Source organism: Battus philenor, unplaced genomic scaffold (assembly GCF_028537555.1).
Source record: "Battus philenor isolate CCGP_79_NKW_IND1 unplaced genomic scaffold, ilBatPhil1.0.hap1 SCAF_27, whole genome shotgun sequence".
Lineage (NCBI taxonomy): Eukaryota > Metazoa > Arthropoda > Insecta > Lepidoptera > Papilionidae > Battus > Battus philenor.
Window position 1 is genome coordinate 6,101,600 of NW_027181690.1, and position 239,045 is coordinate 6,340,644.

General features: G+C 32.3%; 5 protein-coding genes across 5 annotated transcripts; 2 read left to right on the top strand and 3 right to left on the bottom strand.

The window, feature by feature from the left end:
• Positions 1-9,040: 9,040 nt before the first annotated feature.
• LOC137925688 (uncharacterized) lies at positions 9,041-9,865 on the bottom strand. Its single transcript, XM_068769160.1, has one exon. The coding sequence runs from the start codon at positions 9,863-9,865 to the stop codon at positions 9,041-9,043; it is 825 nt and encodes a 274-aa protein (XP_068625261.1).
• A 26,165-nt stretch (positions 9,866-36,030) lies between these two features.
• Positions 36,031-202,676, top strand: sona (sol narae). The gene is made up of 17 exons (XM_068768851.1): positions 36,031-36,234; positions 109,266-109,362; positions 147,858-148,409; positions 168,086-168,181; positions 171,672-171,807; positions 172,307-172,414; positions 186,649-186,784; positions 187,249-187,378; positions 191,939-192,081; positions 193,736-193,791; positions 195,107-195,233; positions 196,008-196,172; positions 197,415-197,531; positions 198,606-198,720; positions 199,237-199,352; positions 199,795-200,433; positions 201,639-202,676. Exons 2-16 carry the CDS (start codon positions 109,273-109,275, stop codon positions 200,408-200,410), a joined length of 2,703 nt encoding a protein of 900 aa, XP_068624952.1. The 5' UTR covers positions 36,031-36,234; positions 109,266-109,272; the 3' UTR covers positions 200,411-200,433; positions 201,639-202,676.
• On the bottom strand, positions 188,792-191,184 carry LOC137925642 (homologous-pairing protein 2 homolog). Its single transcript, XM_068769116.1, has 3 exons — positions 190,962-191,184; positions 190,243-190,501; positions 188,792-188,921 (listed from the first exon to the last, which is right to left on the bottom strand). Exons 1-3 carry the CDS (start codon positions 191,182-191,184, stop codon positions 188,792-188,794), a joined length of 612 nt encoding a protein of 203 aa, XP_068625217.1.
• Positions 202,677-202,679: 3 nt separating the features above from the next.
• Positions 202,680-206,536, bottom strand: LOC137925415 (transmembrane protein 14C). Its single transcript, XM_068768850.1, has 4 exons — positions 206,323-206,536; positions 204,300-204,347; positions 203,448-203,538; positions 202,680-203,096 (listed from the first exon to the last, which is right to left on the bottom strand). Exons 1-4 carry the CDS (start codon positions 206,396-206,398, stop codon positions 202,973-202,975), a joined length of 339 nt encoding a protein of 112 aa, XP_068624951.1. The 5' UTR covers positions 206,399-206,536; the 3' UTR covers positions 202,680-202,972.
• A 430-nt stretch (positions 206,537-206,966) lies between these two features.
• On the top strand, positions 206,967-221,494 carry Gclm (Glutamate-cysteine ligase modifier subunit). The gene is made up of 6 exons (XM_068768927.1): positions 206,967-207,432; positions 208,476-208,764; positions 214,592-214,738; positions 216,768-216,884; positions 219,784-219,969; positions 221,186-221,494. The coding sequence occupies exons 1-6, from the start codon at positions 207,337-207,339 to the stop codon at positions 221,350-221,352; spliced, it is 1,002 nt and encodes a 333-aa protein (XP_068625028.1). The 5' UTR covers positions 206,967-207,336; the 3' UTR covers positions 221,353-221,494.
• The last annotated feature ends 17,551 nt before the right edge of the window (positions 221,495-239,045 follow it).

Consider the following 239,045-nt stretch of genomic DNA (forward strand, 5'->3'; position numbering starts at 1 on the left):
CCTATTTTTAACTCGTTTATTTTTAAAACTTAATTTTACAGAGAAATAATGGATTGTTAAGCAAAACTAATTTAGACTATTAAAAATCTATTTTAAGCACAGAATAATTCATTGAACGGTTTTTATTAAGAGTATAATGAATTTGTTTGAGATTAAATAATGTACGAAAAATACAATTAAAGTACAGCGGTAAGTGAGACGAATTCGGGAACGCAACTGAACCTTGAATACAGCCTAAAAAAACATCGTAAACTTTCATAAACTTATTGCTCTTTATGACATTTGATCTTATTATGTCAACGAACATTTACATTTGATATTAAACCGTATCAAGAACGTATTAAGGTTGCATATTGAGTATATTTTCATAATAGGTTAACAAAGGGGAGTCGTAGTGATTTTTTGTGTTGACCTTTCAGTACTGATTTCACTTGAAAGTTTGGTAATAGTCATTGTTATTTTAGCAGAAATAGTAAAACTATATATTTTAATAATGCTCATCTGTCCGAACTTAACCGTCACAATCGGTAGAAGAATAGACGAAGAAAATGTTGCCACGCTCATGTGCGACGAGAAATGTCGCCGTGTCTTTTTAGAGTTCTGTAGAAATGTGGCACAGTACATGATAAATAAAAAGACTTAGGGATAAAACAAAAGGGTCGGATAAGACCCACGGTAAGTTATGCCTGCAAGTAAAATCAGATAGACAGATAAGGTTAATAAGATTAGATATAAATGACTTTTACTGGAAAGAAAATCATAATTAAAAATTAAAATAAAATGTCAATAAAATTTGCGTACGAGTCAAATAAACTATAATCCTGTAATAATCTGTGATTTAGGAATGAGAACGAGGAAAGAAGGCGATGTGCGAAACAAGATATCAAAGAGAAGGGAAGAAAGAGATAGTGAAGTTTAGAAGTAAAATTAAATATGAAGGATTAGAATTATGAATAAAATTAAAATACTAAAAAAAATATTTAAGTCTCTTACCCCGAGCACGGTAGAGGAAACACAATAAAAAATTATGTACGCTCTCGAGCTTAGCTACTTTAAAAGAGGAATTAAGCTAGGCGTCCTCGGCGCCTTGCTAACTTAAACCTGCGTAATCTGCAAAAGCCTTTTGTGCAGCAGTTACAGTCCGATTCTAAAAAAAAATCAAAACTTACTTAGAACTCAAACTTAGATATTATTTTGTAATAACATCAATTGTCATGTGCATATTTGTGTCATGTTAATAAGTAATTTGAGATGACAAATAAATTATCACCTGTGGAAATATATCCCACAAAGAAGACGGGTCGTGAACAGTCAACTTTACCTTGTTTGTCTGACAGGAAACAAACAAGTCACACAATACATCAACAAAATGAAACATAAATAAAAGATAATATCTCAAATCGCATTATAAACAACATCACATCACACAAGTCCATTCAATTTATTATGTTATGGATATATTCAATCTTTCATTTCGAAATGTGGAAAATATCTGTTTACGATATTTTTGAAAAAAAAAAGACTAGATAAAAGTGTCATCCAAAGCCTATATATTACCTACAATTTAAATTACAGTTCTTGTAAAAAAATTCATGTAAAAAAAAAAAAAAAATTTCAAATAGCCTATGGTTAGTTCTATGAATTTTGTAGTGCTATTTTTCTTAATTTTTTAATAAATAATACATTTTATTTTTCGGCTGATTTACGGAGGGATTTTGTTTTATACCCATTTTTCTTTTTTCTTTTGTTTCGTGTTCTTTTTGAAGGAAGCGGCGGCCGTCCTGCGTCTATCGTCAATCTTGACAAAGTTATCTTATATAACAATCTATATAACAAGAACTTTAAGACTCTAGCAGTCATTCGTTCAGCGCGCTATAGGGTCCCTGCCACTTCGATTAGCTATTCCGCTAGGCTATATATATATGCTTTCATTCGTCAACCCATATCCGCATATCTGATTCGAGTTCATAGAGAAATCCCGTGCATAGAAATTAATTATAAATATCGTTACTTTCAGTGAAAAACTGAAAAAAAGGTGTATATTTTCGTAAATATTATAAAATTCCTTCCTATTTTCACTCATCTTCATCTTTGTTGATTATTTCTTATGCTTCCTGATGCTCACTACTGATTAGTGATTGTCTCTTACTCATGTCTTCAACTTTTTTCCGGTGTAGACAAAAGTCGTGTCCGCCATGCCATTGTGTCCATTGCCCGCTCCAATTCTTCCACTTTCATTTTTTTTTTGCGCGACATCCATTATTATAGAATTGAGAACGAGGTTATGCAATGCTTTGCCTTTGAAGCTTTGATATAATTTTTGCTGCATTGTATGTTTGCCAAGATAAATTTTCAGTTAAATAATTCATTTCGTTTTTTGTCGTGAACTTTATTGTAATGTAGCAGTGATATGTTTAAAGTCACGAATGTCTATTGTATCTGTAAGCTGATGTTTGTTGGATTTGATCGTGACTTAGACGCCGGTGGCTCTTACACAAGTCAATTTACAATTATCTAAGTTGAAAGTAAGTAATTATAGAGTCCGCTAGCTCTATATATTTATTTTGCATTCACGTGTGTATGATTGTATCGCTTAATGTGCTAAAATAACCAAAAAACCAAAACTATAGTTACTTTACAAGCCTTACAGTAGTCGTATATCTGTAATGACTATCATTTTAATTTATTATATAATTTAAATAATAAATACGCTGTCAATTCATTCGTATGATTGTAAATCATATGATTTGTAGAATATATTTTAAGCCTCAAAATATATGTAATTCTATTATACAGCACGCCTGCACGTACAAATTTAATTAGTGTTAATTACGTTGTATTAAATTAGACGTATTAGAATTTGAATCCTAAAAAAATAATCGGGCATTATTTATTAACGAATAATTATAACTTTAATGAAATAACTATTAAATTACATAAGGAGTTATCGATTATTTTAATCAGAAATTCTTGTTAGTATAGTTTACACATATAAATACAATCTCAGATTTTATACTCAACACTGTAAAACTGTAGATGCATAGCTGGTGCGTTTTCCTTCTCTATTTTCTTTCAATGTTTTCTTACGAAATATAATGTAATAAATACAATAATGATTGAACTAATTCTTATAAATGCATTGTATTTCTTTATTAAATTGAATACAGCGGTAAAAAGAACGTTCACTTTTAAGTTTATGTTGTATTGGTATAAATAACTTACGCTTTATTTCAGATATTTGTATTACTTATTTCATACATTCGTTATCTTTTTAAATCTATATTTTGGCAAACCTTATATATACTTCTTTTACAAACTAAAAATATATTTAGTTACTGTATCGTCTATTGTTATTTATATTCCTTTGACAATATATCGTTATAGACCTTTTTTACTTTCCTTTTAAGATTTACAAATAATTAATAGCAATCTATTTTAATGATTTTTTTTTAATGATACATGTTAAACAAGTAAAAATATGTGATATTACGTTTCTTTTAAATTAGTTAATAGAAATATTAAACACAGCGATATCTTTAATATGCTTTTCCTATCAGGTATATAGGTATATAGGTTACTTAGATAAACTATACAACGAATCTTTTTTTATACTATCTATCCGTACCAACACAATTATTAATTGTCCTACAGCAAGAACGTGCAGACCTCAACAGTAAAGTTACGCTGCATCTTGTTGAACGATTTAGTTTTTATTTATTTAGTCAAGAGCGAACTTCAGCTCACTTTTGGACCGAGTTTCCGAAGTAGCATTATTAGGAACATGGATACAGGAAGTGTGGTCCGTGGAGATGAACTCCAATGCATTGCAAGGCGGCCTCGTTAAATTTTTCATTCCTTGCACTGTACTCGACTCGTTTCTCTACAACGTGATAGACTTCCGCACGGTGAATGAGTGAGGTACTGAGCTTAAGTGAGCGTTATCGTCCGTGTCTCACAGAGCTTAAGAAGGAAGAGTAACGAAGGCGCCCAGCATGAACCTCTTTAGAGTAAATTAGCTCGAGAGCTTTCTTGGAAAGTCAGGAAGTAACATTTTTTTTTTGTTTCCGCTATTGAAGACCTCTCGTACAACCCCTGTCTTGGGTTCACAGCGACAATTTTCATTTATTATCAATAGTTTTTTTATTATCTTACTCTTTTGATATCCTTCTTCTCACACATTCTTCCTAATCCGTCACAATATCTTCCATTCTTATCCATTCCTTGCTTATCCTGCACTATTCTTCCTGGATCGCTATTTTACAATTTTCAATTTGTGTATTTATTTAATGATTTGGTGTTTTGTAAGATTCTAATTTCAATTTTTTTTCTAACTTACGTCTGTGTCACAGTATTATCCTTCATTTTCTTTATTACATTTTGTTTTTCAATTTTTACTGCGTTATATTGCCTTTAATAGCTCTACTTATTACCTTCTGGCAGTAAATCAACATCAACATCATTACAGTTCTAGGAGATACACGGTTCCCCAATGGATTTTCAAAAAGAACGAATGGAGGCAGCCTGCATTTAACCTTTTTCGATAGCTTTAACAATGTCATTTGTTCGCCTTATAGATGGATGCCCTCCACTGCTCTTGTCTACTCGCGGTCTCTACTTCAGAAACTTAAGACATCGCATTCTGCGTTATGTGACCTGTCTACTGCCATTTTAACTTACTAAACCATAATTTATGTAATGTATTGTTTCTTTAAGAGTAGGCGAAGTTAGTGTCTTTTTTCATATAATAATTTTTAATATTTATCGTTAGTAATCAGTGTTTATTTGAAAACTGGAATAACCATAACAAAACTAAACATAATAAAAGTTCGCTAAGCTATATTCCCTGCTCCACTTCTAGCACGTATTTTGACTGTAAAATTTCTTCATTAATGATTTGATTTCCTAGAGATATCTTGAGTAAATCTTCGTGGCTAGTTGAGAGTTCAACATTACCGTTGTTAGTTACAAATTGATCTTGCTGAACCGTATGCGTATTTATCCTTGTTTACGCTTCTTGCGGCGATATGTTTAAATTGCCCTTAAGTGTAAATTATACGTTGCTGTAATTATTTGCAGTTGATGCTTTGAAGTAAATTTATTCGCGTGGAAATACAAGTTTGCGTATCTCGTGCGGATAAATTACATCACTGACCGCAAAACAAATCGCCTTGTGTACCGCCTTTATTTTACTAACTGTCTTTTATCATAGATTAAAAATATTTTCCCGAAAAATAAAGGAGTATTGTCTTTGTTTTTATATGTAATAAGATGTTAATTACCTAAATATGACAGTTTTTTTATGTTATTACGTTTTTAAATTTGTGACATATACCTAAGTAAAGCTGAAAAGTAATTGAAACATATTAGATAATATATAGAAAACTAACCTATTAACAATTTAAACTGTAATAGTTAATATCTGCTATCATTAGTTATTAAAAACTTGTTTTCATACTTCCTATATTAGCGTAATAAAAGAAAATAATATACTGTTAATGAAAGGATTTATGAACTTTAGTGCTGCGTGATACCCTCAAAATAGAAGAACTGTAGGAGTGGTCGTAATACGGTAGCTTCTTGTTCTTCGGTAGCTTCTTGTGCTTCGGTAGTTCGTCGGTTGTATCTTGTTCGTCGATCGCTTCTTGTTCGTCGGTTGCTTCTTGATCTTCAGTTGCTTCTTCCTGCGTTGACCGCACCTCCGCTAGCCCTTATAATGAGCGCGGAGACTCTCAACAGCGCGATGCAGATTTTCGTTGCGTCTACTGTGGCGCCATCTGTCACGTATCTGTTTCACTGCCGCCGCCGCCATGCGATTGACGGTCACGTGGGTAAGAGCTTGGCGTTTGAGTGGCGCGCGATATGCACGCCACATCACTCCCCCGCCCAGACCGTAACTATGGTCGATAACAATTTGGTAACCTTACTCTTCTGCCGCTCCGGGTCCTCTTGTCTCCGTCTGAGGTAGTAGCAGTTGAAGTGGTTGAAGTGGCTGTAGCGGTTGAAGTATTGGTAGTGGTTAAATTAGTCGACTTGGGGATTAGAGGGATGACCTGATTAGGGACTTGATCTTCCCTAGTCAGATAGGCAGGTTTCAGTCTGTCGACTGAGACAGTAGAGGGCTTGCCCCGTAATTCTATTGTAAAGAATTTTGGGTGTCTTTCTAAGACCTTGAAACGACCGGCATATGGGGGTTCGAGAGCACCACGTACATGATCTTGACGGAGAAAGACGTGAGAAGTTGTATTAAGATCACGTGGTATGTAAAATGGCACTTTGGTGTGCCAAGACGAGGGTTTCGGGGACAAGTTCGCCATGTGTGCTCGAAGTCTTGTTGCGTACTGGGTAACGTCAGCTGTAGTGTAGTCGTCCACCGGAGCGAGGAACTGGCCAGGCAGTTGAAGTGGCTCGCCGTAGACGAGCTCTGCTGGGCTGGCTTGCAGATCTTCTTTCCAGGAACTCCGGATCCCCATGAGTACGAGTGGAAGTGATTCAGTCCAACTCGATGTGTCGTGGCACATTATGGCTGCCTTCAGCTTGCGGTGCAGGCGCTCCACCATGCCGTTAGCAGCTGGGTGATAAGCAGTGGTGTGAAGATGTCGGGCGCCAATCATGGTAGTAAGAGCCTTGAAGAGGTGGCCCTCAAATTGGCGACCACGGTCGGTAGTCACTCGCGCGGGACACCCAAATCGGGCTATCCATCCGGACACGAGTGCAGCTGCGCAGGTTTCTGCAGTGATGTCTTGTAGTGGAATTGCTTCAGGCCATCTTGTAAATCTGTCAATGACAGTGAGGCAATATCTGTAAGATGAAGATAGCGGTAAGGGTCCTACGAGGTCGATGTGGATGTGGGAGAACCTCGCAGATGGGGTAAGGAAGGAGGAGAGCGGAGCACGGGTGTGACGGGTAACTTTACTTGTTTGGCATTTCATGCATTGCCGAGACCACTCTCTACAGTCTTTGCGTATCCCTGGCCACACAAATTTTTGTGCGACCAGCCGTGCTGTAGCTGAAATTCCAGGATGATTCCAGTTGTGGACTATGTCGAAGGCTTGGCGTCTGAAGTTTGGCGTGATGTATGGTCGCGGTGGATGGACGGAAGTATCGCAGAAGATAGGTAAGTTGCTGTGTACTGTAGACCTTTTTTCGAGTTGCAAGGCCGAGCCACGCAGAAGCAGATTTTGCAGTTCTGGATCATCGTCCTGAGATATTGCAAGTTTGTCGTAGTCAAGTGCCACCGCGAGTTCCTCCACACGTGAAAGAGCGTCCGCTACTACGTTGTCTGGTCCTGGTATGTACTTAATGTCTGTCGTGAATTGGGATATAAAATCTAAGTATCGAAACTGTCTTGGCGAACAATGCTGTTTGCTGGTAGTAAAGGCAAAAGTTAGCGGTTTATGATCCGTATAGATGGTGAATGACGCGGTTTCCACCATGTGTCTGAAGTATTTTATGGCCTCGTAGACCGCTAGAAGTTCTCTGTCGTAAGGGCTGTACTTTTTCTGCGTAGGCGATAGTTTACGGGAGAAGAACGCTAGAGGCTGCCAGATGCTGTTCTTTCGCTGTTGTAACACTGCTCCAATAGCCGTGTCTGAAGCGTCAGTGACAATTGCTAACTCTGCTAAGTAATCTGGGTGAGCAAGAAGTGTAGCGTTAGAAAGCGAAGTCTTGCAGTCTTCAAAAGCTTTTAGAAGCTCCGGTGTCATGTCTACTGGATGAGAGCCTTTAATTTTAGGTCCCTGTAGTACCGAATTGAGAGGCGCTTGGTGTTGGGCAGCCTTAGGGATAAATCTGCGGTAGAAATTTAGCATCCCTAGAAAACGACGCAGCTCTTTTACAGTTTGGGGAACGGGGAACTCTCTTATGGCTTGTATTTTCTCATCCAAAGGTTTACTTCCAGCACCAGATACCTCATAACCCAAAAATTTGACGACCTCCTGTCCAAATACGCATTTTGACGTGTTGATGAGTACGCCATATTGTTTAAGTCGCTCGAAGAGCTGGCGTAGGTGCTGTTTGTGTGTTTCTCTGTCAGGAGAGAACAGGATAATGTCATCAACATATCCGTAGCAGAAATCCAGGCCTGATAGTACTTCGTCGATGAAGCGTTGGAATGTTTGAGCCGCGTTTCGAAGTCCGAAAGTCATGAACGGGAACTCAAACATTCCGAATGGCGTCGTGATCGCCGTTTTTGGAATATCCTCGGGATTTACAGCGATCTGATTGTACGCTTTCACGAGATCAACCGTAGAGAAGATGGAGCATCCTGACAGCTGGTGGGCAAAATCTTGAATATGTCGGATAGGGTATCGATCAGGTATAGTCCTGGCGTTAAGTGCTCTGTAGTCACCGCAAGGTCTCCAGCTGTCATCTTTCTTTTTTACCAGGTGAAGAGCAGAAGACCATGGACTCTCTGAGCGTCGAGCTGTACCAGCTGCCAACATTTCCTTGAACTCCTTCTTGGCTGCCTGAGAACGAGCTGGATCTAGACGTCGTGGCTTACAAGAAACCGGCTGACCTGGAGTGGTTCTAATGTAGTGCATCGTGGAATGTTTCGAGGCACCACGCATGCCTGCAGGCCTCGTAATTTCGGGGAACTCGCGTAGAATCTCGTGGAACTCTGTATCTCCGCTAAAGGCTTTGACGGAAGAGATGTCGTCGATAGTTTCTGCGTTTTCTGAAATTGCGGCTACATGTAGAGTAGTGATACCATCAACCAGACGCTGGTTTCTGCAGTCGACTAGCAAGTTGTAGTAGCTAAGGAGATCTACGCCAATGATGGGCTTAGACACATCAGCTACCGTAAAACTCCATGAAAAATCGCGACGAAGACCGAGGTTGAGATGCAGGTGAATAGGGCCGTAAGTGTGAATAATACTGCCATTGGCTGCGATGAGATCGTATTTGGATTGAGTGCAGGGCGTCTTGACGGCTGAACGTGGAAAAACGCACAAGTCTGAGCCAGTGTCTACCAGGAACTGCATTTTTGACACACGATCGGTAATGAAAAGGCGGCCTGCGGTTGGCGGGCAGTCGTTGGCCGCTACTTCCGACTGCCCTGTTCGTTTCCCGCCTGGAATGTGCAGGGTTGTCTGCATTTAATCGCTTTGGAGCCATAAGTGTAGTGGTAAAAACAGTATGGGTGGTCTGGCGGTGGTTGTCGTGGCGTCGAACGACTTCGGAAGCGGTTCCTCTCGTATTTAGATTCTGAGCGAGCACCATTTCTGCCGTTTCGAGATGTAAGGGCGGCTACTTGTCTAGTTAGCTCACTGACTTGTCTGGTAAGCTCCTCCAGCGTTGAAGACGAAGCGCTGCCAGAAGAAGTAGTCGCTATGGAGATCTGCGGTGTGGTAGGGGCGATTTCGTACACTTTGTCCGCCAGCTCCCCCAGCTTTTCTAAAGAAAGGTCTATCTGTGAAGCAATCACTGTTTGTATGTTTTGAGGTAGACCGTTAGACCATATTGATTTTACTATATGCGAAGGTACTGATGGGCCTGCTAAATCCTCCAAGTAGCGTAGGAATCGTGAGGGTTTCCTATCTCCGAGCTCTTCGAACATTAGTAATTGCTTCACGCGTTTCTCTTGTGAAGCTGACAGGCGTCGTATAAGTTCCGTTTTTAGTTTTTCATATTTTTCTCTGTCTGGAGGACGAATAATTACGTCTTTCACTTCGACGGCGACTTGGTGGTCCAGTTGTGCTACCAAGTAATTAAATTTGGTTTCGTCGGCACTGATGCCAGACAGGCTGAATTGGCACTCCAGCTGTGAAAACCATAGAGCCGGCTCTTCAGGCCAAAATGGGGGCACTCTTACGCCAACGCGTAACACTTCGGCGATTTTGCGGTCGTCGTTACTAGGCTGACTCATATTGTGGTTTATCTGCGCGTCTTCCGAGTGTGGTATCAGCTGGGTCCGGAAGGTGCTTCTCGTTGTCCTTACTCGGGGTCACCAGTGTAGGAGTGGTCGTAATACGGTAGCTTCTTGTTCTTCGGTAGCTTCTTGTGCTTCGGTAGTTCGTCGGTTGTATCTTGTTCGTCGATCGCTTCTTGTTCGTCGGTTGCTTCTTGATCTTTAGTTGCTTCTTCCTGCGTTGACCGCACCTCCGCTAGCCCTTATAATGAGCGCGGAGACTCTCAACAGCGCGATGCAGATTTTCGTTGCGTCTACTGTGGCGCCATCTGTCATGTATCTGTTTCACTGCCGCCGCCGCCATGCGATTGACGGTCACGTGGGTAAGAGCTTGGCGTTTGAGTGGCGCGCGATATGCACGCCACAGAACGTTACTAATGCCCTTGTGTCGTACCGTTCACGGGAATTCGTTAAAAATTTAGTCAATAACTTCAGTATTTCTACTGCGACATTAAAAATGTTTGTTACTTCATATACTGTTGGTTATTTTATTATCAAAATTAGTACACATTTTGTTTTACAACAAAGTAGTAGAAAGAAGAACCAAGGTCACTGACAAGATCGAAAAATTGCTTGTCTGAACTGGCAGGGGGCGGAGTATATCGCTCTTGCAACCAATGGCCGGGCAGTGTAAGACCGATCATGGTGGCGCTCGTTGGGAGGCCTATGCCTTATTGTGGATGTCTATGTGCTGAAAAGAAAAAGAAGAATACATAAGAAGTAGACAGGTATTAATTTACTTTTATCGATAGTGATTTCAAATCGATTAGATCGCCGACTTTGTTTACTTAAGCTGGTGCTCTGTCTAGTTTTACAACCCTTAATAAAAACAAAAAAACTTCCATTGTTTTTTTTTAAATATTAGAATTAAATTATTAACTATGTAGTAACACAGATTCATAAAGTTCGTCACGTTAGTCGGATTCACAGTCTAACCAACCGTTAAAAATGTGCTGCAACGCAATTAAAAACACGAAAACCATTCCAGTGGTTAGTTAATTGGAGCGCGATGGTACTCGCTACTCGAGGATCAAGTAGACTGCGGTTTTTAGGCAACGAATTTATATGCATTCGGACTGTTCCATACAGCAAGCGATGTACCGGTGAGATTTAAAAAGTATCATATATTTAAAAATATACTATATTATATAACGCTGTAATAGCTTTTTAAATCATTATTTTTTTAATACTTTTTTATAGCATTTTTGCAGTTAGTAAACAGTTACGACTTTGCTTCGTGTTTTTTTTGTCATAAAGTGGTAACAAAATCAATCTCTTCATCATTAGCTGGTCATATTAATATTTCGACTAGGTATAAGGGTGACAAAGAACAGTTACATGAATTGCATTGACCAACCAACCTTAGACAAAAAATAGAACACTTTTGCTTGATAAGCTGACGAAAACATAACAAAAGTTGGGTTTTGATATACATTACTTAAGGTCTAATATTATTATTTAAGGTGTATTTTTAAAGGTCTGTGATCAGTGTGTGTTGCCGGTGATTAGAGACTTTAGGATTTGCTAAGTGGTCGCTTACTGTGGGCTTTATAGGAAGAGATATGGTCACCCAGAGAGCAAAGGAGAGAACTGTGCTTGGAGTTTCGATAAGTGATGGAATCAAACGAGAAGATTTGCAAAAAAAACAAGGTTACGAACGTAGGCTTAAGAATTGGTGTTCTAAAGTAGCAGTGGATGGCACAACCCTTGTGCTATGGCTTTTGGGGTTGAAATATTCTATAATTGAGACCATGAGCCGACAGAAGCGGCGTAGGTAGGCTCCCACTAGGTGGATCCATAACATAGTTAAGGTCCCAGGAAATCGCTCGCATCGCAGTCCTCTGTCACTGATCTGAGCGATATTAAGGTACGCAGTGAACGTTGCTGCCCTTCTTTTGGAAACTTGTTTGTGAGCTGAGTAAATCCCTTATAATGATTGCACAAAGTATGAATAATACAAAGATTGCATACCTGGGAATCGAATCCGCGATCTATTATCGCAAGCCTCAGTCCTGTACCGCTAGGTCACCACTGCTGTCTACATTTAAAGTTATGTTATTATACCTTTACATATTATTACATTATAGTCAAATATCTTGTTTCGTAAATAATAATATATATCGATGTCAGGATTTTAATTATTTTTCATACTTCCTTTAATACATCTCATCACCGCCTGAATGTTTAATTGTAAGAGGTTGCCTTCGCTTCGGTATTATTTGAAAAATGCTTAGTTCTAAAGTTATTAATGAGATTGTTGACATTAATGGCGGCAAAACTTTACAGCGCCGCCGTCGCACACGCTTTATGTGTCATAAACGAGTTTGAATCTTTTTCTCTTCTTTCTATTAAGAACTATTTTCTAGATCCATGATAATTTTTTCTTCCTATGTTTCTTTATTGCTTCTGAGGCAAATCAGTTGGATGTTTTTATTTATATTATATAATAATAAATAAAAAAATTATAATATGTATTACAGCTTATTAATTACAAGTATATATGTTTTATATCTATGTAGTTTGTAAACGTTATCTACCCATTATTTATACTTTTACCTTTTTCATACTATGGTTGTCTATAAGAGATTACCTTATGTGATATGACCGTTAATTGTACTTTATTGTTTATTATTATGAAACGATTTAAATGTATCCCGGCGTGTACCATAAAGAATATTAAATAAAATAAATTAAATGGTATGCAAGTATCTGGATCTTTATCTTGTAAGGTTTCACGGGCATGTCTGTAGCTTAGCGCAAAAAATAAAGAGCGGCACTTAATCGTTGCCTTGATTAGCTTTTTGATACCATGAACAAGCATACGCGTTTACCGTACCGTTAAGAAATGTGCTTTAAGCAACAGACTCCACAAAACCACGAATAGCATTGAAATAGCATTTAGTGTGTACAAGCCCTGTTTACTAGTTGATAACCGGTGTAATTTCATTACGTCAAGATTATGTGCGCATTTCTCGTTACGATCATGTGAATTGAGAGTATTGGAGCGCGACATCACGATGGTAGGAAATGTTTAATCCGATGTACTCTGAGAACGGAACGCTAATCATATCTAGTCTAGCCATAAGTTCTGTCACAAATAAATATCAGATCATTTCTTAAAAAATAATTTTATTTTAAAGTTTTATATGTCATTATGTAGAGTGAAAAAGATATGTTAACTTACTAAACTAGTTATTTAAAGTGTCCACCCTATAGTTTTAACGCACGCTTTTAAACGGTCGGGTCATTCGTCGATGGATTTACGAACGGTTTTCATTGGAAACTTGGTCACTGCTGCCTCCAAAGATTTCTTAAGCGACTCAATATTTTTGTGACGTTTAGAGTAGGCCATGTCCTCTAGCACAAACTACAATTTATACTCCAAAGGTTTAAGTCCGGATTAGCCGAATGCCAATCATCAGCCTTTATGAAATTTGGGCAGTGAACGCCTTATAACTCGGGGCTGAATCCTATGGAATATCTACACTTCATTTTTGAATAAGGTGTTGTTGAGAAGTAAAACTGCCGATTCGATCACAGTATCATGATACAATTTGGCTAAAGTTTTCACTCCTTTTTCGTAAAAATGGAGTTTTGTAACCCCTTGTACACACCCAACCAAACCATGACTTATGCTGGATTATGGCCTCGCTAAACTTGGTTCACTACTTCAGAAGCTTCTTCAGAGCTGCGTGCACACACTCGATCATTTTGTTTGTTGTAGTGCTCCTCGATCGTTAAATTTTTTTCATTGGTAAAGACCCTTTTTTTTTGTTTTTCATCCGCGTATCGAAGTAACAGCTGTTTTGATTTTTTGACTCTTTTTTTGTTTTAGTGCCTGATTTAGAGTATATCCTGTGTATATTAGGTAAGCCCCCAGACGTTAGTATTGTTTGGTAATCAGAGAAAGTGTCGTCGGTGGGATTCTCATTTCTGAGGAAAAATTTTCTGCTTCCTTATGGGAACGAATTCTGCCCTTGACTGCATTAACGGCCTGGTTTGTTCGAATAGATCGCGTATAGCCGGATCACTCACGGTCATCAACAGACATGGTTTCAGTGTACCTTTAGATGGTGCTATAATTAAACATTCGGCTACTCCTTAGCTTTTTCAATATATCAAAAATGTCGGCTGGTTTCTTACATACTTTGTACAGTGCAATTGCTGCAATCTTATTCTCTTTAGTGCTCCACTTCATTACAAAAAATAAATAATTTCTTTAAAAAAAACATGCAATAATGGCGGGACAGAAGTCTTTTTTTATCGTTGAAGCCAATGTTCGAAATTTAAATTAATGTTTTTTTTAAACATATGTAAACAGCTAGTAACAATTTTATGGCTAGACTAGGTAGTTATCCGATTTTGACAAAATATTGTATGAATTCAATGTTAAAACTTCTTTTAAATTTATATATTTGTCGTTTAATATTAATCGCGAAATAAAACTATAAGTTTATTTTAGTTTACAATTGTTCTAATTTAACTACGGTATTGCTTTATGTAATTACCTATCATTGTAAACTATTACTCACTACTGTTGTTTTTCGTATATGAATGAGATTAATAATTACATCCCTTACAAGGTGGACACACGTCTTTATTAAGATCGTCTAAAGACGCAGGATGAAGGCTGCTTTCAATTGGTCCTATTAGAAAACTACAGAGGAGACCCATGTCTAGCAGTGAACGTCTTACGGCTGAAATGATGCTGATGATATTCCTTTTGTTCAATCATGCTTTAGTTTAAGTTTTGTCCTGTTCATTTTTTAGCTAGTGAATACGTGTTTTACAAATGGTGGATTCTGTAATTACGGATACAATTATTAATATTTTATACTGAGTAGTGATTATTTTTCAATAAATATTTAAGTTATTAATATTTTATAATGGCACAATATAAATTAAATTTATCTTTATGTTAATCAATATGTTTGATATTTGTATTAAACGTAGAAATTTTAATTCATAGAATGATAATGTTTGTAACAAGTACACTTGTATGTATACGTATTAAAAATAAGCTTCTCTATCTTGCGTGATTTTTATAAAAGGTGTTAAGAAAACTTGACATGATATCGGAAAAGCTGCAACTTAGCTACTACATTATTAATGAAAACAATGGTTTTAACATAATAGTCTTCGGTGTCGGTTATATGTGCAATTATTTTTTATTTTCACGAAATATATTGTATTGTCGGATTTATAATAGACAATTAAATCGTCCTCAGTAGATAATAACATGAGAAAAGAAAATGATGAATAAATGAATTTAATTTCATTCGTAACGAGAATAATAAAATAATAAGTAAGATGAGATACATGTATATTGACGTAAACAAGAACGGAAAATTGCTATCTTATACTGCAATCTATTAGAAGGAAGGGTAGAGTGCGTCATCGTAGACGACACTATCTACAGATTCTTGTTTTAAAAAGCACCTCGGCGATATTTTCGCAGAATCCCATTGCAGGAAATAATAAAGATACTCGAAAGCGATTTCCTCGCGATAAATTCTGACAACCTTGCATTAAGTCACGATTACTACTTCCAGTGTAAACAATAGTATGTACAATATGCGAGAGATTTTATTCTTCGCACAAGGAAATATCGCATAACATCACTGAAAGTAATTTATATCCGTAAGCTTTAGTGATTCAAATGATTTACAAGGGACAGTCCTATGCTAGATAAAATAGTTAAATATCAGCATGCCTCCTTTATATCCTTCTGTCATTTCTTTATATGGTAATTGTCTAGTATACCAAACAGATGTCACAACGATTCACCACATATGGATTTAAATAATAATAATAGAAATAAATATCATCTTCATAGATAGGCTTCGTCCATAGACTTCCGATAGGATCAGTTGGAAGTGACCTCAGTTTTCCGACTACATTTATATGGTTGTCTGTTCTCCTTATATGTAAATTCCTACGCTTCGCTTACCGATCCGTGATCTCCATGCCAGAATCTGAAGGCTCCAGCGGACATCTGTTTTGCGCGCTATGTAGACTATTTATCGCTACGTAAACTATCAAATCTATTGGGATATGACAGTTACTTTCATTATTCTATGAAATACTTTATTTCTGATTCGATCTCGTAAGGATATCTCGAGCATAAGAAGTATATGAGTAAAAATGAACTTATTAAAAGTAAAAGCGTAGCAGGCGACATTAAAGGTTAAAAACATCGCGTAAAAATAACAATTTGTGGTTTGTAAAAAAAAAAGTGTAAATTTTTAAAAATTAATTCTGATTGCGGATTTTTATGTGCTAAGGCCAGTAACACAATGGGTAGTTATCCGGCAGTTCATACTTACTGAATGTTAAACGATAGTCGTGTGTGAATGACGCAAGGTCTGTTATAATTGGGTTATATGCTGTCGCTAGACGAGGTGTTTGATGACAGTTTACCGGAACTTAGACAACTTGCGGCATTGTTATGCGCTAAGGATACGCATTTATTTTGCAAGCCATGAGTTTGCAATTATTATACATTAATTTAAGCTATCTTAATTACTATATTTCTTAAGAACTATGGTAGTTTTTAAGTACTTGTAACGATTTTATTACAATAATTAGTATAAGTGTATTTGACAAGGATTATGATACAGCAAGGACCGATAAATAGTGGGTAGTAAAATACATTTTGTCACTTTTCGACTACATCTTTTGTCTTCTAATAATACAGAAAAAAATGTATCAAGGCTTAATAATTATAGGCTTAGCAAATATTTCTTAACTTAAAATAAATGTACATAAGGATGACAAATTCCAAACTGAAATATTATGTAATTTTTTTTAATTGTTACAGTATTTAGGGCCAAAATAAATATGTAATGTACTAAAAAGGATAAATTTATACATACATTTAGTTATATAAACATGTAGAGACATTTATTAACATACATTTATAATAAATGTATATAAACAAATGTAATAAATTAATATGACATATTTATAAGTTTTATATGCATGCATAACAGTACTACTTGTTTCAAAATGTAAATAAATAATAAATTATTTCTTTAGGTTATTTTCCCATGACACTGGCGGTTTTGTTTTAAAGTTACTTTATGACGATAAAGCATAGACAAAATATTTAAAATAAATATGGCATCTCTTTGTGTGAGGTCAGATGCGAATTCCAACCAGTACTATTTTTTTCATAAAAATAATAGTGCGAAAAATGTGACAGTGAAAAGTGACAGACATCTGTAATAAATACATAAAATAAAAATAAACACGTCTCGTCTAAATTTCGTTTTCAATAAGTATTTTACGGGTCTGAGTACACGCATATAAATTCAAGTTCCAGTAGATATCCAGTAGAGGTCTAAAAGACCTTCTTTTTTTAGTTTTAAATCTAAATTTTTTTTTATCATGAGTTGATTGAAATGTTGGCTTTGTTGACTTTTTACATGGATGATATAATAATGAATAACATCAAACATATTCCAATTTCATTTAAAGTTAGCAAGTTAAAGTTTGTTTAGTTTATTGCCGCCTATACTCAGCAGATCAGCTTTCCGAGACGATGTTGCTTACCAGTTATAATGTTAATAATTTACGATACAAAAGATATTTTACATGTGAATTGTTGACCAGTTTCAAATAAAGAACTGTTTAAAAAAATTTGGTAGAGCCGTGTACATATCCCTAGGAGTGGTTTTAATTCTCTTTGCTTTTTACGTAAAGTATATTGCAGTAGTTTGGAGAATTTACATTAAATAGCGTTTGTTTTTTTGTTTGATATCTGTTTAGTTTATATAACTGTAACGTAGGATAAAATCTCTATACTTAAATTATGCAAATGTTAATGATATAAATAATGTATTGAATGTATGAGCATTAATATAACGAGTTGGAAATACATTTGTTTGTTTATATTCACGTTAATAATGTAACTGGCGATATGGCTGTGGCGAGAGGAGTCAAGGTGAAGAAAGAACAGCGCGGAAGTGAATATAATGTATTATTTAATAAAATCTTTTATCTTATATTAATATTATAATATATGTTTAGCATAAACATTCCGGATCCGGGGATCGTGAGTTAAATGAACCTCTGAAAGCCTAAACAGCACATTTAAAAGATCGATTATTATTTTACTAATTACAGTCTTAACATAATCATAACAAGTTATCTGAAGTGACAAAGGAATGGGTGATTACTACCCTAGATGGATAGATAATAACTCAATATAATATAGTGTTAGAGAGCAAACATATTATGCTACGCTATTGCGTGATTGTGAGTGAGTGAGTGGAGTGTTGGAATTAAATAGGAAAAGAAAATAGGTAAATATGATAAGTGTAAGCCCGCGCATACGGTTCGAACTGTGATTATTCGCTACCAGCTGCTTGGAGGTTGGAATTACCTTATTTATGCTTATGCTACGTGTAGGTATAAAACTACTATAAAACATGTTTTTGTTTATATTAGCGTTTATTTTTTTTATTTAATGGAATCAGGCATTACCTTGCGGATGTCCATCCTAAGTAAGAAAAGGACCAATACAAAAACAATGCGAATTACACAACTGCCACCGTCAAATCACTCAACACGAGTTTCACCCCTCCACGGGGCATCTTCAGGAGTTATGTTACACTGATTAGTGCCAAACACAGAGTTTGACACTAATTTAACACACACTAACATTTATCAGCGGGCTGGCAGGCGGTGCACTTTGTTGCACGACTACCACTGCATGTGTGGAAGTGGCTAAATATTGGTTCTTTTCTTACTTCATTTTTTTTGTTAGTTATATCAAGTCTTCTTCTGATGCTGTCGTCAAAACCACAGAAACGCTTTTGAAAACCATCTTAGTTTTAACGGCCTTGGTATTGTGCTTTAATAACTTAGTGTTGGATCCTAGAACTTCAGATGAATTGTCATGTAGGCAGAATTAAGTCACGCGCCACAGCAGAGCCTTGTCATACGTTATGCGGGTCAACCTGAATTCTTTGTCCAGTCTAAAGTCTAAGTTTTTGTGGTAAGGAAGAGGTATAGCGATTTACTCTGAGGTCTCCGGTTAATTTGTCTCGTTGATTGACAAGAGGCTTTGTTAATATACAGGTTGATTGGTTATATGTAAAAGAGGTTAATTTATAGCTCATTTGTCAGCGTAAATATTTAAAGATTTTGTGCCTATAACCAGACAACCTATACAGTACACTGATTTTTATTTTATTAAAATTTAGCTATTTTAACGTACAGGGTAATGTTGCGATGGAAGACGGGAATTATATAATATAGCAACAAACTTCAGTCGGTATAGAAAAACTTTCGGAAGTCGGTATCTTCTAAAACCAGGCAGCTGAAAAAGTATTTAACGTGGAGTCCGCATTGAAGACGAGAATATATCATTTACCAGATATAATATATTGTACTAAAGCTCTACTAGAAATGATGTATCACGGAATATCCATCAGGAATGGAGAGATCCGTAGAGAAACAAAATTAAATGATATAGCCCAGCAGATTTGCAAGTTAAAGTGGCAGTATGCAAGCCACATAATGCACAGCTACAAGGCTGAAAAGACTTGTTGTAGTCTCCGGAAGACTATGGATGTAGGCCACTTCTCATCGATCATGTTGGAAATGTAGTAAGGCCTATGTCCAGTAGAGGATGTCCCATGGCCGAAATGATAATTGTTAGTACAACATTTCTGGTCGAATTATATATAATTCTTTATTAATTTGTAATAAAAACTGTTGATCGAAGCTTCTGGAACTGAAACTGAAACTGCTTTTTGTACTATACACATAGTATTATATTAGCAATAAATTAGTATACTTTTTTTATTAGTTTTGCGTACATAAGTAACAAAGAAGCTATCGTAAATTGACGCAAAAAGCTCATTATTAAACAAACCAATAATAAATTACAAGGATCCTTAGCAGTGATGTCGCTTGATTATTTTAATTTCATTTAGACCATATTTGATAAAGTGTTTATGCATAAATGTGTAATGTTAAACTTTATTAAAAGATTATTGTGGAGTTTCTTCTTGCTTCTTTTCCACAACTATAACACCTTGCGAAGCAGAGTAGAGTAAAAAAAATAAAAAAAATAATAAGTTGACGATCAATAAGAGTTTTGATAAAAGTTCCAATGATGAATAAATTATTTTTATCATATCTTATCAATTCCATAAATTTCAGCTAACTATAAATAAGCTTATTAGCGAGAATTATAAAAAAACAATTGAAAATATAGATTTTATTGTCATTTCCAGGTGGAATTTCCTGATGTTTTTTTTGTTACACGGTATCCAAATTAATTAAATATGAAAATAATTACTGGTAAACATTCAAAGTGGTATTAAACAACGTGTATTAAAACTAAGGAGACAAAGCATACATAAATAATCAGGCATTAACAAAGATTTATAAAATAAAAAAATATTTAAATATAACAATACTTTGAAAGGGAACAAAATTATTCAAAAAAAAACAATTGATTAATAACTATTCTTTAAAATTTACGCTCTGTTATCTTTCATAACGATTTGTTCATTTTTTAATAATGAATTACTGAACATCGTTCTTATGCGAGATAGCTATGTTCATAGAATTCATACGTTTGGTGTTGTGGTTTATTTGATTATATATAATTATATAGTCAAACACTCGAACTCTGCACGCCCCACATAATCTAATACATAAAACTTATCATCGTTATCTAGTTATCTCTGTCGATTTTGAACTGCCACAAATTAAAGGTCTGTTGCATTTGGATTAAATAAAAATAGTTTCACATATTTCAGAGTGATCACTTTATCAGATGATTGGAAGTAGGTGTAAAAGATATTACGCTTTTTGCTGAATGATCTCTACAGTCATATATTTAAAACTTTTAGCCCTATGACCAAACAGGCTGTATACGGTTTAATAGAATCTGAGTAAAACAGTTTTTCTTTACATAGAATTGTCCCTATTTAAATATCTTATTGAGTTTCACATTATTTTTAAATTACATATTCTGCAGTTCTGCGTATTGGCTATAAGCACATAAAAGCTTTATCTTGTTATAAACTTATCAATAGACTACGTTGTTAAATTGTGTATTGAAAAGACAAAAAAATTCCATTTTCAAATAATTTTTGATGACTATTTAGAAACTTAATGGAATCTAAATCAAAAAATCGTGCTGTTTCGATTTAGATAAATTATTTTAAATATATTATAAATGGTCACTTTGAATAAATATAAAAGTGATGTTATGAATAACAATCAATCGAAGAGACAGTCAATATTTAGAATGATTCAACGTAACGGTGCTGTTTCTGTACCTAGACATTGTGAGCGGTGATTAAATAGTTGTTTACCATTATTGATGCGCTAAGATCTGTAGGTACGAATTCTAAATATATAGAAGTCAATAGTGGAAAACTTATAGCTTCGGCGTTTGTGTAAAAAAATAAATAAATAAACAGTAACTAGTAGAGCTCTTTTGCAGTAGTAATCTAGATAGGTGTTTGCAGTGGCTACTTATGTCGCTGAATAGGGACGGTACGATTATTCATTCCTAGTATTAGATAAATTAGAGGCGTGCTTCTTGTATAATATTTGTTTTATTGACCTACCAACCATCATATTCATGATAGACGCCTTATGCAAGACTGAACCTCCCCGGAGATTATTATAATGTCTATCTTGTGCTGCCAGTATTCAGTGACTTCCCACGACTTTGACAATACCATATTAAAATGTAACTACACTATTAATAAGATTTTTTGTTGGAAAAAGCTAATGAAATTAGTATCTCAAGATGGCGCGTCGAGCAATACTAGCCCAGCGGTAGAAGACTGAGACTAGCGATCGCAGGTTGCGAGTTCGATTGCCAGGAGACTGTACCTTATGTATAATTCACACTGTGTATTAATTATGAAGATTTGCTAATGCTCATTAACAAGTTTCTAAAAGATGGGCAGCAGAGTTCTCTGCGATTCATAATACAATAATGCGATCGCTAAACCACCTGCCTAGCTTGGCGACTGTAACCCCCATAGATACCTTTGGAAGAGATCTAGGCTTTGTAGTGCGTCTATAAGCTGAAACGACGATTTATAAGCAAACCTGTCGTGTAATTATTTCTTGCTTTACGTCATCAGCTGTGTTTAAGTTTATGATATAAGTTTTTTTATGACGTAATTAAATGAAAAAACTGTTCTCAGATCAGAATCACAATGAGTTTGGGATCTTCACTAGAAGACATTTGACATTTTGACATTGACAAAGCTGTATTTTAATTTTAGGGTACACCATTATACGAGTTTTGTAGGTGATATTGGGAAACCACTCGTGTACGTAATTATTCTTTATCCACCGTCAAAGGGGATAAAAATCAATTGTGATGAATCTGTTATGTATTACAAAGACTTTACAATGATGATGAAAATGATAGTATCTCTCTGACTATATGACATCTTTTAAATTCAAATAGGCGTTGGATTTTTAATTCGAATGAGTAATTATAAATTATCTTCAAAAAGCTTTGACGACGGTAGTGGCTATTATATCCTCAAAATACAGCTTTTTCTCTCCAATGTATAAAAGGGAGGTCAAATTTGATTTTAATTTAAATCAAATTCGGTTCTTCTGGCATTACTCACAAGACGTACACGAGTGATAACTATGTAACATAGTAGAAAATCAAATCCGAAATGCTATCTATTTGTGGCGTGTGTTGAGCTTATTTAATACTTTTTAAGTCTGATTACATGATAGTATAAAGTAGGATTTAATCTTCTAATGATTCGTATAAGAAATTATAGATAGCAGTATTAAAAAACAGGTTCAAGTCTTGATGCTTTGTACATATGATATGTACATAAAGAAATCTTATGTCATGAGCTTACTCTCTAAAATAACTGTGCATTTTTTAATATATATTCATAATACTGACAATGACGGTTATAGACAGTTATGAAAACTCAAGTTATAACTCACATGAGCCGTCTCAAGCGTGTCTAAAGTTAAATATGAGTACATGCAGTAACAAGCATGAAGTCGTGCGTCAAAATGATTGTTTGCATGTCCTCTTGTAGTGACGTAATGGTTGACCAGACCCCGTTAATAGGCAGTAATGTATTCGTGAGGAATAGAAGATAACCCGTTAGTCATACCAGTGCCTACTAAGTTATTGTTGTGCCGTCTAAGTCATTGACTCTTTTTATATACATAACTAAATAAAAGCATTAGTATACTTTAATCAGCTTATTTTAAATAAATTTATTTAAAATAAATTATTTACAGCTTAAATTAGCAATTTTATTTTTATTGAAATTTTTACCGTTTATAATCAAAAGTAAAAAAGGCATCTTGTTTTCAAGTAAAATATTAAATGTAACATAATTAAATGCGTACTAATATAACGTCATATCACTTAAAACTGTGAATCTAGACCAAAATAAAAAGCCTTGTACTTTGATATGTGCAAAACAACGGCTAATTTTTTCATTTATATTTTTGTTTCCTTACAGAACACAATGGAAATGACTGATTGAAAAAACTCTTTTCCTTCAAAAACATGACGCCAAGTCAAACGCAAACTAAAAAGACGCGTTTTAGAAAATATTTCGCAAAATTATGAACATTAGGTGTAACTTTATGTAAACAAATATTTTATGTTCAGAGAAATTTAACGGAATTTTTTTCAAGCTAATATGTAATGCATTATTAGCTTTAAAAAATTGGGGTATATGGGGACACAGGCCAGGTGAGGCTATGGAGACTATGTGGGACTTTATTCATCACATTAGATAATAACGAATAGGTGGATGTCACATATCTGTCACTTATTTGCCTTTTCGACCATGTATTTAAACTACATAACAAAAAAAAGAAGTGTTCAGAATTGACTTCATGACTTATGATTGGAATTCAGCTCTACCAAGCTACCTCGCTCATCTTGTTTTAATAAGAAGATCTTTCATTCTTACTGATCAAATTTTTACTTAATATTTTATTATTATTTTTTAGATTAAAAACTATCGTACTAAATATAACCAAGAAACAACGATAAAAATGAATTGCGTAAAAAATAGCCAAAATCATTTAATTCGGTACGTTTAAATATTCCAAACTGGGTCATTACTTACGTACCGATTATAGTCACGCCAACACAAACCGTGAACAAGTCGTTAAGCACGTAAAATGTTACGTGCTCAAACACTACCAGTCCGTAGAATTCTGATAATAGGTTCACTCCTGAACAACTAATTTCTCCAAAGATTAAACGAAGAAATGGATCATAAACTGACGAGACTAGAAGCAAACAAAATGTTAATTGAATAAAAGTTGAAGCTTTATAAAAACTACTTATTTTGTAAATTCAAAACGTATTTAAATAAATATGAATTGCCTAATCTGCTGCTAAAAACAAAACTTAAGAGCAGCGTAACGAATTCAATATTTTTTCATAATTTCAGTACCGCCCAAGAAGGTCTTCAAGAAAGGATTAATAAATAAATAGCTAAAAGAATTTTATTTAACGTTAATCGAATTAAAAAAACAAATAGTCTAAAAATGTGACCTTTGTCGTCATTTTATCCCATAGACGCCCATTGCAAAGCATAGGTCTCACCCCAAAGATATCTTTGGGGAGACACACCATAATCGCTAAGCTAGGCAGGTGGATTGGCGATTGCAGTGTGGTATTATGGTACGCAAGGGACGCTGCTGCTCATTCTCTGTAAACTCGTTTGTGATCAGTGTTAATCCTATATAATTAATGCACAAAGGCTGTAGGATCAAATATATATATATATATATATTACTTGAGTGGGCAGTTTTAAGCGTAAATGAAAGAGATATTATTTTAATTAAAAAGTATATACGTTTGCTATGCTCATAACTAATTGCGTATTAACAGCAAGTGCCGTCTATTTTCTCTAAAGTGGGCTACATGCCCGTTATCCTTTATCCCGTTTAAAAAAGATCATCGTATGCACATTCATTTTACGAAATGATTAATCAGTCTCCCACAACGGTAATAAAAAGATCTGCGGGTGGTATCATGATATATTGAGAGCGGAGAAACAATTTCTTCCGCGATTACTTTGGCAATCAATTATGGTTTACTGTTGTCCTTAAGTTTGAACGTTAAACAACTTACATTATTTCTCCTATCTATCTCTATCTCTTCCTCTTTTTTTAACTTAAATAATAGAACTGTAATATTAAGTTGCTGCTTATTAGCGTGTTCTTAGGATTTTTATTTCATTCATTTCTTGTTAAAACCTTTTACGGTATTTTTTTACTTTTCTTGCTAAAATTAATGTAACGATGTTAATAACAGAATTCAGAAGAGTTACGAATTAAATATATTATAATTAAAAATGAGGATATCCTTAGAAGAATTAAGGGCCGACGTGAGTCGACGAATAACTTGTCTGAAATGGCAGTGGGTGGAGTATATCGCTCGTGCAACTGATGGCAGTTGGGGCTGAAAGGTTTTCGAATGGCGAGCCGGCATACGCGGTGTAGATAGGCCCCTCACTAATAACCGGATCGGATCGATGATATAATTAAATAAGAAAGGGACTAATATATAGCTACTTCCGAAGTGCACCACCAGCCAGCCCGCTGATAAATGCTTGCATATTATTGCACGACTACTGCTGCATTAGTAGCTGCGGAAGTTGCTGTATATTAGTCTCTTTCTTACTTAAGATGGTCTTTCGCAAAGTAACGCCTGAATCTATTAGATATAGTTAAAGTTGCGGAAAGTCGCTAGAAGTCAGCGCGCAACAACGATCATCGTGATAATCTTTGGGGGAAGCCTGTTATCTTGCAGTGAGCCTTCGTCGACTGAAAAGAAGTACAAAAAGAAATGCTTTTTTAAACAAATTACTACTTTGTTATTAGATTATACCGAATAATTTATAATAGTATAATACTTATTAGATATTCTTAAGTTTTATTCAACAAAAGTTTAAGACAATTGTATTTCTTTCAGTGTTTAGCGGATTTTTAAAATATGGAACAAGTAAAATAAACAAATTAATTTTTGCAATCTGTTTCACGAGAAATCTTTCTTGCGTCATGTTTTCCTGCTAGCGTTTCCATGTAAAATGGCCCATTGAGAAGCGCCACAAGAGAGTCTATATTTGAATAAACGGTATATTGTATAAGATACCGTCATATTTTCTGGAATTACCTGGAACTTCGAAGGATGATATATATTTATTGTTAGTTTTAGTACAGGTTAAATATAAAAACAGTGTATTAATCCTTTTTTAGCTTGTGGATATTTTTTTTTTGTAAAATGGCATATTTGTTATGTAATAAATAACTGGAATAGATTGCATTCAATGATGAATGAACGGGAAATTTTATTATTATAACTCCATTGAATATATTAATAAAATGGTTTATTTCAAATTTGAACTACTTTGCATTCTCGCCAGCCAATAGAGGCCCGCTACAAATACTACGACATAAAAGATTTTTATAAGAAAATTTGTAAAAGTGATCACAAAAAAGAATTTTGGTGTGGGCCTGTTTCTTATAAGGTGACTATAAAACTTACAAAGCTTAATTATAAGTTGTAGTTCGTGCTTATAGATGAACTCAATTCGATTCTAGGTTTTTTTTTAAATGGGGTTTTTTTATTATTTTCTTTATTGGCATACACGGATAATACAGTTATAGCGCAGCGGTAGAGGACTAAGACTTGCGTTCGTAGGTCGCGGGCTCGATTCCTGGGATACAATGTTATATAAATCACACTTTGCGCATCAATTATATAGAATTGCCACTGCTCACAAACAAATTTTCATAAGATAGGAAGCAGCGTCCTTTACGTACTATACTGCTTTTGCCAACCCGCCTGCCAAGCGTTCCGATTATGGTACATCCTCCCTTTGACATCTTTGGGGTAGGCGTATGCTTTACACTGGGCGTCTATCAGCTGAAACGAATGACGACGAACTTTTCACAAATTGCACTCGTAATTTGGAACGTAACAAATAACAACGTAAATTACCGCTAATTATTAAATGTATCCCAGCACTACGTATTAGGTTTTATTAAATTTAATTAATATCACGAGAGAGAACTTTAAGCACCTAATTAAATTTAGTAAGACTTAAATCATGACGCAGTGATACCTTTTGCTTTACTTTGTAACATTTATTAACAACTTTAAATCGTGAATCCCGCCGCGATTGTTTGCGGGTGTATATTATTTACATCTGGTTACAAGAAAAAACTGCGGTAGGTCGGTAACGTGAACTAATTTCTTATAATTTATACTTTTATTCTCTTTTAACCAAATTTAACACTCTTAGCGTCATACGCCTTAGTAAACGTTTTAAAAAAATACATTTTTTTTTTGTTCGAAATTGTTTAAAACTAATAATAACCATATATTGTTTTTCACCCTTCTTTTTCATCCTTTTTTCGTGGATTTTTATCCAAGAAAATTTAACATCGACTTTGAAATTAATTTCATTTAGATACACGTGACCTGGCTAGGGTTTTTATTTTTGTGTAATAAATTACACATCTTTAAAAAAAAAAGAAACCGTGTTCCTGAAGGATGCATATACTTTTGAATACACTGCGTGACAAAAAGATACCCATGGCGCCTAAGACATTAAAATAATCGGATAAATTTTAGGATATTAAATTATTCTAGTTTAGCAATAATTGTTGAGATGAAGTTAAATGGTTTGACACTGAACACAACAAATTAACTTCAACAATCATAATTTAAAAAAAATGGCTAAGAGCATTTCCTTCGCCTCTAATGTGGGATATTGTGAAGCATTTCTTAATTTTTCGTATTTATGTACTACCTTTCCACAAAAATATTCATAAATGTATATATATATATATATATATTTATTTATACACAAGTTTAAGTGTATATATGTATATGTTTTTTTTTTTTTATAAAGGTTTAAAAATACTTTTACGTATCATAGGGCCTGATGTTGGTGCCCCGTATGTCGGACTCGATCTAGATCAATACCGACTAAAAACAATCCTCTCTCTTCGGTATCCCTGGTCCCCACGGCATGGCCGTTAGGCATTACTTCGCGGGGGGGATTTAGCCGCAGCTTTCTCTGATAAAGTGGCTGTTCAGGCCAACTTCCTCCGCTCATATATATGTATATGTAAGTATTCTTGTATGTATGTATGTATGTTTCTATAGTAAAGTATGTACGTACACCCTAAACTGGCCTCTCCTTTATGTATTTCATCGCCATCCAAAGAATGTTTGGTAGAGATCAACTCGAGCGAAAAGATCGTCTTTTGTACCACATAATTTGTTCTTTTTTGTTTACAAAAAGGTATTAATAAATAAACAAAAAAAAATCGGAAGAGGCTGGACGCAGGCTACTTCTTACCGATCACATTGGAATTCTATAACGGAGGTCTATGTCCAGGGGATGTCTTACAGCTAAAACGGTGATAATGGTGATGACAATAAACTCATATAAAAACCGTAAGAGATGTGTAGCAATTACAATAATGTTTTAGCCGCAGTATTAAAATTCAAGTAAGAGTTCAAAATTCGAATTCTATTAACTATGTACAGTCACGTGACAAGCGAATGCTCATTCAGTTTAAATTAAAATTTAATAAATCTTTATTCAGCTAAGGATGGATTTAATTTATTTTTGGCGTTATGATGGGGTTACCACCTGTTAGAATAAACAATGATACGGGATTATGAAAAATAAGCGAAAGAATATGAACGGAATTATTCTCAGAGAATATGAAATTTTATATTGTTAACGTTGCAATGGCCTGAAGGCGAAAAATCGTTCAAAAGACGTTCTTTGAAGTCATTTACAGTTTAATAACCTTAGCGCGCAATTGTTCTTTGACATTTTTTCTCCTTCATCTTTACAGCCAATGTATGCCCACTGCAAGGTATAAGCTTTCCCTAACGATCGCTACGGTGACCGGCCTTGTGCCGTTGGCATCCAGCGATTTCCCGCGACCTTCACTATGTCGCCGGTCTACCAAGTGGAGGGCCTAGTCAAGCTGCATTGTCGCCACTTGAGAGCTATTCAGCCCCAAGGGCCATCGGTTGCACGCTCGTCTAGTGTCAGTGCCCCCCCCCCCCCAAAGTCAGCAACTCTTTGAGCTCCTTATTTCTTATTCGATCTTTGTCATTTTTTATCTCTAGCAAAAGCTTCCTGAACATTATCTGAGATTCTATTGTAAAACCGTATGCAAAAAACTTTCTCTTACAGAATGTAATATAACCAAGCCGAAACTGCTGACTCTATTTAAAACTTCTAAAGTTTTTTGATAAATGCCTTCAGCGTTTTGTCGTTTAAACTCGTATGAAATTATAACTGTTTTTGAGATAGACAAAAACAGAATATTTACTTGGAGATCTATGTGAACGTGTGATAGTGTATTTTTTAGCCAAGTAATATAGTTTTATTTGTTAATTTCAATATAAAGATAATAATAGTTAAATGACGTTGTACACGCGTGCGTGCGAAAGTGAAAATGAGATACACTAGTGTGCGTATTAACCAGACGAATCACTAATCCGAGCTATTAGCAAGTCTATTGTCTTCGGCGTTTGCCGCTTAGCAGTTACGGTGTCAATTATCACCGCGCCGCGAACACGGATCGCGGATTATCCCATTCATGTAAATTATCTAACGTTTCGTAACAATCCATTGACTTCTTCTTTTGTTAAGACTTTTTTTTGTTACCGCTGCATTAAGTCTACTGTATAGTATAATTGTAATAGAACAACTAATTCTGTTTTGGTTGCAGAGAGAGAGATTTATGATATGGTGAATATTTTTTTGGGCCTCCTAGGCAAACTCACAGCCTCTCTCTCAACCCACGGAGAAGGCTACTTATGATCTTATATTTCTGGGGACGAAGTTTTTTTTCTAATGGAGAATTCCTACATTGAACACCCTTCTTCTACTGGGACATCACAGAGTTTTACCGAACTCTCGCTGGCTCATACCCGCTTTCCTCCTTGGGTTATTGTAATTATTAACTAAGCAAGCGAACTACTAACAGGTTTTTTATACCCGTTTCTCCATTTTTGTGAAGGACAAGGCCCTTTTTTATCTGATTAATTTTTTTTCACTGTCGTTTTCATTTTCGTTCTCTACTATCATTCTTCACATAATCTATCGTTCCATTCTTCACTTCACAATTTATTCTATCTTTCTCTTTCATTCTAATTCTCATTCATACATCGCCTTCTCATTTCTCTATTTTACAATTTTGTTTACATTATTTCACATTTTTAATACAGTTTTTTGCTTACTCTATTACACTGTTTTACTTGTATATTATTGTAACATATTTAACTATTACTTTAGAAAAACTGAGAAACGATTCCCTACTTTTGGTATCTTCTAACATAGAGGCGATGTTTTCCTTCTTTATTTTTACGCCCAACCGGCATTCGTAGTCGACCCGAAGTCCTCCGAATGCGGGACAGTGGGCTATCAGGTGGACCACGGTCTGGTCCAACTAATACTAGGTTAAGGAGCTACTGAGTAGTAAGTTATGTTTGGGATGTCTATACGAGATCAAATTAGGAGATCCTGACATTGACCTGCAGATCGGCAAGTTGAAGTGACAGTGGGCAAGCTACTTAGTGTGCAGAACAGATAGCTGTTGTGATCTTAAGCGGAGACCATATGCCCATGGTGCAGTGATAGAGGACCTCGTTATATCGAGCGATGGAGGTTTGGCTGAGATGTATATTTAGTTTTAAAGTCATTTTCGAAATAAATTTCTTTTTAAAATATTATTAGTGGAAGTGCCTAATTAATCAATCAATTAGTTGTGTAAAACTTTGTATAAATATGTTTAATATCATTAAATTGCTAATTGAAAATTGTATTCAGATTTTGTAAGTAAATGGTTATACATGAAGGGCATTCCATTAGGTTAGTAACACATTCTCATGTAACTCGCACTACAGTGATGGAAAGTGTTTTGTAACACAATATCTTGCGAAAACCATAACGACTGTGTTACCTTGAAATATGAGATAGTAAGCTCGGTATGTTTAATGGTTATGGCGCGTTTAAAGCAGATCATGTATAGGCTCTGCGGAGTTATCTAAATAGACGGTATATCTAAGTAAATAACTATTGATAACTTTATCAATTTATATTTTTATTTGTTTATGTTACTATAGACATTAGAGTTTATTTGCTAAGAATTAACAATCAAATCGTGACCAATAAAAAAAGAGAAGTTAAAAAAATTGTCAGATTTTCAAAAATTTTGAATATATAAAAATATTAAACTTCGTATTCTTAGTTTAAGTTTACTTACTTTATTGATAGAATCTTTTAATTAACGAATTCATTTCTTTTCTAATTGTAACTAGTTCCTAGACTTTCCATAAACATTTAAAAAAAGAATTGTTACTTTAAGCACCTCATTTGTAAAGAGTTTTGTTTAAGAATTCGCGATGCGCGAGGTATTTCTGAGAGAGAGCTTAAACTGGTGAAGAACTAATTTATAGTAAAGCCTACTCCGATGATACTACGCTAGTATGAGAAAGTGATCATGTTGTTTTATTTTATCGTTATTATTTCAGCCGTGGGAAAATCAAAACTAGATAGAAGCTCCCACTTGTTTCCAATTAGACTTAATTAAAGCGGTTTGCACTCAACGTTTTTCAATGACATTAACAATGTCCACCTTGTGGTTGTGGATTTTCTGCATCGCGCTTGCCGGTCTGTGGTCTTAACCCTGGATCCTTAAGGCATCGGCGCGATTCTGTGCGCTATGTAGTCTGCCCATTGCCACTTAAACGCCTATCCGTTGTCGTGCATCGGTTACTTATGATTTTCTTGTGTTTGGATTTTCTTATTCTTTATTCATCCTCTCATAGTAATTCAGAAGAAAAAATTGTCTCCAAGGCTTGGTGTTAGACTGTGAGCTTACTTGCTGTAATTTTACCAAAACGCATTTTTTTCTTAGATAAGCAAAGTAAGAGTAAACGCGGTAGGAATTATTCATGACTAAAAAAAACTTCGCCACTAGAAATGTATAATGTTTTAGGTCCTAGTAGATATAACAGACATGTTGAAGAGTTTCTATGTTCTCAATATAGTGATAATTTCGCCTCGTTCAACGCAAGGTTGCGGGCACAGAGCGCTCGGTTCTTCAGCGTTGCCTTGACACACACAAACGTCGGTTAAACAATTACAATTTCCGTTGAATTGTTCGACGGTGCGTTACTAACATCATTTTAGGTGCATTACGATAATAAATTTGATTAAACATATTATTCTCGATTTAATTAATAAATCTCCTTTAATTTTAATATATTCTTATGAAAAGGCTCAAGCTCACCTTGAGAGCGATGAAGAGGGCTATGCTGGAGTTTCGATAAGAGATCGAATCAAAAATAAGGAGATCCTCAAAAGAACTAAGTTTACGGACTAAGGTCGAAGAATTGCTCGTTGCAGGCGACAGCCGTTGGGGACAAAAGTTTCTCGAGAGGCAATCACGTGACGGTAGAGGCGATGTGGGCAGGTCCTTCACTAGGTGGAACAACGACATAATTAAAATCGCAGGGAGTCGCTGGGTGTACACAGCGCAAAACAGGTCATCATGGCGAAGCCTTGCAGTGGGCGTCTATTGGTGAAATCTATCAGTCATGTAGATATCCCACTTATACAATTATTCTCTAACATGCACAAAATACACTGATACAACTCCCGTAATCTTTATTAGGCTATTTGTACTTTTTCTCGCTAAATATATTTAGTAATTTACATGTTGCGATCTATTATTATTGCTGATAAATAATACTTTGCAGTTCATAACAAAAGCTAGTTCTTACAATGGGCACGGGAGTTTATAATTTATTTTCTATCTACTGTTACGTGATGGTAGTCAGGACAATGTATAAATTAATTTTATTTTATTTTGTAGAAATATATGTATATATATCAAATATATGTATATATGTGAATATATATCAAAAAGGATAATAGATAATAAATAAATATAATATTATGATTCAATAATATTATGATAAATGTAAATTAAAAGTTAATAAACAGAATAATTAAATTAATCTGTAAAGAAGATTGAAACTGAGCTGGAACAGTTGCTTTTATCGGATAAAAAAAAAAAAAAAATATATATATATATATATATAAATACATATATATATATAAATATATATATATATATATATATATAATATATGTATACATATATATGTATATATACATGTTTGTGTATCTTAACTCTCTTTGGTTTATTACGTATACATTATTTTATGTTATTCGGTATAGTTTTGTTATTTTCTACTTTCTACCGTGTCCAGCACAAATGCTTTGCTGTTTAGCCGTCTAGGAAGTGACATGCATCTGGCGTCTTTCAATGTCCGTAACGAAGTAGTCTGTCCTTCGACTTATTACGATGCGCTTGCCGATCGGAGGTTTCTCCTCTCCAACCTAATGACCGTTAGACAGAAAAAATACTTATCATTTATAATCAATAAATTATTATTTAAAATTATATTTAATGATGTAATTTAAAAAAAAAAGGATTAATTTGTTTTCCTTTGTACAACTTTGAGTAACGGATCTCGTTGATGTCTTTTGTACGAACCGTTTTATAGGGACGTAATAAATGATATTTAAAACCGGCTAACATAAAACATAATTGATTAAGTTATCGCTTTGATTATTAATATAATGTATGTTAATATTACATAATCATTGATATATCATCAGGTTGCTACGGACTCATTTTTGTAATATTATTCAAAATATCTGGAAAGATCGACTTTTGTTTTAATTAAAAATAATCAGCTTTATATGTTTCGTACTAATTTATGGCCAATATTATTAAAATATTAAATATATTTCAGGACCAGTACGAACACAGATTATTTTTAAATAAAATACAAATAATTTATATTACATATCTGATCTAATCTAATGAAAATAATTTTTGGCGTTACATATTTTTGAGGTATTTATTAAAGAAATTGAGCCGACAATTGGTAATTTTTTTGAAATAAACCGTGTAACATTGATTTAATAAAATCATCCTAAATGTTCGTTACTAAGAAATTGTCAGAAGCAGCGTCGTATGTAACCATCTCCTCACTCGATTTTTTGTTGTACTTTATCAAATAAATTAATAATGTTTAGTCTAGAATCATATGCCGAAATGGGACCGCTTTATTCTTTTAAATAACTTAAAGCAAGAAAGATAACTAATCTATTGGTGATTTATTTTATAATTCATCAATAAGTGTTGCGATTTTAACATTATCATATTTTTTTTTCATGTTGAAAAAAGTGCATCGAAAATTAAATTAGTCCATGAAATCGGAAATTTTTTAATCTTTACTAGTGTAGATTCATCACTATTTAAATTCGCTGCATGGATAAATATGTTAATTAAATAATATCCTTGTTAAATCCTTTTACTGTTAGCATTATTCTCGTCATATGTCAATTAAAAATATGATTTTAGTGATATCTGTTAGTGACAGTAATTAATATGAAAGTGTTATAATAAATATAGCTCGATGTTTTAGGTATCTTTAGTTAAATCGAATATATATATATGTAGGTATGGAAATGAAAATTCTTTTTTTACCGTAACAGCTAAACGTTATACTTTTAAAGCCTCTAGACTTCTATATCGCTGATTATTTGTTGAATACGATATATAAGTTACATACCTTCGTGCAAAGTTATAATTCTCATTGTTGCCTAAACGGCTGTCACTGATAGATAATATCCGTTTAGCATTCCAACACAAGGACGCCTGAATTATTTGGACTTTGACTTGGTTGATTGTTTTTTTAAGGACGGTGAAGCGTTTGATTTGTACCGGGTTTAATTTTATTATAGGTGGCGCTACATACAATCAGTAAATATGTGTTTTGAGTAGCAGAGTAATGTTCGGTTCATTGCTCGTTATAGGAACTGGATAATTTTTAGTAGTTCTAGGTCGATATGCAGATTTTCATTGCGTACATATCATGACGCGCCCATGACTACGGATTAAACTGTTTTCTATGAATGACGAGTGGTTTACCACGCGCAATAACGCTTGCGTATGTGAGGATGGGTCTGATTACAGCTTTACAGAGCGTCATGACAGCTACATAACGAGTTTAATTCACCCATGGTACTAAATCATCCACGAGTGTGACCAAAACTGACAGATTAAATCCGATTTTCCCTTTCATGAACCATCGTCCTAGGATAGTTTTTTTTTTATGACACCTGCTATTGGGGGTTTCTCGTACCCCTATTTGTTGTGGGATAGGGACTTTTTTAACATTTATTTATTCACATTGTCTTTTATTTTCTCTCTCTTCTTTCGTTCTTCACATTCTCTTTCAGTCTATTATCTCTCTTTCATGCTACAGTTCTTCTATCTTTCTCTTTTGTCCTAGGATAGTGGCTACAGTCTGGGGCGCTTTGTAATGGTGTCAGAAGTGGCGCTAGGAGTGTAAATGGAGGTATGGAGGTCTGCGAATAGGGTGAACTTTACATCCAGGAAACGTGAGTGGTTATTGGTGGAGAGGGTGAATAGCTCCGGTCCGAGGATTTATTTTTTGGGTATGTCCGCTTGTACCGGACGTGGTCAATAGCAGACTCACCCGACGCGATACTGAAGCAATCTATTCGCTTAGAAAGTCTCATATTATACATACGAAACGATCTGCCATACCGGCGTCGTATAACTTGTAACGGACTCCGTTATGCCAGATTTTGCCAAACGCTTTAGCCACATCGAGAAAAATGACTCCCGTGTTGGATATCTTCAGTCGCTTGGCGATATTCTTCTTGAGACGTTTTCCACGGGAGGTTTCTAGAATCCTATGACTTGCACACTTTTCCACTGTTTGGCGAAGAATCCGTTGGTCGTGTTAAACACAAAAAATTGGAACTGGATTATGTCCATAAAGAGGAGAGATATTAGCGTATATACCTAAAAAAATATAAAGTACTAGCTAGCGGTAAGACTCAAAACAATCAAAGCGAATAGATAGATACGGTTTTCGAAAAATCACAAGCGACCGCCCCACTCTTGAAAAGCGAAGGTTTTATTGCGTGGGGGAGAGCGTCGTCAGCTCAGTCGCACGCTCGCCGTCGCAAGCGCAGCCCGTGTCGCGCGGCAACAGTTTTCCATTCACGGAAAAATTGTGTCGCGAGTGCCGCGGGAACCTATTCCAGAGCTTTGAGACTTTGTGCCTTTGTTAACAGCGTGATGGATAAAGTGCATGGCGTTGTATAAGTGCTTGCCCAGTGTATACCTGTACGTCAGTGCTCCCGGCCCACCCTTCCGCCGTTGAACCCCTACACGTAAGTTAGTTGTGTAACCGCCTTATGCAATTTGAGCGCCAAACATTTTGAAACTGAAAGTTGTCTTACGAAAGGACTGCGGTCGAAATCCGCGAGAGGTGATAATGAGGATACCAGTTAGAATATTTCCGATGCAAAAAACGTTGTCGCATATTGAACGTCGATTCGGGCACTCGATAAACCTGAATGACAACCTTTGAACTATAAGGTCGGTTGAAAGGCTGCGATTTTCTTTCGAAGGTTAATCCTGAGCAAATAACGTCGTTTCAATATTTAAGCAAGTCGGCTGTCAAGCGGATTTCGCTTTGTTTGACTTTTTCGTGTCCATACCTAATGAGCTTTGAAATGTTTTATAACCGGTCGCTGAAATAACCATTACAGAGCAATATTTGCTTTAAATAAACAAATTTTTAACATTTTTAATGTTCGAACAGCTTTAAACATATCGCATATAAACTAATTTAAAAAGGTTCTTTCGAACGACATGAAATAGCGTCCAGGGCTTTTCGAGTATTTTTCGTTCAAATAAAATCGACTAAGATATTGTTGTAATAAAAATAAATGTTCAATTTTGTTGTTTCACTTATCAGAGGGCCGTATCGAATTCGCTAAAAAGGAATGTTTTTGGAATTACACTTTCTGTCCCTACATTTTACTCTGTCGTCAATGTCTAATTTTGGGATCGCTGCAATAGTTTAACTAGATGGATTAGAAAAAAAAAGAACTGTAGGAATCGGGAAGAAGTTTCGTTTAAAAATTAGTTCTAAGACCCTTGGGCTATTTTTTAAAATAAAGAACATTATTTATGGAGTCTAGTTTTTGTATCTGAATCCGGTGATATTCCGATTATATATGTAATTTACGTATTTATGTTTATATAAACCGTTAAGGAAAATTGAAATTAGATAATAGTCTTCGCACATAATACTGGATAAATTTAGAACTGTATTTAGTTTTACTTTAGTGACTTAACGTCGTAAGTTATATAAGAAGTGTTACAACCAGTTTCTTGCGAAACTAATTGTATGGAATACTTGTAATTATTCGCAGACAATCTGCATTTGTTAGTTTTTTAAGCTGACATTCTTGTTGTCATCACACAATTTTTAATTCTTAATTGTATACATTTGTATGGGAATTGAAATTGAATAGTAGAAAATGCCATTGTTATGAATATCGAAATGGCATTGTACAATTATCTATTATTAGTTAAAAAATTTCCTCGTGTGGTCGATTGGGATGCAAACGTTTATCGCTAAATCGATGCTAATGAATATCAGATAATAATCTCTCACAGCATAAAATTAAAATATGTTCTTATACAATAATATTACAATATGAAACACTCTATTGTGACAAATAATGACAAATTGATATAATTTTAATAAGTGTTTGCATAATTTTGTTAAGCTACATATTCATAGTTGTTAAATAATGATTACTATTTATACAATTTTTAATTTTAGGGGGACTGGAAAGTAATGTCGTTTCTGTTAACATATTTTACAGAAAAACCTACATGGGCATTAAAAATTTGTATATCAGATGGCAAAAGGTTGTTGATAACGAATGTGAATTTATTGTTGATGAGAGATAAAAACTTGTTAAAAATGTAGTCGTGAGAATTTAACTTAAGAAGGCGACATAACTATCCGGTCCCCCTAACAGTAATTTTTAGTAAAATAATTTTAACCGTAACAAAGTTTAGGTAGAAAAATATAACAGTGAAATAAGGTTAAAATATGTTTTAATCGAAATGTAACCATGTACATGCGATGTAAAGATATTATATTTAAATTCTTAATTGGAACTCAATTACAAGGAATTATTAAAAGTTAATAAAAATTAATGTTTTGTAATAAATGCGACATTGTTCTGAAGGTTTTGTCTTGATAATACAAACACAAGCCCCGAACTGTTTATTTGTGAATTTTGGTTAGTTCTGCAAGAATTTAAAATTTTATACAATCTGAATACATTATCGAAGATGGTAAGGTTTTATAGAAATCCAGAAGTAGAATTTTTTTTAAAATATAGTTTCAGTAAAATCTATCGAAATCTTTGCAGGATTAGCCCTTTTAAAAGTAAGTAAAATCTAATAAAAGCCTTCAATAAGTGAAACACACAATCAAGTGGACACACATAATTTTGCTAATTGCACTTATACGTATCGTTTTTTTAGCCGTAGGAAAAGACATGCATTCAGTTTTCCGACGACCTTAACAAGGTCGGTCGTCTGTCCACGTTGTGGGCGGAAATCTTATGTTCATGTTGCGCATGCTGGACCGTGGTCTTTACTCCAGAGCCTTAAGATGCTAGCAGCCACCAGCTCAGCTCGTTATGTAGCCAATCCGCTGGGATATATCGAGTACCTTCGTTCTTCTATGTATCTCCTCAGGGGAATCCCAAATTGACTCATTACTAATGTTAAGATTTTCTTTTGTCTCAAATTCTGATTCGCTAACAGTTATCGTTTGAACAAAGGTGCGGCACTCTTGGGCAACTTCAAATCGTAATGCTAAACGCGTACTGAGTAACAGCTTAAGTCGAGGTCCTCTCATGAGGGCCCTTGTGCCTAGTCACTTCATGGAGCGTTTGATTAAGCAACTTAATGCCACGGCGACCTCTCAGCAATTTAAATAAAGCATTCGCTCCCCAGGGAGAGTTGTAAAGAGGTTTAGACTAAGCACCTCCGTGCTCAATGACCCGACGAATTAGTAATAGCCTGAAATCAAAGCGACAAACATTCACGGAAAAAAATTGCTTCGAAAATACGACTTCTTAATGACTATGATGACATGTCTCTTTTTGTACTATAAAATGGTGAAACAACAAAGCTGGTTGATGAAAAATTTTGTTGTAACTTCACATTCAGCTATGTAAATGTGGTCATAAAATGAAATAGTTAAGAATTGATGACAAATTTAATGTTGCCATTGGTGTTGTAAGTGAATATTTTAAATGTTGTTTTAAATCCCACTAACGTGTCACAGACTTCTCAAATATATTACGAGTTTTTGGTTTTTGTATGGTGTATTTTACAGAGTGTAAAATAAATAATATTAGTAATACTAAATAACATAAAAATCAATTGCAACTGATTCAATTGATATTTTTTGTGTTTGTGTTTTTACTACAAACAAATTAATAGTTATAGATAAAGTTTTATTAAAGAATTTTTATTGCTTTCCACACTGATTCCATTTTGAACATCTCATCTTAGTGAGAAAATTTTTTATCTATCATGCAGGCTTCATCTAGGTTGTTGGACGTTGTATATTTTAGGGACTATTTAAAATGGATTATGCTAGTTTGCGAGTTAAATCATGTAATGAATTGTTAATTAATCCTACACCACTTGACTAAAATAAAATAGGTAATCTATTTTCTATGTATTTGAATTGATGTAGTGTATGTTAAAAATGTTCTTAATAAAGTAATAAATCAATATATGTTATTATATAATTGTATATAAATTTTAATATTTCATACCAAATCGCACAGTTAGGTGACAAAATGTAATTAAATTATACATTGTAAAAATCATTTTTAATGTCGCAGTAAATAAATAGATGCCCTTATTATGCGACCGTATAACAATAAATCTTAAGTTTATAAAAATGATGAGATAAGTTTGCTTCTATTTCGTAATGTTCCACTTTTCTATTTAATTTTTTTGACCTTACGTACATCATTTGTTAAAGTTTTCTACAACAAACATTAAAAATTAACTATTCCATATTTATCATTACAATATAGAATAAATGCTTAAGCCGCTGTTAGTCGCTTGTTAAATTAAAGCTATTTTTAAAAATATCTACTGATGCAGAGTTAAGTAATGAACTGTATAGAATTAGAATAACATAGATAATTTGATTTGTTTGAATTGTACTTTGGTGGTGAATGTACATAAATTGAATCACGGACTCGCGAAGTTATCAACATAAAAATAACAGATTATAATATTGAAATAATTACTCAGTATTACGTTCAAAAACCACAACTTTCATTTTATTATACGTTTTACGGTGCGAAGTACAGATTATAAATATTTAGTATACAATTATGTTTACTACTTTGTTTCCCAATTTTGTTATTTTCGGTTTCAATCAGCGTTAATTATTGTTGTATGAAGAAAGAGATTCTCTTACAAAATCAATATTAAACTTTATAGTTTGTTGCGCTGTAGATAATTTATGTCAATGTTTTAAATAAAGTTTTATGTGGGTCGTAAATTAATTATGTCTTTTTCATATAACAATATTATCATAAAATTATTATATGTCTGTGCCAAATATAAAATTGAACATAAATTTTGTCTTCGTATAAAATTATTTATAATGCCAGGTATAATTATTCATAAGTATGTAATTACAAAAAATAAAACATACATCTGGCAAGTCATTGATGTCTATTAAAAATTGGTAATGGGTCAATTTATTTATATATTCCTTTCGTTGGTCTCTTCCTGTATTACCAGTTAGCTATGACTCTGGTTTACACTTTCAGGTTTCCCACGTTATTTAATTGATTAAACTATCGAAATTACATTTGTGATAATTACGTATGTTATCTTATTCAGCGTATTAATTATCTGTCGTGAACGATTATCGAGGTCTCGTTTTCGCAAATAAGCACGTACAGATAAAAATAAAGAGTTAATGTTTTTCTCTTTTTTAGATTTATGTAATCTATAAAAGAAATATGACGATGTTCATAAATTGCGATATCAGTTTTGAATACTTCACGACCGCTTTGTTGTCAAACCTTGACGCAACTCGCAACTTTTGCGGTGTGTTGATATGGTGTTGCTAGGTGCGAAAAAAACGGGAAATTTTTTATAACATTTGTTCCAAGTTTCGATTGGATTTGAATGAATTAAAACTGTTTGATTAAAACAAATCTTGTTCTTTATGTGATCAGCTAAATATGGAGACTTTGACACTTAATATTATTATTCAGCAAAACCCGAATAGTGACCACTGATTGGTTACTGTTCGGGTGTTGGTATAAATTATTTTTTCTTATCTCACAACAAATATTTGGTCCTAGATTTAGAGTGATGTAATTTCTCTGATTGTATGGATTTACAGTACGGGTGCCAGATCTATAGAGTTATAGAGAGAAAGGGATCAAGTTAACCGAGTTCTGTGAGCCATGGTTATAAGTTAAAGCGCCTCGAAAATGTGATGTTGGAGAAAATTTTTAAGGTCCGTGGACTCAATTGCAATGCACTGATGTTTCTATTTTCCAGGAGCTCAAGGTGAAACAACTGCTCTCGATAATTACTCCTTAGAAGATTTTAAATTATATTAAATGATTTGCGAAAGAAAGAAAAGGCTATAGAGAAATTTGTAAAACGTGAAGTGAACGGCTAAAGATCGCTTAGATTTCGATAGATGTATTCATCTAACGAAAAGCTAATGGATGGAACCTTCACGGAATCGTCCCTGAATGAAGCGTGTAATGATCCCGAGAAAAAGTGGAAGGTGGTTAGGTTGGTAGACTGCGAGAAGGGTAGTTCATCGTCCGCCCATGATCACCAATGCTCGGTTGAGAGGATTCGACTAAAAAAGAGAAGTTATAACTTATTTAGAGTGTGCACGAGTATGATTTTTTGCGTATTTTATAATTTATCTAATGTATCATTGACTTTGATGTAGATTATATATCCAGCTGAATAACGATACAAGAGCGTCCATGTCAGTGAGGATATGATGCTAAAGTAAGTATACAATGATACATGCACACAGTAAATTAAATCTGACCAGAGTCTCGTCGGTTTGCACGAGCCATACGTGATTATGGTGCGAAGATGATAATTAAAACTAAATATTGGCACTAGAACGGGTTTAGTCGCTGCTTCGCTAGAGACGCCAGTTTGCTAACTATATTCATGTTGTTTGACTTAGTGATACAGTGATGGTCTGAAGGCATGCTCATGAATTTTAAATTATTCACGATTTTATTGAAAGCTATAAATTCTGACGGCTCATATTTCAAATATATTATATATTTTTCATAATAATTGCTCAGAATGGATACATGTGATAATTTAGAAAAGAACATCTTGAATGGAAAATGTATAAAATTAATAATACTATATAATAATACACGAGAAAGTTGTTCCAAGGAAAAGGCAGACCAAATTATCGCAGTTTTAAACAATTATTTTTGAGATGCCTGCAGAAAAACAAAATACATTGAAACAAGCATGTTTTCATGCAGTAATTGAACAGAGTTAATTAAGATCATTGCATCTACAGAATAGACAAAAAATTGGTTGAATATATCTCCTTTTATGGCAGGAGTTTATTAGCTGCATGGTCTTGGTTTTCCATTCAAGGTGATCCGCCGCATGAATTCCCTGGCTTAACCATAAGACGTTGAGGCACTAGGTCTTCATGGAATTGTTCCAGTAATTTTGAAAAAGTTAAAGTAGACCGTGTAGTTTAAGTCCGAATAACTCTATCGTTGCTTTCATAAACGAAGAGATTGCTATGCGGTATATACGAACGAGACAAAAAGTTGTCTATTAGTTATGATAATTGCTTATGATTTGATAGATTTTTTTACTTTAAATTTAAGGCTGATTAACAACAAACAAAAATTTATACAAAAAACATTACAATAATTCTTAAAACTAGGTTATACATTAATGACAGATGCGCACAAGTTTTTATTTACGTTAGGTACAACAAAACTGTTATACTGATTAAATATAGAAGCAAAACACAAAAATAGAATATAAAAACAATAACAAAGACAAACTTGTAATTAATAAACAAAAGGAGCTATGAAATGGCCAAGATTTTTTTTTGTATGACATGGTTCGGTCATGATAAGTGTTCAGGTCAAGCAATCTGTGCCAATTCTTATAGATGAGATAAGGGAGAGTTGTGACATTTGTACGTTAATTAGGCTATTTAAAAATGATTTACATTTCAGTCGCACAGAGCTCAATGAGATACAGAAGTTCATGACATTCTGTGGAGCCGTTGAGTACCTCATGCGAAAATAATAAATAAAACATTCTTTGAGAAATATGATCTGGGTCTAGAATTATAAAATAAATCTCGCTACCATGAATATGTCTATTAAATATTTTTTAATATTTTATTAAATAATTTTGCTAGCTACGCCACATTACTACTTTGCGGTTAAAATATACTCGGCGTTGACACCTAGTCGGCCTCTTACAAAACAGACCAATAACCATTAAAATTTTTGAGGAAAAAATCATATTTACATCTATTTATGTCGCAGCGTTTATATAATATAACGAATAAAAATTTGTTTTTTTAAATCTCTCTAACTAAGCTTAAATTAACTAGATAGGCACAAAAGATATAAATTAGACGGATTAACTTTATGCCCGTGTACAAATAAATGATATAATATACGATATGGTAATAAAATTAAAAAACCGAAGTTATTTAAAATAAATCTTAACATATCTAGTTTGAAATTTTTAGTTTAATAACGAATGGAAAATTTTTGAAATGTATACATGCGTAGTAAGAAACTTTTTAGATAAGGTATAGATTAGAGGAAGTGTGATTTGAAAGAACTTGTTCTGTCTATTTAAAAAGTTAATTAAATAATATTGCGGTCGTTTTATTTACATAATCCGTCGCCGTCGAATCAAGTTCGAGCAGCGAAACCTAATCGACGAATTTTAATTAATATATTTTTATGAATATTATGTAATTGACGTAATAAGTGGTTTTACACTAGTAATCTTTTCAAACAATAATATTTAACTTATGTGATTTCATATTACTTAATTTTATGTTCTTAAGACATGATAAATTTAGGTAATTATGTATAATGTTTTAGATATTATACATCATGTAATTTATTGTTATTATCAAAGATTATATTTTAATAACATTAACGAATGATAGTTAAGTTTTGATTTATCTTCGTTGTGCGTTATTTTTCTGACGAAATAATGAGGTCTATCGCTGAGAGTTTGGGCGCGGTTTCGATCAAAATTGATCAGCAAACGATTTAGAATATTTTATATTAGATATAAGTACCACAGGACTAATAAACGTAACAGTGTTTTAGTTAAAAATGCAGATTTTAAAATTGTAAGAATAATATGTAAAGTTGACAAGAGCAAAAACAATGCTACACAATATTTTGTATTTCAAAAGGCTTATAAAAATTGATTGAAATGAAGTGACTTGTGGCACATATTCAGCTATATAAAGTATGACGTAATCTTTAATGTCGATTATTGCGATATTAAACTGTTAGATATACAAGGAAGTGATGTACAGTGAATGTTAGGTTTTAAACTAGGATTTAATGGACTTTGTGTGGAAATGTGAACGAGACCATTAGAGTATGTTTTAGGTTCATATCAAGATGTGTAAATCATTGTGATATATTCTATAATAAATACTTTTTAATTGCCTTTTCTTTCTCGCAGCGTTTTGTTTTACGAAATACATCCGATTGCTTAATCAATTATATTGATCGAGGGCTCAATGCAAAGCTGAGAAAATGAATGTTGTTATTAATAACAACATTAATAATCGTGATTATATTAACCAATAACCAATTAATGATTGTTTGGTGTTATAGGCTTATTAATAATATTATCAAGAAATATAAAATATATTTATTATTAGGCTTAAAAATAATTTAGAGGTACTTCATGTAAGTTTTAATACTTTATTTTATAATACAATAAGACCATCAATTTGAGGGTCGGTATTTTGAACATATCCGCGAGTTGGAATGCTGAACGGTTTTCGAGCAACCGCTTAAGCCGTAGTCCTCTAACGGGATCTTTAAGTAACTTGGCTTCTAGTACGCTTGTTCAAATAAGTCATAAAATGTTCTGAGCTGAAGGTTTTTAAAATATATTTCACACCAGCGGTTGGAAGTCCGTTGCTGGAAGTCTTTCCAGAATTGATTTCCTGTAGGAGCAGAATGGGATTGCATCCAGAGTCTTCCGACGATCTTAATAACCACATAGTGGATAGACGTCCTCGCTGCTTGCCGATTAGATATCACCCCTCCAGAACCTAAAGGCCTCAGCGGCCGTCTGAATGTATATGTGACACTATATATAACAGAATTTTCGAATTACTAAAGACGAAATATTGGGCATTTAAATAACATTTGTCAAAATGTAGGCCAACAGAGAAAATAACATCAGATTTTTGGCTTTGAATTCAAACTTATAAATCACCTAATGTCTATTAAACCTTGGGAAATTCATTTTTTATTTTGCTTTTTATTGCTCGCCTTACTATGCATATTAGGTTGTTTAATGTGTTACTAGATCACTTAAGGTGAAGATTTGATCTAAATGTGTTCAGTGATTTATGTTCACGTGCGAAGGATTTTTATATTGATGAACATTTTAAGAGTCTAAACAACGAGCCTGATATTTAAAACGTCCATGGTCAAAGACAATCTAATAACGAATGACCCTATTGCTAATTTCCTTTTAATTTAAAAATATAAAATATTTATGTTAAAAAACTAAAAATTTTATAATCTACGACCATGTGAACCATATGGTTGTGTGTGTAGAAAAAAATATATATTACCTTTTTGTAGATGTATTTTCTGATTGAATTCACCTTCGAAGTATCCTGTTTGTTAAAAAACGTCGGTGTATGTAGGTTACATTATGACATGTTACATATTTCCTTTAAACCAAGGTATCTTGAGTTGCAGGTTCAATTTTTGACATAAGCATACTAAACTTTCTTATTGTGAAGAAATTACTACTACAATCTGACCCTTTAATATCCATCCAACCTTTTTTTCTTATTTACATATTTGTACTTTATACTTGTAATTATAATTTGCGATTTATAAAAGAAACTTACGAATGTTGCGTAGTAATAAATATAAATGCTGTTTAATAAGAATATAAATAATAATCGTTAATAAAAAACGTTTACGTTGTTGATATGCTTTGTAAGTATAAAGATAAGTGAAGACTTGTAATCAGCACTGGGTTTTACTCCACTAGTGCAATTTATAACTACAGAACAACAGATGTATTTCATTTATATGAATAATAAATAAAAATATAAAACTTACAAAAAGAGGTTGTTGTCTTTTTTCTAGGGTGCCTACAATAGAATCGAAATAATAAACGTGCGTAGGTTTCATCTAAAAACATTTTGTATCGCTGGTTAAAATGACCACAATACTTTGTTTAAAATAATTCTCGCGCGTTCAAATTAAAATTCGGACGAGCATTTGAATTCCGGTGCCTCCAGTTATTCTACCGACATCTTATTTTTTATATTATATTTATTTATGACCCCGACGTGATATGAACATGCAACCTTTTGTTACATATTGAGTGATACAAGCTGAGGTTTCCCAGGGGCCCTATGCCTGGTAAAATAAGTAAAATGTCTGTGTAAGGATCATTAGAAAATGGGCATTAAATAAAACAAAACAGAACTTTAACCATTTGGCTTTTTTATAACAAAAACCTAAAAAAAATATTATTGAAAGTTTAAAAAATGACAAAGTTATGTATATCTTTATTGTATATATTATATGTATATTAATTAGTTCATAAATACGCATACTAATGCTTTTGACGCTCTAACAAGGACAATGCAATAAAAATGTATGAAATATAAATGTAAATATTTCCGATAATATGCGGCGAGTAGCGGTGTCTAAAAAGGCACTACTAATATGGTATGAATATAGATGCAGAGGTGTGTAACATTTTGAAATTAATATTAATAATTGTTTTAAGTGACATATGAATGTCAATTCAAAAGACTAAATAGTAATATACACGAGTTATGTCAATTTATTAAATAATATATGAACTTCCGTCGTATTAGTAGCTATATCATCATCATAATTCTAGACGATAGATGCCCTATTGTTATTGATCACTGCAAGCACACTGCTTTTACCAAAGATAATCACGATGAGTGGCCTTGCGCTGCCCGCATATAAAGACTTCCGACAACGTTGACTACCACACTACGTCCATCGGTTCGTGGTTGCTACCCGAAAACATTTCGGCACCAACGTCCGTTGGTTGCATCAGCGACATGACCCGCCTATGGCCACTTCGGAATAGCATTTATTTAAACTACATTTTATATACATAACTACGTCAATAGCTATAAATATTCTAAAAATTTAGAACTGTTTTGAATTATGTATGGACATATGAAGTCCAAATTTGGGTAGTCACCGGTAAAAATAATCCGTTTACTCCTGAATTACCTGACAACACTGTTGTGGTTAAAATATTGAATATAAACAACGTGCTTTGATTAAACGTCACACGTCCATATTACACATCTTATTATAGTTTTATGCCTGTGTGCAGATATTCGTAATAAAAAAAAATTTTGCATAACATTTTTGTACATGCGTGCTATTAGAATCGCATTTACATGAAGTGATGGTTGGCGACCTCTGACCCGTATGAAGGACGAGTTGCACTATCATTGCATTCTACAGCGGCCACATACACTGGACATTCCAAGAAACATTCATTTTACATTTTAACTTTCGTAACAAGCCGTTCACTGACGTTCTGTGAATGTATATATCAAATGATTAAAATTGATAATCTATCTTGATAGATGGTTTGTATTTTATTATTGTAAATGTTTTAAAATTGCCCTTGATGCTATGACGAAAAAAGTTATCGATTAATATTTAATTCTATTTTTATAGCCATATTTACAACTATAATACAAACATGTATGAAAATTATTACACTAAATCTAAGATTTATCCAACTTTTTATTTTAAGTTAGGTACAACAAAGGCAATTTTTTTTTGTATTATGATCTAAAAGTTGGCGTACACAAAAGAAAACTTAAAAAAATGACAAAATCATGAGTACAGTAAATAATTGTCAGTGACTTTAATAGCATCGCTGGGCTACCATATGTACAGTGGCAGAGGACCGAGACTTGTGATCGTAGGTCACGGGCTAGATTCCCAGGATACGATTTTATATAATTCACACTTTAGACATTTATTATAGAGGATTGCCACTCGTCACAGTTAAGTTTCCTGAGGATGAGCATCAGCGTCTTCTGCGTGTCCACACCGCGATCGCCAACCCGCCTGCCCAGCGGAGCGATTATGTTATAACCCCCCACAAATATTTTTGGGGGAAGCTTAAGCCTTGCACTGTGCATCTATCGGCTGAAACGACCGTAGTAAAATCTTAATTTATATATTTACTCAATTGATTACGTATTAATTAAATTATTTATGACAAGATTGATTTACAACGATTTATTGTCGAATCGCAAATCAATATATATTCATAGTAGAGAATTGCTCTATTAAGAGTTAATCAAATATATTATAATTTTTTTTTAAATTTCAATAAATGTATTTATTTATATAATGTCGTTGTTGTCTCTTTAACTAGCGAAATAATAAAACGATACATTCAAATTTCAAGATAAAAATTGCTTTACCACATAACACAGTAGTTTTTTATGCGTACTTAAATATTATTATTTTTTTATAAATAAACATAATAGAATATAAATATAAATAATAACTTCGATCCAATCATTGCGACATGAACCTAAAATATTCAACCCATTAACTACAGAAATTATTAGTATATTGTTTGATTCGATGAAAGAGAAGTACGTAATCTAAAAATGAATGTAAAAGGAATCTATCACGATCTGCCATTAGCCTATCCAAAAGAACGGTGACTGGCGATATGCACCGTACGGCTTACATAAACTGACCACAGATCCATGCAACTGCAGATCTTACATAACCATCGACCTTTAGGTTGGTTTTGCAACCTGCAGCTTCTTCAAAGCAATAATAGATGTGGCAATTGCTTTCGCTTCGCTGCCTCTCCGCGCGAGTTCTCGCCTTAGTGGGTGCTGACCTCTATGTATATGAACGACCCGTGGTCATAGTTTAAGTGACGACACCGATGGTATTAAATGGTGCGACATTTCCACAAATTTTGTGAAAACGTTTTGTGGAATTTATATGTTGTAATAACCATAAATACAAAGGATCTGTTTATAAATAACCTATATTACAAGGATTTTACAGGGTGATTAAATATAATAAAAAAAAACCTTTGAAGATTTTACACCTATGTATTTCCAACTATCCTGCTTAACGTTATCATTCTTAAATATTTAATATTTTTTTCTGGTGGAATGGGGCAGATCAGTTATTTTAGGCAAATGGTATAATAATTAGATCATTTATTATTTCAGAAAACATTGGTTTTTGGATAGAGTGTATCAAATTGTAAATACAGCCAATTAATGTTTGGTACACTTAATCTTATTTAAGTACTTATTTTTATACTTATTAAGTTTTAAAATTTTTAGGGGTGAATGTCGTCAAAACCGGGACCAACTCGTCCCCCGCTCGGTGGAACAATAGTCCGATGGTAAAGGTTGCGGAAAGTTGATGGATGAGGGCAGTCATCTGGACGTTCTTTTAGAGAAGGCCTGTGCAGTGATTGGCGTCTATCGGCTCACGCGATGATTATGATTAATGTTCTGTTCTAAAAACTGTTTGTGCCTCTATCATTAATTCAAAAAAAGACCGCCTTGTACAGATTTTTTTTTGTAGTATAAAAATAAGGAGTTGGTGTAAACAATGCATCTCGCATACTTCTTTTAATGCAATATACCTGATCAAATATTCATTAATCGTTTAAGTTTTTTATTACGTGTATGGTTAAAAAGAAGAGCGAATGATTTTAGTAGGAATATATACAATTTTTTATTCATATTTTTCTTCTGTTTACCTTTCAATATGAATATACATTTTATGCGTATGGTCGTGTTAGTATTTGCGTGCTAGAATGCGTGCTTGTGTCAATTATAAGGAATTATAATAATTCGTACAGGAACATTGAAATTAGTGAGCGCACATGATTGAATACTTTTGCAATTATGGAACTCTACTGTTTGTTGTATAATTAGCCTTTGTTTAATTTACAATGTTCATTACGGCCTTTTGTTTTTTTATTAACGATTTATAAATATTTTTCTATTGTACATTAAGAATAGGTCCTTAAAAATTGATTGAAGGAATTTTTCAATGTTCGATTCTCTATAATTTCATTATTAAAAAGTTTATGAAACAAAGTATGATTTATATATTAATAAGATGATAGGTAACAATGTCTTAAAGTCCTACTGCATAATATATTATCTTGGAGAATTTTCAAAAAGCACCATGTCAGTAGCTCTGATGATGATAAATACTCTATTTTAAATAAAAGGGAAACTTCAAAGAATTTTCTCATTTTTGACTAAAAGTGTGATCCAAATGCTTTCGCGATTTGATGGTCAACTCTTCCTATGGTTTTTTTAAAGGTCACTGTTGACTTTGACACCGTTATTGATTCCGCCGGCTTGAGGCGGCAAAGCGTAGAGAGCGATTAGCCATCTTTATAAATTAACTTGAGAGTCTTTCTTTACCGACTTTGCTATTTTTACACCAAACAAGATATGTAAAACACCCGTATACCTTCAAAATGTAAAAACCTTATCGTAAATATATTTCTTAATAGCATCTTTATATGTAGTAATAAGTTATTTTAGATTTAAAATTTTAATCTATCTATATACGAAAGCTTCATCGGAATCTGTTAAAGTCTGAGATATATCCATCCATAAAAATAACAAATACATGACCTTACAACAATTCCCACGCATGTACTAGATGTCCCTCGCCAGCTGCGCGAACCTATTGAATTGCTCCTCGATTCCTTTTGGATAGAACTTCGTAAAATCCATCTCTGCCTAAACACGTCTACTCGATGAAAGTAGTATTTATATTATACCAAATATTTATTATTTCAATTATTTAATCTAGACTTATAGTTCCTGAGATATTGTGATCATTTGGTAAAAGATGATATATCATTTATAGATTTATTTAGATCTAATAAATCGATAAATATGTTGCAAAAGGCAAAACTCGGGAATAGTTAGTTATATAGATAAGTCATCATTTAAATTTCAGCCATATAACGTCTACTGCTGGACATAGGCCTTATAAGTTCACGGACCCTTCCGCAGTTTCGCTCCGTGAATTCAGCTCCGATGAAGCTGTAAAAGCCCTAGGACTAACATCAAAAACATCAATAGAGATTACATATCCCATATGTGATATATATGACGTTAAATATTATAACGGACATGCAACATGTGTTTACGGTAGCATTGTGTTCTTAACAGCACTAACCTATAGTATTACTACAATTTTTTTTGAGTAAATACTTAACAAATCTGGTAATAATTTTGTAAACATAATAGAGTTTATGCTGACACTCACAATATGAAATCACCGTTAGAGTTTGTCAATAAAGGTTGCAGTCAAACATTACCTAGATTCATAATAATGTTAACCAAACTCTGGATCAATAACTATTCAAAGTGAAGGTACGTTGACCTATGTTAAAATGGTGTTTGCACGCTATATACCTTTTCAAGAGCCACTTGCTATTCACATTAAGATGCTTTTGTTATTTATTGCATACGTGTGACTTTTGTGAAAAGCTGAAGCTGTCAATTATCCATAGTTAATAGTCGATCTTTTATAATTTAACAGCGAAGCGAACTGTGTGAGCGCTTGTCCTCCAACGGTAAACGACTTCTTTTTTTAAAAAAAAAACCTTGCTAATTCAAATGAGGTTTTAACTGTCCAGAGATGGCTAAATAGTTAAAAAACTCAGTAGACCTAAATACAAATTTTCATCACCTTCTTTCAATATTATAACGAATCTGGTTTTGTATATGGTTTTACAATGTTCACCTTGATTGAAACGTCCAGTATTTTTTATTTTTTAATCATAAACGTAACTTGTTATTAAGGAAACTTAATCTTCAGTATCTCAGAAGCTATTTATTTTTGTGTAGAGTGTAACTAAATTAACAAATGAACCATATTCGCAAATTCTACCCTAAAAAGATTTTATACCTATTTTATTTAACACCAATCATCTGTATAATCGTAGTGTATCTATATTTCAATAGTAATAAATCAATAACTATATAACAATCATCAGAATTGTTTACAAATACAATAATCATGCCTGGTCATCAACTGCAAAAAAGATGATTATAACACAATGAAACGTAACGTAATTGAATTAAACCTGATACGCGATTCAATAATCGAAGATCTTAGATGAAAAAAAAAAACAATAGGCTAGAAATAACTGACGTGACCTACTTTATATATAAATGTTTTTTTAGCGTCATCTGAGTGCATTGACGCCATGTATCAAAACTTCTTAGAGTTCTTTGTTCGAGGTGTTTTCCTTTGCTTAACGGACTCGCATGTACCGATATCTCTTATTTAAATTGTGTATTGATATTAACAGTTGATTTGTGTGGTTGCTTGATTATGGGTTTTGGTATTCTATTTTGAGAGAATAAACATATTCATATACATGCTTACCTCATGCTTTTATAACTTTTTTCATTTGATCACCAGTTACAGAGCGTTGAACGAAACATTTAAGTCTCATATTTGTTAATTACTCTAAAATTCATAGGCATTAACAAATCTAACAAATCAGTTGTAGAACGTCATCTGATGTATATAGGTCTCTCTAACAAAGTAAGGTATCTCAAACCTGGTAAAGCTGTGATGCCAGTGGGTAAGTATTCTTCAATATCTAATATATTCAGGCGTTACTTTTCGGAAGTTTATCCTAAGTAAGAAAAGGACTAATATATAGCTACTTCCGCTACATAGCGCTACATAGCGGAAGTAGCTATATATTAGTCCTATTCTTAGTCTATGTTCATCTATGACGAAGAAAATTATTAAAATAATGAATAGTAAACTTCAATTTGCTTTAATTTTACATCGAAATTATAACAATCATTATTAAAATTAAATCTACTTTATATTGTGCTTCTGTCGTTAAACGATCTGCCATAGTTTATATAAATAATGTTATTTACATAATAGGAAATTATAAGATAAATGTTTAGACAAATGTCTCGGATAAACACAGACGTTTCAGAGTCGATTTATTCACATAACAAATTACTTGAGCTTGAGATTACAGACATAAGTATTTTGTTTGTGTTCCATGAAAGAAAGAAAGTAAACAGGAGGTAACAAAAAAAGCAAGTAAGAAAAACAATTTATTCATCACAGGATCGACATAATCATATATATGTATATAAGTTACATGAGATTGAATTGTAGGTAAAATTATTATCAGAAAAGTCATCAGCGATTTATGAAGGTTCATTTATTTTTACCATAAAAGCGGTAAACAAGTTTTTATTGGGTGTAGTTCTTTTTGTTCTGTTCCTAACCTTTATTAATTAAAACAATAACACTAACATTTATTTTAAATAAATAAAACAAGAAAAATAATCATTTGATACTTACATTGGGCTTAAATTTTGGACATACTTCTAAGCTATGCCGAAAGAATGGTCGGAATGAAGATATTCTAGAAATAAAGATAAGCTTGTTTTACATTCCTCTAGGCTGTAAAATTAGTAAATTCTTTGGGGGCAACTATGTACATTATCATGTGATAAATTTAAACAGTGGTAACCCAGTGGTAGAGAACTGAGACTTGCGATCGCAGCTCTCGGGTTCAATTTCTGTGATACATTTTTAAATAATTCACACTTTGTGCATTAATCTTACAGACAAGTTTCCAGGGGACTGGCAGCAGCATCCTCTGTGTACCTTAATACCACACTGCGATCGCCAGCTTGCCTGACAAACGAGGAGATTATGGTATATCCCTTCAAAAAAAATTTGGAGGAAGCCTTTGTCTTGTGGGCGTCTATGGACTAAATAAAAAGCAATAGCGACGACGAAATTTAAAAAGTTTAAAATATCTTTACAGTCATTTCAAATTGACATTCGCAGAGTTCACAAGTTTTAGTCGTTGATTTGTTTTTTTTACATGCACTGGTGGGTGAGATTTTGCACAAAATTTTAAACGAAGCATAATTCTTATTTTTACTGGTTACTTATTACTATTGACAAATATTGCCCGGTAAAAATAGCGTGGGAGCTAATGACATTAATTACTGATTATAAAAAAAGTATGGTTGTTCTACTTATAATTCGATGGCAGCCGAACCTATGTTCTTGGCCATTTGAACCAGAATACTAGACGCGTAAGTAGTGATAGTCTAAGGGGAGATTCTATACTAGGAGCCGGAACGTCTTTTTGTTGTTGGCTTCTCATCCCGATGGACCCTTTAAAGCATCGGCTATAGACGAGGCTCCAGGAGAAATAGTTAGCCACTGTAAAAACACGTTAGGCTAAGAATACTCAGTGTTCTATCAGCCTTACCAGCTCTATTCTGCTTATGAAGGAATAGTCTTGCCCATATGTGAGATGGTATATACTATATAAGTAAAAAATTAAATAATATGCCTGAATAACTAAGTTGATACATAACTATTTCCGCGTTTGGTTATCGGTTCTTAAAATGCAGACTAAGTTATGCATAAGAAATAATTACTTAATTTATCCATATAAGTAAAATTAGTCATATGTTTAATATATGCTATGTTGCGAAACGGTAATTTGATTAATTGATAAAAGTAAGAAAACATAGAAGAGAAAACATGGGTGTACACTTAGGTTAAAAAGTTAGTTGTAATGTTAGCTTTGAAAGTTCTTCTATGATATCGAACACCCTGCAGCAGCTGAAGCTAAGGTTCCTTTCCGGGGGCATTTCCATCCAGACTACCTTTGGTACGACCTCGTAATCATTCTATGATGATGGCCTCACAGTCCGTTGTAATAAATCGTGTAATGGCTCAAGCCAAGATTCATGAAGCCAAGACCAAGGTCCTGCCGCTTAGTTACAGTAAAGAGGCTTTGCCAGAGATAATGTATCTTTCATGATCTTCATTTCCGCTGCAGGGCGTCCACAGCTGGACATTGGCCTATACAACCGAGTACGGCATCTCAAACCTGATGCAGCTGTTATGCCTGTGGATAAATATTTTTCTACAACTTTAAACCCAAAGAGCAAAATTAAAAAAAAATTGATCCTTTGAATAAATTTTCTGCGATAAAGCTCTCGGTTTTTATTTATATTATGTCTCTTTCGCTAGAAACTATCTATGTAGGTATCACAGAGGCATAAATGACATCAAACAGAACAAGTGTTACATGGTAACCTTGGTAGAATTTCTAGGCTACCATCATAAGTTTTAAAATCCTATAATAATATTCTATAAAAAGTAGACATATCAAATTAAGAAGCTTGGAATAATTAATTCTATACATAATATTTGATTTTCAAATAGCAAGTAGTAAACATAATTTTCAAATAGTAAGTAGTAACACACATTAAATACTATTTTAATTTTTAACTTGTGTATTATTAATTTCTAGAAAATCGTAAACCTTAGTTATTTTTAGTGGACAATTTCTTAATTTTTGTTCACAAAAATAATTTGCTTAGATGTGTTAGAAAAATTTTATTCACAAAATTATGTATAAACGATTTGTTATTAATGGGACCTATCATTTACCAAAAGGTGAACGACCTGATTACGTCTGTAACTGGTATAAAATAAATTTTATAAAAAAAATTAAAATGACTATAACACTAAATAAAACTGTTAAATATTGTAATATAAACCACGATATCGATATAAAATGTTTTATGAAATATGAAACCGTTTAATATGTCTAAAAGAAATGACATTTATGTATATTTCTCTATGCGTGTAAGCATTGAATGTGTCTATGCCCTTGACGTCTCTGCCACACATCCTTATTCTATATGTTATAACAAATAATGTGAGTCAACACAACTATATGGTATTTCCGATTTTTTCTGCGATCCGCCATCTTGTTCTAACCTGCTCCGTCTCAATGACACCGGTTAAACTACCTCGGAGTTAACTACGTATTTTTACCTTATTACGTATTCGCAATACATAATAGAGGTTCGTTAAACACATTCACCGCTTTTACTATTACTTTAATTATTTTTGCATAGAAATGTCAAAGTGTTTTATAAGTCTGAATTTTAAATATGTTTCTTTTATTTGGGGGAGGCCAATACCTTGCAGTTTGCGTCTATCGATTGATATTATGATGATGTTGCATCTTTCTTCTGTAAAATGCTCTCTATAGTATCTAAGCAATATCATCGTACAAACAGAAATATGCATAAAATATTCTGATCTGGTTATAAGGGTTCCGTATCCCGAAAATTTACTACTCAAATATGATATGATGTGTCTTATTATCCGACATGTACCAACAATTTGTATTGTTGAATATGTAAGAAAAAAATTTTGGCGCATTGCGAATTGAAAATTTGTGTACTAAATGGCAAAAGGTTGTTGATAATAAAGGTGAATGTATTGTTGATTAGAAATAAAAACTTGTTAAAAATGTAGTCGTGTGAATTTAACTTAAGAAAGCGGTATTTTTTTCCAGTTCCCTGATATATAAATATTATAATTAATTCTTGGTTTGTACTACCCGAGAGGAATTTGTCGATGCGGGTTCGACAGGGAGGAGGGGGCGTAAGCGCCTAACGTAAAACCTATTATAAGGTAGCGTAAAACTCGAGAGATCTCTGAGAGCCTTGCCTCGGGTCGCTACATACTACAATACACTGTAATGGGGGGTTGCCTAGCTCTTAGATCGTTTAAGCAGACGCTCCATTGATTAACCAGGAGTATAGATACCTTTCGGCTTAAGCTATCACTCGTAGATAATACTCATTTTGCATTTCGAATCAAAAGCGCACGAGAATGTCGAACGTTGTCTTAGTTGGATCAACTGTTATGTATAATTTCATATGAAGAATATATTAAATTGTAGATAAATATCGCAAATTTACATACAAAATAATGATTCTAATTATAAAAGAATTTCTAGACATCGACACATATTCATCAAATGGTTTTTTCTTGCCCCACATATGGTTAAAACTTTGAGAACAATGCCTCGTGTGACTGCCAGCGTTGCGTAAAGCCTTCCCACGGCTCATTGCAGTTGTATAACGAAAACTGCATGCAATTTTGTATTCTCACTCGTTTCCTTGTCATTTTAGTTGTTTTATTGTGTTTACTTATGTTTTCAAACTTTCATAAATATAATTATAGAGCAATTTAAACATAATTTAATCTCGGAGCAAATTGTATGTATAAATGTGTCTAGTAAAATATATATTACGATAACAGACAACTCGTAATAGCAACGATATTGCTGTTATAAATATAATACTTAGTTTTAACTCTGTAAATAAAGTAATTTTAAATATTTAATGGAACTAGACGTTACCTTGCGGAAGTCCATCTTAAGTAAGAAAAGGACCAATATTGCTTTGCACGTTTGCATAATTGTTGGACGACTACCACTGCATTTGCGGAAGTGGCTAAATATTGGTCCTTAATTATTTTTTTCATTGCCCTTATTATGGCAATGAATCTGAATGTGTAGAATTTGGTTTGTGAACTCATTTACGTGCGATATTATAATACGTAGAGGACGCTGCTGCCCATCCTCTGGAAACTTGTTTGTTAGCGGTAGCAGTACTATATTATTAATGTACAAAGTGTTATTTATTTAACATTATATCCCGGGAATCGAATCCGCGACTTGCGATCGTAAGCTGAATCCTTCACCGCTGGGCCACTACCTATAATTTAAAAATAAATGACGATCCACAATTTCGTGTAAATGCCAATTTAAATAAAGGAATATTTAATTTGAATTTATGATTTAACGGTTTAATAATGCGAATTGAATACACTGACAGTATGATAAAATAAACAAATGATGACAGCTAAAAAAATTGCCGTAAAAAATTGTCGTTTTTTAGTAGTACACGCCGTGACGTGCTATCGGTGAGGTAATAACACGGACATCCTTTTACTCTTGTGTAACCAATGAAAGTACGAAGAATCGATGACCAAACTAAGCCGGTACGGCTGTGAAAGGTTTTATTGTGGTGTAGTTTCTTCTGTTAAAATAGATGTACTACTATTTGTTATCTGCGTTTTTTTTCGTACTTTTTCTATCATCAACTTATTTTTATAACTACATTTTCAATTTTACTTATTAAGGCATTCATTTGCGGATCAGTCATAACCGGTACAATATTCAACAGACTTTTTTCGCATGTTTGTCACCTGTCTAATTAGGCATTATCTATAACAATGCCTCGTAAAAAAATTACATCGCGGTGGTGCCTTAAAGAGGGACAGCTCTTTTAAAGGCAATTTAGACACTTTCACTTCAAGGATTTCCGCTTTAAATTTATTATCAATGTTAAGCGATATATACACAGAGGATCTATATCTTATACCTATCTTGCCTTCTGCCTTAAATTGACCTCTCATCTCATAAAAAATCATGTGTAGGAATGACTCCTGTTCGTCCTTTATAAGGAACATCTTGTAGAATTAACTGGTTTTCTGATCGAGAATCGTATCGTCGATAGATATAAAGAAAGAGGGTAGATTGGTAATTTTTTTATTTAGCACATGCTTAAAACTAGATGCCGAAGAGCTATTCTGGTAAACGTTGGATATAGACCACTTTAAACAGATCTTATTAGATAATTACGGAGGAGGCCTATATCCAGTAGTGGAAGTTCTACGGTTGAAATGATGAAGATAATGAATACTTACTAGTAGTCATAAGATTTTATATGTTAACACACGTGTCTATAGATTATATTTTCTTAATTTTCATATATTTCTTATAGTTTAAATAATGTTTACTGACCTAGCCCACGTGGCGTGGTATCAACTCGCTGCATAATATCTAGCATCGTTGATTGCACGTGTTGCGACACCGCTTCGAAAGCGAGCGCTGTGACGTAGACGCACTACTTCCTACAACACTCGACTTAGAGAACGTGCTGCAGTATATTGCAATGTATTAGCTTTGTTATATTGCGACCGCTGAGACACGCCTCCTCTTAAAGAGATCATATGGGTTATAATCTACCACGAATTTTTAGAGACGAAACTATTCAGCATAGTTATTTATGGTGTTGTAAGGAGTGGGGCCGGGTTCCGCTCTCGGGTCTGCCAATACAATGGCGTTCACCTTCATTGACCATACTCCTGTCTTTGTCAAACCTATGAAACTAAACTTTAAATGATCCACCAATGCTACTCTGGAAGCTGTTTGATGTTTTGAAAATGATTCATTAGATGTGTCGTCAAGCGTAAAAGTCGGAAGCGGCTCGATTAATTCGGATTATTTGTCTAGTGCAAACAAAAAGGCGTGTTCAAATGTAATTAAACAAAACCATAAAGCATTGCTATTGAAATATAATTTCATTATAAGTAGATAACGGGTAGACCACATAGCTAGCGGAACAGATAATTTTTGGACTTTAAGGTTCAGGAGTGGAGATCATTGACCGAGAAGCACAGTGATGGACGTCCATTCACAAGGTTGACCGACTACGTTATTAAGCTCGTCGGATAACATTGGATTCAATATGCTTCTGACCAATCGTATTATAAATCTATAGGGGTAGCCTATGACTTACAGTAGACGTTCTGTGGTTGAAATTATGATAACGACGTTATACTTTTTTATTTCGATGGTTGCGCATGGGTTTAAAATGAATACCAAATCAAATCTCGATTTGAATCGACTCATTCATGAATAAGTAATCATGTTGTGTGAATACCTTTAACACTAGAAGCACACGTCGACTGTCAATAAGATCATATTAGGCTTTTCTCTTGAATGTCCCATGTCAAATTGTTCCGGAAATTTTGTAAGCGATAAATAATACGCAGAAGTTCGAGATAAAAAGCACAGTGGAAGACATTTTACCTTCCTGTTAGATAACATCAGTTTAAGATTGCGTGTTTTAGAGTGCATTACAAGTAAAAACTATTTGAATTTAGGTATGCCTCATAAGTAGCGTTTTTACTCACGTAAAACTATATCCTTCGCTGTTTGTAATAAATCACACAGACCACAATATATCATTCCTACATATTAAAATAATAATATAAAGAAACAACACATTAGAAGTATAAAAGAACGGTTTGTCTGCGTCACAGTCGAGTTGCATGTACAAAAATCACTTGTTGAAGCACTGTGTAGTTTTTGAAATTCTTGTGACTGTAAGGTATCCCTGCTAACAATTATCAAAAATATACGTAGCAGTATATACTGATTAAACATATACGCAAAAAGTAAACAATAATTAATAAGAAAAATTGCACAAAATTACAAGTTTTGAAATAAGAAATTTACGCTGCATAAAGATAGAGCTCAAACACTTCCATCCCTTAAAGCTGAGTGATGGAACTTGTCGGAAAGTAAACCAGTGACGTGTTCAAAAAATACAGAACTGTCGAAACTGCTACTGTGAAGGAAGTGTTAAGTGACAAGTTATCTTGGAGAGGGCAAACGCAGGATTTTGTATTTCAAAATGATTTACAATTAGACCCTGTTCCGTCACTTTGTAGTGTTAAAATACACTTTTACCCTTGAAGCCTAAGTGTTTACGGTTCTTTAATATTTGAGTATTTGATCTTTTACACTAAATTCGTGACACATAGCAACAGTGAGATAGTGTCACACTTTATAATTTATTGTTGGTCAATGTCGTCGACAATCAATTATATACAAAAAGTATTTATACAAATAAATAGGCAGTAATAATGTTGCAATAGTGCAATGTACAGAACAATGTAGAGGCGACAATGCGTTTCGATTCGCTCTAAAATTTTGTAGTGTTATTTCGTAACTGAACTTGACCTTTTTGAATGAAACTACGTTTTTGTTTGCGTGACACTTTTTTGTACTTGACATGAATGTGAATCTTTATCGGTTGTTTTTGTTTGTAATTATGTAGTAGAACGTACGACAGGGGTCATTATTTTATAACATTAATCGTTACTAATTATTGTATGCGTTTATAAGTTTCTAAAGAGCGAAGAGGATTTTTTTGTACTGAGAACTTTCACTGCTGCTATTTCCTCATTAGTGCCTACACCTATTAATATTTCCGCTTCAGTGTAAAGCACATTAATTTTAAGACTTTAGATCGCGTAACAAGTATACAAATCGGGTGTATAACATTATGAAAAATCACCAATTTTCAACTAGTTACGGATTACGTATGAAAAATGTATCCCTTGAAAGTATTCAACCCTTTAGTGTCTTTTTTTAATTATTTAAGCATTCAGTAGCCCACTCTATAACACAATGTGTAATTCTTGTGAAGAAAACCCTGCTCTTTGACTGGACATAGGTTGGACATTTACAATTTATTATTGTCTTGCAATATTGCAAAAAGTTAAAATATTGCCATATCTGAAGACGAAGGTAAGGTCAACATACGTATCCGAGGCTCGATCCCTTACGATAGGCTTTATAAAAAGGCTCGTTGGCTTGCGAAGTCACTGGATGCGGGCAGCGCAAGATTGATCATTGTAGCCTTCTTTAGGAGAGGCGTATGCATATATATGTGTGCGTCTATCGGCTGAAAATAAGAAGATCAAAAAGAAAAAATATAAAAAAAAAACATTTATAATTTTAAGCCGTAATTTCTCTACATTCCATGGACTCCTTGTACCGGTGCCAGGTCCATCGTCTTGTAGCGCCCGCTTAGCATGTTAAAGGAGGCTTCTTTGCTTTGATGTTCATCTTCACCGAAAGACTCCTTTACCTACTTTACCAAATTTAAAAAGTTCCTGTTAATTCTGTTTTAAAAACCTAGCACAAAAATCAGCTAATGTTTGCTTTTGACCTAAATTAGGTTAGAGACAGACTTCGCTCTTACATCTCTTACTCCTACCTCCATCGCATACAAATTAAATATCAATTTAATTCTAATTATTTCTAGTTATTCCGTTGACTAGGTCCTCATTTTCTTAAAAAATAGTTTAACAAAAAGGTAGAATTTAAATGCCTAAAGAGAATCTTTATCATTATGGTACATTATTCAAGCTTGGTAATAAATAAAAAAGTAGAATTTTCGCAACCATAAAAAAAATAGTACGCTATTGCGAATACACCCGCTAACGTTTACTGTCAGTTTTTTTAATAAGTTGTAATTACATTGCAATTTATGTTAAACTCGTGCGGATGACCGCCTTACGCAACGCGCATTGTATATATGCTTGTAAAATTACAAGTAGTAACCACTTCTTACAGTATAGAGGAAACAACTTAATTGCCTTACATGGTTTAAATTTATATTCTAAGCAAAATATTATTTAAAAGATATCGATCGCAACGAAAAATATAAACGAAAGTTTATTCATTGATTTAATATTTTAATAATTAAAAACGGTTACTAAAAAAAATTATGAGACTGTCTCATGTATCTCTATATAAATTGTTTCTTTTTCTAGTTATTATCTATGGTGCAAAATAAAGTGTAAATAAATAAATAAATAAATAAATTATAAATTAAATCAGTTTTCTCTTTCGCACACTGCAAGACTCTAGTAATAACGTATGACATAACTTTGCTGTTAATATATTTTCATTGTAATCCAATATTGTGAACGATATTATTTGTTTAATTTTCTAAATCGTTTCTCTTTCATTTATCATTCTCCCTCCTCCTCCACGTGAGGTTTACTGAGGATTATGACCCTTCTTAGAAAGTTTGTGGCACACTAAATCGTGCTACCTGTGACGGTCTTCGGCAGTGTGTTTGGCTTCGGCTATCGTGGCCTCGAGTTTGCAGTTTTAATTGATATAAAATATTACAAGTAGGCCCTCAATTTGCACCAACTACAGTCACAACACTATACATCTACACGAGTATCGTCCGCTTCGTGCAAACATAACCGTTGTAACTGGAGTACAGTCGGCCAGTCTATAATTTTTAGCTAGTAGACCTCCTATTTCCGCAGGCTTTATTTCGATAAAGCTACACAAAGCTTAAGCTTGCTAGCAGCATAACGTCAATCATATCAAAGGTTATGACAACTACACTTTACAAATATTATGTATGCTTTTTTCTCTCCGTAACCTTTCTTTACACTATATTGAAAAAGACGTGAAAGAAAATAAACTGAAATGAATTCTTGCATTTTACGTAGTCGGCGTAGTAACACATTTATCGATTCATGTTTAATGTAGATTAGTTATTAAAGCCATTAAAGTAATTACATATCGCTATGGAGGTTTGTCCATATATTATTAACACAAATAAACATTATTAAATACACATCCTATTCAGTTTTACTGCGAAGTAATAAATCTAGCTCACCTAGGTCAGGTTTATTAAGATGCTTTATTAAATGCAGGACTTAACATTTGAAATTTACAGTGCTCAGTCACACAATTATTTAACACTAGACGTTACGAACGGATTTACCCGCTACATATAATTGTATATTATAATATACGCTTTCCAGATTTAAAACATTTCTCTTAAACACAGGTTCTGTCCTCCCTTGAAAACCAATATACATAAAGACCATACAACTATAGAACAGATGCTATAACCTAGTCATTGAAATAACTAGGAATAAAATCATAGTGAATTTGTACGCGGTAGAGGTATGAGCGAGATGTGCATCGGAATATCTATAACATACTGAAGGTTTTAAGCCTAATTAAGTCATAATTTATTTGTATATTTATTTATAATTTGGTAAGGTAAAAAGAATCAGGTAGGAAAGGTTGAAGCAATGTATCAATGTATACGTAACAATATATAAAGACGTATTCACAAACATGCTACGTGTGTCGTCTGCTCAGAGCACCGTATCCTGCCCTCTTCATACAAAGCGATGGAAGCGACGAGATGATAATGAATATCATTTAAGCCGTAGAACAAACTGCTGAACATAGGCTAGGACTCCTCTACCGATTCCCAATAGGATCAGTAGGAAACAGCCTGCATCCAGTATTTTCTAAACATCTTGACAAGGGTTTATTTTAAAAAAAATCCTTTCGTGTATCTCATTTGCAATAGCCGTAGACAATAGATAAGCCTCTCATTGGTTCAATAATTATAATAATTACTGACATTCCTATATTTTTTTTTAATTGAATTGATTTTTATTTTTATCGTCCTTTTAGTTGGCGCACCGCCGTTATTTCTTGTTTTCAATACTATTATTATAACATAATTGTATTAATTTTGTAATTGTTTCCAAAGCAATAAACATACAAACAAATAACAGTAATTTTGTACAATTAATTTAATGATAATGTACAGGATATAATATTATATAATATTATACAGGATGCTACGAGGAAATACCCGCTACGGTCCTTTAAACGTGATCGACGCATCCCTGACCCTTGAGATAAATGTCGTGATGAGACGCTATTAATTAATATTAAGATGCAAGCGATGCTGGGCCTCGTGGGACTGTGACCCGGAATCCTTAGGTCAGAAGACGGACCAGTCTCTCCGTCCACTTCATCCGGGTTCTGGAATAAATAAGAGTTTATGCGTTGCACCGGTTTCTTGTTTTGATTATTGTCATTAAAACAAGTGTTTTTGAATAACAATTTACTTTTATTTTGTATGTTTATGTTTATGGCTTTGATATATGAGCAGTAGTATATTAGCGGTAGAAGACTGAGATTTGCGATCGTTGGTCGCGTTTTCAGTTCCCAGGAAACAATTTTGTACTATTCAAACTTTGTAAAGCACCATTATATAGGATTGACTACGCTTACAAACAAGTTTCCAAAAGAAAAGCAAGAGCTTCCATAATACCACACTGCGATCGCGAGCCCGCCAGCCAAGCGTGGCGATTATGGTGTTTTCCCCATGGATATTTTTAGGGGTGGCCATTTCTCGCAATGAGCGTTTATGGGCTAGGTGATGACCATAAAATATATCAATTTAATTAAATTTCTTTGAACAAAATACTTTTATTTTACGTTAAAAAGTGTTAGACACCCTATAATAAGTATATTAATAAATGTATGAAAAAGTTGATTTGTTTGTTCTAAAGAATATATTTATATTTTTACCATTATGTGATGATAACTAGACTAGAGATTTTATGTAATGGCTATTCCAGGATTACCAGGCTTTCCGCGAGCCGAATGATAAATATATGATAAACTAGGTACACATAGTACATTTATTGCGTAATTCTTTGAGTGTTTGGCAGTATTTAGAACTATAGAGGATTTTGACACTGGCGCCACCAGCTACTTTATGTAAAGATTAAACACGTTTTAAATAAAAATAGTATCTAAGGTAGAATCCATTTGGAAATGTCCACTTTTCTTTAATTAATTATCTTATCATTTTCACAAATAATCACAGCGGACGTCCTATAGGCAATTCCTATCAGTCAAGAAGATTTCAAGAAAATTCACTATCATTTATGGAAGTAAAATATTAATTTTGTTGTGGTTTGAATAAAGTGGGCTAAATCGTTCCTCAGAGACTTTTTTTTGTAACTATTTGAAATAAATTAAACACAATTTGCCAAAACAGAGCTGGTTGTGTCGGTTTATAGCCGTCACGTTGCTAATTATATTTATTAACTATTACGCGTTCGCGCTGTACGGTTCGACGTTCTATATTTCAAAATGTAGGCTGAGGTTATTTCAGCTGCAGTTACTAGATGTTCAGTGACTGGAGACAGACAACTTTTTTAGCTGGACCTGGTGTTGTGGAATAAATTTTCAATAACAACAAATATTTGTAATTTAACACTAATACTTTTAAGAAATACCTATAAGAAGTCTTATAACGTTATTTATTTTTTCAAGTATATTATTTCAAGACTATATGTTCAACGAAAACACTCAAAAAATTTTGCAGAAAAGATTTTTCAAATTATTTAACATTTAAAAACTAAAAGATGTAGATCTCAATTGTACCATGATATATTTCGACATTATAGTTTTAATAGATCGTACCTTGAACCAATTACACTATAGGTGTTTTTGTGAAAAAACTTTTTTGGTCTCGTGGGCAAAACCTACATAGGATGCCCTTCCGTAGCGGGTTTAATAAAAGTGGTATGTCGGACACCCAGTCAATAAATCCCCGTGGTGTACCTTGACTCCTACTGTTAAAATTATTTATTAATTAATTTAAAAAGATTTTTTAAAATTTTATATATAACGGCAATTTACTTAAAATACCTTTGTCACATTTTATGTATACGCGAACTTATTACAGTCTCTACCAGTTAACCCTTAGGCGGTGCAGAGATAAATCAATGAAATTTGTAAAACAAGTAATATCATAGAATAAAATAAATTAAAAAAGTAAAATAAAATCGAGAGAGAAAATAATCTTATAAAATACCTTATACAAATATACTAATCGGTACTTACTATAATTACATATATAAATATACTATAATATAAATAATTTAATACTTACATATACTATAAATATAATAAAAAAAGAATTATCGTGATGATTCTGCTAGCTTGTCAAGCAACAGCTTGCTAACGAAGATGGACTAATGCCACAACGTCTCAAGGTGGCTACCTTGAAACGTTGACCCACCCGCTATCAGAGACGCAAGCAGATTTTTCTTTGGAAGTATCCACCACAACATAGATGAACACTAAATAACTGAAACCATCGCCTCCACAAATTTTTAAAATATTGTTATTAAATAATAAAGAAAGTAATACATAAAAATAGCTAAAATGAAAAAAAACTAACGTTAAATTTAAAGCTGGGTACCAAAGAAATGTTAAATAAGAAACAATAATAATGGAAATAAGGACAAAAATAAAAAATTGTGAATTAAGTTGTGATACTGAATGAATGCGGCGAAGGAAGAGGCGATGTGTGTAAGGATTGTGAATGAAAGAAAAGAGTAAACAAGAAAATTTAAAGAATAAAAGAAGATATAGTAAAAGAACTTGTAAAGGATAACAGGCGTGAACGCTAAAGTCCCCGTCCTAGATTTAAAACAGGAGAACAAAAAAGAACATATAAAACTATGTAATTCGCAAAAATTATAATTCCAGATGATCAGTTTTCGTGGAGATTTTTGAATCGCGATGTAAATGCTTTAATAATGAAGGACTAAGCTGAGGATTCCTTGTGTGAAGTTTTGCGCCCAGTTTCTTCATCTAAAGGTCTACGTGGTCTGGATCGAAGTTTCCGTGATCTCTCCACATTATGATTGGATGTTTTACGCTGAGGTTGTCGGTCCTTGATCTCCACTCCAGAACTTTAAAGGTGGGATCATGTCGGTATTTTTCGTTCGCCTATGCATCTCATCATTCCTGATTCGACCTCGTACGTAAATCAGTCGCATAGCCCTGTTCATTGTTCATTGAGCGACCGTGATAAGGCGTTCTTTTACCTCATTTTTTACGTATTTTTAAAAAGTTTATTATCCCCATTTTAAAAATAGCTGATATAAATGCCTGTAACATTGTTAATATTTATTTATATACTGTGAACACGTGAGTCAATATATAAGATACTCCTTCCTGATGCTCTTAAAAATTGTTAACTGCTCAAATAAAATGCCACTGTATTCGACACAGTGAGTTATATGATCCGGAAGCCGCAATTACTGTTCAATGAGGCATTTATCTCAGTCACGATCAGCGATATGAATAAAAAGCCTAATGGTTTTACATTACTTTTATGGAGTTACATTTAACGATAATATAATAAATTTTTTGCGTGTACAATTTGTTAAATTAATGGTCACAAGATTTATTTACAATAAACGACGTTGTGATGATGCATTTTTTTATTCTTCATTATATTTTATCTTGTGATTTAGTTTTGAAACTATGTAAATTAAGTAAACATACCTGCTTTTTATTGCAACATTTAGTTTTAAGTTAGGGATCAATATTATTTTTTCTTACTTTTATACGAGTTCTTGCGGCTATATGAAACCACTCTTACACTTTTCTTTTGCATCAAAAATAATATCTAAATGTGATGTACAGGACGGTTGGTTATAGATGCAAAAGCTATAAAGAGGTGAATATAACTGACATTATTTGTCAGTGAAAAGTTTTAAAACACCTATTTCTAATCACCTGTATAAAGTGATCATTTGAATATGACTGGCCAATTACTTCCGACAGTACAATATCTGCAAGGACGTTATATTTTGATATGTAGGAATAGGAGTTTTGAAAACGCTTTTTATGCATTACGTTATTTGTTACTACTGAAACCATTCATATTTAATTAGGTTGTACTATACATTAACTGATACTAAATTAGCTAAACATTTATCCCTAAGAAACTTTTATATATATACAGATACACACACACACACATATATATATATATATAAGTATGTATATATATATATATATATATATATATATAATTTATAGGAGTAATTGACCCAACTGAATTGCTCGCTTCGGCCTTCAACTGCAATTGAACCATACGTTTTACAAATTTTCAGAAATGTAATAGCATTCGAAATACTAGTAACCATTGATGACGCAATCTGGGCTACAGGCGTATCGGCTTGCCTCGAATCACTTTCGATAAGATGCAGTGTCCCGTGACGGTTACTTAATGCCGTTACAATATCGGCTCACCTGTTACTTACTGTGCGAGTTACGTTACACACGCTGTTATGGCATTTCGTTGATCCGCTATCGGCGGAAACGTTCTCTGTTATTACATAAAATAGATTATGCTCCAATCCGGTAAAAAAAGATAATGTAGCAACCCATTCGCAACTCCCGAGGTAACTTTGTTATCTTTAAAAGTGTTTTCATCATCTGCAACCTCCCCTTTGTATCCGCATCAACTGCAAATGCCATTTGGGTAACCATGTTATTTCAGTAAAAAATAGATTATTCTACGTAAAACGCTTTTACAACATCTAGAGCGCTTTAAAAATCTTTTGAAATTTTAAAATAATATTTCTTATTTCATATATTAATATAGGAACTATGATTCAATCTATTACCGAGTCCCTTTTTTAGGTTTATTTGTCTAGAATAAAAATTATGGTTTCATTTAAAAATTTACTTTTATATTTTAAAATTTATTTTATTTTCGTAAATATTAAATATTAACATTTAGCGAAAAAAATACTATTGTACATTTGATTCTAGCATTAAATGATAATACGTTGTATAAAAATTATGAACAATACCAGTATTCATGGTTGTATTATTTATGATTATTCATGAAGCGAGATACTTCTACTTTTAGTTTACGACGAGTTACTTTTTTGCTACAATAATTCTGCTATTGATAAAAAGAAGCTATTTTAATTACGTTCTCATTAATAATAATTGACGTTGACGTTATAAAATAAAAACAAAAGAAAGATAATTAAGTCACGTAATGAAAGTGTCAATACATATTTTTTATGAAATATACTACGAATATAAAACATGTGCATTATTGCTTCTTATATAATTGAAATGTCTGCTACTTTTTAGTTAAGAGTACGCGAAGATTTATAGCATAGATAACTATTCCATCAGAGCGTTGCAGCTAAATCATGTAAACGTCAGTTGTATCTTCTTATCTACATTTTATATAAGGTGATTACATGTCTTAAAGCGGATTTACAATTCAATAACATGGCAAAAAGTTAAACAGTACTTAATTTTTATTACTGTTTGCTTAAAATATAAGTTAGTAATGAAAATAAACATGTAACTTTTGCAATAAATAATACTCTCTGAATTTTTTGTGCTCTGTACAATTATTACATAATATCAGCATTAAGCGAAGTTATCCTATACGAATAATAAAGTGCAATTGGTATTTGTGTAATTGTTGTTTGATTTATTTTTCTACACAAATGTTACATTGATTGAACGAATTAAAATTATTTCATTATTCGGTAATCATTGTTGTTGCTTAAATGTAATTAGTTCTTCCTTCCAGCCTCGTTCAGTTGGAATAACCTTTGCAAATAATTTGTTCATCGATTTTGTTTAGTTTCTGGTTTTTTAATATTTTCTTAAGAAGGCAAATACTTACAAAACGACTATACATGATTTAAAAACGACTTATGATAATTTTTCATTATATTTAAAAATATTACTAAATACTTCAATAATAGTAGAGAATAGTAAACACTTATCAAGTTCGATAAATTTAATCTGAATCATATTCGGTTTATTTGACTTCAAAATTACCTTATTCACAGATAATAATTGTTATTTAATAAACATTGTTCTCTCTTTAACGTTGGTATAAAATGAAACTAAATGCTGAGCGACAGCTTATTGTTTTTGCAAAATATTATGTGATAATATTTGCGTAAAGATTTGCAATCATTAATATCTTATGTAAAGAGTAAATGATCCGTTCGTCTTCGAGGTCTTAGGAGAAAATATAGCTAAGCGTAATTGCGTGTTATATCATGCAACCTTCCTAGTTACATCTGGGATCTTGAATTTTAATTTGACCGTAGTGTATTGAAGAAATCACTGTCAGCGGTAATGGAAAAACGAAACACGATATAGATTGATATTTATGCAGATTACTTATAATTTGAGATAACCAATATTCAAAAAAAGAACGTTTCCCTCTTCTAATAATAAGTCGTTGTTTGTTGCATGCCAGAATTGTTCCGACATAAAAAAAAATTCGATTGGCATTATTAAAAACATTTATTTAAAAAATGTATAATATTTTTTCCTTTCTAAATACTGTAAAGGTCAAATGATATCGGATTTAAAGTAATTCAGTAGTAGTTGATATTGAGAGTTCGGCGTCGTGTTGGAATCTATTATTATAGGTTATGGGCGATTGTTCGAATATATTTTGGTATATGGTATCGTTGTTAATCAGAGCGTATAGACGTGACGGAGACATATCAAGGAAACGAGTAGGTACATCACGCGACAGTCACGTAGACGTGTGCATGTAATGTGTGTATAAACGTAACGTGTAAAAACTTGTATGTGTGTTCACACACTCGCTCCTATTGATCTGTTATACTAACTGATTACATTCGCGTGTGTGTATATATATATATATATATATATATATATATATATATATATATATTTCTTTATATATGTGTAAATATACAAGTTAATATAAATTTTTGTACCGTTTTGTAGTTAATATATTTAATTTACTAGTTTATTGTGTTAAAAATTATTACAGTACTCATTGGCCTATATCCTAAAGAAAAGTTAATGTTTTCTTATGACCGTATTATAATTATATCCTATTACTTACAACATTTTCACTATAATACATATAAACATTGCATCTACATAGTATGTACATATTTATATAATCCATGCACATGAAAAATATTATTTTTAAAGTTACAAGTTACTAGACGAATTTTTAAGTTTAATTAACATTTAACGTGCCTATGGACATACGAAAATTACGAACATATTAGTCGTGGTTGTCACCGTCGTCGTACTCGGCGTCGTCGTATTAGTTGTCATCGTGTGCGACGTCGTCGTTAAAATTATATTTTGTATTTGGATAAAATAAAGTATTAGTAGTTGTGCAGAAATCATTGTTTGCGATATTGGAAAAAATGCATCAAATGTAGTTTATGCTAACGATTTTATGCAAAATATTGATATTTATGTATAAAAAAATTCTAAAAATATTTCAAGGGATTTGCATATAAATGCATTAAACAATATTTTAAACAAATTTGAATGCAGGCCGCTAACACGGCTCTAAATATGAATTAAAGTGAAATGTGTTCATTCCTCATTTCGCTAATTTCGCAGTGGTTAAATATTTTTCGCTTTCTCTTTGTTAAAGGAGGTTAATAACAAAAAAGGTTATTTTAACGATGATCAGTGTATTTTTTTGCTTGTTCTAATCGGGGACATTACTGGTTGTACAATCTATAGATACAGTTATGTCCCTGCCTATCCACATTAGGGGACCAAGTAACAAAAAGAATAGAAATAGATATCTCTTAAAATGGTATAAGGTTCTGTTACTTTAAAAAAATAATTAAAAACAATAAGAGCACTATTCAAAAAATTGTGTGTTTACGTAATATTACATACAGGAATTACGACGCGAATAAACCAGGGAAATTAGGACTGCACAGAATACCATCCAAAAAAATAGTGATCGGAAGATATGTTAAATCTATGAATAAACGTCATATTTCTAATAATCTCTACTACTGTATTTAAGTTACAGTAAAAGTGATCGTCAAAAAAAAAATCTGTCTAAGATTGTTGGCGGTTCTTCTGACATCCGGGCGCGTTTGAAACCATCGTGGCATAAAATTTAGGGCGGCCATTATTGGAAAACTTAATCTGAGTTTCTATCAAGTTTTATATCAAATTAAGCTCATTTGGCATTCTTGTCATGGCGTACACAAGCGACTACTGTAAATTATTCTAAATAATAAATGAATAAAGAGTATCATAATTTTAAAAAGAATAAATAATTTTCATGAGTCACAAGGAATGTTTTAAGTAAACAAATAAACGTAGTGTAGGTTTTGTTATAAATCGAGGATGTTTTATTCTAGTAAGGTCACGATTTAATACTATTTATGGTTAAAGGTCGGCAGCCATTATTATAATAAACAGAAGCTTACATTTAAAATTAATATTTTATAATGCGACTTTTTATTTTTTAAATTTATATTACTACCAGAGAATATTCTAGTGTTAATATTAAAGGAATAATTAGAAAACACCGCATCGTTATATACCTATTGCTGATGATGAAAAACCAAAACAATACTAATTTTATTTCACTCACTACTAATTACAGGTTGTACCTAATACAGTACAAAAACACATTTTATTACAATATATTAACTACCATTTTACTATATTCTAGTAATATATATCTATATATTTAACAACATAATATAACAATGCATCATAAAAATATTTAAAGTTGCGGAAAATTATTCATGCAAATATATATATAAATATATATATATATATATATATATAAAAATATATATATATATATATATATATATATATATATATATATATATATACATATATATAATGGTGGTACTCTATTTGACGCACTAAAGCAATCGAATGTAAACAAATTTTAATTCGATTTACGTTCCGTTTTCTCTATAAATGTTATGCCGTGATCTAACTGGTTACGAAGATATAAATACAATGGAATTGACGCGGACGATTAACTTTTAATGCTTATTATCTTGCGATATTATATACTATCAGTTACACAGTACAAAATAAGATACACTCGATACGAGACAGAATGCATGGCGGAAGAATATGAATATACAGAGAGGCCTCATAAATCAACGTCAAGCCGAAATTTATTGACATCGTAGATGGTGGCAATACGCAGAATTTTTTTTAAATTTCTTTCTCTTCTTTTTTAAGTTGGGTTTACTAATAATTTAGTGCAAGTTTGAAAAAGGTGCTATTTTCTTTCAAAATAAAGTCATTTCAGGATGATTTCTTGTCAGTCGTTTACAGAAGGGTTACATGAAACACAAGATTGTAATCAAATTAGAAAAAAGGGGTTTAGGTTATTGATATAATAACAGAAAAACATCATCGGGTTCATAAAATTGTATACATTTTAAAAATAAGTGCTAAAAATTTTGACGTTGATTTATGGGACAGCTTCATATTTACATCACATGGAATAGATATTTTAGTTATTAAAAGAACCAGATAGCTTTTGGATTTTAATATTTTAACTGAAAGGAATTAAATATCGCTGATACTCAAACAAATAATGTCTTTAGTGTTTAAAATCAGCTTCATATATTCTATTATTGACGAAAAATTAAATAAAAGTAAAAATTAGCATCAAATTTAATAAGTGGATTTATTAAATTGACAAGTATTAAATGTGATCAATAGGTAATAACTTAATTATCTTTCTCTTCCATTATATATTAATTCAATGTAATTCTACCACACATCGCTTCCTACAAACAGGGCAGTTCAAGCGCCGGCACACACAGTAACCATGTGAGCTGCATACACAACACAAACATGTAGCCTAAACGCGTCTGTGTGCGTACAACGTTCACTTTCAATCGCCGGCTTCTTGTGGAATTTCCTACTTAATAGCTCAGAACGGCTAGTAACAGTGAAACAATGAGGTTTCCGATTTAGTTTTTAATTTCGTATATATGATTACTTTTTTCTATTCAATTATTATATTTAAAACAGAAAGACAATAAAAATTATTTAAAATTATTATGTAATATTAGTGTTTTTATCAATTTGATAAATTGCTTTTATACAGCAAAGCTGTCAGAGACAATAGACAGTAACGGTTTGTGAAAAAAAATACGAAAACTTCGCGCTACAAGGCTCTACCGGATAAAAACACTTATTAGTGGTAGGTCTATTTTATGGAAAGTCACTTTGGGAGCCTCTTTTGCCGCCAGTTTATTCGGTACATGACGTTTTGTATCGGACTGTACTGTATTTTGTACAAGTTTTAAAAGCATTACATTTATTAAATATTTTTTTTAATTCTATACATCAACTTATGTTATTTTTTATCTACATAATATATGTGGATTTCACTTATTATCAGATAAATGCTATGGCCATCTCACCGCTAGCATGAAAAGAACGCCGCAGTCAGAAGAATTTTGTGTGTAACAGCGACTTATTCTTTTTAAAGATTTACGTCCTTTTCTGTGAATTTTATATTCCGTAAACTGTGTTTACTTATCTAACTAAAGTGTTTCATATTCACATTTTTTGTAATTTTATTAACACTTTTTTTTTCTTTACAGGTACGTACCAGAAATATACTATAGAGATAAGGTGCCTTTCTCTTGGGTTTTGTTTTTAAAGCAAAAGCAATTAATAAAGTTGGATCCATAATTTTCTATCAACAAAATGGTAAGATGATTCTTCTAAAAATATTAAAACTGCCATCACATTTAAAAATAAATTTTATAATTGTTATTGTATATTAGTTTCTTAGTGAAAATAAAATTAAATAATTACAAATACACTATAAAGTATTTCACTGTAAATATAAGGTAGTCATTTCAAAATAGGCTTCAGTTAGCTCTACATATTATTACGTCCCAGAACCTAAATTTAATGAAGTATTTAATAGTAAATCATTATTTTTCGTCATCATAATTTCAACCGCAGGATTTCCACTGCTTTACATAGGCTTCTTCCAAAAATTGGCAATAAGACTGGAATCGATCTGCTTCCAACGCATATCGATGACCTTGACAAGATTATTTGTCCTCCATATGGGTGAACGTCCATCGCTGGACTTACTGAATCGTACTTCAAAACCTCAAGGCCCCAGGGACCATCTGTTCTACACGCCATCTCACCCACTGCCACTTCAACTTCTTTCGTCTACAGATTACTCCTAAAGCTATCTCGTGGAGAAGTCCCGAGCATAGTCCTGTGTATAGTTCGTTTGTTGTATAGTTCGTTCGTATAACTGTGAGCTTGCCAATGCTTAATTATAATATTCAATTTGCGTTAACATGCAAAAAAAAATTTTAAGCCTTATTATACAAGCTAAATTTCTCTGTGCTCAATACATTTTTAAATATTCGCTGAAAATACTGCAGTAAAAGTAAATTCTGAGTTTTTTGTTTGCTGACGATTCTTTACTTTAAAACTAAAAAAATTTATTGCACTCCCGATGATGGTATTTTTTTCATTATGGTTTTATTAGAAGAGTTGTTACTCTACACATATGGATTTATTATTTTATTTTCAATTCGCAACTAAATGTGGTTCTTGATGAGGTATACCTCAGACTATAGTAATCGCCATTAGATTTAATGGTGGGTTTTATTTTTTTACGTCGAAATCATTAATCGTTAAACAAATAAAAAACTAGCATCGTAGCATTGCTAGGTAGCTCCATATTGGCAACATAAAGGTTAGCAGGGTAATTACAAAGGTGTGGTAAAACCATGATAATATTTGACAATTAAGTAAAGATCCGTAGATACACAAAAGTAAACGACGTAACCAGGGTCATATTTGCAAGTTGAACTGGCAGTGCGCAAGCCGTATGGGGTACTGGACTGATGGCCGCTGGAGCATAGGACATTCACCAAAATGATGAAAAGACGACGTAGTAAAATTCGTCGGAAAACGTCAGACAAAGGCGGCTTTCAACTGGTCTTATTGTAAATCGATGGGATATACTTATGTAGATATGTCTAGTATTGAACTTCCTGCGCCTGAAATGATGATGCAGCTAGTAATAATAAGTCAATTTAATTTCATCAATAAGTTTACTTTATGCATAACAACATTATTTATATACATTTTATCAAAATGAAAAGTTTTAAATCTTATCCACTGAGTTTTTGAATAAAACTTTTACCATTGAGTAATTGTGTAAAATTTTACTCGTTCTGTAAGAAACTCTTCACACTTGGTTTATTTTATACTTTCTTCCAATGACAGCAGGGCTATTTATTTCAAGAAGAGCCCGCAATTTTCTAACCTCTCGCCCATTGTTCTGCCAGTACATCGAAAGCATCTGTCTATTCAACCGGGCCATTGTCTAGAAATGTTTATGGTACACAAACTAACATTTAAACTTACAAAGCGTACCAGTGTACTAACTAAAATCACTTAGTAATGGTTCGATAGATGGCTTGTGATGGATTACCGTGCAGCTTGTGTTAAACAAGTAAATGTCTAGAACATGAAATGGTAAAATTCCTAGAACTTTTATAAATATTCTGACTGAAAAATATATTTAAGATTTTTTTCTTCGTCCATAGCGATTGATATCTGGATAAATTTAGTAGCAATAGCCAAGAATTTACAAATTACATATAGTTACCACAAAGTCTAGAATACAATACACATACAACAATAAACTTTAATAGTTATAACAACTATTGGCGGTCTTATTGCATTCTGAAATTTCTTACAGACAATCTACAACTAATAATACATAATTAAATATAAATATAATTAAATAATAATATTAACGATGGCATACTTTATCATTTTATGAATATGTAAATTTACAGATAATACTCAAAATACATAAACATTTAAATCCAATAATGTGTACAATAATGTACACACATACATATTATAATTCAAAAAAGCATAAAAAGTTACAATCGAAGTATTCTTTGATTCAGCTCATAGACGCCCACAGTAAGGCTAAAGATATCTGTAGGGAGATAAACTACTGTGGTAATCGCCACGCTTGCAAGAAGGTTGACGACCGTAGTGTGCTATTATGGTACGCACAGGATGCTGCTGCCCATCCTCTGGAAACTTGTCTGTGAGCAGTGGTAATCCTATATAATTAGTATACAGTGTGAATTATTTAAAATTATATCCAGAGAATCAAACCCGCGACTTACGATCGCAAGTATCAGTCCTCTGCCGCTGGGAAACCACTGCTCGCAGGGCTACCTCTGCTCCAGATGTATAACAGACAAAGAAAAAGGATTCTAAGACTTTTAAAAGTTCAAAGAGTTTTACCCCTTTTTATTGGTACAAGTGAATGCATAGACGAGCAGCATAGATTTCATGTTACTATATGACGTCGCCGTTATCTATTAAATTAAATAAAAGAAAAGATGAAATGGAGCAGTCATTGTACGTATTAGTGGTCGGTATACGTAATTTTTCTGTATCGAATTATTTATTAATGGTTTCCCATATTAATTTAGAACAATATGCTGATTGCAATAAGTTTTTCTTACTTCATTTGTTTCATGGATACGCCTAATAAAATTTAAAATAACTTAATTAATTCTACAGATTAGTAAATACAGAAACAGTGACATGAAATGTTGGAAAACAAATGCCCGCTTTTGTCATCGTTATTAATTCGAATTGTGAAAATGAAACTCTTGTGTAGTGTAATGGCATATTCACAAATGTCATAAAGCCGTGAACACATTTGCGCAAGAATTCGCGATTTCCTTCGCGACAAGAAGCGGCAACGGCGGTGTGCACACTTCCTGATGTCGTAACTTACACAATACGCGGCACGGTAGGCATGTGGGTGAGGGACGAACGTAAACGTTGGAAAATTGCATAGATTTGGCACTCGTGATGTTTTGTCATATAGATTGTTGACGAACTCTACTTTCGTGGTATACTTCAAAATAAAAAATAATATTAATAATAGCGGTTTATTCACCCACGATCTACATTACAAAACGAAATAACAAAGCGGCCACTTCCACCAGGAGTCGATATATTGTCATTATCATTAGCTAGACTTATAACAATTAAGTTTTTACCTGTGAAAACTCTTGACCTAAAAGATGTTATTCATTTTCTTTAAATGTTGTTAAATCTAGTTAATGATGAACTTTAATGCATGTACTCATAACTTCCAGTATCACACTAAACAGTGACTTGTTCTTTTACGCTTGTTGTTATTGTTTTGAATTTATTTTTTTATAAGTATTATATTTATTGGAATAAATGAATAGACAATCTTGTAATACCTTTACACCAGAAGCGTATGAATGTAGGCCTCTTCCGTCCGGTCCTATTGGAAAACTATGGGGATGCCTATATTCAAACATAAACGTCCTACGGCTGAAATGTTGAATTAGTTGTTTTATGTATCTTTCGTACATATCTGCCGGAGTTACTATAGGTCAAACCTCACCCTTGTGTTGGAAGCATGCGGTGAGGAACTATCAGTTTCTATATAATAATGAAGTAACTAATCACGGGCTCTTGGACTCACAACGTTTTACAGTTATCAAAATGCGTTTAAACTTCAACAAAGTAATTATCCCCCACTATCGGTTGGCGATAGGAATATTGCCTATAGAAATGGGTTTTCAGGAATATTATCCGCAAGCAACACAGAATAGCGTTTTCAATGCTATAAAGCAAGTCAATTATCAGTAACGAGATATTTTACGACGCAGTCCCCGGTGGCTGCATCTGTATTTTTCCTTTTCGATCGATATTGATATATTTGCGACGCAGTATTATTACCTTTGAAGCCGGTCCTAAGTTCTGAGGGCAAAATCGTCCCTGTTTTGTTCCTTTATTAATCACGCAAAGCAATAACTTCGATTTACTTTGAGCATTCTTTTTTATCGTTATAAGGGCTTTTTATTTACTAAAAAATATGACATTAAAAATTTTTATTAGACAGAAAGATTAGATGATTTTGGAATTTTTTATTCATAATTTTCAATTACCATAATCATCATTTTTTAAGCTATAAGACCCACATTGCTGAACATTGATCTAGCCCACAGGTTGGCAATAGGATCGGTAGTGGCCTGTTCCGGACGTCTTCCGATGACCTCAGTAAGATTTTCTGATAAAAATAGAACAGTGGGGCAATCATTCATAGTCCTTTTAATACATGTATCATAAAAGAAACTAAATAATATAATGAATTTTAAAAAGAAAAAGTTAAAATATGTTATACATACATACACTGACATGATTAGATCTGTGGGAGAATCTAGGTTATCGGTGTAGCTCGAGGAATGGCTCGTCTGAAGTCTGAAAGATGGCCGTTGGGACCGAAAGGTTCTCGAGTGGCAACCGTGAGTCGGTTGACGTGACGTGGGTAAGCTTCCTCACGAGGCAAACCGATGACTTAGTTATAGTCACGGGAAGTCGGATACGGGCAAGACCGAGTCATCGTGGTGATATTTGGAGAAGGTCTATGCTTATCAGTGGGCGTCTATCGGCTAAAAAAAAAAAAGGATTTTTTTTATCTTTTGTAGACATATGACATTTGATCTCTTTCTCGCCTGATGTAAAACGAGGTCTACGATGGTATGTGCTTGCCTAGACAAAACCTATATAATCCTGACTAAGACTCCTTGAGATCTCTACAACAAGCCAACAATAGCTATATTGTTGGCTTGCTGTAGAGATGTGTAATATTACAACATAACAAATAACGAAGCTTTAATTTTATGTTGTGCGGTATTTAATTGCAAATAACCATTAAATAAATTACAGAACCGTGTTCAGAAATTTGACTTGAATTCGAATGAGTTGGATATTTTAAAATAAAACATAAGTTTTGTTTTAAAATTTTGTTTAATTGTAATATATATTAATGAATTTGTTAATAGCTTCCTCATAAAAACGATATCAACGGATGTTAGATACAACTAGTATGACCGGAAGTCGAGAACACGTATACTTCGCGTTATAAAATAAACACGGAAACTGTAGTTTCTTTACCGATCTATACCGGAACGTTGAACTATTTGGCAAGAAAATTAATTAGGGCTATGAACCGGATTATATTGATCCGGCGTGTACGTCCAGAAGCCTTGTATAGTAGAACGTAATAAATTGATTATGTTTTTAATTTGAGCATCCCGGATCACGGTGAGCAGTTCACTGGGTACTTGGCATTGTGGAATATGAAAGTGAATCAGATCAAATGATTACTATTTCGCAACTCACTTCCAGTATATGGCTAACCAAATATTATTATCATTATAATATACTTAATTTAATCAATATTACATAGTAATAAACGTGATATTGTACTTGAAGATTGCCTTTGTTTTGGTTTCCACTCCTTCCCAAAGTTTTGCCAGAAATCGCCTTTCTAAGCATGTCTTTTCCAAATATCTGTGACTGATCAAATTCTCATACTGTTAATTTATTACAAACCAAATTCCACTAAAACTTCATTAAATTTATCAATTATTTTCACGTTCCCTTTACACTAAAAATCTATGAGAGTCCCGTAAACATATCCGCAATTTTTAGAAAATGTTATTAAATATCATAATAAAAGAATTTAAATTATTTTACTTGGTCGGCTAAGATATTTGTTCAATATATATTTTTTATTTCTAATATAATGTAAAACGATATTCATATTAGCAAATAGTATTTTTTGTTTTGATTTAATAAACTAAAAAAAAGATGGTTGATGAATGAAGGAAATTTCTCAAAAAGAAAACGTGGTCTCTGAAACTCGACGAAAGCTGTTTCTAAGAACAAAGGCAAATTAAGTAACAGCTGACGGGTCGAAATCTTTCTTCGGATGAATGAGCCAACGCTCTACGTTGAGCTCGGCTATCAGATAATACTAAGCCCCGTCCACAACAATGGCAATCCATTGCCCACGAACTTCTCATGTAGCATTAGAATGATAATCATTGCGAGTTTTTTCCTCTTGTGTCTATTATATTCGAACACTGTAGATAAATATATTAATGGGTTCTTTATTAATTTCTTAGTTCATAATAGACATTATTAATACATTTAAATTAAATAAGTAAATGTGTATTGCAAAAATCGTTAACAATAATTTTATAAAATTATTCTTTTCGTCCAAAATACTGTAATATTTTAAGGCGAAAGTGTGTTACCAGTGATGACATATGGATCCGAGACGTGGTCACTTACGACGATCCACATAAGAAGATTCAAGGTTACCCAGAGAGCAATGGAGAGGGCTATGATCGGAGTTTCGCTGTGAAATCCAATTAGAAGAGAAGATCACTGATGCAGTTCGAAGAATTGCTCGTGTAAAGTGGCAGTGGGCGGGGCACATCGCTCATTCTACCGATGCCTGTTGGGCTCGAAAGGTTTTCGAGTGGCGACCACAAGCCGGTAGACGCGGCGCGGGTAGACCCCTCGCTAGAAAAAGCGACGACGCTAGATGCGGGTAGTGCAAGACCGGTCATCGTGGCTATTTTTGGGGGAAGTCTATGCCTTGTAGTGGGCGTCCATCAGCTGAAAAAAAAAGCAGTAGAATGAGAAACTTATTTTATTAGATATCCAGTATTCGTCGTTAAATATAAATTTCAAATAAAACTTTTGTATGTCATATTACTTTTAATTTATATTTTATTGAGACAGTTCTTGCTAGAGGATGCATGCTATTTCTAACCGGTTCTTTATCAATGGTCCTCCATATGGGCTTATATCTGAAATGATGATGTTAATACAATATAATTTGTTTAGTTTACTTCTTATTCGCTTATATTTTTACAACAATAAATAAATAAGTAAATACAAAATTAAAGTTATTGCTACGTAATTAATTGCTACCAAAATTTGTTTTAAGCTAACTGGAACGTTCCGTTTACATCGTCTCTTCAATGACTGTTTGGTTGGCAGCCACTTTCTACAAGTACAATGCGACGGCGTTACCTACGCGCTAAGAAATACAGTCTGACGTCTCACATGGGATGCCTTTGAGTCTTTGTTAACGTGTTACATAATCAGCGTAAACTTATTGCCCACTTTCCAAATACCATTGTAATCTTTAAGTTACACAACTATAAAGGGTGGTCAATTTTTACACGGCAAGCAGAGTTGGGGGGAGCAGGTCCCTCTATATATGTTTACAAAAATTCCCAACTATAAATATTGTCACGTAACTACCATATCCTTTTTACGTATTTATCTCGTAAATAGTGTAGCATTAATCGGACAGTAAGTTCCTCTTACGATAATACAGTTATTCGCTGTCCGGGATGTCATTAAAATTTAATCAGGGCTTAAGTGCAGTTTGCGCAAACACGATATCACTTAATCCGCACTTAATTAGTGTAATGCGGCTCGTTGATATGATACCTGATTCAATAAATACAGATATTTAAAAAAAGCATCGTGGGAACAGGTTTGAGAATTATAAAATAGTTCCTAATATTTTTTAATCAGTATTAAACTTCGGTTTTGATGTGAAATTACACTAAATACAAACCATGTATCAATCACCATAATTCTACGTATACTGAGAGATTGGTTAAAAGTGAATGTATAGCTCATTTGCTGTAAAATAATGTTATACAATATTAAAAAAATAATGGTAATAAATAACGTTACGATAATATAGTAAGAAAAAGTGTTTTTAAAATTCGGATTACTAGATATTAAAATATTTATTGTTTATCTGCCTCTATGGAATTTATACTGCCAGAAGTTAGGCTGTTGAATTACAATAAGAAAAATAAATGAATGTAATATAATTCAGAGTGATCGCTTTATACAGGATGATCGGATGTGTATGAAACTTTTACAGCTTTTTGATGACATTTTTGCTGGCTATCTTCCATATTAAATTTCCAACAAGATCGGTAGGAAGAGGTCTGCGTTCATGTTCATGTCTTTCGAAAATCTCAACAAGGCCCTGTGTTCGTCTTGTTGGTGAACGTACTCCAGAACCTTAAAGCTCTAGCGGTCATTAACTCTGCGCTCTATGTGGCCTGCCTATTGCTACTTTTACATACTCATCCTCTGGGTTAAGTGAGTTACTTGCGTTCGTCTACGGATCTCCTCATATATGTTTCATCTTGTATGCTTACTATCACTTTAAAACAGAGAATTAGAAAAAATATCTGTCAAAGGTTGCATTAGCCTTGTGAAATAATGTACTACCATGATTTCTACGATATATGTCACCTTTAAACAATACATTTGTTGCAATAATCCGTAATGCATGTTATGTCTTGTTTTTTCTTGATCTGTCAATGTGTATTTTTCTTATTTAATAATTCTCATTAAGCATCATTATATATGCTTATTGAGAATTATTAAATAACAAAAATACACATTGACAGATCAGTATTTGTGCGAATACTGAAGATACTATATACCTAATTCTGAGCATGTATTCTGTTTGTAAGATAAATCTGATATGTACATTGTTGTAAATCATTTACAAGACGAAGAAGTGGTAAAGGATGAGATGCTTGTATGCGCTGTATTTTTTATTGATAGGAAACAATATTATATTTTTAAAAAGCCGTAAAAGAAGTTTGCTTAATGGAAGAGTATGATAATTAAAATATATATAATTCTACGTTATGTCATATGACCTTTTAATGTTTATATTAATATGATTAAACGGAAAGTTGTACAGTTCCGGCACTTAAAGAAAATATTTTAACGCTTCGCTGTAATTAATGGAGTTGGTGAGGTAAAGAAAAATTATTTATTACATCTAAAATATACACAATGCCATGACCAAGTAGTTTTTTTTAACAAATTTATTTAAACAAATTAAGCCCTTAGATTTTTTAATTTTTATTAATTTCCGAACGCTTCCGTAGCGACAGAAATGTCATTAATATTGACATCGTAAACATAAACAAGGCAACGTTTTTCGTGTTTAAACCGAATTACCATAGCTCATTAAGCAAAAAGAGCACGGACGATTTATTAAGAAGTAAATATGAATTATTTTTAATCTTCGTTAAAAATGACCGGTGTCGGATTTCGAACGTTTCCTATATTTATAAAGACTGGTTCCAGAGGTTGTTCGGTGTGACTAACAGTCGACGGTTTAAATAATGTGTTTTTAAAACGAAAATTTTACGGTTCGTTATATAGTAATCTTCGTTTGTGTTCGTCTGTTCAATGTTCGACTTGCGATGTCCGCCTCATATATTGGACTGCATATCATTATGAATATATAAAACTTTACATACGTGCTTATTATCATATAGCTATTGACATTCTCCTACTAAGCTACAAGTTACTACCAGCATAAATCACCTACAGTGTTCCAGAATATTATATTAAGCTCCTAAATATTAAAATATCTATGTAAATACTTGTGTGTTAAAAACGTTTTCATGTTGTGTTAAAGAAATACAAAGTTATACAAACCTTTTCTGGTATGTATCTTATAAAATATTACTTATTTTTTTGTCGAAATTAAAGATTATGTCACTCATATATAATTAATCTCAAATGACTTATACATTGGATCACGATTGTTGCCCGTAATAAGGAAGTCATGTTTGTTAATTTTTAGATTTAGACATATATGAATATTACTATATTTCAGATATGTATATGTATAACACTTTAGATAATGTAAATAAGTATTACTTAAATTTCCTAAGTTAATTTTTAAAGAAACATACGTGTATTTTAAATGTGAAAAATAGATTTATAAACCGGCAAGTTAGACACAATCAGGCGCCTTGGAATGAACATCAAATATATATCCAGTGACAGCCAAGTTGTTGTTCTCTTTTGTGGATTTTTGCTCCCATGAAGCGTTCATTTAATATAACATATATGCTCGGTGACCTCGTAATTAAGTATACATTAGTCATCTCAAAATCTAATGTAACAGCCAAAGTTCTCTTGAGCTCCCGCGGAAGCTTTGTTATAGTAAAGAGGTCGGTAATTGCAGATAAGTAAAGCGCCTGTTGACCTGACACATTCGGCAATGTTCATCTTCATTTCGATCGTAGACCACTGCTCAACATAGGCTACCCCCTTAGATTACCTATAAGATCGAAAGAAGGAAGCCTGCTTCCAGCGTCTCTCGATGACTTTACTAAAGTCGTTTCATTCCAAAATGTGAAATACAATAATATTAATGTATTCTATATTCATAACTGTGGGTTATTAAACTTGTACTATTCCCTTTAAATTAAGGTGACAGTAATGATAGATGACAACCATGTACTGTTTGGAGCTAGGCGAAGATAGGATACTAAACGTGCTTTGGCTACCGACTTTGTTTACTTAATTACAAGGAAAACATATACAGTGTATTTTCGTGCCATCATGTCAGTTGAAAGACGCCCAATGCAAGACATGGGCTTCTCCCAAAAATCGCCACGGTGATAAGTTTTTTTCATCCAGCTTCTTTGCTCTACCTAAACCATATCGCGGTTCATCTGTATTTTTTTTAGATAGTAAAGAAATTTAAAGATCTAAAATTTAGATGTGTTTACTACACTTTTTGAAACAAACCACTGCATAAATGGTATTATGAATCCGTTAAACTTATTTGAAATCATCACGGAAGGTAGCGATGACGGTCGAAAGTTGCGGCGGACGGTCACGTGATATATTGCACCAGGGCAGTTACAAAATGTCCGACTGAATTCGTTTCGGGATATTAATGCACACACAACGTTTCACGTTAAATTTTCCGAGTCACGCAAGCAATGATATTTAAATACGTTAATAGATAATGCGATTTTATGTAGAACTTCGTTGAATATTGAACTATGCAATAATTAGTATCCCTGACTATTTATCCTGTTTGTCATAAATATCGATGGTATTTAAGTGCATTGAAATGTTGAAAACGGAACGTATTTTTTTTTTTCGAAGTTCGTCGCGCTGTGTAATACAATTTTTGTGAAAGCGTCATCTCATCTCAGCCGCCTAGGTTCTCAAGATCGTGTGACCGTGCGCGTTTCAAAATATATTGTTTGTCCCGTAATTACATGTGGTTGAGTAATACAATTCACTGATTCGACGTATAAAGCGTTCGCGGAGACGAAGGCTATTCATGAGTGATCATTTAAATATGTTTTAACATGTTTTCAAGAAATACGAATAGGTTTTATGCTTTCGTGAGAAACTGTTAACTTTTGTAAAGTTCTAATAAAGTCATTTTTTTAACTAATATATTATTTGTACATTTTGAAACTTATGCCTCTCCCATAAATTGCCTATAGGATCTGTTGGAAGCGATCTGCATCCAAGGCCTTCCGAAAAATTTTAACAAGGTCCACCCTGTGGGTGGACATCTCTCGCGAAGTATTCGCAGGTAGGCAGGACGTCGACAGCTGGACATAGACCATTCCCTAGATCTTTACAAGGACTGGTTGAAAGCGGACTGCATCTAGCGTCTTCCGATGAACTTTTTGTGTAACATGTTGTGGATGGACGCCCCATGTCTTTGCCAGTCCAAGGTCCCCATTTCACGTTAGACTCCAGCGACTATATGTTCTGCGTTCTTCATGGCTGTAAGAAATAGTGAGCTCTGATAAAATCTGTGTCTCTGATACGAAACAATTGTAATAACTCTGTAATAATGTTATTTTGCTCACTTGATATATTTAATATAAAAAGATGCGAATATAATTGAATTCTGCACAAATCCAATAGACATTTCCTTCGCCCGTTTGTGCTAGGTTTAATTTTACTTTTTACATACTATTCGTAATCTTATTATGTAACATAGTGGAAAGACGTGGATATTTGTTTTGTTACAATGTAAATGTTTATAGCATCATCTCTAAGTGGTAGATGTAGTAAAACGTTGTGAATTTTGGAACACAAAATCTTGAAAAATACTACGCTTGCTTACGAAACCGTAAAATGTAAATTACGTTCATAGTGTGGGTGTGAGTTACTTCTTGTGTTATGTGAGCGGCAGGAACCCAAGCGGTGACTATAGTGCTACCGAAACAGCTGTACCGCGACTTAAAAAAGCGGGACATGGTGGGGGCCGAGCAGGAAATAAAATGAGCATTTGCCGCCGCGAGCATTGACGGTGGACTGAGAGAAAGGTGTAGCTGATACTACCTCGCGTCTCGTGATACAGTGGTTTCGGTAGCACTGTAGGCATTCTCTATCAGTAAACGATAACATTTAATAAACAGTCAGAAGTATAAATAATAACAGGCGCGAAATAAGTAATAGGTAGAGTAAAAAGTTTCTTTGCACTATATATATAGTTAAATTTTTTAAAGTTTATTTTACACAGCATTGCTTTTTGCAAGTTGACCCGGGTTTCACCACATTCGGTGAAGCCTATCTTCGACCTCGACCTTTTTACATATTCTTGTCACTTTTTATCACTAGTTGTAAATATCATTAAAAACTTTGCGATTTCGGAAATAATCACACGGTTTTTTATAGCTTGCGTTACATTTTTGTCTTTTTTGACTTAAAATTGTATAATGAGTCTAGTTTCTTTATTGGATCACTTGTTGTTACAGAAAAAAAAAATACTTTTCTCTTTTAATGTCATAAAACCGACCATGTACAAATAACAAAGCCAAAAAGATTTTATTAAAAATTTTATACATGCCATTCACAAAAAGACTTTTTCACCTACAATATGCTAGACTATAGCCTATTTACGAATAAACTCATACTTAAATAGGGGGATAGAATATACAAACAAATTGAACATATGCACATATATTATACAGAATACTAAGGATGTCTAAGACAAAGTTACATGATGCAATTAATTCTTCGTTTTTGACGAAGAATTACAAGGGATATAGTTAATCAGAGGCCTACATTTATCTAATGAACACGTTAAATTCAAATGCCCCCAAAATTAAAAAACTTTACGTAAATCTGAATCTGTAATAACAACATTGGTGTTGAAACTTTCACGTGAAGATGTTAAACCATTGACTAAAGTAAGTCGCTAATGGAGTTCTACATCTTTATTTTTCTATAAGATTTTTTTACCATTTATGAATATAAGTTTTCGGGTTGGTTTCTATATGCGCATTATAAAGTCGCCATTCTCAAATTCTTCTGTATGATTTAGAAAATTTTAAAATGTTTTTAACAATAAACTTATTATCAAAGGGGCGGAAAAGAATTCTCTCTCGTTGATGGAGTGAGGCGTTCCTTTGTAAGTTATTTTATTTTGACACATTGCCGATTAAGTTGCCGTACGTTAACCTCTCGCGTCAGGAAATAACAGAGTTGTTTTAACATATAATCTTTGCAGGTTTTTTATTAAGTTTCGCAATCGTGTAAAAGTATTAGCATTCTAAAAGTTAGAAGAGTTACAATTCAGATATTTGGCTAGCATTCATCGAAAATATATATATATATATATATATCACAGATATGGTTTCTCAAAAATGTATCAAAGCAAACTAAACATTTAAACAGTAGCTGTTCTGACAAATTTACAAAGTTGATATTATGTATACAACAAACTTGAAATTTCATTTAAAAAGCATAACTGTTGAGTCTCTTGCTGGCTAAATAAAATTTTGTTAATGTTTTGTCGTGATTGTTTTAGCAATGTATTTAGTGTTACTAACTGAGCGCAAATTATTATATCGAAACAGTTGCGTGTACAATTTTTTATCTTTTATCATTGAAATGTTCTATGCATAGATTAAATATTTGTTAATATAAAAAACCTCTTAAATGCAGAATTATTAGTTTACACAAAAAAAGGTTCATTAAAAAATATAGTTATTGGTCAAGTTAGAAATTGATTTAAGAAACAATTGCTTCACACGGAAAAGAACACAAGTTTATGAATAATATTAAGCGGAACTGAATATAGACTACCGATAAAAAATGCATTTAAAAGTTAATGTAACACATTATATTAATAGTTGTGTGATTTTATATATTTAAAAAAAAATAACATTTAGGGACGTTATTGTAAATTGAGGTACTCTTAATCACTTGAGTTATCAGAAAAAAGATCATGATTCCAATTTCAAATAACGGAGAAGACATTGAAAAAGTATAAAAATAAACGTAAAACCGTTAAAAATGTCATTTGAAACATTGCTCAAGTTTAATGCCAGTTTAGAGACGGGGTTGCATCTTAATTAGTTACTTCGCGCTTTCTAAAATGCCGCAACAATAACAAAGACGATCGGCAATAGTTTGTAAAATTAATCGTTGACTCCGTTGTACCCTTGATATGGTTAATTACGCTGTGACATTAATATTTCAACAGATAATTATAACTATAACATTTTTTGATTAAATCATTACATAGCTAGTTAGAATTTTTAACATGAAATATTTTCGAAAAATGAACAAATTAAAACTATACTATTATATCAGACTGCGAACGTCGGAAGGTGATTGTTTTCCAAATGTCTACCATATTTACGCTAAAAAGTTTGTAGATCGTCTGCACATACTAATCGCAAAAAAACAATGATAAATGCAAACAATAGGTAGTAACGATAGCGTATTTAAGTCTAAATTCGGCATTTTGAGCCTCATCAAGTTTCATGTCACCGTCACCTGTAAGAATTTCTGGGACTATATTACTACATATATCAAAGTGAATGCTTTCATACTTGGGTAGATATTCTTTTGTAAGAGGCCTATACGGATTTCACTATGGTGAGTATTAACTATGAATATACTGTGGAAGATTTTGTGTTTGAAAATATAAGTGAAAGCCTTTCTTACGTCGTTAGTTTGTGGTGCGAGCCTGGGCCTGTTTAGAAAAAAATTTATTAATTTTTATTCACAAAATATCATTCCGATGATAAATCTAAAAATTAAGTTTTACTCGATTGTAATAGATATAATAGTTTTGTTATACAGCATTTGAACCTAATCTTGGAATTGACACAATTTAATCACAGTGAAAAAAGTATATACGTTCCTAATGTATTTAGAATATTTTTCTTATCTGTGGCATTCGAAGTCCCCGATTACGGAAGCCTATTGCGCAAGGCGCCAACTCGACCGGTTTTTTTGGTATTTACACAACTTAGTGACGTTGTTGATAAACGTTCAGGTGGAGATAGTTTTTTTTAAAAAAATGTCAAAATATTATATTTTAAAGTCCAATACCTGTATAAATATGTTGGATATATTCAGTTTCCAGTTTTTGGCGCAGATATCATATTTATTTTTCAAATAATTTAAAAAGATATTTAAATTATTTATGAAACGCTGCGTCACAAGAAAATATATATAGAATAGATACGAGTAGTACAAGAGTTAATATTTATTAAATTTTAGCGTGAAAAATATACTTTGCAACAAAGACAAACCTTTATGCATTTATACATCGAAGAGATATACAGGCTGATCGGTAAATGCTTTAAAGATGTAGCTCATTTTTCAGCAAAAGCCGAAATAAAATGATCACTGAAGTATGTTACATTTAATTTTTTCCTATAAAAAATCGACGGGCTTTTAACTTCTGGCGATACAAAGTCTGCAGGGACAGATTGTAAAGAATAATGAATCTTAATATGTAGTAATCCGAATTAAAAACGATTTTTTTACTAAGTTACTATAATGTTATTAATTATTTCTAAAACCATTGATTTTTGAATACAACACTAATTGATAGCAATTGATCTGTACTTTCACCTCTTTAAAGCATTTACAACTGCAACCAATAGCATAGTTCATTATTTGATTACAAGTAAATTATTGTATTTTCCGTGTAAATCATATTTCGTATGAAATAACTAATTCTTTACATTACTACTTCAATACCTCAAAAGAGTCTAATGAACACGCTTTACAATAATTTTTTTATCATAGTTTAGTCGGTTTTCTTTGCTAGTTTGTCTGTATAAAATTCTTTTTCTGGGACACGGATATAGTTAAATCATCACGGTATTTTAAAGCCTTTTATTTAGAAACAAAATATGATCTCACTATCTTAAAAGTTGGTCTAGCTATTACCGAGCCCAAAAATAAATAAACAGACAAAAACATGCTTATATTTTATTTTTAGAATTTGACAATGTCAGGGAAAATGTTTTCTTCCTGTTCCTCCCTCGATGTTTCCCACGATGACCGGTCTTGCGCAGCCCGCATTCAGCGACTTGACTATGTGTCGATACACTTAGTAGATGGCTTACCAGCTACTGGCTTGTAGCCGCCACACAAGAACCTTTCGGTCTATACAGCTGTCAAATCCAAAAAGAGCTATTTAAAAAGAGCCTTTAATTTGAGTACATTGCTATTTATAATCTATATACAACTGCTTTACAATCCTTCTGTGATGCGTAGTTTAAATAAATTGAAGCGAAATGTCATCCGTTACTAAATCGACATTAACAACAAAATTAAATTGTGATTCGCAACGTTTCTGTAATTTAGTTTCATTATTCGAGAACTTAATGATCGGTGTTAATTTGCAGCCATCTTGCGTTATAGACACGAGAGGTTAATATTATAACAAGGTTTCTGGCCGAATCTAATCATCAATTATTGTTTCGAGGCTGTATACAATTTACACAGTATTATGGACATCCGGTCGTAAAATGTAGTGCAATTAATGTATTTTTTTTTCTGGTTCATTGATTGTAGGCCAGTTCTTGACCAAGATCTCACGTAATATTTAAGAGATATAATCTCAGATATTTGGCAAACTTAATAAGCATTCTGTTAGCACAAGTTTTGAAGACGAAATGTTTCCCTCTTTCCTTGATCACCGGACATAGCCTAACAACACCGTTAAACATTTATCTTTTTTATAACTTTTCTAATACTTTGTTAAAGTATCCCACTAAAAAATTAATAAATCGTGCGAAACTTTGAAATTTTTTTGCACTTTACTATATATACATAACATGGTGCAGTAAAAATACGAAATATCTTTACATTTACTAATGTTTGGGGTTTATGATATCAATTTATTTACAATATGATTCAGAATTTTAATTCGTTCGAATATCTAATGTAATGGCACAAGTCCAAGCCTTTTAAGTCTAGACTAGTCGCTCTTAGCGCCATGCTAACTTAAATCCGGTAAAACTGTAAATGCCAAACTAGAAATAGCATTTATCAATGACAGAAAATATACATAAGCAAATTTTTCTAATCCTTAATGAACTGCTACCGACATAGCCTTCGTGAAGCCCTATCATTTCTGTGGTCAAATGTATCTCAATGTATACAGGTTAAAAAACAAATTGAAAGTACGTTATAACCATTATTACTAAGGTAATGACTCGCTATACAGCGTTTGCGGTTTTGGTTTATTCGCTACGAGAACACAGTAGCATTAAGGTGCCCTTTTACGGCGATACGACCTTTTCGTGGATATTTATAAAGAAAATTAATATTGGGTTTATATGTTATGAAGTCTTTTTAATCAGGTTTATTTGAAATACATTACATTTAATGAATATTGGTCGCATCTTATAAATTATGATACTATATGAAGTTGTATTCAAATTAACTTTAAGACTAAAAAGCTGAATTCAAGGGGAGTAATTTGTAAGCAAAAACTACAAGTTTCGACTTCATTTATTTTAATTAAATTGGGACAATAAGCTATTTACGTTCAAATTGTGGTATTATAAGAAGGGAAAATGGTAGAACAGCCCGGAAAATTTAAAAGCTAATTTTTTTAAAAAATTAGTATATAATAATCACTATCATAGTTTCAGCTGTACGTTACACTAGATATAAGCCTACCACATAATTTCCATTATGACTGGTTGCAAGCGACCTGCATCCAGCGGGTGGACGTCTTTTGCTGTGCTTGCTGAAACGTGTTCTAGAGTGACTAGAATCTTAAGGCCTCTTAACTATTGATAGAAAAAGATAGGCGCTTAATTTATATTCACGTCATGCACGGGCTTTTAGCTTTAAAGCTATGTGTTCCTAAACAGGGTTTTTTTTTATTTTTGGCTAAATTAACTTGTTCTTATAGAATATTCTGTAACAGCAATAATAGTAAATATCTACATTGTTAAAAACTTTACATAAGTTATAAATTTATTCGTTTTAGTTATGGCGAAAAATCCACTTCATCACTTTTTTTCTGTTCTTATCTCTTCTAATTAAAAAAATTAAGTGACTACTCTCCTATTTACTCCTTTTAAAATTTTAAGATTACTTTAAGATTACTCTACGAGAAGATGTTCATCTGAATAATATTTTTTTTCATTCATATATAGCTTAAATATTTATTGACTTAAGTCGTCTTCTGCATAATTTTTTTTATTAATAACAATAATGCACGTGCCAATTATTATGCCAAAACAAACTTAAAAGTTTTTGCACAACGGGCGTGGACTTAAGCGAAGATAACAGTTTTATTAATGTGTTCTTTCGTTTCCGCAGTTATAAACTCTTGTCCAATTTGTCTGTGGCAGAATTTGATTGCAACATTATTTATGTACAGTACCAAGAAAAAACAGCTCATCGGTTGTTTAAGACCAATGACTAACCTCTACATTTCCATCGTTGAGGGTCACATTGCTACTAAAAACTAATATTTTTAGTTGTAAAACAAATAAGTTGAATGTAAAACATAACTGTTTTGCAACGTAACTATTTTCACGGAAAAAATATGATCAGAAATGATGAGATACGTAGAATGAGATGATAAAAATGGGCCTTGAATTTATATTTTCAGACTGAACTATGTGGTATATCAGATTTGGATTTTACATACTGTAGACTACAGGTTCACTTATGCTATTTACTTTAATTATCATTTAGCTTAATGAAGCTTTGACTTTGGGAAATATATCATATGATCTAATACGTCAGGACGCAGAGGGTGTCTAACCTAAGATCGTTAGCTTTTAAGCTAACTGAAAAAAACTTGACATCTCACGGTAAAGTCTCGGCACAGACCGCTACGTTTTACTATTTCTCCAGAATGGACAATGAACCTAAACGCGCGTTCGTATACTTATAAAAATAATCTTAAATCAAGTTTGACGATTAGATCATAAATACTTGTCACTGATGTACCATCTATGAGGTACTTTCCAAATTGACCTTTATTTTCATCGAGATAAGGTAATAACTTTCAACCCTGTGATGGTTTCTAACTGATAAATAATTCTATTAGGAACAAAACGTTTATCATATACATTCTTCATTAAGAAAGTACGGAATATATTTATTCTGTGGCTAAGGTGTGGCCATTAGCTTGTCAGGTCAAATATATTTTTATTTTTATGAATATAGTTATCTAGTTGATATTAATAAATTCTATTTCATTCTCTTCTTTATATTTATAACATATCTGTTATGATTTTAGTTAAGCAGTAGTAGCTTAGAGGAAGAGGACTGAGATTTGTGACCATAAGTCACGGGTTCTTTACTCGGGTTACAGTCTTACATATAATTCACTCTTTTTGCATTAATTATTTAAGATTGCCTCTACTTGCAAAAAAGTTTCTAGAAGACAGGCAGCACTGTCCTATGCGTGGCAAATACCACGCTGCGATCGCCAATCCGCTCGCCAAGGGTGGCGCTTATGGTACAGCCCCTTAAAGATAGATATCTTTTAGCTTATACATTGCAGTGGGCTTCTATGGGCTGAAACGACGATTTTTGGTGTATTTGCCAATTCTTCCTTTAATATGAAATAGTTTTTAAGCATTTATTTTTAAAAAAAGGTGAGGCTTTTATGTTATCACATCACGATGTAATCAGAATACCTGATAAGTATTCGCAGATTAACACACTATAGAAAATTTATATTTGAGTGTAGAAAATTAAATAATCGAAAAATTGAATTTGACATCTTTAGTAAGATAACACATCTTGATAGCATTGGTGTTGTTAGAACAAGATCCTCTTAAAAATTAGACAATTTATGGAAACTAGTTTATCACATGTATGAAACTTAAGTTATAAAATAATGATACTTAAAACCCGGTTATTTCTTTATTTATTTCGAATTAATAAATATTAGTTTCATAAAGCAAATCAAAGAATTAAATATGTTTGCTTATTGAAGACCTACACATCCCTAGCTATAATTGTGCTAGCTTATATCTAAGCCTTAATACGAGTAACCGAAGAAAACAAAAAATAATATTAAACGAATATCTAAATATTAGTAAAACATGAGAAATCCATTGTATACTAAAACGTTATGTACATATTGTTCTAGTGATTGAATCCCGTTAACACAAGTTTTAATAATTGTTAATGTCTGTAATTTAAGAGGGAATTGAGATTAATTTAAAATGGGTACAGGATCTAAGTGTGTTCGCACTAAGCATTATCAAATCAGACAAACACTTTCACACATAAAATACGATTGAGTCATTTACAATAGACTATATAAACAAAAGAAAGTTCACCGGGATATCATACAACAGACGAAAAAAATTAGGAATTCCGTACACGCGACGTTTTCACATGCTCCCGCGACTGGTATACGTATATGCGGGTAGGCTTTCAATTTTTGTGCTCTGAATCTAAAACGTAGCCGTCGCTTTCTTTTAACGGTCTTACGAAAGCGAATATAATTTAAACTCCCCAAATTATATTTTACGAGCAAGTTCGCGATCAGCGTTATCTAATGTTCGGCAACACGAAAAACCTCCTGACTCCGGTAAAACGACGCCACTCAAGATAACCACGGGACGCAGTCGCACATTACGCGCGCAAACTGGCCTTCATATCGTAAATCGGGGCCGCTGTATCGCTATAAAGAATCGAATTTAAATTAAGTCGTATGGCCCGTCGCCTTTGCGCGCCGGCCGCCGGGAAACGTATCTATATACTAACATACATAAGTACCGTGAACGTACATGATCTTAATGAATTTCGCGTCACCATTATTACATAACGGGAAGGCCAATTTCAGAGGACAGGACACTTGGATTTTTATCAACGGGTCAAAAACCGTTTAACGCTCGCGCCGAACGGCGGGGGGCATAAAGTGTTGACTCCACTTGAGTTTCGGGCAGTGCAAGTGTGCACAATACTCTCCCTGTCCTGTACTCTTATTGTTATTCAAATGTACCGAAACCTGGTTTCATTCGAAAACTAAAATTATGCGTCGCAAATCCACAATTTGTTTGGTTGCGTGTACACAAGAATTTTTTTTATATTTCGAAATTTTTTTTAGAGATCGCGTATGAAAGTATTTTTAAAGTAATTTAAAAAAATCGTAATCCTAAATCTCTTATTGATAACGATGTAAGAAGATATGGGACCACCTGTGATGATACAATGTTTAAATATGAATGAACGGAGGTTTACTTTGATAGGTCGAGCAAAAATTTTAAAATAAGTGACCGTTTAGAGAAAAATTCTTAGCTAATACAGTTCAATTTGTTCCGCGTAAATCGTTTCAAAATCGCTACTTTAAAAATATGAAAACTTAAGAAAAACGTTTACGTTTACGCCTTATGTATAAAAACTTCTGGTGTTTGTACATTTTTATGGACTCTTTCTTCTTAAATTTTATGTTGTATAGTTTTACAACTTGTCGTATTTTCGCCATTAAATTTACGTCTACATAACCATCGTTGACATTTTATCATCCATTTAGTTATGGTATCCTTTATGATTTCCTCACACATTTTGTATTTTTTTTTATTATGTATTGCATATTTTGTGGAAATTATATTATAACAATTTTTCCTTTTGACATCAAATTTAAATCATAATATGAACAGTATTGTTCACCTATTTAAATTAATAGCTGAGTATTATTTCACACTATAATAACACACAATTACACATATAAATAACTGTAACCATAAAATATCATGACTGTATATCAAAACTGTGGACAGTTTTCATTTTTATGATAAAAAGCTACTTTCAAATAGAACATGATAAAATTAAGACAAAAACGCTGAAATGTTATAATTAATTATAATATTTACGTGTAATATTTATGATTACAATTTATATGTCGCAGCAGTATGAAACAGGCCATGATTCTGTAACTAAAATAATCCAATAGGCAAACACTGATTTTAAATTATGACCCTGAAGACCGTCAATGGATGATCAGTGAAATTGTGTTTAAATTCAAACACGCAATACCGACATGTCACTTTTGTATCAAATGCTTGAAATCATAAAAGTAACCTCTCATTGGTTACCTCATTTTTAATAGTAAAATCTTTATTTTATCAAATGTTTAATGAAATATTCGAACTTTGACAGAAAAATCAAGTTTTTTCATCAATAACTATTATTCATAACTTCGTGTATTTGTTTTTATAAACGCATGACATTACATAGGAAGTGTAGGGGTAAATTTAATGTAATATTTAAATTTATCATTTAATTTTCGAGTGCTGATAAAATAATATTGTTTTAGAAGCTTTTTTAAGTAAAATGATCACTATACGTATAACGTGTTTTGGAGTAAATTCTGCGAGTTTGTATTTCAATAAAACAAGTCGTTAATCATATTATCAACGCCATATACTATGAGATCATTAAAGATCAAATATTATTTAAAAGTAAGTTTTTGATATTTTGTTATAAACAGATATTCATAAAGTAAAATATTTATGCCGGATCGAAAGCAAGTGTTCGCATTGAATTTTGATTTTAATTTTAAATTCTTATTACGAAAGATATATAATCGTAACCTTTATCTACACAACAATCTGAGTTAGTTTTTTTTCACTATATATATCTATAAATGATATAGGATAGTTAAGGAATATATATAAATGGAATAAGCAGTGAGGGCCGAGCGGTAGAGTAATGAAACATGCGGAACAAACGTCTTATATACAATTAAAATTTGTGCGTTAATTATATAAGTGTGTCATTGCATATAAACAAATTTTCAGAGAATGGATGGCTGCGTCCTCTGCGTATCTTACTACTGCTCTGCTCAGCGGTGGAGAACTGAGATTTTAGGTCACTGATTCGATTTTCGGGATAAAGTCTTATATACAATTTACACTTTGGGCATTTATAACATAAATTTCCTACTGCTAACAAACAAGTTTCCAGAGAATGTCAATCCATGGGTCTCAGCAATAAGGAGGATAATGCGTTGAGGACTAATGAATCATGTTTACATTATCATCACCAATTCAGTTGTAGTATGTTCACTGCTAGACAAAGCAAATTTATTCTCATATATTTCGTAAGTAAGACCAGTTGGAAGCGGCCTGCTGCAGCCACGATCGTAACAAAGTCGTCTGTCAACCGCATGCGCAGACGTTTCACCAGCGGCCATCTGTTCTGTGCGCTATATTGACTGCCCAGTGCAACTTCAAATCGGTTACTTTTATTCGTTTACGAATCTTTTCATTAGTGAGTCGATGTAATGTATTCACAAATTGATGTTAAAACAGTGAACTAAATAATCAGCATTTATTTCAAGTCTTTTAACATGCATCGGTTTGGTGTTAAAATATAATCTCTCAAACGAAAAGCTTCACTGCGTTCCACTTATACATTGTCTTTAAAAAAATATCCATGTCAGTGTCTCGTTCTGTTCACTTCGTTGATTAAAACCTCTTTAGTCGGTCTGTTAACAAAGCCATATTATAAAAGAAGTGTTCGGCAGACGATGTTACACATATATAATATCTTGTTTAACTAATTACACTTATTTATTTACCTCAAAAAAGACAACATAAGTTTACATTTGTTTCGTATAAGATAGTATAAAAATAATGTCGCCTACTGTAGGCGTACGAAGCTCTAAATATTATTACGCTAATAAATAAAAAAATAAATAAAACGGCTATAAGTTTGTTATAAATTCGGGCATTCTCAATGTATGTACAGCACTACAAAAATACTCCGAGAAATGAAAAGAATAAGTAAAAAAGAAATATTAAAATTGATTCTTTTACTTTACAATGGTCTGTAAAGAAAGTGTCAACCATCGCAAACGTAAAGCCACAATTTTTTCAGCTTTACGTCTCAAGATCGCCCTTGAAGTATAAGTCTGATTATTTCTTTTCGCCGCCGCGTTCTGTTATTTAGTAGGCTCGGGTATTTATTTGCATACATGTGTATGTGTAACCAAGTTTCTGTAATCTGAGGACAATTTCCTTTTATTCCTATTTATATAGCGTAATAATATTTTATTCATCATTATATTTCTTGTTTCTCTCCTCTACATTGGACTGCAAATTTCTGTACAAGTATCTTCCCATCTTCTTTTTGGTCTATTTTTTTTAGTGGTATTCGCACCATGAGTTTCCTGACCCATGTACCATACGGCATTCTACATACATAACGCCCACTTCTATTTAAGATTTCTAATTTTCGTGCATATGTCATTTACTTGTGTCTTAAAAATTCTTTATAATGAAACTAAAAAGCTGTTGTATAAATAACAAGTATACACAAATATCACAATTCACAACGCGACGATTAAACTTTTGATAGATTCCTAAAGTTATTAATGTTAATACTTATAGATTATTTTCATTATAACTCATTCTTCATATAATTTGAATTATCACACAAAGGTAATGAAATATTTAAAGGACATAATTAACGCAATATGTATTACTAAAATAAAAAAAGTTATTACAGTAAAATGAATTGCGTCCTAATTGAATCAATTACAGTATTGACGATTTTTTAATACTAAAGTATAAATTGTTTTACTTCTGTATTAAGGATATTATGAAAAACAATTAAACAAAAACCCGCCTGAGTTTGTTGTGAATTCTTCTCTGATCAGGGATCCTTTAGAACCATCATAGTTTTAGGTTTAAGGATGTCTCTATAAAAGAAAATTAGGCCCTGATGGCATTGCTGCGTGCTACAATTATCCTAAGTGGATAATATAGATAAATTAATAAAAAACCAAATGTCTTGTACGAATCGGTAACATAAAAACTCGTATAAAATAAATAGAGAGAAGAAAATAAATTACTGATGTGGTAGCCGTAGTTCGCCATCTCTTTACGAGGAATGCGACCTCGAATCGTAAAAAAAAGAAAAACCGCAAATTCTCTCCTTAATTCCAACACTGACGATGCACGAGCCTGAAAAGAAAAAAAAACTTTATTATATATAAACCGATAAAAGTGTTTTATACAACATTAAGTAAGCTTTGAAAATATCTGTCGTTTAATATTAAAAAGGTGTCTTCGATTTTTAAAAAACGAATGCGGAGGGGAAATTACGTGGTTCACCGAGATATACGATTTGATTTTAAAAAAGGAAGACCTTCAAAGTTCATTGTGCATGGAATTACTTTATTATACGCAAGTTTATAAAATTGGTAATTTTTTTTACAAAAAACCAAATTCTTCGCGTATTTTGATTTCTAATATTATTATGTGACTGGCGTAAATTTTTATTGAGTTTAGTATATATATATATTTACATTTGTATATACAATATGAATAGTTTTGACAAGTTAGTGTTGGTGAAATTTTTAAAATAATTAATAAACTTTGTTTTGTCCTGTCTTTATTGTTGTGAAAACTTTTAAATTGCCTTCTCATATTTATGATCTATAAAAATATTTAATCACGATGTAAGTATTCTAAAAAACAAAAATAAATATAAATCAGTTGAATAAAACCGACATGATGTAAAAGAACAAGTAAAAGGTCGGAGCAAATGTATGTCCTTTAAAAGAGGATGCTTAAATATAATGTATATGGAATAAATTACTTGTAACCAAAATCATAAGATGAATTGAACGGAAGTTTATTATAAAACCATTTAAAGTTAAAAGAATATTATAATTATTATTATTTCCTTATCTACACCATCGTTTCGTGGACTTGATTTCATTCGCTTTCTTTAACGTTTTACAAACAAAACTTGTGAAAACAATATCAATTTAAACAACGATAATTTGAAAAGTTTTCACAGCGCCGGCTCAATCTTACAAAACCCCAAAAAGACGTCATCCCAAGCGAAATTGGACATTTCGCAAAATCGGATGTAAGCGGTTTCGCAACAGAGTCCGTCTGTTCGCACGGTCCCGGGCTGCGTTGTTGTAATATCACAATGTTTTATTTGTTTCTGATGAAATCTCCCGCCGAGAAATCAATGGCCGACGGAGTGCCGCAGTGATATAACGGAGCTTGTCTTGTTTGATATAATGTTAGTTTATCGTACTAAGGCATGGTGTTAGTCTTCGTTTGTTGCTTCGCAATCTTTGAATATTTAACAAGAAACTAAATGTTTGGTATTTCATACTGTTTAGAGCAAAAATTCGTAGCGAGTGTTATGCGTTTACAAACATTATAATAATGTATAATGTCTATAATGTAAACCATGTATCATTTCATTTTGTTAATGTTCATATAGGAACTTCTTTTGTTATTCGCTGTTGATCACATGTTTCAATTTGGGTTCAAAGCAAAGATTGTCATTACATTGACCTTAAAAGAAACAAGACATATGTAAGAGTATGTTTGAGGTAGCCATTGTATTTTAAGGTTCCGGAGTGGAGCCGGAAATATGAAAGGACAAAGTAAAACGTTCACCCAAAAGTAAGACAGACTTCATAATTAAGGTTGTTGTAAGGCGCTAGTTATTGGCTGCTTCGAGCCAGTGTTATTGGAAATCTTTTAGGGAAGCCCATGTGCAAAAGTTAAGGTCCTATGACTGAAATAATTGTTGATATTAAAGAGCCCTTTAGAAGCGTAAAAACACGGGAATGAACATAAAGTTATATAAAATAAGGTAGACAATACGCTGTTTTTCTATGGTATTCAGTATCGTCGTAAGAAAATTATGCGGTTTTTCCTCTTACCTTATATCTGGCATAAATAATTAAAAATAAAGAAAGAAAGTTTACTGTAATTAATTGTTTTGTTATATTTAACTAGTACTAAACTATTTTAAAGGTCTTTTCATTAAGCCGCATTTCTACGATTTAGCTGCACCATTTTATAAAGAGCTTTAACCTCAATGCGCCACTGCTATAGTTATATTATCATTAAAACTGAAAAAAGTGACAATTCATTGATGCGCAAGAATTATTGACTAAATGTGTCTGGCCACTAATGAAACAGCTAAATAAGGCTACCGTGTTAAAAGGTATAGAATATAGTTAAAAGACTAGTGACTTAAATGAATATTTTTTCAAGAATTTTTAAACTTATGTTGACGAGATGATATTACATATATATGTATATACATATATTTTATATATAATAAATTCCTAATGGCCATGAACTTGAAGTAACGCCAGCTGTGCAAGTAATACATTCCAAACATAAGTAATAACGAGCATTAAAACTTTTGGTCGAATTTTAAAATTCGAATGTGCATTCAAAAGGCATTTCCGTTTTGTTGCGCGGCTGTACGGAGCAGTTTGGAGACGATAAAGTAACGTTTACAATACATACTAATCAATTAAATGAAAATTATTTAGTACGCAAATTATAACTGTAATGTCAAATAAGTTATGCATAAATATTTTTAATTTTCGACGAGGTAAATGGTTCTAAAAATACTTCCGCTATTAATATGGCGACATATTTCTTAACAATCATGTTTCAATATTATGAAGGACTGTGTAAATAGTGGATTTTGATATGTTGAAATAACTGTTAATAATTTCTATTGGCTTAGTTTTTATTTATGTATCTCTAATTCTAAATTACAGATGTTAGAAACTGGTATAAATGATAATTACATTATATACGATGGTCTGAAATTTTAATTTAGTTTAATCGGGCCGTATTTTATGATAAATTTATTGACTGTATCCATTTATATACTAAATAAAGGTGCCTGTCCATAGGCCTGAGTTTTTTTTTGTGTTAAATTACAATATTTTTATAACTATAGCTGGTGGAGCTAAATAAATTAATATTTTAAGCTATTAATACTTGAGGTACAATGATTAGCGTGCATTAAAAATATGCTATGACCATTTTTATTTCAAATGTTTTGATACCAAATAAAATTAGTATAAAGACCTTATTTTATATTTTCCGGCAGCTTCAATCTAGTGCAACATTAAAATGTAAAAATGTTTTTATGTTTGTTTAATATTTAAATATTAATTTATTAAATTAAAAACTACTGAATGTAAATGACACAAAACGTCACAATCAATTTTGACGCCAAGGCAAATGTGTAACTTAATTTTAGAACGTATAATAAAATGATTTAATTCGATCGCTTCCTATCTATAAATCTTTTTAAACTGTGACTAGGAATTTCTTTATTAGAGAATGACGAGTAGAAATGAACATTTGAACCATCATCATCATAATAGTCCACAAAAGCTCATTGTGACACAATGGCTTTCACCAAAGATCTAGTTGAGGGTCTACCTACGTCGCGTCTATCGACTCGTGGTTGCCATTCAATAACCTTTCATCCCTAACAGCCATGAGTTGCACGAGCGATCTGCTCGCTCATTGCCATTGCAGACAAGCAATTCTTCGAGCTACGTCAGTGACCTTGATTTTTCTGCGGATCTCCTCATATCACTGTGGAACAAGAGAAGAACAATAAACACAATAAATCTTAACTGAAAAATATGGATGTTATTTGTAGTAATTATTTTTAGTAATTATTGTAATAATTGATTGTTTTCTTTCTTGCTTTAGACCAATTGTCAAACTGTTACAAATTTGTTAAGAAATAGTTATTTTAATTAGACATCTTATTAAGACAGTTATTTTTAAATAATAAAGAAATTATAATAAAGAAAATATCTTAGACATTTACGAGTAAAGCCACGAAACCAGTAACATATTCGTCTAGTTGAAAAAGTAGCCCTAGATTTGTATGTATATAAAATAACTGTTAACAGGAAATAAAGGTGTATATTTTCTGATAATGGTTAAAAAACATACGTAAATGAGTATGTTATATTCTGAAGAATGATATATTTAAATTATTTAAGATATTATATATAAACAAGATCGTTTTAAAATAAATGTCTTTTTCTTAAAACTCTATTTTATTAAGATAGGTGTATAAGAACCCGTAAATTCAACATTATATATGCATATAGAGACATAAATTCATATATCTCATATCTTTTTAATTTATTTAAAGCTTAAATAAAAGAATATAAAGTCAAGTTCTCCAGGCGCGACGTACTGGTACGTCCTAATGTAAAAGTTCGCACTCGTTGTAATGTGCGTCATACATAAGAGAACTCCTTACTATAAAAACTTAAGTTTCCAGCAGCCATTAGTTCTGCGTAGGATATGACCCTCTGCAATTTCAACTATTAAAATACCCGAGAAAAAGCAGGGGTCTATGTGGGTCACTTACGCGGTTGCTTCACGGAGTGATAAGGAACAAGGAGAAGATAGCGGAAATAAAGATACATGAAAAGTTTATTAAACATATAAAAGTCCCGTTCCCACAATAAGCTAGGGGTGAACGAGAGGCCACCAATAACGGGGACCATGAAAAAATAAGGAGAGAACAAAAGATAAGCTCTACTCGAACTGTCACTCGAATCGAGTTCAGCGCTTAGATTAGAAGTATCTTCCAAACTGGTACTGTATTCGACACGCAAGTATAGAAAACTAAACTAGGCCCTCAAAGGCATTCATATTACGATTGGCATCCTTCTGCTGTATTAGTATCACGGCTCAGATTTGCGCGGCTTTTTTTGCGGAGTCTAGACCGCTCTATTCCGTCAATCACCAATGCTCGCGACGGTAGTGTTCATGCTTAGGTTTCCTCACCCTCAGCATACCACATCCCACTATTCTAAAAACGATTGTTTTGGTAGCAATATAATATGTATTGTATCTTAAGTTTAAACAGAGTTTTTGACCCAGCAGTGGACTAGACCGTGGTGCACGCAATTACTTGCTGTCCCATATATGGAGAGCTTAGAGTGGCTTTTGGAATGGAAATGGGTAAGAGCATTGCCGGTGGAAACATCGTTTCCCTTTTGGAAGAAAAAGAGAGCCGCCACACTTTCTTATGGTTTTGTTACAAAGTAATAAATAATGTAATTAAGCATAACAAAAGCGTGTAATAAGAAATTTAGCAAGGTACAGGAGGCGATTCGTGAATGTATAAATAAATGATGGGAGAATGATAGAAAATATGAAAGATGAAATAGGAAAGAAAGAGAGAAATTGAGGAATAAGGGAGAGAAGGTGGAAACAGGAAGGTCCCTATCCAAAAAAAAAGATGATTGAAAGAGCATTAAATGGAAAAAATATATATATTCTATCATAATAGTGCGCTGTAATAATATAAGAGATTTTACTGCATTCTGAACTTTTATAAATTTTTAATTCCTCAATAGTAGTTACGTTTAGTAAAATTATGCGTAACCTTCTATAGTGTTAATTTATGTATTTTTAAATGTATGTTTCATATGCGAAAGCTGTATTAAATTTTTCTCCGATCGATTCTCGTAACGGGAACACTGCGCCTCCATCCGGTGCATTACTAATTGACCGAGCAATATAAATTACGCAAATACAAATTTACACAAACGTACACTGCCTCTTAAATCTCGTTAATTGGGTGTACCGCTTCTTTCTTCAGAAAGATAAACGCCGATGGATAATGAATAATTTATTTGTACGGTATATTGGTGCAATTGACATGCGCGGATGAGGCGAGACTTCCGCGATCGAATGTGTGGGGCGGCAATCAATTAACGACGCGATCGATGCATTTAATATCTCCGTAACGACCGCGTGACGATACGTAAACAATGTATACACATTTTATTACAAAAAAAAAACACTAAACTGCCTTTTATGGCGCTTTGACATTCTTGGTGGTAATAACCGTTTTTATGTTTGCATTTCTACAGTTTTTTTCTTTTTAAGAAAACGATTTAGTACGTGTTTATTATTTGACCCATTTATTATTTTCGTTCGTATGCGGCCAGTTATTTAATACAAAGTTTAAGAGCATTATAATTTATGAAGGTTTTAATAAGAACTTTATACAGTGTTGGATACGTGATATATTTTTCGTTCAATAGTTGTAGATCTCTCTCATCATCTAAATGAGTATTAAGGCCACGCTTAACTACAGATCCATGTGTGGAGTTCGAAATCTATAGCAACTAGTTATTAAGATAACAATACCAACTATCTAATCCTTATCGTAGCACTAGCGTTATAGTACACAGGATTTAGTTTTTAAAAACAATGGGTAGCATTCCATTTCTGAGATTTCGGCTTTCTTCTATTGAAAAAAAGTGTTTAAAGATTATCTTTTATTGTATAACTGTTGCTAAGGTCTAGTGTACACTTTAACGTTTTTTTATATTACAAACATACTTATTATTTTATTCAATCCTTCATCTCAGAGAGATGATACAAGTAATACATAAATAAATGTTTTTTTTATTACTACAGCATTAGTAATTAAAATTTTTGCAATTGTAGTATTGTTATTGAACGCTGCTAAATTCTATTTTTCCACATCAACCTGATGTGTATTTAGTAATGAATAATTGGTATCTCATATTAATCTTTATGTTAATTTAAGGAAAGATAACATTTTTTTAAATTATTAAAATATTTATGATGTATAACGTGTAATATCAAAATTTCTTTACTATTGTTAATAAGTAACAAGTTTAAATGCACCACTAAGTATTTACAGCGTGATATTAAAACACATAATGTTTTTGTTATGAAATAAATCTAATGTTTCAAATTATTCTTCTATAAATCCAAATTTGAAAAACCTTTGTTCAATTAGGCATTTATGTGCGTTTTTGAATCGTCGATACAAGTACAATATATAAGTAGTAAGCTACCGCCGGCTTGAAACACTGATCTGCTGGGAGGAGCAGTCCAAAAATTCAACAGTTGCTTATTTAAATGAAGTCTAACAATTTTTCATATGTACATTATAATATAAATCATGTAAATAAGTCAACAAACTAAAAAATCTTGAATGTTATAATAAGATTTATTCACTGATATACTATTAATTTAAAATTTAAAATTAAGAAAACGAAGATTAAAGATATCTTGTCGAATTTTATAATATATTTGTACACTAAATCTGAACCTATGAAGAATTTGTTAACTTTTCGAAAACGCTAGTTAGGTGTTACGAGCTAATTTTTATTTCTCGTATTTGTCATGTATGTGTCACAATTATTATATAATATCTTAAATTATGTGGCATAAATAATATGTTATTAAAAATGTATTGCGAATTAAATGACATTTGTGAAAATACGTGTAAGATTTTGCTGTAGTCGAGCCTAATTAAAATAAATAAATAGATATGCGCAATATTTTCTAACTACATCTAAAGTTGTAAAGTATGTTACGTTTATATAGATATGGCATAAGGTAGAAATTACTTAGTTTGTTCATAAAAATTATATTACTAAAATTTTTTAAGTGATGATGAGAACATGTTCATGTAATCAATCGAAAGATCTTATAATTTGTTCATATTTTTTATTTTCTTTTTAATCATCAATACGTCGTGTAGATATTTTAATATTACTAAGTAAGATTTACTGCATCTGCCATTGTCTGCATATAAATAATTACTTAATATATTATTGTTCTAATTAAAAATAGGTGAAGGACCTTTCAAAAACCGGTCAGATTAATCAGTGACCATATTAATAAGATTTAGAATTATTGACTATTAAAAGAATCGTTCTTAATTATAAAGATAACACTCTATGACATGAATGAAAGGAAACCTATTTGAATATTAATTATTAACAAAATGTGTTTTTTCCTCTGGTAGCATTCGACCGGTCGTGCTCACCAACGCGGAAACTAAATGGGAGGCAAAGCAGAGCTTTATTAATATTTCGTACCGACCATTTCTGAGAAGAGACGTTGTCCTTTTGTACCCCGTACATCGACCCGCTATACATGCATTTTATTTGTTTACATTATATTTAAGTGTCGATGTAGTGAAGATTATTCTAATGTTCGCATTTGTAATGATTAATTTTTATACCAGAAAGTTCTTATCTATAACTTTAAGAGCAATTAATCCGGATTATATAACAGAAAGTATAACATTTATGAATAAATACAAGCTAGTAAAAAATTCACTGCTATCGACAATATACATTTATTAACATTAATATCGATAGAGAATAATTTACAGTGAACATACAATGCAATACCTAGAATTTTAAATCACATTGAAGTCTCTGCTGCAGGTATTCTTCAACTTAAAGCTTCTATAGTTCCAAACGCGCAATCATCTGCAAAGGGCTTACAACAAACACATTCGGGTTTTTTGAGGTCACTTTTAAAATATTATTAATACAGCAGTAGAGCAACTCATTCCCAAACTTTATTATCAATAAAGAATCTTTCACATTATTTTAGGTTTTTGCACAAGTTTTTTTTTTATTGAACTTCAATAATTTATAACATGAAAATTCGAAGTCATTAAATTTTAGTGTATTGTAACACCGTTCAAAGTTGCCCACAAAAGAGTTACCATGAAGCGTAGAGAGAGACATAATAATGTCAAATCTTCAATCTATTTAGATAAGGGTACTATATCTCGGCATTTGATTTGGCGCATCAGATTTATTATAAAGAACATGAACTACTCTATATACAGAGAGATCCTAAGCTATTGAGGCACAGTGCGATGAAGACAACGCTCGACAAAACCGAACATTGGTGACCTTTACAATGTGCCATATCAAATGCAGTGTTCTACAATATTTCAACATAAAAACTACGCTTCTCATCTTGATACACAAAAGTTTTTCCAGGTTTATTTATATTAAAATGTTATAGACGTTTCGAGTAAGTAAAAGCCGAGGTGCTCTCTTTGGGGCACCTGTCACTTCACGGAGCGTTCGGATATGCGACCAGCATTTTTGAACGTTAAAAAAGATCTCTTCACATACAGATTATATAAAATATTACATAAAACGGAATGTGTCACTTTTATTACTTTGATTATTTCGTTGTGGATTATAATACATCACCTTTATCACCATCATCATTATTTTAGCCATATGAGGTTTACTGCTGGACATAGGAATATATACTACATAATAATATTTTTATGCATTTTATTTATTAATTTTAAAAGAGTGTACTCATCATATCTAGGCATTCGATTTACTAGCATTAACAAATCTGCGCATTCTATGTACGTAAAAATAATATTTGTTTTTTTTTTTCAGTTGCATCATGGAGACGACACCACACGTGTCGGCCCATTGGCTGTCTACCGTCGTACTTTTATGTTCCTTTTTCTCCACACACTCTCTTAACACTAAGGTAAGTTCTTTAAAGAAATATTCAAATTAATCCGTAATTACTATACGTTATCATGTCAATCGATAGACTCTTGCCTTGCTTGTGTTCGATACTCGAGAATTGTTTGATCTCAACGGCCGTCCATTGCACAAGCGATGTGTTCCACCCACAGCCTCTTCAGACGAACCATTTATACTATCTCATAAGATCTCATGACGATGCTACGAGCATTACACTCTACATTGCTCCCTGAGTGACTTTGCCCTTTCTTATGAGGCACACAGTAAACGACCACATCTCAGATCCTTATGTCATTACCGGTAACACACACTGTTTAAAGACCTGCATCTACAGATATTACAGACGAAAAGATGTATTACATGTTTTACAATACCTACCGCAAAGTATTGGAATACTTTGCCGATATCAGTTTTTGCTGTAAAGGGCATCTTCTGGAGCAAGGCACTCCCATTCTATAACATAAAAGAATTCGAAAGACCTCCAGTCAATCACTTATAAAAATTAAAAAAGCCGTTTCAATTAATTAATCTGATAACGATTATTAGTGAATTAATGTTTTTGGCTGATTTTAAAGCGACGTTCCTAATTGGATGGTTACGTATGCAAATGTGAAATTAAATCGAATTTATCTAAACAACAAATATCGCAAATTATCTTTCTTTTAAATCTTTTTACTTATGTCCTCAAGGTTTTATATTTAAATATAAATTTAGTTAGTACCTCTTTACGTGCTTTTTGAAATTCTTTCAACGTCAATTTTATTGTTAAATGTTCTCCTCAATATGTATAATTTGTGTGAATCTAATTTTTGACAGCATGTAGTATAAAGTAGATTTTATTTTAAGAAAAATGTTTTAAACATTTTGCCTTCTAAATCTGTGAACACGTGTTTTGTAGATAGCAATACTTCATTATTATTTCTAAATATGTAAAAAATAACATTTGGCTCTTACCGTGTGCAGGATATTTAATTTTTTATTTTACCTTTCGATCTGTGAAACCGCAGAACTTTAATAATTGATGAGTTAGGTTCATTTTTCTTGTTGACCTTTTAATGCGGTACGTCCATTAAAAATTGCTCATGGCATATGTTCACAGCGGCTTTTTTAAAAGTGGCGACATGACGTAATATGGTATATCACGTGTAAAACTGTTTTTTTTTTTGGTTCATTTCTAGGTAGTGGTTTATGACTGTACACAGGGTCACAATTTTTTAAAAGGACCAATGCCGCTAATTTAATATTTAATCACAGCTTGCGAGATCTGTTCAAAGAGTTCCGCGAATTTTGTGTTTTTGGAAGATCATCTATTCATTGATAAAAATAATATATCTTAATCTTGTTTAGTGCCTCCATTATAACTTTATGATAATGGTGGACTTTTACTACTGGTGGACTACTGGTGGACTACCAAAAGATCACAGTGGAGCAGGTCTGAGGAAATATCCAAATATTCGCGCACAATTACCAATGTATGTCAGCAGGTATGATATCATGGTGCAAGAGCCGATTATGGTTCTCCTTATTGACTATTATAAGACGTCTAACTTAACTAATTATGCATATAAGTAGTGCACAAAATTTAAAAATTTGCGATACTTTTTGAATAAACTACGTCTTTAAATTTGGTTTAGTATTATTGAAAATATATTTTCTACGAAAAATCCAATTAACATTTGTTGGCATAAACTAGCAAACATCGTTTCCTAAGTAATAAATGTGTAAACACACATATTTTCAATTTGTTTGTATTATATAGAACAAAAATTCTTTTGAAATAGATAGTTAAACTGTTATATGTATGTAATTATTACAAAACAATAGTAAGTAGTTATTTTTACAAAACAAATTTAATTTTCAATAAACTTTTTCTTCTTCTTTCCGATAAGTTTTAGGTAATCTTAATTTCGATAATATCTATTACTCTGAATTTATTTCAAACGATCACTTAAATTAAAATTTATTAACGAATTTCGTTTTTGTGAGAATCATTTTAGCTATGATTATATAGTAACAAATTATTATTATGCGATGATCTCTTAGTTGATATAGAATATTTCGATAGAAAATTTGTCATATTAATAATTTTTTGTCAAAACTTTTCTGTAAGTTCTTACTTATGAGATCTTAAATAAGTCGAAAAATCTAGTTTATGTCTCTCTGCTATCCTTAACTTGTATTGTTTTGGTAAATCGTATCATTGTATAAAATTAATTCCTTGTAACACTTTATCATTAATATATTCTCTATTCAATTTTCAATAACAAAATAATGCACAATCTCCTTCTAATAACAACCATTTAAAAGACGTAAATAATGAATGATACAGTTTACCTACGTTAAATCATCGATCACTGCCCACAATGATGACCATAATCAATCAAGCTCTGACCCCAATCGATACAAGTTTTTGATAGTCTTGCGCAAAATTCGAATATGGAATCACAAAAGAATCTGTAATTGTGATTCACTACAACGCTGGTTCATGTCGATATATTATTTGTAAGAAATATTATTTAACTATAACATATATCATCATCAGAATTTTTTATTCAGTTCAAGACGCTTACTGCTGGAAGAGGCTTAAGCCTTCACCAGAGATTTCATACAAGACTGACTGAAACTGGCCTGCATCTAGTGACTTCCGTTGACCTCAACAAGGTCATTTGTCAACCTGGCAGGTAGAAATCCCACGCTACGCTTGACCGTACTTAATTGCTTATTATATTACATTTATCAAGAATGCATTTTACCTATACAAACAGAAACTGCATTTATCCGACTTTTAAGTGACATTTATGCAATATCACGCAAAAACTGGTACTGCAATTAGGGTCATTGTCATGGAAGCTTTATCCCTATAGAGGTCACGTATGACTGGTTATATGAAGAACGGTTGACTTCTTATGCTGAACTGAACTTCTGACAGGTGAACGCCCCATTCGACGTATCGATTTCTAGAAATAAAAAAAAAACACTTTACCCTGTCTTCATTAATCTTTCGCAGAAATGCGAAAGTAAATCTATTAAAAATTGTTATGAGAAATGTTATAGACAAATGGGCGATCACGACTACAAAATCGCGAATAATATAGTGACTATATTAAAAACATATGTAAAATGTCACATAGTTTATCAACGGTCATCCTAGCTCGATAAAGGTCAATGCACTGTGCTATACACGAACGGAATTATATTTAACCGTCTCGACTTGACACCTCGTTTGTAAATATATGCAGGAAATCTGTACATATATATTATATTTTTAAATTCTTTCTCATCGCTTATTAGAATTCGGAGTTCGTTGAATACACGAGTAGTTATTTAAGTACAGGCATGTACCGTGTACTGTAAAAGTGTTATACAATTATTTATATCTTTGAGAAGTAAATTGACGTATTATTCACACTAGATTCTAGTATAGAACAAAAGCTAAAACTAGATATCAGTGAAAAATTATGCCGTGTAAAAACCACACTAACCAACCTGCAAATCCCATGAATATTTTATACGAACTTTTACACAGCATACATTTTTTCAATGTTAATTTGTAACTTTACTGCATATATTTATAAAATTAAATTACGACTTTAAATAGTCTGTGCGTAAAAGCCCTATTCTCGGTTGATATAGTTTTTATAAATTCTTCCAAAGATTTTACTCCACAGAAGTACCAAACAACAAGGAAAATGTTTCCAACCTCTGTAACAACAACAACATTAATATGAAAGTGTTCTGACATTGCGTAAAATACAACTGCTCTGTGAGGTTCATGACCTCTGCGGTAAGGTCCGAGTGTACTGGCCTCAAGTAACACTGTCCACGTATGGGGTCCTATTGTTTTTAACAACGCACCTCATGGCTACTCGTTTGCATATACGATACTCTTTTATCGATTTGTAATTTCATAGAAAATAATTCGGTCGGATATTAAAATAATTATTTTTACAATTTTAAATATTATAAGCATATAACATGAATACATAAAGTTCCCAGTTTGCTTAGAGCGGGTCACGGTGTATTTTATGGGTATAATCTTTCGTATTATAAAAATGCTAATGAAATTATTCTGTATAGTTTGAAAATTTGCATTTTTTATGAATATCCCCTTAAAACAGAATCCTTGCTGGTGAATTTCGTAAAATCCTTAGCTGACGTCTAAATGGCAAAGCAATATTCTTACCAAATTTCACATAGTGATGCATCAATGTATAGATCAAGTATATACTGTATTTGTAACCGTATAATGATACGAATTTCTTACATTTATTAGATATAATTGCGTCATTGATTAAACTGAAGTCTAAGACACAGACTGATTCTAGTTTGTATGTCTGACATGACATGATTACTACACATATATATATATATATATATATATATATATATATATATATATATATATATATATATATATATATACATATATATATATATATATATATATATATATGTAATTACGTGTCTGTGGAATAGTATATCTGTTTGCAATATGTACCATTGGATATGAAACGATTATATTATAATCTAGAATAAATATACATAATGTAATAAAATCTCTTGTATTTTGTTGCGATGTAAAAACTCTTTGACTACAATTTAGATTATTACTGTCCGATCTATATTTTAACAATTTTTTTTTTATTCTTACGTAGTGTCTTTGACCTCTAGCAACTCCTTATCACTGAATGAATCGAGCACTTGTTAACAAGATCTACATTATTTTTTAAATTACTTTACCCATTGAACTGAATAAATCGACATAAATTTGCATTCTGTGATCATGCAAGATAAACAAACTAATTGAGTAATAAATATTATTAATTTAACCGATACCGAGATTTGTAACTTAGTATTAGGATGTCCACTGTTGAATTTAGGTCTCCGCCATATTCAATGGGACTGGTTGAAAGCGACCTGCATCTAGCGTATTTCGATAATCTTAAATAGGTCAACTGTTCATCTTGTGTGAGGACATGCTGCGCTTATCTGTCTGCGGATTCCACTACAGAACTTTAATCCTGTTTACTCTCATGGTCTATCTATATTGAATCTGTACTTTGAAATATACTCCATAATTTCCAGAAACATGTGACCAATAGAAAGTTACACAAAGTTTCTTTGTGCACATTAACGAAAGTATATAATTCTTTGTATAATTTCTTTATTCATTTATCGTTTTCAAAAATATCCTTCACATGGCTCATGTTAAGCAACATATTGTAGACATTATACCTTGTAATAATAAATGTCTTCGTATCATAATAATAATTCGTGAACGGTCTTAACTCCAGAACCTAAAACACATATTTAGAATGAAATTTGACATGGCATTTCGAAACGCAGTCACAATAATCATGTGTAAAATGTGATGTCTTATAACCAGTTTTTATTTTTCACAATAATTACACTGCGTCAATTACATTTACGTCAATTAACAGATGAAATAACTTTTTAAATAAATACTGAATTATTTTTGTAAAATAGTCTTTTTTATAAATTAAGGATAGTATTGTGTTATTCATCATTTTGCTCTTATCTGTATTATATTTCACTTGAGAGGCCGGTACCTATAAATCCCTTTTAATGGTTTCTTGTGTGAAAGCTAATAAATTTTCTGTTATTTTAAGAAAATTCAGCTAATTTTTTCAAATTAAAAATATTAAATAATAAAAATAAAAGAAGAAATCTATGTCATCAAATTAAATAAAAAAAATTAAGCTGAGTTAATCACCTTTTCTAATAATAAATCCTCATAAGCGAGAAGAACTGGCAAGATAATCTCAACGGGACTATGTAGTTTTTTAAAGAATATAAAATTACATGTTGAAGTAACATTTTAACAGCCTGTAGGCGAACATATTATTTCCAAAAGTGTGTGTGCTATGATTTTTAATGTGATATAAAAAAACTTTAAAACAACGTGTCATTAATACAATCTAAATTAAAAAGCGTAACGTAATACCATACTATAAAGTCATAATTGAGTGTTTCAAATGAAATTAACACTGACATCTTAAAGTTTAGCCTTTACCATACATATATCATAGAACAAGCTTTATGACATATAACTGCAATTTTATATAATCAATTCATATTTACAATTTAAAGCCGTCACCCGTTTCCAAAGATCTCGCATGTGACCGTTAGAATTGTATTCCGCGTATAATAAATAACGAATCATATAAGATGCTGTTAATTAGATCATAAAATATTTCTCGGAAACACGTAGTTTCCCACTTAAAATGTCAAGTTTGACGTCTGTATTCTTTACATGAAATAGGGTAAAGAATATACATGTGAAGACTTAATAATTGTCGGAGTACAAATCTTAATAATGCTTTCAAAATGAGTAATGTTAGCAACTCGTAGTACGTAGAATTAATAAGAAGCAATTTCGTGATATCCTTATATTCGACTAACTGCATAACAGTGTCTTGTACTGATAAAACTGTCTATGACAAAAAACGATTACCTGAACTATTAATATCATATATTTTCTTCTTCACATTTGGATTTACAATAAAACAACACTACTGAACTACCAACATTGACAATGTAATCATAGTTTGGACTGGATAGAATACTGATCTAATCTTCATCACCGTTATTTCAGCCATAAGACCTCCACTGCTGGATATAGGCCAACCCCATAGATTTACAATACCAGGGGTGTCTGAGCACCTATTGGATGGATGATCTACTCTGTTTTACTGGTGCGTGGTTTCTTCTCCATATTCTTAAAGCCTCTATATCTATACCTTTATAAGGTAAAACTCCTTAGTAATTTTTTAAGACGGTACTTACATGTCAACGTTCTCGTCGTTATAGCATAGATCTTTGGGGGGATATACCATAATCGCCACATTTGGCAGGCGAGCTGGCGATCGCATTATGGTATTATGGTACACAGAAGACACTGCTGCCCATCTCGTTGAAATGTTGATTGTGGTCAGTTGCAATCCTATATGATTAATGCATAATGTGTGAATTATATGAGATTGTATCCGGGGAATCGAAACTAACCTATGATCGCAAGTCTCGGGCATCTACCGCTGCTCATTATTTTCACTCTTAGTTCTATAATACAGAATCCTGTGAAATGTAACCTTTGCATTTAATATGTAGCAATTAGCCTAGTAATCTTACTACAGCCTATTAAACTCATGTATGTATGCGTTAAGTTTGCTATAATGACCGTGTGACAAGATATATAGTCTAGGTACGACATTTATAATAATATAATGACTTAACTAACAATGTTTTCGTTTATTACGTATCATTATTGGAATAATAATGAATATTGACGGTAATTAATATTCATTGAGTAGTTTGTAAATTTGTGCTTATTATTTGTATGACTGTTATAAGTAAACTCAGAAATGGCTTAACGGATGTAAATTAAATAAGGTTGACGAACAGACCATATCCCGTATTAACCTATAGTCTACTTCGTATCCAGAGAATTATCTACCGTAGGAAATAAGTAATTTCTTTTTACAATTTTTTTTATAGTGAGGGGACTTCACCTAGTCGTTATTTATACTAGCCGTACCCGCATAATAAAGCGAAGAGAATACGTGTCCCTCGTACGACGACAGCGGCTTCACTGCTACAAAATAAAAAGTTGCGCAAAGATGAGTCGAGATATCTATAGAGTTGAAGCAGATGTCGTGAAGAAACGTGGAATGGTTGATCTATTAGAAGTTTAACTATTAATTTATTAACAAGTTTTTGTTTAAAAGTATTTTTTTTTTATAATTACAAAAGTCTTTTATAGTGTAAAAGATTTTTATCACAAAGTTTAAAAACAATTGTCTCCACGACTAATGTATCAATACGATAAAGTGAGAAAAAAATAAACGTTGCGAGTTTAGTGGGCACTGCGTCCAAGCCAAGGATGTATTTGGAACTCTCTTTGCCTAAGATGAAGGATACCACTAAAATAGAACTGAATCCGATTCTAATATCTATGAAATTTGACTCTTCTGCCATTCTTCTCTTGAAGTACACGAGTCAGAAGATCATCAGAAGTGGATATCTAAGTTCACGGAGCCCTCCGCTCTGTGTACTCAACTCAGATGTAGCTGTAAAAGCCTTCGGGCTAACAGCACGCATTTCAAAAGAGAATATATATATAAGTGGATAATATTACATACATGAAATAGATGACATAAAAAGTATCGAAGATTGTTCAAAAACTGTTTTTATTACACTTCAACTATTCAAAGCGACAAGGCGATAAATTATAAATGAATATTGCTTATTATAATTAGTTGTGTTTTATTCATATATGCCTAACAATGTAATTCAGAATTGCCTCTCAATAGTTTTTCTTACGCAACATAATTAGACATTTGTTGTGATAAATATCATTATTAATATTGTATAACATTATTTTAATACAATAATTGCGTACATTTATATTAAGTTCCGCATTATTGGTTGATTTTTTAAACATTAAACATATTAAGTTTAAGATTGACAAGGTTAATTTGTGTAGTTTATTGAGGTTAGAAAATTAAAACTAATTTCAAGCTATATACACGTTTTCTTGTCATTTTTATAACGATAAGGCTTGTTTAGAAACTCGCCTAACGATTTATTTTATGTTGAAAATTGCCGTTATATGGGAGCTCAATATGATGTAATCTTATTCACACAAGAAAAACACATGTTTACTATAAATTATGAAAAAAGTGTTAATTTATTTATATTATTACCATAATACAAATAATTGTCTCACGTTTAATATGTAATGTATGATTGTAATGCTACTTGAATTTTATTGCCATTTGACCCTGTTTTGAAAAGACATCACTAATAATAATTATAAACAAAAAGCTTTTATTAACAATATAACCTTTCATTTGTTACTTTTACAATAATTATTAATTTTAATAATTTATTCATATTGTTATTAACTATGAGCTATTTACAGTGACGACTTGTACACATAATGACTTGTACACGTAATGAGAAAAACTTCATAAAAGAGATGATCAAATTTCATAAAAACTAATCAAATTAAGCTCCCTAAAATGGCATACCTATAACTAGTATATAATACATTCTAACACGTCATTTGAACTACAAAATCCCGTAAAGATGCAATGCTATTAAGATCAAAATCTGTCAAGTTGATACAGAGAAGTATGTACTTTGTTTACTTCTTTAATTATATTATTTTGCACGTTGCATCAATTATAGAAATCACACGTGAACGTCATGTGATAAGGGCTGAAAAATACCAAAGTGGGCTTTTTGGTAGAAATTAAAGTAACATTGACCTTTCTTTCTTCAACTTAAATAAAGTTACTTATATACCAAACGTGTTTTAATCTGAGAACAGTCCATGGGAATCTCACTCGGGTTTTTGTGATCATCTTTAATATTGTACGTAAGAATAGTTTTTTTTTTGACCTACTTCACTTAATAAAAGTACACATCAGTGGGGTTTTTGAAGTAACTTTTGTCATGAAGCATAATGGTAGTGCACGGATCAAAATTATTATTAAGATTCACTCTGGTACTCATGCGTAAGAAGCGGGCGTATCAAAACACCCAATTATAACCCTGTCGACATCGATATGCTACGTTGAACATTAAAATCGCTTAGTTTTGAAACGGCCGCCAAAGGATTAGCTTGCTTATTGCGACTTTCACGACTGTGCAAGCCATCGGACGGCCTTGTGGCCTGGATTTCGATGATCAAAACGTTTTAATCCAGCTCCATTAGAATCGTATATTTTAAATAAACAATAATACCATGAGATGAACAGGCTGTTTCCAACCAATCGTATTGGAAACCCACGGCGAAGGCCCTTCTTCAAAAAGCTAACAAATCCTTTACGAGTCGAAGTGTACGCATACATAATTAAGTGCCATAACATATCTTAGACCTTCCGTTTCTTACTTTTAAATATATAATTAAGAGTATTTTGTTAAATAAACTTTATTATAGTGTTCGAGAATTTTTAGTTGACCAAAATATGTGGAACTTTGATTTCTTGACTCATTTATGAAATTGATATTATAACGTACACATTAAAAATAGTTAAATTTAATTTAAAAGAGCAACTGTTGAGTTTCTTGTCAGCTCTTCTCACAGCATCAGCATTCCGAGCCGGTGGCAGCTTACTACTTATAATGTTAAAAAACTCGACAATGTCAAAATATTGAATTTTCAAGTGTTTCTTTAAAATTCAATTCATAAGGTTTCTTATTCTTAATACGGGCTTATGTAAAAGTGCTTAGTGGAAATTCTATTTTACAACGTCTATTTTTAATTGCTTACTAAGGTTAAATCTGTTTAAAGATCTTATTTATCAGTAATGTAATTATAAAATGCTCGCTTACCTTGCATTATCTTGTTTATAATTTATTTAATATCGATCATTTGTAGCTGGTATTATAATTTTTTATTAATATATTAGCGTTTAATTAAAGATTAGCATAGTTATGGCCAGGGCTGTAAACGTTTACAATAGGCAAACATATTAAATTTGTACTGTCATATGCTTATGAAAATGTGTATTATGTATTGCTCTTGGCGTCTGTAAATAAAATAATAAAGGTATTAAATCGATTCATTGTCATTTTAGTTTACTAATTTTAGTGTTTAAGTGAACTGGGTCTTAAACCCTGATTCTATTTCCACGTCTCGCTGGACCGGCGCGCCTTCACGCTAAGGTCGCGACGGGAAAGGCGTTTAGGTTAAGAAGAACAGTGACAATATCATAAAACCTTTTTTTAATCGAAAGCTAAATATTTTATTCAACTTTTTTTCTGTTATAAAAGACGTATATGAATTAATGTTTGAACGAATATTATACTATTAATTCTAGAAATTATATAGGGTGTTTCGCTATATATGTAAAAGATTAAAAATGGTGAGTATATATGTAAGCTCATTTGCTGCCATTTAATGTATGTACAATTCACCCAAAAAATTTATGGTTTCAGAAATAATAAATAACTTATTGAATGATAAAATAATAAGAGAAAGCGTTTTCTTGTGTGTCCCTTTGTCCCCAAGACTTTGTATTGCTATAACTTATTGGGCTGTCGTATGCCAGTAGAATATAATTGAACATATTTATATTAACGTAACATATTTCACAGTGATTACCATATATAGGTTGTTGGAAATAGTGTTTTAAAGCTTTTTATGGATAAATATGCTATAAATTTAACCATTTCAATCTTTTGCGCCTACAACCAATGACTGTGTACCTATATTTGATCCCATTAACAAGGGAATGATTCCCTTGTCCCACTAAAAATTCTCGGATTAAACCATTTCCTTATCACAGTTCTCTAGAATTAAATGAAAACATACTGAAGCAATATACAAAATAAATTATTCGCAACGAGTGTGCAGTCACCTTAACCTTCAATGACTCACCGGTTTACGAAAATGTAAAGACATAAAAGTCTCACGTTAAATCCTCCGACATTCAAGGTAACTTGATATTTGAAAATTGGATGTACCGGTAGATAGAAAACTGATCATCATCACGTCAGTTGATAGACGTCCACTGCAAGGCACAGGCCTGCCCCAAAGATTGCTATGATGATCAACGATCGCTGCCCGCTTCCACTTCCCACGAACTTGATTATGTTGTCGGTCTACCTAGAAGGAGCTTCTAGCTCGTGGTCGTCCCTTAAGAACCTTTCGTCGCCAACCGCCGAAAAACCCATGCTGGCGTACAATTATAAATTTGTAACTATAGCTCTGAATTGCGTCAGAAATTTGCTGAAGACTAATGTTAAATATAAATCGAATATTCTTTTATTTTTTTTAAATTTTTGAATAATAAGCGAAGAGACCTGGATACTATTGAAACCTCTTCAATCCGAGAGTTTGAATTAAAATTCCTGAGTACTTGTACGTATTTGTTTATCTCAACAGATTAAATAACAAGCCGTTAGCCCAGTAACTACAATATTAACGGTTAATTCATTCATTTTCATCGGTTCTGCACTAAAAAAGTTCCATTAGAAAAAGATAAAATCTTAAAATAAAAGTTCATTCTCGTCTCCCTGAATGAATCCACGTTTAAGAACAGGTTTAATTATAATCGTCGGTGAGTCACATAACCCGTATGAATTCAGATTCCGTTACACTCGACACTTTTGACTCGCAATTAACATTACCTAACAAGACGTCGTACGAATTTTTATAAATGTGAAAATCGTGACATTAGCACGCCTTACGTGTAATATCAATTAAAATATCCCCATGCAAACCATTCACGACCTCCGGCCAAGCGATTAGCGACCTTATCGCCCTACACAACGCTATCTGTGATATGAATTTTGAATTGGCCAAACACCGTCGCGTGTTATGTTCTCGCGTGGAATGACAAAACTAGAAACCAGTCCAAGATCAAATCAGAAGGTTTCGCGGTTAGATGAAATTGCCTTTTGCGTAATAACCGCAACGCCTGTCGTACATACACTTACATTATTGATTTATGTCAGTGAAATGTTGTTCAATTGCATCGCCTATCATAGAAAGGCCAAGTGAGTAATTTCAGAATTATTAATAAGTTATTTAACTTTGTAGCTAGTGACGCTTTTGAATTCTATATCCCTATTTTCGCATTGGAAGTGTATATATTTTTTTAAATCTTTATTGTGCATCACACAGAAAATAAATCATATGATTGCATAACACTTTTCTACTTCATGTATTTTGATAGAAAACGTGTAGTACAAAAGTATTATCGCAAGTGAAGATTTCTTCGAGAAAATCACTGAATGGATTTAGTTAATATGGAAAAATAGGGAGGCCGAAAGGTGATATATATTCATGTACTTAAAAAAACTTTACACTTGAAATTTTTTTTTAATATAAACAGTGATAAATAGCAGTTTATATATATCTCATAAAACAGTAAAAAATTGTAAGTAAGTTTATAGAAATTCTTGGTTAGTATGTTTATTCTGAATATGAATCCCTATTTCGGTAAAAATCTGCACCGTCTTCTTCCATGACTCTTTGTTGTTGTCTTTGGCTAACCACTCCTTACCTACTGAGCGATGGAGAAGGCTATACTCTGAATTTTTACGATTTACAAAATCGTAGTGGGATAGCTCTTAGAAACAGGACCGGGAAGAGCAGCATAAAACCTCCAACCACGAGTTGAACAAATAAAATCAAAGGTCGTCCAAAGACGGTGGTTGCGGGACGCTCCAATTGGTTCTATTTAAAATCTATGAGAAAAGCATAGAGCTAATCCACAACCAGCCGTGGATTTCCTAGGGCTGAAATGAAGATGATGAAGAAAGTTTTTCAACGGAAGTTCCTAGCACATATAGAAGCGATGTTCATCTATGAAGTTTGACACTAACAGACCCATGGATTCTTGTGCTATTAAGTTTATTACTCGAACTTATCCGGTAGTATACAAAACAAACCAATCAAATTTGTGATTGTCAACAATTCAAAAATTTATATGTTAATATTTGACCATTTGTTTCTGTTCAATTAGCTTTAATAACTTCGAACTACCTATATAAACAGAATAAATAAACGTTTAAACAGAGAAGTACATTTAAAATAAAACGACAATAATAGTCTTTAGCGTTGTAAATTCACATCTCTAAAGCAATTTATAAATTTGACACTTTTATAGTACAACGTTGTAACTCAGGCTATATATCCTATGTCCTTTGACTTTAAAACATAAAAAAAAACAAAAACCCGAGTACGTGTGCTGTAAACAAGCACTTAAGGGACATTTATATTTTTTCTTTCTATTTTGCTTTCATCACTGGTGAGTTTAAAATATTATCATTTTACGCCATTTTGTGGCCAAGTTTCTAAAGAAATATGTTTCGCTCTAGTTGTACAATTTCAACGTACGCAATAGTCTGCATCAATAGACACTTATGCGTTTGCACTTGTCAAAATATTTCCGCCGAATTTAACAGAGAAAAATGAGCTTTATACTCTGGTAATAGAATACCTCAGACCTTTTACTTTCATTTTCGTATAGAAATAAAATATTGGGTTTTTATCATGGGAAATGGTTTAGCGGATTTTGATAAGTTGATCGAATATTCGATTTCAAATGATCGGTTTTGTAATGTCGGCCTAAAAACTTTTTGGTTCGTTCTCATGTTATCTTATCACGTAATAACAATGTAATAGCACCATGTGGTACATACGTGGTAACAAATTATGTTTAGCATTTACACGCAGTACACTTTATATATATTAAACATTTATTTTATAAGAGTGTCGCATAAATCAATCAAAATTGAAGGTGATACGGTAGACAGTAGCTATCCTAACCACAGAAAATAATTAAAAACAATCTTAGTATCATATTTTTTTAATTATTTCCTTTCAATAAACTGCATGAATTTTATGCCCTTCTGATATTATTTTTATTATTGTTTCTACGAATTTTAAATTTTATAGTTTTTTAGTAAATTTTATGATACCGTTAATGACCCTTCTGCGAACAAAAGTACATATAAAAACGGCATTTATTATACATATTATGATAATTTTTTTACAATCTTTATATGTTCGTTCAATTAATTTTCCGTGGCTAATCACTATCAGACCTATCAACCGATTTCTTTAACTTATTGTAGATTTATTGCATACTCTGTGTATCCTTCTTATACAACTGTTATTGCGTTTTATACTTTTCTCCACCTAGCTATAAAAGCAGCTTAGAGTGCGTGAAAGCGTTTAATTTCAATATGTTCAGTAGGTTCGCGGGTTCTATTCCCGGCAGTCTTTTATATAAGTAACACTTTGTGCATTCATTATATGGGGTAGCGACTGCTCACAAAAAGAAATTTCCAGATGATGGGCGCTGCGATTGCCGCCAACCCGCCTGCCATCTTTGGAGGCGGTCTATGCCTTGCAGTATGCAACTATGGGCTTAAACTATGGGCTTAAATGCATACATACATACATTAACATACAATGAAAAAAAAATACACTTTACGCTTAAAACCTATCGTTACAAATTCTCGCTTGAAAAAACTTATAAAAGCTTTCATAGAGCAGTTGTTAATAATTTAAATGAATCACATATTCAAACTTTCTTTAAGAGATTTTATCTGTATGTATACTTTAGGTATGCGTCTCTACTTTTGTGAAAAATCTATTACTTCCATAAACTTTTTATAAACATCCTCATGTCGTTACAAGTAACGAAAGCCGTCCGGGAGGTTTCACAGGACGTACTTTTACTGTTTAGTAAGTGGAAGACTGTTTGTGTCTTGGAGAAATCTTATAATTGCGAAACTTCTATTTGTAATTCACTTTCAGCTCACACAACAACGAGAACGTTTTTAAATATTTAAAAATAATTTGAAGCCCTTTACAGCTGACAATTCACAACGTATACTCATTAATAGATCATCATCATTTATTCCTATCTGTGCCAAAGGGCGTCCACAGTACGTCGCCATCCCGAGCACTTTACTTCGCTCCACGTTATTCCAACTGCCTTCACTTCTGCAGTGATCGTCCGCCGCCAGGTTTGCTTTGGACGGCTACGTCTTCGCTTTCCTTGAAGATTTCATTCTAGAGCTTGACTTGGTATGTGATCAGGGTCTCTTCGGAGCGTGTGGCCTATCCAGTTCACTCATTAATAGATACAATACGCCATCGTAGTACTTTATTATTGATCCAAATTAAATTAGATAGATTAACTAGATATGTATGTTGAGTGTTTGTTTATAAATAATTTTACTATATTTGTAACTCATTGCAGCATTGGTTCAATACCATCATCATGTCAGCTAATAGACACCCGCTGTAAGATATAGGCCTCCCTCAAATATCGCCATAATGACTGGAAAAGTCAATCAAGGTCGCGGGAAGCCCCAGGATGCGGCTAGCACAAGACCTAAAATTATTTGATCTTTTTTTATTGTTTTGTTTTTTATTTATATCTTTTTAATTAGATACATTACCATATTTTTGTTGCAGGATTACAATTTCTTTTTTACACGATTTTGCATCACTTTTATAAAATGATTAATTGATTTCGGACCTCTTTACGAAGGTCATTGACGCATATGAACACAAAAACTCCTAACATTGTACAGTTAAGGTTGTACATTACTTTTTAATGCGTTAAATCTATTAGTACATGTACTCATTCAGATCTCACTCAACACAGATTTATATTATTACTATTAGGTAGGTACTATCTGCGGCTTTACTACTCGAGGCTCTTGTACCATATACCACCACCATAAGAAAACCATAGCATGGAGACTAGATGAACAAGTAGCGTGTCTGTAATGAGATATATAATAATGTGAATAATATATATAATAATAATGAGTAGTGGTAGCCCAGCGGAAGAGAACTGAGACCATTCCATTTTGAGCAGTGGCAATCTTATATAATAAATATCCAAAGAGGGATTTATATAACTTTGTACCCCAGGAATTGAACCTGCTGCCTACGATCGCTGTTTTAGTTCTCTATCGCTGGGCTTCTACATCTTATAGATACAATACTTGACCAGGGCAGACGATGGTAGGCTACTTTTCAAGCTCCAGGAACACAGACGCGCATTTTATGTAATATATAATTATTTATTTTTTGGTCTACGTATTACACGTACACAGTCAGTAAATCAGTAATATGTATATGAGGCTTACTGGCTAGCGCCGTGTAGTGAGTTTTTAGAGATAACATGATAAACAGTTATAAGCAATGTATTATTATTCTAATTATATACTACCGATATATTCCTATAGAGATGTCTCTATGACTACCGTAAGTCGAGTGTTTCCGGTCGATAGAGCTCTGAAATTACTTAGCGTCGATACAAACTAATCACAAAGCAATAATTTTAAGTAACGCACTGTTGAATATTTCCTGTTGATCAAGGCTCGTAACGCCCTTCCATTGTTTTACTCGCGGGTTAAGGACAAACACCTCTGCCTAAATAAACAATTTAAAAACCAAAGTACGAGGCAACCGTTCACACATCGAAAGCAAACAGCTGAGCTGAGAGCGAGCTCTTCGACCACGAATGAAGATCTACCACACCTTTCATTTTCAATGGAATCGTAATATACTTAGCATAAACAGAGACACTCTGGGAGTTCTGTTTAAATTGGACACTGTACATATCCTTTCCAATGTCCGTGAAAATAATCCGAGCGACGGCCAAAGACCTCAGTAGTTTTCTTTTTTTATTTTTGTTAAATACAACAGCCGTTTTATTTCTTGTCCGTGAAAACATGCTTAATCGTGACACGAGACTTAAAACGCTCAAAAAAGTCTCCACATGTTTGCGCAACTGCACAAAAATCTGTATCTTTATATACATTGTCAATTTTGTTATATTACTCATGACAACATTATACAAGCATAACATACAGTTAAATATAAAATTGTTTATTGATTCATCTGACGGCACAGTCTCAAATGTTAACCGTAAGAATAATAAAGTAATTTTTCGGAGCTAAAAGTTTGTCTCTCACTTGGTGTTAGTTAAAAATATATACAGTTCTCACGAAATTATTTTCGTCTAAAATAGCAAGTATACAATCTTTTATTACTTTTTGTATAAGTAAAAATATAATTCATTAATAGATTCATTTTAATTACGAATATATACGTAATTCTATTCATTCTCAATGAAAAAAGCTACATGTTCTGCGATATTGTATAGTTAGGTAACGTAAAAATATACCTATGTAAACAATATTTTGATTCCATTACGTTGCAATGTACGAAAAGCTTAAATTGCTAGATTTAAAGTAAAATGTCCAAGAATTAGTTCTGGGCAAAGGGTTTGTATACTATAAATTACTCAATGGAATATACCATATAGCATACCTTGGGAATTATATGACCGTCTCAAAATTATTTTATTGCTAATTAAATATCTAAGTTTGTATTATTTAAAAATACTTACTTTCGTTAAGTTTTTTTGCTTGTTTTTCTAAGGCTGAGACTTTTGTCATGCAGACAGTTATCCATATTATATTGAGTAAAGAATTTTTTAATTTGAACATACTTGATAATTAAAGGCTTTAATGTTGTAACTTTTATGTATCTTAAATCTAAAACTGCAGAATAAAAAACTAAATCGCAATATGTAACACACTATTGTCATCAGCCCATCGATGTATTCGATTTAATTTATGTCTCACATATAGGTTGCTATATATTGATCTTTGATAGTATTTTGAAAGCTTAAAGCGATACCGCATGGTTTCAATACAGGAAGTAATTGTGAGACAGATCGACATCGATTCGGAATCGGGGCGGTGAACTGGTCCATAAATATTATTGCGAAATATTTCTACAAGGACACAATTCAATGAAGTAAACTGTAAATTTCAAGATTTCGTGGTTAAGCGGTGGTCCCGTTTGGTGAAAGGCTGTCAACTTATCATTATAAGTGCAACTTAAACTTCGATTTCGAATTATTGAAGTCACTAATCTAATTAGTTGTATCTCAAGTTGACTAATATATACCGAACACACGATAAAATTTTGTATTTTATTATGAATGTACAGTATCGTATTTTTATCGGTAAGGTAGGTATAAAGGTATAAACAATTGGTAGACAAAGTTAAAACAGTGTTAAAAATTATTGATTGTGTTTTTATTAATAAATTCACACACACATCGTCATCTCAGCCCATAAACACCTACTGCAAAGGATAGGCCTCCCCCAAAGATATCTATGGGGAGATATAGTATAATCGCTGCACTTCACAGGCTGCTTGCTATTCATCACCTGGAAATTTATTTATGAGAAATGGCAATATAGTAATATCTTATAGTAAATATATATGACTGTATCTTGAGAACCGAACCTGCGACCTGTGATCGCAAGTCTCTGTATTCCACCGCTGGGCCATTACTGATCTTATATATACACGTATAATATATAAATAATGAATGTAGTACACATTAAAGAAGTAGGTGCAATTAAATTTTTAATTATTTAAAACATTCAGATATGCTTCCTTATATTCAGTAAAGAATAAAAAAAACTGATCTTCGTTTTAAATTTTACGTTTGTAGATAGTATTGTGAATATAAAAAAAAACTGTTGTAGTATGCAATAGACGAATAGATAATTAAATATACCTAACTTATAATCTCTTTCTTGACAAAACCTCAATCTTAAAGTAAGTGTTGTAGTCGCCTTTTGTATAAGCTGAAATTGGATTGGTAATAAATTAGTAAATCAAACATTTGTAGCTCAAGGTTTCTTTGATAAGAGACTTTTACTTCCTTATCTGCTGTTTATTCGGTTTTAAGGCACCAAAGAATGTATTATAATTTTAATTGCAATATTTATTTAAAAGAATAAAAATACGCAACATTTTATATTCTTTTTATTTTAATTAGGGTACTCAAATAATATAATATATATTTACGTAAATTTCATTTAACATACAAATTTCAATGGTTGCCTGTTTTGTCGTACATAGTCATCTATATCTAGGTAATAGTTATGTTAGATACAAAAAATTTAATTTAAATAAATTATATATATAATCATGTAAGGTAATAGAGCATTTTATAGTTTCATTACAACGATATCGAAAGATTTTCAAGTAACGACTACGAATGCGTAGTCGCGGCAAAAGAAGGACCCCATTAGATGAACCACCATGACCAACCAAATTGGCAATCTTTGCGACAGACTTGCAGTAGGGGTCTATCCTCTGACATGATAATGATAATGATATCAGTGATATTAAAAATAAATAAATAATCCGTTTGTCGTAGAAATATAAATAATATTACAACGCACACACAATTCTCGTAAGTCTTTTTTTAGTCTATAAATATTTGCAGATTTCATTTAGCATATTCTTATATTACATATGTTTTGCATTAGAACACTTAAGAAACATTGTTGTGGAGTTGCTAATATAATTATCGAAAAGTTATTTATAGTACTCTTTTTATTGTCCGCCATCTTAACTCTGCGAGGCGTTCCTTACGCAAAGATTACAAGTCTAGTCCTTAAGGGATCCACGCGTATCCACTCTGAATTCGTTGATCACAAAGCTGAACATTAAAAACTTGACTCTACCCAGTACAAGTCTTTGTTGTAGTTATGTCGATTTTAGCTAAACACTTTTTCGATACGAATAGTTTAATCACTTTGCACAGTTTTTGTATGTGAATACATGTGAATCTTTATAAAGTATTATAATCGTTATAGTCATTATTTTACCTATAGGACATCCGTTGTTGGACACAGGCCTACAGGCGAGGCCTGTGTACAACACAGGATTCTCAAAAAGACCTCTAGGTAAGCTTTTTGCGACGACCTTATCAAAGTGTGTTCACTTTGTCTGTCGGTTCCTGATATCCACTTCAGAAAGGCCTCGGCGAACTTTTATTCTACGCGTTATATAGCCATCACCTCCACTTCAACATGCCAGTCCGGGATGAAGCAATATGTCTGATATAACAAATTGACCATTCAAATTTAATAATTAGCTTATTTAAAAAAATGTAAATTATTAATTAAGACTGATTACAAAATCTGGTGATATAAAAAAACTGATACAAAAACAAATTTGCTTAACAAATCCGTTTCTATTATTTAATAAAAAAAAGCTATTAAGATTATCTATTGGATATTAATTAGAAACTTGACGAGTATCTGTTCGTTCTCATTGTCTGTCGATGCGGATTGCGACGCATGCCCCACAGAGATCTTTATCAACCATTTGAACGTGGATGATAATTTGGACATGATTAATTTAACTTGACCTTGACCTCTATAGGAAATAAAGCGCGGAAATCGATCGATAACGGGAGGCACAATAGAACTTCCTGTATCCGCATGAATGCTACTTGTCAATTCTGTCAACAGCTTTCTTCCAATCGACGGCCCGACTTGACCTTCGTTACGCGGAAAGTTAAAACGAATTGCTAAAGAAACAATCTCATTCAGCCTTCGCTGATCACAGACAATACAATTATCAAAAATGTGTCACTGTCATAGAGGTTCCAATGTCATAATTTTTAAACATTCTGGCATTGGAGAAAATATACTCTTTATTGCGAATAATTCATGTAAATGTTAGTGAGTAAACATAAGTTAAAAATACATATTTTCGAAAAACTATAAATTATCAATTTATATCTTATTCATGTAAATAAGACAAAATTAACTAAATCTTTACAATGTGCCTTGTTCATACTCGTTTATTTATTTCATTATCCACTCAAGATGCTTTTCAGTGACAGAAGAAACTCATTGGATAGTAAGTAATCAGATTGTGGTCCCGTAGAATAGAATAGCATCCTTCTAAGCTACGACGGTTCCTAACGCGCCCTAATCTTCGAAGAGCCACAACTAACAGTAATAGAAGTAGTAAAAGTAGTATCAGTAGTAGAAGTTGCAGTAGTAAAAGTAGTAGAGTCATTCCCAAGGTTAATATCACTTTAAAAATCTTCCAAGTATAAAAGTATTATTTATAGGTTTTTCAGTAATAAACATCTTAAAATTGACAAACAAAGCAGTGCTTTTGAAATTTAAAATACTGCCCAGTGTGTTCTGTTACTTAAATATATATATATATATATATAGCCTTGCAGTATTCCAATAGTATTATTTTTAAACTAACTGCTGGGACTGACTTTTCACTGTCATTATTTTTTGAAACAGGTCGATATGAACAAACGTTACGTATTTCAGATCAATAACTCCATTTTTAAACGTAATATACTAATCATAAAAGACAATTACTAATAGGTTTTCTATTTCTTACACTACAAGACTTAATAATGTGATTATTCTTGTGTATTTGGTTCTATTTGATATTTTTATTATTAAATTGACTTTGTGTTTTGTATGTGAATGTGTAAGTTTTGTTTACTTTTTTTCCGGCAATTACCCATCAGCTGTTGTTTCAAATCAACTAACGAAAATACGAATTAAAAAAAACTTACTTGGTCTAGCCGTTCTTATAACTTATACGGTTAGGAACACATTTGGCGATTCATTTTTATTTATATATTTTAAAAAATAGAACTTTGCCAGACAGTTACTCTCTTAGATTACAAAGTTCAATGTCATATATTTATTATCCATTGCCACTTTAAAAGGTACGTTTCTGGTAAACAGTTACAAAACCATTCCGCGAAAACGCATGTGCAAATTAAGATTCGATTCACGCATTGTCTCTACTACCGCGCCCAATGTCAATTCTAAACAGATTTTGTCGTATCCGCCTCTGTCATACGCAGTAACTTGGATCTTAAATTGAATGCATGAAGCATGGCTTTACTTTGTGACAGCTTTCAAGCAACGACTAAGGTTTTTGCACACACATCTTTATTCGTGTTACTGGGTAAAGGGCAGATGGTTATATGTACATACGGTAGTTTACAACTTCTATTGAATTTTGTGTAAATGTGACGTGGTGTGTAAAACGTAAGACAAATGTGATGAAATTGTATTGTAACTGGGATTTTTGTTGGATTCAAGTAGGATTTTCGTGTCTATCGCCCAACAATAGAACAAGCTCGATTTCGAGGAAAAATATAAACCTACGTCTTGTAGGTAAAAGATCGAAACAATTCTGCTAAAAAAATTGTAGGAATTAAGTAATATATTACTTGAATAGTATAGGTGTGACTTATTATAATATTTCACAAATCTATAACATTACATAGAACATTATAGAAGATACAAACATACACAATTTGAATACTTGGAAAAAAATATCCTTTGGTTTTACGAATATCGTGATAGAACTTCATAACGAGTCATATTAAATAAAATATAAAACTGTCATAAGCATAATTAATACATTTTATAAACACAAAAAATCCCTAATGGAATGGAAATTTCATTTCCATAAATTTGGTTTGTATCGTGACAGGTATGATTCATACGGTACGCTAAACCTTTTCAATTAATAATATTACGTTTTTTATACAAAAAGTTAAGATCAGAACTTGATCAGGAATGAAAAGCTTAAAGTAAAATATCGTCTAATATTCTCGAATATGTTATTTAAATAATTTGACAATTCTTTATCGTAATGGCTACATTTGTAATATTCTACACAATTTATGTTCGTTGTAAATTTATACGCTGTACACAGCGCAGATGAAATTAAAAATAGATTTTCACGCAAGTCTCGTCCGACAGTCGTAACATTTCTCGCTTCCGACAGCCGTTTGGCGCGAACTGTCTGACAGTTGTTACGTCACCTTTACTTGCCCGCCAGGAATGAACTTATTAGTATAAATTTTCACCACTTGGCAACTGTAGCATGAATAAACTCTGATCTTATTTTTAAACTTCGTGATTGCGTAAAATTTAGCCAGTTTTTTCTTGGTTTTATAAACCATAAAACACATCTAAAATACTTTAGAAAATACTAAAAACATTTATTCATTAAGTATGACAATCGTGTGTACAGATTATTAAAATGTAAATCATGAACTGTAGATAATTTTTTTATATTTTTCTTCCTTTTATGAGTCCAAATATAAAACTGTAGAATTGTGGTTGTAAGGCATTAAATATCTTTTGATAAAAGGGTTTTAGACTGAAAAATATTCAACTTAATTAACTATTATAGTGCAATTAAAAGGCCTCAACCTTAAAATTTAAATAAATCAAGCAAAAATTTCAAATTATATAATTATTAGATATTTTTTCGCAACATCTCAGATATATGTAGCAATTTTTAATTTTGGCCTATAAAGTAAATTAAGCATTTTCATATATATTTTCATAGTCACAGCTGCAATTAATAAGGTTTAATATTCACAATGTTTTCAAACTTTGTTTTGTTTAATTACTAACTATAGGCAAGTTGATAATTGGTACATTTTTAAATAACAATATTTTATAGGTACATTGTCATCGGAGGATTGTCACCGCAACTGTTAACCTCTTTTCAATTTCCGGAATCAAGGAGTCGTGTTATGTATCTTGAACACTTTTGGTGACCTAATAAATGACAATAGACTTATAAATATTAACTCAGGTCATCAACCGTTGCTTCATTGTTATAACAGAATACAGATATAAAATTATTCATATTGTCATCATTACGAGAATTGAATTTTAAAATCAATTCCTTTTACTGAAATAAATTCGAAAAACTATCACAGCGCCTCGCATAGTATTTATATAGTTGCGCCTGTTAAGCAACATATTCATAAATTAAAAGTAATAGTAACCATTCTAGCTTAAAAATGTTGTACAACTTATTTAAAATACGAGTTGTGTGCTTAAAAAGCTTACATTGCTTTTCATTATACTAAAAAAATATTGTTAAACAATGTTTGTAGCGAATATCTATCAAACATGTTTAATACTTGGAGTTTCTATTTTAGTTCCGCATAAATATGTCGTATCCTATAAAAATAACAATGACATTTATAGTCGCCGACAATATCTAATTTGTCTTTAATACTAAAATGTTATGACCCCAATAAAACTTCGGTTGAAGGACAGCAATTGTGACACATTTTTATTGTAGTGCGAAAAGGTATCACATGTTTATGTGACGCTATAGTTCACAAACATTTCCGAACATTGTTAACGTTTTGTCCGCCAATTCTTGAAAGAAAAAAAAAAAAAACTGCGAATCTTTATGTATTTCTTTTGACATATATTTTATAATGCAAATTCAAATAACTATTAAATTGAAAATATGTGATGTATAAATAGACACAGAGAAAGATAAATGTACAACGAATAACTAATTTTCGTTATACATTTAACTTTCTATTAATCATCTATTTTCTACCGATAAAAACTAGTTGTCCCCAGTCCGCTTCGTCTTGCCTGCACTCTGCGTTTGGTGGGTGCTATTATATAAGATCATATCATGGTAAGTTTTATCATACCAAAAACATATATACAGGCCAAGTTTTATACCTATAAGAGATACAGTTTGAAAGTATGCGTTTCTATAAGAAAAATAGCCTCTCAACCCACTTTGAACTTTATTACATATACGTACCATGAAATAATTGTAAACTTTTTTAATACGAAATTTATACTTTAAGAGTCTATATTTATTTCTTATATTTATCATGTAAGCCTCTATTGTTCGTATAAGATTTAAAATTATGGCACATAAACAATATGCTATATTAAGAATGTATTGCGAATTACATGAAATTTATGAAATTATGTGTAATTATTGCTACGAGTCTAAACATAATAAATAAATAGATATTCGTAAATTTTTTTACTATATCTAAAATTGCGAAATACGTTACGTTTACATAGATATGACTTAAGAAGGTAGAAATTACATCATTTGCTCATAAAAATTACTTAAATAATATAATATTATTATGAAGGTACTGTATTTAGGTAGGTAATTAAAGTTATATGTAATTAACACCAATTACGGGTATGACATAATAGTATTGTGTCCGCGTTGTGGTGGCGAAAACGAAAGTGAGGTCTACAGAGATTGAAAGTGGAAGGGGAGAATGCCAGCGCTCGTTCGTTAAGGCATCGCCACACTAACAGTTATTTGTTAAATGTTTAATACATAATTAAATATTTATGGAAAATAAACTTTTTAATTAATAGTGTTACACGGTTTTTATGTCAATTCAAAGGTATAGTAATTACTGGATTGTGTTTTTTAACACGAGGGAGGCCTATACCAAAACAAATATCCATATTTCTAGCCCCGAATAGATAGATATATACTAATATAACAATAATAAAAGAATACTAATTAATAATTATTGTAATTCAATTTGGAAGTAAGGATCATTATTTCCTAACTCCAAGTTGCAGGCCACTACCGACCAGTCGACATTTTGAAAATCTATGGAAAGGCCTAAGTCAAGCATTAGATATCGTACGGGATGATGTTGATGTTTTCCTAACACTGTTTAAATAATATGTAAAAGTACTAACACGAAACTGTGGACATGGACTTTTAACCTCGGTTACTAGAGATAGAAGTTACTAAAGATAAGTTATTAAAGGGAATGATTTTCAATCTCACCACTACGTATATTTTTTTTATACACTCGAGTTGGTGGAGTAATCCGTTTCATTTGTCCATTCGAATGCCGGGGCTCTTTCAACATAAAATTACTTCACATACCAAGCCTTTAATTTTAGCAAATATGCATCCGATTAACTTATATCTATTGTATTAAAGGTAATAACAATCTTGTAGCAGATTTTATCTCTATTTTTATTTTATATGGTTTATGTTATTATTTCACTTTTATCGCTTTTCAAATAAAGAAGTGACCTTCATGTGTAGAGGTCCTTATAATCCTTTGAACTACTTTACTTGTTACATATCATTACGTGTAAAAAGTTTATAGATTTACGTGATCAGCGCTCTGTTTCGTGTTATATAGTTGATATTTATCAGAATTGAACGTGTTTTGAAATATTTAAGAGTTTTTCATGAATAAATTCTCAATGAGCTACGGAGAGGGCTATGCTCGGGATTTTTGTATGAGATGGAAACAGAAATTAAGGTCTATAGACCATCCAAAGTAACCGATATAAACCAGCAAATTAGCACTTGGCAAGCCATACGACATGCAAGCCTTAAGGTTCTAGAGTGGAAACTACAGACCAGCAAGCGTTGCGTACGATGTCCTACAAAGTGGATAGACGACCACGCAAAGCTCGTAGGAAGGCGCTAGATACTGACCACTTCCATCCGGTCCTACTGGAAGTCTATAAGCGAGGTCGAAATGAAATGACGATGATATGATACTCATTAAAAACGTAATTTGGATTAACAATCAGTTCGGATTGTAGTTAAACCCATGAATACTAGGAAAAATAAATTACAGAACACGTTACAAAGTCCAAAATTGTATTTTAAATACTGGAAAGTTACAAAAAATGGTATTATGTATTGATAAGAGACGCGCTTACAAAAATATTGTAATGTTTCCGATATGGTTGTAATATTATTCTTTTCTTACCTCGTTTCCCCAATCCTAAGGGTCGTGACCTAAATTGTATAGTCATCTTGTTTTTCAAGATCTTCCTACATCTGTTCTAGATATCCACTACTTGGACGGCCTGAGAAACGTTTATGTTGAGAATGGTTCGTTCAGATTTGGTCAGCTGAGCGCACTACGTCACTTTGGTCTAGTCAACTTTGCCGGTGACAATAAGTTTTGGAGCTTATCGCCAGGTTTTCCGGCAATGTGTTCTAATAACACGAAAATATTTATTAAATCCTAGATAATTGTATACTGCGTTTCGTCTGCTATACAATTAGTTATTTTAACTACTGCAGTATCCAATAAACAACCGTACTTATGTTTATGTATATATTTATTAAATAAATAAAGATTAAATAACCTGGTTATTTGAGCTAGGCTTCGAATGGGAATATAATAAATCAGATATTTATTAATTAAATACCACCTTGAAGGCAAATAAGGAAAAAACAAATACATTAAAATAAAAAATAAAAATTTTGTTGACTTATTTCACCAATTCGCGACTAAATGGTATACATAAATTCTGATAATCTTCAGTTTACGACATAATTTAAATATTAAAGCTTCAAAATAAAACTAGAGATACATACCTTTTAATTAGAGTATTAGTGTTATTTCTTATTAAAAAGACATATCTAAATTTGTTCGATTTAAGTTTTTATATGTTTATTATTTTTTATTTGTCTATTCAGTATCGCAGAATTATAGATGCAATATGGTATTTATTAATAAAACCAAACAATGTTAGAGCCTGTGTTATAAACTTAAGGGTTCTGTACTTAATCAAAATATCTTTAAAACGATAGTGTATTATCTCCTTACATGTAAAGACATACTATACAGGGTGTTAGACTACAGGTGTTGAAATTTTGAAGATTTGAATGTTTAGTTAATTTGTTAGTAAAAATCTTTAAAACTGTTACGCTTATTTCCAATTGCCCTGTATATTGTGATTACTGTGTATGTTACATTAATTTATTGTTCCTAATTGAATGCCACAGGCCAATGACTTCTGGCTATATAAGATCCATAGGAACAGATATTAAATTAAAACAAATTTTAATACGTATTAATACGAATTTTGAGGGCGATTTTTCTTACTATATTGTCTATCTATTTTTCCGGAGGGATATATAGGGACTAACACACAGGCAGAAAATAAACTATACATTTACCACTTTAAAGTTTTCAAAGCTATGATTAATTACTGTGTAAAGTATAAACGCGAGTCTTTTTATTGTGTTATCTTGATTAATTCAAGCGGGGGTATGAAAGCAAAATATTTATTAAATTATTTTTGTGGTACTAATTGATGGAACCAGACACATAAAATATACAGAGCTGATCTTTGGTTGTTTTAATAAAATTATTAACTGAAATAAAAAAATTCAAATTTAGCTTGTTTAAAACAACTAAAGAGATGAAGTATCATGCCTGTTTTTTTTACAATTTATAAAGACTTCGAATCGTATATCGCTTGTGTAATCTGGTTAATTATCGCTATTCAAGCGCACGTGAAATAATTTAGAATATTTTAACTTTGAAAATAATTAAAGTCACCGCGTTTGTATCTTATTTAATGTAATGAAATACCGAGGTTAAGGGCCTTTTAAAATTTAACGCGCGCCTTTCGGTTTTCGTGCGTCTTTTGAATTTGTCGTAAATTAAAATTAGCAAATCATTTTACCGCTCCCGGACATTAAAGTAAGCCGTAAAAAACACATAAGCGACGAATGTAACTTTTCTTTATACGTCACAACTGCCTAGGCTATGATAGCCATGTTCACTATACTATATTCACCGGATAGTCCTAATAATTATAAACAAAAACTTTAAGATGCATTAACAAGTGTTTCTTTTTTAAAGGAGATGTAACTTTGTCAACCACAAATACAGTTTCAGTTTTTGCTTTGCTGAAATACATGATAAAATTTTAATTCATTATTTCCACTGTATTCATTTTTGGTTGTACAGCCGTAATGTTCAATAAAAAGTTCCAAAAAATCCGTCCATGTCGAGTATTTTGGTACTAATTACTACTCGTTTATTGTAAGGAACCTTCAGTATCAAAACAAAACATCTCGTCTTCACAGAACGACAGAGCCCGATGTTATGCCTCTGTATTCATTTTTCAATTTAATTCTAGGAATCAACGTCAAAATTAGAACTGCTTAGGATATGGTCAACCTAACGCGGGACAATGTAGGTTAGGCGCCGTCACGCCTGACGAGGTACGTCACGACCGAGGAAAACATTAGTGAAGAATAATTACTGGTCCGCACGCGTGTAATAATAAAACTTTTGGTGTATTCACAAAAGATGGTTGTGTTCCTTTAAATTGTACTTTAAGCTGATTTCGAAAAGTTAAAACAGTAGCATCTATATCAAAAGAATGAAAGGATACCAACGGTAATTTAATTAAGGTAATAAGGTAATTTTTTTTCGAGCAGAACTTTATAATATTCAGTATTCGTATGATTTTATGTTTTAAATAATACCCTGGGATAATACGAATATTTGACCCACAAATACACCATCGATATTCCATATTTTGTTGATACCTACTTTTTTATTTTAAATAAATAGTAGTGTACACGCAAGTTTATATATATGTTTATAGTGTTTACTATAAAGATTACTAAAGTTAATTAAAAATTAGTTTTCTTTCTACCCTTTTAATAATTATTTTTATTATTAGTTCATGATCTAGTTAAACTAGGGGTTATACTTTATAATCCTATTGTAATAAAACTACCTTTCGCAACTCAAAGTAAAGTTTTCGATAAAAGTACTATTACACCTGTAGGTTATCACCGAAATGTCATTTTGAATGATGTGTCTCTCCTAACATCATTAGCCCAAATATCGTACGACGTTATGACAGATACGGTTTGAAAAACTCCCGCATTTATTTATTTCAGGAAAAAATATAGTGACTTAGGATGATGACAAAATAAATTAACTTTACTGGATATTTTACTTGATATTATCTATTAATTGCGCCTCTGTCTACCGTTGAACAGCACGGTGATTCTGATTTAAGAAAAGAGTAGTAATAACTATGCTATTTATTTCGTACTATCACGAGTCTCAAAGTGATGATACGTAATTTATATCGCAAAATTCTGATCGTTGTGATTCTAACCTTAAAAAATTACAGAAACCCACTACGCTAATCACCGTGGAAAATTAAATAAAAATAATTGTGTTTGCAGCCCATTGTCTCCACATACCTAAAGACTCGCCTAAACAGAGCATGCGAGACATTCAGTTATTGTATTTCAAATTATAAATAGCCTTAAGAGACGTAAACATTTTACACAAAAGGATTTACAATGGGCTATTCCATATTTTGCCTTACATGGATCATAGTTATTGCAAAGTCGGACTTGCGGGTTCAACATCCCCTCCTCTGCGACGTTCTCTTCAATTTTGAAGGTCGTGACCTCTCTTACAAGGTTTCGCCTTAAGATATCACGCCGTCAATCTGGATCGTTGGCTACTTAGTAGAGCGTCGTAAAACCATAGTGTCCAAGTTGGGGTTACCGTTCGGATCTGATTGAACCACCATCATGCTTCGTTCACTTTTGCCCTTTGCTTGTAATTATTAGCTTATTCAGGTTGTTAGTAGTTTTCCTGTTAATACGTTCAAAACACTCAAGCAGACGGGTTTGTACCACTTTGAGAAGCCAAATAGTAGTTTTCAATTGCGAGTTTAAAGGAAGAGAATTATAATAGACTTGTAACATCAAATCAACTTGGTTTTCTTTCCAAATCATCAGCATCTTCATTTAGACCTCCCCCATGGCATTCCATTAAGTAAGGCTGAAAGGTCATGTATCAACCTTGTGGGTTGCGTTTATGAGTCCGTGGTTATCACTCCTCAATCTTTTTGTCGTCGTTTTTTTCGGCCTGTAGATGCCCAATGCATTGGTTAAGACATAGGCCTCCCCCAAGGATGTCTATGGAAGGATATACTTTAATCACCACGCTTTGCAGGCGGGCTGGTGACGGCAGTGTGATGTTATGGTACATAAAGATGCTGCTGCCTATCCTTTGGAAACTTGTTTGTAAGCAGTGACAATCCTATATAATAAATGCACAAAGTATGAATTATATAACAATGTCTCCCGGAAATCGAACCCGCAACATAGGATCACAAGCCTCAGTCTTGTGCCGCTGGGCTATCACTGCTCAGTTTTTATCGTAATATTCGTTTTAATTAAAAAAGAATAAGTTCAAAATATTATTTTAATATGATAAACTCGAGGTCTTCCTTGAAAGACTCAGCTCAGAACGTTACATAATTTATTGCGCAGGTTTGTGACACCGCTAAGCCCTAGATGTGATTGGACGCCAAAGGCCCCTTTAGCGAATCTGTGCCTAGGCTGTCCTCGAAAATTGTTTTTTTTTTACAATGGCTTAAACGTTTTCATGTATTAGAATTCTACTAAAAATGTAAACAGCATGGCTCTATAAAATTAAATAAAAATTTATAATAATCTAACCACTAACCTCTTATTTATTTTTGTAATAAATTGTATATCAGTCAGGTTACGCAAGCAGATATCGGAGTAATATTGTAGTTTTACATACACTGTTTTTGTAAGTCTGTAATTATCGATATATTCAACAGTGATTGATGATATTATATAATATATGTTAAATAAGACCATCGTAATAACATGTAAGAAGTCCACGGCACACTTATTGACAAGATTGAGAGTAAATAACACATTAATAAGTGATCTTTTCGACATCTTCTGTAGTATATTCGATGCCATTTTATTAAATTTGTTTCTATAACCTTTATTAGCTCTACAAATCAATTTGGTATATTTATTTATAAAACTTTGTTAGCTATCGTATACGAATCGCAAACGTAATATGTTATTGCTAAATATGTGGGTCTTTTAGAAAGTATATACAGAAATTATGTGACAGCAAACCCTTAATAATGGTTACTTCAAATAAAAATATTGAAATATTTATTTATTATTATAATTAGTTAGTATACTATGTTGAGAATAGCACACTCTATTTAATAATTCACGCTGTATACAATTTTAAAATCTGTCGACAAAATGAACTTTATGAACTCGTCAACTGCCAATCTATTGGGCTATGTTTGTTACTCTGTTTTATCCACAGATTCCTCTACCCTGATTCAATCTCGTAGAGAAATCTCGCGCAGCCCTCTCCAAAGCTCGTGGAACGCCTGGGAACTTACCACAAAGGTCCGAAGTTAAAGACCATGGTTCAACCAGTAGAGTTTTTAAAAGTCATTTTACTTATTTCTAAAATAAATTCGTTTAGAATTCTGTATTATTTGATCACTGCAATAGCATGATATATAGCTGATGTGAGAATAATATCATAATAATGTGTAATCAACAGTGACATGAACGTATAAATTACACTTAAAAAAGGGAAATATAATGGAACTGTTTATTTACATGACATAATATACACCGAATGAGAGATAAATTCGTTTGTATGTAAATACAAGAGCCGATGCAAAAACAAGTTTTTTGTTCGCAGACAATGATCCGTAGAACAATGCTTGAAATTTGTTTATTTGGCACAATGAAAGGAACTACGATTTATTAATCAAGGATATAACTATGTTGTTCCGGTCCGTATAATTATACCATTATGGTAATCAAACTTCGGTGAATGTGCACGAAATCATTGCTAACAACCAATACAAAGTCAGTTAGTCTAGATGTAGTGTATTATTTGTCAATTTAATTATATTTTTATTCACATAGAATCATTACTAGTAACCACTTGTGTTTGTCATGAAAAAAATACCGAAAGGACCCAATTTAATACAAACTAGAATCAAATTGAACTTCTCTGTATTCATATCGTTCATCTTAAGGCTTCGAAGGTTACAAATGCATCATGATCTGTGACGAGCCAAAAACAAACTCAGACGGTTTTTTTATAGTTTTGTAATAATTCGAAGTGATGGTAATGTTAGCCAGGCAAAAAAGACTAAGGGATGGTTCGGCTCTCTCAGGTGTTCTTGAATGGGAATGCAAAGCGCGTATTGAGTGACATCCCAAGCATAGGTCCCTCTCGGAGGCCCTTATTCTAACTCTTTCAATGGAGTGCCCGCTTCCGAGAGTTAAGAGCTCGATGGCGTCCTTTTCCAGTAATAAATCCTCCAATGCTCTTTGGCATCAAGAACGTAAATGGATTTGGAGATGCAGAGGGCTAAGGTCGTTTGTTCTAGATCACTTCAAAGTAACTGAGCACAAGGGCTCTTTCGGAAACCTAACCTCGGATTGTTACGCCCAATTATAATAATTCCTGTGATATACGACCTAAGCCGAGGTTCTCGACGGAAGCCGAACGGCCGACGGTTCAGGTTGGCGTCCACCGAGATCTGAAGCTTCAAGCTCTCTGAATCTATAAATACGAGGCAACAGTGTAGATCAAAGACGTAGAAATCACCACGTCTCCATGTCACCACCTAGTAATACTATTTAGATCACGTTCGAGAGTAGTATTTATATGAAATAATGAGGCTTATAATCTAATATTTCAAAATAACGAAGGCAAACACCATGTTGCATGGTTTTTATTGCAATACTGTCGACAAATTTTGTTTCACTTGTGAGTGAACGCCTAGCCCGTCTTATCACTTTTCAATGTAATGGCAATGTTAATGTGAATTTCGTAACATTAATTGATAGACATTTTCTAAAATTGTATCACATAGTGAAAAAAAAAGCTTGGCAACCACAGTTTTTTTAAAATGCATCTTACTTATAAAATCATTATTTTAACTATATGATTAACGTATGATTGGAAGGGTATTCAAGTATGTTAATAACAATAATGTATGGGAGCAATAAATTATAGATGTACTAAACAAGATGCAATCAAAATTTGATTTAACAGATGAATGAAGTTTCCCACCGAGTTGCAAAACGAACCGGTGCCTTTCTGGAGCAAGGTCGAGTCAAGATGGCAGTCAAGTCGAGCAAGAACAAAATGGAGGCTAATCGAATGTCAGATGCTTTCGCGCTAAAAACGTTTAATACGATTTTCGCGCGCTTTTATATTTCGAACATCTTTATTGTAATACTTTTATTTGAGTACAGCAAAATAAAACTTAGACCAGCTGAATGTTTTCTGTTACATTATTACTCGTATGTTGTAACGTTACAAGGTCATCTTCCAGGTGGAACTTTCAAACGTTCGTGTGAAAAAGAAACAGAGCTTACTAATAATTTCGTTGGGGACAGATGTTATATTACAGTTACTTATGTAGTAGTATATATGCATTTGTATGCATGAACCATTTTATTATCTGTGGCGTAAAAAAGTATTTTTATTTAATATTCCGACTAACTACTTTGATTTTTTGACTAAAGTCATAGTCATGAGAAATCGGTCTTCCAGAAAGATCGCCACGATTTTCAAAAGTCGAAGCAGTTTTTTTATTTCAACTTTATAATCTTTCTCGAATGAAATTAAGCTGCTTCATTTTAGTAATTTTATTATAAGTTCAGAGTAAAGTTATGGTCGATATTGTATCATATTAATTTTATACTTGGCATAACGTTATCTTTTATCCAATTGTCATCCAATTTTTCATTAATTCATAAAATAATAATCTAGGTAATGACGATACAGGTTTTACATTTATATACGATTATTATTTTTTGTAAAATATTGTGAATACAAATTATTCTAAAAAACTCTGAATACAACAAAATAAAGATACTTTTTAAGTTTTTAAATCTTCAATTCGGTTGAAGATTAATAGGCATGAAATACGATACCGGCATTAGATTGTCAATATGTATTATATATTCATAAAGAAAGATCTATGATTCAACTTTGCTGTATAATGTTTCAAAATAAAATTAGAAATATAATAAAAAAAAATAAAAACAATCGAACACGTGCGAAAACTTCAACATAATAACGTGTCACGTGAAGAACTGGCTACAAAGTTTTGCGTAATGCCATTAAGAATAATTTATTTATTTTCTGTTGCTAAAGCGTTTGCAAAATTATTTTTTGTCTGTTTAATATAATGTCGTCATTGTTTTTTGTGAGACGGAACTATTGGCCAGTTACCTCGTAACAATGTCAATTAAGCTCGTAACTTTTATAAATATATTATACTAACAAAAATTTTCGATAACTTTATAAAGGGATTTTGAATCTACAAAATATTATTAAATTCATTTTGTTGCTTAAATGGACGAACATACATAAAAATATTACACTCAATATCTATATTATACGAGACAATATCTATAGTGTACTCATTAATTTTTAGTATTTGACGAAAATAGAAAATTATGTAATTTTAAACTATGTTTTTTTTTAAATAATGAAATATGTTAAAGTTTCGCAGTAGTAGGAAAAACCAATTTATGTATACGTAATATATATACGTAATCATGTAAGATGTTCACTATGAAATAAAAGGCTCTCCGATTGGTTACATATAAGACCAGCTGGTAGCGGTCTGCATCCAGGATCATCCGATGATCTTAATCATTAAATCAAACAATTGTTTACTACTTAAAAGTCAATTCTTGCTTACAACAACGTCATAGTATATTACTCGGTAGTGACTTCTTTTTTTTTAGCCGATAGACGCCCACTTAAAGGCATAGGCTTCTAAGATCGCCACGATGATCAGTTCTGGGCTGCCCCTATGCAGTGACTTTCTGCGACCTTAGCTATGGTGTTGGTCCACCTACTAGGGTGCCTACTTACCCCGCGTCCACTGGCTCGTGGTCGCCAATTGAAAACATTTCGGCCCCAACGGCCATTGCTTGCACGAGCTATGTACTGTCTTACCTAATCCAATTTTTTATTACACTTAGGCTACATTAAAAATGAATAGAACCAGTTATTATTAACTTTAACGAGATAATAGCTAACAAAATTGAGCACCACAAGCTTATTTAAAACAAAACCTTCGAAACAATTGTTTCATTAATGCAATTAAACTTTCTAGAGCCGCAACCTTCGGCCTCAGTTCCGCTACTTACCACCCGTGACCGCTATTGACTCGGTACGACTTCATCTGAACGCAAACGAATTTCGCAACGTTGCCCTTACAAATTCGCAACGTTTAAAATTAAACTACAATACCTATGTATTAGAGCTTAAATTCTATTAAACTTTTGTCTTGTAGTTAATTTGTCTGCTTCAGTCGCAATTCTTGATGAAGGTACTATATACCTTCACGGCACGTTAATGCCGCCAAATTGTAGAGCAAAAACATTAGTATGTTAAGGTTGGAGCACATAGCTAGTGTAATAACGGTCCTATTAACAAAATACTATATATTATATATCAGAATAAGAAGCACGGCTTTGTGCCGCCTTTATTCGGTTTTATTATATTTATAGATTTACTCACAATTTTGAACCAATGAGAGTGATCACAGAAAAATTCCAGAGGATATTCAATAAAATCTAGCACTAAATTATGATTCTCTACATTAACATTTCATAGTTTAAATAAAAGAGTTTTAAATACTTCTTAATCACAAAACAGTCTACTATCAGGCCTCTACTCTAGGTCATAGACACTAGTCATAGAAATTCACTAAAGACAAATATGTCAAAGTACTTATTATAAGCATTAAACCTTATTTGAAAGCACTATATCATCAGTATTAGTATCGAAAGATACGGTTGTCTAAATTTGTAAAGAAAAGCAATCAAATCTTTTCACTCTTTTTATTTCCATAATCATTACATTCGTCTGGTCATTAGCGCTTCTTTAAAAAAATCAAGTTTACGCTAAACATCAACATTCAAATATTTAATCTATTAGTAATGATTATCTAAAACTGTAAGATTCGTTCTACTGGCCTTCTTCGATATAATAGCAACCAAGTAACAGAATTACACCCATACTTATTATCATCTGTTACAAAATACGTACATAGCACAATACAACTTTCTTCGCATGTTAACCTAAAAATAAACTTGCTCGCATTCAGTTCATACTTCATACTTCTTATATAATAAGTCGATCGGTCGATAGAGGTCGTCCAGTTAAACCTACGCGACTATCAAGAATAATAAAATGTACAAATTTAGTCTTTACGCTGTTATAAATAATGACTGTAATCAAATATATATACATATATTTACATGTATACATATAAATGTATATGTATATATATATTAATTCTTGTGCGCCTTAATAATTCTAATTTTATTGCGCGTAAGTAATTCTATATATAATAACTCTCGTTTCAGTATATTCTTTTATTTATTACGTGTCTTGGGCTTTGATTTATTATCAAAATAAATAGCAGCTAATCAATTTTATAATTGATAAGCAAAAGTTAAAATAACATAGATAAAATCTGTCAACTCTCAGTGACTGGCAAGTTGCAAAATTTTCAAGTAAGGCCATACTTAACTTTCTAAACGGTTAATAAGACTGGAATTAAAATTACAGTGCAAATTTAATTCTAAATTCAAAAAGTTTCTTTGTTTTTTCTCTCATTGACTGTGAAATATCATTGCCATAACCTCTAGGGTTTTAGCCCAAATGTGGCAATAAAAAATAAAATGCGTGATGTACATTAGAATCATTAATTATTTACGTATTTAACTATTATTTTTATCTCTAAAATCTCGATATGTGCCGCGAAAGGCACGATTCGTTTTGTATTGACCGAGCCCAAGGTTTTCGAGTCTCAAACAGCTGACATTCATACCAAAATATAAAAAAAAAATACTTCCAATACGGATATGCGTTTATCTGGCCAACCTTAAGGTTGGACATAAAACCGTTGTGCATGTTATGAACAATTATTTTAAACACTCGATAAAAATTTATTGAAAAAGATACGAGTAATTGAAATCCTATTTCAGTCGTATTTGAAATGTCAATAAAAATTGTCAACATATTTGTATAGTAGATGGTATAAAATCGTAATGTATTATCGTATAATAATACTTCTATATCAGGCTTATATACTGAATATCTGTTTTTGTTTTATTTATTTATTTAATTCCACTCAATACTTATTAAAGTTTACATACAGTTACTATACAGTTGGATAGGACACTGATAAGTTCGCACATCATTATGTTCCGCGTACTCAGTGTCAATGGACATATGAGAGAATATAACATAAGAATACAACACAATTCGTCGAAGAAAATATACATATAGATCATTTTACTGCATCTATTCAATACAATCATTTTACTACTTACATTCTAAGTATTGTTGAATAAAATACTAATGATTTGTTCAATTGGTTAATTAACAATATATGAAATTTATTTTAAGCCATTCATTCACGTTCTTTTTTAATATAAGAAACGGCGTCGCATTACTGTTTTTAATATCAGAGCTTTTCAATATGCCCAAAGAATGATTCATAACTAACAAAAGATATCATAGCAGTTTAAAAAACTTTTATTGTTATATTTTAAATATATTTTAAAAATTTTATGTAATAAAACTAAATGTAACACTTGTAGTACTACGTAGATTAGTAATCAAATCTTTCTTGTTATAGATACATGAGCACATGTCAACCGATGAACTGCGGAATGTATTCCACGTGGAGCATAACAGCCACGTGCCAGAATACCATCTGGTTCAACTCACCCACCACTTGGCGAGGCGGCACGTCCCTACCAGCCACAAAGCGAACTCCCACACGACTAACCCGGGCAAGGTCCCACACGATAAATCTAAGCCATGGAAGACGGAAACCAGTCCATCCCTACTAAACGATGAGATGTTCGTCGAAGCGAAAGAATACATTGAAGACATCGACGTAATCGGAGATTTAAATAATACAGTGAGCGTACAGTTTAGTGTATCGAATTCCAGTGCAGTAAGTGACAGTGATGCGAGTGAAAGTGATAAGTTACGTGACAAAGAACACGTAGTTGCGGACCAGGATGATGACGTTCATAAGATAGACTTAGAAGCGTTCGGCAGGCAGCTCAAATTGGTGCTGAGGAAGCAGGAAGGTCTGCTTAAGAAAGACGGTTTGAAGATGTGGAGAGTGCTAACCAATGAATCACAGCCACATGGTGTCGATTATGAAGAGTTGACTTCGGTGAGTAAACTTTACATTCAGGTTTTTGAAGACACATAAAACGTAGCTTTTAACATTTAAGTCTTTATAAATCAAATGCGAACTTGCTAAATCATTCTTGTAGTTTACGATTCGATTTATTATAATGAATCATTTCAAACCACATGCTAGGTTTAATTCAATTATTAAATATAATACAAATATAATGTATCAATTAACAATATCAATAAAAAATATATGTATCGTAAATAATAATAATAACTACGACACAATTAAAGTGAACCCAGTAAAACAATCATCAATAAACAACGAAATAACAAGGAATAAATACATAGTTAAATCGTGTCCTCATACCAATAAAATGTCTCTATAGCCTGCTGAAGTAATTAGGCTGTTATAGTATGCAACAGCACCCATTTACGCAAAACTACTATAGTTGTTTCAACGCTTAGACGCTCACTGCAAGACATAGCTCTCCCTCAAAGATATCTATTGGGGAATATGCCATAATCACCACGCTTAGAAGCCGGTTTGGCGATCGCAGTGTGGTATTACGGTCCGCTACTTTGCAATGATACTGCTGCCCATCCTCCGGAAACTTCTTTGTGGGAAGTGGAACTCCTATACACTTACAGCATAATGTGTCAATTATATAAGATTGTATCCTGGAAATCGAATCCGCGACCTACGGTCTCAAGTCTCAGTCCTTTATCGCTGGGCTCCATAAAACCACATTAGTCTACATAAAGCTAACGTAGACCAATATTAACTTTTTACTACGATATAAAATCCTGTATAGTACTGTTTTGTTTCGAGCAGTTCTCATGAGTGTCTTCTTGGTCATATAATCTTTTAATATTGATAGCGAGTGAATTAAGAAAAAACCTTAATATCGTAAAAGACCAGATTATATACAGTAGACAATTGGATCATGTGCACTCTAAGACCTGTATATTAAAAACGCTACATTTACCTGTTATTTAAGAAGGTAAAACAAGAAAAGTCTTTTGTAGCATTAAGACAATCGTTCCTTCTAAACATTAAAACGTAATTTTCCTTTCGAATACAATGGCCGATTTATTATTTATTTAGTTTGCCGACATAATACTGTTTGAATAATAAACACGTGTATGTGAATTTTTACACTTAGCTTTGTCTTAAACCATTTTTGTGATTTACATGTATACGATATGTTAGTGATGTGAAACAAAATTTTCTCAACAGTATTTTATCCTCAGACAGCGTGGGCCGGTTTTGGCTTAAAGGCCAATAGGTGCGTCCAAAAGGTTAAAACATAAGTCGTGGAAGCCAAAGGTGCAATGATTCCTAATTTGCAACGGACGAATAGCATTTAAATTCTTTCATGTCGCAAATAATTTCCACATTCACTTTGATTTTTGTGAATTTTATACAAGTAAAATATTTAAAAGAATTTTATTCGTATCTAGATGCATTTTTAATAACACTCTTACCTGACAGGATTTAAAAAATAGATACTGTTTATATATTTTATTATACAGATAATATTCAAATTTTTAAATGTGTTAGACTGTGATGGATGGCACATGTCTGTCGGATTATTTTGGTTCTAGAATATAACGGGGTCTATGCGTTGTTTTTCTTATTTGCATTTGCAATCATGCCGGTTGCGGGACCCAATATTTTCGACAAGCATTTTAAATGTATATGATATTAGTGTTACTGTATATTTTTAGTTATAAAAGAAGTAATAGTCTTCACAATCATCTTCGCTACATTTTAAATTTGTCATATCAAAGAATTCTTAAGAGAACTATATAGAGAAAAACTTTGTTACTTAGTTGAAGGCTTATATAAATAGATAAACAACGTTATCTATAATTTTACTAGCTTTAATTTTCTCCTTGAATATCTTCATTTATTTGTGTGTTTGTTTTTACCTTTGGTCTATTTACAAACAGTGATTTTCCCAAACAACCATCTTTTCATGATTTTGATTTTCTGTTAAAAACAATTTATACTCATACTTAGCGCATTCAGCGTACTGCCGGTTCAATTCCGGTGACCTCTAAATGACATGTCCAGGCAAACATCATCATTCAATATAGCAAAATAAAAAGAAAGCTTTGGTCATCAAGAATTTTCTGTTCGTATCAATTACAAATGAAGAGAAGAGGAGGCGGCTATAAGTAAATTAAACTTTGAACAGAGAACTTAGAACCAATTGTTTGCATAAACGACGCGACAACTTTGCTAATGTGAGTGAAAGCGGAACAATTTCCCACGACGACTTATCTAACTGATTCCAGTTGATATACCGAGAAATTGAGCAACGCAGTACCTCAAGCATGCGCATAGCATTGATAACTACGTAAATATTTATAGAACTTGAGCTATTTTCCCAAGGAAATAAACGTAAGGTTTAAATATAGTATATTTAACTGTCGGAATTAAATCCAGTATGGTGTATCACCCCCTTCTTTTGGGACAAAGTTCTAAGAATTTACAGGTTTTATTTCAAAGTTTTCCTTCACCATCTGTGAGATGTGATGGTCTATTACAGGCTAGCCCAACCTACGGTTAACAACCTACGTGGCGTCCCTAAAAGATTATTTGTGGCTCCCGAAAAATGTAAAAGTACCTCGCAAATTTTGGTGTTTTGGTCAAATGAAAATAATTGTAGTAAAATTCGCAAATAGTAATTATTAACTATATTGTATTAACTGATTAGTATTTTTTAGTGTTACTAATAATTTTAAATTCGATACATATAATTTGCACTTTTTCTATTCATTGAAATCTGTACACGCCAGAAAAGAAATACATAGTTGCAAAATAAAAAAGTACGATGAGCGGTCTTATCATTTAAGGCATTTTCTTATAGGCAACCGTAACATGAAAATAGAAGAGAGACAAGTCTCGCATAGTTACCATGAACATACAAACGTGTGTATATATAATAACTTTTAACATACATTCATACATGATTATAAATACATGAATAGAGTACTTTTATGTATGTTTAAAATGGCTCAGACTATCTAGGAGATAGTTTGTGCTTGGTTGAAATAGAGCTAGAAATCTACGACCTTTAGTTGCAAATAAAAATAAGCTGTTGGCTTATACTGACAACCATTTAATGCATCATTATGTTTTATTTTCTTATTTAATTTACAATTTCAACATCATCATAATGCAGCTCTAGGACGTCTACCTTCCTTATGAATGAAATTGTAAAAAAAAATATTAATACATATCAATGAATACATTGAGAGAAAAATATATTTTTTTACACAGACTGCTTCTATAGTTATGTATGGTGCCTATATTTCACAGATGATATAACAATAATTGAGCAGGCAAAACTGATATCAATAGTATAAAACCTGTAGCCGAAATCGTAGATGTCGTCTTTAGATTTATGAATGATGAAACTAATTTAAAAAAAGTGTAGACTGTATTAATTTTTTGCCAGTCGTCGACTGATCTTTATCGACTCCAGTCTTACACGTGATTCGTGTTGATAGACTGTTTGTCACGCTACATTACAGTCAGACTCACTTTAATCCGTGTACGTCATAGAGACCATTTATTCAGAGAATAATATATTTATGTTTAATATTTATGTTATAGTAAATCGTGATCTCTGCACTAAACCTCACGGTTCATATTTAAAAATATATCCTTAACAAGGTTAGGCTTTTAAGCGGATTATATTTTAATTAGTATAAATATTATAAAACGATAGTGTTCAAAAGCATTACGATCTGATAATTCTTAAATTATATGTGACTCGTTTATAACAGCTATACATCAGAGTTTAGTGATGTGCAGAACAGATGACAGCTGGAGCCTTATTCTGGACTGGAGAGCACGGACTGGGAAGCGTAGCATAGGTTTTACAAAGAAGGTAGATAGTCGACTTTGTTAAAGTTGCCGGATGATGCCAAAAGCAGGCCGCTTCCAACCTATCCTAATGGAACTCTATGGTTGAAGTTCATGTCCAGTAGTGGACATCCGTCAACTGAAATGATGATGATGATGTTTAATATAAAAACTGCTTTTTATTGATATTATAATTTGATATAATTGAAATCGATAAATAATTTTACAGTTAAATAACTTTGGGGGTAATGTACAAAGGTTCAATAAATACAAATGAACATAATTGGACATTTAATTAATAAGTAATTTAAATTGTGTATTGTACTCGAAGAAGTGCCTCTAACTGGTTTTATTGTAAATCTATGGGAGAGGTAAGCGGTGGACATAGTACGATTGAAATGTATGAAAATTTGTTAATTTTATTTGTTTATTTATGTAACTTAATATAAGTTAGCTATAATATTATAAGTTAGCATGTGCTGCACTCGATTTTATCTACAATTACATGTAAGAATTAATTTGAATTAATATGTGTATAAGCAGTTCATGTAAATAACTTATTACTGGAAACAATTACAAAATGTCTATGTATCGCCCGCCCATCGTAGAATATATTTGTGTAGTAAGAAGTCATACATATATAATGTACATATATGAGTGGGGATGTATAAAAGGCCAGGAATCGACTTTTTAGCGAATCCCTGAATAAGTTCATGAATGTAACTTGAGAATTACAGTATGACATAAACTTATTCAGCACTGTTTTAGTCATAGAACGGTCCTGATATAGGCCTGTGTTATAGATTTCCAATAAAACTGGAAGGAAGTGACCACTGTCCAACATGAAAATCTTATCCGATTTAAATTCAAACATACTTATAATTATCGTTTCTATAAACATTATCAGATAAACATGCTCGGCTTTTAAGTACTTTGAACCGAAATTCCAGAAGTCGATCACATATCATTAATTATTTTTAATTTATTTTCCTTCTTCAAATCTTAATTAGCGTGATTTCACTGACAGAAAATTAATTGTAAATTAATCTGGTAATAAAATGGTCATTAAAATTTTCTGACATTTTATCTGGCGCAGTCATTCTAAACACAATGCTTTTTTAATTTTATAAATAAATGTTTTATTGCTTGTACAGAATTGTTTTTCTTGTATGTTTATGCTGATAAAAGGAAGGTGTTTATTGCCACGTCAGTACCCTATTAATGTAGGTATTATTTTAACCTCTCAGTCAGTGCACTTGGCCAATGTCAGAAGGTCAATATCCGAAATATTTGTTTATTTTTTAAGCTGCAGTAAAAAATTAAATTTTATTCATTATCATATCAACCGATAAACATTCACTGCAACGCATAGACCTATATCAAAGAACGCCTCGATGATTTTTATTATTACTACAATAAAAAATAAAACTTACATACAGCTTTTAATGTCAATAAAAATGCTTTTTTGACATTAAAAGTTGGTAAAAATCAATGAGATTGATTTCAAAGAACTTTTGCCCCTAATGTACAAATTCAATATATACATTGAAAGGGAATTTAATAAGCAAATAAGTTTATTTTGTGCCCAAATACGTTTGCCGTCAATGGACCCGAGAATTTTATCGATACCTCTCGGTCTGGACAAACAACGCAGTTCTCAAAATGCTTATTAAAATTAATTATTGCCCTACAGACTTTGCATTGCAAGAAGTTATTGGCCTGTCGCATTCCAACTATAAAACAAATTATTGTTAAGTATTTCAGAGTGATCATTATTTACACAGTGATTAAAAATAGATGTTAAGGTTTTAAAGCTTTTTGCTGACAAATGAGCGATAAATTCGCCCAATTAAAGGTAAGTCAACCTAAACAAACAACGGAAACTTCCACATAATAAATGTTTATAATTACCTAAGTACTTTACAATCCAAAGTGATATTTATACGCGTATTCTTTTAACTTATTATTTATTATTATATTTAGTACAAATCATATACCATATCAAACATACCAAATCATATATATATCTCAAATAATATCTCCCAGCAAATGTATAAACATCGGTTCCTAAAATTGTTATTTGTTTGGTCATTGATGACCAAACAAAGTTAAAGGTTGTATAACCACTAAGACAAATAATATGCACATAAGATGGACTTAGGATAGGCCCCCATTAAGTAGACTGGCGACGTAGTAAAGGTTGCGGTTAGTCGCCATATGAGAACAGCTTGAAACGGGTCATCGTGAAGATCTTTAAGTGCGGACTATACCTTACAGTCTATGAACATGTATTGACGAAGATGAAGAATGGCTATAGCCGAACATATGGTTAGAGAAAATAAAAAGATATGAACCAAAAAAATAGCACAGAGTGATACTGATAAAAAGAAAAAGAGAGTAACAAAGGAAATGAAGAAATTTTAGTCATATGGTATCAGAATAATACTTCCTCCATGGCTTATGGCGTAGAGACCGTTTGTCTAATATAATAAGATCAGTTTTATTTATCAACAGTTTTCCAAAAGAATTGGTACAGTATTTTACATTTGTATATTATAAATTTAAAAAATTAAGGAAACTACAGGAATACAATGTTATATTAGTACTAGCTGACCCAGAAAACGTTATTAAATTAATATGGAGCATAAAATACTATTGCCGATATATATAAGCCTTTTCAGAAGAGCCTAGCAATTAACACTGCGACATGTGAATTATATTTGTAATTATATGTGTAGATAAAAGTGGAATATTGAATAAAAATTTTAAAGTATCTGAAAGAAGAAGAAAAAAAAGAGTTGAAAAATGTGGAACAACGTGTAGGCAAAGAAAAATTAGGTGAATTAATTGATCGTAGTAAAGGAGAATGGTGTAACTAATTAGTTAATTATTTAATATATTCTCGTTAAGGCACGAGGAATTTTTTAATGAATAAAATAAAGATGGCTTTATAAAAAAAATACTTTTAGCTACAGAGTTTCATATTTCTAAACGCTAAATCTAAAAGCGTATGGTTAAAAAAGCATTACGAGTTTTTGTTATCTTTTTACATATTAAGTAATATGTGCATAATGACTTCTTTTATTCTTTTGAATAGGCTTTTCTAAGCACTTTTGAAATATCAAGACATTGATATATTATACATTTATTTTTCTTATTTATACATAGTTATTATTCATTACATTCTACAACCAAGTTCGGAATGTCGATCCTAGCAAGAACAACCAAGCAAAACACTTGATAATCACTTTTTTAACGCCAATTTACATTTTTTTCGCTAAAAAGTGTTCTTTTTGTCACATGTATAATACTAATCTTAGTCTAGTAAATCTAATATAATGTTAAATATAATAACATGCTTTATTGATTTATTTTGCCTTTGTTAAAACTTTATCAGTATTGCATGGTATATGGTAGCAAAATTTCAAATAACGATGTTTATTATGTGCACATTGCGGTTTAAGTGCATTCTGTTTACCTCAAATATTGCTCCAAGAAAATCTCAGCCGTACACTATTGATTACACACGCCCTTGAACATAGACTCCCGCGAACCGGTTGAACACTCATAAAGTACGAAATAACGCGTAAATATGCTACAGTGATAATTCTTTTTTTGATTTTTTATAAAATGTCTGATTTACAGATGTTATTGGTTGTTAATGGGTGAATGTATAGCTCTTTCGTTATTAATAAATGTACGGTACACCTTATCCAAATATAATGATATTATAGTAAAAAAAAAGTGTTTTCAAATTTCAGTTTTAAAATATTAAAATTTATTATTGCTTACTATCTGTCCATATAGATTTTTATCGTTAGAAGTTATTTACCTGTTGAATTCATGTAAAAGAAAATTTCAGAGTGAACTGCAGAGTTGCAAATTACCAATTAATGCATCGAGATGTTGGCCAGTTATTAAAATTTTCAAAATGTATTGTTTTACTGTAACATATTAAATCACTATTCACACATTAGGGAAATAAAGTCGGTGTATTTACAGTGTACGTTACTTCTACATTTTTCACGGTTTAGCAACATATTTCAATAAATAATATCACTTAGGTCGTGGTATTTAATAATTACTTAAGTGGATATCTCACTTCTGCCTATTTTTATAAATGTAATGCAAGATTTACATGAATTGGCGTTTGCCGATTTCGCAGCGTATTCAACTTTGAACCGCGACGTAGTTTCAAATAAGAAAATTTGGTTGATTAGATCTTTTTTGGCAATTTAGATATTCATGTGAAAATCATATCAAGTGCTTTCTGATGAACCTTTATTTTTAACGCTTATATTTCCGCATTTGACCACCAAATTGCCTGATAGAAAGAGATGATATGGTCGAAGTTGAAGCAGACTCCGTAGATACCTATTCACTCTGACCCTGAAAAGACATAGGTTATTCTCCGGAAATGAAAAAGGCCGACACATCGTTTCAAACTCGGACTTTGTAGATCAAAAACGTTGAAACGTTAAAAGTGATGCTTGTCTCCTAATTTTAAAGAATTAAAATAGTTATCATAAATTTGTGTTTAAACATGGGTCATATTATACAAGCACATTAACCTGTCACCTTGTCATTGATAAACATTTCAGTTTTAGCACCTTCTCACCACATATCATAACCGATATTCCAATAATAGTGGTAGGATGTGGCTGGTATTAGAGTTTTTATAAACAAAATTTCCGCAGTTGTGTACATCCAAAGTAATACAGAAATATAATGTTCATGTACTATTACAATTTATTTAAATGGTCACAATAAGGATCTTCCTTGTGATGAATCAATATAGGAAGTTAAGAAATATTTATTACGCACTTATAGTACAACTTCATTATTTATTTCATTAGAAAAAAGCAATATAATTGTAAACATTTAAAAATAGACTCATAGTCCAGATTTTACAAGAGAAAATTATGAAAAAAATATTTGTTAAAACTGTTTAGCTGTTTTTACAAGATAACGGCACTGTACTTGCATGCTACGAAAAAACTTTCAGGTACAATAAACTTTGATGCGCTAATTTTCTTCCTCGATTTACTTTATTATTCCAAAATGTTTGTTTATTATAATACGCACTTAATGAGTACTATGATACATAAATGACAAACATGCAGCTATTTGTATTTACTATCCTGTTCGTGTTTACTACGCTACCATTATCATCATCACATCAGCTGATAGACACCCACTGTAAGTCATAGGTCCCCCCAAAGATTGTCACAATAACGAGTCTTGTTCTACCTGCTTCCAGCTACTTCTCGTGATCTATTGTGTAAAACTACAATAAAAAGCTAACTTACTACTTAAACCTAAAAAAAGAAAATTTGCAACACGTAATAGAGTCCTAAAGTTCTCTAGAAAGATGATATAGCAAAGGCGGGCAATAATGTTAATTAGATTAGATATAAAATGAGTTTTACCGGAAAGAAAATGATTATTAGAAATAAATATTAAAATAAGATATAAATAAAAGTTATATATGAGTCAAATAAACAGATTTATACTGTTATAATCAATGATCTAGGAATGAGAACAAGTGGAGGAAGGCGATGTGTGAAAGAAGATACAAAAGAGAAGTAAAGAAAGAGATTGTGAAGTACATAAAATAAATGATATAGGAAATTGAAAAGGATGAAAGGAAAATGATAAATAAAATTAAAATATTAAAAAAAAATGTTTACCCGATAATGTAAAGTGCTGCCCCAAACACGGTAACATGAATATATTAAAAAACACGTAATGATAAATAGGAAATTCGAGTGGAAACTTTCAAGATGTGGTAGTCCCATCTCATAGGACTAAATCCGACAAAACTTTATACTATGCTCCACAAGGCACAATAGAAATAGGTAGTGCAGCATTATGAAGATAATGATCACTGATCCAGGAGAGTATAATCCTCAGCAATAAGGAAGAGGCGGAGAAGAAAATTAAATTACCCTTTTTGACAACCATATTTTCACCCACAAGGTGGACAGATATTTCTAAATGGTTTAATTTTTAATTAGAAAATCTCTAGGGGAGACATGTGTCCATCAGTGGAAGTCTTACAGCTGAAATGATGATGATATTTTATTTAACAATTAATTATATAAAAAAAAAAACAAATAATAATCGCATATTATGTGAAATAATCATAGCGGTCATAATTAAAAAAAAAACACCAACAAAACCTATAAGGCCTTGTTCAAAATTAATGCTGACTAAAACTATTAGCTTCCTTTATGATAGAGTACTAATTGATACGACACTATTCCGCGAATTATTTAAATGATGACAATAAAATTATATTGGACGAACTTCTATTTACGTAACCGCTGATCTCTCCACGCGCCAATATCGTTTTACTTGACAAAAGACGCGTGTTCCGTATGACTAGCGAATTTTTCTGGTTTTTATAAATTGTTTATTTATTTTAATATTTCGTATGACTTTACGAATAAGTAACGCGTGTTATTTTTATTTTCAATTTCAAAAAATCTTTTTAATTTTACTCTAGACATCTCTTTTTGACGACAAGTTGAAACTATAACTTATTTAGTTGATAAATGCCACAGATCTGAGAAGAACAGACGAAAGAAACTTAGCTATATGTGTTTTTTTTTAATATATAATTAAATGTATAGGTAATATTCAAATGTCCTGACGTCGAACACGTTCCGAAAGTGTGCTGAAGTCATTTGCAGATCAGTATATTCCATTAGTATTATACGTATGTTTGTTCAACATATTTATATCTTATATTGTTTTACATTTTTATCTTATGATAATAATTTATTCAGACTACCAGTTACGTGGTATTTATTAAAAATTGTTAAATGTTGTAATAACGAATTCTCTAACAAGAAATAACTACCTACAAACCCGATAGTAATGATGCCTTACATACTCGGCTCTCTTTGCTTGTACTTAGCCTTTTTCGTGTTATTTTATATTAGTTTTGAATAAAATTTAATATATTGGTTCTTTCTAACATTCAAACGTTAAAACAAATTTCTGGACCATGAAAGAAATAGTTGACTACCACTGGCTGATATCTTTTGTTTTTTATTTACTGTGTTTCCTCCTTATAGAAACAAAAAAGAATAAATTTATTGTATAGTCCAAAACATAATTTACTAAAAAAAAACTTTAAATGTTGTTTCATAGACAGACTGCAGTTGGTTGATAATATACTTATATTTACATATTACAAAGAAACAAACGTACAGATAGAAAGATTTATATTTTCTAACCAAGGAGGATATATAGATTTGGCAAACTTTTCACGATCCAACCAGCCGTTGCCGGACGCATTAGCAATGCAAATGTCTGTATCTATTTTAATAAACCAGTCACTTTTATTCAGTGTTCGCTTACCAATCGACAACATTATAATGTTTATTCGACTATTTGTTCGAATTTGTTTGTATTATTATTCTATTCTTTGTCTTTAATAAACTAAGAAACATATCATATACGGATATATTTTACAAAAAACTTTGATTTAATAATACTATTTTAAATATTATTGACAAAAACTTTGCTGAAACTTTCTAGCAAATAATTACTTATTTATTAAAGTTATAACTTTCAACATGTTAAATTAATATTTACTGAAGCCAATTGCTTACAAGCTACTCCATTAGGCCGTTAATCCTTTTTTTAATGGAATCAGAACTTTACGATAATATTTTATATGTGACTGAAAAATAGAGCCTATTCTATGTATTCAAATTATTACTATATAGAAACTAGATTCCATTGAAATTACATTAATTTATATATATTCTCTAGTTAGCACACAAATCTGTGATTTATGTGTAAAGTTTTATAAGAAGCCAATAAAGGTATTTTTTTTAAAATTATTTTATGTAAGGAAAATGTTTATGGTCATATAGTTTATTAATTAATTTAAAATATAAAACAATAGTTAATGTAGCTAGAAGATACATAAACATGATGTCATTAAGCATATTTGTGTAACACGCAGGAAGACTTTGCAATAAATTGATTATTAATAACTATCGTCGACATCTTGCATCGGGTCATTATCTGAATGGGACATCAATTAATAATGTGATTATTTTCCTGTTCATTATTTATAATAACTGCGTTAATATCTATTCAAATCCAGATATTTATACACCGGATACTATCAGTAACAATAATTTTAATAAAAAAAGAGATTTTACTAAAAAACGACGTAATTTTTTTGTTTTTAATATAACAGATGTGCCATCAAAACCGCCATCGTCATAATTTAACACTGGCCTTTCCAAAAACTGTCTATAGGACCTGGAGACGTCCTACTCCGTGTATGCCTGCTTGTTTTCTTTATTTAAGAAACTTAAGGCCTTTGTAGTTATTCCTTTTGCGCGTTATGTAGCCTGCCGATCAACATACGTTATAGAAAACAATAGATACTCCGGCATATTAATAAGCAGCCTTTATAAATGAATATTTAAATATGTATAAAAAAATTTTAATTTGATTCTTAAAAATTAAAATTTCCGATCAACATATATAGAAGTCAAATTTAGAAGCCGCATTCATCAAAAAACCTACGACTATTTAAAACTATTGTCTATACGCGGTTTTTCCGTATATTCTATTATGTTCTCTGTATATATTGAAGTTTTACATATATAGCTTCATGTGATAACTATGTTAAAATATTTCGAACTTTATGCGTACAACTTATTCATACGTCAGTGATTCGTAGCATAAACAATAATTATATAATAGATTCTGACTTATGATTTACGACTAAAATATATTTATATTCTTACGATTGAATACTGGCAGAACATAATGTTTAACGTTATAATAACCGTGATGAAAATTCTTAACTCCTTTCGGAAAACGACATTCAATAATTTTTTGATAAAATAAAATATAAAAAATATTTTTTTCATTACAAATCAATCGAGTTAATTTTATTTTCTCCAAAAACTATCTCTATTCTTTATAGAATATAAAAAGAATCATTTTATATTTTATGTTTGTACTGTTTGCTTATAATTGGTTGTGCATGTCATTCAAAATTAGTGTCTATGACAATAGCTCTCTCTTCATAGAACTTATAAAACTTATTTACAAATCGAGATCAAGTGAAGCAATCGCAAGAGGTCTTCCGTCTAATCAAAAAAAATTTCTCTTGCGTTCCAGGGTACGTCAACAGAAATCTTCCGCGAGCTCTAAAGTTCAACGAAAATTAGCCCCACGTTCTTTTTACACCATAAAATAAAAAGTTTATCTAAACCTTTATTAGTAAATGATTGGCCCTGGTTGTAAGGATGGAATGATCGCCTCCTTCTTATAATGCTTTTTCTCTTCATTCAATTTTACATAATTCTTTATTTACATTCATTCATTCATTCATTACATAACGAATTTTATTTTCCACTCTCTGATATGACACTATCAAGTATTTCTTGCTACACATTTTTGTCTATTCAACAATTTTTCTTGACATTATATACATACATAATATACAAGAATTTTTTGCGTCTAATTATATAACCAAGATATACAACTTGGCGCTGTTTGATGGTTTAAAAACCTTATTCTGGAGGATCTGTCGTTTTATTATCCAAGCTGTAGAAATAGTTCCTATGATCAGCCAAACGAAACTATTGCATGTCCAATTAAGTCTGTTGGCAGAAATAGATGTCATAGTACCTACATACATACAAACCATAAATTTGCATAAAACAAGTTGAAAATTCTTACGCGTATTTGTGGTCCTAAGGTTAGATTTAAAAAGGCACAGAAGGACTAAATGCACAGTCGTGCGTCCAACTCGCCATTATTTATACATTAGGCCGTCCTATTTCCATGTGTTTTTGAACGATTACTCAACACGTAGTGACCTACGCATGCAATGCGAGCGTATCAATTGAATCGGTAAATACATGTGACGTAGGTAAACGGGGATTGGGCTAGTAGATACATGATCTTTAAAAATATGTCGGCGTGACAGCGTAGTGAAATTATTAGATTGTTAAAAGGTTCTTGAGGATTGACGAATATTTATTCTTTTGAGCCTTCAGATCCCCCAAAATGTTTATGCTGTAATTCGAGTATTAGAAGTTTGTTATAATTATCAAAATGATTTCTAACTACCAATTCTAAGAAAACTTTACAGCTCATCTATCATTCGCTTCGAAACACCCAATTCGGTACATAGCACGTGATGCATAGGCCCATGACAAATTTCTCGAGGAATCCCTGGAAGTCGCGGAGTATGTAAATGCCAATAAGGAAACAGTGTAAAACCAGCGTCAGTCCGGCGAATCTAGTCCAGAGATTACTGAACTAACGCCATTTTAAATTCGTGCAACTCTACCTTGCACGGTTCCTTAAAACGTTCACATAATAGAGCAGACTGAAAAGAAATGGTAGTAGAGAATGGCATTTTTTGCCACGACCCTTAGTCATAAGGAAGCAAGTAAGAAAAAACAAATCAAGATCAAAGATAAGCTTCAAAACCGTGTAGAACTAATGCTGGAGAATGTGCTCTTAGCACTGTACTATGCAAACTCCTAAGAATTACGTCTCCAACATAGACCTATTTGCTATGTCCTTAAAATATATTTTAAATATACCAACTTTGGAACTAAATATTATATTTCTACTTATATCTAATAAATATATTTAAACAGTTAAGTTGAGTATATAAATGTGTGATCGATCGTTACTCGGTACCGCTTTTTAAAATATTATTTAGTGGATAATAGTGCTTGTTGAATAATTGTTCCTATACTATTGTTTACATCATTGCTCAACCGTTGGACATCCTCTGCTTCATATGGGCCTCCCTTGTAGATTCCCTAGAGAATCAGTTAAAAGCGGCATGAATTCAGGGTCCTCTGTCCGCCTTATTAGTGGACTGCTTATGCAGCGGTTTCTAGTCTGTGATGTCCAATCCAGAACTTTGATGAATAGATAGATGATCTTGCCTATGAGGCCCGAAGTGAGAGACTACGTTATTTTTTATTGTACACGCTAGCAAATATATACTTAGTTGCATAATAGTAAAGAAAAAAGTTCAATAGGCGGTCTTATCACACGAGGTAATGTATTCCAGACAACCATAGTTTGAAAACAGTATAAATATAAATAACAAGTAGTTAACGTACACAAAACTTCTTTTTATACAAACATACATACATATGTATATAGCATATATACTTATAATAAATACATATTATGGCATAATACAATAAATAAAAACATCAAACTGTCTTGGATCGCACTTGTCTAAGAAAAAAGAAACGAAGAACGAAAAAAATAATAAAAGGATTACGTTTCTTCTCCCCACTCAAAATAAATAAAATAAAAACTGCATAAATAGCTAACGTATGTATAATAAAATATTTAATAGTGTTAAATAAATATTCAATATTCCTTTGTGTTATATGATTCACGTATTTCAATGCATTTCACACAAACATCTTCTTTTCTCAGACAAGTTAAGTCAGGTAACATTATTATGAACAACTTCCGCGTTGGGGCCATAAAACTAGGTGCGCGCTGAGCATTCATGACGCACCAGATATTATCGATTTCGTTTTAAATTACTTAATTAATTTACTAATTAAATTTCGTTTGATTTTTCACTGTTTTTTTCCTACTTAAAACTTTCCGTTCATGCTAGTTGCTGGTAATAAAATTATTATACACACGTGTTTAAATATTTCAAGACGCTTTGCGCTTAATGACTGATTTATTTGACTCTTTGAGGAAGTACAAGTTTTTAACATTTACTGCTTTTTTAGTAAGCTTTCAAAGGCTTTGAGAATCAAAAACACTACCCGGCATCTTTGTGGATATCAGAGACTTAAGTTTCTCGTAAGTAATGACTTATATAGAGCATTGGTAGCCCAGCAGTAGAGGATTGAGACTGGCCATCCTTGGTCGTGGGTTCTATACCTGAAATATATTTTGTTTGCAATCATACTTTGTTCATTAATTAAGTAAATAGAATTTGCAATATTTCACAAACAAGTTTATAGATGAATGGACAGGAGAGTCTTCCGCGTACAATAATATCACATTGCCATCGCCAGACTACCTGCTAAGCGTGGCGATTATGATATATTCTCCCATAGATATCTTTGGGGCTGAAAAGACTTACTTAAGTATTTAGTTATAATTACGAATTTTATACGAATTGTATACGTTGTTTTAAAATTCTGTTTTAATTTATATTTATTAATTATTATTATTTTAGGATCAAATTGTTGTATGGCTGCATCCAGTTGTAATGTTGTAATCCCTGTGTTTTTTACTTAATTTTACGTCTGATCATAATCTTGACAAAGTAGCTGGTGAATTTAGATCCATATACATTTATTAAAACATTTGTATATTAATTAAATAAATAATTATGTCTAATAAGTCTAGTATATCTCATTAAATTTAGCGACTATTAAACCGTAACGTTATCCTTACAAAAGCGTGAAAGAAAAAAAAAGAAAGTGAACGTTTCTAAATGAACCGTCAAATATATGTGCCAGCCAATAGTTAATATTTTGTATTCACTATTTGAGTAGAAGCTTCTTATCTGAAACAGTGCCGGCCGTAATTTAATTATGTGAAGCTATTGTGGTTCAATAAAAATTATTCTAAAAACTAGTAAACGGAAATGTTCTTCGATATTATTCCTATAAGTACAGGCGCAAAAAGATGTGTTTATTCATAAAAGGCATGTTTTTGTGTTCTGCGCTTATGACGCGTTGTTTTCTAATAAAAAGAGTACATTTATGACATAGTCTAAAGAAGCTATGATTATCATAGATATTTAATGTTCAGTATATTGCGCGTGCAAAAACAATCAAATGTAATTAATGTACCGTGTAAAATATATTTTTAATCGAAACTAAATCTACATGATATCCATTGATCGGAAATAGGATTCAAATGCACCATCATCCCGCGTCAACCAGATCGTAGTCACTACTACATACTACTACACTACTACTACACTACTACATGAATCATAGAGGCATATGATTAAATAAATATATTATATATTCCTCTAAACGGTTCTTGTAAAACCATTTGAAACAATAACGTAAAAAAGATGGGTTTACAATGCCTCTAATATACATTCCAGAGATGCTAACTCGATATCATAAAGTGTCGTCAAGTTACGTGGATTTGCCGTAAACGTCTGGTTCGTGAGTCGATAACTATCTTATGGTATTAACAACGCGCTGCGCTCGAATGTTCTAGGCGTATTTTAAAAACATGACCAAAAATAAATAAAACGATTATTTATAAGTGGACCCAATAGATAAGCAGTATCGATTCTAGGGCTTTTTAATGAGTAACCATTGTAAAAATGTTCTTAAAAAATTATAAAGGTCGACATTATTTTAAGTTTTGTATGATATCTACAAATGAATATAGGCCTGCCATATAAATTTCGTATAGGAGGTAGTATGTCCCCCTGGGGACGTCTAATGCTGCGTTTGATGAGCGACTTAGGACTTGCCAATAAGACCTGAAGTGCCTTAACTAATCACTGGTAACACAAAGTGCTCGTAGTACTACTTTACTCTTGGCACTGGCAGGCAACACGCACAGGATATTGAATAAGAAGATATTTTATACAATAAAACTACAACAATAGTGCAACAGAATTTTAAGTACAATATTTTCCAGTCTACTTATTTTTACATTGGATATATATATATATATATATATATATATATATATATATATATATATACATTTATATATATATATATATATATATATATATATATATACTTATTTTTACATTGGATATATATATATATATATATATATACATATATATATATGTATATATATGTGTGTGTGTGTGTGTGTCTTTGGTATCCACTAATATAAAGTATTGCAAAAATTTCAACAAAAACCTTTAAGGAAACTATAAAATGTTTATAATGCTAGCGAAACGTGCGTTTAGTCTAGTTTTGTAGCTCGACGAAGTAGATAAATAAACGTGGGAACATACGATGTCGTGATTTGCATAAGTTCATACGTTTTACATTACACTACTGACTGGCCCGAGAAATGCTACGTACTTTGGTTGTTACAATGATATTGGACATACTATGTTGTAGTTTGAAAGTCGGTTTAGCCAATAACGTCACTAAGCTAGTAATAACGTGTCATATTATAGCTCAGAAAATAGACAAATATTCTTCTACTTTCCTATACCTATGGTTGCTTCAAAATGTATAAGATACGCTGTTTGTAACGGATTCCTACTCATGCCTCTTAGGGGTCGTTTTCTGCAATTGAATAATGATCATGATGCATTAGAATTTTTAATTATTACAACGCTTAATTTATCCGTTTCTGTGTGCTTTTTTATTAAATAAATAGTGTAGGACCACAGTAACACCGTACAATACCCGATACAGCCCCTGTACTGTATTATGAATCTGTTCTTTACCTATCTCATTCGGTTCACAGACTACTCCGAATGCGTCACCCAGCGGCAGGCGGAACTAAGAGAGTGAATACTCTCACAGGTCCTCCGCAGTCCTTTGCGACGGATAGGACGGACATTTAAACATTGAGACTTTTTAAAGACGTATATCCCATCATAATCATCGTCTACTGCTGAACATAGGTTTCGTTCTACTGCGGACGACCTACGCTGTACTTGTCTATCCGTGGTCTCGACTCCAAAACCTAAAGACCCCAGACTTTCTGCGCTTTTATAAAAAATATTTATATTTAATCAGTTTTATTAATTTCACAATTAAATAAAACCTTCAATGACCAAAACTAAAAAGTATACACACCATAAACAAATAAAAAGTTAAAGCCGTTTTAAATAAGGTATTTTATTTAACCTTATCTACATCTATCTATTATTACCAGTGCTGTATGCATTTTTAATTATTCGTTATTGTAACTAAGGCATAGCTTTTGAAATTTTCAAATGCAGAACAATGCTGCTTTATCCTCATCGTTTCCGTTGATTGTTTTAAAATGCACCGCCGAGTCATCAAGGTGCAGAAAAAGTTCACCAATCAAAATTCCATTTGTACATGTATGAAATTTTAATTACGGCATTCGCATGAGAGGAATACTAAGTACACGATTCGCATTAAATTAGATTGTCCTTACGTCTTTTTTTGCAAAAACAATGTCTTTGTTTAAGCGATCGAATCACATTACATATCTATTAGCGAAATCATTTGGAACCTGTTCGACGGGTAGCACATTATCGAAACTTTTGATTAATATTCATTATTTTATCGGAATATTTTAATTTATATAATCAGTTATATTATGTTTATGCAGTCCCATTAAATAGTTTTCGTATTTGGGTAGTTTCTAGTGTTGCTAATTCGATAGCTTGTGCATAGTATATACCTTATGTCATATATCCACGCAGCAATGTATAATACGTGATAAAACCATAAACGGTTAAGGCAAATGGAAATTAAGCCGTCGTGTACGAAAAAATGGCGCGAGATTTATTACTCTTAATTTCGCACAAGCTTGCGTGATGGATTACGAACTGTATCCACTATCTGAGATGACACAACCAACAGTGGGAATATGTTACAAGGCTGAAGCAAATTTATAATCCACAGAGAACGAAGAACTTAACGCATATACTCCGTTGTCAGGACTTGTCATTTTATGATTACCATAGTTTTAATATAATTTTTAATTATTTTGTTTCAAGTTTTCTTGTTCTACGTCCACTTTGTTAAAATAAATATAAGCCAGGATAGTTTCCTGTGCTATTTTTTCGTTAAATTAAAAATGAATTGTTTTTATTGTCATTTGTTTATACAAAAGGATCATAATGTTATTTCATTTTCCAGGAACACGACGACGACATAGGAGAACTGTATCACGACGACGCAAACGGCGCAGCTTTGCTTATCAGAAGGCACCCGAAGAACGGAAAAATTATAGTGGTAAGCTACAAGATTTATTATTTATTTATGAAATTATGAACAATTATTATGGATACATATTGACGTGAGATTGTTACAAAGTACCTGCAACTACAGATAATTATCTGTAGTTGCAGGTACTATCTAATTAGATAACAGAAGTGGTAGCCCAACAGTAGAGGGCTATTAAACATGTTTCCAGGTGACAAGCACTAATGTCCTTTACATACCCTAATATTACACTACGATCGTCAACCCGCCTGCCAGACATAGCGGGTATGGTATATCCCCGCATAGATATCTTTGGGAGACGCCAATGCCTTGCAGTGGGCGTCTAAGGACTGAAACGATGGAGATAAACAAGCACTTTATGACAAATTTCAAATATTGGAAATAGTTTACTTTTAAAAATATCTAAAATCACACCCTAAAGTTTAACTATAGGCTGGCTACTGCCAAAGTTACTACTTTAGCTTGCTTTTAGCTCCCTTCAACGACGTTAGCTGTTAACTATCCTAGATTAAAATTGGCATCATTCGTTCTTTGTCTTCGAGTCATCATTGCTTTGTGTTATTAATGATTAAAATATTGTTTAAATAATGTTGTATTTAACTTAATACTCACTATAAAAGTGTTTTTTTTTATTAATAATAATAATTTTTAATAATATTAAGACAAGTCATTATAGGTGTAAAAGTTTTAAAGTGACCAAATATAGCCCATTTGCTGGGAATTAATTTATGATTAAATAATAAACAACGTAATAATAACAAGAGTTTTCAAATTTTAAAGTACAGATTAAAATTAATTATTGTTTAGGATCAGCACCTGCAGATTTTGTTCTGCCGGAAATTATCGGCCTGTCGCATTTAAGTAGAGAAAATAAATTAATTTATCATATAATAGAATCATTTTTATAGGCATGATTGGAAATAGGTGTAAAAGTTTTTTCTGACAAAAAGCTATACCATATTATTTAATCGTTTAATTTTTTTACTTTGATAACCGATCAATCCGTATTATTATCGTCGATATTAAAATATAAAATATGATTATTTTTAATTTCACACTTAACTAGCTATATGATTTTTCTGATGTTGGCGTTCCTTTTGAAAAAAGCTTTCGTAAACGATCTTCATTTGTTAACTGTCCTGAACGACTCTTCTATTTTAATCATGACGTCTTTAAAGTTTTTGATGATTGAAATATATTTTAAATATATTAATAATATTTAGGAATACATACGTCCATGTCGCGTGTCACTAATTTATCAACTAGTCACGTAGGATCGAATAATCCGCACCAAAAATATGGTTTTGTCATTGAAACACGTCAACCACTAACATATGCCAATGCCCTCTACCGTTTAGGTTAATTCAATATATCTTACATAATGTTAATATACTGTGATACAAGTATTATTACATCATGAGAACCGTAGAATTATTTTTTTATCGAACAAATTTTATAAGTCAATTTTATATTTATGAATTAAATGAATGTAAGAATATATTAACGTATTGTCAACACACACATATATAAGAAAAACATACATAAATTTAAATATAAAACTTCTTTTACCACACTTGATCAACAAGTCAGAATATCCAATCAAATATTGTCAGCTTCCTGATTTTCAGCAAAGCTCACATCGAACAACTATAATACTCTTGCTGTTTTAGGAATAAAATCTGTTAATCAAAGTACCCCTTAACAATGGATCTGTGACGACCACATCGACGAATTCTAATTATTTTTGGTAGAGGAACACTCTATGATTGACTTTCTGTACATTGTCTTGGCAGACAATGAAAACCATTGCTTATCGGCACCACCAATATGACCAGCACAAGCTAAACCACCTCCTTTTGTCCTTATTATATCCGAAATAAAATAATCAGTTAATATTAGTGCATTATAGGGAAATAATCAGCGAAATAAAACTCCCAAAGGCTCTAACCTTTGTGGTTCCAGATAAATCCTTCTGGTCTAGATACCAGAAAAATCCACATCTACAAAAATAATTTAAAATGAGAAACAGATGGTTGAAACGCTTTGAAAGATATCTTAGTCACACAGCAGTTAAGTTTTTTATATTGTACCATTGCTTGACGTTACAACAGATGTTATAAATCGATTGGGATTTCCAACAATATTACCCTAATAAATAAATTTGTAGTCATATAAAGGAAGGTGCGAGAATGCGGTGAGTAGTGCGTGTGTGGTCTATCATAGCGACGTTGGGCGTGGGTGAACCGGCAAATGTATTGGCACACTAACCTAGACTAGATGTTCTTGTAGTTAACCTTGCATCCTCACAGCTGGACTTAAGCCTTCCTCTCTAGAGTTGTAGAAGTTAACATAAATAACAAGATGTGTGCTGAGGAGATCGAACCCATAACCTACAATTCCAATCAAAAATCTTTAACGACTGGGCTAGCATATTTCAATTGTTGCAGATTAGAAGTGTCTATTGTATAGTACTAATTGAATATATAGAAGTTGAAACCTTAAATTGACGAATTTAGTATGATGATGTGAATAAATAACATGACTGGACTCTAGGGCAATGACAATTATTTTTATTATTAGGTTCAATAAACTAGTCGAATTAATACAGTACAAACTATTAATAAAATATACATAAAACATAAACCAAGTGTACGATATTCTCGAAGTTAACAGAGTAAAGACATAGAGTTGCGAGAAGTCGCTAGATGCGGGTAACGCAAAACTAGTCATCGTAGGGACATTTGGTAGATGCCTATGCCTATGCATCTGTCGACTGAAAAGTGTAATATGAAAACTTTATTTTGTTTTTTTTTTTTCCTCAACACAGATAACATAATTAAAACTTTGCGATTGGCTAAAAGAGAAAAATTGACGTAATTGTCTCAAAAGACAAGTTTTTAAAGGTATATCAATGATATATTCAAAAATTAATCATTCTAATAACAAGTTTATATACATATCACAACTTATATAGTATTTTGAAATTTCAATTTCAATCACAGAAATCGTTCTAAACAAAGGAAAGTGATATATTTACCAATTTATATACATTTTGGAAATAGTAGTCCATTTTATCTGTTTTTTTTACTGAAAATGGCGTAAACAATTCAACTAATAAAATAAATATTTAGAATCAAGTTCGGGTGCCGTTATACAGGCAGATCATTAGCATGCGCACTAAAGCACTGTAAAATACCTTTTTATTCCATTACGTATATACCAGGTCTTTCTGGTTTAGTGGTAACGGTCTGGGCAGGAACCATTGTGGCGCCAATGTCTGCTGCCGAGCACATTGCAATCTTTACTGTGCATCCTTTGGATAATCACTTAGTTAATGAGGTGTTCCTGTATCAAGTCCCTTAGCGACGATTATACTTGCCTTACCTAATCTTACCTCGTTCGTCTGGCCACGTTATATCATTAAAAATACATGCATGCTAAACACATTAAAGATTAGCTAATTCTAAAAATAAAATCGATGTTTTTTTTTTGCATACAGGATGGCTCAATAGGTCACGATCTGGTGATCAGACCAATACCGGACTCCATGACTACAACCGCACAAGATGACGAGATGTTTATGGATCCCAAAAACATGGCCGACATGGTATCGATTGATACGGGCTTACCTATAGGTAAGGTAGCATACTTTTAACAGGCATTGACAAATTATTATCCAGTATATATATACAAATCTTCAATACTAATAAACTACGCTTTACCATCAATTAAATCAAATAGTTAATCAAACCATTAATATACCAAAATACATTCAATTCAATTATATTACGATGTTAGAAACTATTTTTATTGTATATTTGAAATAAATTATTTTAGTAAATTTGTACTTTATCATTAATAGTAATATTCTTTTATCTTTAGCAATAAATATAATTGTTACATATATTTTAAGTATACCTTTTCAAGAAATTAAATAATACATATTTAGTTTCGATTGTGTGCTTTTTAATATAATTGGATCAATAATTAATATCTTTTGTAAGTTTATTAAACTTATTAATATTTATATAAATCTGCGCCATCTATGAACAACTATTGGTATTATTGTGATCCAATACAGTATTTTTTAATATCATTATCTATTAACAAGTTTTATTTTATTTGTTTTAACAGTTAAAAGAAAGAAAATAGATCAAGAGAGCTTGCAGCAAGCTTTACAAGGAGCCCACCACGTTATAATAAAGAGGGATCCCGCTCAAGGAGACCATTTTGGTGATTTTGGTAAGTAATAGAATTAATAAGAATAAATCGGATATCAAGGAGAGAAGTTACTAAAATTATCTATATTTTATACATTAACGACATATCATCATAACCATTTAGTCATTGGACATACACGGATGGACATAGACTTCCCGTACAGATTTCCAATAGGATTGCTTGGAAGCGGCCTTTCTCCAGCGTCTTCTGACGACTTTACCGAGGTCTGTCAAATCTGTACAGTTGTACGTTCTAATTAAATATAGTGTATATTAATTTTAAAGATATTTTAACTTATTCTGAAATACATAAAAATTTATTTATTCTAGACACAAAATCAAAATTGTATTTTAATATATACACTTTAATACAGGCAATATAGCAAAGCAATTTTTTTTATTAATGAGATTAGATCGCTCACAGGCTGTTATTTTTTTAACACCGAAAGAAAACAACAAAAAAATTGTAAAACATAGTTATTAAGAGACACTATTAAAGTTATAAAGGTTAGCATTTCAAATAAACCGGATTTTAAATAAACTATCGCGAATAAATTATGTCATAAGACTAATAAAACAAAAATATTCGCGATCACGACTTGAACTTATGACTTATTAAATAACTTCCAAATTATATAAGTGCTTGAATAACGAGTAACATTAATGATAATTGGTATTGAATAAAGAGGTTCTGCGTAGTTGCGGTAAAATATTTTGAAAATACATCCATATGGAATTAAGATAAGAAAAAGCAAAATTAGATTTTATTTTTTTTATATACGGCTTCGAAATATCTTCTCATCCAAAATACAGTGTCAAAAGATCTTTGACCAATGTGTGTTACCAGTGATAATATAGGGATCCGACAAACGGAGTGGTCGCTGACTATGAGTCTTATGAGATGGCTCAAGGTCATCCAAGTAGTAACGAAGAGAGCTATACTCCAAGTTTCGCTGCGAGATCGAATCAGAAATGAGATGAAATCCGCAGAAGAACTAAAGTTATGGACGTAGCTTGAAGATTAGGTCACTTTGCTCATGCAGCCGACGGTCGTTGGGGTTGAAAGGTTCTAGAGTGGCAACCACGTACCAGTAGACGCGGTGTGGCTATTGGGGACACTAGATAATCCGACGCCATAGTAAAAGTCACCGGAAAACTCTGGACCTAGGAAACGCTAGACCGGGCATAGTAGCGGGCAAAGTTTTGCAGTGGACATTTATGGCCTAAAAAGAAAAGCAGAGGAAAAGGATATACAGCGTGATTGTACATTTTTAATAAATGTAAAAGCTTTAAAGGCTTTTATTCACATTAATCAGTGGTTTCAGAATTAGAATAACGTAATGTTCAGAAAGAAAAATCGTTTTAAAATTTAGATTACTACATATTAATATTAATTATTCTTTACTGTCTGTCCTTCCACGCTTTATACTGCCAAACGTAATCTGTCATTCGCGTTTGAAATATATCTATGTATCATCCATCATTCAGGGTTTTCATTTTATTCAGATTAATTAGAAATAGCATTAAAAGTTTTAGAAAAAATGAGCTATGTATTCACCAGTTTAATGCTTTTACAGTAATTAATAATCACTCGGTATATGTTACACTTCCTCTTTTTTATGATATTGTGGAATAAACAGCTAAATAAATTATTAAAAAAATACTTTATCTTTGACGTTAGCCGAGCCCATGTAATCTAACCTAACTTACACAAATTTGGTTACTGTAAATATTTAATGAATCATATTTATTTAAACACTTTTTAAATTAAAATGTCGTAGCAAAATACGCTTTTCATTTCTTCAAATTTTGAATGATGTTTCACTTGCGCCTGGATAAATGATAAGTACCCATTTAAACTACTAATTTGCTAGTTTGTCATTTATTCACCGAGAATCGATTTAAATATTAATACGTTAGTTATCGTGTACATCATATCAATTATGTTTATGTATTTAAAGCATTTTTTTATAAAAAAAATATAACTGTGTGCTTTATTTTACCTATTCTGTTTCTCTCTGATAATTTTTACGATCGTAATCAAAACTATAACTCAGAAGTTATTTATATTTTTTCCCACATATACAGATGGATATTAGCCTGCAAACAGATCACATCAATCTTTTACAAATCACATCTAAATTAATGCAAATCTGGCGTCTTTCTTGTCATCAAAAATTCAATAAAATGTATATGTCTGGGCGCTTAGAAAGAATAATTACGTAAATTAAAACATGATTAAAGCTATTAAATCAATTGAACAGACGCAATCTATTCCAAGTTTCCAATGGAGACTGTACCCTTCTCTAGAGGGCGCTGGAATTATTATGGGGGGCATTAGCGCTTCCGAAGATATATGGAGGACGTTATGAAATATCTCTATTGTCATGAAAAATAATTATCTTATTGTTATAGCGTATTTTTACTATTTACCGCACCGTTGTCGTGCGTAAGGTCAGTAAAATATATGCTTACTCTTACTTAATTTTCTAGAACATTAAAAAATAATTTTTACCCCTTTCAGAAAAAGACGGTTAAATCATAAATAAAACATTTATAAAAAAAGTAATCTAACAACCGCCATTAAAGTAAAATTAAATTGGCAACAAGTTCTTCTAATTAGCAAACTTAATAAACATCGATTGATTAATCCGAAGTTGTGAGAAACTTGTTTCATCAAACACCTGCGGCCGCGGAAGATCGCCGCTGACATTTTGATATATGTATATGTTGCCAATATATTCATGTACAACGTTAACAAAGACTGGTCGGACCAAATGTTTTTCGAGAAAAAGTTTCTAGATTTATGACTGGGTTAATACAACGCTATTTTAACTGCACCTTTCATCCATAAATACGCCAATTCGTATAGTAAACAAAAAAAGCGTCAGCGATGTCTTAACAACAGATGCATGGAAACGCATCTTTTGTTCCTTACAACACACCAATTATATATATTTTAATTTATTTTAGTATTTATATTCGAAGAGAATAATGCCTATAATACATAGAGTACTTCGATATATTCACAACAATTACTAATAATAGTGTTTGGTATCATAGAAATAGTCTATAGCAGACCTTTTTATGAAACACTAATTTGCATAGTCTGTATTCTCTTCCGAGATGTGCTTTAATTTTTTTGAGCTAAAATTATATATTGAATGAGACGTATAAAGTTTTAATATGATTATCGCATATCATTTAAAATTAGCGTATTTCAATTACGTTTTTAATTTTTTCGAACATTTTGTCTATGCAGTTAAATTATTAAATTTACAACTAAAATAACCTTGGAAATAATAGGTAATAATATAAAATTCGCGCTCGCCAAATATAACATTATCTACAAGCAAAATACTATTTAAAACAAATATGCAAAAGTTTCAATTTTAATTGATCGTGATTTATAGCTCAGTTTTCGAAATGGTTGATTTAATAAAAATGAAAATACCATTTATTCTAGGTGTAATTTTTGTCATCATATGTTTTGAATTTACATAAATTCCAATAATTTATGCTTTTTATGACAACCATTTTTCATGTTATAGTATTGACAAATGTTTAGGTAATTATCAAGCTAAGTTGTTGTTCTTATTTGAATTTTTAAAATAATAGGTAGGTTTTAATACGCTATCTATTTTTTTATGCAAGCAGTAGAAACAAAGCGTTAGTGTTTCCATAGAGGAACTATAGTAGGTATTTATAATAATCACTGGTAATTTGCGTAGTTGGTATAAGATCATAGTTTGATTAGTAATAAGTGTAAAAACTTTAATCGGGTGAATATACAGCTTATTAAATAACAATTAATATATGGAACACCATATCCAAAAATAAATTAACGTCGGTTTAACAATTAACAAATATTTATTTACTATATAATTTACTATCGTTCCCATCAGACTATTCCTTGACGCATTTCAATTAAAAAAACTTAATGTGACGTATTTATAACAAAGAGATAACTTTATAAAGAGTGATTATAAATCGGCATTAAAACTTTAAAGCTTTTCAATATATTCTTCAATGCTTCAACACTTATAATCAAACACCCTATACATTGAACGACGACACAGACCCACTTGTAAGATTCTTGCAAAATTTTTACCTAATTTTTTGTATTTATTATTGATTAGCGCCTAACGTATTAGAACCAGAACCGTTGCGCTATGATCATTACTGTATTTCCAAAACCATTAGTAATTTTTTAAAATTATTTGTATCAGTAGAAGCTAAATAAATCGCTTTTGCTGTCTTATTCTTTACCACTTTTTTTACATACATAAAATGAACGCATTAGCAACGCCATCTATTTGACGTGACATTGAAATGGCGGCCTATTTACTTGATGTTTCGTAAATCGTTTTTAAAATTTGACATTTAAAAAATGAGATACCTATTTTTATACGTCGAAACACTGATTTATAAAATGGCACATTAGTTTCTATTAAGATTCATCTATATTTCTGATTTCATTCAGCACAATACTCCGTAATAAATAAAACCTTTCACGGTTGGACTTATCAATAAACAGTTACGAAATGATTTAAAGGAAGAGAAATATAGACACCTATTTATCATAATAAAATTGTAACTGAACCTGTTAACGACTTTTGAGAGTTTATTGAACTTTGATCTCTCATTCATTATCCAAGTCATTCAGATTTTTTTAAGTTTGTTATCTTCTTACTAAGATTATTATAAATGTACTTATGTTTACATATCAATACGGATCACCAAGAGAAATGATTCTATGTTTTAAGAGTTTGTGTGGTTTTCTTATTGAAAATATGTCAAAGCTTTAAAGGGGGTGAATGTGTAGGTTATTAATCAGAAAAAATCTTTAAAACATTTATAGATACTTACAATTACCCTATATAATTACTCCTCGATATTAGGTTACGTTTTAAAGCAAAGGTTCGAAAGTTGTTGCTTGACAAGATGGCGGATTCATTATATATTTATTATTTATTACATTTATATAAATAGTATATGTAGATATTTAAAAATATATATTATGGTATATTTATATATAATTATTGTAAGTTAGTACACATTATATTTAAATAAGGTTTTATTACGTGATTATTTTAACTCTTAATAGCCTAGAGTTTCAATTTTGATACCAATCTTTTAAACCGAATTTTCACATTACTATAAGTTTTTTTTTTATAGGTGGGCTGTACGAATTTTACTGTTGTATAATATTCTTTCCAACGAAATTAAAAAAAAATCTATTTTTCCCTTCATCTAGATCCTCAAGCAAATACAGTAATATTAAAAAAAATCACTTTCGTAAATCAGGTTATTAAGGGTTAACTCTTAATTTTATTTTACTTTTGCTTTATGATATTACGTGTTTCACCTACCTTCATTAATTTATTACTGCACCGCCTAATGGTTAACGGGTAGAAAATGCCTTAGGCATTCATTTCATCTTTTTACATAAATATATATGAAGAATTATCTCTCAGAAATAAATTACTTTAATTAATCTTTTTTAATGAAATGCAACAGGTAAATAACTAGCATTACAAACTCTCCAGAGACAGACAATAAACAATTATTAATTTTATAATGTAGCAATCCGAATTTTGAAAACCCTTTTCCTAATTTTATGTTATTTATCAATTCCGAAACCATTGATTTTATGGATATTATGTAAATAATTGACAACAAATGAGTTAATTACCTCTTTATCAAATCACCCAGTATTAAAAGCGTTTTATTTTATTTCGGTTGTATGGAAATATATGACAAATCAAAGGGAATTTTATAAGTTCCAACTTCTTGTTATTTTTAATGTAAATGAGGCAATTAAAGAGGTATTATACTTTATTTTTTTACATTACACCCATGATGATTCGCCAGAATTAAGAATGTCGAAAATTTTCCAGACAGTCGCAGCGTTCGAAATGCCCGTGGAACAATTTGCCAGTCATGTGTTTACGTCTGGATTTGAGCTTCTTATCGCAAATTTATTCAATTAAGGATGAATTATTTATAAACAAATCTGAGCACGGAATGGCTTTGGACCGTCTCACGGTATAGTTATGGCAAAAAAATAAAATAAACGTGCGTCGTGTTTTGCGTTGTCTAAAATTATATTTGCATAACAGCTGAGCGATAGACTTTAGAAGTAAATATTTTCTGTCCTCGCTGACGTACACCGCATGGCAGTTGCATACAGTATTTACAAAATTACATGGTTATTTATACAACCGCGGAAATAATATCATAAAGGATTTCGACAGTCACGCGGCATACCATAAGGGACGCCGTCTGTCAAAACGCGATATCCGCTGTGGCGGCATACGTTTCTTGGAGTCGTCCGTTATGATGGCGCTTTTGAAGGTGAGTCGCAGTTAAAAGAAGTCGACTTCGTGAGATATTCTTCGTGAGAAGCTTGTCACCAGTCCGGACCTTATGAGATACACACTGATGCCCCATAACACCACTCTTTCGTCTTTTTATATATAAAAAAATAATAATTGCCATCATTTTCTTATCAGTGTTAATGTCAGGAGAGTGTAACCAAAAAATATGGCTATGATATAATATATCTAAATCTAAAATCGAATTTTAAATCCCAAAACGAATATATGTATATATTTTATAAAACCACAATTTTCATTGTTCTTATTATGTTTGGATCATCTTCTTGTTACGTTATGGATGGGAAAAATAATAACACTACTTGACGACAACTTTAATTGTATATTGACAAAGACCGGTTGCAAATACATAACGATTATATTATACAAATGAAGTAGTTTATACAAGCGTGGAATATATGAAAATAAATTATCGTTTTATTACTATTCAATCGCCATGAGTCATTTACATTGCTGCAAGCCAAAGCATGTCTAAAAACTATCTTAATAAATACGTCAATGTACTAAAAGCATTAAAGACGTACTTTTTAATTGAAAACTGTAATCCTTACGTACGTTTTTAATTTTTTGTATTTCTTCCTTCTTTGGAGAGGGCTAAGCTCGGAGCTTCGCTACGAGGTCGTATCAGAAATGAAAAGATCCGCAGAAAAACCAAGATCACCGACGTAAAAAGAAGAATTGCCCGAAGTGGCAGTGGGTGAGCCGATGTGGGCAAGCGCCCACTAAGTGGACTGGCGACTTAAGATCGCGGAAATATTTAGGGGAGATATATGCCTTGCATTGGGCATCTATCGTCTGATATGATATATATCCTGTTTGGTAGTTGAGTACATCCACAATGCGAGTCTAGTGCTTGTATGTGAATGTCACATATTCTTCGATTTTTTTTTATAATAAGCATCCAAATGTCTGCTATCTCCTCTCTCTTCCTTACTCAACTTACCTTAGTTTGGATACTGGGTATTGTTTTATGGATTTTAAGATGTTGTCAAAGCTCCCGTTCTTCGAACGTTGTTTCCCAATCCTAATTCGATAGACTAGTTTTACGCAAATATAGTTTCAAGTGCTTTGCATGCATTGGGCATCTATCGTCTGATATGATATATATCCTGTTTGGTAGTTAGTTGAGTACATCCACCATGCGAGTCTAGTGCTTGTATGTGAATGTCACATATTCTTCGATTTTTTTTTTATAATAAGCATCCAAATGTCTGCTATCTCCTCTCTCTTCCTTACTCAACTTACCTTAGTTTGGATACTGGGTATTGTTTTATGGATTTTAAGATGTTGTCAAAGCTCCCGTTCTTCGAACGTTGTTTCCCAATCCTAATTCGATAGACTAGTTTTACGCAAATATAGTTTCAAGTGCTTTGTAAGTTTTATATGATGGGCTTACATCTTACGCTGCGCTTGTGGGTCTGGAATCTTTACTCAAGAATCTTAAGGCCCCAGCATCCATCTGTTCTGTACGCTATGTGGTCTTCTCATTGCCACTTTAATTTGCCAATTCATTCAACTATGCTTTATTTTCGTTCATCTACGAATCTTTTCAATTCTGAAAATGTTTACATGTGGTCAAAAATTTACTTGTGATGATGTGGGGAAAATACAGCCATTTAGCGCGTAGTACATACGTCTCCTGTGGCCGTAAAATTCTGGAGTTGATACCACGGATCGGCAAACTTGGAGTAGCACGTTCACCCACAAGGTAGCTACACGAAATTATTAAGATTTTCGAAAGACGCTATATGCAGGATGTTTCCATTCTATCCTATTAGAAATCTATAGATGAGTTCCATTTCAATTAATATGCTACGGCTGTAATAATAATAAAGGAAGAATCTATTTTAAATAATGAATTTGTACACAATGATTCATATTGACAGCTATAATAATTAATTAGATTAAAAAGCGCAAAGCTTTATTCTTTAACCGTTTTTTTTTTACCATAATACATTTTTTTAAAGTATTTAATTATGTTTAATTAGTAAGTTATCACTGTCGCGTATCGAACACGTGCACCGGTCAACCAAACACAAATATCAATTGCATGGTAATCGGAACATCGATTATGCAAATGACACCGGTTTTTCGTTTGAATGTCAACGCGTATGTTCGCTTCTGTTTCTATCGAGATTTCTGTAGACACTTGCACTTGGTTTTATTAGTATATGAATGAACTTACGGTAAAAAATATATAACGATTTGGTAACTAACATTTAATCTAAGTTAAAAAATGTCAATGTGAAGTAAGGTTCTAAATCCAGGGTTTTAGGAGAGCTATCAAGCTCATCTACTGTAAACAAATGGGTTCTACTGTTACTTCTCTAAATTATCAATTAATACATTGAAGAATTTCATTAAACAAAAAAGTTTTAAAAAATTCCATTATATTGTAAAAGATTGTAAAGTTAGGGAATAAATGCAACTACAATCGTATTGACAATGTTCAAGCACATGTAAATCAAAATAACAATATTTTTAATAAATAATAGGTTTCAATGACGCCAATTAAAGATTTTTTCTTGCTTGAACTTATTTTTTTTTGAACATTTATTTATTTCTAGCTTGAGTCCTGATGTGACTCCGATTACATAGGTTGGTCTTATATACCTTAAAAAGAGTTGGCCCAAGGAGTTTTCAGTATAAATGTGAAAAGCTTATGTATCCTTTGCGTAATTGCCGTTTTGTTTCTAGTACAGGCAGATCTTCTTCAAATCTGTTAATCCTGTTATACATCTAATTTGGCCAAGATATCTCTAAAGCAAGTTTTACCTTTTATTCATAATTCAGCGTGTTCATATATCGACGTCATAACGGTTCATTACATAACTATCAAGCCGGTTAAGCCCTTGAACCTGTCTCCGTGGTCGAAGAACTAATAGTTCTAATCTTTGTTAATACATTCTGGTGTAAACTGAGTCAAGAATATTTATTTATTTACATAAAATACCTATGCATAACTTCATAGCCCAGTCGTCAATATGTATTAATTTTGCTAAGCGTTACATAGGTTCATATCTAAATATTCTTAATACGTTTGGATCACTAAATTGTTCCAAAGTATTGCTATCGTTTGACTTAACTCTGCAATCACAATGTGAGCCAAATTTGCCAAATAAAATTTAAATTTTCTAAATCAGTTTCATCCCCTTCAAAGTAATCCCCGTCCAAAAAAACGCACTTTTGCTAACGCTTTTTCCAATCTCCGAAACAGTCGGAATAGTTTTTTCCGTTATAACCTTCAAGACCTTCTTTGATTCGGCTTTTGCCTCCTCAGTCGCGTCAAAACGGCGTAACCATATTGGCCTTTTGAGTTTGATGAGTAGCTTGAAAACACACGGTGCCAAATCAGGCAAATACGGTGGTTACGGAACAAAATTAAATTTAATTTTAGGTATAATGCTAAAATTTGATTTAATTAAACAAAAAATCAATACATCGTAAGGTTTAATTAAACACACACAACAACACACGTGTTACTGTTAGTTACACGTACATCAATACGATTTAAAATTAGGATTCCTAAAGTGGTTTATATCCCTTTTAGGGTCGAAATCGGATTCCCTGGCGACGATTTTTACGAAAACTATCTTCAGGTGTCAGACATCGCCATGTCTATGAAGCGACATTTATACAAGACATTAATACAAGGCACTTTATTAATTTGTTTTACATGTTCAAACTAGTTATAAGAATAAAAAATATTTTGGCAGGAAGTATCATTGTTGTACTATTATATTTTGTATCCATAGGTTAGAGATAGGATTTTCAAATCAATTTGTGTTCGAGTTTAAAACCGGTTTTCCTAAAATAGTTTGGAAATCCCTGCTTTGAAGTTGTAATTTCACAAACAATTAATCTATTATAGATATGACGGGAAGGGCGTTCAATAATTATATGTCAATTTATGCAAAATGGCAACCGGAACTCGGCTTATTGTCATAGAATGTCGCTGCCTAGGGACACAGGGCTAGATTATTTCGTGCTCGGATCATGTTACCGGAGCTAATTAGTAATAAAAGTAAGATTTGTTGTTTGACAATCGATTGGTTATTTATATTGATAACTGGAATGTTATATATTTAGCAATAGTAGTGAAAGACGAAGGTCTACAACGAAAGTGTATATCCAACCTTACAGCAGTGAAACATGGTCTCTCACTTCGAGTCTCATAGACAAACTCACAGTCATTAAACAAGCCACGAAAAATGCCATTCTAGAAATTTCTACGAGATCCATAGACGAATAGAAGTAACCGATAAAGCTCAGCGGAAGTTGAAATGACAGTGGGCTGGCCTTAAGTTTCTAAAGGACTCCACAGACCGACTAGGGCAACGTAGAACGTCCACCCCCAAGGTTTACGACGGACATAGACGACCTTGTTACGGTCTACCGAATACCTAGAATGCCGCTTCCAACTGGTCCTATTGGAAATCTGTAAGGGATGCTTATGTCCACCTGTATATGTCGCAGTGCTGATGATTGTTTTTTTTCAGATTTGATGATTGTGGTGACTTGGTGTTTTAAAACAGGGTCTTTCACCGATTTCATGAAAATAAAAATGTTTATTTTAATCTGAGTTAAAGCGTGCATATGTTATTGAATAATAATTTAAAAATTCGTTAAAAACGAGACGTTTTTTAAATAAGTAAATTGACACCGTACTCGTACTATTCATTTATTAATAACTGATTATATATATGTTATTATTTTAAATTTAAAATGATATTATATTATGCTAAAAATTAATCACTGATACATAAAAAATGTTATAAAAAACTGATACTGCTTAAAATTTAAATAGCAATCTTTAGAAAATGAATTCATGAAAACTATTCTCTTATTAGTTACACAAATGAATTGAACACAAAAACGCATTTTAGATTATTAGTATTAGTATTCCTAATTGCTAAAAATATTTACAAATAGATAATAAACAGACTTGAAAGATGAAAATTGTGCTTATAAATTGTTTAGTGTTGTATTTTAACATTACCAGAAACAAAGTTGATAATAAAAATGTTTAAAATCTAAACTTTATGAGCAGAGGTCGTAAGGTCGTGGCGTAGACCGGTCTTACGTCATATATGTTTTAAATTCCAATGGATTTTCGACTAGTCTCTCTGATCTGTAAATTAGAAATATTATTATATTTTAGGTAAACCGCTTAATTAAATAGCTTTTAATGACTTGCATGGGAATGGTGCCTTGCAATCAAATGCAACTATTAAGATGTCAGACATTAGCTTAAAAATATTCACAATGATATTATTACATTTACTTTTTTTTTGCTGTTGGTCTCTATGAACAAATTATATATAAATATAAATGCATGGGTTATATCATTAGCTTCTACTCTGAATATCACAGCCTAGTAACTGTGAATATTTTAGAACGTAAATCCTCCTTAATAAATTAGAAAAAAAATGTTTATTTATAATTTTAAAAATAACAAAAAGGAGATTATAAGGATAAGATATGGTTGCGATGCCACGTTTCCAATGCCTGCCTTCTATATTTTAGGAAAGCGTTTTAGGGCTAACTGGACTTCGCTAGACATTATCATAAAGAGATGCCTAACCCTAATGGAACGGATAGGCTAATTATATTTAACGATTTCTATTTAGGATGACATTTTGTCAACGTCATAATTAGTAATTTTACTAGCTTCAGCGCCTGTTAACCAGTAATATAATAATGTTCCCGTGAATGTTTTATGATGATTCGTAAAAATAGGATTTGCGTGGGCACCCCATGAGGAAACCTAAACCATTTTTATGCATTTTATGCTTCTCTTTTTTTTAAAAAATAAACTGTGTGCGTTATAGCTAAATTAGTTATTCAACAAATGCCACACATGTGCCTTTTCATTTCACGTCTAAATTTTATGTCTGCCAACTTAATTATAATAAATGTTTTCTTGTTTCAAATCTTTAAGTATCTTTTAAGCATTTAAAAGATTTTAAGTCTATTTTTATTAAGATAATTATTGAAAAGTTCACTAGGCGTGACATACGTTTAATAATTTTAGCGCCACGCAGTAATATATTATTTATTCAAAATTCCTGAGTCTGACAAACATAAAGCTCGTTCGATAGCTATTCAAATCAAAATTTGCATACGAAATGTGAAATCGATTATAATAATAATAATATTTAAATACGTAAAACAATTTAACTTAAAACTTTATTATGCAGTCTATCTTAATTTTGTCAAATGTCCAATTTGTAAGTGAATTTAAAATTTGTTAGATTACTTTTTTGTCAGATGGTTCTAATGATGCTTTTAATTTCTTGCAAGCGTATCACAATTATTTGAGTCACTGCCCCGTGCCAATAGTTTTCCCACGATAACAACATACGAGTCGTCATCATCCGAATGCTGAGTGTGTATCAAGTGAAACTCCAAACCCTTTTTGGTGGTGCACGTATCGTCACTTCTTCTAGTGTCCGCCAAAATGGCCTAAGTTTATCGACTATCTAATCCTGATATTTATAGAAATGTTATTTTGTTATATTTAAATAACGTAGAACTAAAATTTGCACGAATGTGCTGGTAACTACGTGATGTATGTAATATATATGATGTATGTATGTAGGTGAGACAGCAAAGGGGGCGATTGACGCACACGAGATATTTGTGAACATACAACTTGATGTTTGTCTATCTATAGTTTGTAAGGGATTGTTAAGCTCATATAAACTACCAAGCTTTCCTAAACTGCCTTTTGTAGGTTAATTTCATAAAATCTATTCTTGATAATATAACTTGCCAAAATATAGGGGCTATGTGTTATACCAATAAGAGCTGTAGTTTGAAAAGTTGCGTTTCTTTAGGAACGGCCCTTTTAAATACTCTAGCGGGTGGAATTTCATAAAATCCTTTCTTAGCTGGACTTTACTCAGCGAAACGAATTTTCTTACCAATTGCAAATGTAAGACTTTTGGTTAGGTCAGATATATTTTAATGAATCTACTGACACCTATGACCAGTGTTAGCGGAGCGAATTTTCACTTTGTACATTAGTTATATAAGATTGTAAGTGCTCACAGCCAAGTTACCAGAAGATGGGCAGCGGCATCCTCAGCGTACCATAAAACCTCACTGGGATTCCCAACCCGTCTGTCATGCGTGGCGATTATGGTTTATCTCTCCATAAATATTTTTGAAAGAGGCCTGGGCCTTCCAATGGGCGTCTATGGTTTGAAACCCCGACTGTCACCTATTTACTCATTGATAAAAATCTCTTGTACCTAGATAAATTTCGCTTGCTGAAACATTAAATATTAATGTAACAATCCTAGCCAAGGATATAAAGAGTATGTAGTACTCGAACTTGGTTACTGCACACAAGTTAAGGCGAAGCGCCCTGAATGACAATTTACTATAAGTTGTGAATGATAAGGGGTAACAACAACCCGTGACAAATAAAATTGAATTGAATTACGAAATAAAGTTTTTGTAGCAACACTTTTCTACTGGTTGCCTTGAGTGATATATAAATCGTAGCGTTTTGCTTATATTACATAAATGTTTAATAACAGTAGAAATAGGCGCCACGAACAAAACCGCTTCTTGAGATTCTTGGATTTTATAATCAAATTAAAGACTGGTTTCATTTTGAGAAATAAAAAAATCCTAAGTTTATCGTACGACCGAAATAATAATAAGGATTTAGTGATTTCGTATTAATTTAAACAATAAAAATTTATGTTAAATATCTATCTAAAATAAGTGTTTAAATACAAGAACCAACACACACACAAACACACCCATACATGGATACCATTATATTACTGTAATTATAGTGCAATAAATATATTATTATTATTAAATATGACATAATTTATTTCAGCCTTCATGGAACCAGACCACATAGGAAAGAGGTATAGAAGAAAACGGTCTACAGAATCTCATAGCAGGCAAAAGCGGGAAGCGCCTTACGTCATCTACCCAGAGATCCTGGTTATTGTGGATTACGATGGATACAGGTATTGATTTAAACAGCCTCTAATATTTTAGACAAGAATTTTTAAAATTGTAACTCCAATTTGGGTGCTTTAGTTAATTAATTTAGGATTTAATTCTTAAACCTTATGAAATAACCAATTTATCATATATACCGTTGCCATAGTAATGATCCATCTCAAACTTTTTTGCTTATTTTATTGTTAAAAATCAATAAATATTTTTAATTGTACTTTGGTAGTGTCCTATTGTGTGTATTCAATACATAAATAAATAAATAAGGTTTTCTGATATAATATTCTAACTTAAATTATTAAGTACCAGTTGTTTTTTTTCTGGTTAATAAAGGCAACCGTTCATAAATTTTATTACAAGCCGAGAACAAAATTTAAATTTCGAATTTTAAAGTACGCGATTTTAAAGCACGCGAACTTAATAATAATCGTTTGTCAAACGCTTAAAAATAATATCACAAACTTAATTTCAGATTACACGGTGGTGATAATGTTCAGATCAAGAGATACTTCGTGTCCTTTTGGAACGGCGTTGACCTCCGTTACAAGCTGTTGAAGGGGCCTAGAATACGGATATCCATTGCTGGTATCATTATATCTAGGGTAAGTGATATAGTTCGCTTTACTTAACGTCGCGGTAATTATTTAATTTAACATAGCAAAAAGATACGAATCTTTACAACTACTTATATTGTTCTTATTGCACGAACTCTACTTATGGCTGTATAAGCTAATTATTAAAAGTAATTCTCGTCATGACTATTTTTAATATATTTCATTCGTATATACTTATACAAGTTTATTTGACGACATTTAAGTTAATCACTTCCAAATGTTACATTAGTTTATCTTCAGTACAAGTCTGTAGAGACAATTTTATAATGAATTTTAAATTATTTTAGATACAGTATTCCATACGTTATTTGACAAAAGAGTAAAGTGTTTATACTATTTCTAATCACTCTGTATAAATTTATTTAGATTGCCTAATAAATCAAAAATATAATTATTTATTCTATACATTCAACCTATCAGTATATTATATGCAGTCATAGGTTGTAGGTGTAAAAATTTAAAGTTTAAATGAACCCAAAACCTGTGACCCTCTATAGCATAGTCTTTATCTTCTGAGTCGTATAATCTCGTCAGAGTGCTGTTGGCGCTACGGGTCGCCTTATAGCTCGGTACTTCGCGGAGTAGTGGCATTCATTTGAGTTTTTAGGAATTGTTTTAATGAGAACTGTGAGTATTGTTGGCAAGTAAAGTATTCATAGTTCAGCCTACATACACAATAAAAAAAACGAAATAATAGAAATCTAGGCTATGCGCCTGAACATTGCCTTCCATAAACTTCCAGCAACTTGTTCCGCAAATTTTCTTATATTTGTAACAAAAATCCATACTCGACCTGGTCGACTACAAATACTTGTAATCCAGCGCAAAACAAATAAAAAATCTCGGTGTTTGAATTTTTGTAGTTGTGAATAGTGGTGCAAAGATTAGGAAACCATGTATACGAAAGCAGTGGTAGCCCATCGGAGTGCACTGAGACTTATAACCGAAGGTCGCGAGTTTGATTCTTGGGGATAAATTTAAATTAATTAAATATTTAATTCACACTTATATACAATCGTGTATAAGGTTTAGCTTTGTATATAGAATTGCCACTGCTCAAAAATATGTTTCAAGAGAATGGATAGCAGCTTCCTCTCCCTATCTTTATACCACACTGCGAACGACGACTCGGCCGCCAAGCCTAGCAATTATAGCAATAGATATTTTTGGAGGAATAGGCTTCCTCTGCAGAGGACTAGATTTTTGAAGAAGTAATAATATTTAATTGAATATTAAATAATATTCCTCAACATTTCTGCCGTAAGAAGTCCTGGACATAGGCCTCCTCCATAGACAGGAATTCAGGGTTTGGGGTGAGAGTTGGGTAATAATAATAAATGATTTATTTAAATAAAAAAACAAAATGTTTAATTTTTCGCCTTTTTTGCAAATTTACAATTACTAAGATATTAACTTGAAATTCACCATTTCATCTGTATCAATACAAAGTTCTTCTAGAAAATTCTTTTTCGATTTCGGATAACCTTCCAATACAACTTCCATCATATCCGTGCAGATCCTCTTACGCTTCCTCGGAAATTAATTAATTATATTACTAATGGTTATTAAATCAATTTACGAAATGGACGATCTTTGAAATGTTTTGGAGTCAAGTTACAATCAATATTCAAAATAAATAGCATAAATATTATATTAATGATCACAGTGGTATATAATATATGTGTTATTATTAAGACAATTGAGTTCAAAGTTCGATAATAGCAACCGACTCCGATATTCTTGAATCTGAATGCTAAGAGCTTTTGAATTAGCAACACCTGGGAGCTTCCGCCCAAGCTTCCCAATAACTAGACACCTTCCAAGTCCGGAACAAAATCTTATCTAATAGCCCGAGTCATAGCTCTCAAAGAAACCTTCTGACTTAGTTCAGCGCTCTTTTAAAATTATACTCAAACACACGTTATACACACATAATCATTATCATCATCTTTTCATAGACATAGACATAGGCCTTCTCCATAGATTTCCATAGACACCGATTGAAAGTGGCCAGTATACGTCTTCCGATGACCGCAACAATATCGTCAGTCCTTGTGGGTGGACTTTTTACGCTGCGCTTGCCTGTCTGAGGTGTCCATTCCTGAATCTTAATGCCCCAGTGACCACCTGTTCTTCACGCCATGTGGTCTGGCCACCGTCACCTCAACTTGAACTTGATACGATCTCATAGAAAAATCTAGAGCATTGCCGTTTCCAGGGCTTGAGCACGTAATAAACGTAAATTGTTCGTATATTTATAGTGTTTCACCAGCGAACAAATTAGACCAAACACGAGACAGGACTTGGCTATTAGAGCAAGAGGCCTTGAACTTCTGATACTGTGCGCTCGCTCCTACACTTACCCTGAATGCTTGTCTGGCAAGAGTCGGAAACTATCAAAAATTCTATATTATACATCTAATTATATACCCAAGTATTATACATAAAAGTTAATTTTTAAACTATAATGCAAGTGCTATCACTATTTCATAAACTTTAAGGGTGTCATTAAGGTTGTTCTCAAGCTATGCCGTAACCAAGAAACATGGTGATTTGTTTTCACATACATAGATATATGATAGCGATGTGCCCACAGCATCTTCAGACAATATTTGACTAAAAAAAAATATTAAGTCCAAAAATGTCTGAAGACGCAGCTGGCTAGGGCAATCAGTGGCCTATCAGATCTGATCTGATCAATTCTCGAGTGGACCGACAAGATAAGTATGGTCGCGGGAAGTCACTAGATGCGGGCAGTTGAAGACCAGTCATCGTGGCGATTTTTGGGGTTAAACTATGCCGTGCAGTGGGTGTCTATTGGCTGAAAAGAAATCATAATTCATACTAGTTACCTATATTCTTTCAAATATCTATCATGTTCTTCCGTAATAGCCTTTTTGTCATCAGCGTTTATAGCTTCAGTGGAACTTCGCAACGACTCCAACTTTTGATTCAAACGATCGATGTTATTTTGTTTTTCGCCGATTTGTAAATTGGACGACTCTGTTGTTGGTGTTGATAACAGCTTTTTTAGTTTTGACTCGGCTTCTTTTAATGCGATATTCTTTTGTGCCAGATCTTCGGTTGTATTTTTAAATTGCGATTCATAATCTGAATTATTTAAAAAATGTATACATTTTGGATACAACCAACGCGTTTAACAGGTTAGCTTAAATAAATAAATTTTACAACAACGGTAAATAATTAACAAAGGAATTAACATATTTAATTTTTAATTTTATTGTAATTCTGATTCATCACACATTCTGAGAAAAAATATTAATAATAGTTTAATAACCTAAGATTTCCACATTGAAAAAATGAGCTACGTTTATTTAATCGTATTGAAAATATTATAAATACTATACAAGTTACCGCCTGAATTTGTAATTATAATGTTTATAAAGCAATTATTATATAATATATAATAAATTAAAGAATTTAAAGCACAACAATCTATGACAGAAATATATGAACGAAGAATAATTTATACGACAGTTAGATCTGCGTTACGGATATAAAAAATTCCAATTATGTTTGTTATTTATTGGTATATAAACACTAAATTTACCTTCACTATCATTGTTATCTTCCTTGTCATTGATTTGTGTCGCAACATAAACTTTCTGTTTACCGTAAAGCTTACATTTTATTTTTCCCGCTTCACTCAATGAGTCTAGCGATTTTTGGATAACTGACTTAGTATACGCGCCCCTCAAATTAACAGTAACGTCCGCGCAAGAATAAGGCCTATTTGTATCCTGTAAATATTTTAACACTGTTTCACTAGCCATTTTTAGATAGTAATTGATTTAGTAAATGTGCTCCCGCCAAATAAACTATCAATTTAAGTACCACATTTTAATTTTAAAATAGGCAAAGGTAAACAGACATTGAGCCTGTACAATTTTATTTTGTGTTTTTAATTTAATCATAGGGTAAAAATTTAAATGAAATTTAATTCTATATATTGAAAATTACTTCATGAATAATACATAAAGTATGATTTTATTACACAAATTCAACGTAATTTTTTGAGATAAGAAATTACTTTAATGTTAATATTAATTATAAGGCGACTTTTGCTAAAATTGTAGACATTTGTAGACGATTTTATCAAAATATCAATTAGACGATAATCGATATTTGCTATACTAATTTTTTAATTGCTTGTGCAATATTAATGAAATCATTGTTATTAATTAATTGCTTTTATTTTGCTTCTGAAATTTAAAATTATTTATAGCATTTTATTAATGTTGTTAATTAAGCTTTCATTATAAAGTTTTGTTTATTTTTATTTCGTACATACTTATAATATCACATAATATACACCAAATGATATCTTGGTAATAATAATATTTTGAACGCACATTTTATAATACTTCACAAAAATAAAGAATATTTATTGTACATAGTAATTCGTTTAATTCGTTCAAATAATTTCGTAAGCAGCGTGTTCAATCACTTAAGCAATTTTGAGAGTACTTTAACTAGGTCTTAAGTTATATAGCTACGATCACGCCGTAAAGAATTTGATACACGCAGGGTCGAGATGCCACGCCCTATCTGGAAAGGAATCGAGTCGGTCGAGACGCCATCGATTCCGCCGCCGCGCTCACTGACATGGGCAAGTATCTCTTCAGAGAGCGACGACTGCCCGTCTATGACATCGCTGTTGCAATTACGAAGTAAGTATTAAAGTATAACGTATTTTTAATTAAAAGTTTTTTGGAAAATTAACAATAATATTGTTCCATCAACACACAAACCTTACAAAGTGATAAATGTAAAGGTAACTTTATGCCGTAAACACAAAATTGTCTGCGATGAACATTATCTGTGAATATATGTGCATCAATAATAACTGCACAAATAAAATATGACAACATAATAAAAGCAAATGCCGAGTTTGAATGTTAATGAGTGACTGGTATACGACAATTTATTTATAGTTGCTGAAATTAGGTAAAGACGATATCGACGTAGGCTTAAATGTAAATGTACTGTGGGAAACCGTCACTACAGTAAACGACTTGATTAAAATTTACATATTTTGTCTCAGATTGGCAACAAGGTGTGCAAATGAAAAGATAATAATGATACTTATCTCACATGACGTTAATAATATTTTATTTATATGTGTGATTTATTTTGTATTATTATGTTTAACGAAATTGTTTATATTTAACTTTCTCTCATATTTTAATCGCAATCTGCAAGAATTCACTTTTATTATTTTAATTTTCTCATGTGACTTTTATTATTTTCGGTTTAAACGATTGTTCATAGTCAACGTAGATTATATTCGTATAATGTCAATCGTGACCATTCAAACAATCACGTCTATGTTATGATTTGTAAATCACATGTTATTTGTTAATTATAATGTTCCTTGAAATTAAAGTATTTAAACTTTTGTGTTCATTTTGCACGCAACTGAGCGAGTCATTGGTATTGAGGTAAGTATGTTTTAATTTACCGTAAGTGTTTCGTAATTTGGCGCCATTATTGTGTATAGATTTCGATTTTTTAATTTAGAATATTTCTCACGTGGCTTTTTAAAATGATTCTTAATCTCTTTATGATAAAATATCTAGTGAATGCACGCACATGAAAGATCAAAATCGAAAATTCATATCATCAGTGAAATTACTATACGAAATTTATTTTCAGCGGAAAAAATAACACTGATTTAAAAAATTAGAAAATGATGTTAGTCAATTGCTTGATAATAGGAAACAAATAAAATTTAAAGGTTATTTTTAATATTCGGACCTGGACAAAGGCGGAGATTAATTTAAGATAGTTAACGCAGTTTCACCTACAGGTATGACATGTGCCGGCGACGCAAGGGTGGTCGCTGCACGAAAGGCACTGCTGGTAAATTTACTTCAAAAAATGTTTTAGGATTACAGCCGGTAAAAGACTCAGCATTAACAGAAGCTTAAAGTGAAATAATTCGGCTTGATAATTTTAATGTTTATGAGGTAAAGGAATTGGTAATGGCGCTAAATATGTTATAATTATGCCCATATTTTACTTTACTTTTACTCTTTTTTTTTGAACAAAGAGTTATTACAATTTAAGACATGAAAATTTCAACTAAATCGTTCTCATACATCGTGCAAAAATTATAAAGTAAAATATTGGCAAACAAACATAACAATTACAATAGGCGCTTATGCAAAACCAGACTGTTTTGACAGAGACTTTGTTCCCAGTGAAATACCAAGCGTCGGTATATTCATTTCACAACAAAGCCAACATTGCCCTTCTCTGAAACGTGGACAAGAGAAAATTTATACCAACTTATACAGTTTGATTTATTTCCGTGGCTTTCAGACTAGACATGTGCAGGAGACAATATGCAAACGATGCGTGCAATAGGGGGACAGCAGGTATGCGTGATTCATACAACACTCATGAGCACGCCTTTACTTTCATTGAAATCCCACACAATTTGTACACGTATCACTGGGACCATGATCCGCTCTACCTCCTACCCGATCCCATGACTGCATTCGCACTTGTCAATAATATCTATCTTTCGCAGTCTGTTCTTCTTGATTTGTTTTATTTCTTGAAGTTGTTCGTGTATATAGAATTGATTATATATCGCTATGTAGATTACATATCACCTTTTCTTATTTGTCATGTACGTGTATCACCACTGAAGAATCGTGTATTCAAAATGTATTTATTATTTTTTTAGATCTGACTTCTTCATCGTTGTAAATGACTCATAAACTTACGGTAACCTATAGAAAGTAAAGCATGTAATTATTTATGTTATTATACGCAGCATGTAATCTTCGAATAGTTATTTTATATTTATTATGCATGTCACCGCAATAAATTACTTCGTAGTTAACTATTCATTGCGAAATATTGATTGGCTACTTACTGAGACCGTCTCAAAAGATCACTAGAACATCTTTACAGTTGCATGAAAGTTGCGTAAACGCATTGAGGGGACCAGTCGGCCCTACCTTACTATAATGATACGAGGACACGGCAACACACTGACCTACATCCACAGGACGACCAATCATTTTATAACCGTCTTAATTTGTTTTAAAATGTGCAATTCTAATTCTCGAAATTTTCGAATTTTTTATTCTTATCTGTGATAATTTCAATGACATTTGACATGGCGGGAAACTTAAAAATTACCCTAAAATATTAGTGGATAATTTTTTTATTGATAATTGGTGTAAAAGAAATTGCATGCTGGGTTGTAGATAGTATTAAATGACTATTGTAAATATGGCATGCCTTTTGCGTGCGTTATTAATGTAGTTAGTTGCTTCAAATTTGCAGTTAACGGTTTATTTATATTAGCTCTTAATGTTTTATATTGTAGTGGCGTATGGATATTTAGAAACTATTGCTTTGCATGACTAACCATTACATTGAAATATATTTCATACGATCCTTTTAGATACTTCGTAAGTAGTACCATATTTAATCTATATATACTTTTTATATTATTTGTTAGACTTAAATTATTTTCTATTTCTTTGTATCATTACTACCTTTACGCTTTCAATCCCTACCTTAATTGATCATTTTTTTATGTCACAAATGTAAACTATTTTAATATTTAAAATCTTACCATGAAATATTTTCATAACATATTTTGAGTAAAAAGAACGTTATTTTTTGTTGCATCGATGGTATTTTTGCATATATTTACATATGAAACCTATGTAGGATTCGCATATGTGGGTGGTGCCTGTGTGGTCAACAAAAGATTAGAAAAAGTAAATTCAGTCGCCATTATCGAAGACACTGGTGGTTTTTCCGGCATCATTGTAGCAGCACACGAAGTGGGACATTTGTAAGTAGATCAAATTAAATCATTATTTATTATTTCTTACAAATTGAAAAAAATAAATAATTCTATCCATTTATAATTAAACATTTTGTTACGAACGCAATAAACTAAATGCAACAAGTTCTTATATACATAGTTTTTATTATTTCCTTTACAATCCATAAATATTACATAATGTATTTGCACCTAAAACAAGATTTAATTTATAGTTGGGAAGACACTGACTTTTACTACAGTCAATACCGTTACAAAAGTATTGTACTTGAAGTTATATACAATGCCTAATTATTAACCAGCGAGTTTCGACCGATGACATACTTTAAGCTAAGAGAACTTTAGAATAAAAAGATGTTTTATATCGTTAATGAAATGAAACTCCAAGTCAGATATAATGGCACACGTATAAGGGAGCACTCCTTATAATACTTAAGATGCCGGTTAGTTAATTATAGCCGGTGTTTGGATTTCGCTAATTGTATGGTGGAATAATAATAGTTATTATTTACAACAGTAATTTGTTGCGATTTCCCAGCAGCTGACATAGGTTATATAAATTTAAATATTGAAATAATTCGACAATCAATTGGAGCCAAAAATAATCACTCAAAGAGTCGCATGTGGCTCGCGGGCTGCAGTTTGGCCACCCCTGCTATATAGCTTTAAATGTGGAAGCTACATTCTAATATTTATACTTTTTTTTATTATTAACGAAGTTTGTACAAAACCCAGTAGATTTACGTGTTGAATATTTTTGTATGCATATGTATATGCTTTCAGGTTAGGAGCAGTGCACGACGGTAGCCCGCCTCCCTCGTACCTGGGAGGGCCGGGTGCAGAGAAGTGCAGATGGGAGGACGGCTTCATTATGTCGGACCTCAGGCACACAGAGAAAGGCTTCAGATGGTCACCGTGTAGTGTTCAGAGCTTTCATCACTTCTTAAAGTAAGTTATAATTTTAATGATATCGATTTTAGACCACATGTATGGCGGTACATATAGTAGTGTCAATTGTTTTGCGGATCTAATTGAACTATCGCATCGAGAGTTCATCGTTAACGACCTTTTCCGGTGATCATCAGATTGTCTTGAGTATAGAGCATTAGTTTCTCGCGTCGTTCTGGTAATGCGAGACATCTTCGAACACCATTGAAAGTGACAATAAATAAAAGTACTTTTACACATAAAAGACGAAGAGGAATGAAAGTAACTGGCATTGCCTAGTCAAACCGAATGGCCGCTGGAACTTTAAGGTTCTGGTGTGGTGACGATGCACCAGAAAGCGCAGCGCAGAACGTCTCGCCACAAAGTGGACAGACAACCTTTTTACGGTAGTCGGAAGACATTGGATACAGGCCACTTTCAACTGGTTATTATAAATCTGTGAGGGATATCCAGTTGTGGACGTGTACGACTGAAATTATAAATTATTTTAGACAGATATAATCATTTCTGTTTTTGGGAGAGAAAGGAAAGAGATCGGATAGGAAAATATCTATCTACTAAACCTGTATTCATTCGAAAAAGAGGGAGCCTCATCTATAAACCTTTTTCTTTAGTAACAGATTTACCATTCCGTCAACACTGGATAGATGCGGGCAAGCTGGGTGACTGCCCAGTGCGCCGATATAAAAATGATTTTATTTTTTAACATTCACATATTGGGTCACCTGTAAACAAATAACTATTATATTATTTTTTAAAATAAAAAAAAAATTACGTACCTCCTTAGTGCGTAATTTAAGCCATAGACGCCAACTACAGGGGATAGGCCTTCGAAGATATTTACAGGGGGATATACCATTATTGCCACGCTTGGTTTGGCGATCATAGTGTGGTATTATGGTACGCAAAGGACGTATCTGTCGTCTCCCTTACTCTGGAAACTTGTTTGGGAGCAGTGGCAAATATTATGTAATCAATACAAAAAGTGTGAATTATATAAGATTGTATCACCATCTCACGCCTCAGTTCTCTACCATTAGGCTACCACTATTTTATTTTTTATTTCCATTAAATAAATGTCTTAGTATGAAAAGACGCCAAACTTTGTATATCCCGGGGCGCTCAAAACCAAAGAACTAACATGGCTTCTTTATTTACAAAATATTGTTATTATGACTTTCCTAAACATCTTTTTATTTTTATCTATTTATTTCATGCTCAATAATTTTTTGTAATCCTCAGTGGGGATACTGCGACATGCTTGTACAACTCACCACACGAAGACGACTCACTGCCACGCGTCTTGCCGGGCCGCCTGCTAACACTGGACGCGCAGTGCCGGAAGGACAGGGGCACCAGGTTTGATTTTTTAACATTAATAAAACTCATTAGAATACTTTCGAAAACAGTGCCAGAAAATAGACGACTTAATATATCCACTAAGATCCAGTGGATACTTCCGCATGGATTCCTTATGTATAATCTATAATTTGGCATTTCTCGTATAGTGACAAATCATACAAAAATCCTACAACAAAGGAATTGGAACGATATTTCTCTTTAACCCAGAAGACGATGAAAAATAAACATTGATTCTTAAAATGTTATTTGCACACCTTTCAGAAAAGGTTAAAATAAATGAACACAATTGACATTAACAAATATTGTAAGCTAATATAAATTTACCTATAATAGAAATATTGTTAATTTGATATTACCTTAAGTAATACTATAATGTAAATTTATACTAACGTTTGAGTTGATAATAGTCAATAAGCGTTTACTTGTAACTAAAAAGTTAACAGCTTTGGTTTTGGTCAGGGCCGGATTTAGTCATGTGCTAAATAAGCCCCGGCCAGAATAAGTTTTTAAGGGGCGGCAATTTTTGTAGACCTGTTAATTTTTTTTTTAATTGGACCGGAAAGGGGCGGCGTAATGCTTTGAGTCCACGGGCGGTAAATTCTTAAATCCGGCTCTGGTTTTAGTTTTATTATATTATGTGAATTTGTTGTATTTTTTTTTGATAAATGGTCACTGGATGATTATTGCCATTTACACATACCTCGGATATGAGAGAGCGGGCGCAGGAGGCTCGAAGGCTTCATCGGGAATGACGCATATTATTATCGAATTGGGTGATCGTAGAACTTTTAGGCTTACCCTTGAAACAGGACCTCGGCTCGTTATTTGTGTTTAGCTAGCATTTAGAGTGAGTCAAACTTTCTGGTCTGATAATATTGATTGGTTACTAGAAGACGTTGTGGAAGAAACTCCAGCCACGCTTCTATGTTTAATTAGAAAAAACCTACCTATCGTGTTCATTATACCGATGAGACAGTCTATACTAAAAGCGCCGACAAAACTTCTAACTACCCTACACCTTGGACAAACAGTTATTAACTACAAATAACTAATAAAAGACGATATTTGCAGCGCCTGCTTTAAAGACGAGCGTGTATGCGCACAGCTGTTTTGTTTCGACGCGGCCAGTGGCTATTGCGTGGCCTACCGACCAGCTGCTGAGGGTTCGCCATGTGGAGATGGACAGGTGACTTTTTCATTCATATAATTTTATTTCATAATACATAAATGTTAAATTATAAGATACTAACCTACTTTTCTCATTGAAGTAATGTCGCAAGTGTCCAATTCGATATAAACTTCATCGGCAATCGGCATCCTTTGAAAAATACTTTCCTAATGAACTCAGACTAAGAGCTTGCAATGATCTCGGAAAGGTTTTCAGAAAGAAAGCATTATTTAAATGTTGTTAAAATGCCTTACGACTAGTATTAATCTACTTTTAATATTAAGGTATAAAAAATATTAGCGGGACCGGGAAGTAATGTAGCTTTCTTAAGTTAAATTCATACGATTACATTTTTAACAAGTTTTCATTTCTCATCAATAATACATTCACCTTCGTTATCAACAACCTTTTGCCATGTAGTATACTAATTTTCAATGCCGGAGCGGTAACAATCGATCGGTTTTTCTGTAAAATATGTCGACAGAAACGACATTATTTTCCAGTCTCCTTAATACATGTTTGTAAATTTTTCAGTACTGTATAAACGGTCGGTGTATAACCGAACACGAGAACATAATCCCAGATTACTCGCAACACACGCCCAGCTACGTCCGCCCAGAGACGAGCCCATTCTTCGGAAATATTACGAGGTCTGTATTATAATTGTAATTTGTCGCATGTACATTGCAATTTTTTAAATTCTATAAATATTTAAATATTTATTTATACAGAGTATAAATGAATTTTGATATTTAGAGCACAGATAGTATATACAAATTTAAACTTATTACAATACAAACAATCGGTAGTTTCTATTTTTGAAATTCCGAAGCTAAAAATGTCTTAAATATTTATAATTTTGTTGTCTAAGTTATAACAGAGAAAGGAAAATAGTGGAGTCAGAATTTTAAATGGTAGTATAACGTTAAGGTACCCAGCGTGGGTTATATTCACAATAATTGTACATAATCACATAACTGGCGAAGGAATGAGATGCACTTCTCGCTCATTTGACAGCCAGTGTGTGTAGAATCATTTTACAATTGCAACACTGTAACTAATGTAAATTATTTTTTGCGAACACATGCACAGTACCGAAGACACAACCAAACCATACGTAGCTAGCACTTCAGCGCCTCCTGTGACATTCCGACAAAACTACTACTCAAGTTATCAAAAGAGTAAAAACGATGAAAATGTATCAACAACCACAACAACAACAACAACTACTACTACTACAAATACTACAACTTCTACAACCACAACAACAACAGAGAGATCATACAAATATTATTACAATCCATGGAAGACAACAGAGTCTAAAACGGACAAAACAACAACCACCACATCAAAACCAACGACGAAGACAACATACCTTCCGAAAATCTCAATATCTACAACGAGAAGTCCGTACGACTTCAAAGATTTCACAACTCTGAAGTCGGTTGCGAAGTCGGAATCGCCTAAACACGGTTCCTTTGGCAAAGACGAATTAGACAGTTACTTTAGTAAAACAACCACCAAAATCCCGTACCTTGATAAAGGGATGAAGTCGCTCTTTAAGATAGGAACATACTACTCCCAGTCCAAGGCAAATGACAATTCCATAAGGCCGGATGCAAACTCGCAACAAGTCCAGATAGAGCCAGCGAGACTAGTTTTCTCTTACCAAAGGAATTTTACGTCCGCGGAAATGATTGAAAAATAGATGAGCAAAATTAACACTTATTGGTAAGATTTTAAGAATGAGTTTGGACCGCATAGAAGTCATTACCTTCCGTCGCCTCATGGATCTCATGTCTTACATGCATTTTCTGGATTGTCGCACATGTCACATTGATTTTTAATTACACCTATCAGATTGCAGTCTGTTGAAAAGATATTAAGTTTTTTTTTTAATGTTAAAGAATGATATTTAAAGAATGATAGTTTTTCCATTTAAAAAAATGGATTTATTTTTTATTCACAATTTATTAATTTACACCAATTTTATTACAATATATTCACTTGAAAAATATTTTGTCTATGGAACCATTAGAAATTTTTAAATTATTGACAAACTGCAACCGAATCGTATGCACCACTCATGTGTAGATAAAACGTTCATAACCATAAATTAGACTCTTTGAAAACATTTCGCAACATGTCAATCTGTCACTTAACATTTCGCAACCTGTCAAAAATGTCACCGAAAAAACTGTTTTCGTTTGTTCTTTTTTTTCACAGTAACCTTGAGCATGTATTCACAGACATTTTCTACTTTCACTTAGTTGACTTTACTATATCACATATCACAATATCGATTAGCATTTCAGATAATCAATCGACATATTATCAAAATAGAATCATAAATATTACTCGACATCAATCGATTTTAATAAATTTACAACCTCATTTACTGTTGCTTACAAAAAAAATATTATATTTAACTAATTTATTGCAATCAGTTGAGTCAGTATTAGACCATACCGAGCACTCTAAAATTGTTATATAATTAACATATTAAATAGAGGACTCAGCCAAGATTCTCTCTCGGAAGTTCCATCCCTATGAAATATATAATCAGCTCGAGTCCAGGTTTTCGAAGGAGACTTAGTTACTTTTAATCAGTATAGTTCTGGAACCACTCTGTTTCCGCGAACTCATTTCGATGAAGCTGTGACAGCCCGTAAGGCTATCAGCATCGTTTTCAACAGAAAAAGAGAAGTCAGTACTGTCACTGGGCAAACACAATATCTGATAAAGAAAAATCCCCGGAGTTTAGTTTCTGTAAAGAAATTCACACTAAACGCCACCTTGACTCCGCTAAATCTCAAATGGTCTCCTTAATGGCAAAAAGTCATCATCTATTACAATTAAAAACGACGTTTTTTGACGTACGTCAAATGTCAAAGTTTTTGTTGTCATTGAATATTTACTAGTTTTTAATATTTCAGCAGCCGCCATTAGCGAAACGAGCGGACTAAATACTGAAGACTGCTACGCTGGAATGCTGAGACTACTATGGTATCGTCGGTGCATCGTATAGTTTGCCCCGGTGTCTTTACCGAGGCAGTCCCTCTATCCAGCCCCTACTTAAATTACAGTTTGGGAAAAGTGCGCACATCCCGTTCACACGAATATTGCTGTTGTCATAAAACATCATTTAGAAATATCTAAGTAAATTTTATAGCAACATATATTTTTTGGTTCATTTTCAGTCTGTGTTAACATTCAATATTCAGCGGGTATTTCGGGTTTGTGTAGCACTGGTATGTGTGAAAAATGTGTCTGAAGACGAGACTAAGTGTCGGACACAGTTCTGTGAGTGATATAATAATGTGATTGTGTAACTATTAATGAACATTAAGTACATTAGGATATTGATCTTTTCTTGTAGAGATATGTTTTAAAGCAGATCCAATGTGGAGTCGTTAAAAACCTTAGATTTGGTTTTGGAATCTTAGCAATACTCTTTTAGTCTATGGATGTTCGTTTTAAACGGTTGTAAAAATATATTTAGTTAAAAAATAAAAGAAACTGCCAAGAAGTGCCTTTTATAAAGTAATATAAGGGATATAAATGTAACCTCCTTTTTTTTTCCTCTGGAACACTGGAGCATACAGCGACTGGTTCGCAGCCTTCTGAACAATTAAACTAGTTCTTATAAATGTAGTTATCTTTCATTTAATATTTTTGTTTTAATTGAAATATGTCTTAAATATAGATCTGATATATTTTGTTGTAATTTAAGCTGTTTTTAATATCTAAAATTATTTATGTGACATAGGTCTTATTATAAAGTTACCAATAGAATAAATTTGTGGTTCGGGCAAAATCCCAAGATAAATTATAACACAGAAAGTAGAAGCTTGGAAACAATATCACTTGCCGTTGATTGCTAATTATTTATTATATATAAACTATTTGTGTATAAATCAATTTTAATCCGTTCCAAATTGTATAAATTTTAAGAAAAAGAATAGAAAATAACAAAATTGAACAACATTTTTTATTTTAACCCACATTTAATCCTCAGACCCTACACCAGTGGTGGATATTAAAAACTTTACAATAAATAAAACTTGTTAAAGTAACAAATAAAAAGAGTACTATACATAAAAAAATGTCCAACATTTTCAATAACAATTAAAAATATCATGCATCAATAGAAAACTGTTTTTGAAGAAAATTACAAGCTTTGGGAAAATTCTCTTAAAATCAAGTTATCAAATCTATAACTAAAGACTGGATGAAATTAGACTGGTCTCAACAATTTTATTGTAACGCCTTACCCAGTCTTCACGGGAAATGTAGATCTTGTGCCAACATTTTTCACTAACAATTTTGCAAGCATACCAACTGACATGCAAAAAACTAGACCGGCAGGCATGAACTTTCTACCATTGTAGAATCTGCAAAATAAAAGTTTTTTTTCACTTAATGAACTGATTTAAATAGGCATGCATACCTAAAGCTTTACTAAACCTTTGCTAAACCTTTTTTTTTTTAAATATTGCAACCAAAATTTTGCAATTATTTACTGCCACAGAGACGCAGATTCAAACATAACATGGAAAAGTATTATTGTGAAAAATAGAACTTGTTCAAAATTAATTTAAAATTACTTAAGTAAACTTTTGTGTTAATGAATTTGAAGAGGCAAAATATCTGTATGATTTTGTATATCTCGGTAATATTTGATTCACTACACTGTAAGATCATTATAACACAATTTTGAAATATGCCTTATAAAAAAGGATTACCTGTATCCCATAAGACCGCCAAGAGTAGTAGTTGTTCCTAACATGAGAGTGTAGTTTGAAGGATCTTGAGAGAGTTGATAGGCTCCTACACCTGGAATTACAAAAAAAATTTTTTTGAATGATTTCTAAAGTCTTAGATCAAATTTGTGAGTATAGCTATATATTGGACAAAATGCCTATAATGATTACGATAGTTTTTACTTTTTAAACATTAGACATAGCAGCTGAGCTGGTTTCTGTAACCTAGTTCTGCAAAACTTTAGTTCATCAGGGGGAAAAAGTATCCAATTTCAGCCAGCCTAAATTTAAATAGTATCAAAGCATATTTAATCATTACATATTATTATATAGTTATTTCCAGAATATAATGTTTTATAGATTTTAGTTCATATTAATCATAAAATAATGGACATCTAAAACTTAAGACATGTAACAGTAGGTGGTACATCATTAAGAATATAATGATGATATGCAATGTAATCAATTATAAACTAGTTTTAATTCATCATTCAATGCCTTTAACGGCAAATTTTCCCTTCATCTAATCATGCCAATTTTCTGTATGATTCTGATTATTTAATTTTTATGTTGCCCTTTAATAAAAAAAATTTGTTCTTTAAACATTTAATTATGTAGGTGAACACATGAGATGGTTAAGGTTTGAATTTAATGTATATTACATTCTTTTAAGTTTTATTTATCATGACTGGGTTTCATTTAGTTCTTTGACTAAGTTGTTAATGATTAAGTCATCTAAAAGTAAATTTATTAATAGTGCTATAGGTTAAAATAGCAAAGACTAGATTTTATTTAACAATTAAAAATATTTTAACAGAAACAAATGTAGCTTACCTAATATTGATCCAAAAATTATTCCTGCACCTAAAGAAGGTATGGAGCCTGAAAAAATGAAATAATGTTTTAGAAGTATTTGGGATACACAAGCATAATATTTTAAAGTAATTGAAAAAGAGACTGTTTTTTTTTAGATTTATCTTCAGTACCACATAAAGATGCTTTAGCTTTATATTTATGATTAGAACACTGGTTAATATAATCTAATTAATCATTACGCAATTAAAACTTTGCAGAAAAAATCACTAACATATTTTTGACTAAACGTACAAAAACCTTAATGAAAAGAAATTTATTTTTAGAACTAAAAAGAAGTCTCTATTGTTTTGCTGTTTTGAGTATGTTGGTACATCAACATGGTAACCTGGCTCTTGGAAGTTGATTATAGTTCATAAAAGATGAGAGATATTCCAGGGAGGTTAAAAATGATGGAGTTTAGAATTAGTTCCATGCTCATAGCAGCAGTTTAGGTCATCAGTGTACATTTCAATTACAGTGAATGTAACTAGAAAAGACAATAGTAATAGTTGACCTATCCTAGATGGACTGTGTCTATAAATCCACTTACAAAGAGCATATATACAGAGCAATACCACAAAGAGCATATTCATATGATTTGTAAATGAGTTACTACATAGAAAATGCTTGTATTGTTCACCGACCCTTCCACTCCATGAACTCATTTCTGACAAAACTTTAAAAGCCTTAGGGCTAACAGCGCAAACATATTTGAAACACTACAGCACAGAAAATACTTTCTCTGATATTTATATTTTTAAATTCTACCTGTAAGTTCTGGTTTTTTGTAACCTAAATATTTTTCTTCCTGAATATGATTCTTTAGCATGGAATTCTTTTAAAACAAAAGAAGATTTAATGAATTAAGAACATTTTATAAACAAAAACATGAACACTATATTTGCAAAATTCAAGCCATTCTTTTCAATCAGACAAGCCTTTGGAGAAATTTAAACTGGTAAATGAAATCCTCCTTTGCCTGTTGTATAAGTTGTATAAGAAGTAAGCCTCTGATTGGCACCCTAAGATTATTTATAAATAATAATTAAAATTTTAGGTCTGTGTAAACTATGATGCAATGATAATTTGCATGCTAGTATACCTTTAACAGATGCAAGGCTCACAACTGGTTTTATTTAAAATCTTTGGGGAAGCAAAGTCCAGCAGTGAATGTCCTATGGCTTAAAAGATGATGATTACTTTAGTATTGAAGCAATGTGTATAAAATTAGAAACAATTCACTTTGACAAAGAGAATGTTAACAAACATGACTTAGTTTTATAAATGTATAGTATAGATGTTTAAAATATATTTCAATGCAATGTTATGTTTTAGTAATAATCTAAGAGCTATTGTTGTATAAACTGACAGTCAACCTATGTTATAGGTGACCTAAGATTACATTCTTATCAATTGTATCTTGTTTAAAAGTAAAAGAGCAATTTACTAGTACAAAATAAACATACAAAGTATTTTTTCTGAATAAAATCCTCCTATTAAGCAGATTACATCTAAAACTTTATTAAATTTATTATAGTGACAATAATGAGAATAGCTATTAAACTAAGAATCTCAATGACAAAAATTATGGTACTGAGCCTTCTTCAAAGATTAGAGTTTAAAATATTTTTGCAAATTTGTGATATCAAATAAAATTTATTGATTACCAATGTTGTAAAATACTGTGAAACATCTTTTGCAAAAAATACGAATGTATATGAATAAGACAACAAGATTTAAGTATTCAGTGTAGTCCATGTAAACATTTTTAATTTAGTAACTTGAAATCACGCGGAATAAAAACAAGAATACTTCCCGAAGAATACTCTAGAATTTCTTTTATATACTATCTTATCAATCCAAAAAAACAAAGATTGTAAAGACAAAAATGTTTTTGGTCTGTTTTAAAATAAACCTTACTAACGTATTTATGTGTAAATAATTTATAACAAAATATTCTACATTAATATTTATATATTGGTAAAAAAATAAAATTACAAACCTGCTTTGGCATAACCCATAATCCCACCAGCAGCTACTGTAGCAGCATAAGCAAATCCTAAAATATCAACTCCCATTTTCTGAAATTATAATTAATTTAGAAAATTTATAAAAATGAAATCAGTTTATGCAATCGTAAAAAAACCGGCACGTTTATATTAACTGAAGAGGTCAACGAAACTAAGACAGACTGATTTTAACAGACGCAAATTTCGATTCACAAAGTATGACATTTAGATATCTTTTGACGTAAGATTTAGGGTTAACTGGTTAAATATTTGGAAATCTAAGTTCCAGTGATTGTAGATACACGTAATAATTAATTTCACAGTAAATTGTTGCTATTAATGGTTTCACCAGGTATTTTAAAGAACCGTACATTCAAGCGAATTAGGATCTCAATGGCGTCCCCATTCTTTACAACATGTATTAACACACTCGAACTGAGAGTCCGGAAGGAGTATTCAAGTATAGTTATTTACTAAACAAGATGTTTAACTTCTGTCTGTGCTCTATCTATTCTCACTACATGGATTGGAATCGTGAATTTCATAAGAAATAACAATAACTTTTCACCGCGAAAAATCAACATGTCCATAAATGGCAACACTTATAAAATATTTGTTTTTTGAAGTCTCACGGAGATCTTGATAAATTTCTGTATTCGCACACTCTTTAGACAAATTTACATTCTTTAATCATGGCTGTACAATAGTAATTAATAATAATTTCATAATGGATCTTTTAAATTTGATTAACCATTTTTCGTCACAATACGTTTAACGTCATTTCTAATAAACAGCTGATATGATATAAACTACGAGGTATTCCATGCAATGCTTGACCGCGCATATTCAGTTTATCAGCATCGCCGCTGGCGTACAGTCTTCATTTAATTTTATTATTCCACATATGTTGCTTCTCTATTTTTTTTACATCGACCGGTAACCTTGGTGCAATATACTTCAGACCTTGCTATATAATACTAAAAAAAGTTCTAAACACGTTGGCCACGATGTTAAAAAGTGCCTCCAAAGTGACTATTAACACTGGAAACGTTCTTAACTTGATCGATATTAAGAAAAAGGCAGGACAGAATGTAACTGAAGAGGTTAGTAAATTAATTACTTTTCTCTAACCTTGGTTACTTTTTTACTTTGTACTAGTAACAAAATGTTTTTAAAATTGCACTTTGAAACTGTTTGACATTTTACTTTGTTAATCATTACTTCTATAACATTACTGCTCATCTGTGAAATTGATTAACTTTACTAAATAATCCATATATAAAACTATTAATTAAATAAGTTGTTTTATATATTGATTATTTCATTCATTAGCTAAACGCAACTCGATATAATACTGTAGATATAAATTAATTAATTAAATTGATTAGTTCAATTTGCATTTAAAAGGACTATTTTTTAAATTTGTGTTTAATGATTGTAAAATTAATCTAAAATATTATACACACACACACACACATATATATATATATATATATATATATATATATATATATATATATATATATATATATATATATATATATATTTTTTTTTTTTTATATATGCATATAATTTTCATTAATATTTTATTAAATAAAAAGTTGTGTAGTTGGATATTTATTAGTAATTAAATTAACTAATAAATATAATATTTATAAAATATATGTAAAATAATTTGCATTTTTTAATATTTATAGATGCATAAACAAAATTATTAATATATGTTAACTCTTTGCCAGAATAAATAATTTTGAATTCAAACATACAAATTAAGTTTAGATATTTGTGTGCATATTTAACAAAATCATTCAAACAAATATGCAGGTGAGATTTGTTTTTATAATAAAAGACAATACAAAACACACAGCCATATTGTAAACTTTACTGAAACAATCAATTAATATTTCCTTGTGTCTGTGTGTTTTCCTGTCACTGTTTAACAACACTAAATATGCTTTGCAAACATTGTTATAGTTTGCAATAAGATTTATTTTGCTATTCAATCTTAGAGCGCTATTTCCATTAACAGCCATATATAGAATGCTATGTAATAATAAACTTAGATACCTATTTTAAATAATATCTATGAAAATTTCCATGTACAACTTATTAAATTGTTAATTATATAATGTCTCATATTTTACAGCTATCCGAAAGCATAAAACTTACCCTGTCTGAATGGGGGAACCAGAGTAAAACTCAAGTTGTAAATGGTATAAACGATGATGCCAATCCTCGATCTTCTCACATTCACTCGGATTACATGGTGGTCTCCACATCCACTGCGCCACGGGAGGCAGTTCTGAATATCACCAGACCTCATGATGATGTGCAAAACAAAATGGCGGAGGAAGAAAGGAAGAATCTGAAGATTGGTGTTAAAATTTTTATAAATGAAGACAGTACTTCGGCATTGACCGAGTGTTTGGAAAAAGGTAAGTAATTAGTTTATTTAGAAACTAACTTACCCAAGGACAGACTCTGTACCATCTAAAGCTAATGGCCAGTTACAGTTCAATAAAAAATTATAAGTAATAGTATGTATAATTGTTCTTTATCAGAGCACTGCACAAAAACAAATTGCCAAATTTTAGTAATAATATCAGTTTAATACTATAGTTAAGATAACTTTTTTTTGTTGTGTATTAATCCATTGGTTGGGGACATATTTTTACTCTGTAGATATGTAATGAAAAAGATTAACACATCTTTTTAGCATAATCTTTTATAACCCAACTTAATTTTGTCTTAATATGAAAAATTAAAAATGAAAATGAAAAAGAAAAATTAAGAACTGAAAAGTCCTACCTGTTCTCGAGTTCTGCGCTTAGCAACACATTCGGCAATAATTTCTTGTCGGCATTTTTATTTATAAAAAATATTTATCAGTTTCCGTAATAATAGCTATTCGTGCGGTTTAGCGCGAACTTTTCAAACGTCAATTTATTATCAAAATTGACACGTAAATCTCGTTATCTTTTGCCTTACGTTTTGGTGGCAGAATTTGCGTATAATATTGTTTTGTAAATAACGAGGCCTATACAATTATTTCCACTATCAGTTTTTTTTCTACTTTTTTTATTCAATTACGTTTACACTTTATATATATACAGCGATATCGCTCGTGTGAAATATGTAATTTTTTAAAGCGTAATTGTTGCTGCTAAGTGCTGATATAACTATTCGCTTTAAGTTTAACGAATAGTCTCCCCTGTTATCAATATTAAAAGGAAACGTTTATTTCGATATCAATAAGAAACTGGAGTAGTTTTTTTTTTTAATTGACCTGTACAAGCGCCTTCCGAAGTGGCAGTAGTAATATTTGCTAGACAATAAGAACTGACCAGGCCGAGCCCTCTCGAACGTCGTTGTGTTCGAATGCTAAACGGATATTATCGACAAACAAACCAAATCGAATAGCGTGCCCAGCCTTGCTTGCCGAAGCGGTCTAACAGGTCGGCGGCCTCTTAATCTGGTAGTAGTATGTAGCGGCCTGAGGAGTGACTCCTTCGGGAGCTCACGAGTTTCACTACCTTACAAGAAGTAAGACTAGGCGTTTTCTGCCACCCGCGGAATCTGCAAAAGCCATTTGGACAGCATGAAAGTCCGGTAAAAAAAATTTAGACCTTATTCTCAAGTATCGTTCTATCAGAGACCGGTTAAATTGAAATGGTGACGTAATCGCCTCGGGGAGTCATATGCGGCATTGAATAATCGCTGCGTCACGGCGGCGTTTACAAAGCGACGTAGTCTTGTAATTAAATATTGCGAAATATTATTACGGTAGTATATTGTTCATACAACTAAAATATAGAACGTTGACTGTTACTTAAACTATTTGAGTTTTTATTGAAATCTTGTGATGGCGATAGGTTTCTACCTCAATCATTTTCAATTAAATAAAACAAATTTTATAAAAACTGTTTTATTATTCAACTTTAGACAATTATTAAAAATGTGATCCAACCCCTATAGATTTTGATTCTTTTTTGATATTTTCATGTTTTTCTACCCGAGACCTCTATAGTTAGTTTTAGTTTATCTCATATAGTCAAGTTTGAAAAAAAACGTTTGGTTAAAAAATTGATCATTTTAATAATAAAATAATAAGCCCCGTGGAAGAGGAATGCGACTTTCGAACGTAGTTCGCGGGTTCGTTTTCCGGGATCGACTCTTATATATTCCATACTTTGTACAATAATTATATAGGATTGCCAACGGTCACAAATTTGTACTTAAAGGATGGGTAGCAACGTCCTCTGAGTACAAAAACCACATTGCGATTGCCAACCCTCCTGAAAAGCGCGGAGATTATGATATCCTACCGTAGAACTTTGGGGGAAGTCTTGCCGTGGGCGTCTATGGGCGGAAACGACGTACGTCGAATAATAAGTTGGCATACGTAACGCAACTTATGCAGTAACTTAATATTTCCAAATAATAAGTTGTGTGAAATATCCTCATCATATAATACCCTCATAAAGTCATTATTTTTTTGGTTTCTGGGGAACCGTGGGAACCTTTTCGGGAACCATGGTTGAGATTAACAATGCAGGCGGGGTACAGAGTCCATCGCGTTGCAGGGTGAGGGGTCAAAGATAACAACCCGCGTAACAGGAACAAGCAATGCATTGGCGTTGACCATCATCGACCAGAGTCCACTACCTACCTAACCAATATGCTTTTGAAGCTTGTCCAGAAATGTTCTGATATTACCTCTTTTCTGGCCTTAATAATTTAGCAGGTTGTAGAGATTTCGTTGTTGAGTCAAAATAGATTTATTATATGCGATCATTACTATCATCTATAATCGACAGCTTAAAAATAAACTTACGTTAGTTTGTAACGCCGCCGCTTACTAATAACAACTAATGAAAAACACTGGAGTTTTGTAATTTTTTTAATGATTGTGCAATAAAAAATCCCTTAAAATTAGAACAATCGTACCTTTCAATTCTACTTCCATCGTGTACAAATTCATAATAAATTTATTCCTAGATATTTAATTGATATAGAGTACATGTTCACCATAGTTGTGTGGTCTTTGGGAAAATATGTTTAGCAGGGAACATGGCGATATACTCCATAAGGTTTTTTATTAAAAATTCTGGGTAAAAATTCAATATGAGCGGAGTTAACACTATAAAATATGTATTGTTTCGAAACGTAAGATAAATGTCGGTAATGATAAATAAGTAAACTAAACTACTAGTAAAGCTATTGTGATTTACAATTGTAATTTTTAAACGTATGACACTATCTATTTTTGCTGAGTCAAGAATCATGATTCACTTTGATAGCGATGTAATGATACTGTAATAGAATGATCATAAAGAACTCGTTAGGAATACGACACTGTTGTTTTGTTTTTGCTGGAATAGTATCTATAATTCTAGCGGCATTTTCCTTATCATTTTAGCCGTAGGATGTTCACAGCTGGATGCAGCCATATCCTAATTCGATTTCCAATAAGACTGATAAAAATCTGTCTGCATTTATCGGTTTTCAATGACCTTAAAAGCAATTATTCTATTTATAACCCTAAAATAGATAAAACTAAAAAGTATAGGCATCAACTAAAGATTGTCAATATGAACGATATCGCGCTGATAGCATCCAGTGATTTACCACGATCTAGAATATGTAGTCGGGCATTTAGGTAATGTTAACCATGATTGTTGAATCACAAGAGTATTTGTCAATAACAGAAAAATAAAACGTAATGATAAACCAAAAATTCAATAAGGGTTAGTTTCAAAACTAAAATAAAACAAGGATGTCCGGATCAACAGCAATATGTCATGACAGCCTTATGTTCACAATAGGGTAATGTTGCAGGATAATAAACATTTTACGTATTGCATTGTAATTCAAATAATTAACGTCTTCACCGACCTTGTCGATTATTCTCGCTTGCTTTGCTCGTGTTTGTTTATTGAATGGTGAATTTATATTTAGTGGTGCGTGTAGCTGTGTATGTACTCAACAAGGTACATTTTAAATAACGAATTTGTTTAGTATATTCGAAAAAACTAATCAATAATAATTAATCTGTTTAATCAACATTCCGAATCTGGCGATAGTACATGATGGAAATGAGGACAATTTAACACTACTTAAATAAACATTTAAATGTAAATTATACGTCTTGAATTTTTGAAGATATTTAACAAAGCCTATTCAAAAGAGTAAATATTTGTTTTAACGACATAATTGTTTGTGTCAGCACTTGACTCATAATTCGTTGTTGTTATGTATTCGTTAATGTCTTAAAGATAAAATATATTGAAGATGTTGGATTGACAAAAAAATTTTTATATTTATAAACATGATGTTTGCTAATCGTCAATAACTTTAAAAGGGGTCATTTCTAGAAATTGAAAGGATTATTTTTTCCAAAGAAGACATTTTTTATGCTATTTATTGTGCTAAAGTTTCTATAGCCAGTAAAATCTATAATAATATCTCAACGGTGAATAGTGCAAGTGGGTTGGTTATGATTTTTTATCTAAATTTTGGGGCAAATCAAAATTGTTATAGTATCCGGTAATATTTCTGTTGAATTAAATAAACCGGGACGATAAAGTAAAGGAGATTTAAATTGAGAAAACATTTTTACTCTACACGTAAGCAAGAATGATTCGTAGCAGTTAAAATCAGGTATCGCTTACGATACGCGGGCCGAGACACTGACGATTGTAGTACTTCGACTCATCTTATTCGTACAACCATTATAGAAACTATTTCTTATACATCTGTCCTTCTGTTCATACAAAAATACCCGATGTAAGTTTCGTGTTAACATATTTGTAATTTTAAGGTTAAATACTATTTATAACAATTTTCTATATCGACCACAGACTATATTTATTTATTTAACAATTAATCAATACATAAAGTGATCACTTTGAAATATGTTACATTATTACAACAGGTTAATATCTTCCGACAATACAGTCAGTTGCGACTTATAATAAATAATAAGAATAAATAGCATTGTATATTGCTTTCTTAGTAGTAAATGTCATGTCAACTATTTTTACATTCTCTTTGTAACAATAAAATACCCCAATGGATCTATCATCGAGAGACAAACATTAAATCTTATGTTATCATTTAAATCAACAATATGCTTCCGTGATCATAGCATATCCAAACTACTGATTACTTATCTGTTATTAAATAATGAGTGTTATAGATTATTTAAAAGCGATACTGTTTATTTATATCAGATAAAGTGCTTGAATTTGATTGAAGAAGTGTTAGTGTCAACATTACTCACACGTCAGCTAAACTATTTGAATGATAGTTTTTAATTGTTTATTTTTCTGAAGTAAGTCATCGTTTGCCATGTTGGTATTACAAGTTTTTGGCATTATCATTTTTACCTTGATGGTATTATCAGTTTTGCCTTATCCGCATTATAAGTTTTGCATTATTGACATGAGTGTTTCCTTACAGCCAATTATAAGTTTTGCCTTATTGGTATTACAATTTTTGAATTGTTGGCGTTACATGTTTGATCTTAATAGTATTTCAAGTTTTACTGTATTAGGGCTACAAGTACAGCGTTATAATTTTTGACTTTTTGGCGTCATAAGTTCTATTTGAATGGCATACCAAGTTTTGCCATATTGGCTTTATAAGTTTTGACTTATTGACTCTAAAGCTTTGCTTAATGGCGTTATAAGTTTTCGGCTGCCTGAAATTTCGTCACTGATACTTCCTACTAGAATTGTAATCATATTTCTAAGTTGGTACATGTCACAAACCTACGGTAGTCGACGGAAAGACGGTAGTTTATCTCTTGAAAGTGGTAAATAATAACCTGTTTTAATTTAGTAACCTCAATTCCCTAAATCAGTATTCGTTTACACTTCTGGGAAATGGATAGGTTCGGTATCAACCACTTTGAGACATTTTACTAACTAAGCATAACTTAAAAAAAATCATGCATTTTTAGTTTTAGAGTATTTATCTTTTAAATTCCTAATTTTAAGTTAATGTTTGCTTTACGTTATGTTCATCAACGACATCTCACTAACTTTAATACCTAAGTCGCGTGTACCGGCTTGTGGTCGTCACTCGAAAACTTTCAGCCGCAATTTCCTTAGCAGATAAATAAATTGTTACGCCATTGATATTAACACGACAGCCTTCAGGCGACATCTGAATAACGCCAAAGTAAATAATACGTAATTATACTGTCATATTATACATATATTACTACATACATATTAAAACGCTTGTTTTTCTTTCCAGTGTTCATCGCACTACGTACAGAGTTTATAGAGAGCGTCATACTGGCATACAATCCGGATGTTTTGTATAAAGAAGAAACGTTGGACGATTCGAACCTGAAGAACGCATTCATCAAGGCATCACCGATATCGTTGGGCAGTAACGTTGGTAAGGACAATTCAAGTTTTCTTTTAATAATTTCATCGAAAATTAAACCCATTTTGACAATGAATCAAGATAAAGGCTAGAAATTAGAAGTTCGGTAATGAAACTTGAAACAGAGGTTTGTGTGCAAGTGCCTTTAAAGCATGGTTGCACAGACTTATTAAGACTAGGGGCCACTCGGGCAAATATGAACTGATGGCGGGCCGGCCGCCAAAAGTATAGGTAATAAAAATTTTTTGGTTTTATTCAGGAATAGGATTAAATATTTTTCGAATGTACGAGAGTATTTTTATGTTTTTGCTGTCGGCGAACCACTAGTATTCGACCGGTGGGCCGATTGCGGCTAGCGGGCCGCGGTCTGTGCATACATGGTTTAAAGGATAACGGCAGGATGAGGAAGATAGATAAATATCAAACTGTCCATTCTCGAATATCTCGCTCACACAACTCAGGAAGTATTTGGCAATTCCACGCGCTTTATATAACTAAACACGTGTTAAAGCTATATTGTAAGTTAAAGTACCAAAAAATAAAGACTTCGTTTTCGGAATAAACTTTGCATAAAAATATAAAAATAGTGTAGTCACAATAATCTGTCTCGAGTCTTCATATATCATAGAGCATTTTGAAGCATTTAATCGCGATTTTTTTTAAATTATGACTAATCCTGTTCTGTTTTATCTCCCTTATGTACCTAACGTGCGTGCAGAGTCATGATGTTTGTGATTTTTACTGTAAAATTTTGTTTTATATACGGGAGACGTATGTTTTATCAGCAAGAATATATAAGATACGACACAGATGGTAAGATGACACGGGTCATTCAGTGAGTTTAAATCTTAATACAACTCCGTCCAATTTACCGGACCTCCTCAAGAAAAATTCTACGGCAGAATCTTTTGACGCGTTTGCCCGGCACATTATCCTAAACGCCAAAGGCATTTAACGGTCTGTAGCGCTTGAGCAGCCACTTGAAATAAAATAATGTACCAATCAATGTATAATTGAGTAAAACTTCTAAATGATAAAACGCTGCTGTGACTCGCAGCTGGGAAAAGAAAAATCTGTATCAAATAGCGGCAACCCTCTCCCAACTGGCTGCGTTTAGTTAAAGCGAAAAAAATATTAAAAAAAAAACACTAGCGATACAAAGCAGAAATTTTAAGAAAGTGAGTTTAGTGTGCGTATACCAGTTACCAGTTATTCTCGCATTTAATGTAATGAGCATACCAGTTATTCTCGCATTTAATGTAATGAGTGTATTAAATAATATAATAATTTAGTAGAAGTGAAGACCAGAGATGTTAAAAGTTTTACCTTCATAATAAAAACGTTTAAAAAATTTTTTTATTAACAATTTCAGAGCAAAGCACAACAGACACTAATTGAGCCACCTCTGATATAAATTCACGTATCTACAAGCTATGTTCCCACTGCTATTTCCAAGATTACTTTCCGTTCCTAACAATCAGATAAACCCTCTACTTCCGACAACATATTCTTCTTTTTCCGTGCAAAACAAAAATAGTTAAACGTGTTACTTTTGTTTTATTATTTATGGTGAAGTATAGACTTTAAAAGCAGTTACATGTCATCGACGTAAATCGAAGAAATGCTCGTCCGAAGTGTAGGCGGCGGTGCACATCGCTCGTGTTACCGACGGCATTTGAGGATGAAAGGATCTTGACCACGAACTGGTACTGGTAAATGCGGTGTGGGTAGACCCTTTGTAGGTGGAACGAAGTTATAGTCAAGATCATTAATTACATAGGATTTCCACTGCTCACAAATAAGTTTCCAGATTATGGACAGCAGCGTCCTCAGCGTATCATAATACCACACTACTATCGCCTGTCAAGCGTGGCGAATATGTTATATCGCCCCATAAATATCATATGCCTTGCAGTGGGTGGTTATGGGCTGGAATGATGACGATATTTATAGAGCCATCGGGGTAGCCTAGATCAACTGCTGATGGTGATGATTGTGCCGATGATTTGTTGAATTAATTAGTGATTGAAAAATGTTACAGGTCGCATGTCCAGTACAGAAATAGAGGCGGACAGTGAGGCAGACGCGAGGAAGTGTGAAGCTATACTGCCCGGCATCAAGGTGTTGTGGGCCGTGCTAGAAGAATACGTTAAGGAAGGTGAGTGTCTTCGGTTTGTGTTTACTGATGTGAGACATTCTACAGTCTTGCAATGTTTGAAACCCAGTGCGTTTATTACGTTTTTCATTGAAATTAATAAGATACAATCACTAAAATTGTTTAACGAGAAATTTACCACGAATTGAAAAAAAAAATTATGTACATCTACATAGATAATCGTCGATCATTTTTTTTTTACATTACTATGCTGTTAATAATTAACCCTTTCGTTGCAAACAGCGTCTTCTGGCGTCTTCTGTACATTTGTTTTACATTATCGTGTCAATAATTGCATGGTCATGGTCATGGTCATTAATTTATTTGTTACCAACGCAATAGCTGCATACGCTTCTTGTGCGGAATATTTTGCCACATAACCAATTACGAATAATCATAAATTTTTCCCCTGTCGTGGATAAATGGCAGTGAGAATAATTCATTTTTAGGAGCTTCGCAGAGAAAGGGTTAATAGGGTCAAATGTAAATTTATTATTATTATATTTCTACCTCCTGTCTACAAATAACTCGGAAGTTATTATTTATAAGTAGAACGTCGGTTCTAGCGTCGTTCAAAAGATTCATTAAGAAAGTTCATATACAGCATGTTTATCTTTTTTTATTTATGCTTGTAAGTATTAAGTAACGGATACGGGCTGCTTCCAACCGGTTTTTTTTTGGAGATTTATGGAGGAGGTTTATGTCCAGAGCTGCAAAAATGATGATGGTGGTTAACACAATTTTTATAAAATAAACAATATCACGTCTTCGTTGAAATTTAAAATCGGTCCCTGAGAATGATAGTGCCCATATAAAAAAACACCTACGCTACTAATAAAGCGCTGTCACGCGATGTCGTACGCTCCGCCCCCTTCAGATAATGTATCGTTACTACACCACAGCAGTTTCTACGCAAACATGTTCACAGCGGTCTTTGCATTTTCAAGTTCATACTTAAATATCCCTCAATTCCTCAAGACGCAGGTCTGCAACCAATGATGATTTACATCACTGAAACGTGGTCTCTCACTTTTGGTGACCGTGTAGTATGTATAAAGAGAATAAATCAATTGAAATAATGTTAATCTAAATATAATTTTACAAAACTAGGTAACAGTAAAATAAAGCGTAACAATAGACTGACAGAACAAACGAACACGTGAACGCCCAGCGACATCAACCGTCAATATAAAAAATATAAAAAACAAATAAAAAAATGAAGAGGTTTTTAGTGACCCAGTCAGTTGCTAACACTCACTTTATCTTCTCTCAACAAGCCATGGACAGGTCTATGGCACGGGTTTTCTCTACGAGATTTAATAATGTAGTTGAAAGAGACAGGAGAAAGATATTGTGAGGAATGGAAGAAGGGAATAAAAATATATAAGAAAGTGAAAAATTTAATATACAAAATAAAATCTCTATTCCCACATAAATAGGGGGGGGGGGGAACGAGACGTCCTAAAACGTGGGCCAACTGTTACAAAATAAATCAGAAATATAGAGATTTGTATACAAACAGAAGTTACTAATATAGCCCAGTAAATTCGCTAGAGGAAGTGACAGTTTGCAGGCCACATAGCAGAACAGATGGCCGCTGAGATCATAAAGTTCTGGAGTGAAACTACTACTACTATAGGCTTTCAATCATAATGCAAGACGTTCATCTACAAGGTGGACAACCTTGTTAATATCCTCTTAAGATGCTGGGTGCAGATCGTTTCCAGCTAGTCTTATTAGAAATCTATAGCGGAGTTAGTCCAGCTGTGGACGTCCTATGTTTGAAATGACTTAACTACGATAGATGGGGTTAAATAATTTTCTATTATTATCTTTATTATTTTAAACGAACAAAATAGGATCTTAGTTTCATAATAATTTTAGTTAGGATTTCAACAAAGGAACATGGTTACATATATGCGAATAGAGGCATTTAGTAAGAATAAGTCATCAGTGTTCTTAGCATGTTACTCAAGTAATATCAATTATTCCTAAGTACACTCGAATGTAAATGACCACTTTACGAGACGACATTTGATGTTATCTTTCAAAGCAATTAGTCTGTTACAAAAACAGTTTGGCAATCCTGAGAAGTGCCCAAAATTTTTTATTGGTTTCATTTTTATCATGGCTTACTCTTCGTATATAAAAAGTTTTTACATATTTCTGTTGTGTGTGTATTTTTTTTATTCAATTTTAGTTAAACCTTTTTATAATATAAATACTAAATCATTTCATTACAGCTACATATACACACAGCATGCATCGCGCTCAACGCTACAAATATATATTACAGTCTTTTAATAATATATAAAAAATTTACACTCAATGCTATGTCATATAACAAAGATAAAGAAAAGAGATACGTAAATACATGCCAGTTATACTTAGTAAAAAATATTCAGATCACACTCATCGATTGTTCAGTTCGACGCGACGACGATAAGGCAAGCCAAGTGCACACTGCCATCGTGGCCATTCTATCTGATAGAAACTCCAGCAACGCTTCTTGCTGGAGTTTCTTCTTCACTACTTCTCCCAGGGCCAAGCTTTCCGAAGCGGTCTAAGAGGTTGGCGGCTTTTCTATCCGGTAAAATGTATGTAGTGGTCCCAGCCGGGTCTCTTTCTTTGTTATCTTAAAAGAGATTTCAGGATAGGACCCTCTGCTCACTGACACCTCAAAGGTGCATATATATAATCTGGAAATGCCATTTAGGCTCCAGTGACAGTTGGGACCAAAAAAGAGTAATGACACATCAGGCAATTGAATTTAATTTCAAATTAAGTAAAATTTCATTATTATAAATAACTAGTCATTTATCTAGCTGAACTATAATGTATATTTTTATGATTAACACATTTAAAATATACCAATATTAAACAAGTTAGCTTCTGTCTTCAGGTCGTGTTCAACAACTCGGCGTGGCGGACGTGGGCGGCGGCTGCCTAAGGAAGCTGCACGGGTGGGCGCGGGTGAAGCCCACGATTGCGCAGATCAATCTCGCGTCGTGCTGCGTAGTGCCACCATCATTACACGCCTTCTGTCGCGCCAATGACGTCCAGTTACTAACACACGCGGATCCGCCCGGTAAGTACCTATACTACTAATGTCAAATTCTTTGAATATGTTTTTACATTCCAAAATGCTATACAAAGTTGTTTTAGTAGGAAGTGTATCTGTAGTTTGAAAGTGTCCGTAAAAATGTGTGGTAAAATGTAGGATACATTTAAAAGATTTGTTGTCTTTACCTACATTTATCTTCGCAACCATAGCGGTATGAAATATCATCTCTTGTTGCCCCCTCCAAAATCAAATTTAAAATGTGTTTATACAAATAGGCATTCACATGCACTTTTGAATCGACTATTTGAACATTATAAGTTGAAAGCTACCACCGGTTTAGAATGCTGATCTGCTGAGAATAGCCAGCCAGATTTTGTAATGAATTTTAACAAGTTTAGATGTATATAATATTATATCAACCATGTAAATGACTCAACAAACCAGGTTAATATATTTCGATCGAATAAAAACTCTTAAATTATTTAAAATACTTTATTTGATTACATGCTTTTAGCTATAGATTTAAAATTAAGAAAAGGAATGTCTAAGATATCGTGTGGAACTTTATTATATATGCATACACTCAGACCTATGAACCATTTGTTAACTTTTTGAAGAATTATGGCGTCATCAGTTTACTTAAACACAGATTATTTGTCATAAATTTCGAGCCAATATATTTATTAGTTCATGTTTTTTTTATTGCATATTCATCTGACAGTCATACAAGTCCCATTTCTAGAGTGATTGTAATTTATAATTTGTAGTTTGTGTAATTGATTAGTTTAGTGAACGAAAACAAAATAAAAAGAAACTCTTACTGTGGTTAGTGAGATGTGTTGAAGTACATCATATGTTAAAGGAATGTGCATAATATCGAATTGAAACAGTCAATGTGTACCGCGTAAACTATTAAAACCAAAATCAGAAGCTGCTAGATTATTTTTTTGTTTCGCGTCTTGTGTCCGCAGTAATTGTTAAATAATAATTTTATCATATACTTGGAACCACTGTTTTTCTTTTTGTTTTCGATATTATCTGTCTGGATTGTATCTCTTTCCATTTGCATTTGTTTTTTTTTACTGTACATTTATGATGGTCACTATGGGGTTGACATATATTAAAAAGGGTATCGCTATAGATTAAAAAAAAAAAGATTTTAACAAAAAAGAAAGATGTATTTTAATAATAAATAATTATAAAGTAAAAGAGGAGCTTAGTGATTTTTAATTTTTTTTAGATCTACTTTCCCTTGCGGCTCTGAAGACTATAACTGACGCAGGAGTGGGCTGCAACAACCTGGACTGGTGTGCGCGGTACCAAGTTCATATCAAGTGCAGGGGCGTTCTAGCGCTCAAGGGCTACGTGTGCAAAGCTACCCTCGGCAACGGCATCGAGACTAAATAATTACAAAAAAGCAATCTTTATGTACTCAAGTGGCTATTTGCAGTGAAGTTATCATACCGCAAATTCTGTGATAAGAATACTATGTGATACATGGGACTAGATGGAATCGAAGAGTGAAAAATAAAAAAACGAATATGCTATTTTCGTTTTGATTTATTTATAATTATTAGAATGTATATATTACAGTTTATATCAACATGAATATACAAATTCCTTTTTCAATTAAATACATAATTTTATTATGTGAATTTTTAAACACTACAAATTTAATTTGATAACTTACAAGAAAATTAGCTGACAAAAATGAAGAAATGGAAAACATAAAAAAAATTGTAGATGTAGATAATTTCACATTCAATAAACAATATTCTATAACAGGTGAGCATAGAATAATATATAAAGAAAAAAATCTTAAATGAATTGAAAAATAATAAGTTGCGTTATTAAAAGACAAAGCGTATAAATTGGTAAGAACAAAAATTACCCTCGGAATAAAATAACCTATTTAACGATTACGGTACGTTAATTTTAAATCGGACTTCATAAAAACATGATTGACAAACAATTTAAATGACAAAACAGATTGAAGTAAAATAAATTTTTAATCTGTATTGAAAACACTAGTTGGGTACAGATACAAAATTAGTTTATAAATTAAATAAATATTTAATAATGAAATATACAACTGCATACATAATTTTGAGTAATTTATGTTTTGTTTAACAGTTATTATAATTTAACAGTGCTAGAATTACATTATAATCTTTTATAAAAAGGCGGAAATTACACAGGCCGTTAAATTCATACCTAGGTTAACATTTTTAAAATATTTTTAATATTTTGTATCCGATTATTTTACAATTCATTATGAGCCTTAAAATATATTGAACAACAGAATACAATGAATATAATCTTGGTACTTTTCCGTAAGCCGGGCGCAGGCGAAAAATCGTTCACGGTTGTATGTATAAATGAAAATAGGACAATGTTTTGACATTTGCAAAATTAATAACATAATTAAAAGACATTACTTCTGGTATATATCAAAAGCAACCAAATTGTGTTAGGTTATATTTGACACTGACTAACGGAAAGGAACTGATTTTTTGCACTCAAAAGTATTTAATAAAAAAGTATATCTTTAAACTCTACACGTTAATGCAGAGAATCATAACTATCGGCTGGCCTAACCATGCTCAGTAACCAATCAAAACGTTTCAAATAAAGCTACGTTCATAGTGACCAGCTCTTTCTAATGCAACATCTGCTTGGAAAGATGTGACTGTAAATGTAGAAAATAATTAGAAGAATTTATAACAATATAGATTATACGATACACAGAATTCGCGGAATGATAATGGTAATACGTTGTTATTATTTACAAAACAAACCGACAATGACAATATGATCAGGCTGTTGTTTGCTCCACCCTCATGAGCAAGGATATATAAACACTATTTGAATTATACCTTTATGTAGGTAGAAATTTAAAAACAAAACATTAAAATATACTGCAATACCGCCCATAGTACTCAATTTTTTTGTTTATTACTTGTAATTTCTATTTATGACACATATACTAATTAAAAAAAACGAACAATTATTCCTTTTGTTAAAGTTTTAATAATGATAGTGTCTCCTAACTATTTATCTTTTCCAATAAATATGTTGATTCGGATAATTCTAAAACGTTAGCTTGTCGACTGTATTTGTTTTTTATTACTATGAAACTACTACTAGTAATTCAACAAACTGGTTCTAAAAAGTTAGTCGGTCATTTTAGCTTACCTTATATTAAATGTGTATTTTTGTTAGAAACATAATGGCAGGCAAAAGAAAATGCAAATGATCTTAATCGGTCTTTCCTATTTATAGCAGAATGGGTTTGTTAAATAAAACGTATTTAAATTTTTTGCTTTAATGCAAGGATATATTATTAAATGTACTTATTATTTTAAATATTAATGATTTTTTAATTATAAACATTTTTGAGCTGTGGTTGCCTAGCGGTATATGACTGAGACTTGCAGTCGTAGGTTCGATTGCTGGGATATAATCCAACATAATCCAAATTTGTGCATTATTTATATGGGATTGCTACTGCTTACAAACAAGTTTCCAAAGGATGGGCAGCAGCGTCCTCTGCGTAACCATAATACCACACTGCGATCGCCAACCCGCCTACCAAACGTGGCGTTTATCTTATATCCCCCATAAATAGGGTTAGGTTTATGCTTCGCAGTATATACTGGCCCAGTGGATTGGCAAATTGAAGTGGCAGTTATCTGACCATATAATGGGCTACAGATGGTCGCTGAGGCCTTACGATTTTGGAGTGAAGAACATAGACCGCCAAGCGTAACGACGAAAGTCGTTAGATGAAGGCTTCTTCCAACCGGTTCATTTGGAAAAATATGTCGAGCATATCATCCCATCCCACCTGAAATGATGAGAATTTTCCTTGTGTCGCAAACTAATGGAATACAAATATAATATATAAATAATGTACATTTTTACTTCTTTTTATGACATTTAGTACTATAATTATTTTGTTAGTGAAATATATTGTTTTTACTCTGTTCTTCAAAATTGACAATACGAGTACGTCTTATAATTTATGTTTCGTCATTAATTATGTCACATTCATAAAACTGCAATACAAGTGTACTTACAGTAATGTCAATGTTAAAATCAATACATTGTTTATTACTCCAACAAACGTTTTAGTAATAAAAAGGTAGGTTTATCCTATTATTCTATATAGATATACAATAAAATATATTACAGTGGTTTTATTTTTAAGTTATATTTATTACTTATATTTGTCCATACGATTTGTTATTTAATGCAGTCTGCTAAAGTTTAAGAAATCTCATTAAAATAAAAAGAACTAAGATAGTTATTTTGTATTATGTTTCATAAAAATTAAGACTTTGTTTTTACATTATTAATCTTAGTTACAAATTTGTTAATGTCATCCATGTCCGATGGCACTTTATTTCATTACTGTACTTAGTTCGCTCGATAGTTTTATACATAACATTACTACTATTCTTTTGTAAGGAATTGAAGATATTAGTGGGCGTCAACAATTGTAGATAAATGTAAAGATGCGTTTACATGATTACTTTTTAAGCGGTGTACAAGTAAAGCTATGTATAAAAATTTGAAAGGGCTATCTATGTTCGGGATTTCTCTGCGCTGGGGTCTTTAGTGGACAGACTAGCTTTTTTAGGTCGTTGAAAAACGCTGGATGTAGAGTGCTTCAGATACGTCCTATCGGAAATCTATGGGAGAGGCTTAAGTTCAGCCTAAATGACGATGGAAATTGTATACGTAAAATAGATTGTTATTGTATAGATGAAAATTGAAATTTTGCCACCATGCAAACGCATTCTTACTTCGTTATGTATGTTTAACATATAAATGATTATTTTTATCAATAACCAATGAGTATTTTCTCGTATTGGCTCTGTTTGGTAAATACTAATAATAATAGTGGAAATACTCAAACCTGTTTTTGTGCAGTTTATGAAAACTTGTCTCGAATTTTAGCAAAATTAGCAAAGTCATCATTGTCTGTCATCATTTCGTGAAACAAAAGTGGTCATTAAAATTGACCACCGAATACATAGTAACTGATGATACATAAGTCAACTTTAATTGATCACGAGGTATTATCTTGAAATGATGAAAGTCGTTTTCAGACACTACCACAAAAAAGTTCGCATTTTGCCTATTTACAAATGATGGTGTTTATACTCCAGTTTCTCCAATTCCTATTTATTACTTAACGAAATAAGAGTATTTCTTTAAGTTGCTAAAAATATTTTTAAAACTACTCTTGTGAGAATTTGTACGCATTTTATTTGGTTTATTTTATTCACAAAACAAAAACAGATTTGAGTGTATTATATAACATTCTATTTAACTGTTTCAGTATTTTAGCTGTGAACATTCCTACTATTTCAATTTGCTTTGTAACCGTGTTATTATTTACTTATTTTATTAACTTTTTATCTTAATAATGGATTTTATAGAATCAAAAGTGATTAAAGTGCTATTAGTATGCATATTTGTAGGTTTATAATAATGTATGACGTAATATTGTTGAATTAAAATTATATACATTGATGTTTTTGTTTTATTTTTTACATATATCTAATGACAATTTTTTTGGATAAAGATACATACGCTGTTGCCCAAGTGGCTTCTTTTCTTTCTTTTTTTTGGAGGCTTCTCGTACACCCCTAGCTTATTATGGGAAAGGGACTTTTACTTTTTTTAATTCAAGTCTCTTCTTCCAGTCTTTACATTCACTTCATTCACTCTCACCATTCTCATTCATTCTAAATTTCCTTCTTTGCATTGCCTTTCATCTTCTTAAAGATAAATAAGTCATTAAAATTGTTATAAATTTTATTACAAAATAATGACTTTTTTTTCATCAAAACATAAATTTTATTTGCAAATGGCCGCCGTGGACTTAACGTTTTGGAGTGAAAAAAAAAGCCAAAGATTGACAAGTGTAGGGTAGTTCACCGTTCACCCACAAGATGGGCAGAGCAAATACCTTGTAAAGGTTGTCGATTTGAAATTTATGAGGTAGGGCTATGTTTAACAGTACATGTCTTGTGGCTGAAATAAAGAAGACGATGAAATGGGCTGATGAGTTTAGATGACTCTAGCTGAATAGAACAGGCCTTGAATTCAAAATTACTCTTTGCCAGTGATTTTATTATTATACTGACCTTTAAATAATTTAATAAAACTAGGTAAGCGAGGGAACGATAACGAATAAAGCGTTCGATCATCAATTCTGTGTGAATCATACAGCCACAAAATCACTGAAGTAAGAGATCAGAATAAAATAAAAATGGAATGAAAACATCTAGAAGCACTACACCACACACTTTTAATACGCAGGGGGCCAATACTATGGATCTAAAACCATGAAGATGTTCCAAAATTAAGAATATTATGAGGTAATATTAGGTTATCGGAAGTTACAAGCTCTTTCTTTTGTGAGTCAATAGGATTGTCAGTGATCTTGAGAGTATGCAAAGTCGCGCGTAGGTACAACTACAGACCATGAATTCATTTTTAAATTCTGTTAGTGGTTAGCAAAGCGGTTTTACTACTTTTTTTAATCACCTGTATAAAATGGTCAAATTAAAACTCTGTTGTAATGCGACAGACCAATATGTTATGGCGGTATAAAGCATGCTGTGACGGATAGTAAACAATAATTAATTTGAATATGTTTGCCTTTTCCTAATGTAATTTCATTACTTTATTTATTATTTCTGAAACCTTTGAATTTTGGATGAGGTGTACAACACAAAAAATACTTCATCTCCTTACATTTACTCTGTTTATGGTTTCATTATTTCGACAAGTAGCGCCAAAAGTAAAAGAAAAAATTCAGGCTTTCGTTACAAATACCTCGAAATTTATGGATTATCGAGGCACACTATTTATAAGTTGCTACATAAACAGATATTTGCTGAATTCTCTATTCCATAACTTTAATTATTGCTGTATCAAATATTAATTGAAATAACCAAAAAAATATTTTACATTACATTTGAACAATGCTACAATAACAATTAAGTTTATAATAAAATAAAGTACGTATACTTTGTAATGACATTTATGTGATGGACCACCCTTGTCTTCAAGATGATATGAGTCAATTTATATTCAAGGCGCCAGCTACAAGGAGCCGCAACGAAATCAAGCGAATAACTTTATAATTGTGCGTTAAATAAAAAGGGGTGAGCAGGAAACCGGATATTGCCTTCCGTGGCGACCCTTCCCTTCCGTTGACGGTTTTTTACTAGTTGCCACTTGCTATCTGTCGCGCTGCTTGTTTTTCTTTGAAGTAAAATGCCGATCTTTTATAATAGTTACCATATTTATCAATGACGAACAAATTACAGTAACAAATGATTAATTTTAATCAATACGTACATGTTAATATATTGCTGCAAAATATTAATTAAACACGTAATTTTATAAGTGGCATTGGTAGGACTCGTGTTAGGTTTACCGACATTCTTGTCAATAGTCGCGTGAAGTCGCTGAAGGCAGCGAAGACCGGTAATCGTAGCGAATTTTGGATCAGGCTTTTAAGTGGGTGTTTTTTGGCTGACGTGTGATACGTCAAAAAATGTATGGTGTAGTGGATGGGTTTGTTGACGAAACACCAAATAAACTTAAAAACCGCTGAAAAAAGCTTTATAAACTATCGCATGAAATGTAATAAATATTATCGAGATAATGTAAATTTTAACTGATCGCCGATATAGTTAAGATATCGAGAAGACGCTGGATATGGGCAACGCGAAATTGGTCATTGTGACGATCTTTGGGATAGGCCTAAGCTCTGTGGACGTCTATCATCTGACATGATGAAAAATAAAAAATATTATGACGAAACCTTAACATTTTCACCGCGATTCTAGAAGTAATTTTTTTCAGCCAAATTTTGAATCTTTCTTGCAAAAGGCCTTCTTGGTAAATGTTGGCGATAAGAAGCTTCCAACGGGGCTTCAATTTCTAAAGTAACATATAAGAACGTGTCATGGTAGGCACGGTAGCTTGTAAAAATACTACTTTATCGATATTTAGATTAATGCTCCAATAAGTCATATTCTCTTATATTTTTAGGAAGTAGGCACTGGCCTTCTCCTATACAAGATTCTCTATTTCAAAGATCTGAATACCAACTCCACAATTTGAAAATCAAAGCTTACTAGCAGATGAATACCCAGATTAAACTTCATAAAATTAACACTACACTCTCCATTTTTATGACAGTTTGTAAGGTTACCCAGGGAGCCTTCGAGCATCGCTATTTTAAAAGAGGTTTTAGGCTAAGCACCTTCTGTAGCCTGTCATCTTAAACCTGCGAAAGCAAATGTTACTTAGGCAGCAGTGTGTGATAAATTAAAAAAAATTGTTGCTTATTGTATTTTTAAGACTTGATTTTATTTAGTTCCAAGGAGTTAGAGATGGCAGAGCGCTTAGTGCCCCTATCCCAAACTTTATTTTAATTAATAATCGGACTGAGTATAAACTAACTCCTATGAAACTTCGATTTTAAACCCGAATCTTCATGCCAGTAAAGAGAATCTAGTTATTACGTAATTAAATAAGCAATTTTTCAATGTGTTCTCAGTTAGATAATCCAATTACCACATGCGTTCGTTAGTTGCACAATGGTAAGCATAGAGACCGTGGAAAGTGGCGGGAAATTGCGCGAGGACAATTTTGGCGAGATCTGTGCTCGCACGCGTCGCTTCGTGCGTACAGATAGCATATAAATATTTTTAAAAAGGTTGAACTAATCATTTAATTAAAGTTTTGCAGGTTATTATATATTCAAAATACTATTCAAGTTTTTAATCATTTACTATTGGTGATTTTACAGATTAAATATTTTATTTATATCTTGTATTAAATCATAAATTAATAATATTATATAATTTGTTTTAACTAAACTTTTAGTTGTTAATAATGCAGTAAGTTATATTTTTATTTTTGTATAGAACACGTCAAAGCTTCATCTGATTAATATATGATGCAATATGTTCAATATAATGCTACGTAGATATTCAAAACGATAAATTTTACAAAGCATCACTAGAAATAAATATGCTCCTTAGACCAAAAATTTTACTGGTTAAAAAAATTGTACAGTTTAAGTTAGTATATACTAGCAACTGATTAAATCAAGGTTTACCTCTTTCGGACACCCATGAGTAAAAGTCGCTGAGAGACGACAGGCCACCTCATAAAACGTCCGTCAAAGTGGCCTAAAAGTTCGATGGCGTTTCAATTCGGCAATAAAAAAATATCTAGTGGCCTGAGACCAAAGCTCCTGAGGAAATTCATTAATTCTTTTTTTCAACTGCTCATATAGAGATAAAAACTAGGCCAAAAATTTTAATTAATAATAATAATAACGAAAAAAAAAATATTGAAAAGAGTTCATGAAATTACATAAAAGGACACACGAAGTGTGCGGAGAACAGCTAATGTATAAAGAATTAAGTGCAGAGGGAAAGACAGATAACTGAAAAGTAAATAAACCCATGAAGGATTTGTAATTTTTTGCAGGCGAAATTTAATCGTTAGGAGTTTGTTTTTATTTCTTGTATTTAACATATGAGCACAATTTTTTATATAAGATTCTAAATTATAGCTCACAAACAATTTTCTATTAAATTGGTATTGCGGAGCAACCGTTAGAAGAATTAGAGAATTTAAATTTCTTTAAAAATATTTCTTAAGGAATTTTTTAGCTTATAGATAGTCCCTGAGCTCTTTTTTGAAAACAAATTTCGGATTAACTTTGGCGGCACTGCTCCGTAATAAAATACTGTAAGAAAAGGATAAGGTTCAAAGTCGCTGGTGTACTGTCCTAGGTACCAAATAATACTTGGTACATCGCCATGTTGTAAATAAAAAAATAAACAAAATTTGAAAAGAGAACATGTTGTCCGACGGTAGACAGTGATGCGCATTAGACCTAAAGTTCAGAGCACGCGCTCGCCCCCGGAGCGTGAAATTGTCATACTCTTACTTTCTCGATGTGGCGATACGTCGCCAGCGTCCTTCCTTTCGCTTTAATTGCACGAAATCATTATTATTGTCATTGCCGAGGTGGACGACCGGCGCTGCGTGTTCACTTGCATCTGTCATTATGAGATTCACTCAATCAATTCATCTAGACATGTTTTACATTAAATATTAATTTAGCTTAAAAAACTAAACTTTCTTTGAGCAGTGGCAGAAGTCGTTGAGGACTGAGAACTGCGATCTTAGGATGGCGGTTCAATTCCCGTGGTACAATTTTTCTCTGCGTACCCTATAACCTTTAAGTATGAAAATGTTTAAAAATAAATACATATACAAAGCAGCAGTAGCTCATTGGTAGAGGATTGAAACTCGCGATTGTAGTTTGCGAAGGGATTTCAACCGTGTGGTAGAAAGGAAATGGGGGATTAATTTATGTAACTCCAACGCACATTCTCCCAAATGCAGCCTATAGAACAATAATGTAATATGGTCTATAGAACATCGATAATGAACTGAATTAGCAATAAAGAATAGATAGATTTATACTTTAAGTACCTAGCAAGCAAATATATAAATAATTAAGATAAATATATAAGTAATTTAATGTAAGCTCTAACATATGATAGAGTTAACATATGTATTATACTTATGTATATGCTAGTTGCCTAGGGTAATTGGGATACTTTGCAGCTGTAACGTAGTTGTGCAACCAAATACAGTTTAATAAAATTTTGTTTATGCAGCGATATCCTTGAATACCCATATCAGAGGAACAAGTTTATAACAAAAATATCAAAAAAATATTATAAATTGTGAGAAGGTTTGTGTGATAAGGGTAAGGGTACACTGTAAGTCACTTCATAGAAGACGGCTTGAATGATGTCTTTGCTTCCTGGCTACTTCAATAACAAATATCTAATTTAATATTCTCATAAAAATGCAACAGTCTCATTGAGTTTATTTTGCCTGTTTTTTTTTTAAATCTGCGGAATTTATCATCGAAACAGCCAGTAGAACCATTTTAATACGAATAAGATATGTAACCTACCGTACAATATAAAAAAATATTTTTGAATTTGAATTTGAATACTGATTATTTTTTTGAAGATTTGTAAATAATATTCGATTTTGTATGACCAATGACATAATCAGGTAACGACGACCCCAAGTCGAGGTCGAAATGTTAAAAGTTAATTCAGTGACTGCCCAAGCCGAGGTTTCCCTGCCGAGGCCTTCGCGTCAAGACATTCTTTGGAGCAGCTGCCTCAGTGATAAAAGAGCTGAGCGGCCTCGTTTCCTTGTAAAAGATCTAAGCTAATCGTAATACTTCCGGTATTATGTCATCACTCTTGTATTCATATTATAAAATGACTCGACTACGCGATCAATTGATGACACAATTACAAAATTTAAAATCCTACACAACACCGGATGGTATCTCACCTTAACCCAGTTGTTTCACTTGCGTATGACGAACTTGCAAATGATCAGAATAACGTTTACTTACTTATGATAATATCGGGGATTGATTTTTATTTCGAGAAACGGAGATACCACTGACTGAAAAATCCGTAACAGCCTCACAAGGCTAACACTGTTGATAACTAACAAAAACCAGAAGAGGATGATGGAATGATCTAGGAATTAATTCAAACTATTTTATCTGAATAAAGATAAGAAGATTTATGAAACTGACAACTTTTAGTGAACGGACAGACATTACAAGAGAAAACTGAACCTATCATCATCATTATTTCAGACATAGGACGTTGACTGCTGGATATAGGCCGCCCCATTGATTTCCAATAGGTACGGTTGAAACCTGCCTGTATTCAGGGTCTTCCGATGACCTAAACAAGGTTGCTTTGTGGATGGAAGGCCTACCCAGTGATTCCATGATATCTTCTCCAGAACCTATCGTTTCGGTGGCCATCCTCTTGAATTGCTTGAGAAGCCCGAAGAAGATTACTACAGAAATATTCTCGTTCGGTCGAGAAGATTACTACAGAAATATTCTCGTTCGATGTCGAAAAATAAATAAAATTTTCGAAAGGATATTCGATCAGTTGCTCGTCGCAAATAAATATTTCGGCGATGTATCTACATGCCGATGATGTTTTTTTATATTATGTCCGGACACTGCCCAAGTGACCCAAGTGGCCCAAGTGACTTAGTGACATAACTAACGTAACACCTCGACCCGAAACTTCCGCAGAGTCCTTCGAGCTTATTTAACGTGTAGAGGTGTATATAGGGGCATACGTAAAACTTATGAGTGATTCAGTCTAGTCTTTTGCCCCTTAGATCACGCTCGGTTCACGTGACTACTGTTACATACTGAAATCCATTTTCCTATAGTATTATAGGAAATAAAACAATTGTGTATTGTCACTGACAAAGGTTAGAATGCCCTTTTTTAGTACCGGGTGAGAGTCGTTACTAAGCGTGGTCTTTTGTATTTACGAAAGATGACTCTACCAGGTTTTGACTATTGTTGTGAAGGCAATGTATAAATTGGTTCTAAGGAAATATTTTCTGAACAGTTTCGTTATATGTATGAGATCAATATACTGTAAGGTGAACTTATTTATTTATTTTAGCACATAGGCGACCATTGCAAGACCACAATAGCTTCAGGTGATACAAAGTATGTAGGGATAGATTGTAAATCATAATTAATTTTAGTCGATAGTAATAAAAAATTTGAAAACGCTCTTCCTTACTGCATATATTACGTTTATTATTATTATTGAAAGCACTGATTTTTTTAATAAGGTGTCGTATTCGTTTCAGCCTAAAGACGCCCAATACAAGGCATAGATTTCCCTCAAAGATGAGGTGTATACCATAATTACGGCAGTGGTAACCCCGTTGTAGAGGATTGACACTTGCGATCATAGGTTACGCGTTCGATTACCGGCACACAATCTTATAATTCACACTGTACATTAATTATATGGGATAGCCACTGCTCGCAAATAGGTTGCCAGAATATGGGTCCTGCGTCCTGCGTACCATAATACCACACTGGTATCACCAACCCCCTAGCCAAGTGAGGTGATCATGATATATTCCGTAGATATCTTTAGGAGAGGCTTATGCTTATCTGTCGGCGTCTATGGACTGAAACCACGACAGCGATAATTCTAAAAAAAGATCAAGAGTCTCAAAAAATGTTCAACTCGGATACTTCTGCGTTTTATTGATTGTAGGTTTTCACATTCTGGAAATTAGGTTACAATTATCGTCATGTCAGCCGACAGATGACTATTGCAAGGAATAGCCTCTATAGTCGTTTCAATAATAAGATTTTTTTCAATTAGAAAAGTAAACAGTTTTGCATTTTTTTTTTATTAGAACCCTACAAAGTTTAACAATCTATTTATTTATTTAGAGACACTAGCAGTACATATAAGTTAAAACTGCATTTAAAAGTTACTGTTTAAATAACAGTTCTGTTATGTGTACCTATACAGGTGACAAATATTAAAATGTTACAATACACAATACTGTAGAATGATTAGACCACATAAAAAAAAAGATTGAAGAGAAAAGTGATCGCACGTAAGAGGGGACATCTGACTTACGACTGTAGACACCAAGAGAGTTCTTAGCTTGAAAGTGTTGCCTTCAGCGTGAAATCATCTCCAAGGCTGTGTGCTTATATTCAATTAAAGTTAAAAGAAACTGTTATGGATACAGTGAGTTATTAACATAGTTTCAAAAGACTATAGGAGCTGCGAAAGATATCGATGGCCGGCAATTGTTTAAATATTCTGCTTTACAAACTATGAAGAAGAATGATAGTAAAGTCGTCCTCAATTTTAGCCATGATCAATGAAAACCGAGATTAATTATTTATACAAGAAAAAGGCACAAAAGACTTAGATGAATGAATGCCATTTGCTCATTTGCCATGAAAAAGCTTAAAAGCCTGTAAAGCTTAAAAGTGATCACTCCGAAATATGTTACATTAAGCCTTCAGCTTCAGGTAGTACAATTTATGTAGGGATAGGTAGTAAATAATATTTAATTTTAAAATAGAGCAATTAAAATTTTGAAAAAGCTTTTTCTTACAACATTTATTATCATTACGTAAATTATTTTTGCTGAAACCACTGATTTTTGGATAGCGTGTCGTGATCATTTCAGACGCAATACAACCTAATACGAAGCATGGGCCATACCCAGAAATATCTATGGGGAAATCTATAGGATACACTATATTCGCAACCACTCTTGGCAGGGTTGGCTATCGCAGTGTGGTACACAGAACACTGCTGCCCATTACTTATGTAATTAATGCACAAAGTGTGAATTACATAAGATTGTATATCGGGAATCGAACCCGAGAACTACAATCGGAGGTCCCACTCTTTTACCGCTGTGCTACCACTGCTCAAGGATATAGTTTATAATACATTAATTGATAGGAAATGAGTTATACATTCACGCGAAGCTTATACACATGTAACTAATCACCTTGTATATTCTGCTACTTAATGAACCTGAAAATATGTGTAGAAGACAGCAGTCTTAACAAAATATTCTCGGGATAGCTTGTAAGTTATTTTCCACTTTCTCGGCGACCAAAAAGACGAGAAACATATGTACACGTGGAATTTATATTTACCATGTTATTTTTGCTTATTGTTGTATGTTGAATATTCTTTTTTTACAACTTCTTGTCTAAGTAAATAGTTTCGACTGCTTTTTAATATCAACAGGAAATAAAATATGTATATAATAACACAATTTCTTTGAATTTTTTTATAGCAAATGTTTGCAAACTCTAAGCTTGTTATATGACTGTAAATAATATGAGGAATAAATTATAAGTAAAGTTCTTATTAGAGTACAACCTTAAATAATTCTAACTATGTGCATTAATAATATGGGATTGCAATTGGACGATAGACAAGCTTTTAAAGAATACAGTGATAGCCAACCCGCCTGCCAAGCGTAGCGGTTATTTTTAATCCCCAATATCTAATATAAATCTTTGGCCTAACCATGCATGGGGCGTTTATTGACTAAAACGACGAAATACAATATTCAATATTTCGTCTACCTGTACAGCATCCCGTAGACACCGGCGACGCAATCACGATGTTATCTGGGGCGTGCTATAACCGTCGAGTTTCACACTCGTCTCCACTCTCTGTATTAGTCTATAAAGCCTCTGAACTTTACATTCGATATCTTTTTTAAACCGAAAAATATTAAACAGGTCACTTAGGTTCATGTTTGAAAAAAACCTTTGTCAAATTTTGTGCTGTTTAACCGTTCGTGGTTTGTTGCAGTCCAATAGAAACAATTAATAAATAAAATTAACACTACAATTAGCATAATTGCACAATACAAGACGTATTTAATTTAGTATTTTAATTGTAATGTTTTGTGGTATATAATATTATATATTTAAAAAAAATATTAACACCTTTTTGAGTTTAGATTTACGACAAATCTTTGATAGCTAAGGATAGGATTAGGTAGGTAAATAAATGTCATCTTCACCGTTTACCTAGCAATTTTCCAACTTTTTCTCTAAGCATTCTCATGCTTAGTGAAGATATGACTAAAAAAACAACCGAAATGGTCAAGAGTTTAGCTTAGCAATTGTAGAAGCATTTCACATAAAGTATTTAATGTAATACATATGTATTTGTTTTATAATGTTTTCAGTGCTGGAAAACTGCGCTTTTTTGTCATTGTTATTAAAGGCGATAGAGCGATAAAGGCGTTCAACTAATATCTATATGCATTAGTTAAGCTCGGGGCTCTTACATTAATTGTGCCATCGGATTGTGAGGTCACTAAGATCTTTAATTATCATTATTTCAGGCAATAGACGCTCACCTCAAGAGATAGGCTTTTGCTAAAGATCAACTCAATGTCTATGACTATGTCATCGGCCCACCTTGACAGCCTGATCACGCTGTGTCTGTCATCGTCGCCGCTCGAAAACCTTCCCTATTATGACACTAAGGCCATATTCGGACATAACATAACAAATTTAGCGCTCGCACAACTCTTTAAGTTTATTTAAACAAATAATTCATATATGTTCGAATTGTAAATGTATTTACTTTTATATGAAGAGCATATTCAAAATAATACAAATTGATTATTCTATGCTATTATAGTTTAAATAAAATATAAACAAATTTTGCATTGTGTATTTACATATAATAAATACATGTGTATATATAAAATCTGTTTATCTGAATAAAGTCACACATGTCTACAGCAGTGGGGTGTTACGTAAAATTTTGTAACATAATATGAAATACACGTACGCGCTTATTATTTTGAATTTTAGAAGGATACGTGTCATCGGGGCAATTTTTTAAATTTATTCATATTAATATAGATTCAGATCATATACTTACTAAATTACACAAGTGGTCGTGTACGTTATAAGAAGCACGGGGAACTTAATTTAATAGATACCATAATGAAATTGTGCTTCCCTATAAGAGCAACCTTTGATTTAAAGCTACTAGGATTTCAAATGCGGCCTACTTTGAGATGAGTGCATATTAGGGCTTTTATTTTTTGTGGGCACTTTTAAAATATTTTAAACACCGTTGTAAAGCTATTCATATCCTAGATTTATTATTAATTAAAAATCATTTGTACTACGATAGATTTTTTTTAATACTTTTTTAAAAATTAATTTAAACTAGAATTAGCATATCGATCGTCTCTAGCTAGTTGAACCCATTTTAATATACATTTCACATATTTATATCGTCGACGCTTTTTTAAACTATAGACGGCCATTGCAAAGGATAAGCTTCTCCCAAACATATCTATGGGAGATATACCATAATCGCCACGCAGGCGAGTTGACTGTCACAGTTTGGTATCATGGTACGTCCAGGACGCTCCTGACCATCTTCTGGAAATTTGTTAGTGAATATTGGCGATCCTATATAATTAATGCACAAAGTGTGAAATACTTAAGATTGTATTGCGGGAATTGAACCTACGATTGCAGTCTCACTTCTCTACCGTTGGGCTACCATTGCTCGATTCATCATGGACATAAAATGAATAAAAAGAGTCATAAAAGAGAAGTTCCGTACAGAGTTTCTTCTTATTCCTGAATAAATATTAGTTTTATAAAATATGTATATTAATAAACAAAAAACAATGAATTTTTATATGTATGGCTAAGTACAAAACTCGACAACGACTCTACCATTCTTCTATAACATATCCAAGTAATATTTTTTAAATATTTTCTTTAAGGCTTCGAGCAGTTTCAATACAACTACCATAGTTTTTTTTATATAAATCACAGACTAAATTAAAAAAAAAACCTTTTTACTCCCGATTTCAGAAATGACTTTAGTGAAAACTAAAAATCCTAACGCTTCATGTCTTGCACCACAACCGACCAGGTCGTGACTTAGAAAGAAATTACGTGTTTAAGAGACGTTCGTTGTTAGTATATTTTTAAGTTTATTCTACTTATTTTAAGGTTTATACATTATTATTTCTAAGTTCCTTAGCGTATTGTACACAAGAGTTACTTTAAATTTATATCTTTTGTTTTTTATTTATCTCTATAAAATCTAATAAATAAATAAAGTGGTCGTTGTTGAAATACGTTATTTTTCTTTTGGGCTCAGGCCATTATATTTTGATAGTACGAATTCAATCGCAGTTATAAATAGATTCAATTAAAATGTGTTGGCTATATATGGTTGTTTTATTTTACCGGCTCTTTTTGCTGTTTAAATGGTATTTTGCAGATTCAGCAAGCCTTAACGCTTAGATTAGGGCCTCTTTTAAGGTAGCGAAGATCGGGGTCTCCAGAGGAACCGCGACGTATCGATGCAGCTCGAATAACTGCTCGTTTGAAATTGCAGTAGGCTAGAACATCCCCCATGCAGCGATGGCCGTTAGGGCTGAAAGGTACACGAATTGTGACAACAAGCCGGAATTGACTTCGTATGTAGGCCTCCTAAAAGGTGGATCAACGACTTATTTAAGGTAAGGGAAGTCATTGGAAGCGGGCAGTGCAAGACTGGTCGTCATAGCGACCTTTGGGGGCACCTGTGCCTTGCAGTTGGCGTCTATTGGCTGAAAAGAAGAAGAGGAATAATACGTATGACTAAATTATAAACTGGATACATAGATGGTTATTAACTTTTGCGAAACTGTTACATTTTATTCCCACGTACGTAATGTATAAAAAAGTTGAAAAAAAATACTCATAATGAGTGCCTCATTTCTTTTTTATTTATTATTTGTAAAAGAAGATCTATAAAAATTGTCTTACAGATATAGTAATGTTTGTACTATCCACCTACCTACAAAAATTAACCGGATTTCATCTGGGAAGATCCCAATGAAGCCACGTCTACCAATTTGGTCCATAAAGATCTAAACATTATATTGTCCTTGTCTACCGTGACACGATTGAGGGCTTTAGAAAGAGACAAAATGAATCTCACGGTTGATCGAACTTCGGCCGCTGTCCAGATGCGGATGCGCATCTCTGTACTTGAAGTTATTAATAATAAAAGTTTGTTAGTTTCAATTAAAGTTTGTTAATCATTTTTCATAATAACCGTCATGTGAAATAGTGAATTTAAATCCAGTAGTAAGATAATTTATATCAGTGCACAGTTTCATCGATTTGTAAAAAATCAGAGACAATTTTATCTTAAAAAATCTCTTATTTACTATGTTTTAAGGTCTATATTATAAAAATGTGTAAATACTGTACTTACCGTTTTTATGTTTATACTATTTAAGAGAGGATCATAAGAAATCTTCCGTGACAATAGCGTCTCTCTTTTTACCCATACCGTATGTTACGATGATAGAAAGAGTAAGTTATATTTTCCTTTGAACACCGATGATACTGAATGTGCGTGTTGAGTCAACAGGTTTTGTCAGAAATTGTAAACGTTTGGATAACTTTTAAGCTCTCGTATTAAATTATAATTAATCCATGATTAGTAATCCTTACCAGAGAGACCGCCAATTAAACGTCATTATTGTACAATATATATTACATATAAGATATACTATTGGTGATATAAGTCACATATTTATTTTTAAGAATCGTTATAAGCATGAATAACTTG

What these genes read in the sequence shown, in the direction of transcription:
- LOC137925688 (XM_068769160.1), bottom strand. Translation starts at nt 9,865, where the DNA reads ATGAGTCAGCCTAGTAACGACGACCGCAAAATCGCCGAAGTGTTACGC.
- sona (XM_068768851.1), top strand. Translation starts at nt 109,273, where the DNA reads ATGGAGACGACACCACACGTGTCGGCCCATTGGCTGTCTACCGTCGTA. An exon ending in ATTATGAAGAGTTGACTTCG is followed by an intron (nt 148,410 to 168,085) that starts GTGAGTAAACTT and finishes TTCATTTTCCAG; the next exon opens with GAACACGACGACGACATAGG. An exon ending in CGGAAGGACAGGGGCACCAG is followed by an intron (nt 197,532 to 198,605) that starts GTTTGATTTTTT and finishes CGATATTTGCAG; the next exon opens with CGCCTGCTTTAAAGACGAGC.
- LOC137925642 (XM_068769116.1), bottom strand. Translation starts at nt 191,184, where the DNA reads ATGGCTAGTGAAACAGTGTTAAAATATTTACAGGATACAAATAGGCCT. An exon ending in AGATAACAATGATAGTGAAG is followed by an intron (nt 190,502 to 190,961) that starts GTAAATTTAGTG and finishes TAAATAATTCAG; the next exon opens with ATTATGAATCGCAATTTAAA. An exon ending in AGATATTTGAAAGAATATAG is followed by an intron (nt 188,922 to 190,242) that starts GTAACTAGTATG and finishes TTAATTTCCGAG; the next exon opens with GAAGCGTAAGAGGATCTGCA.
- LOC137925415 (XM_068768850.1), bottom strand. Translation starts at nt 206,398, where the DNA reads ATGGGAGTTGATATTTTAGGATTTGCTTATGCTGCTACAGTAGCTGCT. An exon ending in TATGGGTTATGCCAAAGCAG is followed by an intron (nt 204,348 to 206,322) that starts GTTTGTAATTTT and finishes TCATTTTTTCAG; the next exon opens with GCTCCATACCTTCTTTAGGT. An exon ending in GGCGGTCTTATGGGATACAG is followed by an intron (nt 203,097 to 203,447) that starts GTAATCCTTTTT and finishes TTTATTTTGCAG; the next exon opens with ATTCTACAATGGTAGAAAGT.
- Gclm (XM_068768927.1), top strand. Translation starts at nt 207,337, where the DNA reads ATGTTAAAAAGTGCCTCCAAAGTGACTATTAACACTGGAAACGTTCTT. An exon ending in GACCGAGTGTTTGGAAAAAG is followed by an intron (nt 208,765 to 214,591) that starts GTAAGTAATTAG and finishes TTTTCTTTCCAG; the next exon opens with TGTTCATCGCACTACGTACA. An exon ending in AGAAGAATACGTTAAGGAAG is followed by an intron (nt 216,885 to 219,783) that starts GTGAGTGTCTTC and finishes TTCTGTCTTCAG; the next exon opens with GTCGTGTTCAACAACTCGGC.